This window comes from Pelodiscus sinensis, chromosome 10 (assembly GCF_049634645.1).
Source record: "Pelodiscus sinensis isolate JC-2024 chromosome 10, ASM4963464v1, whole genome shotgun sequence".
NCBI classification, from domain to species: Eukaryota; Metazoa; Chordata; order Testudines; family Trionychidae; genus Pelodiscus; species Pelodiscus sinensis.
Genome location: NC_134720.1, coordinates 20,983,664 through 21,220,832, shown reverse-complemented (window position 1 = coordinate 21,220,832; position 237,169 = coordinate 20,983,664). Strand labels below are relative to the sequence as shown.

The 237,169-nt window shown below is 43.0% G+C and overlaps 1 protein-coding gene across 12 annotated transcripts; it reads left to right on the top strand.

The window, feature by feature from the left end:
- The first annotated feature begins 6,787 nt into the window (after window positions 1–6,787).
- TFDP2 (transcription factor Dp-2) lies at window positions 6,788–196,255 on the top strand. 12 transcript variants are annotated; one of them, XM_075937643.1, is made up of 14 exons: window positions 6,853–6,985; window positions 41,898–41,980; window positions 63,445–63,511; window positions 65,382–65,432; window positions 88,458–88,561; window positions 142,931–143,052; window positions 154,659–154,706; window positions 161,942–162,104; window positions 163,655–163,798; window positions 169,760–169,828; window positions 172,416–172,567; window positions 178,049–178,215; window positions 188,677–188,782; window positions 189,952–196,254. In XM_075937643.1, the coding sequence occupies exons 2-14, from the start codon at window positions 41,966–41,968 to the stop codon at window positions 190,133–190,135; spliced, it is 1,392 nt and encodes a 463-aa protein (XP_075793758.1). In that variant the 5' UTR covers window positions 6,853–6,985; window positions 41,898–41,965; the 3' UTR covers window positions 190,136–196,254. The 12 variants fall into 12 exon arrangements, with proteins under 12 accessions (XP_075793754.1, XP_075793757.1, XP_075793756.1 ...); XM_075937639.1 differs by lacking the exon at window positions 41,898–41,980 and having other exon boundaries at window positions 6,788–6,985; window positions 189,952–196,255; XM_075937644.1 differs by lacking the exon at window positions 65,382–65,432 and having other exon boundaries at window positions 189,952–196,253.
- Window positions 196,256–237,169: the final 40,914 nt, after the last annotated feature.

Sequence of the window (237,169 nt, the reverse complement as noted above, 5' to 3'; positions counted from 1 at the left end):
CAAGCATGGCTTCATTTGATTTACTCACCAAGCCACCAATCAATGAATCTTACACTGACAATTCCCGCTAACAGACAGCAATTCCTCTCTGAATCTGATGCATCTGCAATCATCATCCTATCTGTAGTTTATCTGCCAGGAATGCAGAATGTGCTTGCAGACTCCCTCAGCAGATATTTCATGATCAACGGTGAGTGAGAACACCATGACATGGTTCTCCATGATATTTTCATGTGACAGGGAACCCCAACCAGGGATTTGTTTGGCTTCCAAGCCAACAACACATGCACCATATATTGCTGGAGGGGAGCCCTAAGATACTGCTCCGAGAGCGGTCCTCACCTCTTTCCACAGTCCAGTTCAACCATGCATTTTGTCAACTACTACTTCTACCCTGGGTACTACACAAGATCTGACAGGACAGGGTGATAGTCGTCATGACCGCACGTTACAGTTCTGGTTCCCCAACCTTTCAATGTTCCCTGACCACCTGAAGCAGTGCAATGGCAGAATCGGACATTCCAATCCACTTCTGTTTTCACTGCAAAGTGTGGTATTTGGATGATCATCAGCCATAGAATAGAGGAGCTCCTCTCCCATATGAGCCATCCTCTCTAATAGTGGAAAAGACTCAACTAGGAGATGTTACCAATCTAAATTGGAAATGCTACTCATCCTGGACACAAAGAGGCATTCTACCAGAAACTACAGGTATGTCACTCATCCTGGACTATATCCTCTCTCTAAATATATCAGGCCTCTACCTTAGTTCCCTGTGAGTCCACTTGGGGTATGTCTACACTACAGAGGTTTTTTTTTCAGAAAAAATGGCCGTTTTTCTCATTAAAAAATTATGTCCACACTGCAATCGCGTTCTTCTGAAAGAAAATTGAAAGAACAGAGGGGGTTTTCTGACATTGGTAATCCTCATTCTACGAGGAAAGAGCTCTTTCAGAAAAAGGCGTGTTTGGATGGGGAAGAGAGAGTTATTTCGAAAGAAGAAGAAAGAGAAGAAAGCACAGGTGCCCTGGTGGCCACTCCATCCATAGCAATCACAGATGAAATGTGAGACAGCGTCCATTCTGTGTGGACGCTCTCTTTCGAAAAAGCAGATCACTTTTTCGATGCACTTTTCCAGAAAAGCTTCTTCTGAAAGAAGCCTGCAGTCTAGACATAGCCTTGGTGACTATTTGTCCATTCCATTATTTCTAGGGAGAGCAACACCATTTTCACACACCCACACCATGGGTAGGTATTCCCCTGTGCAACTCACACAATCCAGCACACAGTTCATTGGAAAGTTTTAGCCGTGCATGATGGGCCTCAAACAAGTCATGCAGTGATAACTAGGATTATGGAGTCAACTTCTTAGTTTGCTGCTGTCTTCATCCCATACAATCATTGGTAAACCATCATTTTCACACCTTTTTTTCAAAATCCAACAAATCCATGCAGCCCACTTTGCCATCCACCATTTTGGACACAAGCATGGAGCCTGCACGGCTCTGCACTATCATCAGCATTGCAAGTATAGGATCCATGTTCCAGGATATACAGTACAAAAAGAAACAAGTAGTGTCTCCTGTTAAATTGGGTGTAATTGTTGTCAGTAACCAAAAACCGATTTGTGGTTTGTTTCCATATTAGGCTGGTTTCCCCCATTACTGAACCCATGGCAGTAACAACTGTATTTAAAGATTCAATGGCAGGTTAATGAGCTATAACCTGCCTAGGCACTATACTCAGTGGTGAAGTTGAGCCCCAGATCTTTGGCACCAAAACCATACATTTCTACCAGCTGAGCAAATAAAATACAGTAGCTGTGTGTTAGGTCATGTATACACACAAGTTTTACTGTTTTAACTGCACCAGTAAAAAAACCAGTACAACACCATCCACATGGATACAGTTACATGGGTGGTATAGCTTACTCATATACAGGAATAGGATAATTTATTGTTGCAAGTGACTTATACTGTTCTAACTGCATTCACTGGGGGTGTAACAATATAGCTACTTTCGTTAAAAAAAAACCCACACCCTGCCCAAACCCAAAATTGTTACCCAGGTATTAAAAGGGTGTAGAGCACACCTTTGTGACAGGCTCCTGTAATTGCTATGGGGCAGCTGCCTGTGTTCCAGGCTGTGATTACAATCCCATGCAGTATCTTTGGGAGCCATTATATTAAATGTATTAATGTTTATGTATGAATGTGTTTTACTTGATTGGAGAAGGTTACTAACTATTCCAGGAACTTTACAACCTCCAGGGTAGTCATCCCCTCAGACCTAATTCCAACAGAAAACCACTCCACCCCGCCCCCCTAGTATTTGCACATATCAATTCAAACTAGGTTTTCCAGAGACTCAAAGAAGGGGGTACAAAGCTGAGCTTGAACTGACACTGAGCTTGAACTGACACAGAGCTTTTGTTTTGATTAAGCAAACGGACAGAGCTTCCTGTCCAGGGGGGTTCCCAACCCTTGCAAAAGGATTGGAATGACTTTGGCTTACTTGGGCCTAAAAGACTGATGGTGCCACTATTATGGTGCCACTGGTGTTAAACTAGGAATGTGCATGACTTATCTGATGGTCAACAAACAAGTTGACTAGTTGCTTCCCCCCCATCCCTGCTGCCTCTATTAGAAAGAGGCTGCCGGGGGGGGGGGGAGGGAAGGGAGGAGAGGGCAGGGGGTACTTCAAAGCAGCAGCAGTGCATGGAACCTGGGGCCAGACATTGGGCTCCATACAGCACTGCTGCTTTGAAACATTGCGTGCAGCCCGGGGCCAGATGGGGTGTTCCCAGGCTGCATGCAGCATTTCAAAGAAGCAGCACCACATGAAGCCTGGGATCAGCTGGGGATTCCAGGCTCCACGCTGCGCTGCTGCTTTGAAATGCCGCGAGGAACCTGATGCCGGGCTCCCTGAGGCATTTCTAAGCAGTAGCAGCACATGGAGCCCAGGGTCACCGGGGAGTCCCTTGCTGACTTCAGACTCCATGCAGCTCTGCAACTTTGAAACACCTTTGAACTTTCGCCTTTGAAATGTAACAACAGCCCTAGGGTGGAGGCATCCTATCAATTAATCAAATAGTAAATTGCATCGACTAGTCAGTTACTTGATCAATTGCATCAATTAGTTACTTGAAATTTAACATCCCTATGTAAAACCTAAACAAAGAATGAGTGGTCTGGACTCAGGCCCACCGGTAGCTACACAACTGCTCTTCCAGACATTTTTAATCTGCCTAAAAATTAAGGTAATTTTTTTAGCAATAATGAAGCGATACTATGAGTTTGGCAGTCAAAAATAGAAAAACAATGAAGGCGAAGGTAAAAGATGTAGCTAAGGAAAAAGACAGTTTTGTTATCTTATTTAAAAAATCTTGAAGTACTGAATGAAGGACATTCATTAAAAAGTAAGGGTGAGAAAACATCTCAATTATCTGATCACTTGCTGAGTTGTGAGGATATCATGACATAAGAACGTAAGAATGGCCATACTGGGTCAGACCAAAGGTCCATCCAGCCCAGTATCCTGTCTGCCGACAGTGGCCAATGCCAGCTGTCCCAGAGGGAGTGAATGGAACAGGTAATGATCAAGCGATCTCTCTCCTGCCATCCATCTCCATCCTCTGACAAACAGGGACACCATTCCTTACCCATACTGGCTAATAGCCGTTTATGGACTTTATCTCCATAAATTTATCTATTTCTCTTTTAAACCCTGTTATAGTCCTAGCCTTCACAACCTCCTCAGGCAAGGAGTTCCACAGATTGACAATGAACTGTGTGAAGAAGAACTTCCTTTTATTCGTTTTAAATCTGCTGCCCATTAGTTTCATGGTGGCCCCTTGTTCTTATATGTTGACAACTGCAAAAGTTGAACAAGTGGATTGGAACTACAAAATACTGGTAATTTTGTCGAAGTAAGGGAAGAAACCTACCCTGAAGATATTGCATTATGGCCAAAATCTATTTCATTAGATAGACTTGTTGTTGCCACAGTAAAGCTTGTGTCATCTTTGGGACTACCTCTGAGAGGACATGATGCATCATTGAAAAGGTAATTTTTTAACCTGTCTTGAATATCTTAATGAGTTTAACAATTTTCTCACTGAATATTTGAAAATTATCAGTATTGTGGCTCAGGGAAAACCAACTTTTTAACACACCAAATCTACAATGTGTTCATTATTATAATGGTAGAGCAGTTCAGAAACCAATTCACTGATGAAGTAAAGGCTGCCAAATATTATTCAATAATAGTCAACTGAACACCAGATGTGAGTCATGTACACCAATTAACATTAATTTTAATATACGTGACTGGCAATGGTGAAGTTATAGAGCGATTTCTTTGGTTTTTTGTTGGACTAAAATCCCACACTTCTGAATGTTTAGAGACAATGGTTTTGGAAATCATTGCAAATTTAGGTTTGAACATCAAAAATAGTTGTGGACAGAGCTTTGATAATGCCGCAAATATGTCAGGAAAATATTCAGGTCTACAGGCAAGAATGAACAATGAAAATCCCTCTGCTTTATTCATATCATGTTCCCAGGCAGTCCTTAAATTTAATATGCAATGCTGCAGCCGCTTATTATGAAGGTGCTACACATTTTTTTTTTTTACTTCAAAACACCTATGCTTTTTTTTGTTTGTTTTTGTTTCCACAGATCAGTGGAATACGCTATAATCACACTTGGAGCAGGCAAATGGAAAACACTTTACAGTAAAAAGAATTTTTGACACCAGGTGGTTTGCTTGTGCAGATGTTGTTTTGGCTTTCAAAATGAGCTATGATGTTATAAAGAAAACTTTATTAGACATAGCCACATCAAGTTCTGAAAAACCATGTGTGAAAACTGAAGCAAACTCCTTAGCAGAAAAGTTTGAAAAGAATGATACTGTTGTTTGATGAAGAATTGATGAAGTCAGCAAATCACTGCAAAAAGTTTATACACATTTATTGAATGCTGCACAATGGTTAGCCTCAGATACAAATTTTGTCATGGAAGTTCGAAATGACTATAGGTCTGTGGAAGCAGAGGCACTAACATTAACAGAAAATATAGGTTCCTTTGATATATCTGATGAAAAGCATAAAAAAGTAGGAAGTTATCTTCAATGAAACTAGAAACAATGAAATCAATTTAAAAGGCAACGAGAAGATCATCATTGAGATCATCAGTATTATTTGTAACACAGTAGTAGTGCAATTACAGAGTAGAGATGAATCTCTAAAGAAAACTGTTAATTTAATTTGCATGGTTTTTTTCTGACAGAAGTCTAGATGAAGATGCTAAAAGCCACTACAGTAAGAAATTAAGTGAATTCTACTGAGAGAACATAGACAAAAATCTTTTTGCAGGTGAAGTGAAACATTTCTTTCATTTTATCAAAAATTATGAGATCTGTGCTTCAGAATCACCAGTTGATTTGTATAGCCTTTTACAGGATGGTTTGCAGGCAACCTTTACAGATGTACAAACCATTCTGAAAATATTTTTAATAATACTTGTCACAAATGCTTCTGGTGCACATCCTTTTTCTGTATTGAGTTAAAAATTATTTGTGAAATACGATGAGTCAGGAACATTTGACAAGTTAAGCAATGTTGACAATTGAAAATGTCTCTCTACAAAATATTACTTAACATGATTTAATTGACAATTTTACAAAGAAAAAGTGTGGAAAGAAAGCTATCTGAATATTTTTTTTTTAAACAGAGTAAGTTTCTTCAGAGGAAGTTAACTTTTATTTTTCCATTCATGCGTCATCCATATACTTTATTTTTACATATTTTTCATGTTAGGTTAATGCAAACACAAGCTTTCATTAGACCAGAAGTTCTCAAAACTGTGCTCTGAGAACTCCATTCAAGTGGACTGAAGAAAGGTTATTATGTTTTGTTTTATAAAGCGCTCTTATCCAAAGTACTTTACAATAGTCATCTAATGGTACAGACAATATGTGGAAAGATCATTAAAAAATAATCACTTTATTTTCATTTACTTATTAATTATAATACAGGAGGAGGATCAAGAAAAAAGAATGAAAAATGGGAGGACACAAAGAGTTAATGTTCTTTTTCGTGGCTCAAAATGAAGTTAAGCACAGGGCCCCACTAACTCTAAATCCGCCACTGCTTGGTAGTCTCATTTGTATAAAATATTTAGATTATTGCAATTTGAGCCTCTTAGCACATGTTAAAATATGAATGACCGCAGTCACAAACTAATATTACAATGTCCTTATGAACTACTTAATGAACTAGTCAACTCCCAGCCATTCTGCCTTCCACGGTTTCATGCAGGGCTGGATTGGGTTACTTTGGTGGTTTGACCTCTGTATGCCCAAGTACTTCCACTTCAGCCAGAGCGACGTGATGGGGCTGAGCCTGGGGGACACACCTGCCGAGGGTGTGGATATTGTACGATGGGGGTCCCACAGTTGCGGTCCTTCCGGCCATGCCCGGGCCTCACGGGAGATCGTGTCTCCGCTCCTCCCCCGAGAGGGGTGTGAGCGGCGAGGGAGAGGCGGTTAGTCTGGGGCTCCCCGTGCTGGCGGAGTCACTCCCCCCCCCCCGTGTGTGTGTGTGTGACCGAGCGGGGAGCCCCGCCGGAGAGTTACTCCTTTGTGTGCAGGGGGAGGCAGCCGGGCCAGGGCTCACCCCGCCCAACAGGACCAGGGCTGACGCCGCCGAGAGGCCAAATCCCGCCCCCGGGGTGCGGGCCAGCACCGCCTCGGGCCGCTCGAGGCTCGCTCTGCGCCCTGCCCCCTGCCCCTCGGGGATTGGCGGGCGGGTTGTGTACACACAAGGCCGCGCCAATGGGCGGCTGGCGGCGCCGGCCCTCACGCGGCGGGGCGGCCAATGGGAGAACGCACTTGTCAGACGCCGCCAAGCTTGTGCGGGGGAGAGAGGGAGCCGGGCTCGGTGCGGCTGTGGAGGGAGCCGGCGAGTGGGCCGGGCTGGAGCACGGTGAGTGGGGCTGGCCGGGACTCTGCGCGTTAGCGGGGCACCCTCTCGGGCGGCAGCGCAGAGCCGAGCCGGCCGGGGGCGCCTCCGGGGGCCGGCTCCCTGCTAGAGCAGCTGGCGAGGGAGGAGCCGTCGCCGGGCTCCTTGTCTCGGCTCCGGTGCTGGCCAGGCCCATCCCGCTCGGGGCCTGCGGACGCACGGGGCGGAAGAGCGCGCTCAGCTGCTGCTCAGCCTGGCTGCGCTGTCCCCTCCCCCACCGCGCGCACCGAGGGGCTAACGGCCGTTGTGCGCTTCTCCCTGGGGGCCTGCCCGGCGCCCTGACCCGGGGCCGCTGCCCTGGGCATTCGTCTCCCCGCCCAGAGCCCCGGGTGCTTGGCACCTGGGAGCCGCTGTCCCCGTTCGCCGCCGTAGCGAGGTGGCACAATGTGCCTGGCACGCAGGCCTGTGCCGGGAGCTGGGCTGTGCCGTGTGACAGCCGCCCGGCCTGGCGCTTCTCGCCTCTGCGTGACACCCAGCTGGAGGTCACGGAAGTGTCTGCCCGCGCCTTGTAGTTGGTATCTCCGCCCGTCTCCTCTCACCCGTCTCTTTCCCGGGGAGAAGGGAGTTTCTGGGTAGGGGTGAGAGGATTCAGGAGTCTGCTGTATTTGGTCCCGTGTGTAGCCGTCTGCTGCTTAATTCACTTGGTAGTTAGGCTGTGTCCTAGCTGGCAATGTAGTGTTCTGTCAGTTTCAATGAAGAAGCATATCCTTAAACAACGAAGTTCTGATGTGCAGCACAAAGTTAAGATGTTTTGCACTATAAATGTATGCGATGCTTTGAAAAATATTTGGGGGGCACTTGAAACTGCTTTCTTTTTCTCTGAGCAAGAGACTTTAAAAGGTGTGAAATGTGAAATATGAGACTCTTTCTGCTCCCACTTGAGGTCAATAAGGGAAGGCCAATAAATCTTCTAAAGGTATAAGAGAGGTGGAGGTAGACTTCACGTTTCAGAATGCAAACTTTAGTCAATAATCCAGAAATAGTGCTGGAAAAACAAAATGTAGAATTAGCAAACCATATACACAAAAGGGTTGGAAAGGTATCTTTGCTGAAGTTCATTGAAATTTCAGTTGGTCTGTTTTACTTGTGAGATGGGGGTGGGAGATCATGTTAAACAGTATGTGGGGAAAACTTGCATGGTTTCTTGCTGTGGTTATTTGTTCTATAAAAAGACAAATCCAGAGTTTAAATCCTATCTGGCACCTCTTACAAATGTTAAACCAATTTAATAGAAGACTGTATAGAAATAGAGAGAGAGAGAGAGAGAGAGAAGCATTGACTACTGGGAAGTCTTAAGTGTGTTGGAACTGTATTTTAAAATACCTCAACTTCTGAATAGAAACTGAAGAAAAACATTGTCAGTAAATGTCTGGGTCATATATCATCTGTCTTTTCTCTCAAAGAAATGTTGTTATGGTACAGTGGTTTATGTATTCGTTTGATGTAGGGCTTGATAAAAATATGTTTGTATGCTAGAATATACTTATATGTTTTTAAGTGAATAAATCAAGTTAATCCTCTTACTTCAGACTATGCCCACAAATCCACTTGATCATATAATAATATATTAATATTTTATATTGAAAGCATGTCAGTTCTATGGGAATGGAAGTTCCTGATGCATTATTGATTATATTATGATACAAATTAGAAAGTATTTTACAGTTCAGCTATTTATGTTTATAAACAAAGGTACCTACAACTTCAGAACTATTTAGAATATTGTATGTACAGCAGAAGTGCCCTAAAAGTACAAGTGTTTGGGGAAACAACAGGTGCCTAATTGTGGCCCCCACCTCCTCATGCTATCTCTTTCTCCCCAAACCCTGCTCACTTTTCTTCTCCTTTTGCCTGGTTGCTAGTAAGAAGTAGAGATGTTAAAATGCATGTAATGAAGTAACCGCGTAACTAGTGGTTACACACAGGATGGCAGTTGGCTCATCGGTTAACTGTTTACATGGTTAAACATGTTCATTGGTTAACCGTTTACATCAGTGTTTCTTAAACTATGTGCCACAGCACACCAGTGTACCGTGGAGAACAGAATTCAAAATGGCCACCCTTAAAGGGGCAGGCGACCTTTTTTTGGGGGGGGGTTCAATAACTTCCCCTGATGTATTCTCTCCCCTTCCCCCACCTTTTTTCCCCTCTCTCAACAAAAAATCCTTGGTGTTCCTCATTTAAAAAAAAAAATTGTTTGGTGTTCCTTGGTCTTAAAAAGTTTAAGAAACACACGTTTACATGGTTACACTTTCACACCCCTAGTAAGAAGTGGCCAAAAAAAAGTGAGAGGGGCATGGCTCCTCATCTGGTGCTCCTGGTGCAGTGTGTTGAGGAAGTTTGATAAGAGTTGGGAAAGGAAGAGAGAAATTAGGTAATAGGAAAGAAAAATGACATGATAGGTATCTACAAGAAAGAAAGTACTGAAATCTCTCCTCTTCCCAAGTCAGCTTCTCTTGTTTAACAGGAAGTATTATCTCTAGAGGAGACCTAGGAGTAATAGGTCAGGTTATTTAGGCCTACCCTAAAGCAAGAAGAAAAACTGGGAAATAATTCTTAAGTGACTCCTATTTTGTTATTAGTGGGCACTGTTTTGTAATGAGAAATTTCTGAGATAAATCTTATATTTTTCTTTGTAAACCCTTATGGTTCTTTTATAACCACTTCCTGTGTGTTGAAAAATCATTGTACTATAAAGAATGAAAAGGAACGGTTTGATGCAAGTTAGCTTTCAGTGGACAGTTAACGACTTCATATAGCTACATAAATTAATTTAACATTAATATATGTACTAGTTGTCTGAACCTTCTGCTCAACCATTACTTCACTGTTTAAGGTGGGTAGTAATTCTCACTACGTTATCTGGCATCTTGTATGCTTTGGATCCCTTTGATGCAAACTGCTTCCAGGAAGAACGTGGACACATGATTTCTGAATTATGTATTTTTACATAAAGCTGTAAAATTGTGATTTTTGAGTGACTTTCTTTAGATATTAAAGTGTAAATCTCATCAGTATGAGGAACTGAGTGTCACATTGATTTTCTGCATCAGTTTTTCACCTCTAGAAACTTAAGTTCAAGTCTAATTTAGTCTGCATGTGAAATTAGTTCTGTCATCTCATTGTAATTTTCAGTGGACACTTGGTGACAGGTTTGCAAAGTGGAAATTTATAATGATTTGGTGTAATTGTCTACTCAGCAAAAGCCCCTTGTTGACAGTACTGCACATTCTGATCCAGATGAGTTTAGTATTGTGTGAAAAAGCTTGTTTGAATTCAGGCTATGAAGTATTACCTATCTCTAAGTGGTTAACATACACAGGACAGTTTGGAAAAAAGTGCATAACATAGCCAGATAAATGGTGTAAGTTTTCTACAAGTATTTCATGTTTTTCCACTTCGTGTGTTGGAAATAGAAATATGTGAGAATCATGTCCAGAACAGCATATTTGTCCTGGTGCACAGTTAATAACAGCCACAGAGTGGGTATAAGATCTTTTTCAGTTTCCTTATGCTGCTTAGGCTATGAGAGCCTATTTACAGGAGCAGGAAAAGAATATGCATGATACCGATGGCAGTGAGCTGCATAAGTGCAAAGAAAATTTCTGGAGATGTGCATCAAACACAAGAATAGAAAATAGTGATGTGATATAGTTGGGGAATGGAAGCTTATTATCCATGGTGTGTTCTATTAAAATCTTAATTGTGTGTACTCTTGAAGTACAATATATCTTGTTAATTGTAGCACATGTAGCTGTAGCAGGCGTTAAACCTCAGTTGTCTTATTGATAGAACACTGTTTTAAGACAGTATTGTTTGCCTTATCTTGATTTTCCATGTAATGAAGTGAGGGATTTGTGTGTATGTGTTGGGCAGGGGTGTTCAAAGCAGTTACAGGCAGAGGGGCTGGCAGTCAGTGTCCCTGGGTGTCACTAGTTTAACAGTTGAGTGGAGAGCGAGTTTGTTGTTACAGGAATCAGCACAGAACTTGTGACCAGTATGGTTCTGGACAATGGGAGGACAATGGGGTGTGGAGAGAGGACCCTGGTGATCTGACCAGCTGGTTCCAGTCAGGGGGGAACAAAGGATGGAGGAGAGGAGAAGTGGAGAAGAGAGGAGCCATGGCAACCTTGTTTACCTGGACAGAAGTCAAAGGACAAGGAGGAGCTGCTGGAGGGGGATATTGGAGGCTGGGCTTTTTGTTGTACAATGTTCAGAAGAAAAATCTTTACTTTTAGTCTCTATTGATTACATTTGTAGGACTTTACTACTAGCAAGATAAGTGAGCAATTTGTAGGTGGGTTAACAGTTTCAGTGAGATTATCAGCTTTGCTCCTTCTGGTCTGGTGCCAGGAAATAATGTTCTTGGACTTAGGTCTCAGACATGGCAACACAAGGCTGATGCAAAACCAACAAGCACCTAAATCCGTCTTGCTTTCAAATACACCTACCCTGAAATATTGTAAGTAATTAAATGCACAATAAATTAAATCTGTTCGGGGCTCATGTAACCCAGTGTTTCTTAAAGTGGTCTGGTCTGTCCAACCAGTTCAGAAGCAGTAGCCACTACTGCTATAGCAAACTAGCCACACTAAACTGGCCAAATAGTAACATGTGGCTAGCATGTTGGACACCATGGTTTAACCAGTTAACTAATTAAATGGTATTTTACATCCCTAATATTGATTAGTAGGAGTGGAGTACAGACTGAACTCATATTTAAAAATGCACAGTACAGCTATAATGTAAGAAAATAAAACTGTGAAAGATCATTTAGCACTGCCTAATTCCATAATTTTTACTGAAATAGCACTTTTTGGACACTTGTAGGTTGATGATCAATAAAACTATTTTCAATTACTTCAGTTTCAGAATTATATATGACTTCCAACTATTGTAGATACAAAACTTTTACAAGAAGTACCATTTAAGAAAATGAAACAAAACACTTCTCAGTTCATCTCACAAGATCAATGCATAAATATCTAATGATCTTTGTTTTTGCTCCAGCTTCTATTGTACCAAGTTTTCTAGTAGGGCATCTTTTAATTCTTCTGTAGTTATTAAATGGAAAAACGGAGGGAACTATCTTTCACTTAGTTAAACGGAGAGGTAGCTAATGGTAATGAGAAGTTCTTAGACCAGTGGTTCCCAAACTTTTCGGCATCACACACCCTTTTTGATTTTTGAGAAACCCTCATGACCCCCCTCCCCCAAAAAGCAACACAACTTGGGATGGGATTGATGGGGGTGTGTATGGCTGGGTCGTCTCATCCCCCTTCCCCCGGAAGTTCTTCACGCCCTCCAGTTTGGGAACCCATGTCTTAGACTTTTTTTAAACTCAGTTCAGAAGAAGAAATGTTTGCCATGACCAGTTCTGAGTTTTAGAGCTTGCTAAAATTAGTTCTGGAATCTTTCTTAATCAACTGCCATTTAATAAAGAAAATGAATTCAAAAGGTAGTGTATGTGTGTCTAACAAGATTGACTGAAGCAAGTATGCCAGCCACCAGGGGTCATCTGGTTAGTATAATGATGGAACCAGACCCATTTTAAACATATTATTTTGGCCAGGGCATTCTGTGCTAAAACTTGACATTCATTATAAGCTGTCAGTTAACTACTGAAATGGACTTTTAAAATAGATTTTTGCTACTGTTAAGAGGTGACAGTTCTGTAGGACATCTTGGTGTTTGCTACCAAGCAAATGTTTTAATAAGTGCCCAGCATTTAGTACTGAGCGTCAGAGTAGGGATTCAAACTAAGGTAGCAACAAAACCATTTTAATCATATGCAAAATATAAAAAATGTGATGGCTTGTTCTTAAATACCAAGAATTGGAATTCTCTCTTTGTTGGATCTAACCACTGTACACTGGGAAATTATAAGTCCTTGCCCATGAAACAACTTACACATGAGTAGTCCCATAGTTTCAGTTCAGTCATTTTTGTATATACCTGTTTGTAGAGGTGGAGTCTTAAATAAGAGTGTGAGTGTCTGCCAATGACTAAAGTAATGCCTGTAAATTTCCATGTGTTATCTTAATCAGATTAATTTAGAAACTAATGAATACAATTTCTATCTTGTTGCTTTACTGCTCTTTAATAGTCTATTTTCATTGCCCAAGTTGAGAGAAAAGGATGAATAATCTGCATAAGTGAAGAAACTAAAACTAGATGTTAAAAGTTACCTGGCATAAACAATATAAGGTATCAATTGAAACTCAGAAAAAAAGAATAAGTATATACATATATTTATTGTTTAAATGCTTCATTTTAAAGTAAGAGAAATCATGGACTTCATTTTCTACAGGCAGTCCCCGACTTAGGAACGGGTTATGTTCTGAACACCTGGTCGAAACTTGATTTGGTCGAAAGTCGGAAATACCCTTAAACACGCTGCCTGTGCTGTTTGAAAAACTTCACATACATGGTTCTCAACTTGAAATTATTATAATGGAGTTAATGGGAGGTTGGTCGTAAGTACAGATGGTCATAAGTCGGTGTGTTCGTAAGTTGGGAAGTGGCTGTATTTGGAATAATTTAATATCAATAACGACTCCAACTTAGATTATAGCTCTTTGTTGCTATAGCTGCTTTATATCCTCACTAGAAGATTTACCTCGTGTTGATTAGGTATTTAAGTCAGCTAATTTTTGTTTTACTTCATTTAAATCATTGCTCTGACCTGGGGATGGGAATGAGAGGTTCAGTATGCAGGGGACCACTCCATCCCCCTCTCACTGCAGCAGCTTGGGACTAGGTGAGATGTACCTCTCCATGGCTGCTGCAGCTCTAGGGGGCACAGGCAGGGGAGGGAGGTCCAGGTTCGTATGTCCCCTGCACTCCCCAGCCAGAGGGTATGTCTACACTTGCTCAGTTCGAACTAGGGATGCAAATGTAGCCGACCGAAATCTCTAATGAAGTGGGGATTTAAATATCCCGCGCTTCACTAACATAACCTCGGCCATGCGTTGTTCCACTTGCCAGGTGATTTGAACCAGGAAGTGCGCTCCAGGTCGCTTTAGTTCGAATCAAACCCCTTGGTTCGAACTAAACGCGACCTGGAGCGCACTTCCTGGTTCAAATCAGCTGGTGAGTGGAATAGCGCGCTTCATTAGCGATTAAATCCCCGCTTCATTAGCGATTTCGGTCGGCTACATTTGCATCTCTAGTTCGAACTAGAGAGCAAGTGTAGACGTTCCCAGAGTGAGGTATGCAGCAAACTATGCACGTTCCTCTTGCTCCTTGACTAAGGGGAACAGCCAGCAATGTTTCCATACAAATTTGCAGGGGAGACCTTCAGGCCCCCTGTCTTCCCTAAAGAGCACCTGGGGGGCGGTGGGAGGCTCGGGGCTGGGGCAGTCCTGGGGGGCGGGGGAAGAAGAGGTCCCTAGCCAGCTCCATTTTTCCTGGAACAACCAAACCCTTACCTTGGTTTAAGTTAGGATAAGAGAAAGCTGCATGCAACATTTGGTGGTCCTAGCTCTTACTATTTAGGAAGAGTTCTTGAACAAACAGACTCATGGATGGACACACAGACACACAAACTCTCTCAAATACAAATTTGACCTCCCTGGTTGGGCATATTCAGGACCTGACTGTTGCTGAAGAAGAAAGTTTGCTAGATCAGGAGAGGGCAATTTCACCCCTCTGGTGATGGACTCCGGGCTCTCCTGGGATCCGTCAGCAGACCTGGATGGGCTCTCCTTCCTGCAACACAGGCCACTGTGGCTCCCAGCACTGCTTGCTGCTGCTGAGCTTCCAGAGTTCTCTAGTCCAGGGGCTTGCTTGTCCAGCAATATCGGCGGTTGATTTTTTTTCCATGTAGAGCAATTGCTATAGGTACTAGAACAATCCTAACAGAAGGTTCATAGGATGGGTGGGGTCCTAACAATTGAGGGGGACAGTAATCTGGTCCATAATATGGGGAGGAGGGGGGAACACTCTGTTAGTAAACTTGTTTTAATATGCTGTGTTCTACTTGTGTGACAGCTTACAGAAGGAACCTCTTATGGTTGCTTAAAGTTGTTTTTAAGATGAAGTCATGGGAATTTGAGGGCTTAATATAAGTTTTGTGGAACTGCCTTTGCATGTAATTTGTCCTTCACTGTTGTGTCTTGTCTCAGGTTGCAGGTGACTCCTTATTTTGAACAATAGGCTCCAACTTTAGACATTGACCCCTCTGACTCTATCTCAGATATCCTATTCAATTCACTTGTTACGTAACAGAGAGAGATACAGTACGTCTCTCATGGCACTGCTTCAGTTTCTCCTTTATTTTATAGAAAAATTTCTACCTCTGTTTCCGCAAATCTCAACTCTAGGGCTGCTTTAGTTTTACCACGATTCAAATAGGCCAATCTGTTATCTTAAATCTTAATATTTTTACTTTGGCAGAACTCAGATTTAATCAGATCTTCTAGATGGAAAAGGCTGGCTGCATATCCTCTAAGAATGAAAGGGAATTGTGTCTCATGCTTTCCACAGTGATGGGTCCAGTATGCCCCCACCTTTGTCTAGGGTTGTTATCTGATATTTGTCAGTTGCATACTTAACAGGCGCAGTACTGATGCATCCACCTCCATGGAATATGGGGCGAGCTATAGCGGAGGTATGCATGCACCTTTCTTCAGTCTCTGTCTGGCCCTAGTTTTCACACTTTGGGGTATGTGAGCATGTTACTTCAGGGGGTGAATTCGTCTTACTCTCTCAGGATAGTTCTTCCTCTGTTACATGGCTCAGTAGTTCCAAAACACTAGTGTTTCAAATAGACTCTGCCTATTAGTCTCTCACAAGACCGCCTCTACATGAGAAATGGGCCATCAGTAGACTGGCCCCCTATGGGAAGCTGGTTTGCTAGAGCCCTTTTTTGTGAACATAGAAGATCCCTACTAGATTTGAGACTATCTTCTATTCCTGTCACTTAGGATGCACTCATATTTTCCTCCTTGAAGTGTCTTGCCGATCAGTTTTTCTTGCTGTTTTCCCAGATCCTGTTCCAGCAGATCCTCAACTTCACAATTTATCTGGTCAGTGCAGGTTTTGAAGTGACTAATTTACCTACAGTAAAAATAACTAAGGAATAAGATATAGCAGGTTGAACCTCTGTGGTCCTGGACACTCGGATCTGGCAACATCCGTGGTCCAGCAGGACAACAAATGTTGCTGGATTAGAGAGCCCCTGCACAGAGGTTGACAGCAGTTGGAAGCAGAGCCAGCCAGTGGGGCCAGAGGACTGGTGGATCAGCAAAGGGAGGGCTGCAGCCAGCGGGGCTAGGAAAGCGGTGCCTGCAACCAGTGCTGTGGGGGCAGTGGGACCAGGAATTCAATGGGGAGGTTGGTGCCTTCCCCCTTTTTGTCAGGAACTAGTCAGGTCTTGAAGGTGCCAGACCAAGGAGGTCCAACCTGTAGTAATACTAGTTTAAAAAATGTATGTACCCCAAACATATGTACCCCAATAAATAATTCTCTAAACTACATTAATAAATGCAGGGAAGAAGGAAAAAAGCTTACGTGTAAATCAGCTTTTCTGAAAATATTTCAACAGGATTCTCTCACCTGTTCACGTCTCAGAATTCAGGGTTACTTTACTGACCCTGTGCTTATGTGCCTGTGTGTGTGTATATGTGCATGTATCCGAACAAAATTATTTTGGGTCTTAAGATCTTAAGTTTTTGGTTTTATCCTTTGAATGGGTTTATCTCTTTGGGTGCTTTGCCCTCCATGCAGTCAGAGGAGCTGATTGAAATATTTGGAGGACATATGTATATTTGTCCTTTGCAGAAGGGTAATGAAGTAAGTACTTAACCCTGTTGCCTCCGAGGTGCGCACAGAAATATCTAAACTGAAAAATCTGCTATTCACACATTAGGAAGCTAAAATCCCAGAATGAAAATCATCTGGTAGTTTCAGAGAAGTAGAGGAGGGCGTCCAGTGTGCTTAGTCTGACCCTAGAGTTCTGCTCCCACTCGCTATGTTAAGCATGCTGTCTAACCCCTTGTTGCCTGAGTTCTCACATTGACACCCCATTTGTGGTTCTAGCTTGTCAAAGTCTACACATTTACAGTTGTTTCTGTATTTTTCTCTTTCTGGTGTCAGTGCTACTTAATATATTCAGGAGCTCCTAGTACTGCTGCATTTGTATGTACATTGACAATAGGACAAGGGATAGTGGCCCTAATACTTGCCGTACCTTATAACATTCAGCTAGCTGTTTAAATGATTTCACGCTGAAGTTTATTTTGAGTCATATACATTTGTTCCATTTTTATTTTAATATAAATATTGGGCTCTGTGATAGTCAACTGCTTTTTGTTTCATATTCTCACTTAAACACATCTTTATTAAAGACATCTTTCAAAACTTGGTATGATTAAGGAGCTTTTCTACAAGTAACAGGTTGGACATCATATAGAAATATCTTATACACAAGGAGCACTATAAAATAACAGAAAGGAAACAAAGTAAAATCTGTAACTAGCATACTTACCTAGCATTGTCAGGGTCCTTCAGAGCAAAGCCTTGAGGATGTAGGGTGTGTGTGCAGGAATCTGGGAGTGGGGGAGTATGCAAGAGGTGGAGGGGTGAGGAGTAGCTCAGGGCAGGGGGTTCTCCCTCTTCTTCCCCCCCACCTCCTCCCCACCAACCCTCCTTCAGCTCACTAGGAGCCTGTTCAGTTCCCTGTCTCCTCCCTACCCCCTGTGCTGTGACCAAGAGCTGGAAGAGGGGGAAAGGGTTTGGGGTCGGGCCTGGGGGCTACTTTCTGGTATGCTGGCAGGCAAAATGGAGAAGTCACAGCCCTGCTGACCACGCTCTTGGTTGTAGGTACGGCTACCCCCAGTGGGGACACTGCAGGATAGCTGTCCTCTGCAGGCTTGCTGCCCCCAGTGGCCACTCTCATATTGTGTCCCTCTGAACAGCAGGCCCTTCCTTTGCATGTTACGGAAAACCATCTTTTTCCTGGGGCTTCTGGTTCTCCTGGCATAACCAAGCCCTGCCCTTGCTTTAAGTTAGAAGAGGAAGCTGCATACCAAATTTAGTGGCGCTAGCTCTTACCATTTAGGAGGAGTTCTTAATAGGGATGTAAATGAGTAGCTGATTATATGATTACTCAATAAGCCTAGGCTTATCAGTTAATCTTCTTGACTACTGGCATTTCCCCCCCCCCTTGTTGCCTCTGTATCAGGGAGCAAGGGAGGGAATGCAGGAGCCGGTGCCTGGGGGGAACCAGCTTAAAAGCCAGTTCTCATCAGTACCAGCTCTGTGGTGTCATGTCGTCTCCTCCCCCACCCTGAACTGCTGCCTCTATCAGAACCCCCATGGACAGGGGCTGCTGGCATCCTCTGCTGCTGCCTCTATATCAGAGGCAGCAGCGTGGGGCAGCAGGCAGCTAATCTGCACAGGGAGCTGGTTTTTAAACTGGCTCCCATTGCGGACTGGCTTCTGCCTGACACCCCATGCTCAGGGTGGCAGGGGACTCCCTGGGTGTGGGGCCGGAGCACATTGGCTGTTGGCTCTTCCCCCTGAGACTACAGAATAGTTGAGTAACCAATAGGAATTTAATGCAGTTGCTCGACTATTCGATTAACTGATATCTAGTTCTTGAACAAATGGACTCTCAGAGAGATACACTCTAAAATATATATATATATATAGATAATATATATAGATAAAAGTACAAACAGTAAATTTAAAGTCTGTCCAAATGATCTTAATGAAATCTATTATTAGATCCATGGGTAATTATTTAATTTGTTGCATCACATGTGAGGATCACAGAATAATTAATACAAATTCTGAAATAAGTCCTTTTACATTTGATAAATGTAGTACCACATCTTCATTTTTAAACCATATAATTTGATCATTGGTCAGTAATATTTTCAACAGAAGCTGTTTTTCTTTTAAAAAAGCTTTGGGAATAACTTCTAATAGGACTTGGATACTGAAATATATTTGAAAAATTTGTAAAAACAAGATTTGAATATACTTGTTCTTATGGAAGAAACAATTCTGATGAATATTTGAACAATTAAGAACATGGTTTGAAAACCAAGACACAGTTTAGCAGCATATGTGCAACAGGTGGTCTAATCCATTTAGCCCATGTGCATAAATTAGTAGCTTTAAAACTGAGCTTGTACTGATTAATCAAGGAACTGTTCTGTTACTCTGGAGCCTTATGAAACCTAATCTTGTTCTAAACTGGGCTGAACTCTAACATTAATTTTAGAGATGTGTACAAAGAATAAACTGTATCTTTCAAAATGAATACATGCACTGTATAGGTATATTTTCCCTCTATAACTAGGAGTAGCTCAACCACATTGTCAAAAAAAAAGTGTGAAACATGGAGTGTAAAATTATTTTTATATTCCAGTAAATATGAAATATATTCGCTTCCTCACTTAAATAGTTAGGAATGGATTTTTCTGTGTCTAAAAATTTTGTGCCCACGTGATCAAGCCCAAATATGCTCTAATAAAATACAGTATACATATTGGCTTAGATTCTAAAATACCTATCCAGCAACCAACTACAGGACCCACCCAGTTCTATCATTCTGTGGTCTTGTACTGGCATAATGACAGCACTGACTCTTGGAAGACTTGTGCTATGTAGGAGGTGATGGATGGATGGTATTTAGGAGCCTGTGGGATTGATCTGTTGGTGCTCATTTGTTCTGGAAGTAACGTATCATAATGTGCCTATCAAAAAATCAAAACTAATGAAGTTTGCTTAAACATGGACATAGAACAGAATAGTGTATTCTGCAGTGTAAAATGCTCCTTTTAGTTTCTGGAAGGTTTTGTTTAATAGATGTGTTTGCTGGAAGCTTATTATGGTATTGACTAAAAATGAGTCTTTAGAACAATTACTTTTATGAGCAAATGAGGTTCTGGAGAAAAATGTTTTGCAGAAAAATAGATTTTCGTATTTTGTGTTGTCTGTTTCCAATAAATGAATTTTATGTCAAAACTCTAATATCAATGACATTTAAGAATAGATCAGGCTTTTTAAGCTTCAGATTTGAGCCTAGGTTGTGGGTCTTCTTTATTTACTGCACTGGTTAAATAAGAATTGGGCCTAGCTATCTTTTAACTAAATTAGTAATCACATCGGATTTTTAATGTTTCCAGCACTGGACTTCCTTGTTGCCCTGGTATTCCTATTGCTTAATGTATTGATCAGCTGTTGACTTAATTTACCACAATGCTCTTTTGTTAGAGCAAGTGAAACCAAGAGGTGAACAAAAATTGTAGTACTGTAGTTCTAGTAATCTGTGAGACACATTTTCTGAGCTATTGGAGTTGACCTCTAAATCCATCTTTGCATAATTTTGTCAGAAACCAGTGAGAGAACAAAGTCAAGTTTTACATTTTGCTATTTGTTTTGTGCAAGCTGTCAAGTAGTAACTGGGAATAGGAAAGAATCTACAATTTGAGACCATCTGCATGGGGTCTTTTGTCTGAAACTGACAAGAGGTCATGGCAGATGGTGAGATCACGAAGTTTGGCTTCTTGAGCTTGACAGATTGTGTTCATAAAGCTGGAAGAATACCAACTGTTTTTACTGGCGGAGAGATTGGTGACAAAACTTAAGTAAAAGTTTTGGATAAAATCTACTGGTTCTCTAAACTTGAGACAGCTTAATCTTTAAGAAATTATCAGTAGTTCATTATACTAATTAAATTCTGTAAGCAGACTAAATATTCTTGGAGATTGTATCCCTTTCTAGCTATTGGTGTATCAGATGAAAAAGGCTTTTGAATTTCATAGGAACCAAGTTGCCTGTCAAATACTTCACTTTAGATATTTCATTTGAAGTGAAAGCATATCCATCCATGTCCTTTACATAGGATCCAGGACTTTGTACTTTTAATAGTGGGGGTAAGGAGTTGGTGTAGCCTTCTGGCTTCAGCCTCTCTATACTTTAAGCACAAGTCATTTGGAATCATTGTACCTGCACAATCACACATCCAAATGCACCAATTCCACTCCATCACCACTGTTGTTCTCTGTACTGTATTGTTCTACAAGGCCTTTGCAGAGCTCTTCCACTTGGCAGCGTGTGGAGTGTTCTAGAAATGCTTAGACATTGCCGTTTTATTTGCATGTATGCAGCCATTTCCACCCCCCAAAACAGCAACATATATCTAATGCAAGTTCATGGTTCAGAAAATTTGGATAGATCCTTTGCACTTGGGTTGACATTTATTCCTGATGAAGAAATTATTGAATTTTAAATTTGAGTTTTGTACAGGAATCAAACATAGAAATAAAATGTATGAAAAATGTCTGCTCTAGGTCTTGGTTTAGTAGATACAATTGTTTAGCAATTATATTTAGTTTTGCAGTGAACTTAGTAATATTTTTGCCATATTATTTTCTACATCTTCTCATAATTTGGGCTGTGATTTAAAACCTAATATGCCAGCATTCTAAATTGTTGATTATAAGGCACTATCACAGATCAACAAAAATATTTGTTTTCAAAAAAGTTGTGCTAAACTGATCATATTAAATATTTTTTGTTACACCACCACAATGACTGCTTTCCTTTTATTTAGAAACTTGTGTCTATTACTAGAGCACAAGTGGTTGTGGTGGTGTTTTGGCAGGTAATCTAAATTGGAGTTGTTATTGATAGTAAATTACTCCAAATAGAAAAAGAAGTCCAGGATTTCCCTTACTTTAAAATTAAGCACTCAAACAATAAATATATGTATATGCTCTTTTTCTGGGTTGCGGTTGATACTGAGGGGGAAATCTCGCTCCCCTGGGGTACAGAGCCCCCAGAAGGGTCCGAGGCCGGAGGTCAAATCAGTGAGGCAGGAGAGAAACCTAGAAGGGAAAATTTTATGATGCATGCAGGCTGTCACTTCCAAGAGTGAAAGCAGCAGCAATGAGAGACAGATTCAGGTATCCTATATACAGAATGCTTAGACAGTTCAGTTGTTGATTGTTCTTCTTTAACATATCAAAGTCTCAGCAGAAGTACTCTGAGACTTCTGTTCACCCCAGGAGTGCTAGAAGTAAGTTTTTACAGTACACAAAGCCACATGAGAACTTGAGTGGAGGAGTCTACAAGGCAAACTGTGACAAAGATAAGGGTTTACATGACAAATTGTGACAGACTAGGAGTATCCATGAACTTGGGATAGGAGGCATTGTAAGGGTCTTGATTAGAGTTAATTTGATTTCTCTCTGTTACAGGGAGAGAGGTCTGGAAAACTTTTAACCCTTACAGCAGTTTTCTTTCAGAGAGTTTTGATTTCTGCACAGTCCCCCCTTTGACACAATTGGAGTTATTTGATTTTTTTCTCCCACAATACCTAATGTTATTTACGCTAGGTAACTTTTAAAAATCTATTTTTAGTTTTCCTCACTCTACGCAGATTATTCATTCCTTTTCTCTCAACTTGGGCAATGAAAATAGACTATTTTAGTTTTGTTGCTTTTAATTCCTGGATTTGATGCCCAAAGGCTGCAACATTTGTGTTGCAAACACTACAAGGAAATGTTCATTTGTTAAACTGTTTGAATGAATGTGCAATAATAGCCAAAAACCTAATTAATGCAGAATTAAGGTTTCCTGTTGATAGTTTGTGCCCTTTAAGAACACTGAATTTATCAAAATTCAAATTTCTAAAAACAAGTAAATACCAAGTTAAGGTAAATGTCAATATACCTTAACTGTTCCTCCCTGGAACTGGCAATAGCTTTTGGCAACTCAGCTGCATTCACTAAGTTAGGTGTAGCGGTATTGAATGATGCAGAAATATACTGGAGCATGTTGTTGTGATAGGTGAATTGGGGATAAGCTTGAGGAATGTGTCAGAACTGTGATGATTGTTATATGAGGAAATATAGGTCTGAGTGTGTTCCTGTCTTCCCTGATGTGTGTTGTTAAAGCAAAGATGTGCATGTATATCTTGAAGTTCCAAGCTTCATTGTTTAGATTCAGTTTAGATATAGTGTTAATAACCAGGCACTGGGGTATTCTTGCCATGAGCATTGTTAGTAGTGAGGTAGGCTATGAGAGCATTCTGTGGATTTACTGGTGGGTAGGGGAAGGAATATGTTCAAATGATATCTGTGTGCAAACGTCAGAGTTGAAAAACAGTATGAAGTGTTAAATTGTGGTATTCCACTGCAGAAATATATTGAGTGTTTTAGAGCAAGTGCAAGAAATGCCTGGCCATTACAGTGAAAAGTGTGTGTGTGTGTGTGTGTGTGTGTGTGTGTGTGTGTGTGTGTGTGTGTGTGTGTGTGTGTGTGTGTTAGAAGTTTTGACATGGAAGAAGTTCTTCATTTTCTCTTGCCCTATGCCCTGTGCACACATCACAGGCAGCAACTTCTTGGAGGACTGCATGCTATCTTGGTTAAGTAGCCTGTGCTGGGAACATCATTCTCAGTTCCTGCTTCCAGCTTGGACTGCTGCTTCTGCTTCAGCCAGACTTCCCAAGCCATGTCCACGGTCTACCCAATCTGTCCATCTTCCAGATCAGTCTCCTTCCCCATATGCAGTGGCCAGCCCCCTGCACAACACACAAGTTTGGTATGTATATTAGCTATTCATTTTCTGGATGGCAGATGTTTTAATTTTTCTTACAATCAGGTTCCGTTTCCCTCAAGAACTCAGCTCATATGAAGGAGCGGGAAGAGGGCTTCAAATCTCTCAGGAGACCAAGGTCCCCCAGATACCAAGAAGGCAGAGCTCAGAGTCCTATAGAGGAAGGCAGAGATGTAGTGAGGATGTTTTGTGCCTGGGGGCAAAGGCCAAATTTGTGCCCCCCCAGTCATTTGTTACTGAGCACATAATTTTACATATCAAATTATTTTATTATAGTAAAACAAGACCTGAAAAATATACCTAAAACATAATCAATAATAATAAATAATTACAACTGCCATATAGAAAAGTACATTCTCTTTGGTGTCCCTGAAAGCTATCAGTTTTCATTTGTCTGGCCCTCAAAGGGCTTCAAGTTTGACATGCATGATCTACATGTTTGTTAGTCTTTAAAGTGCTACCACATTATTGTTTTTTAAGTTTTTCCTTATAAAGTATCTTGTATTTAAAAAAACAAGTAACCCCAATACTCATCTGTACCCCAGAGCCAGGCACCCCCCATTCCAATACAACATCCCTTCCCCAGAGCAGGCACCTCAGTTTCCTCCATACCAATGCATCTATAGGTAAATCTCATTAATCTCTGTATTAATCATTTTCTCATTAATTTTTTTTATTTTAACTTTGTATCAAGTCCTTTTAGTTTTGTAATAAGTCTTGAGTTTGTTGTATTATGTCCTTTTAGAGAAACGTTGTAAATTTTTACAGAACATAGAAACTTTGTAGTAAGCCTTTTTACATAAAAACCTTGTATCCTGTAGAGTTTTTAGCTCTCCTCACCTCTTTGCTAAAGTGATTATCCTGTTGAGTGAATGAGGTGTGACTGGATAAGGTATGAAAGAAAAGCATCTCTTGCAATGGTTGAAGAAAGGTGGAAGCCAGATTCAAGAACAATAAGAATGGGACCTGTGAAGTGGGTTTATTGAAAGAAGGTTGGACCTATGGATGCCTTGGGAGTCAGCAGAAGGCACCTGCTTTTGGAAAGTCCCTTTTTGAAGGTGAATGGGGGAGCATTAAAAAAAAAAAAAACCCACCCAGAAGAAGGTGCCATAGATGAATAACTGCATATGCACATGATGACTCTCTGCATGAGAGGGAAGACACTATGCATCTTGCTGTCAACATGGGAGCATTGAGTTGGCTCCAACCCAGTGGCAGATATAGGGCAGGGCAAGCGGGGCAGCTGCCCTGGGCCCCGCACTTCCAGAGGCCGTGGTGCCACAGCGCATGTGCCATGTCAAAGGGGGGCCCCCCGTGAAATTGTGCTGCCAGGGGCCCTGCAAAACCCTCATCCGCCCCTGCTCCAACCCTCCTCCACCTAACTAATCTGGCCAGCAGTTAGGTGGAACAGCTATCAGTGAAAACAAGACTCCCCATGTGTTCCTCCCTGCAGAGCAAGGCACCCCCAGTGGGGAGGGGGAGCACTCCCTCAATCAAATCCTACCCCCAGCCAGGCACGGAGGAACATACCTTTCTTCAGAGCACTGCTCCTCCCACCCAGCTGGCTGCTTTGGCTTGCACTCTGGAGAGAGCCGAGCTGGCAGCCGCAGCAGCCAGCACTTAGCCAGCAGCTCAAGAGCAGAGTGGCTCGGTCCCACCCTGCCCAGCCTGGCGCCCCCCTGGTAGGGAAAGGAGCACTCCCCCAATCAAATCCACCCCTCTGCCCCCGGGGACCGCCGGGCTGGGCGGGTTGGGACCGAGCCACTCTGCTCTTGAGCTTAAGTGCTGGCTGCTGCGGCTGCCGGCACCACTCTCTCCAGAGTGCAAGCCAAAGCAGCCAGCTGGGTGGGAGGAGCAGTGTTCTGAAGAAAGGTATGTTCCTCCGTGCCTGGCTGGGGGAGGTGGGGGATTTGATTGGGGGAGTGCTCCCCTTCCCCCCCAGCCAGGCACGGAGGAACGTACCTTTATTCAGGGCTTTGCTCCTCCCACCCAGCTGGCTGCTTTGGCTTGCACTTTGGAAAGAGCAGCATCCCCAGCTCAAGAGCAGCATGCGCTCTGTGTGCTTTGTCCGACACCAGTCCCGCGCCCCCATAGCATGGTGCTGGGGGCAATTGCCCCCCCCACTCCACCCTTCCCTACGCCTCTGGAGGAAGGGCTAGGTCTCCCTCAGATCCCAGCACACACACAAGAGGACAATTCAGGGTTGATGTGCTAGGGGTATGTGCTTAGGGGTAAGAAGATGAAGTGAGAAGTTTTGCAGGTATAAAAACTATTAAGAACCAGCAGGAAGGGCCTGTGCTCAAGAAGGTGCTTGGAGGGGTGGGGGAGTGGCTTAGGGAATTGTAGCTGTCACTCTGGTGATAGATGGAATATTACAAATAGCTGCTATCGTAGAGTCTCTGGACTGGAACCCAGAGTAGAGGGTGGGCCTGGGTTCTTTCTGTTCCCAAACTCCTACTCACCATGGGAGAGTTGATCCAGACAGTGTGTCATACCGGGGAAGGACTAATTTGGGGAAAAGTATGACCTGTCCCCGAACCACTTGGAGGGGCAGCAGAGACTATGGGGTTTGGTCTCCTCTCTTTTCCCCATGCTGGCCAATGATGCAGATGGCTAAATAAATAGCAGGTTTATGCCCCTAGGGAAAGCATTTATATACCCCAAATTAAAAAACATAGTAGAAGAACTAAAAAAGAGCCACTGGGGCTCAACAACCATGTAAAAGAAGCAGAGAGAGATAAAAAGGCATCTTTTAAAAAGTGGAAGTCAAATCCTAGTGAGGTAAATAGAAAGGAGCATAAACACTGCCAAATTAACTGTAAAAACGTAATAAGAAAAGCCAAAAAGGAGTTTGAAGAACAACTAGACAAAAACTCAGAAGGTAATAAAATGTTTTTTAAGTACATCAGAAGCAGGAAGCCTGCTAAACAACCAGTGGGGTCCCTGGATGATCAAGATACAAAAGGAGCACTTCAAGACTATAATGTTATTGCGGAGAAACTAAATGAATTCTTTGCTTCAGTCTTCACGGCTGAGGATGTTAGGGAGATTCCCAAACTGACCTGTTCTTTGTAGGAGACTGAAGTGTCATTAGAGGAGATTTTGGAATTAATTGATAAACTTAACAGTAACAAGTCACCGGGACCAGAGAGCATTCACCCAAGAGTTCTGAAAGAACTCAAATGTGAAATTGCGGAACTATTAACTATGGTTTGTAACCTATCCTTTAAATCAGCTTCTGTACCCAATGACTGGAAGATAGCTAATGTAATGCCAATATTTAAAAAGGGCTCTCGAGGCGATCGCGGCAATTATAGACCAGTAAGTCTAACGTCAGTACCGGGCAAATTAGTTGAAACAATAGTAAAGGATAAAATTGTCAGACACATAGAAGAACATAATTTGTTGGACAAAAGTCAACATGGTTTCTGTAAAGGGAAATCATGTTTTACTAATCTATTAGAGTTCTTTGAAGAGGTCAACAAACATGTGGACAAGGAGGATCCAGTAGATATAGTGTACTTAGATTTCCAGAAAGCCTTTGATAAGGTCCCTCACCAAAGGCTCTTATGTAAATTAAGTTGTCATGGGATAAGAGGGAAGATCCTGTCATGGACTGAGAACTGGTTAAAAGACAGGAAACAAAGGGTAGGAATAAATGGTAAACTTTCAGAATGAAGAGGGGTAACTAGTGGTGTTCCCCAAGGGTCAGTCCTAGGACCAATCCTATTCAACTTATTCATAAATGAGGTGAGGTGGCAAAGTTTGCAGACAATATGAAACTGCTCAAGGTAGTTAAGACCAAAGCAGACTGTGAAGAACTTTAAATTTCATTTGCCGTTTTGTTGCCCAATCACTTAGTTTTGTGAGACATTTATCCACATTAAAAAGATAAAGTAATGCACATTGGAAAAAATAACCCCAACTATACGTATAATCAGGGCTCGCTGAACCACGGCGAGTCCTGCTCGCCAGCCGCGTTGTCCGGTGATCTGCGCATGCGCAGATCGCCTGAACCTGGCTCTTCCGGGTTGCAATCTACTTGCCATTGCATTATTTGTCAAGCCCTGCATTTAATATGATGGGGGCTAATTTAGCTACAACTAATCAGGAAAAAGATTGTGGAGTCATCGTGGATAGTTCTCTGAAGACGTCCACACAGTGTGCAGCGGCAGTCAAAAAAGCACAGGATGTTAGGAATCATTAAAAAACAGATAGAGAATAAGGCAGAGAATATCTTATTGTCCTTATATAAATCCATGGTACGCCCACATCTTGAATACTGCGTACAGATGTGGTCTCCTCATCTCAAAAATGATATACTGGCATTAGAAAAGGTTCAGAGAAGGGCAACTAAAATGATTAGGGGTTTGGAACGGGTCCCATAGGAGGGAGAGATTAAAGAGACTGGGACTTTTCAGCTTGGAAAAGGGGAGACTCGGGGGACATGATAGAGGTATATAAAATCATGAGTGGTGTGGAGAAAGTGAATAAGGAAAAGCTTTTTACTTGTTCCCATAATATAAGAACTAGGGGCCACCAAATGAAACTAATGGGCAGCAGGTTTAAAACAAATAAAAGGGAGTTCTTCACACAGCACATAGTCAATCTGTGGAACTCCTTGCCTGAGAAGGTTGCAAAGGCAGCGTTTAAACAGGGTTTAAAAGAGAACTAAATAAATCCACGGAGGTTAAGTCCATTAATGGCTATTAGCCAGTATGGGTAAGGAATGGTGTCCCTTGCCTCTGTCAGAGAGTGGAGATAGATGGCAGGAGAGAGATTGCTTGATCATTACCTGTTCGATTCACTCCTTCTGGGACACCTGGCATTGGCCACTGTCGGCAGACAGGGTACTGGGCTGGATGGACCTTTGGTCTGACCCAGTATGGCCATTCTTACGTTCCTATATTGATCAAGGCCAGGGATGGGCAATAATTTTTGACCAGGGGCCACGTCAGAAACTTTTTGAAATGGTACCCTGGGCCATCCCTGAAGGTACCTGTGCCCCTGGCAGTGGGAGGAGACTTTGTGTGCTCCTTACAGTTCAGTCAGGGGCAGGGGAGCACATGAAGTCTCTCCCTTCCTGACCCCTCCCTGCAAGGGAGCAGTGTGTTTAGTCAGCCACCAGCTGAGCAGCAGCTGGCTGTTGACTTTAAGTGCTGAGCCCCTTGCAGAGCAGGAGCAAACTTCATGAGCTTTCCCCACCCCCAAACTCTGATTGGCCTGGGGCAGGGGGAGCATGCGAAGTCTCCTCCCACCCTGCCCCTGTCTTGCAAGGAGCTTAGAAGAGCTGCATCCCTTGCTGGGGGGAGGAGACTTTGTGCACTTCCCCTGCCCCCAAACCCTGATTGGCTTGAGAGTGGGGGGAGCAGCAGGGCCTCTACGAGCTGGATCAACTCACTTGGTAGGCTGGATCTAGCCCATGGAGGCCCTTTTGCTCACCCTGATCTAAGCTGAGGGCTGCCATGAGTCTCTGAGGTGAGTAGTCTGCCTGAAAGTATGGGACCCACCAAGGCAGAGAAGGATCTTTGTTAAAATAGACTGTAATGAAGTTGCCTCTTAACCTACATTAAGACTAAATAGATTTAGCTTTTTGAGTTTGTCATCTTAAGGCATGTTTTCTAATGCTTTAATCATTCTCATGGCTCTTCTGAGTCCTCTCCAATTTATCAACATCCTTCTTGCCAAATACAGAGGTAAAATAACATTTCTGATCTTCCTTGAGATTTCTCTTTTTATGCATATCAGGATTACATTAGCTATTTTGGCCACAGCATTTCACATTGGGAGCTCATGGTCAGCTAATTGTCTATCACAACCCCTAAATCTCTTTTGGAATCACTGCTTGCAAGGATAGAGTGCCCCGTGGTGAGAATGTGGCTTACATTCTTTGTTCCAAGAATCATATGTTGACATTTAGCTGTATTAAAATTCATGTTGCTTGTTTGCACACAGTTTACCAAAAGATCCAGATCTCTAATCGGTCACCTGTGCTCTTCATTATTACCACTTCTCCAATTGTTGTCATTGGCAGACGTTATCACTTATGACTGTTTTCTACTAGGTTATTGATAACACTGTTAAATAGTGAGGGCTAAGAACTTATTCCTTCAGGACCCCACTAGAAACACACCCACTTTGTGGTGATTTCCCTTTGGGGACATATATACACTGCAGCGTTATTTTGAAATAGTAAGGCGAGCATCCACACAGTAAGCCCATTATTTTGAAATAACCGACTTCTTATTTCAAAATAGTAAACCCTACTTTCATAAGGAATAATGCTTATTTCAAAATAGTGTTGATGCTCTATTGCTGCTATTTCCAAATAGCTCCTCCCCAGAGTCATTCAGAGTAATTATTCCCCAGGGCTTCCTGGGACTTTAAATTGAGGTAGATCGTCTACATTAGGGGAGCTTTCCTTGGATTACTTTCTAGGCTTCTCTGTAGCGTGGATATGCTATTTCAAAATAGTTATTCTGGCAGTTATTTTTCCAAAATAACATATTTCAAAATACCCTTGTAGTGTAGACATACCCATTGAGAGTTGCATTTTGAGACCCATCTATTAGCCAATTTTTAATCCATTTAATGTATGTCATGTTAATTCTAACCCTAACCCTAATGTAAAAAAAAAAAATCAGTGTCATCCTGACAGATCTATAATTACCCAGGTCATTCTGTTTATCCTTTTCAAACATTGGCCCCTTTACTTTCTTCCATTCTTCTGGAACTCTCCCGGTACTCCAATATTTTTGAGAATCAGCATTAATGGTCCAGTGAGATACTCAGCTAGCTATTTAAAAACTTTTGTAAGCAAGTTATCTGGACATGCTGATTTAAAAAATGTCTAACTTCAGTAGCTTCTGTTTAGTATCCTCCAGCTATACTAGTGTATTGGAAATGGTATTATCCCCTCATGGTGAGATTATAGCATCTGTATTTTTGCCAAATGCAGAGCAAAAATATTTACTGAACATGTTTCCCTTTTATGGATCATCGATACGCTTACATCCTGATTTTTTCCAGGACAGTCCTGAATTGAAATACTCTGTCACTGTGCCCCATCAAGTGAAATGTCCTGGAAAGCCCCTCCAGACATTTCACTACTTGATGGGGACACTGACTTGTGGGAAGAAGCAACCAAGGTCCTCGCACAGTACAGCAGCCTCCTCTCCCTCCCCCAGCAGAGCATGTAGGCAGCTCCATCGGAGCTTTACCAGCGGGCATCTGAGCCAGCTTCTGGTGGTATGCAACTCCTCCCTCTTCTCTGAGACTGCTTCTACCAGGCAGGGTCTTGATCTGGCAGCACTTCTGCCACCTTCTCTGGGCCACCTTGGAGCCCCAGCAGGAGCCGTGTGGAGCCTAGCTGGGGTGCTGGAGGGCAGGGCGTGCTTGGGCTCGGCAGGTGCTGGGCCAGGTGCGCAGGCTGCACGCAGTGCTATTTTTAGTACCACAGTCCTTGTCTCAGCAGGTGGCCCTGGCTCTAGCTCTAGCTGGAGTCAAGTGAAAGCTGCACGAGACCTGTTCTGGTTAGGCTGCCCCAGCTGGAACATGCATCGTGCAGCTGCCATTTGACTCCAGCTGGAGTTGGGCAGCCCGCGGGGACCTAGACCATGGCGCTAAAAATAGCACCATGGGCAGCTTCTGCTCCAGTCTTAGCATGCGGTCCCGCCCTGGGAGCAGCTGGGGCCAGCACTGCAGGGGATTCTGGGGCCAGACTATGGGCCCCCTGCTCCAGCCCCTGCAAACTGATTTCCAGGTTGAAAGCAGAAGGTGTGGTAAGGGGCAGGGAGAGAACTAAGGAGGAAGTGGAGGTGAGGGGAAGAAGGGGCTTGTGCTGAGGGGAGCGGGGTGGGCAGGACAGGAGGAGGCACCAAGGGGCAGGGTGGAGAAGAGACAAATGCCAGGAGGCCAAGAGGAGACAATGAGAAAAAGGACAGGAGGGGGGACGTAAGGAAAGGTGTCAGTGGGGGAGGGACAAAGGGAGCAAGAGGGAGGAAGAGGAGAGGGGTGGAGTGGGTGCCAGGAGAAGAGGGATTGAAAGGAGAGGTGGGCATGAGGAAAGCAGGGGATGGAGCAAGTCATGTGTGAGGGCACAGAGGGCGTGAGGGGAATTGGGGCAGAGAGCGGTGAGGAGTGGGCACCAGGAAGAAAGGGAGTCGGGACATTGAGGGAAGTGGGAGGTACTAGGAAGGTGTAGGGGTAAGGGAAGGTGCAGGTGCCAGGGGATTGTGGGAGTGAAGCAGAAGGGCAGACACATGGAGTGGAGGGTCAGGCACAGCAAGTAGGTAGAGGGAGCTGTTAGGAGATGGGATGTGGAGGGGTAGCTACAGATGATCAGTGGAGCTAGAGGCGGAGTGGACACAGAGGGAAGAGAAGGGCTGGTGTGGTGGGTGGGGAGGGGTAGGCCCCGAAAGGGCTGAGGGGAGTGAGAAGGTCAGGAGCCAGGACAGCAGAGGAGGGTGAGGGGTGGGGGACAGCAGGCACCAGTGGAACAAGTGCAAATGAACTCAATACTGGTGAATGAGACAAAATTCACTCTGCTCATGGAAGGGAAATCTTAGAGGGAACACTTTCCCCAGCCTCTCCCCCTGAGTTAATGCAATGCAAATTGGATTAATGCAATTGCAGGATAGTTGCATAGGGAGTCCGGGGGGGGGGGGCAAACTCATCCCTATTGGTAGGAGGACAGTGTGAGGAGTTCTTAGAGGGGTCACGTGACACCTTTAACTTATGGTAACTTGTCCATCTTGACCCCAGGAATACTACCTCCAGGGGTGGAACTTCTTGTGGCAGGGGGTGTGGCTAATGGGGGTCCGGAGGCGTGACTAACATCCCTAGTCGTGGTTCAGAAAATATGATCACTGTAATTATTGATAATGCTACCATTGCTGTGTTTGTTGAACATGTCGGAATTCTTTTTGTATTGAATATATTTGAAAAATTTCTCTTTGTCCATAATTCTGGTCTCCTTGTGTGCTTTCACTTCCCATATAAATTTTCTACAATTCCTAACTTCTGACTACTGTTCACTATAAGCTATGAACTTATAGGGTGGTGTGAGTCCCCTTATGATTCATGAGAATTGGCTTATGAATATGCATAACTCAAATATGCTTTATGCAAAACAGGCCATGAACATATCAATTTTACAGTTACAATCTGCATATCATATTTTTGTGCATGTGTCATTATTGAATGTGAAGTTAGAAATATGACATGTGAATCTGTTTATAGTTCTAAATGTGTTAATGAGGATCATTAGTGATACTGCAGGTTTTAATGACTCAGTACTCAAACCAATGTTTTGTGAATGGTCATGTTTGTCCTGTAAGCCCAAACTATGGTTTGTCATAGAAAGACATGTGACCATTCTACCTAGTATTGGGAATCCATCTTGAACTTGGTGTTTTACCAAGGAGATGGGGAATACCGAACAAAGGGTTCCCAAGCTGGAGGAAGATCTGCTTAAGCAATGAGAAGCAATCAGTCTTTTGTCTTCAGCTGTCCTTTTGAAGCTGCCTGGTCTACCCTAAGAGGATATCTGACAGCAAAGAACTGTGAAGAAGCTATTGAACCACCTCAAAGTAAAAGATAATTCTGATTTTAAGCTTTAACCTGAGATGAAAACAGCTGTTTAGGGTAAGAATTTGAATGTAACCAACTGCTTAGTGGATTACAACTAGTCAGGTTGTGTTTTTGTTCATTTTAATTTAATAAAGTGCTTTGATCTGATTTGTTTTCACTTTTAACCATTTACATTCTATTTTTTTTATACTTAACTGTACACAAGTGCTTTTATTAAGTCTAGGGACATCAACATGTACAAGACTACACAATTATCGTTTAATCCTGTCGACTACATGCATTTCCTTTCCTCCTTGCCGCTTCAGGGGCGGGGAGGCGGGAGCCGGCTTAAAGCATGAGCATTGGATCTGCCTCCCACCCTTGCAGGGAGCCAGCTTTTAAGCAGCTCTCCGCGTGTGCCACTTTATTAACCTGCCTCCCCTCCCTTGCTGCCTCCTACAGAGGCAGTGGGGAGGGGGCTAGGCAGGAGCCAGTGCTAGGGTGGGGCTGGCTTAAAAGCTGGCTCCCCCCAGCACTGGATCCACAGTGTTGCCTTTCCCCCTGTCTTCCTCCCACCCCCGTGCTGCTGCTTCCATCCCACGGAGCAGCCTCTGTCCGCAGTGAGTCTGGGCCCACTGCAGACAGAGGCTGTTCGGTGGCTGCAGCCCCTGTCCGTGGGGGATCTGAGCTGATAGAGAGGCAGCAGCGCAATGTGGCAGGGGGCTCCTTGGGAGTGGGGCTAGGTCCGCACTGGTTGCCGCCCTGACCCCAGAGACTATTGAATAGTCATGTAACTGCTAAATTTGATGTGGTTACACAACAATTTAATTACACCTAGTATAAATAATTGTTTCCTGGGGTGGGGGGAACCATTGTGCATAATCTCTCTTTCATTGATAAAGGGGGGTAGCTGTATAAGCTTTCTTTGTATAAAACTTTTACACAAGGTAAGACTTATTTGGTGTTTCAATTCCAATTAGGAGTTGGTTTCCTGGGTGCTGAGCCCTTGAAAATGAGTTCTTCCAGAGCGAAACTGGTTCAGGATCTGCATTGCTCTGCAGGGAGGGCAGTAATTCCAACTCTGTGGCTTGTCTGGGGAGAGCAGAGGATCTGGCTCAGCATGACATGGGGCTGGGGAGCCCGATAGAGCAGGAAGTCAGGCATCAGTGGCATGATCAGCACACCAGGGGACAACTGTAAGGGGACTTCTGTGATTTCAGCCTGACACAGGTGGCCTCCCAGGAGAGATTCAGATGCTGCCCAGCTGATGAGCAGACTACCCACAGCCAGCAGCAATGTTTCTACTGGTGGTGCACATCTGTACGTGTCTCAGTGCACAAGTTTATTCCACGCATGGATGGAAAAAATAGAGGGAACACTGCTTCTGACGTCTATATTGCTATCAACTTCCCCTTTTTGTGTTTGTTAGTATATTATTTTTAATAGATGCTTTCACTTACCCTCTAGCATGGCTAGGATTTTTATCCATTATGGGCTTCTTTCTCAGTTGTGGGATATGGCTTTTTGTGCCTCCAGAAAGGTGTTTTAAAATTATTCCCAATTATCATTCACCTTTCTTATTAAAATCTTAATTCCAATAGGTTTGGTTGATGATTATTTTAAATTTTAAATTGGCCCTGTTAAAGAACCGTGTGTGTGTGTGTGTGTGTGGCACATTATAAATGTGAGGAGTATTCTTGTGCTGCTAATTGCCTATCTCCTCCCAGTAAGCATATTAAAGTGTAATTTATTTTCTTTTCAAAAATAGTTTAAAGTTTAGTTCATTCTGAATATTGTTTTACTCAGACTTTTTTCTTTAAAAACAAAAGTTACCCCTACCTCCCCTCTCCCCTCCAAAAAAATCTTAACAGGCAGATTTTTATAGTTCACTCTTAGATTTCTATGCAGGGTAGTTTTAAACATCCAAGTGGCTTGTGTCTGACTGTGAACTAATGAAATGTTCTGTTTTCGTGTGTGTGGTTTTTTTTTTTTTTTTTTTTTTTTTTAAACCTGAATCTTGGAGTGGGGGAACCTTGCTCAATTGACCCCACGTTTGGCTCACTGATCCTACTATAGATACGGAAGATTTCAAAAGATTTCAAAACACTCTGTATGAACATGCAGATTTTAGAGAATGAAGAAGTTATCCTAAACAGGAAAGGGTTCCCAAGTTTAGGTGAAGCAGAGCTGGAGTGGCATTATATTGTGTACGAAATTAGAGTGATTGGAAGAGAGGCATTCTAAGTACACCATGCTACTGATGGATGTGTAGAAGTGTGAAGTGGCCCATTCATTTCAATGAGATGTTCTCATCTGAAAGAGAATACTCCATGGAAATAAAAGAAGCCTGAAACTGTAGCTCCAAGATGTGTGAACTACTCTGCATCAATGGATCTGACTCACTTGGAGGAGGACAGGAGGGAGACACCCTAGAAAGCCAGTGTCTTCCCCCTCCCCTCCCCCTTCCTGCCACCCCATCTACAAGCACAGATAAAAGTCAAAGGAATCTTTATTATTTTAATGTAATTCGGTCTTAACAGTAATGTGAAATGAAGCAACACCATTTTAAAATTAGCACTGGGGAAATGACCAGTATGTGATGCATGGTACAGTAACATTTTCTTTTTCAAAAAGGTTATTCTGGCACAAGATATTGTACATAGAAAGGTTTGATACCTTGGTGGAACACCAGTCATCCTGAAATACATTTTTGTATCAAGATAGATCTCAGAACTATTTACTGGCACAGTCAAGCAATCATGGCAGGTGTTTGGAATTTTGTTTTAGGTTTCTCTAAAACTGGTAAACATTTCATGCAGTTTTGATGTAAGAACAATATTCATGTTACACTATTATCTTCAAAAAGTGTATTAGCCTCAGACAAGCATTGAAGAATGTTGCTGCAGGATAACTAAATGAGGCAGAAGAGTTGCATGGCATGTATGTTTCAACTTTCCGTGCTATTAAGGAGAGTGTGTTGGTTTGTTTCCCCCCTCCCCACTGCATGCTCATGTTTGTTAGTACATCTCTTCAGTCACATGCATGTACTTAGTCACAGGTTCTTCATATTTTGTCAAGGTGTGAGTGGTAGGAGGTTCATACCTTTGCAAGATATTCGGCTGTTTACGTACTTACAGTAATTGGCACAAATAGATGACATCTGCAATGCACAGATTACTTGAATTGTTGCTCTCTTCTTTGAAAAAGGAAATGTAGTCCTCTGTGAGAGAAGTAGGAACACAATATTAGACCTTGTGTTCCTGCATATTTATAACTGGAATGGATGGAATATTGTACATGGACTACTTATTTCATCTTCCAAGTGCATACAGAAGCAAGCTTTACATGCAGGCAGTTTGTAAGTGCTTTTTCACAATGACAGCCACATCATTTTGTTTTTCATGGCTTTGTCCTGCATCACCAACCAAGTTTTGATGAGCAACACATGTAGCATGCAATTTCATGCTTTGCTCCTAGGCCTCTTTCATATGTTGCGTTGTCTGAAACAATAGCTGTGATCTAAACAAAACTTCATATTTATCCAGTGTTTCCCATGCTGCTTGGCTAATAGTCTTAAAGTTCATAGTTGTGCCCCACAGTTCAACAGAAATACATTTAATTTCAGTTCATGTTTACATAATGGTTTGCTGAAAACTATCAACATGTTGATCAGCATCTGTGGTCTCATTGACGACACTGTCAGTTCAGTCTTTAGCTTTTCTTTTTCTTTTACATAATTTTCACATACTTTTGGCAAATAACCATCTATGGAAATTCTAACTTGGTATGATTTCACCATTTTTCAGGTTACATTCTAAATACTCCTTTAGGCTAGAGATACAAAATCCTGTTTAATTGGCTAACCAGCGGCAGTGCGGGCACTCCAGCCCTCTGGAGTGGCCTCCTCACCAGCTGCTTGGCTGGAACTGCAGCCTGACCATAGGAGCTTCTGCTTATAGCCTTTCCCCCTGCCACATGCAGGAGTTGCTCTGACATCCTGATTGGAGCAGCCCCTGCCTGCAGGTGCTTGGGCCCATCATGGACAGGGACTGCCCCAGCCAGGATGCCCCACAGGCAGGAGCTGCTCCCACATCTCGGCTGGAGCAGCCCCTGCTTGCAGGGCACCCGGGCTGTCCAGAGGCAGGTGCTGCGCTAGAGCAGCCCCTGTCCTGAGGGATGGCCCCATGGGGCTCGAGAAGCCTTCTGCCTGGAGTAGGTGGGGAGTTGCTCCAGCTGCACCGGTTAACCAATTAAACTTTCACATCCCTACTTTAAGCTACATCATCAGGTGCTTTTGATGGCAGATTTGCTGAAAAGAATTTCAGTAACCCTTAAAAAGTTCAGTTTGTCTTGGAAGTTGTTCCTCTGTTTCCTCAGACATTTGATGAAATTGCTTGAACTTCTTGATTTCAGCTCTCTTCAGATTTCAAGACCTCTGTTTTTTACATTTGGGGGATGCTGGCTTCAAATGTTTATCACAGCTTGCCTAAGTAGAATCTACTTGTTATTCTTTATGTTGGGAGGGGTGGGAGGAATAAATCTCCACTTTTAGGAAGCTACTTTTGAGATATCCTAGCACTTGTATGTGTGATATTTTATCTGTTACTAACACTGTAGTTTTAGATCTTATTCTCTGCTTGCAAAGTAGCATTATGCTTTGCAGTGTTGCTATGGAAGGCAGCTGACTTGTCTACCATAAATTATGTAATTCATAATTTGCACAGCTATGAAAAATGCAACATAATTTAACCAATACGTACTTTTTTCAGAAGGCAAGTTCAGTGCACCTGTTTAGTATTCCCGAACTTTTCTCTAAGATGATTCACCTTAATTGTCTTTTTTTTTTTTTTGTTTTTTGACCCTACTGTGATCAAAATCTGTATGTGGAGGGGAAGAGAGGTAGGCCAATGTCTTTCTTGTCCTTGTCCTGCAGAAACAAATGGTTATACAGGCAGTCCCCGGGTTACATGGATCCGACTTATATCGGATCCCTACTTACAAAGAGGGTGAGGCAACCCCGCACTAGCCGCGCCCCCCCCCCCCCCAGCAGACCACAGAGATGCGCCGCGGTCCCACCACCCACGTCCTCCGCGGCTTTTCTCAGCAGACACCTCAGCTTGAGAATAAAGGACTGAGGGAAGTGAGGTGTGGGAGAATAAAACTGAGCTCTGGAGAAATGTTTGGCTAGAGTTTCCCGTACAATATGTACCAGTTCCAACTTACATACAAATTCAACTTAAGAACAAACCTACAGTCCCTATCTTGTACGTAACCCGGGGACTGCCTGTATATAAAATAACATGCATCCTGTTACCTTTATTCAACTAACAATATGCCCTCTTGTCTAATAAGTTACTACTTACATGAAATTCTTTTAAAAGAGGCTTTTCAACCAGCATTGCTGAGATTCTCCTTTCATAAGAGCAAACAGGCTGGCAACTTGTCTCCCCAGATGGATGCATGGGCACATCTCTGCACTCCTAGCTATATTAGACCAGTCCTTGGTTTTCCATCCCCCCGTTTTGTTCACTGTTCCTGTTAATTTCTTGTTCTAGAGTCCTCACAGTATCTTTGTTAGCGTTCGACTCAGAATACAAGTAGACTTCTCTCCTAAAACATACAATACAAACTATTCAGTCAGGAAGATAAGGCTACGTCTACACTGAGTTTTGCCAGAAGAGGCAAAGAAAATGAAGCGCAGATTAGCATCTTCTCGTGCTTCATTTGCATAATCTCTTCCGATCTGTTTCTGTGCAAAAACAAGCATTGTGGATGTTTCCTTTTTGCGCAAAACCCCCTTTTTATGCAAGGCCCTTATGCCTCAAAAAAGGAGGTGGTATGATCTTGCACAAGGGTTTTTTTGCGCAAAAAGGCAAGATCCACACTGCTTGTTCTTGCACAGAAACAGATTGGAAGAGATTATGCAAATGAAGCACGACGATGCTAATCTGCGCTTCATTTTCTTTGCCTCTTCTGGCAAAAGTCATAGTGTAGACGTAGCCTAAGAGTGTCTCCCTTTTTCTGTTGAAACGGGTCACCCGCCTTTAATTTCAAGGCTTTAAGATTTTCAGGGTATACATCTCACTATGTATTATCCCTATATACCTTTTGCAAAATTATGATAACCAGTGAGACTCAGGTTTTCAGTAGAAATCTTACAATTCAGGGGTGGAGAACCTTTTTTGGATTCAGGGGCCACTGACTCAAAGTAACATCAGTTGGGGGCCGCACACAAGTGAGAAGCAAAAATACGCAAAACAAACCCTTACTAAGGTGGCCCCCAACTGAGAAGGAGAAAGACACTCCCTATATTCCCCTATCACACCAGAGCCTATGAGGTCCCAGGCTAGTAGGATTTGTGTACTCCAGCCCCATTGTCGGCTCCCCAATACTGGTGGGGAGAGCCCTGAGCCATGGGGGCTAGATCCAGACAAGCCGGGGCTGCATCAGGCCCCCAGACCTCAGGTGCCCCACCCCTGCCTTACATGATACTTTTTGGTGAACTAGGATGTAAATATCAGACCCAAGGGGTCCTTGAAACTTTTATGGACACTCGTGCCCTCTGCTAGTTGGTATCGAGGTATTCTTCTCTACTGGCACAATGGCACATGCACAGATTTCATAGTCAAAGTCTCAGAGGAAGCGAAGCAAGAGAGATTTCCTGTGGGTTTTGGAATGGATTAATCATCTCCCTACAGACTGGGGTGTCTAAAGAACACTTTGAAGTATTGCTCTGTAACTGCCCCATGTAAACCCTGCTGGCAAATGAGGTACTTTTTAGCATGCCAGAGAATATACACAGGGCAATTAGACTGCAGTGTTTTAGAGTGCTCTACAAAATACTCCTCCTAGTTACCAACATAGACTCCAGGACCCAGCTAAGTCTAAGGGAATGAGCCCCCTCTTTTAACCACCATGGAGAAACGGGGGGAAGAAGTGGAGATTTGCTTGGGGGGTGGAAGAGAGATAGGAAGCTAAGTAAGGGGAGCTACTGAGACTAAGCAGCTGGTGCTCAGTACTGCCCTCCCACTCTTTGGTTGCTTTATTTAAAACAGTTTAAAACAAAGAAAGGTATATGTAGGTGATGAATTGAACTGACTTTCTGGTCTCTGTATCCTTCAACTTAGAATGAGTAGATCTCATGTTTAGTTTGCATTCATGGACTGGTAGAAGAAAACAAAATTTCTTGCCTTTGGGGGGGGGGGGACTCCCAGGCAGTGTTGCAACTGGCGATGTGAAAGTGTAACTATGTAAACAGTTAACCTATGAGCCTGGCCTCATCGGTTAATGTTGATGGTTACATGCAGACTGCTAGTATGCATGTAATAGCTCCTGGGGAGCCGCCTGCCGTCCCACACTGCTGCTTCTCTATCAGAGACAATGGTATGGGGAGCCGGCTCCCTAGGAGCCAACTGCCATCCCCCATATAATGGCTGAAATTTTCATTATTTACACCCTTACTTAATTACACTCACTTTAACATCCCAAGGTTCAGCTTTAAATAGTCCTTGAACTGAACAAGTTGAATAACCTGAAATGCAGAAGATTCTCTCTATCTTCAGAAGGACTGCTGCTGTTGAAAGCTGGTTTAACAGTTCAATAACTTCCGGTTCCAGGTGCTTACAGTGGTTTTTACCAGTTCAGTGGTTTTGACTTTCTTTAAAACTTAGCAGCAAATACAAAATATTTAAGAGTATGTATATAATTTAGATTTGAATAGATTATCATAAATTTAGGCCTTGCCATGTTTATCAGTTTCTAATTTAAAGAGTGTTATTGTTTTTAAAAGCCCTCTATCTAAATAAAAATCTAATCTTGTGACTTTTTAAATTAGTTTTATATTTTTATCAACTTTGCAGTGTTCATTAGTAATCTGTATTCAATTTTTTTCAGTAACCTCCAATTTTAGAATTGTTTCTTTATAAAACTACTTGAAATTTTCATATGCAACTCAGAGTAGTGGTCACTTATTTGTGGGAGCTTACTTCAGGTAATGCTCAGCACAGCAGAGAGAGACAATACATCATATATCCTCTTCATATTGCTGCTTCTGAAAATGCACCGGTGGTACAATCTACATGATGGAAGCTTCTCCAAGTGCTGCCTAGCAAAGGAGCACTTGCACACATTCTTCTTCCCCTTAGAATTCAAATGTTCGGGAGGTGAGCTATAAAAGGAAGCATGGTACCTGGAATATCAGAAATTGACCTCTCTGGATTTGATGAACCTGGATTATTTTTTCTTGTTGGGACTTAAAAAGAAGGCCTGAAAAAATGCCAGAACACGTTTTGCATATGTTTTTAAATGTGAGGTCTAGAATCTCAGGTCTTTTCTCTGTTGTTTTTGCTGAAAGTCGGTAGGTGGTTTAGAGAACATTTATCAGTTAGAGAGAATTAATTCAGTTCCGATTTCTGATAAATGTGCACTGTCTATACCCAAGTTGGGGTTTTGGTTTCTTCATTCACTAATAAAATCCTCTAGTAGAAGTAGTAGTAGTAGTAGTAGTTAATTGGGCCCTTAATGATACCACCTTATTGTTCATAGCTATTATAAATCATATTGTGCTCCCAGTGCCGTTGCAAAATGTGACTCAAGGCAATGTTGATGTTTAATCTGTTGTTGAAAATTATAACTACATAAGACAGCCATTTACAGTCTACTGGGTAAATATTAGTGATGTTCTTCAGGAATTCATTTCAGTTATATAAGGTGTTAAAATCTGTCTTAACAGGATGTACATTTTGAAGATGAAAAAGGATAACTTATGGTTTTACAGAATATAAAGAAATACTGCCTGGCATGACGGCGAAAAATGTAAGTATTACAAGCTGAAAGGTCTACAAGTTACTCTGGCCTTTTGAATTTGGCCAGGAATTATCATATTAGTGCGAATTATCATATACGACTACTGTGTGCATGAGAATCTCCTATGGTGAAATTATAATAGCTTCCCCAATATTTTGAAAATATTTATCTTTTCACAGACCATAAAAGAATTAGCTTGATTAGTTTACAGGTTTTTCTGAACATTTCTGTTAGACTTAGCCTTTGTGCTGCCGGTTAAGAATTAAGTCTTGCATTTATTTCTGAAAACGTGTTTCGTAGTCTTTTTTTTTTTTTTTTTTTTTTTTTTTTGTATGTTGTGATTGAGTTCTGCAGACTGTCTGAAATTTCTATTAAAAGTTCTCTCTTCTGTGCTTTGGTTCCCTGCAGTTTACTGACTAGTTAAATGTTTTAACAGAGCACTGCTATCACAGGTGTTTGAGGTTATGAAGCTTAAATCTTGATGTTTTCATTTTCCATCCAATCTTTCCTTTTTATTTCTACAGCTGAAAACTTACTCTAAGCTTTGTGTCTCATGTTGTTTGTTGCAATCTTTCCTGTGATATTCCTAACACCTATATCTTCCTCTTTTGGTTCATACAAAATGCACTTGCCATGCTTCTTTTCCCAGAGCTTTCATCATATCACTCTTGTTTTGAACACAGTAAAACTCCAGTGGTCCAGCATCCAATGGTCTGGCACCATCTGGAACCCGGAAGTGCTCCGGGCAGCCGGACAATTGAAGCTGCTCTGCCCCCGGCTTCCCCGAGTCAGCCGCTGGTCAGCTTCAGCAGCGGCTGAATCGGGGAAGCCAGGGGCAGAGTAGCTGGGGTACTTCCGGGTTGGTCCCGCAGCGCCGAGGGGCGCATCCTCCTCCCCCACTCCACTCCACTCCAGACCCCTCATAGCCCCCACTTCCGATAGTCTGGCATATCTGATAATCTGGCACCCCCTGGGTTCTAAAGGTGCCGGATTATCGGAAATTTACTGTACTTCCGCTGGCACCTCAGTTTTCCATTCTGTCAAATTCAAGTTTCTTGTTATCACTTTTAAGGTCCCTCATATATCTCTCCCCTTCCCTGTTTAATCTACATTTGAATTTGGCTTCCTGCCCATTTCCTCCTGTCTGCTAATGATACCAGCCTTGAGCACCCTTGTCTGCTTCCTTACTCATGAAACACTCTTTCTGAACTGCTACTCCCTTATCTTTCAAATCCCTTTTGAAGTCTGTGCCATGACACCTCCCCTGAACAAGACACAATCAGACAAATAACTGCTTTCTATTGAATTTTAAAGAGGAAAATATTTTCTAGTGAGTTAGAACCATTCATTTTTTTCCTGTGTAACTGTGCTTTGATTGCCAATTAACTCCAGCTACTTGAAAATGGTTGCAATTGCTACTCTGCACACTTCACAAACGTTATCCTCTGGTAAACTTATGAACGTTTGCATCCTGCAGCAGATGCATGGAGTGCAGCCAAGAGATGAGCATTTATGATCTTGTTTAGTCAACTCAGATCTGGTAATCTGTTAACTCAGGATAAAATAGAATCAAAAACTTCAGTCTAGACACATCCCAACAGTTAAGACTGTAATTATTTCAAGTTAGTTTATAACTGTTTGTAAACTCTCTCTGTTTGACTGTGCAGCACAGTAGGAACTAATCCTGAATGGGTCATCACTGCATACAAATAAGAAGGGTACAAACAATTTGTTCTTGGTAGTTCTCATTAGCAGATCCCTGACCATGATACTGTTGTATGAATTTGATGGGTACAGTTGCATGAAGAGACCATGCTGAAGGAGGGAAAAAAAATGCTAGGAGACATTTTTTGGAAGGAAGTAGTATCTAGTTAATTTTCTTTTTTAATCCTGAGCATATAGCTGTTCTAAGTTTTTGAAGATAAATTTAGAAGTGTATTTTACAAAATATTTGTATACTGCTGTCACTCAGGTTAATTTCTTTGCTATTTGAAATGAAGCAGATACTTCTGTCATATACTTCGTACATCCCACTTAAGCTCACAGCAAATAATTAAGGGTGAGTAATAGTGACTGAGGAATTCCAATCCTTTGAACAGCATTAACAGAAAAGCTACTATATGTAGTTTCCTTCAATCATAGAATACTAGAACTGGAAGGGACCATGAGAGATTAACAAGTCCAGACTCCTGCCCTCATGGTAGGACCAAGCACCGTCTAGATCATCCCTGATAGATGTCTGTCTACCCGGCTCTTAAATATCTTGAGTGATGGAGATTCCACAACCTCCCTAGGCAACTTATTCCAGTGTTTAACCACCCTGACAGTTAGCAAGTTTTTCCTAATATCCAACCTAAGCCTCCCTTGCTGCAGTTTAAGCCCATTGCTTCTTGTCCTATCACATCAGAGGCCAAGGAGAACAATTTCCCCCCTTCTCCCTGTGACACCCTTTTAGATACCTGAAAATTGCTATCATGTCTCCCTCTGTCTTCTCTTTTCCAAACTAAACAAGCCCAGTTCCTTCAGCCTTCCCTCATGCCTCATGTTTCCTAAACCTGTAATCATTTTTGTTGCTCTTCTCTTCGCCTATTTCTCTACATCTTTGTTGAAATGTGGTGCCTGGAACTGGACACAATACTCCAGTTGAGCCTAATCAACTCTACTTTGAGTGAAAGAACGACGTCTCATGTCTTGCTCACAATACTCCTGTTGTTGCATCCCAGGATCATCTTTGCTTTTTTTGCAACAGTGTGACACTGACAACTCATATTTAGCTTGTGATCCACTATGACCCTTATATCCCTTTCTGCAGTACTCCTTCTTAGACAGTCACTTCCCATTCTCATGTGTGAAATGGATTTTTCCTTCCTTAGTACAATACTTTGCATTTATCCTTATTAAACTTGATCCTGTTTACCTCAGACCAATTCTCTAGTTTGTCCAGATCATTTTGAATTATGACCCTATCCTCCAAAGCACTTGCAACCACTCCCAGTTTGGTATCATCTGCAGACTTAATAAGTATCCTTTCTATGTCATTATCTAAATCTTGATGAAGATATTGAACAGAATTGGTCCCAAAACAGACCCTTGTGAAACCCCATTTCTATGCCCTTGCAGCATGACTGTGAACCATTAATAACTACTCTCCTAGAACGGTTGTCAAGCCACTTGTGCACGCACCTTATAGTAGCCCCATCTAGGTTGTATTTGCCTACTTTATTGATAAGAAGATCATGCAAGACTGTATTAAATGCCTTACTAAAGTCTAGGTATACCAGGTCCACCGTTTCTCCCTTATCCACAAGACTTGTTATCCTATCAAAGAAAGCTAATAGATCGATTTGACATGAATTGTTCTTTACAAATCCATGCTGGTTGTTATCTATCACCTTATTCCAGATGTTTGCAGATGAATTCCTTAATTACTTGCTCCATTATCTTTCCTGGCACAGAAGTTAAACAGACTGATCTGTAGTTTTCTGGGTGGTTATTTCCAGAGCTCGCCGAGTGGCGGTGAGCCCCGCTCGCCAGCTGCGCGGTTCTGTGCTCTCCGCATGCGCAGATCGCTCTGCGCCGGCTCTTCTGGGGTGTAATCTACTCTCCATGGGCGAGTAGATTAACATTGTTTGTCGAGCCCTGGTTATTTCCCTTTTTATAGATAGGCACTATATTTGCCCTTTTGCAGTCTTCTGGAATCTCTCCTGACTTCCATGATTTTTCAAAGATGATAGCTAAAGGCTCAGATACCTTCTCTGTCAGCTTCTTGAGTATTCTAGGATGCATTTCCTCAGACCCTGGTGACTTGAAGACATCTAACTTTTCTAAGTAATTTTTAACTCGTTCTTTTTTTATTTTATCTCTTAAACCTACTCCATTTCCACTAGCATTCACTATGTTAGGCATCCGTTCATCATCAAACTTCTTGTTGAAGACCAAAACAAAGAAGTCATTAAGCACCTCTGCCATTTCCAAGTTTCCTGTTATTTCTCCCTCTTCACTGAGCAATAAGCCTACCCTGTGCTTGGTCTTTCTCTTGCTTCTAATTATTTTTATAGAATGTAGTCTTGTTACCCTGTATGTCTCTAGCTAGATTGAGTTGGTTTTGTGCCTTTGCCTTTCTGATTTTACCTTACCTGTGTCATTTGCTTTTCATCCTTTGTAATGTAAAGCTTTGTATCAGTACAAAATTAACAGCCAAGTCGTCATGTCTTTTAATGTTAAAATCTTTTCCAGCATCACTTACTATTACTTGTTGTTTCTGGTAGAATCTTTGTTGAGACAAAGAGGTATAGTAAGCATTTCTAAACAAAGAATACTTAAGTGAATGCATATTAAACAAATAAAATATTTATGTACAAGCCAACCTCTGACTGCAACAACTTAAAAAAAATTGTCATTACATAAATATCTAAAGCCTAGTCTACTCTTAAAAGTTCTGTTGGTATAAGTATGTTAGATAGGAATCACATCCCAAACAAACATACTGTGCAGGCAAAAGCTCTAATGCCGTGGTCCCCAACACAGTGCCCGTGGGCGCCATGGCGCCCGCGGGGGCCTTTCAATGCGCCCGCCAGGTGCTCGGGGCTGGCCTGGCCCTGGGCACATGGCGCATGGGCGCTTGCGGGGGGAGCACGCTTGGCGGGGGGAGCACCGGGCGCGTGGCACTCAGCGGGGGTGGGCGCTGGCCCCGGTCATGTGGCGGGGGGAGCGCCGGGCACGCGGCACTCGGCGGGAGGGGGGGGGGGGAGTGCCGGCCCCGGGCGCGCAGCACTCGGTGGCGGGGCGGGGGCGGGGAGCGCCGGGCACGCGAGCGTGCAGTTGGGGAGGCACCCCTGGGCGCGCAGCTGGGGGGGCGAGCGGCAAGGGGGGGCCCGCCCCCGGGCATGCGTCAAGGGGGGGCCTGCCCCCGGGCGCGCTAGTGTCCCCGCCGCCTGGCGGGCAAACGGCCACGCCCCCTGGTGCCTGACAACCTCAAAAGGTTGGGGACCACTGCTCTAATGGGACATGCGCTTATACTGAGAGAGCACTTTCATCATAATTTATTTAATTTGGGAAGCTGGTATTAAGTTATACCAGTTAAAGAACTGTTTTACTGGTATAAACTGCATCTTCATTGGAGAGTTTGCTGGTATAGCTATACTACAATTTAGTATGCAAGCAAACACTTACTATTGTGGACAAGGTCTAAGATTCACTTTGAGGTATATCATTAATTGTGATAATACAATCAGTTTCAAATTGGTCACTGGTAAAATTACGTTGTCAGGTACTGAGACTGTGCAAGAAAATTGCCTTCCAGAGTACAGAGTGTCAACTGAATATAGTTAATTCTTCATGAAGTTTTGAATCTCATATCTCAAACATACATTAACTGTCTACATGGCCTGCAGCATTCTTTAACTCTTGGTTTGTTCTAAACCTCTTTTTGTCTAGGATTTGTAGAATTACTGAAAGCTAGTTAAATTGTAATTAAAAAACATACTTCAACCTAGACAGGGGAAAGCAAGGCTTTTGCTGCTTGATGATTAAAACATTTTTTCAATAAATATTTGCCTTTTAAGCATTTCTAGCTCTTGTTTGAAATTGCTAGGTATAAAAATCATATGTGACCATTCACTTTTACGATATGCATTAAGTTTCGTTTTATTCATTAGGTGCAACATAAATGTTCAGCATTTGTTGTGGAAATTACTAGCAAGAATGAAATGTTGCACACTAAATTGATCTTATATCTTTAAAGTAGAAAAAGTTGTGTGACTTAAATACTTCAGACAGAAGGGTAAATTCTTGCAAAAATGAACAAAATATTTTCAAAGTGTTTTAAAATATTAGCTATGAAAGCAAAGTGTTTTATCTAATTTTCAGTGTGAAGTTCCTTTTTGAAAGTAAGCTTATCTTCACTAATTTATCTATATTTTCTTGTCAGTCTTCTCTGTTTGTTGTAGTTGCACATTCTTGTTCAATATAGTTGTGTAGCTTCCTGAGCGAGGGAGTGGCACAGACAAAACTGTAATCTTTAACCACAAGGCTATGTAACACTTGATTTAAGGGAAGCTGTCTTCAGCTTTTAAAGATGTATCCAAAACCTGCATGCCCTTAATTTTTAGAGAGTGTGTGTGGAGTACCCCTACTTTGGATTGGGTTGCCAATCTTTTCTTTTTTGGGTATAATTCTAGTTTTTTGTTAGTGTGGGTATGCTGTAGGAAACAAGCCTTCTTCTGTAGACATGGGTACCAAAATGACTTGGGTCTTGTAAGAAAATCGTGATGATATTAAACATGCTTGTATTTGGATGCGGTGTTGTGATGTTGCACCAAACTGCCATCCTTTTTCTCTTAACTTTGTCCAAATTGTCATGTTGGTTTCTGTTAGGCCTCTTACTACTTTTAACTTTTTAATTTTTTCTAAGATTCAGTTGGGTCTTCAGTAGGCTGTGTATATGTCTATATCTATATCTGTATACACATCCAAATAGAATTATGTCTGTTGGGATGATAAAACTTGAGCTGGAGCACAAGTGTGCTCAGTGCTTTTAGTGGAGGAAGTTAGTGTCACTGTTATATTGAATGAACGGTACACGCTTTTTATATCACAGGTTGAACCTCTCTAATGCGGCACACTCTCTGATCCAGCGACATCTGTGATTGGCATGATTTTAGTTAGATGGATGGCTACTTAACATGGGTGTGGCCAAGTTTCCCACTGTCCCATAAAGTTGGTGTACAGCCGCCGGTCCTGGCTCTCAATGTTTTGTGCTGTTATTTAGCTTCATTTTGCCCCTCAATGTCTTCTAAGAGCACAATAAGCAGTGGAAGTGTTGGTAATGTTGCATACACAAATAAAATCCCTCAATTTTTTTCAGAAGACAGCTTTTATTTTTATTTTTTTTTATTTTTTTTGGGTCTGTCTGAGCCTGAGTCTATTCGGATGCATTATTGCATTTTTTTAAAAAATTTGTTCTAAAACCTTTGCAAGTGTCAGTGTATATGCAACTTGATTGCCTTTCGTAAAGCAAGATGTGCAATGAAAACTGTACTTGCTCCTTTGGCAGTCGTCAATTATAGTGTAATTCTGTTTGAAATAGGTATAACTTCTGAAAACTATCTGATGCTTTCATATTTTTCTCTTCATGAGAGCTAGCAAGAGTCTTCACACTCTTGTGCTTTTAAGTTTTACCAATGTATTATGTTTGACTTAAATTGTAAGCTCTTTTGGGCTGTACCTTGTCGATTGCATACTTGTAAAGTACTGTGTTCATGTTAAAAATACTATTTATAGAATCCTTAATGGAGTTTAGTTGATCACAAATTCACCTGCATTTTATGACATTCGTAAGTAAGGGTTTTTTGTCTTAAAACTTTTCCTGTGCATTTGTTCTCCTGGTGCACCAAGTCCAAGATAAGTCTGAAATAGAATCAACAGGAAAACTACTGTCACTCTGAAATGGCTTCTGATTTATTTAATACTTTACAAACAAGCACTTCTCCTGACCTAAGTGAGATACATATGCCATATTCTTTCTCACAAGAAAGTAAGGTGAGGTTCCAAACTAGAACTTAAAGGAGAGCTTTTTGTCCTGTCCCCTTCACTTTAAATCCATTTAATGATGAACATTTTAACGAGCCCCAAATTTTTAAAATGAACATCTTTGTCAGGTTCAATCTCTCAAAGTAATCAATTTGAAGTGTAAGCATATTTGAAGCTCTTCAGATGGCATTGATCCTGTGTAGGTCATTTTTCATTTTCCACCTGGTCTGGCAATGTGAATAGCTTCAGTAGTAAGTATTAATTCTTCATAACAGATACTCAGTTCTGGAAGGTATAGAAGTATATCAATTAGTCGACCCCATTTTAGCAATAAGGCTATTCTGGCTGCTTCTTCTTAAACCCTTATACTCTGAGTGGAACATAGGTCATCTACAAGTTTCCTCCACTTCACTCTGTCTCGAGACAAAACTTTTAGCTGACTCCAGGAGTACCCCAATTGTTGTCCTTCAATCTCAGTAGACCTTCCCCACGTTGTCCGAGGTCTTCCTCTTTTTTGCATTTTCCTTGCGGGTTCCATGTGAGAGCTTGACGATGATGGTTTTGAGAGTGTGGCCCAGTCAACCCCACTTTCTTCTCTTGCTTTGAACGTCAAGCAGTTCTTGTCCTGCTCTGGTCCAAAACTCATTTGTGACAGTCTTGCCATTTGATTTGGCTTGTGTCAAATCCCAAATGAGGGGGGTGTAAGAAGAATTTTAAGAATCTTCTGTATACTTAAAAATTGTCATTTTTCTTTTGTTTTTTATTATTCTACTACTTTGTAAGAACACATTTCAGTGGAGGAGTAATTAATTCATTCGTGGAATAGGTGATATAGTTTTGTTAGGTTTAAACCTACTTTTGACTTTCACAGGGTGGAGGAAGCACAGACAGGAAAACATGCACTCAATTGTGTACTTCAGAACTTGTATTTTGGTTATCTATAACTCCCATTGTCCAAAGTTTTCAAAGCCGTTTCAGGCTCATTAATAAGCTTTAAAACATCTCCATTAAGTAACTTTTATCTTTTCTATATAGGATTTTACAAATATCTGAGTGTTTTCCAGTAGTGCATTAAGTTATATCTTATGTGGTTTGTACTTGCTTGTTTTTCCGGTTTGGAAAAGTGAAGGGTAGGTTTTTTTAAAAAATGTTGCCCTGTATTAATGTTAGAGAAAGGAAAGTCAAATAAATGCACCTTGCAATCCCAGTTTTGGAAATGGGTAAAATAATTTGGAGTGCAGGTATCTTACCAAGGTCACAAGTGCTAAAGGAATACAGTCAAATTTCTATCTAACAACCCTCTCTTTCCTATAGCCTGAAAGATTAGTTTAATGAAAGTGTTATAATGTAAGTGGAAAACAAAAAGTATAAAACTTTTAAAAATCTCTCTGGTAAGTCAATGCACTTTATTTCCATGGTTTTGTTTCCCTCTAGTTATGTATCATATTAAAACTTAATACCAGTTAATCTTTTTTGTGAGAATAGAGGAAGGAAACAGAAAACAAGAGAGAGAATACAGAGAGGGAAAGATCATTTTAAGAAAATTAAGAGGTGACTTGTATATGGTATACATAGAAAATCTAAAACAAGTATTTAAAGCAGCCGTTCTTTATATTTTATCTCAAAAGTTTGGTCATTCTAAGAACTGTTATAAAATATAACAGTTACATTTCCTCGCAGCCAAAATAACAAAAAGGAAGCTGCTCATATCCTTTTAGCAAGTATCTTGCAAAAGAGGCTATTTGCATGCATGTGTATTTTACCGTCATGTTTCTCAACCTTGTTGATACTAGGGACAGACTTACTGCCTTCCTGCGATGTCAGGGAGATCTCAGGGACTGTTGTTGTTGTTCTACAAAATGCATCTGCTGTCTCAATCAGGATATGATAAAAAGGGAGACAACATTTATTTATTTTAAATATTTTCCCCCTGCTTCTCTATTGTAAAAATTTTGTAAGCCGCCTCAAATATTTTAAACACCATATAAATATATATAAAAAATTAAAATACAAAAACCTCAGGGGGACATAAAACCTGCTAAGACATCTGGAGAAGAAGCATGCATGCACGCACGCATGCACACACACACACACACACACACACACCCCATACCAAGAAAAGCACGAGTAAAAAAGGTGGCTTTAGCCTGATACTGTAACAATGCTAACATTGGCGCCATGCGAATATCCTGGGGGAGAGAATTCCACAGCCTGGGAGCAAAAGCTGAGAAGGCCAAACTCCATGTAGGTATTAATCTTATCTTCACAAGTGGAGGAACACTGAGCAGAGCATCATCCCCAGCTGACCTCAATTCCCAGGCAGGTTCATATGGGAGAAAACGGTCCTTCAGATAGCTTGGACCTAACCCATTTAGGGCTTTATAGGTAATAACCAAGACCTTAAATTGTGCCTGGAAACATACTGGAAGCTAGTGCCGTTGCCGGAGCACTGGCATAATATGCTCTGTATAACGAGTATTAGTTAAAACTTGAGCAGCTGCATTGTGGGCCAGTTGAAGTTTCCAAAGGCTCGTCAAAGGCAGCCCCACAAAGTGCATTACAATAATCCAATTGGGATGTAACGAGCGTAAATCACTGTGACCAAGTCATGCTTATTCAGGAAGGTTCAGCTGAAGCTGCGCAAAAGCACTCCTGGCAACTGAAGAAATTTGGTTCTCAAATGTTAAAAAAGGGTCCAGGAGGACTCCCAAGCTGCGTACCTGTACTATACCACATGATTGAACAGAGAGCCTCCTGCTCCATAGGACCTCAGTCTTATCTGGACTCAGTCTCAGCTTATTTGATTTCATCTAGTCAATCACTGCCTCCAGCCACTGTTTTAAATCAGTCACTGCCACACCTGGTTCTGATGTCACAGGGAAATAGAGTTGGGTGTCATCTGCATATTGATAACGTTGCCCTCTAAAACGCCTTACGACCACTCCCAGCGGCTTCATATAGATGTTAAACAGCATAGAGGATCAGATGGAATCTTGTGGGACCCTGCAGCATAATTGTCACAGGGTTGAGTAGCAGCCCCCTAGCTCCACCTTTTTGAAAGTGCCCCGACAGGTAAAACCAGAACCACCACAAAACAGTGCTTCCGATATGCAGGTCCTCCAGGTGCTCTGGAAGGATACCATGGTTGATGGTATCAAAAACCTCTGAGAGGTCCTGGCGTGGGTCTTCTACTAGAGTGACCAAAGCAGTTTCAGTTTCAAAACCCGGCCTAAAGCCAGACTAAAATGGATCTAAATAATCCAATTCTTCCAAGAAAGCTTGGAGTTGCAACACCATCACCTGCTTGAGTACCTTGCCCAAAGAGGGAATATTCACAACTGGGCGATAGTTATTCAAATAATGAATAGCTAGTATTAGTAGCTAGACATTCAAATTGTGCTTTAGGAATACTTAAAGTGACCTACAAAGTAGGAAAAAATTTGCTCATGTGCCCCTTTTTCTTTCATTTTAGTGCTTAAGAGTACATTCAAGTAGTGTTTCAGCTGCCAGACTGACTGGACAGCTAGTGAAATGGAAAACTCACAAGAGCCAAGTGTGACAGTTGAACTATTAGCAGAAAAATAGAATGATGGAGTACAGAAAACTTTTTTATTATACCATATTTTGCTTCAATGACTGCAATATTTTGACTTAGGGAAGCTTTTGATAAAGTTTCAGCCAACTCCTACACTTAATTAATATGCATAAAATTTAAAATAAATGTTGATAAGACCTCTGTGAGATCCTCCCAATAATGCAGAGAAGATTAGTTTAACTATATCTGATATTTCTAAAGTATAAAACTCTTGAGATAAGAGGAAAGCCAATAAAAACAAAACGTTTTGCAGGTCACCTTTAGGCCAAACACTTGTGGTTATTGATATCCCTAAATGGAATGAATATTCCCTGCCAAGTTCACATGTGGCTCTTCTGCCAAATATCAATGACAGCAACTGAGGCTAGGTTCAGTAATATGTCCAGGAGGTTGTTTCAGAATAAACAGAACATATGGCTTAAATCCTTATCTAAACCTTTATCTGCTCCCAGCTTTTAGGAATTTTAAAGTCTCAACACTTTTTGGTTATTTTTTCCAAATTTGACTGCCAAAAAAAAGAAAAAAGAAAAATGGAATTTGGAAGTAACTGGAGTTCTTCGAGATGTGTCCCCGTGGGTCCTCCATTTAGATGTGTCAGTGCTGCTGTACACACGGTCCAGAGATCTTTGCCAGTAATCTCCTGGCCGCCAGCATGTGCTGCGCTATTGCGCAATCACCCTGATTGACAGTTAGGCATGCACCGGCAGCCGTTCCTTCACAACCGCTGCTGGCATCGGTCACACTTCAACCAGTCTCCGTAATACATTAAAAAAACCCAAAGAAAAACAATTAGAGGAAGAAGAAAAGGAAAGGACAGAAAGACAAGTGAGCAAAGTGGTGCGAGGTTGCTTCCTCTACATCCCACTCCCCCACAAGACAATACAGACAAATAATCCTGTCATGCCCACACCACTGGGCTTTGAAAGGTGTACAGTGTGTGGAACAGCAATTGCAGCAGTAGACGGACATGAGCAGCATCTGCATTGGTTAGGGCAAGAACATCTGGTCAGCCACTGCCCGCACTGTCAGAAAGCTTGTCCCATGCTCTAAGGGGGTGAGAGATTTACAGAAAAGACTACTGTTTCTGGATAACATGGCTGAGTCACAGTCTCATTCACACTGCCTGGCTACCCTCCCTTCTCCCCCCCCCCCCCCCCCCGAGATTGCCCTCTTGAGGAGGAGGGCAGGAGGAGCACTCTCCCCTGGGGACAGGCTAGAGGCCAGGAGTCGGAGCAGGGCGTACAATGCTCCCAGTCCCCCTCTGAGCCTCAGCCTCTAAACAAAAAAAAAGTTAAAAAGGCTGATAATAGCACCAGCAAACAGGGCTCTCAAAAGCAGGACAAGGGATCTGACTTAAAGAAAAGCCGTGACCCTAACATGGTGCAAAGGTCTTCTGGACACGCTTCAAGCTCCCCACATAGGAAAGCGGTACCAGCAGATAACATGGTACCATGGAGCAGCAGGAATACCGGCAATCTGCAGAGCAGCGGAATGCTGCATGTGAGCAAACGCTCGGTACCACCGGTACAGGTGCACTTTAAAGCACTGGTGGTACAGATGCAGAGAGCTATAGGGAGAGCCCCGCCCATACTCCAGTACCAAGGTTCATAACAGAAGCAGAACTTGCAGTAGCATCTGTACCATGTTTGCCTCTATTTGGAATCAGTGGCATGCCACGCTCCAGATACTCCCTATTCTCCTCAATACCAGCATCATAAAAATCCGCCAGATTCAGTGAGGACAGGGAGGAACAGTCAAAGGGCCAGCACAGAGTCTCTTCACATGCAGGATTGCAGCACTAGCAAATACAGACATGGCAGATGGCACAGTGGATGCCTCCACGAATTCCGCCACAGTGGGCATATTGGGATCTTTGGGTTCCTTATAGAACCAACCCAACAGTTTCAAAACAATATGCAGGTCCCAGTGACAGTCAACTGACATGAACATCTGAAAGAGCAGACTGGGACCCAACTGACCATGAAAGCGAATAGTCTATGGAGGAGGCAACCCAGGCTATCTTGCCCAACACCTCCTACTCCACAACAGAGGAACACAGTCTTCCCAAGTCATCAGTGAGAGGGGAGGATGACTTCAGGAAGTTCCAAGACTTATTCAGGAGGGTGGTGGACACACTTGCCATACAACTCTCCAACTTAACGCAGAACAAACACAAACTCACAAGCATATTCAATTTACCTCAACACAACAGGCTTTCTTTATTGATGAATGAAGCATTGATGGATCCTGCCAAGGCTATTTGGAAAACTCTGGCATCGGTGCCTCCAATGTCGAAAAAGCTAGACAAGAAATATTATGTCCTCCTCTCCCCCCTCCCCCCCCCTTCCCTTTGAGGTTGAATTCCTCTTCTCTCACCTTTCCCCGAATTCTCTTGTGGTCGAAGCAGCCAACCAAAGGAGTAAACAACAACAGTACTTCAGAACACCAAGTCGTGATAAAGAGACTAAAATGCTGGACTCTATGGGAAAGAAGGTATACTCATTAGCCTCTCTCCAGCTAAGAATCTCAAATTATGTGGCTCTACTAGCAAAATACTCTCACAACACGTTTGAATCATTCAATTCCTTTATTCAATATATACCAGAGGATGAGAGAGAACAGTTTGAATTAAATATCAGAGAGAGTTCTCTGATCTCTTGAACAGTTTTACAGGCTGCATGCAGCTGACACAGTCGCCAGGTTGATGGCATCTGCAGTAGTAATCAGATGGATGTCTTGGCTGCAGCTGTCAGGATTCCCCAAATGGACTGGTAGCACTTTATAGACTAACAAAACATGTAGATGGTATCATGAGCGTTTGTGGGCACAGCCCACTTCTTCGGATGATTCGAGTTATGAGTTTAGAACATTAAGGACCTCCCATTTTAAGGGGAGAAGCTCTTTGCAGAGTCTTCAAACTCAGCTCTCCACACATAAAAGGACTCCATGGCGACACTCTGTACATTGGGAATACAGCTGGCTGGAGCCAAGAGAAAACAATACAAACAGTATAACTATAACCGAAGATTCAGAGCGCCAGGGTACAAAGACCCTATAATAACAAGAGGCGCATGAGACAAACCCGACACAGACAACCAAATGAACAATTATCAACTCAGACATCCTCCTTGTGTCAGCAGATTTGAGGATTTGGTCGAGGGTACAAAAGCCCCTGGTCAACTAGGGCAGGTACATCCAAGCAAAACAACGTTCAGAAACAGACTCACCGCATTCTACCCAGCATGGCGAACTATCACATTGGACCAATGGGTCTTGGAAATAATACAAACCAGATATTGCATACCATTCACAGCAGTTCCACCAACCTATCTCCCTTCCCTGTCCCTCTTCATGGACCCCTCTCATAAGTTGGTCCTCCTGGGAGAAGCACAGTGCCTCCTAGCACTAGGCGCCATAGAGGAGGTACCCAGCAGTTACAGAGGGAAGGGTTTTTACTCCCAGTACTTTCTAAATATCAAGAAATCAGGGGGGTGGAGACCCATTTTAGATCTCCGGGGACTCAACGGTTCATCAAGTACCAACAATTCAAGATGGTCATGTTGGTAAAGATTATACCTGCCTTAGAGAAAGGAGCATGGCTAGCTACCCTCGACCTCACGGACGCATATTTCCATGTATCTATTCATCCGGTTCATAGAAGTTTCCTCAGGTTCACCATCAAAGACTTACACTATCAGTACAGGGTCCTCCCCTTCAGGCTGACCTCGGCACCCAAAGTCTTTTCCAAAGTCCTGTCCATGGTAGCAGCACACCTGTGGAGAAAACAAACCTCTTTCCATAACTCGATGTTTGCTTGATCAAGGCATCCATCTATGGAGACAGAGAACACTCACTGAAGTCAACAAGAACGTTATTCAACATGCTTGGGCTCCTACTGAATCTGGAGAAGTGCACCCTCACTCCGACACAGACATTGGAGTTCATAGGTGCACACTTGGACTGCAATTGTGGCATAGCTTCACTGCTGACCTACAGATGGTCAAGAATGCGCGATTTGATCATGTCCATACAGAGTTGTGCGCACACGCACCATGGCACGGACGTGCATGCAAATACTAGGACACATGGCCATGTCCATGTTCGTAGTCCCCAATGTCCAATTACATATGAGGCCATTCGAGACATGGCTACACTCCATGTACCATCCCAGGCACCATCCACTCCACAAAATAATCCATGTGTCCAGGCAGGTCAAATACACCCCAAACTGGTGGACAGACATAAAGAATGTCTGCATAGGACTTCCATTCCAAACGCCACCTCGATCAGTCATTATCACGATGGATGTGTCCCTGCTGAGATGGGTAGTCCATTTGGAGATCGTGATATTACAGGGACAATGGACATGCGAAGAGTCCCGACTTCACATCAATGTGTTGAAACTCAGAGCAGTGAGGAGGGCATGTGCTCAACTACTTCCACAAGTAGAAAACAAACATGTGAGTATAATGTCGGACAATGCCACAATGACATATTACATAAGCAAGGGAGAGCGAGATCGCATAGCATGTGTGCGGAAGTAACGAAACTATAGTGATGGTTTATTATACACAATGTGTCACATACTGCGATGCACTTACTGGGCAAGGACAACAACCTAGCAGATGCCCTCAGAAGACAATTCCCACAGAACCACGAATGGGAAATCAACAAATCCATCATAACCAGTCTGTTCGGGAGATGGGGATACCTGGTAGTAGACTTGTTTGCAACGCACATCAACTCCAAGTGCCTCCTGTATTGCTCTAGAGCGGGCATTGGACCATGATCTCTAGGAGATGTGTATGAAATACACTGGTATTTCCCACTAGTGTATGCATTTCCACCTATACATCTAATACACCAAATGGTAATAAAGATCACACAGGAGGCAGCAAGAGTTATACTTGTAGTTCCCAACTGGTCAAGACAAATCTGGTACCCTACCATATTACAACTCAGCACATATCAGCAGTACAAGTTTCCCCTGGTATGAGCTCTATTAACTCAGGACAAAGGGTGCATACTGCACCCCGCGATATATACACTGAGCCTACGAGCCTGGATGCTTGTTGGCTCTCACACAAAGAGCTAATCCTGTCTCAGAAGGTCAGACACATCCTAATTAATTCCAGGAAGCTCACTACTAGACGAATTTACCTGCTGAAGTAGGCCATATTTGTGGCCTAGAATTCGGCTCACGCATGGGATCCACACAAGGGGGGGGGATATCAGATAAACTGGAATATAACCTTTACCTGCAGGACACAGGACTATCAATTAATTCTATCAACATACATTTTTAGCAGCTATATCAGCCATTCCCCCACCCATACAAGAGTATTCTATTTTCTCCCATCCATGTGTTAAGAGATTCCACAAAGGCATATGGAATCTGTACCCACTGCTCAGAGAGCTAGTGCCATCATGAGAGCTGAACCTAGTGCTCGTCTCTATCATGAGATGACCTTTTGAACTGCTCACAGCTTGCTCCCTACTCTACCCCTCAATGAAAGTAGCCTTTCTTGAGGCAATAACATCAGCCAGGAGAGTGGGAGAGATAGCAGCACTCGTGGCAGATCCACTGTATTTCACAAGGACAAGTTTATCCTTAGAACCCCCCTGAAATTCCTGTTCAAGATCCCTACCTCATTCCATTGTAATGAACCGGTATACCTAACTGTGTTCTTCCTGAAACCACACGAGGACAGCAAACAAACTGTGTTGCACATGCTGGATGTATGCAGGGCATTAGCTTTTTACTTAGAACGCACAAAAGACTTCCGAAGAACACCCAGGCTATTTGTGTTTTGCATGGACAGATCCAGAGGTCAGCTTGTTTCCAAACAATGAATATCCAAATGGATTTCTACGTGTATACAGCTATTTCTGGGAGTAAGCCATAGCCACCAACAGTTACCTGGATGCTCTCCATGAGAGCAGTATCTACCACAACTGCATTCCTCGGGGTCTTCCAATGGACATCATTTGCAGAGCTGCAACATGGGCTTCAGCTAATACTTTTGCACAGTGTTACACTATTCAGTCCTTTCAGGACTCAGACACTAGATTTGGACGTACCATAATGTCCAACATCCAAACTTGCATTATGGAGCGCCCTCCACCAAGTAGGAATACTGCTGCATAGTCACCGAAGTGGAGCACCCATGGGAACCTTCAAAGAAGAAAGGAAGGTTATTCACCTTGTGCAGTAACTAGAGTTGTTCGAGATGTGTCCCTGTGGGTGTTCCACACCTCTCCTCCTCCCCTCTGCTCCATGCTAACAGTCCAGCGTAGACAAGGAATGGAGGAAACGGCTGCTGACTTGTGCCTAATTGTCAGTCAGGGTGATTGCGCAATAGCACAGCGCACGCTGGTGGCCAGAAGACTGCTAGCAAAGATCTCCCAGCCGTGTGTACAGCGGCGCTGACACACCTAAGTGGAGTACTCACGGAGACATCTCTCGAAGAAGTTACTGCAAAAGGTGAGTAATTTTCCCTTTCCTGCCAAGTTCACATGTGGCTCTTCTGCCAAATATCAATGACAGCGGTTGAGGCTAGGTTTAGTAATATGTCCAGGAGATTGTTTCAGAATAAACAAAACATATGGCTTAAATCCCTATCTAAACCTTTACTCACTCCTAGCTATTAGGAATTTATTATTTCCTACTTTGGTTATTTTTTCCCCACTTGCAGCCACATGGGAGTCTTTGGTAGCATGGAAGAGACTGGCTTTTAATGGGGATTTTAATATTAAAGTGATCATAGCTATGAAATAAAAGGAAGGCTTATCAATTTGATTGCTATTTTCACAATTTCTAGGCTCCTTTGGTTTGTTCTGTCCACTTGTCATGTGGGATTTACGAAAGGCATAACTGTAATATTGAGGGTGGGAGCATCCCAGTACTGAGTTTGATACAGAGAGAAACAAAATTTCTTCCCACAGTAGAGAGAGAAATGGCTTATGGCACATGAGCAGTATATTGGTAGGTCCATTTGACTGCCTTTACCTTTAGCAGCAACATTCAGTTATGTCTGCAGTGTTTCCCAGGAGAAGTGCAGACTCATACAAAATATAATGCTAGAGGGATTGATATCTGGCTGGGTTTTGTACAGCTTTTGCTGGTTGCCAATGAAAAGACTTTGCTAGGGTTGTGGTTTGTTTTTTTTCCCTCTCCCTGCTCCCTGACCTAGAGGGTGATGAAGAGGGAGAAAATCTCTCTGCCCCTTTTAATAATCAGGCCTCCCCCAAGATGACTCATTTGCCTTATCTTCCTTCTTGGCATGCTGCAGTATTTGCTGGACTTTTCCATCATGCTCAAACCTTTGTGTTATTGACCCCTTTCATACAAAAAGCCCCTGAGTGCATCACCCCCTTATAAATTAAAAGCACTCTTTTATATTTAAGACTATTAAAAATGCTGGAGTTGAAGCAGTACTTGACGGTGGAGGCTGACAGCTCATGACCCTTCACCTAACCTCTGGATTAGGGATGTAAACTGTCATTTAAAAAAGTTAACTGGTTAAATACTGTGTTTAACTGGTAAATACGGGAGCAGCCCTCCCGCTGTGGCATGACACAGCGTCCCAGCCCAGCTCGGCCAAAGCAGCCTCCCACCCGCTGCACCATGGGCTGCTCCAGCCAAGCTGGGTCAAGCCCGCCGTGCAGTGGGTGGGAGCTGCTCAGGCTGGGCCTGCCAGTTAACTGGTTACCTGTAAGCATCACCACATAGGTGTGATGCTTACTAGGTAACCAATTACCCCTTTACATTCCTACTCCTGATTCCATGAGGGGTTACAACCTGTAGTTGGAGAACTGATTCTAGCTGCTATCTCAGTAGGGGGGGGAAGAGGACAGGTAGGTTTTGTTGTGAGGCTGCCTTCTTTGCCAGCTGCTTGTGCATTTGGCAGGGGTCCAAAGCTATCTTCTTTCCTGGTTGGACCTGACCTCAGAGCATAGCAAGAGTGGGGAAGATAAGCAAAGAGGCCTTTAATCGCACCTAGTCCCCAGCCTGCATACATGGGAGGGTGCAAAATGGTGGCAATGCCTAAAGGGTGTAGAAGATAAGTCAAGCAGGGTGGAAGGGATTATGTTTTTTCTCTCTGAGGTGGCAATCCAAGTGGTAGTTAGAGCAGTGGTTCCCAGACTGTGCTGTGTAAGCTGTTTGGGGTAAGGAACATTTTTGTTTTGTTTGCTGTTTGTACAATGTTTAGCACAATGAACTCAGGTTCCTATTCACTACAGTAATACAAATACTTTCCCACAGGTCAACAGAAAATTGACTGGTAGCATGGTGCTGACTCTTTAAAAAAGCTGCTGGAAGAAGCAATAATAAATGGTTTAGAGGGAACCTTCACTTTGGATCTTATTAACTGTGTTACCTCTCAGATGTGCTGACTCGGGCAAAGAGGGTTTCACTGTTTTAAAATAAAATTTTTGTTTCTGTATTCTGCTTTGCTGAGATGTACTGTGGGATTTTTTTATTTTACCTTGACATTGAGGGACATTTCCACAGTTGAGCCACTCTTTTTTGGTGACAAATCTGAGGAACCATTCCAGTTTCAGTTGTTAGAGGAGGTTTTGGAACAAATTGATACATTAATCAGAAATAAGTCATGAGGATCAGACAGTATTCACCCGAGAGATCTGTCAGAACTAAACTGTGGAGTGTAACTTATTGAAATGAGTTTTTGTCCCAGATGAATCGGAGGATAGGAAATGTGATACTTATTTTTAAAAAAGGTGATCCTGGCAATTATAAGCTGGTGTGTCTAACTTTTGCACCATCCAAATTGATTGAAACTATAGTAAAAACTGGAATTATCAGACGTATAGATGAACATGAATTGTGTTGACTCTTTCCCCAATATTTTTTGTAAAACAATATCCTGCCTCGCCAAACTATTAGAATTCTTCAGCGGGATCAACAAACATTTGGACTAGGGCAATCCAGTAGCTGTATGTACTCAGACTTTTTAGAAAGCCTTTGACAAGGTATTCACCAACAACTCTTAAGTAAAATAAGCAGTAATGGATTAAAAGGAAAGATTCTCTTGTGGATCAGTATTTGGTTAAAAGGAAAAGTAGAAATGAAGAGACATCAACAGCAATGTCTCTCAGGGAACTATATTGGGACCAGTGCTATTCAACATAATCATAAATGATCTGGAAAAAAAGGTAAACGTTAAGGTGGCAAGATTTGCAGATGATACAAAATTAGTCAAGTTAAGTCTCTAAAGCAGAGTATGAAGAGTTTCAAAAATTTCTCACAAAACTGACTGGGTAACAAAATGGCAGATGAAATTACTTGTATATATTCAAAGTAATGCACATTGCGACACACAATCCCAATCATACCTACAAAATAATGAGATCTAAATTAGCAGTTACCCCTCAAGAAAGAGGTTGTGGAATCATTGTGGATAGATATCAGAAAACATCTATTCCATGTTCAGTGGCAGTCAAAAAAGCTAACAAAATGTTAGAAATCATTAAGGGAGGGATAGAAAATATAATACTGCTGTGTTAATCCATAATACACCCATACCATTAATATTGCATGCTGTTCTGGTTACCTTACCTTAAAAAAAATTGTTACAATTGGGCAAGGTGCAGAGGAGAGCAAAAAAATGATTAGGGTTGTGGATTAGCTTTCATATGAGGAGAGATTAAAAAGTCTAGGACTTTTCATCTTGGAAAAGAGAGCTGACAGGAGATATGATAGAGGTCTATAAAATCATGAGTGGTGTGGAAAAAGTGAATAAGGAAGTGTTTATGCCTTTACATAACACACGAGCCATTGTTCACAGAATGAAATTAATAGGCAGCAAGTTTTAAAACAAACAAAAATAAGTATTTCTCACAACCTGTAGAATTCATTGCCATGGGATGTTGTGAAGGCCAAAATTATAATTGGCTTCAAAATAGGATTGCATAAGTTCTTGGAGAATAGGTCCCTCAATGGCTCTTACCCAAGATAGTCAGGGATGCAAGCCCATGATAAACTATTAATTTCTAGGGGGTTGGTGTGAATGGCAGGGATGGATCACACATAAGATTGCCTGTTGTATTTGTTCCCTCTGAAGCACCTGGCATTGATCACTATCAGATGACAGAATACTGGGCAAAATGAACCATTGGTTTGATCCATAATTCTTATGTAATTTGCAGATTACTTTTTAACATTATGGCTCTTCAGACTTTAAATTTATCAGGTGTGCAATATAGAATTTGCTTTCCTAAGCACTTGAATCTGCAAAATGTACCTTTTCAGGTTACTGTAAGTAGCACAGTAGAAAATCATTACAAAGCTGATTATATTTTAAGACTTCTAAAATGTTTTGTTCAGATTGGTGTAACTTCCACAAATGGAGACCTGAAAGGATTTATAGATCAGAACTGGAGTCCATCAAAAGGTAAGAGGAGTTGAATTTGTCTATTCAAAAAAGAAACCCTTTCTAAGGTTGCCATCTCTCCAGACTTCAGCAATTTAAAATGTTCCTTTGAACTGTTGGTGCACTCACTGTATGTGATTGATTTTTTATTTATTTATTTATTTTACTTTTTTTTGGACCCACCTTAAAATATTAAGCATAAAGTACTGTATTAGGTACTAGGAATGTAAGTTAGTAGTCGAGTACTCATCTACAAGATAAGCCAAAGCTACTAGCTTTCCTCCCCCTTGCTGCCTCTGTATCCAAGGTAGCAAGGGGGGATGGAAACAGGAGTGGGTGCTGGTGGGAGCCAGCTTAAAAGGGAGGAGGGGAAGCTGCCATGAAGCAGCCTCTGCCCGTAGTCTTGGACCAGCGCAAGCCAGGACTGCTCAGTGCCGGTTTGCGCTGGGTCCAGCTGCGCCTGTCTGCAGTAGTCCTCTGCATTTTAAATGTAGTGAGAACACGCAGAGGCACAGCGGTCCTGAACCTGAATGAGCCGAGACTGCTTGGTCCCGGCTTGCAGGGTCCATAAGCTACCCCCACTACTGCTCTGCATTTTAAATATAGTAAGAGGGGGGCAGCGTGCACCGGACTCCTCCTACATTCAACTGCAGAGCTGAAGTGGGGTAGCTCCTGGACCTGCGCAAGCTGGGACAGAGCACCTTCCCTTATCAACTAATCATGTAATTGATACAAATTGACTAATCGACTACACTTAGGTAATTAGTCAATTACCGGCCTCTTAACATCCCTAATTGGTACCTCAGTATCTGTAAGTGCTATGTTGTAGACCCACGACAGTGACTCTATAATTAAGGCTTTAAGATGAAAAGCCAAATGAGACTTATAATAACTATCAGAATATTAAATTCACTAATTTTTTTATGGAAGCAGGGAATGTGTCAAATCACCATCTTCTTACTGAACCCTGAATCTCCATGTTGCAGGGATGCTCCTGACTAAGGGAAAGATGAACTGATCTTCTCCCAGGATTAGTCTGTGCCTCTGAGGGAGGATGAGTTTGTGGTTAAGGTACTACACTTAGGGTACATCTACACTGCAATACTATTTCAAAATAACTAGCACTATTCCGAAATAACTTAGTTCGCCTCTACACAGCAGGCAGTTATTTCAAAATGGTGTCAAAATACTGTCAAGCTGGAGGACGTATTACTCTGACTACTGTAATGCTCATTGTACGAGGAATAAGGAAAGTCTGAGGAAGAGTGCTTTATTTCCAAGTAAGTGCTGTGTAGATATTCCCTGTTTCGAAATAAGCTATTTTGAAATAAGAGATGCAATTGATGTAGCTCAATTTGCGTAGCTTATTTTATGGTAAGCTCTTCAGTGTAGATGCCCCCTAGACTTGAGAAACTGGATTTAGTTCCCAGTTCTGTCGTAGACTGTGTCCTTGGGAAAATCACTTAATATCTGTACCTCATAGCAATTGTAATATTGGATCAGAAACATGTTTACAGCAGTGACCAGTACTAAATGTTTCAAAGTAATTCTGTCATCTACTTTATATTTGAGAGAGTCTGTTCAAGAACCCTTCCTAAATGGTAAGAGCTAGGACCACCAAATTCGGCATAGAGATTCCTCTTTTCATAATTTAAAACAGGATTGGGATTTAGTTGTCCCTGGAGTGGGATTGCTTCTCATAAAACCAAACAGAAAAGAGACATAATCACCAGGGAGGTGAAAGGGGCTGGCTGGGGGTGCCACCCCACCATTCAGGACTGTCTCAGCCCCTAGCTTTCTCTCCTAGGCACTCTTTAGACAGGGCAGAGGAAGGGGCTGAAGCTCCCTCCCCCAATGCGTACAGGGATGTTGCTGTCTGTTCCCTTGTCAGGTAATGAAGAGAGAGTGCGCAAAAATGAATTAAGGACCCAAGCAATGCCAGGTAAATCTTCTATATTCTATATAAGGTTTATTGGCCTCATTGCCACAGTATATGAGCATCATCCACTGTTGTATTGAGAAGAAGCAGATGTGTGAATTTGCCCCCATGAAGGTATGGTCTTATTCCCTCATTTACAGATTGCCTTACACTGGGAAATATACGTGTTTATATTGCTATCAAAATGCAACAAGAATATCCAGAGATAATGGTATCCGTATAAATGTCCAAGCCTTCTCTGATTACAGTCGGTCCCCAACTTGCAACACGATCGGTTCCTGGGGAGGCATTGCAAGTTGGGGGTGTTGTATCTCAAACCTTCATTTACGATGGGTGCTGGGTAAGTCGGGGGTGTTCGGCCCCTTCCGCACTTGCAAAAATGGTCGTGAGTGTGGGACGTTACAACTCGGGCCGTCGTAATGCGTGGGTTTCCTGTATTTAGGTTTTGGTCTAAGCAACATCCTATGGCATAAGCTGCACAATCTAACTATGTGCACCTCAGTTCTCCATCTATACATTTGTGATTCATATAGATCTTTTGTCTTGATTATTTAAATTTTAAACCCACTGGATAAGGATTGTCCCTCACTGTGTGTACAGCACAGAGCACAATGAAAGCCTAGGCTTTGTTAGAGCTTCTAGGTAATAATGTAATACAAATAGTAATTGGGACAGAAGTGAAGCTGCTCTGTAATTTATAAATATTCTGTTGACATGGTTACTGGGTTTACAGTAAATACTTTGGCTTAGTTCAACAGTGGGCTGTAAGCAAGAGGAAGAGAATAGCTCAAGATATGGCAAACACTTGAGGCTTGTTTTGGGCCATTGACTCTGAGGAGTCTGCTGATTGACTCAGTCTCCTGATAAACCCTATAGCCATGCCAGGATCCAGAGGGGCTGGAGCGAGGAGGCAGCCATGAGGCTGGTGGCTGGTCCAGGGCTTGGGGTGGGGGCAGTAGCAGGGGAGCCAGATATTATCACCCTTGGTCTAGCAAAATCCCTCATCCGGGATCTACTGGACTCAAAGGTGCTGGACCAGGGAGGTCAGACCTTCTGCTACCCTCTTGTTCTTGCACTTCAAAAACATAGAAGTGTGTAGCGGGATGAAAGCATAAAATCAGCATTGTTAGGAAAGACTGCATAACTAGTGCCATCACTTTCCCTGGCTTCTCTACCTGCATTTATATTTAGAAAAAGAACTGACCACAGATACCTCTATCCAGGTATGGGTGTGGTTACGTGGAAATTGTGGCTTGTAATTCCCCATTATAGAAAAACAGGTGAGAGAGACCAATTGGTTTGAGAGGTGAAAGCAGGTGGGATAGCTACAGGAGAAGGTGATTAGGCTGAGGATGCTTCTTCTTCGAGTGGTGTCCTTGTGGGTGGTCCACTGAGATATTGGTGTGTTCTTGCAGCGGGGATCAGAGTTTTTTTAGCCTACCAGTACCTTCCCGTGCTGCACATGTGCAGCAGCCATCTTGCACTGTTTTCATCCATTAGCTGCGTGCACAGCGCTAGTGTCCCGCCAGTTACTTACTTTCTACTGTCATCTGCAGAAGACAGAGTTTCCAGTTGTGCTCTCTACACCTGAGAAAAACATAGAAATATATAGTTAGTTGTTGTAGTTTAGTCAATTTTAGAGTTAGTAGCGTTATAGTTGGGGGAAAGAAAATATTTTTGTTTGGTTCTTGCTCCAAGTTCTTAGTCCCAATCAGCATGATGCCAGGCTCCCCTGGTTTTAAATAATGTGATTCCTGCAGATACTCGATGCCTGCCTCAGATGGGCATGCCTCATGTACAAAGTGTCTAAGTAAAGGCCGTGTGGCGCAGAAGTGCCTACATTGCCAAAGTATGACCACATGGGCCAGAAAGGTCCGTGAAATGAGGCTCAAATTTGTGTTCATAGAAATTCCTTCAACCACCAGAAGCCAAACAGCCCCCTCAGAACCTGTAATACTGAGAAAAATAGCTAACTCATCACCCAGAAGGGATTCACATAAGTCCCAGGAGTCTCTAGCATACTCCTTGTCTGCCATGCCATCCACTTCTCATGTCAGGCATTCGCAAGTGGCGTCAACATCCGGCACAGCGCACAAACAAAAGATGGCACCAACCAAGGGTGACAAGCCAGAACCCAAAAAAGGTCACCACGCTGGCATTGTCAATACCAGCACCCATGAATATGCTGCCTCTGCCGGTGCTGAAAAATACCACAGCACTGTAACTACAGGACTCTGTGCCCAGCAACACCTAAACATCCTTCTGCACCACAGGTGCTGAAGTCTAAACGAGTGAACCGCAGCTTTGGGGCCCGACACCACCATCATCGGTGCCCCCTTACTGGTGCCGACCAATAAGTCACCTCCCCATTCCCCCAGGATAGTGGAACCTAACCTGCACCGACGTTCTTTGGAAAACATTTTGTTCTCTCCTACACCATCTCCAGGTACTGGACCTGGCATGGGATGGGACAGTCTGTTTCCCTCACAGCATTCCTCACCAACGGCTTCAGTGAGCTAATGGTGCTCAAGCAGCTGCAGACCTTTATACCACCCTCCTCAACTTGCTTGGCTCAGCCACTCATGGTTGTTTCCGCCCCAACAATATCAGCCCCAGTTGAAAACCCTAGGAATCACTAGGCCAATATTACTTTTGACCACCTCATAGACACCAATTTCGCCCCTCTACTGTGCCTACCCTGATGTGCACCCCAGCTAAACCTCTTCCACCAACAGTTCAATCCCCTCCATCTCCTCTTCCCCTCTACCCCCCTCAGCCACAATTCAAACTGGTCTAGTAGAGGATGACGATGACATACCTCAGTTAGACTCAGACAGCCAATCCCCTCTTTTTCATCCTTCCCAGATGAATCAGCATTTCCCTCCTTCTCTTCTCTGCCAGCTGATGACCTGAAACAATTTCAGGAATTATTCAAAAGGGTAGCACAGTCACAAGACAACCTTACAAGAGGTGAGGAAAACCAGCACAAACCATTACAAATTTTACAACCTTCCACATCTTCCAAGATTGCATTACTGATAAATGAGGTCATCATAGAACCCTTGAAGGCTATATGGCAAACACCGGCCTCTATTCCACCCACCAACTGCAGAGCTGACAGAAAATAGTTTGTCTCTGCAAAGCAGATGGATTTCCTGTTTTCTCATCTGCAGCCAAATTCGCTAGTCATTGATTCTGTCCACCACCGGTCTAGACAACCATAATATAAGTTAGCTCCCCAGAACAAAGACCAAAAAAGGCTAGACATCTTTGGGAGGGAAGTCTATTCCTCAGCCATGCTCGAGTTTCAAATCTCCAACTACACAGTCTTCCTTGCCAATTCCAATTACACCAAACTTCAGGAGCTGCTCAATGACCTCCCAGGACAGAAGAGGCCACAGCTACAGTCCATCATGAGAGGGCCAGTCCATTGCCCAAACAGCGCTTTGTGTATTGATGGGCCACTGTCTCTGCTACATCCATTCAATGGCAATGGCTGTCGTTTTGCACCAGGCTTCCTGGCTGCAGTCATCTGGTGTTCCCAAGGAACTGCAAACCAAAGTGGAGGATCTGCCCTTTGACAGCGCTCAACTGTTTGTGGCTAAAACAGATGAATTACTCTATTCCATGAAAGATTCACATACAACCCTCTGCACGCTTGGAATGTACACATTGCCCAATAAGAGGAAGAGATATACGCTATATCAGAAAACAAGAGATACATCCTATCAGAGGCCATTTGACAACAGATCGAAGCAAAGGCCAAATAGAAGGGCGGCACAGCATACCCAGCCATCCGCATCCCTACCTGCACCTCCGAAGCAGCAAGAATGGGGTTTTTCCAAGAAGGATGGGGAAGAGTATCTTCAGATACAGACTGGCTAACGTAGTGAAACAGGCTTTAAACTAGGTTGATGATGGCAGGAGACAAAAGCCCTCTGATAAATTGAAAACTGGAGGGCTGGGTGAAGTATTGTACTTTGGGGGCACAGGAAGGACAGATTCAATCACAGCAAGGATGAAAGACAGGGAGTCTAATGAACATCTTAGATATCTATATAGTAATGCAAAAAGTATGGCAAATAAACTGGAATAACTAGACAGACTAGTAAATAATCACAATAACAAGGGTTGGTTTTATGGAAGCATGGTGGGATAATTCATGTGTCTGGAATATTGGTACACAAGGGTGTAGCTGTGTTAGGGAGGGACATGGAGGGAAAGAAGGGAGGAGGTGTTGCCTTGTATATCAAAGAGATATTCATTTGTACCCAGGTTGGGATAGAACGGTAGGCCTGAAAGTCTGTAGGTAAGGATAAAAGAGGTAAAAATGTCATGGTAAGGGTCTACTATAGTCCACCTGACCAGGAAAAAGAGGTTAATAAAGCTTTTTGTTTAAAACAAACAAACAACTAACTGTCGTCCAAAACACAGGACTTGGTGGTGATGAGGGTCTTTACTACCCAGACATTTGTCAGGGGAAAAACAGTACAGCACGACACACTTGAAGGGCTGAAATTTTTAGCTCTGATAAAGTTTTAAAACAGAAGGACTCAACTAGCAGATAACAGCTTCTTTTACTCACAGTACCAGCAACCTTTGCAGCCTGCACCCTGACTAGGGATGTTAATTACCATTTAAAATGTTAACTGGTTAAACCTAGCATTTAAATGGTTAACCCTAGAGCAGCCCTGCCCGCGGTGCGATGCCCCATGGCTGGTAGCAGAAGCTGCTCCAGTCTCGCCCCCAGCCCTGTTGTGGCAGTTGGGGCAGCTTGTGTCCAGCTGCATGTAGGTTCTAGCCAGCCAGACCAGTTAACCTTGTAACTAAGCCGGTAAGACACCTGTTTAGTGTGTAACTGGTTAGCTTTTATATCCTTAACCCTGACCCAAAAAATCTTTTCCAGCATTCCTTCAGCTGTTTCTTCAGGATGTCTGCCTCACTTGGGCATACATACTGTTCCCCCAAAAATACACAGTAAAGGCTGTCCATCCATTTAATTAAAAAATCCTGGGTAGATTTACGCACCTCTTCTGCCTTATCCTTCTATTGATGTAATAGGATATATTCACACCCATCAGTATCAGTGAAACTTATGATCTATGCCGTCATCTATATCTCTCAGCATAATAGTAATACTCTGCCATTTTCTATAGGGAGAGTAGAAAAATGTGGCACATTGTGAAGCAAAACCTGCAAGGAGGAGAGTACTGGGTTTTAAGGAGTCATGCTGTTATTGGACCTGGCAAACCAAGTTGAGTTGTCCATGGCTCCTCTACAGGGTGACCAAAGAGCTGTGGTCTTATCAAATATAGTTTGTTTATTCTGTGAGGAGCAAAGATTACCATTCTCAAGAGAATGATTTGGACTAAATTGCCCCTGGAAATTTGGGAAGTTTCCTCGTTTCTCTGATTTTTTTCCCACGTAAGAATATCATGTGGCCCTGTGTATATTGATTTTAAAGACATCTAAAACATGTAATGATAACACCTTGGGAAATCTAAACAGACTAAGATCCCATGGGTTTCCTTTTGGAAATAATTGTAAAAGGGAGGATTCCAACTTTAAATGTTTTTAGTACTAAATCTCACTAATATCTATAGAGAGTGCTAATATGGCAGCTTAGTGTTTTTAATAGTCACAATCAAATCATGAAAATCAGATGTTAAACAAAATAAATGCATCTTTCAACATGCTCTGAAGATTGTAGACTTGGGCTCTGGCAGAGAGCCCAAGGACACAGATACCTAAAGAATAAGGCCCTAAAATAATCATAGTTCTTGAGCTGGCTTTGGAAATTTCAAACTAATGTTCAAATCACATAGCAAGCTCTAGTTAGTCTTAATTTTTGTGTCTGGTTATAGGATGACAGCATATCTCTGAAAACATCTCCAGAATTCAGGACTATAAAGATAATATAAGCTTATTGATTACACTGGAAACTAGTGCAAAAATATGACCATGGGTGTTGGATCTTGGGAATTGGGTTCCTAGAAAACAACTAAGTCTTATCCACATTAAGGATCAAAACCAGTTTTGCTAATGCATTTTATCTCCAGTGTTGACAGAGCATAGTGTAATGCAGTCATGCTTATTCCTTAATCCTTGGCTGCCTATACCACAAATGCTTGCCATTGTACCTATACTAGAAGAGTGCAGTAATGGAGATCCAGCATAAGCCAACAGAATTTCTTTTGCAGACATTGCTAAACCACCTTTCCCAGTACTGCATTAGCTTCAATAGCATAGCTATGTCAGCAATCTATATGTACCTATGTCAGCTAGGTAAAATGACTTTTTTAAACACAATCCTAGCCAACATAGTTATGCCAGCAAAACTTTACAGGATACACTAAGGAACTGTAAGATTTCACAAACTAATCGGGTTTAAATCTGATCAGAACCTAGATAGATAACCTCTAAAAAAGTTACAATTATTGTTTCAGTCAGGATATGAAAATGGTAAGTTTTAGAAATACTTGAGTTTAGATCAGGCCTTTGCAAAATGTCCTCTGTGGGTCGGATCCAGTCTACCAAACCACTAGATCCGGCCCGTGGACGCAGGGAGCCTCAGGAAGACTCCCCAGCATACCCCGCTCCACAAGCCGCTCAGAAAAGTGGCTGCTTGGTCATTTGTGTTTCACACAATGCGAGCAGGGGGGAGGGAGAGTGGTGCGTTACATGCTACTCCTGCCCTCAGCACAAATGGAACTGCCTGTTTGAAGGGCAGGCAGTGTGTGAAGCACCATTCTCTCCTACCCTCCAGCTCTTACTCCCAGAGCACATGGCCCCTGCAGCCTGTGTGGGGACAGGGAAGGCTCCTGCCTGAGAAATGAGCTGGGCTGCTGGCTGGGAATCCCACAGGTAAGTCTCCAAGCCAGAGTCTGCCTCTCTTACCCCAGCCTCTGTCTCCCCCCAGCCTTCAGCCCTCCCCTCCGATCACCCCTACTCCACATTAACCAAACCCTCTGCCCCCCTCCTGAGCCCATACTCCCCTTCCAGACCCTGTACCTCAATCCCATGCCCCAAATCACAATCCCCTCCTGCCCTAGGTCACAACCAAAATCCCTGCACCCTAGTCCCATTCTCCAGATCACAACTGTCTCCTTCACCCAAACTCCTTCCGAGATCTCATCGGCCCTTTTGCATTCAAATCCCTTACCCCAAGGGTGGGCAAGACCGCCTCCATGGTTGATCTGGTCTGCCAGCCAGTTGATCTGACTGTGGCTGCCCTGCCACTCCCCCGCCCTTCAGACCTGGGGATGGGAAAGTGTGCAAAGACTCCTCTCTCTGCTGGGGGCATGTGGTGCTTAGAGTGAAAACAGTTAGCGTTTCTCTCTAGGTCCTTGGGGTTGGGGGGCAAAGACTTCACATGCTCTCTCTGTTCTCAGGCCAATTGATGTCTGTGGGCGGGGGAGTATGGGAAGTCTCCTGGCTCTGTCCCTTCTGCCCAATGTCCGGCCCCTTCTGGAACAGCCCATGACCACTTCAGAAATTTGTGACGTGGCTCCCCTTCAAAAATTATTGCCCACCCCTGGCCTAGACTGTGCTGGAAAAATCTTGCTGATATAGCTCTCAAAAGCCCTTGTGCAGATAAACTGACAAAAACATGCTTTTACCAATATTGTTTATTTAAAAACTGCCACCCTTTACATCTCCAGTGACCTAAGTGCTGGGCAGATGGACGACAGCAGCTGTTGGCTGGAGGCCCAGCTTTGAAAGCAGCATCACCAGCAGCAGTGTAGAAGGAAGGGTGGCAATATTTCACCATGCCATCCTTACTTCTCGATTGCTGCTGATGGTGGCTCTGACTTCAGTACTTGGCTCCCAGCTAGCAGCTGTCACTTGCCAGTTGCTCAGCTCTGAAGACTGCATCACCACCAGAAGTATGGGTGGCCAATAATGTAGGCAAGGAAAGGCACAGCCATTCCAAAACTGCCTATGTGTCTGGCTGCAAGGAAGGGCTGGGGGCCAGCGCAGCATTCTGGTTTCTCTGGCTGCTGGGAAGGGCTGTGGCTGTGGCATAGCAGCCTGGCTTCCCCAGCCCTCCAGGTGGTCAGGAAGCATCAGGTTGGGGGGTGGGCAGGGCCTGGTTCTCCAGGGCAGGGCCTCAGGCAGAAGGGGTGGGGCAAGGCTTCCCTTACCCAGCTGGGCCTTCATCCACTGCCTATGTCCAGAAACAGTGCAGAACTAAGAGCAGCAGTACCACAAATCCCCTTACAATAACTTCATAAGCCTCCACAACTCCTTTTTGGGTCAGGACCCTTACAATTACAACACTGTGAAATTTAAGGTTTTAATTTATGATTTTTAAAGACCTATGATGGTGAAATTGACCAAAATGGACTGGCTCTACCTCTGAGTTGAAGAGAATTTCCACATTGTGACTGGTGAGGTACAAACTATACACCATATCACAAACAACTGCCCCGTTCATGCTTACAGGGATGGCAAAAAGGAGATCCCCTTAGGTGTCCAAGAAGTATTAGAATGACTTTCTTACTATAGTGATTCAGTTATAATCTCAACTTTTCAAATGCCATATGAAAGAAGACCATAGCTTTAACATAAATTTAAGGATAAGACTAAACAAATGCAATGCCGACTGGTTCTTTTTACTTTTACTTTTCTAATGGATAGCTGAATTAAGTACAATTTTATGCCTTAATGTTGCTAAGGTTTCTCATGTTAATCATGAATGCATTTTGTATTAGGATTCTGCTTCCAGAGTGATTGAACTATCCTTTTTGCTCCTTTGTCTTTTTCCACTGTATTATGCATTAATAAATGAACATAATTCACATAAGTATAATTTCTCCTTTGTTTTACCTGTGGCATATTAAAAACCACTGGATTTTCCCTTTCCTAATTAAGTATCTCAGTTCACTCAATGTCTAAATTCTTTTTCCACCTTTGGAATATTCAGTAAATGTTTAACCCACCTGAATATCCGCATTCAAAGAATCTATTCTTTAAAATGAAAGTGTTTATTACCTTATCCTTTCTTGTTGATGTAGGATTCTGATTACAAATTCTAGAGAATACAAAGATGCTCCAATCTGGCATTCAGAATTACTCTCTTAATGGGGCTTTGTTAGCTTTAATCCTACATATATTAAAAACTGCTCATCTGTTAAACAGTAGAAAAGCTTTGACTTCCAAACTATTTCTTACAACTTTCTCTCAAGGGTTTGTATAATCTAATTGTCCAACATGGTAAAAATGTCTGTTTAACACTTGTATTCTAATTCTGCTTCCATTCATGAGTATGTAAGTTTTGACTTAGTTGTATTCCTGCATTATACATGCTTTTCCTTCACTCTTTAAAGGAACTGTATTTGATAAAATAGAAGTGTTGTGCCTTCAGAGAGAGGACTTGGGATCCTGGAAATAATAGTCGACTGAACGCATGCTGAATGGTGCACTGTGTTGAATGGTGCTTGCTTAATGAACAGCACTTCAGTGTTAGATTTTCTCTCTTTGTCAGTGTAAGGCTTCAGGCCTTATTTACTGAACATAATTTAAAAATTTATCTGAATTTCCTTATGAGGCTTTTCTATGGTTATCTTCATCAAGATCTCATGAGAAACAGTCAAATGACAGAGTGCCATTTAATTACATCAGGTAGTGGCAGATAGTTAAATGGCAAGAAGTTTTTAAAGTGCTTAAATACAGATTATAGATATCTAAATGATAAAGTGGGTAAACTAGAGTGTCTTGTATTGAATTAGGATATTGATATAATAGGCATCATAGAAAATTGGAGGAAGGAGGATAATCAATGGGACACAGTAATATCAGGGTACATAATATATTGTAAGGACAGAACAGGTTGTGCTGGTGGGGGAGTGGCAGTAGATGTGAAAAAAAAACCCCATAGAATCAAATGAAGTAAAAATCTTAAATGAACCAAACTGTTCCATAGACTCTCTATGGATAGTAATTCCATGCTTTAATAATATGAATGTAGTAGTAGTAGAGAGATATTATCAACAATTTGATCAGGATAGTGCTAGGGACTAGTGTTCCCTCTGAGCTGCCCGGCAGCACAGCTCAATGGGCTCAGGGCTCCTTGCATGGAGCAGACTGACTTGGCGGGGCTCAGGGCTGATTAATCACCTGTGAAGTGCTGCCACACAGCTTAGAGGGAAAACTGAGAGGGACTATGAAATGCTAAGAGACATTTGAGAGACTCAAAATAAAAACCTCAATAATAATGGGAGATTTCTATTATCCCTGTATTGACTGGGTACACATCACCTCAGGATGGGATGCAGAGATAAAGTTTCTTTAACTTTAAATGACTGCTTCTTGGAGCAACTGGTTCTGAAACCCACAAGAGAGAAGGTACTCTTTGATTTAGTCCCAAGTGGAGCGTAGGATCTGGTCTAAGAGGAGACTGTAGCTGGACCACTAAAGGTCAAATGATAAAGCAATGGAAAGGTCATCGCAGAGAATCTGAAATGCCTTCCAAAATCTGAGGGGGACAAAGTGTGGAGTATGCTTCCAGAAGTCTTAAAAGTGCAACACTCTAATGTGGAAATTACAAAACCTGAACCACTAAAAAATGAAACCAATTTTCTTCTGATGGCAGCTGTCTCCTTTGCCACTCACATAGAAGACCAAGAGGATTGTGGGTGAAAAGGAGAAACTCTAGCCCTGTTCTATTTCATTTGAAGTGCTCCAATTCAAGTTCCTGTGCTAAGAGCTGTGGCAGTATTGCATGAGGAGAAAAGTCATCACAACCATAAACCATTTAGGACACAGTTTAAAACCCAATAACTTAAAACTCAGAAGTAGCCTAGTGTCTCTTGTGCTTTTGTATGCTTCCTCTGTGATACAGGGTTCACCAAAAGGTGGCTCCATTTTATACTAGCTTCACTGTTTTTGTTTCCAAAATGTAGTACTCTCCACAGTAGTCCATTCTTGACATGACAAAGGCATGGGTGATAACAAGCTCTGATGGAGACTGAGGGTATGTCTAAACTACATACCTCTGTCTAAAGAGGGATGTAAATTAGGCAAATTGAAAGCGCAAATGAAACAGATTTAAATATCCCACACTTCATTTACATAATCACGTCACAGCAGTCTTTCAAAAAAGGGTATTTCGAAAGTGAAACTGCATTTTTTTGAGGTGTATGGGATCTTTCAGGGGGAAAAAACCGTGTCTAGACTGCAGTTTCACTTTTGAAATTCCCTTTTTCGAAAGACCGCTGTGATGCAATTATGCAAATGAAGCACAGGATATTTAATATTTAATCCACTTAATTTGCACTTTCGATTTGCCCAATTTACATCTCTCTTTCGACGAGAGATATAGTTTAGACATACCCTCAGATGGCTATCAAACAACCTGATAAATACAATGTGACCTTTATCATTAGTTCGTTCAATAGCCTCGTACATTTTGAGTGAGTGAGATGACAATTCCTGTAGTATCTCATGTGAGAACTCTCTGTTCTGAAGAACAGTTACTCATAACCACCCTTTGTGACCTCCCAGATAAAAATGAATGGAGCCATTCAGGCCTCTTTATGCACCTTAGCTAGTATGTAGTCAGCAGTCTAAGTCAGATCTAATAAATTGAACAAATGTCTGGGACAGACCTCTTGCTGAGAGAACATCAACACAATCAATACTGTTAGTCCCAAACTAAGGTCTAAACTTGCTTAATTTAGAATCTAGGAAATTTGAAGGCTTAAACTGAGCACAGAACCTCAGGTGGCAGAGGAGCGCTGGGGGAAGAGCATGGAGCCGCTGGGCAGTAGTGGAGCCCCCAGGTGGTAGCAGAGCTGCTGGGGAAAGCAGAGCCCCCGGTCACCAATGATATCATAAAGCCATGGGCAGCAGCGAAGCCACAGGGGGAAAAGTGGAGCCCTCCTCATGGGGAGACCTAGCCTTGGGTATCATTGGAGCTTTTGGGGCTGAAGTAGAGCCCTGGGGTGGCCAGGGGGAAAGCAGACCTCCCACCCCACCCATGACCTCCCCTGGTCCAGCAAATTCCCTAGTTCGGAACTAATCAGGTCTTCAGTGCCGGACCAGGGAGGTACAAGCTGTACATGTTTATATTTTGAATAACTGATCATTTTTAGTTAGAGTTGAAGGGCTGGGAAGATGAAAGGAAAGGGGGTGCAGAGAGAAGGTAGTTGTAAGAGGAGAGTAAAAAAAATATATAGATGATTATGGAACAAAGGAAATGAAAAGATGAGAAGTATGGGGGCAATGCACTGCATGGCTCAAGGCAGAAAGTCACCTAGCACCAAGCAATGAGGAAAAGTCAGTGGGGAAAAAATTAAGATGACATCAGAAGCTGATGAGTTTTAAATTGACTAAAATGGCAAGCAAGACTAGGAAATGCCAAGAGAGCCTGGCCTTTTTCCCTCTGTTTATTATTTGGGCTAGGTCTCCATGTACAGTAATTATTTGATGGTACCAATATAATGTGTATTGAAAATACATTAATTACTGAATATAATCCTTTTTATTTTTAACTTTTATAATATCCATCCACCCTATAAAATATGGTACTAATATGATCAGAAGGATAAGACTTAAAAGTTAGTATTTAAATTGACATAATTAGGCTTCAAAGTTAGATCCCCCTGTGACTACTAGTGTCAGTTCAACCCCCATTTTACAGAAATTGTTTCAGACAGTTGTATTCTCATTGAAAAGGTAATCTTTGTGACCAATGAGTTGAAAATGTAATCTGTTTCAAATGAAAGCTTAAATTCTGTGTTAACTGACAGACACAAGAGAAAAGGTGGAATGGCATTCTTGCTTATTCTAAATCTGTAACTGGCTCTAAAACAAAAAGGCTGTGTCTATACTGGGCCACTTATTCCGGAAAAGCGGCTGCTTTTCCGGAATAACTTGCCAGCTGTCTACACTGGCCGCTTGCTTTTCCGGAAAAGCAATGACGATCTACTGTAAAATTGTCAGTGTTTTTCCGGAAAAACTATGCTGCTCCCATTCGGGCAAAAGTCCTTTTCTGGAAAAACTATTCCGGAAAAGGGCCAGTGTAGACAGCACAGTAGTCTTTTCCTCAAAAAAGCCCTGATCGCGAAAATGACGATCGGGGCTTTTTTTCCGGAAAAGCGCATCTACATTGGCCACGGACGCTTTTCTGGAAAAAGTGCTTTTCCGGAAAAGCATCCTGCTAATGTAGACGCGCTTTTTCCGGAAATACTTATAACAGAAAACTGTTCCGTTTTAGGCATTTCCGGAAAAGGGTGTCAGTGTAGACGTAGCCCATCTGTTAAAAAGCCCTCCCTTGTTCTTAATATATTTTCCCATCTCTGCACGAGATGAAAATATAAAACATGATTAGTTCCCAGCAGGGTCAAGTTACATTGAATTATGAAACTAATAATTGTTTAACTGTTATTTTTAAAGTGTCAGTTTAAATGTTGTAATAACATCTTGTGATCAATATCTTGATTAAGTATTATTAGTAGTTAAAAAAAGAGAAAAATTCAACCACAAATTGAGCTTGATGTAGCAGTCTCACTAGGTTAAATCCATTATGTTTATTCAGCAGCTCAAATTAGATGACATAATAGCTTCTTCTGATCTTAAAATGCATTAATCTGTAAAATAGACTATAGTGTAAAAAATTTAAAAAGGGCATTTTTAAAGATTTGTGTGCTCTTAAGGATAGAATATTTTTTGAAAGTATTTTTTTTCTGCAATAGGTGGTATTTCCCATGACCCTTTTCTGTTCCTAATAAAAACATGTCATCTTTGGTAGGTAACACTTGATTTTCAGAGCAAGCCTAGCTTCTGTTGGCTGCAAATGGAGTTATGGTTCCTCAGACCCTCCAAAGTTCAATCTCTAACTATTTTATCTAATTACTTTCCACTCATCCCAGTATTTCAGCATGATTTTGGTATTCTGCCTTTTCAAGTTATCTGCCCCAACTGACTTCTCAGACCCACCATCACCTTCTGAATGATTCAGGAGCTTTTATACTGACGTTAGGATTCACCAGTGTACTTAGGCATCTATCTTCCATTAAAATAATTGGGAAATTGATGGTAGGTAACTAAATACCTCAGTGAATCCCACCTTAGATTACTTAGGGGGCATCACAGAAACACACATAGTTCTGACAACTTTTCTACAGTCTTACCATAAATTCAGAGATGAATCATAAATTGAAGTTGGGGGAGTGTCAGACTGAACAAATCCTTGAATTTGACTATTCAATTGTAGAACTCTGGGAGTGACTTCTTAAAATAATGTGTCTTATACAGTTGTTTCCAGCTGGAAAATAAGAGATGCTTAGCTAAGAGAATAATTTTCATTCAGTTCTATTTGTTTGTTTCTAGTAGTTACTATACTTCTATCAGGCAACTAGCAGTGCCCATCAACTTAAATCATGCCTGTTGAAAGACAGTGACATTTCTCCATAATTTTCTCATCCTTTCACATAGCAGACAAACATCATCAAGATGTCTGTATGTGTCAAAACGGACCAGGCAATCATCCAGGAGAGGCTTTTAAAGGAACAGCAACTTTTAGACATTATTGTAATGAAAATGTATGTAAGAGTTTAATCTTTAAACTACAGGGTTTTATGGTTTTGTTTGCTTTTTATTTGTACATGTGGAAGATGACCTGCCAAACTAGATTTCCAGCTTGTGGCAATATTAAGCATATATTCCAAAGCTGAAATTAATGTCATGGAAGATAGAGACATGGAGAGAATTAAGATAATTCAGCAAATGTGTATATTGAGTACAATGATAGAGGCATTGGGCCCTGACCTTACAATGAAATGCTTTTAGGTGGGCCCCAATGTATACATGGATTCCCACCCCTGCAGTTAATGAGACTGCAAGGTTTCAGTGGTCTATCTGTGCACCTCCTATTGCAGTATTGAAATAATAAATAAGGCCTTCAGAGCAATGACTATAGTTGTCTCTATGGTTTCACCCACATGGGGTGTGTCTAGACTACAGGTTTTTTTCGAAAAAAAGTAGTCTTTTTTCGAAAAAACTTCACCTGCGTCAAGACTGCTTCTGCATTCTTTCGAAATTAAATTGAAGGAATGTGACAGTTTTTTCAACTGCGGAAAACCTCTTTGGGAAAAAAGGCTTTATTGACTGCACACAGGGCTCTTTCGAAAGAGAGCATCCAGACTGCCTGGGTACTCTTTTGAAAAATCGGCTTGCTTTTTTGAAAGAAGTGGTTGCAATGTAGACGCTCTCTTTCGAGAGAGGCTTTTTCAAAAGATTCTTTCGTAAAGGCCTCTTTCGAAAGAGACTTGTAGTTTAGACGTACCCTTAAAGTCCTATTCAGCCCTTGGGGTCAGCATACATGCTGTTTGTACAGTACTTTGTGCAATGTTGTTCTGATCCTGTCTGTGGTCAATGAGTCCTAACAAGCTGTAAATAAAAATAGTATTTCTAGGTTGTTCTTTACTGACATTAAGATTGGACCTGCTGGTCAAAGCATCAAACAAGTTGTTAAAACCAGAGGATAATAGGCTTATTTCTGTAAATAAGAAAGCTGAGCAGGTATTCGAAGTTTAGTATTTGCACAGAGCTCAGCGATGAAATCCGAATTTTGCAAATGTATACATACAAGTAATTTTATTGAGTAGTCAGGTCTATATAAATTGATAGAACTGTTTATGTGGATAAAAGTACTGACATTACAGGAGTCTGCAGACGTTAGAGAGTAGAATGTGAACTCAGGATATGAGACTGGCTTAAGTCAAGTCAAACAGATTATGATGATGGGAACACTTCAGAAGACAATCATATGATAGGATGCCAAATATAATAATGCCAATACAACCAACATCAGTTTGACCCTGAGCTGACCACTAGCAGGATTGAAGGATTTTGTATGCAGGGACATGACCAGGTTGGTTTCAGTGATCGAACAAGTAATAGACAATTGTAAGAATGAACGGTGACAATGTATTGCTTCTTGCATTGCAGAAATGTTCTGGGATGAAAAAGCAGAGGGAAAAAGCAAGTGTTTTAATGTGTTAAACAAAAAGATTTGTTTCAGTCACTTGTGGTACTTTTTGCTCTGCTTTCAAGAAATATTAAGGCTTCCTGCTCTGAGATTGTTGCAAGTTTTTGAAGCAGCCTGGAACCAAAAGAACATTCCAACTCTTATAATTTGCATATACAGGCTTCACTATTTAGATTTTTATACTGTATATTGTAATGCTATGATTGCTTAAATGTAATACAAACAAATGGTAAACATCTGCATGAATAGACACTTTTTAAATCTTTACAAGTAAGTGTGCACTTTAAAAAGCTGAAGTGTATGACAGTGTGCTACTCATTCTGTGATTATGGTATGTTAGTTTTTTGTAAACAATTTTATTGCAGTTAAGTGTATATCTTCATCAGTTGTAGTTACTGTAGAGCATATATCTTGAGCATCTTTTTTGGAATTCTAACAAAGTACTTGAAGTGAGTTTGTTCTGAGTTTGATTGCTCATGTCTGGCACAGTCTCAAGTTTCCTCTGAATGGTAACAAAGACTGTAGAGTGTTGTTGGTACTGCTGAGAGAGGCATGCTTCCTTAGTCCAGGTAAGAGAGATCGTTTTGCTTCTGTCTGCTGTAAGTATTTTGCAGAAAGTATTTGGCATTTTGAAACCGCTGCTGTTGTAAATTAATAAGCAGTTCCTAACATTAAATTTAACATTTCTGAAAGTTACAAGCAGGAAAACTACAGTGTGTTGGGGGGAGGGGTACAGAATTATCCTACTTTGTCATTTGCATGTTGTCTAAATAAATAGATTAAATTTGGGAATTATTTAACCTCTTCTTTCTTTAGTTCAGTTGTCAGAAGTAGTATTGGCTAATTAAAACATTGAATGCAGAATAATGTGGCGTATGCCATTAAAGCTAGCCAAAATGGTTATACCTATTTTAAAATAGTATAATGAACTTTGCCCTTTATGATAATACTTTTTCAGTTATTTCTTTGAAGAATGTACAAAGGAGAATCTTATATTTCTAAAGATCTATAAAAACTATCTTAAAAATAGATAAAGATCGAAGCTTTTTATTATGTGGTATTTCACTAATAATTTTTTTCTAGTACAATTCTCAGGAAATATTTGTGCTTTGAAAATGTCAGCTGTATTCTAATGAAGCCAGGGTATTGTTTGCTCATAAAGGGGCCAGTGCATTCCATTGCTTTATGGTTTATTATGAGGCACAGTGTGAGAGTGTGGGTGGCACCATTGGGGTCTGCTTGTAGGGGTAGTAACTACAATTATGCTACTTTTTTTTTGGATTGGCAAGAAAATATAATAAATGAGATCTTTTCTAGATCTGAACAATATAGTCAAAGGCTTTGCTATTGTACGTTTTCATGAAATGGAGTAGTTATACTTGAGATACCCAGAATGAGTGTATATACTTAAGTAGCCTGAAGTATGAGCCGTACTCTGGGTTTTTTTCCCCAATACATATGTTCCCAAGAACAGTATTATGTAACTGTTCTAATTTAGAGAGGAATCTGTCTAATACTTTAGCGTTGTCAAATAAAAAAGTTGTAATGTGATCAGAAATATGACAAGAATAATGAGTAAAATACATGGAAGTAATCAGCAAGATTTGATTTTAAAGAAGTCCCAACAGACTTTGAGCTGGTAAACTCCTATTGAGGATTTGATTCAGAAAAAAAGAAACAGCTGTCTCTCATATTACAATTGAGGCTGTTTCATTCAAAGTTCACAGTAGCTGGTGAGGGCGAGGAGGTAATAAATCTGGCTTAACCAGCTCATGTTTAAAGAAAACTTGTGGGAATTAAATTATTTTATTTGATGCTTTGCATTTTTAATTTCATTGTAATACTTTGGAAACTGATTTTTCTTTTTGTTTTTTGTTTTAAATATCTGAGGGGTGTGTTCTGAGAATATCTGCAAAAGTGGGTTTTTAATTCAGCTAAATCAAGTACATTGAACTGACTTGGTAGAAATATTTTTGATTGAAATTCATTTTGTGCCCACAAATGACTGAGTACTTGAGAAACTATCTACATGAGTTAAAGCCAGTTAAAATATAGAGGTTATCTTAAGTTCAGTAGAAAAGCTTAAAATGAAATTCACATATAAAGATTGACCTATTTTAGGGGTTAATTGTTCTGTTTTCTTCTTAAATAAAGTATAGTGATTGACCTAAGGGGCCTAAATGGGCGTAATATCTACAGCAATTAATGTATTTTGTCTATGAAGAGAGAGTCAATTAGCTGATAGCTATCAGTTAATAGGGTGGGAAGTAGAAAGTGGTGGTTTTCAGCTGATTTATTTAAATGTTGATGGAAGTGATGTTTGATTCTTATTTTAAATATAATATCATATCAACACTTGTAACATCATTTTGAATAAATCAAAGAATTGTATCCTGGATGGTCAAATGTAGTTTTCTCTTGCCGTGTTGTTCCTTTGTTCGATTACCTTACATAATTTTAAAATTTATTTCTAGTAAAATAGAGAAAACTTAGACCCTAATCCTGCAACTGGATTCATATAGGAGAGCTCCTACATGCAGCTCAATTGAAGTATTAGGCCTTCACATCAGACGTGTAATTTGTAATGCTTCACAATTTTTTCATCATAACCTTAGGTTGTTGAAATAATGCTTAGCCTTATTATGCTGCACAGTAAACTTGTTAGTGAGATCCATTTGCAGGATCAGAACTGAGAGAGTAAGGGTCTGTTCCCAAAGATCCAGTTGAAGGATTGGCACCAGAGGCTTCAGTTCTTCATGCTTTTCTACATGTGTGAGATCTTGTGTTGAGCCAAAAAGTTATTTGAACTCTGTTCAGGCATAGGCATCTGGCCACGTAAATCAACTTTGAGAATTGGGGTTGCAACTGTAAGTTTGTTAGAAAAAGGGACTACGTATTCTTATTATATGTGAATGTATTACATCTAGCAAAATGTAGATGCTACTGTAATATAAGGGACGGCTGTATTAACCTATTACAATTCTACCTGGTGGGGACAGACAACTCCTCTTTTTAAAAGCAAAATATTTACCATTTTCTTTTCTGTCCTCCAGCATATTGTCTTCTAGACCAAGAAATGTGAATGAAGTAAAAAAGATTTTTCTGTTTTGTTTTTTCTTCCCCAAATCGTGTTTCTAACTTTCAAATACTGGAAGGTATATTTTTGTTTCTTGAGGCTATGACATTTTATTTGTATTTTATTTTTCTAATACAAGTATCAAATGAAACAATACACTTAAGAACATCTCATACATCAAACTGTAGTATTTTTTTAGTGTTGTAGCAAATTTTCTATCGCTCCTTTTAAAATGTTTTAATTTTATAGGAACCAAAACATGAAGAAACATCACATACCCTTTTTGCAGAATATTTTACTAGACAGCAAATATTTCACAACTTTTAGGCTAGTTTTAATTCTGCCAATTAACAGCTCTCTCGGCTACAATTTTTACTCTTTAAAATTATTTAATTATTAATTCAGTATAAAACATGATGGCCAGAAATTTCCCAAGTTGAATATTCATCCCTGGATTTCAAATGCTGTTAAATCTAAATCCAAATTATCTGCATTTTTGTAATGTTTCTTTACTGTTAAATGCAAGGGCTTGCTTTCTTGTTGAAATGTATTCAGTGTTGTGACCCCAACTGGGTGATGTATGCTTCCTTTCAGACATGGTTTGCTTCAAACAAGCGATGACAGAATCTATATATTCCCAAATTGTCATTATTTCTGACTATTATTTTAACTAAGTTTCAGACCTGACAGAATTTAAATAGAAAAATAATTGAAACATCTTTCTTATAAAACAATGTAACATTATAGCAGTCAGTGTTGCATATTAGGATACAATGTACAAACTAAGTATGTAAAATAAGCGTTTTGGAACGATTGACTCAAAAATTTGCTGAATTTTTGGTGTGTAACAGAGCAACTTTGTAATTATTAGTGAAGTTATAATAAGTAAAACTTAAAACTAAATATAAATAATGTAAATTTAATTTCTGGTAATTTATGTAGATAAAAAGAAGCACCTCTTTCTCCTTCAGATGTCAATTTGTTTAATACTGCTTGTTTACTTATAAATACAAAATTATTGTATTGGTTGGTTTCCCTGATGCACAATAATAATGCTAACTGATATTGATTGAAAAAATAATTTGTCTGCGATTCCTTTGTCAGGAGAACAATAGCATTTTAATGCACTTATTCACTGACAGACCCTTATTTTGAATTTGTACCAGACACAAACAGTACTTTGTGCATTGCTTTTATATACAGTATGATTATAGACACAGGCTTGATTACTGGACAGGTTTTTAATGGAAAATAGTACCTTCAAACAAAGTATATGATAGTTTACTTTTTGAAACTATTAAGTCACTTGGATTATCTTTGAAGCACTTGCCTTAAGTTCCTAAAATAAGAATAACCATTTAAAAAGGTTAATTGGGTGCTAGTAGTGCCCAGTGCTGTTTACACAAAATGTAAACAATGGGAATATGTGATGTGGTTTAGGCATACAAGAGTAATCTTATTGCTTTATTATTTGTATTACCATATTGCCTAAATTCTCTTGCTATGGATCCAAAACACAGTGTGCTTGGTGCTGTACAAACAGAACAAAAATGTGTTCCTACCCCAAAATAACTTACTAGCAGAGTATAAGGCAAGACACAGAATATGGTTACAGAAGAAGGGAGTGCAGAGAGACAATAATGATCAGCATAATAGGCAGTGCACCCATCAGTCTAACCTTTGTCAAGTTTATTAAAGTCATCATGGGGGGGAAAAGAGTTAAGAGGATTTCAGAAAGGTAATGAGGTGGCTTTGCAGATGTTCATGGAGTGCTTCTCCCTAGTGTGCAGGGGAGCTTGGGAGAAAACGTAAAACCAAACTAGTTATTTTGTATTAGCAGCTAGGAGAGATTCTGTGCCATAGGTTTTTACCACCTAGTACAGGCATTCAAAATAGTTCAGCTACCATGATTCATATTGCTGCTAATGATTATTACTAATCATGTTTATCATGGTATTTCTTAGGGACCTACTGAAAGTAGGGCCCCATTGTGCTAGGTGTTTTACAAACACAGAATAGTAGATAGTCCATGTCCTGAAGAACTTAGTTGATGATCCATGTGTGCAAAAGAGTATGTGTTGTGTCTTCACCAAAATTGAAAGGAGGATCTGGTAGGTTTAGAGTATTTGGATTTCGTTTTCCCTACAAAAAAGTGTGTTCTCAATTCAGGTTTGCTGACTTGAAGCAAGATCCCAGTAAAGACAAGAAAATTTAGTTTTCACATTGATGGAGATGCACCAAGTCCTTCAGACTTGATTGACTGAATATCTTGGGTGCCAGGGCATATAGAGATTAATACCAGAGGATATTGTGATTTTTCTGTACTTGGGGGAGCACTCTGTAACTCCCATATTCCTTATGCTTATATGATTGTGATCTTACATATACTGTAAAGCGTGCAGTGAGTGGGTTCCCTGGCTGCTGTGTAGCCTAGTGGCTAGGTCACTGAGTAAGCAGTTGAAAGGGTTAGAGGGAGGTGCTTGCCTCCCTGTTCTCTTATGTTACTGGCCCAGAAACTCAAAATGCTCGCTATCCAAGTCCTTAAATTTGGGCATGGCCCCAGAAGTCCAGATTCCCCTTAATTGGGCCTTCTCAATAGATAGGTGGTAGGTAAAGAGAGTGCTTGGGGTAGCCCTCTATGGGAGACAGCAGAGGCAAGGGCAGGTAACTCTATGGGAGTCTATACACGCAGGGAACCGGCTTAAAAGCCATATTCCTGTGTGTACTGGCTCCCATCTGCGCCCCTCATCCTCAGCATTGTTTCCTCTCTATCAGAGGCAACAGCATGGGCAGGAGCAGAAAGGAGCCGATACACGCGGGGAGCCGTCCGACCCCTTGTGTGTAAATGTGTAACTGCTGAAAAATTCAGTGATTACATGTTTACCCAAAACCACATTTGCTAACATCCCTCCTCTCATATGCAATATGCAGTTATGAGATTGTGTTGTATGGCTGTTGTTAAAATATGCAGATATTGTCTCTCTAGAGACAAGAGAAAGGAGAGGAGCCAATGCCCAGTTGGATTGTCAAACAGCTATCAGTGGCTAGTATCATTATCTCATAGATACTAGCCCTCCCCCTCACCCCTCTTCTGTTCTAAATCTGATTTGTCAGTTTTACAATGTGTTCACATGGAGACTCTAATTGACTTTCTTTCCCCTTTTTTCCTCCCTCTCTCTTCTTCCTCCCCCCCCCCAATCCCTTAATTATTTTGCAACTGGACCTTTAATAACTCTATTCATCTGAAGAAATGGGTTGTGCCCACAAAACCTCATGATACCATCTACGTGTTTTGTTAGTCTTTAAGGTGCTGCAAGACTATTTGTTGTTTGTTTTTTCCAGTTACAGACTAACTTGGCTAGCTCTTGAAGCTATTTGGTGATAGTTTGTAGTGGGATCTACCACTAGGTGCATTGTTAGCAGAGCCATCATCCTAGCTTCTCCCTCTTTCTCCCTTTTTTTCTGTTATAAATTCTGGGTCCCTCCCCCTTTTCTCATCTGAAGAAGTGGCTTTTGCCATGAAAGTTATATATATTTTGACTAAGGACTACTCATTTTTTATACTAGTGACAGCATTAGCCCACTATAAGTATATAGAAATGTAATCCATATGTGGATCTAATTTTGTAGGCACACCCATGATTTTAACTTTTTATATTAAAGTATGTGGCAGCCAGTGGTTTCCTCTTTTTTTTGTGAGATGGGGGGATATTATTTCAGGAAGCATGTAAATTAAAATGTAACAATTAAGGTAGGTAAAAATCTGGAGCCTGGTGAGTTGACAGTACTTCTTTAAAAACCTTGACCTTTTATGAGGATATGTTTGCAAAGTATAAGAAAGAGAAGAAACTCGCATTTCAAATTTGATAAGAAAAAGTTAACAAAAGCAATACTCATAACTTACTTTTAAGGGAATAATTTATAATTCTCTCTTTTTTTATATGTAATTTTTCTTTAGGTAACATTTCAATAATTGCATTACCAGTTTCCAGCACCAATTCACCAGCCAAGATTTTGCCAAAAACCTTAGGACCAATAAACGTGAATGTTGGACCCCAAATGGTAAGTACTCAAAACTCTGGGCAACATTGCATTGTATAACTATGTGACCTATTGTCTGTTTGAGCACATACAAAGTTTAAAAGTGAAGATACAAACTACCACTGCAGCTTTCTTTTCCAGCCATAAATGCTATTAAATAGATATAAGTGCTTCTCCTTGTATCCACAGGTAATGAAGTAGAAATAGTGTTCTTGGCACTTTAACACCATTCCCATATGCTCTGTATGGGCATATTTATATTTCTAGAATGAGTGGAGGCTGCTCATGCAAAAATATTCAGCTACTTCTATTACAGGGTAGTTATCCTTTAATTAAAATCATATTGAAACATTTCCCCCCGGCAGAACATTGCCTCTGCTGTTCAATATTTTGCATGTTATGTTCCCTCCTTACAAAAGGCAAGAGTGTGCTTGGAATTCTGCTATGTGCCTACAATTTCAACTTGTTATATCTATAAAAGCGAAAAAATGGTCTGCTACTTGCTATGCTAGTTAAGCAGTGTATGGCACTAGTTCAAGAGATTATATTTTGAGAACTATTTTAGGCAACAGGCCAATTTCTTAATGGATAGCACAGTAGTAGTCTTGCATATATAGACTAGACATTGTAGTAAACTATTGCTTAGAATACATGGCCCATGTACAAGAGCCATCCAAGGCATTGTACAGGAATGTGTTGTAATGATTGTTGTTCGAGGAGCATCCCCATGAGTGCTCTACCTTATGTGCATCAGCGCCTCTGCGCACACCAGTCAGAGATGGTTAGTAGCAGTGGCCCCCGGCTGGCCATGCACGCTGGGCTATGGCGCAAGATGCCTAGTGTGTGTGTAATGCCATGTGTGGCCACCTGGCTCCTCAGTTCTTCTCTGACCACCACCAGCTTTGGTTGCAGATCAGCAGTTGCCCTCGCATTCAACCTTCTCCATCCTTTCAGCTTCTCAGCTAGCCTTAACTTTACCTAATAACCAACTAACGGACGCTATTCACTTGAGGGGAGGAAAAAAACCCCCACAAGGATCTCTGTCAGGCAGTGTTCCCACCGCCTCCCATGGCTCCGCTTTAATAGCTGTTACTATTGTTCAAAATATTACTCAGGTCATGCCCAGCTCCTTTAAAAAGTGTCTGGGCTGTGGCCTTTCTATAGCTGTAGCAAACGGGCACTCTTTGTGTGTTGGCTGTCTGGGACAAGACCATAATACAGAGTGCTGTCAGGACTGCAAGAAACTAAGCGCACAAAGAGAGCCAGGCAGCTACAACTATGTGTGTTGCAGATGGAGACATTACTGAAGCCTCCTTCAGATGCTCCCCTAACCTCTCCACAGGCATAGCCCACCAGGGGCAGAGGTGAGAGGGCTATTCCAGGTAAAAGCCCGAGCACCAAACTGAAGTCTCCCTCAGTGTGGAAGAGGTCTCAGACTTCCTCCAGGTCTACATCCCCGGCAAGGAAAGTGACAAATTCAGCACTTGACACTGCTGCCCCTACACCATCCAAGGGGGACAGTTACAAGTTCAGGTTCTGGCTCCCATAAAAGCTGCAACCACAAACAGGGACCGTGTCCCTCCTCACGCAGCTAGGCCAATGTATAAAGTCACCACTTCGGCACCAGCTAAAACGTTGGCAGGAAAAAAAGTGGGACCCGACAACCCTGAGATCTACGGTGGCACTGTCAGCCCGCTGAACAGTTGGCACCAACCAACCACTCGAAAGCGCCCGGTATGCTCTCAGTGCCTTATGTACTCCCGCCACCAACCCCTCACAGTGCTATGCCACCAATGGGCCCGCCTCTTGTGTTTCTGCAGTTCACCACAGCAGCGGAGCGCTCTGTAGCCTCGGTTCCAGGAACCCCGTTTTTCTGCACCAATGGTACCCCAGCTGGTTCTAAGTCCTCATTTTCCTCTACTCCTGGGGCTTTATCACCATGATTCAGTGACTCTGAGGAGGAAGACTTAGCTCAACCTACTCTACCTAAGAAATCCTTACCAAAACCGGTACACCCCCAACAGTGCCAACAGCACTGGGGACCACCATTCATGCCACTACGTTCAGACAACAGCCTATTCTCCAAGTGGGCATCATTACCATACATCTGCCAAACCTAAACCACCTAGGTCACACTGGCTGGACAGGTCTGAATTCTCTGAATGCAAAGACGACATGGAGACCGCAGGGATGGAACAGCCCTCACCTATACATTCTTCTCCATCCTTGTCGGCAGATACATTTACATCTCCATTAACTACAGGTGCGGGGGGTGATTTTAAGTCCTTTCAGGATCTTTTTAAGAGGATAAGTGACAAACTGGAAATATCCCTCTCCGATCCTCCGGATACACAGGATAAGTTAACAAACATCCTTCATGACTCAGTGCAAACCAGACTCTCTATACCCATGAATGAGGCACTGATAGACCCAGCTAAGTTTCTATGGAAAACTCCAGCAACAATCCCACCAACATCAAAGAGACTTGATTGAAAATATTATGTCGCCCCACAGGGTATGACATTTCTTTTCACCCACTCTCCTCTGAACTCGCTTATAGTAGAAGCTTCAAACTAAAGAGGTAAGCAGCAGGCCATGCAGTCAACCCTTTACGACAAAGAATGGAAGAGGCTTAATGCCATGGGCAAGAGAGCATATTCCTCTGCCAGTCTCCAACTATGCATCACCAATTACGTAGCGCTTCTTTCCAAATATACACATTATATCTTTGATCAACTGTTGACTTTTATTGATATTCAGACAACAAAAGAGAACAATACAAAGCTCTGATGAATAGAGGAAGCCATGTTAGTCTGATTTTGCTTAAAAAAAAAAAGGAAAATCTGTGTAGGTAGCACTTTAAAGACTAACAAGATGGTGTAACAGATGATGAGCTTTCGTGGACCAGACCCACTTCCTCAGATCATATTCTGGAAGAGAATTGCAATAGAATATGATCTGAGGAAGTGGGTCTGGCCCACGAAAGCTCATCACCTGTTAAACCATTTTGTTAGTCTTTAAAGTGCTATATAGTTTTTCCTTAGGTTTTGGCAAGCTCTGATGAAGGAGGGCTCCCTAATCTCTAGAATTGTGCTTCAGTCTGCCCTCAATTCTGCAGATACAGCCTCCAGATCTCTGGCATTCGCAGTGGTCTTGAGACATGCATCCTGGCTCCAACTCTCAGATTTTCCTAAAGAAGTCCAGACCACAGTTGAAGACCTTCTGTTTGAGACATCCCAAATCTTCACAGACACCATGAATATCTCTCTTCATTCCGTGTAAGATTCCCATGTCACTCTCCGAACGCTTGGCATCCAACCTCCTGCCAATAGGAGGAAGCAGAATGGACAATTTAACTACAGATACAAACCGATGCCTTTCAACCACACTAGGTAATATAATAACAAACAATGTTCAAGACAACCCAAACGTAGACCATCATCAGAACAGCCCATCACTCAACAGGCTCCAGCACATCAATCATTGTGAAGCCTTGGTCAAGGGTTGGACAGCCCCCATACAATCCAAGCCTTATATTATATTTGGCTCCAGACTAGCAGCATTCTGTCCTGCCTGGCAATCAATTACAACTGACAAACGGGTTCTTGAGATCATTAACATGGGCTACATAATTTCCTTTACCTCCAACTTCCCACCTACAACCACCATCCCCATCCCCCTTCCGGAACCCCTCTCATGAGATGGTGCTCATGCAAGAGGCACATAGTCTCCTGCAGTTGGGGGCCATAGAAGAGGTACCCTTTGAGCAGAGAGGAAAAGGGTTTTATCTTTACTATTTCCTCTCAAAAAAGAAAATTGTGCGGGGTTGGAGACCTATACTAGATCTCAGGACATTCACTCGGTATGTCCAATACCAGCAATTCAAAATAACTCTCACTACAGTCATACTCGCCCTCAAGAAAGGATATTGGCTGTCCACCCTCAACCTTCAGGATGCTTAGTTCCACATTGCAATATACCCCTCACACAGACAATTTCTCAGGTTCACAGTGGTGAACAAACATTTCCAATACAGAGTACTGCCCTTCGGCCTATCAGAGTATTCTCAGAGGTGTTAGTAGTGGTCTCTGCCCACCTCAGAACAAGGGGAATCACCATCTTTGCCTACTTCGATGACTGCCTCATAAAGGGGCAATCCCTTCATCATACACAACAGACACTGACATTTACCAGGGCTCTTTTCAACAGGCTCGGGCTATGCATGAACCCAGCAAAGTGTGTCTTGCACCCGACAGACGCTAGACTTCATGGGGCTCACCTGGACTGTGAAACAGCAATAGCTTTACTCCCACAGCCCAGAGTCACAGCAATCCAGGACCTAGAACCAAAGAGCTGGAAGAGACCTCAGAAGGTCATCAAGTCCAGCCCCCTGCTCTAGGCAGGACCAATCCCAACTAAATCAACCCAGCCAGGGCTTTGTCAAGCCGAGACTTAAACACCTCTAGGGATGGAGACTCCACTACTTCCCTAGGTAACCCATTCCAGTGCTTCACCACCCTCCTAGTGAAATAGTTTTTCCTAATATCCAACCTGGACCTCTCCCACCACAACTTGAGACCATTGCTCCTTGATCTGCCATCTGTCACTACAGTGTACAGCCTCTCTCCATCCTCTTTGGATCCCCCCTTCAGGAAGTTGAAGGCTGCTATCAAATCCCCCCCCCTCACTCTTTGGTTCTGCAGACTAAACAGACCCAACTCCCTCAGCTTCTCCTCATAGGTCATATGCTCCAGCCCCCTAATCATTTTGGTTGCCCTCTGCTGGACTCTCTCCAATGCATCCACATCCTTTTTGTAGTTTGGGAGGTGAGAGGCTCCTCAATGACATTTGCCAACTCCCTCAGTACCCTCGGATGCATTAAGTCCAGACCCATGGATTTGTGTATGTTTAGCTTTTCTAAATAGTTCCTAACCTGTTCTTTACCCACCAAGGGCTGTCCATCTTCATGCCATCTTGCATCACTTAGCACATTAGTCCGGGAGCCCACCTTGTCTGTGAATACAGAGGCAAAGAAAGCATTCAGTACTTCAGTTTTCCCCACATCATCTGTCACTAGGTTACCTCCTTCATCCAGTATGGGCCCCACACCCTCTCTGATCACCTTCTTGTTAACATGCCTGTAGAAACCTTTCTTGTTATCCTTCACATCCATTGCCAGTCGCAATTCCAATTGCGCTTTCGCCTTTCTGAGAACCCCCCCCGGCATTCTCGAGCTATACATTTATACCCCTCACTGGTCATTTGTCCAAGTTTCCACTTTGTGTAAGCTTCCTTTTTGTGCTTAAGTTCACCAAGGATTTCCCCTGTAAGCCAAGCCGGTCTCTTACCATGTTTGCGCCTCTTGCTATGCATCAGCATTTCTGTGCCTTCAGTAAGGCTTCTTTAAAATACTGTCAGCTGTCCTGGACTCATTTCCCCTTCATGTTACCATCCCAGGGGATTCTGCCCATCAGGTCTCTGAGGGAGTCAAAAACTACTTTTCTAAAGCCCAAAGCAGGGCTCACCAAGCTGTGGCCAGCCGTGTGGTTTGGCACGATGCACATGAGCAGATTGCACTGCGCATGCCCAGACCGCGCTGCGCGGCCGTGCTGGCTTGTAATCTACTCGCTATGGGTGAGTAGATTACATTAATTGTCGAGCCCCAGTCCAAAGTGTGTATTTTACTACTCTCTTTTCTTCCTTTGGTCAGGATCCTGAAATCTACTATCTCAGGTTCTTTGCTTCCAAGCTTGTCACCTACCTCTATTTCCCCTATTAGTTCCTCCCTGTTTGTGAGCAGAAGGTCAAGCTGTGCACGGCCCCTGGTCGGATCCTTCAGCACTTGCACCAAGAAGTTATCCCCAACATTCTCCAAAAACTTCCTGGATTGCCTGTGTACTGCTGTATTGGTCTCCCGACAGATGTCAGGGTGATTAGAATCCCCCACGAGAACCAGGGTCTACAATCTGCAAGCTTCTCTCAGTTGTCTGAAGAGAGCCTCATATACCTCATCCACCTGATTGTGGCCTGTAGTAGACACCAACCACAACATCACTGCTGTTGTTTGCACCTCTAAACTTAACCCATAGATTCTCAACAGGTTTTTCTTCCTCTATATACTGGAGTTCTGAGCAATCATAGTGCTCTCTTACATATAGTGCAACTCCTCCTCCTTTTCTCCCCTGCCTGTTCTTCCTGAACAGTCTATACCCTTCCATGACCGCGCTCCAGTCATGCGAGTCATCCTACCAAGTCTGTTATCCCAATTAAATCATATTTCTTGGACTGGGCCATGGCCTTCAATTCTTCCCGTTTGTTGCCTAGGCTTCTTGCATTAGTGTACAAACACTTCAGATAACCAGTTGATCGCCCTATCTTCTCCATTCGAATCAGGGGTCCTCCTTTCTTGCTCGTTCCACTTTGCATTTCTTCCTGGTATCTGACTTTCCCACACCCCTCAGGGTTTTGGTCACCGTCCCACAACGAACCTAGTTTAAAGCCCTCCTCACTAAGTTTGCAAGCCTGCCCGTGAAGATGCTCTTTGCTCTCTTGGTTAGGTGGATCCCATCTCTTCCTAACAATCCTTGGGCCCAGAACAGAGTCCCATGGTCGAAGAAACCAAAGCCATCTATGCGACACCATCTGCACAACCACGCATTTACTTCCTCAATTTGACAATCCCTGCCCAGTCCTTTCCCTTCAGCAGGGAGGATGGACGAGAACACCACTTGTGCTCTGAATTCTTTGATCGTTCTTATCAGCGCTACATAATCTGCAGTAACCTACTCAGGGTCATTCTTGGCCGTATCGTTAGTTCTTCTTCGAGTGGTCCCCGTGGGTGCTCCACTCAAGGTATCGGGTCCCGACCCGGCGCCGCTAGTCGGAGATTTCCAGAGCCGTAGCCGGGCCGGACCACGCATGCCTGAGAGCAGCGCGCGGCGTTCGCGCCTTTGCAACGTCTCACACTCCGGCCCCCACTCGTCAGTTCTTCTCACGCGCTCTCTTCCATCCACTTCCCGGGTCAGTCAGGGACACAAGCCTGGTACGTCCGGGACGGCAGGACAGCCAGAAAAAACACACCGGACGCTGCCGGTGATTCCTGCACCTCCGAGCCACTCGTCATCGGCACCGGCTCTGCACCCCTCTAAGCGTCCAGCTCATCGGGAGCGATCGGCACCGCCAGAGGTGCTTGAGCCGCTACTGTCTGAGCAGCCGCAAACTCTAGCGGCACTGCAAGCGGCTCCGATAAACCAGGACAAGCCGGTGCCGCAGACGGCACCGGAATCGGCAATGACAGACGGGCCCGGGGAGCAGCACGAATGGGCCCAACAGCAGAGCACCGTGCCGAGTCGGCACCGGGAAATCACGCTCGATTGGCAGTCTCAGCGGACAGGGAGCTGGCCGCAGTGCCATGCAGGATCCTAGCACAGCAGCATGATAGCACTGTGCACATGACGGAGGGTCAATCCCCTCCCCCTGTTCCTTACCAGTAGAAGGGAAGGACGCTGCTTCTGCCTCTGAAGTCCCTACAAAGGCTGCTAGGAAGTCAATGCCAAGACACTCGATTTCACCATCACCTGAACCTTCGTTTTCACCGTGTCATTCAGCGAGGGTCAGAGATTACTCGGCGTCTCACAGCCGAACAATGCTCTCTCCGTGATGGAGATCGAGGTCTCGTCATTCTGGTCATCGCGACCGGTATCCCTGTTATCATCGGGGATCATCCTATAGATCTCACTCATCAAGTTACTCCCCTCCGAGATCTTATCACAGCGGGTATGTTAGCAAATATTCCTCACGGCGATCGTCCCCTGAGCACTTCGATTCCAGGAGTCACCGGTCATCCTATGAATATGGGGACCTCAATCTCGTTCTTCTCTATGCTGCTGCCAGACTCCTCATGAATCACGACAATCACCTCCAATCCAAGATTGTCAAAGGGCGACACCTCGTCCGGAGACCCCTTAGCCTCAGCTCACCTGTCGGAGCCCAAGGAAGGACAAATCTCGGATACGGACGATCACCCGCATACTATATCTCCAGAAGATATTTCGTCATTCTCCCCAGACGATGCTGTGTTTGCGGGGGATTCCTCTTCTCCTGACAACACAAAAGAATTTCAGGATCTTTTTAGGAGGGTGGCTCAGTCTCAGGACGTTCAGCTATCAGATGTTCTGACGAAACAATTCAAACTCTGGAGAAATTTACATCCTAAGCAACAATCTAAGGTTGCTCTCCCTATTGGTGAGGCAATCCTCCAGTCAGCAGCAGAAATTTGGCATACCCCGGCTTCGACTGCTCCAACTTCGAAACTGGCGGAAAAACGTTATTTTGTCTCCTCTAAAGATTCAGAATTTCTCTTTACTCACCCTCAACCAAACTCCTTGGTCGTCGATGCAGCTCTTCAAAGAGCTAAGAACCCACAGCTGAAATGTAGGGGCAGATAAGGAGGCCAAGAAGTTGGACATATTTGGCTGCAAAGTATACTCATCGGCCACGTTACTTCTTCGCATCGCGAATTATGCAGCTCTGTTGGCAAACCATAGTTTCGATAATATCGCGAAACTTACAGACCTGGCCCAAAGAACATCAGAGGCCGATAAAGAGCTCTTACGGTCAATCCTCAAGGAAGGCAATGCGAGTTCGAAGGCGAATCTCCAGATAGCTATGGATGTAGCAGACACGGCAGCTAGAGGGGTAGCACAGCAGTGTCTGAGACGTTCGTCCTGGCTTGCCACAGCGGCAGTACCCAAGGAGTTACACTCCAAGGTCGAAGACCTTACGTTTAACAGGGTAAAATTATTCGCAGAAAAGACCGATGAGGTACTTCATACGGGCAAAAATTCAAGAATGACACTCCGTACGCTGGGAATGTACGTCCCACCATTCCGTCGTCGTTGTTATTTCCCATATCAGAGACGGTATGATTATCAGTCTCGTAGACAACAAAATCGCACGTTTGACCAGTCACGACCTAGACAGCGACCTCAGCGAAGACGTCCACCACCATCTAGAGTGGCTGGCACGTCCGCCTCAAAACAGCAAGTTTGACTTCTGTATCGAGGGCATGCGAACTCCGCCAATCGTCGTTGCGCACACAGACCCCAATTTCCACCATCACTTACAACCCTATTATCACCAATGTGTCAAAATAACATCCGACAAATGGGTACTGGAAGTCATAAAGGTTGGCTTCACCATTCCCTTCACTTCCATTCCCCCCCCACCACCCCACTTTCCCTGTCCCTTTTCAGGGACCCATCTCACAAAGAACTCCTGCGGCAGGAAGATCATCGTCTCCTTTCTGTCGGAGCGATAGAGAGGGTCCCAGATCAGTTCAAGGGAAGAGGATTTTATTCCACCTAAATCGTTATCTCCGCAGGCAGCGCTTCAAAATGGTGACTTTAAACTCCATAATCCCGTCCCTCGATTACAACTATTGGTTCGCTGCTTTCGACTTACAAGATGCGTACTTTCACATCGCAATACACCCTGCTCTCAGACGTTTACTCCGATTTGTGATAAACGACGATCATTTTCAGTATCGGGTTCTGCCATTCGGTCTCGCTTCAGCACCAAGAGCTTTCCCAAAGACCCTGGCTGTCGTAGCAGCTCATCTGCATCGGCTACGCATGGTAATATTCCCGTACCTGGACGATTGCTTGATAAAAGGTTCCACGCAGCAAGAAGCGTCACAGATGGTAGTGACGGTCGAACAAACATTTGATTCCCTCGGTCTTCTCTTGAACAAACAAAAGTCAACACGTATCCCGTCGCAGACTATAAAGTTCATAGGGGCGAACCTGGATTCTTGCACGGCGAGGGCATACTTACCACAGGAAAGGTTTCAGGCGATCAAGGATCTCATCTCCATACTCAACAGGAATGTGAGTGTCCCCGTTCACACTTGTCTCCATCTCCAGGGACACATGGCTGCTGCCACTGTTGTAGTTCCGCATGCGCGACTTCATCTGAGAAACCTCCAACACTGGTTGGCAACAGTTTATGCACCCATGAGGCACGACATTCACAAGACAGTATGGCTACCTTCACATGTTCAAAGATCTCTGCTTTGGTGGACAAAAGAACGAAATCTCTTGTTGGGAGTGCCATTCCACCGACAACAACCATCAATACAGATAACGTCGGATGCTTCACTCCTTGGCTGGGGTGCTCACATGGGCAACGAGCGAATTCAAGGCAAATGGTCTCTCAGCGAGAGACGCCTTCACATCAATCAATTAGAGCTCCGGGCAATTTTCTATGCATGCAAACAATTTCTCCCACATATCTAAGGTCTTACAGTAAGGATACTGACGAACAACGTAGCAGTGATGTATTATGTGAACAGGCAGGGAGGAGCACAATCACGCTCCCTATGCACCGAGGTGGTGCGGTGTTGGAATTGGTGCATACAGAACAACATAACTGTAATAGCACCGTACTTACCTGGCACCGCCAATGTACTTGCGGATTCCGTCAGCAGATGTTTTCCCACAGACCACGAGTGGAAAATATGGACAGATGCATTGCGTGCGATATTTCGCAAATGGGGTATGCCACTGGTAGACCTCTTCGCAACGGCCAACAAGAAGAAGTGTCGCCTATATTGCTCCAGGGCAGGGCTCAGCAAGGGCTCCCTCGGCGATGCGCTTCTGGTCGGACAGAAGAGGGCACTCCTGTATGCTTTTCCCCCCATGGCCCTTATCTCCAGGACACTGGAAAAAATCAGAGCAGAGGCGGCGACTGTCATTTTGCTAGCACCAGCCTGGCCCAGACAAGCCTGGTACCCATTTTTACACAGGATGTCTATACAGCCACCATATCTCCTTCCTCTCCACCAAGATCTTCTTTCTCAGGAACAAGGCTCGCTTCGCTGCTACATCCCAGACTCGAGTCTTTACATCTGACGGCATGGCTCCTGAGTGGTTAAAAGGAGACGAAAACCTGTGTTCTGAACAGATAAAAATGGTACTTCTACACAGCAGGAAAGAATCTACACGGAACACTTACCTGGCGAAATGGCAGAGATTTTCTAAGTGGTGTATTCAGAATAACATACAACCGCTTTCATCTCCTCTGCATCATGTTTTTGACTACATCCTTCATCTACAAAATTCGGGACTTGCGTTGTCATCTTTAAAGATGCACTTAGCAGCTATTAGTGCCTTCCGCCATCCAGTAGAGGGTTCCTCGCTCTTCTCTCATCAAATTACAAAGAGGTTTTTAAAAGGGCTCATGAACTTATACCCACCGCGAAGGGTACCGCCCCCTTCCTGGAATCTCGACCTAGTATTGGATACCATTATGTACCCTCCCTTTGAGCCTCTAGCGTCGGTTTCCTTACATATGCTAACCATGAAAACGGTCTTCTTACTGGCAATCACTTCAGCGAGAAGAGTGAGTGAGTTGGGGGCGTTGATGGCAAGCCCTCCTTTCACGGTTTTCTGTAAAGACGCGGTAACATTACGATTTCCCCCAGCCTTTATCCCCAAGGTCTGCTCTCCTTTCCACATTAACGAGCCTATTGTCCTCACAGCCTTTTACCCCAAGCCTCACTCTTCAAGTAAGGACACTCTTTTTCCCACGCTCAATGTCCGACGTGCACTTTCTTTCTATATAGACAGAACCCGCCAATGGCGGCGCACAGACAGGCTGTTCGTATCAACAGCACAGAGATCCAAGGGCGAGGCACTTTCTACTCAACGCATTGCTAAATTGATTACGCTTTGTATTACAAATTGTCATTTGATCCGAAACAAGCCTCTTCTTTCTTTATCTTGGGCTCATTCTACGCGAGCAGTTGCAACATCTACAGCTTTCGCAAGGGGAGTCCCCCTTGCGGACATCTGTCGCGTGGCTACCTGAGTTTCTAGTGTAACTTTTGCGCGTCATTATGCCATAAATAGAAGGTGGGCTTCCGATGCCGCAGTGACCTCCGCAGTTTTAACCACAGTAGAAGATAACTGACCCGGAGCGCATTCTGGGTTACTGCTTTGTAGTCACCTTGAGTGGAGCACCCACGGGGACCACTCAAAGAAGAAGAGGTTACTCACCTTGTGTAGTAACGATGGTTCTTCGAGATGTGTCCCCGTGGGTGCTCCACACCCCATCCTCCTCCCCGCTCCGGGTCTTTCTGCTTTATCTTTCAGAGACCGAGTGGTGAGAAGAACTGACGAGTGGGGGCCGGAGTGTGAGACGTTGCAAAGGCGCGAACGCCGCGCGCTGCTCTCAGGCATGCACGGTCCGGCCCGGCTACGGCTCTGGAAATCTCCGACTAGCAGCGCCGGGTCGGGACCCGACACCTTAAGTGGAGCACCCATGGGGACACATCTCGAAGAACCGTCGTTACTACACAAGGTGAGTAACCTCTTCTTCCCACCTGGAGAAGCAGAAAGGGGTAGCGATCCAAAGGTTTGATCAGTTTTGTAAGCCTCTCAGTCACATCCTGAATTCGAGCTCCCAGTAAGCAGCTCAAATTCGAGCATCTGGTCCATCTGGCACAATTCAGCCCCTGTATAACTGCCAGACAGTGCCTGTACCTCCTCAGTCACATGACAGCCTCCACCTTCATCGTGCCTTTTGTACCCCTGCATGAGAGGCCAATACAGACTTGGCTCAGGTCAGTGTATAGACCACATGTACACTCGCTGAATAAATCTCTCTATATGCATGCAGCATAAAAGCATCCTTTACCTGGTGGACACAGCCCAACAATATATGCACAGGAATTCTATTTCAACTGAAACCCCCTTGCCCCCCAACACTTAAAATTACCACAGATGCCTCACTAACAGGATCAGGCAATACAAGCCAGGTGGACATTGGACAAACAACGCAGGTACATCCACTTGCTAGAGCTCAGAGCAGTCTGGTATGCATGCATGCAACACAGAATGCACAACAATATCGTCCGCATATAGACAGACAATATGACAACGATGCACTACATCAACAAGCAGGGCGGCGTCTGTTCTCGCCAACTGTGTTGGGAAGCAGTACATTTACGGGAACGATGCATTCCTCGCTACATTCATCTCATAGCCACATACATCCCAGGCAAAGACAATATGCTAGTGGACGATCTCAGCAGGAACTTCTCCCTCAACCACGAGTGGGAAATCAACAGATGGGCCATCAATCAGCTGTTTCACAGATGGGGTTTCCCTTCAGTGGACCTTTTTGCCGCACACAGAAATTCACTGTGCCCTCATTACTGCTCCAGAGTGGGACTGGGCCCTGACTCCCTGGGGGATGTGATCAGCATCACGTGGGACGCACCACTAGCATATACTAAAGATAAAACAAGACAGAGCCATAGTGATACTGCTGGCACCAGGTGGCTGAGACAGACTTGGCATCCAGATCTATTACACATGGCCAGGCGTCCACCACATTGCTTCCCTCCTGTTCTGTCACTGCTCATGCAAAAGAACGGGAGGACCCATCACCTTGCCATCTAGTGCCTTCACCTGCTTGCGTGGCCCCTTGCTGGCTAACCACAACAGAGATCCACTGTCCTATAGAAGTTCAAACCATTCTCATGAACAGCCAGAGACCTGCAACAAGAAAAACCTAAATTCAAAGGTGGCACCGTTTCACCAGCTGGTGTTCATCTAGATGTTACAACCCCACACAGACAGAAATCCCGCTCATACTTACTTACTACACCTTCACAACTTGGGTTTATCCCTCACTTCTATCAGGGTCTATCTTGCAGCCATATCCACGTTTCACTCACCTCTACAGGATCACTTGGTTTTCTCTCACCCATCAAACAAGTGATTTATGCAAGGTCTGCACAATACTTTCCCACTAACTAAACAATCAGTCCCTGCGTGGGACTTTAACCTAGTACTAACGGCACTAATGGGCAAACCATTCAAGCCACTAGCAAGGTGTTCCCTCCTCCATCAAGGAGTCCTTCTTAGTGGCAATTACCTCTGCACGAAGAGTGGGAGAGTTGGGAGCTTTAATGACCGACCCCCACCCTATACAGTCTTCCACAAGGACAAGGTGGTCCTCCGGACCTATTCTACATTCCTTCCCAAAGTATTTACCTCATTCCATTGTAATGAACCAGTTTACTTACCTGTCTTCTTCCCCAAACCTCATAGCGACAACAGAGAAAGGGCTCTGCACGCCCTCGATGTCCGCAGGGCAGTGGCCTTCTACTTGCAATGAACATGCTCGTTCTGCAAAATGCCTCGCTTGTTCATCTTCTCAGCAGAGAGATCTCGGGGATTACCGATCTCTAAACAGAGATTGTCCAAGTGGATCTCAGGCTATAAGAATGGCTTATGCCATATTCAACTAACAGCCTCCTTTAGCCGTACATGCCCACTCCACAAGGGAGTGGCCGCTTCCACTGCCTTTCTCTGCAGTATCCCCACAGACAAGATCTGTAGAGCAGACAGATGGGCTTCCTCTCACACTTTCACTCATTGCTATGCCATTCAATTGTAGGCAGACAGTCGCACTCGATTCGGCCACTCAATACTTTCAGCAGCCAAAACAGGCCTTCCGAAGGCCCCACCTCCAAGCACTGATACTGCTCTGTAGTCACCTAAGGTGGAGCACCCACGGGGTCAACCATCTCGAAGAACTCCAGTTACTATACAGGGCGAGTAATTTTCCCTTTCTAGTTCGCAAAACCCATAGTTCTCCAGTGGTTTCTGTTCAAGTTGAACAGGAAACCACATGCACTATAATTAGTACTCCAAACTTTATTTCCCAGTGTACAGTGCCTTGCATTTGATACTAGCTAAAAGCCTTACTTCTAGAGTAATGTGGAACATTTTGGAATTGATGATTCAGGAGTTCCTAAAAACACTGGTAAAATAAACTTTGTAAGGTGTGAATTATAACGATGCACTAAAATAGTTTTACCCAAAACAAAGTTACTATGTGGATTAGGGATGTCAGTTGTTAACCAGTAAGCCTGGCCCATTAAGAGGTGAGGCTTACTGCTTCTGGTTAAATTATGGGGGTTGGAGCAGCTCCATGCCCATCGCAGGCAGGGGTTGGTCAGACCCTGTGGGATCTGCTACGGGGAGGAGCACTCAAGCCTGACTGGAGCAGCCACTGTCTGAGGCTGGCCTGGTCTGAGTGCACCACAGGCAGAAGTGCTCCAACCAGCTGGAGCCTCTGTCCTTGGTGGGAGGTTGGGGGTGGGTAGACATTCCAGCCTAGTTAGGGGCACTCCAGTCTGCCACCACCCTTTAATTGGTTAACCAGTTACACATTACATGTAACAGGATTTTACATCCCTAATGTGGATGCAATAAATGATTGCAAATGAGAGAGAGAACTACCAAGTTCATAAATCACTGCCTTGCAAACCTACTTCTTGTGTGTGCTTCTGTGTTTGTTTTTAAACGGAAACTGTGTTTCACCCCATTGACCACTGGTTCAGTTCCATCAGTGATGATGATAGTTATAGCTGTAGCATAGAAATGAAATTGGGCATTTTTACCACCCAGGCATCTCACCCATCTGAGTGCACACAATCATCTCCGGGGCTAACCAACACAGCAGTTGAAAACTCCTGGCATGCTTGAGTTCTGTCATGCTACAGCTTTCTCTGTTGCTACCTGTGAAGGGGCAGGCCCTGGTCCCGGCGCGAATCTAACTTAGCTCCGGGAATACATAAGTACTTTAGCCTGTCCCTCCCAGTCTAGGACCCCTCTACCAGCGGGCAAACGGCCCTCCCTCCACGTCCACATAGTTCAGTGCTCCTTTATCTGAGTAAGCACGGCCCTCTGGCCAAGTCTGTATTGTTCAGTGCCTCTTTGTCCAGGTAAATACGTCTCTCTGGCCAAGTCTATATAGTACAGTGACCTTTTATCAGGGTAAATACGGCTGTCTGGCCTAGTCTGCAAAGCCAAGCCTTGTTCACAATCCTGCAGGCTGGCTTACGAGGGTTTTGGGGGAGGTAGGGGAACCCAGGCCCCCCTCCTCCACTAGGTCCCAGCCCAGGGCCCTATTGGCAACATCATTAAACACTGCCCAGTTGACGGGGAAGTCTGCCAGAACAGACCGACCTCCCGGAGGTCCTCCCTCTGCCCTAGGCTACTTCCTACCTCTTCCCCGTCTGTGCCGATGTCCTGGGGTCTGTTATTAACTTGGTGGCTCGCGAGTGTCTGTATCAACAGGCCTTGCTCCTGCAGTGGCGGTGATGGCCGGTTGGGCTCCGGCGATGGCTGTGCCAGCTCGGGATCTCTTCCCTGCACTCTTGCCTCCTCAGTTACCTCCTCTGCCGGTTTGCTTTCCCTGGCTTTTATCCCCGGCCTTATTTGGGTACAGGCCCAGCTAGGCTGTAGGGGTGGGGTCTGCCCCGCCCTCTCGGCCAAGTGAGCCCTTTTAGCTTTAGTGTGGGGCCTGGCTGCCCCGTCACACTACCACAGATTCTGAATTATGCTTTCTGTTGTTGGCAGTGCAAATGTAGCCCCCTGCCACAGATAGGTGACCTCGAGCCCATGCCTTAAAGTGTAAGTTGAGGAAGGGGAGCAGGGAATATAAGGAGCTGCAGATTATATCAGCCTTTAAGTGCAAATTCAAACACACTTTTGGTGTGTGTTTACTTTTTCAGGAGCAACCTATTTCTGCTAGAGATGTGAACAGGTTTCTGGTTAATCGGTTACCTGGTAAGCATCACCCTTACTGGTTAATTTCTGCATAGTAGGGTAAACCAAACTATTTAAATACTCTTATGGAACAGTATCAAGTTAAAAACCATACTGTTGTATTAATTATGTTATCTACTATTAGAAGGAATATCTGAGATATTGGACAGAAACCAGTTCTTTATTTTGACAGCTGGGACTATTTATCTGAATAAAATGAAACACACAAAGCCTGCATGCTTACCTACTTTATCTGTAAGAGAATTCTTTGAGTAGAGATAATTTAAATATAAATCTTTCTGTGTGTGGCTCTTCTTTTTTGTTTGTTTTTTTCTCATAGTACAAGGGTATGGAAATATTTTTTTAAAAAGGAAAATATGATTGTATAATGACAACATTTGACAGGAGAGTCCAGGCAATTGGAGATTGCTGTTCTATTGCCAGGATCACCTCTGGAGCTCTTTTAAAAAATTGGTGTCACATTAGCTATCCTCTAGTCATTTGGTACAGAAGCTGATTTGAAAGATAGATTACGAACCACAGTTAGTAGTTCTGCAATTTCACATTTGAGTTTAAGAACACTTAGGTGAATGCCCTCTGATCCTGAAGACTGTTTAGTTCATTAATTTGTTCCACAACCGCCTCTAACAACACTTCAATCTGGGACAGTTCTTTAGATTTATCACTTAAAAAGAGTGGCTTCAGTTTGTGAATCTCCCTCATGTCCTCAGCCATAAAGTGTGATTCAAAGAATTAATTTATCTCCACAATGACCTTATCCACAATGACCTTTAGGCTCTCGATCATCCTCTGGCCCCATTGGTTTTTTACAGGTTTCCTGCTTTTTATGTACTTAATTTTTTTTTGCTATTGCTTTTTGAGTTTTTGGCTAGCTGTTCTTCAGATTCTAGCTGTTCTTCAGATTCTTTTCTGACCTTGCTAATGAATATTTTTGATTACAGATATTTTTTAGTTTATCTCATACAAATGCTATTCTGCAGTCTCTTCATAACGAAAGTTCAACTTGCAAAGGTGGAATTACGTACCAAAAAACCCTGCATTCAAAAAGAAAACTATGTAAAACTTGAGAGCTTGCAAGACCACTCAGTTCTGCTTGTTCAGCTAATTATGCAGGAAATAATGCTGCCTGCTTCTTGTTTAGTGTCACCTGGGAGTGAGAGAGGCATTCACATGGCACTGTTGTTGCTGGCACGGTAAGATATTTAAATGCCAGATGCGCTGAAGATTCATATGTCCCTTCATGCTTCCACTAGGGATGTTAAAATGAGTGTAATTAAGTAATTGTGTAAACACTGAAAAATCATCAGTTACAAGTGGGGTGGCAGTTCACTTGCTACCATGAACAGGCAGCTTCTTGGGAGCCATTGTGTACTGGGAGCTAGCTTTTGAGCCAGTCCCCCGTGTATACGGGGAGCCTATATGTAACCATGAAGATTAACTGATGACCCCAAGCTCATTGATTAACCATTTACACAGTTAAACTTTCACATCCGTAGCTTCCACCACCATTTCAGAGGACCCGTGTCTATGCTTATGCTGGCTTCTTAATAAAAATGATCCATCATCTGAGTCAGATGCCACCAGCAAAAGGTTTTATGGTGGTTTGGATTTGGTAGTTTCTACATGAAAGTGGTGTTCCAAAGCATGCTCCACATTTTGTCCCTCTTTGATTTTGGATGGCACTTCAGATTCTTAAACTGTAGTGGAGTGCTGCAGCTATTTTTAGAAATCTCACATTGTTACCCTCTTTCATTTTGTCAAATCTGCTGTGAAAGTGTGATGACCATGTGCTGGGTCATCATCCACGACTACTGTAACATGAATATATGGCAGAATGTGGGTAAAACAGAGCAGGAGACACAATTCTCCCTGAAATAGTTTAGTCACAAATTTAATTAATGCATTTTTTTAAAGAGCATCATCAGCATGGAAGTATGTCCTCTGGAATCGTGACTGAAGCATGAAGAGGCATGCAAATATTTAGTTTGTCTGGAAGTAAATACCTTGTTATGCCAGCTAAAAAAGTGGCATGCAAACACCTGTTCTCACTTTCTGGTGACATTGTAAATAAGAAGCAGGTAGCATTATCTCCTGTCAATGTAAACAAACTTAGAATCATAGAGCCGGAAGAGACCTCAGAAGGTCATCAAGTCCAGCCCCCTGCTCTAGGCAGGACCAATTCCAACTAAATCAACCCGGCCAGGGCTTTGTCAAGCCGAGACTTAAACACCTCTAGGGATGGAGACTCCACTACTTCCCTAGGTAACCCATTCCAGTGCTTCACCACCCTCCTAGTGAAATAGTTTTTCCTAATATCCAACCTGGACCTCGCCCACTGTAACTTGAGACCATTGCTCCTTGTTCTGCCATCAGTCACTACTGAAAACAGCCTCTCTCCATCCTTTTTGGAACCTCCCTTCAGAAAGTTGAAGGCTGCTATCAAATCCCCCCTCACTCGTCGCTTCTGCAGACTAAACAGACCCAAGTCCCTCAGCCTCTCCTCATAAGTCATATGTTTCTTAGCAAATGGCAAAACAAGAAGTAGGATTGAATAGACTTGTGGGCTATACAGTTTTACATTGTTTTGTTTTTGAGTGCAGTCATGTGACAAAAAAAATCTACATTTGTAATAAGGATGCTAAAATGTGATTAACTGGCTAATCGTATAGTTTGATACAACTAGTATCAACTATACAATTAGTTAAGAGCTGCTCTGCAGAGCTGCAGTGGGGGAAAGCTGCAGGAGCTGATGAGCAGTCCTGGCTCATGCCAGCTCCAGAACCTCCTGCGCTGCAGCTCTGCTTTTTAAATGTAGTAAGAGCCAGTGCAGAGCTGTAGCAATCCATATTTCAAATGCAGAGGTGCAGCGATCACAAGCCCCTGTCCAGCAGCTCCTGTCCACTGCGAACAGAGGCTGGTGCCAGAGCAACCTCTGTTCCAGCCCCTGTCCCTGGGGGGAGGGGACAACCCCCCCGCTGGGGTCCCTGTGGACAGGGGCTGCTTTGCAGCAGTGTCCCCTATCCCCCCTCTGCTGCCTCTGGTAGAGGCAGTGGCGGGGGCAGGTGGCACCCCAGAGATGGTGCTGGGGAGAACCAGCTTTTAAACTGGCTCCCCCAGCACCATTTCCTGTCGCCCTCATAAAGGAAGCGGGGCGAGGGCGGGGTAGGTAGGGGAGGGACAGAGAGCACTGGGCAAGTGGAGACTGCTTGAATCCCTGCTTGCCTCCTGCTCCTTTCAGCATTTGAAATGTAAAAGAGCCCCAGGCTCTTTAAATTTCTAAAGCAGAAGCATCTGCAGTGGGAACCAATGTGAGCAGGGACTGAAGCAGTCCCCTCTGGTGGTGCTGCTTCCCCTGCTCCTCCAGCACAGGCTCCTGTTCCCCTCCCCTCTCTGATAGAGGCAATGGGGGAGAGAGGGAAGCGACTAGTCAAGTCACTACTTGACTATCTGATAAGCAAATGCTTATCAAATAGTCGACTAGTTGCTTACATCCCTAATTTGTAACTTATATTTTCACAGTAAAGAGATTGCATGCCAGTACTTGTAGGAGGTGAATTGAAAAACACTATTTCTTTCGGACAATGTAGCACTTTAATAAACCATCTTGTTAGTCTTTAGATGATGAGCTTTCGTGGGCCAGACCCACTTCCTCAGATCAAATAGTGGAAGAAAATAGTCACAACCATATATACCAAAGGATACAATTAAAAAAATGAACAGAGGAACTGTCATTCATGTTAAAATTCGACACTCTCCGAGAAGGAATGAACAAACACTCAAACTATTTCACCCATTACCAAGATAGCTTCCCCAGTTATCACCTCTAATACCATTAGTTCACAAACATCCCACTCTCCCCACCTCTAGTATCATCAATTCACAGACACTTACCTTCCTTCCTCCTCCCCCCCCCCCCCCCCCGCATCCCCCTCCCGTTCTGAAATGTGATTTGTCCTTTTCATATGTGTTCATTTTTTTAATTGTATCCTTTGGTATAAATGGTTGTGACTATTTTATTCCACTATTTGATCTGAGGAAGTGGGTCTGGCCCATGAAAGCTCATCATCTAATAAACCATCTTGTTAGTCTTTAAAGTGCTACATTGTCCTGCATTTTGCTTCAGCTACCCCAGACTAACACGGCTACATTTCTATCACTACTATTTCTTTCATCATTTTACAGTGCATATATTTGTAATAAAAAATAACAAGGTGAGCACTTTACACTTTGTATTCTGTGTTGTAATTGAAATCAACATTGGAAATATAGAACAAATCCACAACTATTTAATAAACTTCATTTGGGATTCTATTGTTTAACACTGTGATTAATCATGATTAAGTTTTTGAATTAATTGTATCAGTTAACTACAATTTATCAACTGCCCTTATCAGTAGGCCACTTTGCACTAATTTGTCTATTCCTCTTTCACACCTGTTCTCATCAACATTTGTTATTTTAGGTTATTGTGCTATCTTATGAACCTTAATTCACTTTTTACAGTTGAACCTTTCATTTGCAGTACATATGTTGGCCTAATTATCACAACACAATGACTGTGGCTTTTGAGCACATTCCAGCACCTCAGAAACATGACTGTCATCTTAACATGTAATATGTAGTGTGACAGGGTTAGGCAAGAGGGCTATTGGTGAGTGAGAGAAGGGAAAAGTATTAGCCCTGGATTAAATAGGTTCCTGTTCCCAGCATAAAATAAGAAGGGCTAGTCTGGAACCAGCAGGAACTTGCCAGAATCCATCAGGCCAATTAAGATGCCTGGAGCCAATTAGGAGGTTTCCAGAATCAAGTGAGCTAAACTAATCAGCACACCTGGAGCCAATGAAGAACCAGTTGAGATTTGTTTCAAAAGGGTTCCCTTTCTGTTAGCTCATGCATGCAAGGAGCTGGACAGAGAAGGTGCATTGGAATGACTGGGAGGAGCAAGCACAAGTATGTACTAAGAGGAAAAGCCTGCAGTAAAGGAAGGTGCTGGGGAGGGCTGTGGGGAAGTGCCCCAGGGGATTGTAGCTGTCATGCAGCTGATACTGGAAACTTTACAGACAGCTGCTATCATAGGGTTCCTGTGCTGGAATCCAGTGTAGAGGGTGGAGCTAGGTGCACCCCCCTGCCCCCATAACCACCTCCCCATTTTAGCACCAGTAAAGGTCTAATTGTGTTAAAGGGGTATGTCCTATCCCATATCACTTAGTTTCCTCTTTTTTTCCCCTGACACTGGCCAGTGATGAGGGTGGTTCAACAAACAGCAAGCTGATGCCCTCGAGACAGTGTCTAAAGTAAAGGCAGCTGTGAGCCTTAGAAGTGAGCAATCTGCCAGAAAGCGAGGGGCCACGCAATACAGAGGAGAAGCTTTGTGACAGTAGTTCTGTCGTCTCATCTACCACTTAGGGGAAAGCTGCATATAATTTTTTTTAAAAAAACTTACATTAATTTTTAAATGCATGCTGTGTGTGTTACTTCCAAAGGCCAAACTGAAGAAAATGTCCTTGCTCTGAATGGAAATTGGTGTTGTCTTGTGGTGGTTTTTAGATCCTATGAAAGTTTATAGAATCATATGATTAGAAGAGACTGCAAGGATCATTTAGTCTAAATCCAGCATCCCACAGTCTTGGGCAGGCCTCTAAGAAAACTGTGTCTTTTGCATAAATGAGCTTTCCTTTTACAGTAAACAGCTCTATTTTGTTCAAAGAAGCTACGTCTAGATTGCAGGCTTCTTGCACAAGAAGCTTTTATTGGAATAGATCTTCTGCAAAAACGTCTTGCGCAAGAGCACGTCCACATTGCAAAAGCGCATCAAAAAAGCGATGGGCTTTTGCAAAAGATACCATCCAGACTTCATAAACTCTCTCTCGAAAGTAAGCACTGATGATCAGTATGCACAGAATGGCCACCAAGTTAGTACTTTTTCCTCTTTTTGTGCAAAAAAACCCTCTTCCCTGTCCACACGCACCTTTTTGAGAGAGAACTCTTTTGCAAAAAGGCTCCTTCCTCCTAGAAAGAGGAATACCAATTGTGCAAAACAACCCCTCAGTTCTTTCAATTCTCTTGCGTAAAAATGTGCTTGAGGTGTGGATGCTCTGAGTTTTTGCAGAAAAACAGCCATTGTAGTTGCTGTTGTATGAGAGCTTAAGTGAGGAATTAGTGTTCTTAAACTGTGTTCTGACAAACCAGTTGTTCATAGCTGTTTGAGGATACTCCATATGAGTTCCATTTTTTTGTAACATAATTTGTAGAGTGACCAAAATTTTGCTTAACATTCAGAATGTAGCTTGTAGTAGAGGAGAGAATTCTTCTTGAACATTATTTCTACCTATATTGTTGTCCTCACCTGAGAGATTATAAATTTCAGGGCCTTTGAACGTGTAGTTAACCTCTGTTGGAGAGAAATGTATATCACAGGGTCAGAAATGATAAATAAACAATTATTATACTATGGATGTGTTCTTGTCTACACTACAAATACCTTATAGCAAAATACACCCAGTCACTCACAGGTAACTCCATAAACCACTGCATCTCAGTCATCATGATCAACCACTAGCAGTATTTGCCTTCACTGCTGTTCTTACAGGTCTATAACTCTCTTCTCAACTGCCATGAAATCTCCCCTGGCACTGCCTGCCCTGGTCATGTCTCACCGCCCCATTTGTTGCCCCAGTCTCTTCTGGTTTCGCTGAGATGAGAGTTGTTGACCTTCCTTTTGGTCGCCCTGCCAATCACCCGAGCGAGGAGGTGAGGGGGGTCCGGGCCCTCCCTCTCTCCAGACCCCATCCCAGGGCCCTAAGGCAGAGGAGAATAACTGCTCTCCCCTCACCTGGCTGATGGGGCAAGGTGCCTCAATGCATCAGCCTGCGGGCTCTGGTCTGCACCCGCCCTGGGCTGCTTCTTCACTCCCTCGCTCACCAGCCGGCTTGTCCTGGTGTTTCTTTGAGACTCTCAGTCCCTTCATCTGGCATTCTCCCTCCTCCCCCTGGCCCTAGGGCCTCTGCCATTTTTATCCCAGGGAGGGCGCTGCCCCTCCCCTCCAGGACGCCTGCGCCGGTGTCCCACAAGCGGCTCCACCCCCTTGTCCCCAGCTGCACCCAACCCCTCTCAGCATCCTCCTTCCGGCCGACATTGAGGGGTATTGGGGCTTCCCGTGGGATGTCCGCGGGGGCACCAGACCCGAGGCTGGCGGGGCAGTGCACCTCCCCCCACTGCCGCCGCCTCCCTCGACGCGGAAGGCGCTGCCCCCGCGGCATCCGGGGAAACGCTGGCTGAGCTGCCTGCTGGGCGGCACGTCTCCGCCGCCTCCCCCCCCCCCCCCCGGTTCCGTCCCTCACGGCAGGGAAAGCCGCTCCGTGTCCCCCTGTTCCTCTGGGGGGAACGCAGTTAGTGTGGGGTTGCGCCACCCCATCACAGAGCGCTTTTTTCCTAGTTTGCAGTACTAAATTCTTTCATCTACTTGGTTTCTTCCACTTAGAGAAAATGGGGGTGCACCCATTTTCTTCTGCTTTGGATTACTTGTATTTCCTCAAACTGACATTCATAAAGTACTTGTGTTTTTAAAGTCACTCTGACTTGTACTTAGGGATGTTAAAAATGCATTTATTTCAGTGAGTATATGTTTATACATGGGAGAGGAGGTAGCTCCTCAGGAGCCGGCTCTTACAAGGGAGCCTGCTTAAAAACCTGTTCCCAGCGAGCATCAGCTCCCACCTGCACCTCTCCCCACCACCTCCCAGGCTCGTTGTTTAACCATTGACACATTTACATGATCACATCCCTACTTGTACTCTCTCCTCCTCAGGGACATAAAACTTGGTATGTACTTGCCACCATGCCTATCACTATCAGCAAATGTTGCTCCCTTTCTGTAGGTACCTTATTCCACATTACTGGTGCATAAAATGGGTCTTACATGTAATATAGAAACATATGGCATTGTTGACTCCATTCAAAAATAACCTTTGTCTTTTGCTAAGCTTACCTTATTTTCAGTAATGTGTCTGACGTGGTAGCTCAATTTTTTGCAAAATTTAAAACCTAAGCCACAGTTAAATTAATCTAGCTTTTTGTCACAATGAAAAATTCAAGCAAGCTTGAAGAGGAAGTTATCTACCTTGTTAACTCATCTATGTTCTCATGAGACTTTCTAAAAGCAAAATTAAATGTTGATATTTGTGATTCTGCCTCACTCTTTTAGTAAAAATAACTCCCCTCCCCATGGCTTTTGGGAGGAAGTGGGGGGTGATGGAGATATTTTTTCCACAAACTGAAATATCTTTCCCCAGGAGAGTGATTATTTTCTACTGTTTTCAGAACATGCTCTGTCAAGTACAGCCAAAAAAGCAACAGTTTACATGGGAAGATATTGAGGATATTAAAGACAAACCTATATGATAAAGCTATTTTAAGCAATATTTTATTATAAATAGAATAGACTTAGAACTTAATTGTAACTGAACATATACTAAGAAAAGAGTAAATGCATCAATTCACATCCTGGAGAAAAGCCATTAAAATATCCATTTAGTAGCAAATGGATAGTATTAAGATAAAATCATCAGTTTAGAAAATGTTTCCCTAGATACTGTAGTAGTAACACCATGCACAATTAGGGAAAAAGCCAGAATATTAACATTTTAATGTAATTTACACCATTCTGGAACTTACTTTTGGCATTTTAATTAGCATATAGACAGTAATGAGAGCTGTATAAATATCAGCACAGTAAGCCACACTGATCTGCAACAATAGCAGCAGACAGAGCCCAGGTCTTATAAATGTTCAGAGCCCTGAGTGGCACTCAAAGGCTGGCTAGGGGAGGCCAGCCCCCAGTCCTGCCCCCTCTGCCTGAGGCTCCGCCCCTTCCAGAGACTCAGAGCAAAACGTGTCGGACTCCCTGCTCCAACTGTGGTCATTTCTGATGCTTCATAGGAAGGCAGGAGGAGAGAAGGGAAAAAAAACCCACCTTCACCACCCATAAGTGAAGTACGGCAGAGGGAGGGGGAAGAATCATCCTGCAGATGATTAACTGAAACCCTGCATGAGATTTTTAGGGCCATTTAAGGAGATGCATTTGGGAACAACTGAGCATTATATTTACTAGTGTGAGTTCCAAGAGCAGTGCTTTAACCAAAAAGGCTAATGCAGTTCTTGAATGTATAAATGGGAATATGGAATAGGAGTTAGGAAGTCACATTACCTCTCTGTTTGGCACTTGCAATTGCTTCTGGAATACTGTGGCTCATTCTGGTATCCACAATTCAAAGAGGATGCTGATAAATTGGAGAGAGTTCAGGGACAAGCCATGAGTGTGTTTGAAGAATTGAAAAACATGTCTTATAGATAGACTATAAAAACCTGAATCTATGTATCTTAATAAAGAAAAGATTAGGGGATGACTTGATTAAAATCTACAAATGCCTATATGGACAACAAGATTTGGATAAACTTAAAAAATAATGAATAGTCTGGTAGCACTTTAGAGACTAACAAAACATGTAGATGGTATCATGCGTTTTTGTGGGCACAGCCTACTACTTCAGATGACCAGAGTGTTGGATGTCCATAACTAAAATAAATAAGGCAAAAGGTAGGGAGGAAGAAGGGGAAAAATGGGGTGAGGGGTATAAAAATATCAAGGGGAAAGCAGAGCTGGAATGTAACAGGAAAAACAAATAGTCCATAAGCACCTAAAGACTGGATAGACTTTTTCAAATAATGGTGAAAATCTGATCACTAAAACATGTTAATTTACAACTCAGTATAACATTTTACAACATCGAAGATGATATACTTTTTGTATTTAGATAACTTGATTTTTGTTTTAGAGAATAGTACATAAAACTCATCACCTGTATCAAGCTGCAGATGCAGCAGCAGTACATTAGGAAAGGTAAAAACTAAATCTCATACACGAACACAATAGTACTTGTATTTTATTAAACTAAATCTTAAATGTTACATAAACATTTCATGTTTGTATTTGCAGCAGTCTCCTGGTTTGCCCATTCACTGTTATCTCTTTTAAAAAAACAATTAATGTTATTAACTCTAAAAACAAGTTCTCAGAACTTTAAATGTATGGTGTCCTTAAAACTTCTAGAGCTAGCTCTCATTTTCCCCACTCCCACTGTCATTTTGATTCATAGATTGAAATAGAAATAAGAGTTTTCCTGCTTTTTCAGTTCTGTCAATTTTTTAGCTCTGAGTGAATAATACCAAACAATGAAAATACTCTCTGTGCCTACAGAGGAAGCTACTGCTGTGAAAAGTTGGCTTAGCAACTGAAGGAACTCTGTTTCAAGATGGTTGGCTAATGATTTCCACCATTTCAGAGTAGTGACTTTGTTCAAAGCATCATCAATAATCATGTACTGATTAAATGGTTTTGCTCCAGCCCTGAAATGTATTATGACTGGCATAACTGAAGAGTGATTTTGAGATGCTCATGCCTTGGCAGCAGCAGCATCTTCAGAATTTAGGCATCTACCTTAATATTTGGGGTTAAAAATGTTCACAAGAAAATGAGGTGGAGTTACTGTTTGATCCAATCAGTTCTTTATTGCCTGTAGTTTAATTTTCTGGTGAGGTATTTTGTTAGTTAATGTCTATTGACGTGACCTCCAAATTTCAAGAGCATCAGCAGTGCCTCAGCAATTTCAGTGAGGTTAAGGCTATGGATTTTGGTTAAGGCTATGGATAATAGGTTTCGGTATCCTAAGCATATCCTCTACATTCCTCTTTAATGCAATGTTAGACATTTCAGTTTAAATATTTTCAGCTATTTAATCAGATTTTTCTTCCCAAAGTTGTATGCGAGTAGGACAAATCTTAATACACTGTTTAAATCAGTGTACCAAAGAATTCCATCAAACATTTTGAGGGACAATTAGTTTGGATCCTCTTGCTCTCTTCAGTGAAGCTGAAGCAATATGATTGTCACAAAAGTATTTTTGTGACTTCAGCATCATTTTATTTTATTCTTGAAGAAGATGTACTTAAGTCTTTGGCTAAAAGATGCATTAAATGGGCACTGCAGCCATATGTTGTTTTTTCTTCTAAATATCTTCATCTTTGCCATGTCTGTAGCATTGTCTGTGATAAAACTGTGAAAGTGACAGTTGAATTTTTGTTCACAGTTCATTACAGCTTTTACTGCTACTTCCTTTAAATTTTCTGTTGTGTGGGCATTTTCTGATGTGACTATTGTTTCTGAAAAATATGCAATCCCATCTTGGTTGTCACGCGAGCACATGTCACTGGATCATTTTGTATGTTGTTCCACCCATCAAGGCTTACATTGGCAAATTTCTCCTCAGTGTTTTTGCACATGTTCAAATTCCTTCTTGTACACAATATCTGTCAAATTTCCATTAATGTCTGTTCTATCAGGTGGAGTGTAGTCTAGTTGTAAGAATGAGGGATGTTAAGAGGCAGGTGTCAACTACTCAATTACTCAGTAGGCAGCCTGGCTTGTGCCAGATGTCAGACCAAACCCGCTGTGGCTCTGCAATTTTAAAAGGCAGTAGGAGCCAAGGAAGCCTGCCCCCAGCACCTACTGCATTTTAAACTGCAGAGCCCCAGTGGGGTTTGGTCCCACACCTTGCATGAGCTGGGACTGATCCGGGATGCATGCCCAGCCAGCAGCAGACCAGTACATGGGTGTCAGTGGGGAGTTGGGAACTCCCACGCAGAAGGGCTGCTGCCGGCCACTGTAGACAGGGGCAGCTTTGTAGCAGCAATCCCTGTGTGTAGGGGTGTGTGTGTGTGTGTGTCCGAGTGGGAGGTTGGAACCCTCTGCAGATAGGAGCTACTTGGCGTCAGCAACCCCAGTGCCTCCCTCTCCCACCCCGCCCTGCTGCAGCAAGGAGAGGGGGGAATGCGAGCAGTTGACTCAACTACCCGATAACCATACACTTATTGGGTAGTAGACTAGTTAACTACTCTCTTACATCCCTAGTACCACTAAATCCACTAAACCTGGAACCCCAGAAGATTAAATTTGGCCTATGGGAAGCTCAGTCCCCCTTGTCCCTACCCCTTCTCCAGTAGAGCTGGAGTGCTAGATGAATGAAGTGTCTTAGTTGTGGTAGTTGGGGGTTACATCAGAGAGGATTGGGGATTTTTTGGAAGCTGGTTTTTTCCCCTCATTTATGTGGTCCCTAATTGATTATTCTATGGGTCAGTGGCCCCTGACCCAGAAAAGGTTCCTCATCCCTGCCATAAAGAAAGAAAACATGGGAATCTTTTGTGTTGGACATAAATTAATATTTTACTTTATTTAAAATGAAGTTTATTAAACTAACATGAGAAAGGTGAAGCGCTTCAGGTGTTTAATAATTTAAATTAATATTTTCTTTCTTACTGGCTAAATTAAACCAGCACTAGCAAAATGATTTGGGCATAATTAATGTTATTAATGGCAAGTTTCCATTAGCAACTGATGGTCCACAGAAAGGTTTGCATTGAGCCAGGTGGGCCACAGACCAAAAAGTTTGAGAATCACTGCCCTAGATCCCCTTTTTTAATTCAGCCCTGCTGAGGCTGGAAGAGCGTGCCTCTTTCCTGGCACAGCACCTCCCTGCTGGCCCTCTTGTGGCTAGAGGATGTGCCTCTCCCCTTTGTGGAGCAGCCCTCAGCCCCTGCATGGGCCGTAGTAGGCAACTGCACAAGTTAGAGGGAGCCCTGGTACCAAGGTCAAAGCTGGCAGAAACTAGTGGGTTAAACTCAGGCTATGTCTACTTTAACATTTTGTCAATATAATTTGTTACCCGGGGTGTGTCTAGACTACAGGGTTTTGTCGACAAAAGTGGAATTTTGTCGACAAAACTATACCTGCGTCTACACTGTCACTGAGTTCTGTCGACATAACGTCGACAGAACTCAGTAGTTTTGTCGACGGCTGTAAACCTCATTTTACGAGGAATAACGCCTTTGTCGACAGAGTTCTGTTGACAGAAGGCGTTATTGCATCTACACTGTCCTTTGCGTCTACACTGTTATGTCGACACAGCAGCTTGCTTTGTCAACAGAACGGAATGTAGTCTAGACGCTCTTTGTCGACAGAAACTTTGTTGACAGTATCTGTCGACAAAACTTCTGTCGACAAAAGCCTGTAGTCTAGACGTACCCTGAGATGTGTGAAAAACCACATCTCTGACCAACATAAGTTACACTGACATAGTGCCTATGTGGACAGTGCTGTGTCAGTGGGAGAAAATCCCTTACCCCAACGCTCTTGGGGCTAGTTTTATTATGTTGTCAGGCGAGCTCTCTCCTACTAGCATAAAGCAGCTGTGCAAGCAATCTTACAGCTGCATCAGTACAGTTGTGCTGTTGTGAGCTCACTAGTGTAGATATGGCCTTAAACTTTAAGTAATGTGTAAAGAGAAGTGTAGTTTCTAAAATCATACTATAAATACAACTAGCTGAAATGTATATCTTTGAAGCATAAGTATTACCTCCCAGAAGAAGGGTATGTATGTCCTTTATATATTGTTCTGTTTTGTCTTTGACAATAAATTCAACTCAATTTGGTTTCTTGAACATTTTTAACAATTGTGGATACCCTTTTAGTCAGTAATGGAATGTATTATACAAGCGTTCATTATTTTACCGGTTTCTGTTGTAATTCACCTGAATGTATGGCACTCATCCAAACTGAAAAGCCATAATCAACGTTTTCACTAGAGAAAAGATGTCTTTTTAACCCATATTAAAATCCTAGTGAACATAAGACAGTTGTAGTTTTAACCAATTTTAACTGATTGAGGTAAAGATTCGGGATTTAGTTTGACCTGCTAAAACATGTGAGTACTACAGACTACCTAGTGACAGTCTACACCAGTGTTTCTTAAACTTTTTAAGATCGAGGTACACCAAACAATAATTTTTTTTAATGAGGAATACTAAGGATTTTTTGTTCAGGAAAAGAGGAAGAGTAAAAAAAAAAAAAAGAGGTGGGGGGGTGCAAGAGGGGGGAAGTTATTGAGCAAATAAAATAAAAGAGGTCACCTGCCCCTTTGTTATGGCTCCTTCCCCACTCTGGCACAATAAATGCAGAAGTGGGGGCCAGCAAACGAACCCCAAAACCTTATCTACCAGGCTTTGGTATAAAACTTCTCCCCAGTCCTGATCATGAGGGTTAGCCAGTAGCCCGGGGACTAAGGGATTAACCTTACCTAACCAGGTACATTCAGCCAGTAGGAATGTAGGTAGGAATTTCAAACTAGGACAAAGGAATGTTTGGTTTTCCCTACTTTGTCCTGAGAGTTCCCTCCAGCTACTGAGGGAGACAGACATGTCTTTCTCTCCAAGAAAAAATTCTTCACTTTCTGTAAGTAGGGTAAAGTTTAGAAAATCCGCTAGGTTTTATTATTTTATGGTTTGGGAAATGGGATCTGATGTTTTGGCTTTCTTTTGTAACTAAGTTCTAGGCCCATGGAATTTCTCCATGAGTATATTATTTTGTTGCTTTTCCATCTGGTCATTATGCTTGCAACAGGAATATTGTGGTGGTGATAAAAGTTTTCTCTTCCTTTTTTTATTAACCTGGTATTGGTTAATGGTTGTGCCCTGATTTGTACTTTAGGGCTTAGATTTCCCAAGTGATCTGTCCCCTGATTTTTCACAATGGCCATGAAATTTTCTTTCTCTCCCCAGCTACCGTAATCATGGAGCAATCCATACAGACAGTCCTCTAGCACCCTGCTTTCAATCTTGTTTTCCATCTAATTTTCCACGTGGGCCACTGCCTCACAGAGACAGGGCCTGGGTGTACTAGACTTACAGATTCCTTGTTCACTCACAGAACCAAACTGGAACCATTCATGTTTCAGCCCTACACACGCTCCCCAGCAGGCTGGTCAAACACAGTCACTTGGTCACCAGAGGGCTGTTTCATCTCCCTGGCTATCTCCACTCCATCTGAAACAACCTCCAGTCCCTCTGCCACTTCCTTACTCTTGTCCCCACTGGATTTTTCTAACCCCAAGTCACTTTTACCCTTTTCAGGCACAGCAACCTGCTGGCCAACCTCACCATAAGGATCCTCTTCCTTATGACCCTCTGCAAGCAAAAGCTCACCTTCCCCTGGCTCTACAGTAGCGTCACTCTACTGAGCCACCACCAACTCCTCCTGAGTTTCCTTTACCCCCTGAACAGGCAGGTTTCTGCACAACCCCCCTTTAGGAAAACACACAGACTCATCTGGGGGGAGATCAGAGACCTCCCCCTCCCACTTCTGGGCTTCAGCTGTCCCCCAAACTAATTTTGGGCCCACAGCACTCTCTTAAGCCATTTCAGGCTGATACACACGTCCTGTAGACAAAGAACTGGGCTCTCCCTGTCCTGTTTCTGGCTCTAGCCTTGCCTCTGAGGCTCCAGGCAGACATGCAGGAACCACACTCGTAGCCACACAGCTATCTTCCTCATGCAAACCTGGAGGAAAACTTTTACCTGGCTCCTCATAGGACTGACTAGCCACAGACAACTTCCCAGATTCACACTCACCCCCTTCTTAAACCACAAATATAAAAGAAATTTTATACCGAATTTCTATTGGTTACACAGTTAATTTCGTCTCCCCCACAGGACTGCTGAAGTTCTCAAGGCTGCTGTGGCTCCCTGCGATCAGCACTGCGGCTGCTGGGGCTCCCCGGGGCTGCCAACAATGAAAGGTTTCTAGCCCTGCATTGCTGCCAGGACTGCTGGGGCTGCCAGTCCTGTGTTGACACTGCCTCCGGGGCCGCTATGACTGTCAGTCCTGCAGGGTGGCTGGAGATCCCAGGCCCATGGGGCTGCCAGCCCTGCATAGCTGCTGGGGCTACTAGGGCCCTCAGTCCCAGAGTGGTTGCTGCAGCTCTCGGCAGCCTTATGAAGAGTGTATCCAGTACCAGTAACAGATAAGCATAAGGTTACCTGCTTACACTTTTACATCCCTAAAGCCCACATAGAGTTTAACTGTTATGTTTTGTCAGTCTGGGTTAGAAAGAAAAGGTATTACTTTAAATTGTACCATTTTCTGTTGCAAAGTGATTTTTAAAGGAAAAACTTAGATTCTACATACAGTAAAAAAGAAGATACTAAATGAATGAGGCAAGCTTTCAAGCTTACACAGAGCTTTTCTTCAGATGAAACTAACGAGAGATTTTGTCACCCACTTTCTCTTCAGTGTCTTTGATTATGACAGTTTGCAGCTTTGACACTGAAAGGAGTAGAAAAATTCAGCGACAAGCTTAAAAACTTGACTCCATCCCATCTGTAGTGGTAAGGCCGAACAGTCCATTTTGGGGCCTTACTTGTTTGTGGATGTGACGTTTTAAAAGATCGAGTAGTCCTGTGACACCTTGGAGACTAACAAAAGTATGTATAGTACCATGAGCTTTTGTGGGCAAAACCCACTTCATCAGATGATGAGCTGGAGAATTACAGCCCAACACAACTATCCTTCAGAGACTTTTAAAAGAATGTTCTGACACCTGCTTTATTGTCTATTTACTCTAGAGGGCACTAGAGTACAAGTAAAGGCCATAATGATCACTCTTAACATTCAAGTGGTTTGCACAATCTAAATATAATCTAGTTGTCGAAGCAATGCTGTGAAGACATTATAGCTAAATTAGTCTCTTACGGTTTGTTAGTATTATGACTTGAAGGAAAATTCAGTCTCTTCAGCTTAGCCTAGCAACTTTGAAATCTTAGAGGGAGGGAATGAAGCACAACTCAACATGAGCAAAAGTATGTGAAAATATTTTAAATTATAACTGGCATGTGTGAGTCTCATATTGGGTGGGGCCAATTTACTGAAAAGTGTTATAATATTTGTAGCACTTCAAGAGACTGGTATGACAAGAGGTGGGGGAGGGATAGCTCAGTGGTTTGAGCATTGGCCTGCTAAACCCAGGGTTGTGAGTTCAGTCCTTGCAGAGGCCATTTAGGAATTTGGGGCAAAAATTCATCAGGGGTGGTACTTAGTCCTGCTGTGAAGGCATGGGGCTGGACTCAATGACCTTTCAAGGTCCCCTCCAGTTCTAGGAGATAGGTAATATCCATTATAAAAAATTCAATGCCAGTTTAACAACTGAACAAAACTTTAATATTTAATCAAAATGTTTAGTTCATAAACTCTGAATATGTTGCATTGTTTTTCTTCCAGTTTCAGTATTGGTGTAACATTTAAAAAAACTCTTAACAAATCAATTAAATAAGCACCATTAAGGTTTTCTCAATATTGAAGTAAACTGATAATAGGAATATCATCTTTTAGTGTCTACCTACATTCTACAGATACAACCATCTGTTACAACGTACTTAAGTCAATCAGGTTCTGATAATATCAAACTGTCCAAATACCTTGACTTGTACTGTTTCTCCTATTTCCAAAAGCATCATCAGGAATAGAAATATGAATTGTATTTTTAAGAGAAACCAAATATGGTTATAGAAAGCATTGAGGCATAGAATCTTAGAAGATTAGAGTTGGAAGAGACCTTAGGACATCATCTAGTCCAGTGGTCCCCAACGTGGTGCCCGCGGGTGCCATGGCGCCCGCCGGGCCATTTCTCTACGCCCACCGAGTGATCAGGCCGGCCCCGCCCCTGGAAGTGTGGCACGTGGGCGCTGCTGGCTCCTGGGCACGCGGTGTATGGGTGTCTCCCCCTCCCCGCCTCGGGCACACGGCACAGGAGCGGCACCGGCCCCAGGCACGCGGCGCATGGGCGCTGCCGGCTCCTGGACGCGCGGCACAGGAGTGGCGCCGGTCCCGGGCATACAGTGCATGGGCTGTTCCGGCCCCGGGCACGTGGAGTATGAGCAGCCCCACCCCTGGGCATGCGGCACAGGACCGGCGCCGGCCCCGGGAGTGTGGCGCATGGGTGGCACCGGGCACGCGGCTATGAGTGGTCCCACCCCGGGCACGTGCATGGACCAGCCCCTGGGCGTGTGCACGGCGCGTGAGTGGCTCCGCCCCCGGGTGCCCGGCATCCCCTCAAGGTTGGGGACCATGATCTAGTCCAACCCCCTGCTCAAAGCAGGACCAACTAAATCAGGCCTGCACAAATCGGAAAGTGATGAGGGCCATATTAATCCAAAGAAAATAGCGCGGGCCACAAGGGATGCTCTCCCAAAAAATACCAAACACACGGCTAAAAATTCTTGTTGAAAGAGTTTTTTTTTTTTTTCCTATCGCGTGTCTCCACTTGGCCCCCTGGCATTTGTCTCTCCTTTACCCTACCCCTTGGTGTCTTCCCCTTTCTCCTGCCCTGCCCCACTCCCCTCAGCACAAACCCCTTCCCCTCCCCTACCTGGCGTCTGCCTTTTTTAATCTGGCGGTCGCTGGCTGTGACATCACGCCAGCACCCTGGCGGCTGCTGGCGTCCCACCCTCTGGCTCATGCCTGCTCTCTGGCTCGCGCCTCATGCTGGAGCTGCACGCAGGCAGCCCGGCGGCGAGAATTGCCGCACTTCCCCCTCCCCAGCAGCGCTCTGCTCCTCTGCCCGGCTGGCGGATTGGATGGGGTGGCGCCACCTGTAGTTGTCACAGGCCGCACAGTGAGCCCCTGCGGGCCACATGTTGTGCAGGCCTGAACTAAATCATCCCAGCCAGGACTTTGTCAAGCCTCGTCTTAGAGATTTTTAAGGATGGAGATTCCATCACCTCCCTAGATAACTCTTTCCAGTGCTTCATCAGCATCCTAGTGAAATAGGTTTTCCTAATATGCCACTTAGACCTCTCCCGCTCTAACTTGAGACTTCTTTCATCTGCCACCAATGAGAACATCCTAGTTCCATACTCTTTGGAATTTCCCTTCAGGTAGTTTAAGGCTGCTATCAAATTCCCTCCCCCCTCTATTGTGTAGACTAAATAAACCCAATTCCCTGAGCCTTTCTTCATAAGTCATGTGCTCCAGCCCTCTAGTCATTTTTGTTGCTCTCTACTGGATTCTTCAATTTGTCTACATCCTTTCTGTAGTGGAGGGCCCAAATCTGTATGTAGTACTCTAGAGGTGGCCTTATCAGTGCCAAATAGAGGGGAATAATCACTTCCCTTGAAGTGATTATTAGTAGGATCTAGTAGTGCTTCTACTAATGCAGCTCAGAATGTCATTAGCCTTCTTGGCAACAAGCACATGCTGTTGACTCATATCCAGCTTCTCATCCACTGTAATCCCCAGGTGCTTTTCTGCAGAATTTCCACTTAGCCAGTTGATCCCCAGCTTAGGATTCTTCCATCATAAGTGCTGGACTCTGCACTTGTCCCTGTTGAATGTCATTACATTTCTTTTTGGGCCAATTTGTCTAGGTCTTTCTGGTCTATATCTCTCCGCTCAGCTTAATTTCATCCATGAATTTGCTGAGAGTGTAATCTGTCCCATCATCCAGTTCATTAATGAAGATGTTGAACAAAACCAGACCTAGGATGAACCTCTAGGCCACTCTGCTTGGTGCCAGCTGCCAACTAGACATTGAGCCACTGATCAGTACTCATTGAGCCCCAAAATCTATCCAGCTTTCTATCCACCTTATAATCCATTCATCCGATCCATATTACTTTAACTTCTTGGCAAGAATACTGTGGAAGCCTCTATCAAAAGCTTTGCTAAAATCAAGTTATATAACTTCCACCACTTTCCCCATATCCACTAGGGATGTGAAAGACTAGCTGACTAGTCAACTATCTGATAGGCAAATGTTTATCACGTAGTTAACAGGCTAGTCGACGAGTCGCTTCCCCCCCCCTTGCTACCTCTGTCAGAGACACAAGGGGGGAGGAAATTGGGAGTACTTCAAAGCGGCAGCGCTGCTTGGAGCCTGAGGCTCCACACGGTGCTGCTGCTTTGAAACGCCGCATACAGCGCGGGCCAGCTGGGGTGTCCGAAGGCTGCACCGCATGGAGCCCAGGATCAGCTAGGACTCCTCCACTGACCCTGGGCTCCATGCGGCACTGCCGCTTTGAAACAGCCTGGCATCAGACTGCATGCAGCGTTTCAAAGCGGCAGCTCCACATGGAGCCTGGGGTCAGCTGAGGAGACTACAGCAATGCCACACATCAGTGACACATGAAAATAAAGGAACCTCAGGCAAGTGTACCAGAAGACAGAGGTGGTAAACTGTCGTACTGGGTCAGAACTACAGACATGCCACTTCTGTGAGCAGCTGCTTGGCATTTTAGGGGAGGACCTGACCAGTATCTCAAAATTCTCCATGGATACCTCCCATGCAATTCTGCGAGAAGCCTCAGGCAACAAGAAGGAAATTGTTGATGACGAGGAGGAGAATTCTTAGCAGGAAAGCGGAGGATCTGTCCTACCCAACAGCCAAGACCTCTTGCTAATTCTGAAGCTAATTCTCTACCAGGAATTATTGTTGCTAGACATTTATAATAGGGAATCTACCTCTGGTGAGTGCACACTTATAATCACACAATGGTTGTTAAATGTAATTGAGTTTAATATTTAATTTGCCCTGAACAATTGGGATGCAGTGGCAGCCAGTTAAGCTACACAGTGTGTGCTCCCTGGAAAATTCTGTTTATATGCTTGGAGATGGGATATCTCTACAGAGCTCTCCTGGAGGTACTGTGCAGCAATGTGTGCTTGTATGCTCATGGCTGCTGCAGGGCTTCTCCCTGCATCTGCTCGTGGCCAGAACAAGTCAGCTAATGAGGGCTCCCTGCTGCCAGATTGAGGGCAGAGAGAAGCCCCCAGTCTGTGCAGCTCTGCTCCAGCCTCAGGGAAGTCCTCAAGTCCTGATAAACTGCGGGGGAGGGAAGATGAGAGAAGCCTCAGCCACCCAACAGGAGCCATGCAGAATGGGGGAGGGATGGAAGTAAGCCCCTAGCAGGAGCCGCCAGTCCCCCTCCCCGGCTGGAGCAGCAAGGGAGAGATGGAGTGAAGCCAGCCCCAGGCCCCCTGGCAGAAGTTGGGGGCGTTGTCCTTTGTGTACTGCCTAATAATTTGTAAGGACAGCCTTGGGAGTGCTACCTTATTCCTTCCTCTATGATAGAACACCTTACCACACGAAGCCAGCAGTAAGAGTTCTGGCATTATTACAGCAGAAAGCAGAGCAGCGAAACGTCCTGGTCTCAGTAGATTCTTACAGCAGCAGCTCCCTGTCCTGCTCTCTGACCCTGACAAGTCTACTCATGTTACTGTCCCCTCCCTGCCCAATGCAGGAGGCTTGTCTGGCACCTGCCTCTATTCCAGCAGAGAGACTGCTGTAGATTAGAAGGCAAAAAAAGTACATGCTATAACATATTAAACAAGCTCATGCATTCCATGCAATCCGCTCACATTGATAGGGTGAAACTCTATGCATGGATGTACATGCTGTTAGAGGTTATAAGTAGTGAACCAAGAACAGGAAAGCATGCAGGAAACATGAGCATACTACCAAAGATGTTGAGGATTATGGGAGGAGCAAACAGACCTGATGAGGTAGATGGTAGAGGTGCAGGAAAGTCAGCTAGACCACAGAGCCCCTCTGTGCCCATTGTTAAGCCACCTCTCCTCACCAAGTTCAATATCCTCCTTTCCCAGGTGCCCTTAAGTCCAGGAGAGGGGAGAAGGAAGTTCCAGGAACCCTTTCACTCAACTCTAGGGAATGATTCATGGTGCAGAAAGTTGTCATTCTCATAGCCATTCAGAACAATTGTAATAAACCCCACGGCCTTGTGCTTCCCCTCCCCTGTGTTTTCAGACGCTTGTTACACCCAGGTTTCCTTTGTTGTTTGGTGATGTCTGTTTTTACTGTTTGCCTTAAATAAAGGTGCATGAATTCAGAACAATAGGATCTTTATTCACTGTGCCAGCTCTGGATGGGGGGGAGTGTGGTTTATAGGGCAGTACATGTACAACAGGGGGTAGTTCGGTAATGAGCAACACATAACTGTCACATCATTGTCTGTCTGGGAATTCATGAAACTGGTTTTCAAAGACTTTCTAATTTGCAGTGCACCTTGATGTGCTCTCCTTTTTGTCCTGATGTCTAGTTGCTCATAATTGGCCGCCAGGCAATCTCCCATAACTGCCCACCCCACTGCAGACTTTTCCCCCTGACTTTCACCAGTATCATGCAGCACGTAGCGAGCAGCAACAGCAGTGGGAGTGTTGCTTTCACTGAAGGCTAACCGAATCAGTAAAAAGCACCAGTAGCCTTTTAAATTACCCAAGGCACATTTTACTACCATTCTTCCCTTGCTTAGCCTGTAGTTGAACTGCTCCTTATTACTGTCTAGGCTGCCTCAGTACGGGTTCGTGAGTCATGGGAGCATATGGTAGACTGAGTCTCCAGAGATAACAATTGGCATTTCATCCCCACCAGTGGTAATTTTCTGGTCTGAGAAGATAGTTCTTTCTTGCAACTTTGTGAATTGATCGGAGTTTCTAAAGATGCATGTGTCATGCACCTTTCCCAACCATTCCATGGTGATGTCAGTGAAATAGCCTTTGTGATTCATAAGTGCTTGAACCACCACTGAGAAGAACCCCTTACAATATATACACTTTTTCTAAGGTGGTCTGGTGCCAAGATAGGGATATGTGTTCCGTCTATAGCCCCACCACAATTAGGGAACCCCATTGCAGCAAACCATCCGTGTTTCCCAGAGCCACTGTCCTTCCTAGCAGAAGAGTGTTGATTGCCTTGGCTACTTGATTCACAGCAGCTCCCACTGTAGATTTTTACCTACTCTGAATTGATTCCTGACTGACCAGTAGCAGTCTGGCATTACAAACTTCATTAAGGTTATCTCCACTCATTTCCCAACTGTCAGTGCTAGTCTTATTTTGGTATTGCTGCACATCAGGGAGGGGGAAAGCAGTTCACAGAATTCCAAGGAAGTGACTTTACAGGTACGAAAATTTTGAAGCCACTGTTCCCCAACCTGTACCTGCATAATTATGCAGTCCCACCAGTCTGTGCTTGTTTCCTGTGACCAGAATTGGCATTATGCTGTATCAACATGCCTGACTGCCGCCAGCATATGCCAATTGCTCCATTTCATTGTTTCCAGCACATTTGTGTACATGTCTGCCTCACATTCATCTTCATGCCAGCAGCTCCTGGCTAAGCTCTGGACATACCACAGGATATCACTTGAGGTGTTTGCAATGATTACAACAGCCATGCAGCTTTCCATGCTTGCCATGCTATGGTGTCTGGACAGATAACTTAGGGGAAAAAGGCTCAAAATGTTTGTTTGCCATTGCTTTCAAAGAGGAGAGAGGCAGAAAGAAGGTAAGTGCATCATGGAAAGCTGATGACATGTACCCAAAACCACCTGCAACAATGTTTTTGTTTCATCAGGCATTGGGAGGGTAACGTAGAATTCAAATGGGCAGCAGGACCAGAGCAGGAATGTGCATTGCTCTGTGAATTGTTGCTAGCTATGGGTATGTCTACACTGCAAAGTTAATTCGAAATAACAGCCATTATTTTGAATGAACTTTAATAGCACCTATATATGCAATCCGCTATTTCGAAATTAATTTGAAATAGCGGAGCGCTTAATTCGAATTTGGTAAACCTTATTCTATGAGGAATAATGCCAACTTCGAAATAGCTATTTTGAATTAAGTGCTGTGTAGACACGTAATTTGAAATAGGGGGCCTCCAGCCTTTCCCAAGGAGTCCTGGTAGCCACTCTGGGCACAACCAGGAAAACTTACTCTCCTCTCCCCCAGCCCCGGAACCATTAAAGCCTGCCAGCCCAGAGCCAGCAGTGGCCACCGGGCCCCCTGACCCAGTGGCCCCAAAACATGAGCCAGCAAGCCACTGGCAGCCAGTCCTCCACCACTCCCCAGAAGCAGTGTGCCAGCTCCCAGGAGCCTGACGGGCCGGAGAAGGTGGGCTCCTTCCTGGTCCAGGGTGGAGATCATAGAATCATAGAATAATAGGACTGGAAGGGACCTCAAGAGGTCATCGAGTCCAGCCCCCCGCCCTCAAGGCAGGACCAAGCTCCACCTATACCATCCCTGACAGATGTCTATCTAACCTGTTCTTAAATATCTCCAGAGAGGGAGATTCCACCACCTCCCTTGGCAATTTATTCCAATATTTGACCACCCTGACAGTTAGGAATTTTTTCCTAATGTCCAATCTAAACCTCCCTTTCTGCACTTTAAGCCCATTACTCCTTGTACTGTCCTCAGAAACCAAGAGGAACAAATTTTCTCCTTCCTCCTTGTGACACCCTTTTAGATATTTGAAAACCGCTATCATGTCCCCCCTTAATCTTCTTTTTTCCAAACTAAACAAGCCCAGTTCATGAAGCCTGGCTTCATAGGTCATGTTCTCTAGACCTTTAATCATTCTTGTCGCTCTTCTCTGTACCCTTTCCAATTTCTCCACATCTTTCTTGAAATGTGGCGCCCAGAACTGGACACAGTACTCCGGCTGAGGCCTAACTAGTGCAGAGTAGAGCGGCAGAATGACTTCACGAGTTTTGCTTACAACACACCTGTTGATACAACCTAGAATCATATTTGCTTTTTTGGCAACAGCATCACACTGTTGACTCATATTCAACTTGTGGTCCACTATGACCCCTAGATCCCTTTCTGCCATGCTCCTTCCTAGACAGTCGCTTCCCATCTTGTATGTATGGAACTGATTGTTCCTTCCTAAGTGGAGCACTTTGCATTTCTCTTTATTAAACCTCATCCTGTTTACCTCTGACCATTTCTCTAACTTGCTAAGGTCATTTTGAATTATGTCCCTATCCTCCAAAGAAGTCGCAACCCCACCCAGTTTGGTATCATCCGCAAACTTAATAAGCGTACTCTCTATCCCAATATCTACATCATTGATGAAGATATTGAACAGTACGGGTCCCAAAACAGACCCTTGCGGAACTCCACTTGTTATCCCTTTCCAGCAGGATTTAGAACCGTTAACAACAACTCTCTGACTACGGTTATCCAGCCAATTATGCACCCACCTTATCGTGGCCCTATCTAAGTTATATTTGCCTAGTTTATCAATAAGAATATCATGCGAGACTGTATCAAATGCCTTACTAAAGTCTAGGTATATGACATCCACCGCTTCTCCCTTATCCACAAGGCTCGTTATCTTATCAAAGAAAGCTATCAGATTAGTTTGGCATGACTTGTTCTTCACAAACCCATGCTGGCTATTCCCTATCACTTTATTACCTTCCAAGTGTTTGCATAGGATTTCCTTAATTACCTGCTCCATTATCTTCCCTGGGACAGACGTTAAACTGACCGGTCTGTAGTTTCCTGGGTTGTTCTTATTCCCCTTTTTATAGATGGGCACAATATTTGCCCTTTTCCAGTCTTCTGGAATCTCCCCTGTCTGCCATGATTTTTCAAAGATCATAGCTAAAGGCTCAGATACCTCCTCTATCAGCTCCTTGAGTATCCTGGGATGCATTTCATCAGGACCTGGTGACTTGCTGACATCTAACTTTCCTAAGTGACTTTTAACTTGTTCTTTGTGAATCCTATCTTCTAAACCTACCCTCTCTCTGCTTGTATTCACTACGTTAGGCACACCTCCAGACTTCTTGGTGAAGACCGAAACAAAGAAGTCATTGAGCATCTCCGCCATTTCCAAGTTTCCTGTTACTGCTTCTCCTTCCTCACTAAGTAGTGGGCCTACCCTGTCCTTGGTCTTCCTCTTGCTTTTAATGTATTTATAAAAAGTCTTCTTGTTTCCCTTTATGCCTGTAGCTAGTTTGATCTCATTTTGTGCCTTTGCCTTTCTAATCTTGCCCCTGCATTCCCGTGTTGCTTGCCTATATTCATCCTTTGTTAGTTGTCCTAGTTTCCATTTTTTATATGACTCCTTTTTTATTTTGAGATCGTGCAAGATCTCCTTGTTAAGCCAAGCTGGTCTTTTGCCATATTTTCTATCTTTCCTACACAGCGGAATTGTTTGCTTTTGGGCCCTTAACAACGTCCCTTGGAAGTATTTCAAACTCTCCTCAGTTGTTTTTCCCTTCAGTCTTGCTTCCCATGGGACCTTACCTACAAGTTCTCTGAGCTTATCAAAATCTGCCTTCCTGAAATCCATTACCTCAATTGTGCTGGTCTCCCTTCTACCTTTCCTTAAGATCATGAACTCTATTATTTCGTGATCACTGTCCCCTATACTGTCTTCCACTTTCAAGTTCTCAACTAGTTCCTCCCTATTTGTTAAAACCAAATCCAGAACAGCTTCTCCTCTGGTAGCTTTTTCAACCTTCTGAAACAGAAAGTTGTCTCCAATGCAGTCCAGAAACTTATTGGATAGCCTGTGCCTCGCTGTGTTAGTTTCCCAACAAATGTCTGGATAGTTGAAGTCCCCCATCACCACCAAATCTTGATCTTTGGATAGTTTTGTTAATTGTTTAAAAAAGGCCTCATCCACCTCTTCCACCTTGCTAGGTGGCCTGTAGTAGATTCCTAGCATGATATCACCCTCGTTTTTTACCCCTTTTAGCTTAACCCAGAGAGTCTCTACACAGCTATCTCCTACATTCATCTCCACTTCAGTCCAAGTGTGTACATTTTTAATATACAAGGCAACCCCTCCTCCCTTTTTTCCCTGTCTGTCCTTCCTGAGCAAGCCGTACCCTTCCATACCAACATTCCAATCATGCGTCCCATCCCACCAGGTTTCTGTAATACCAATGATATCATAGTTGTATTTATTGGTTAGCAATTCCAGTTCTTCCTGCTTATTACCCATACTTCTCGCATTTGTATATAGGCATCTAAGATACTGATTTGATCTTGCCTCCCTGTTGTGCCCTGACCCTCCTTTCTCCTTGCCATTATAGGCCGTAGTCCCCCCCATTTCCAACCCATCTCCCAGTCCCACACATGCAGCACTTACCTGTGGGCTTTGCTCACCTGCCCCCAACAAACCTAGTTTAAAGCCCTCCTCACAAGGTTAGCCAGTCTGTGTCCAAACAAGGCCTTCCCGCTCCTAGAAAGGTGAACTCCATCTCCGCCAAGCAGTCCTTCCTGGAAGAGCACCCCGTGATCAAGGAAGCCGAATCCCTCCTGGCGACACCATCGTCGCAGCCAGGCATTCACCTCCAGGATGCACCTCTCTCTGCCCGGGCCCCTACCTTTGACAGGAAGGATAGAAGAGAATACCACCTGCGCTCCAAACTCCTTCACCCGTACTCCCAAAGCCCTGTAGTCACACTTGATCCGCTCAGTGTCACACCTGGCAGTATCATTTGTGCCCACGTGGATGAGATCATGGATCTTTAATCAGGTTTGGGGGGGGGATGCCCCCAACGTCCACGACGTCTGCACTAGATGGAGGAATGTGGCCATCTATGGCCGGATAGCTGCCAGCCTCGCCACCAAAGGCCACATGCGAACCCAGGAACAGGTTTGCATGAAAATCAAGTTGGTCCGGCGAGACCCCTAACCCTGGGCCCTGAGCTTCCCCTCCCACTTCTTCCCCTTGCTTCCCCCTTCCAGCTCCCTCCTCCCAGGTTTCCCTCTCCCACCTCCTCTCTTCCCCTCTCCCACCTCCTTTTCCCAGTCTCCCCAGAGGTTCATCTCTCCCTCCCCCAGTTTTGTTCAGTAAACCCAGTTTCTATTTTTGAACATGCGTGTCTTTTGTTTGAAGGAAGGGTAAGTGGAAGGACCTGAGGGAGAAATGGGGCACAAGTCCCTGGTGGAGAGGACCGTGGTGGCTCTGAGGGCTCCTTGGGGTGGACACTCTCCTGCAGGGCCTCCTGGATCCTGACAGCCCCCCTATTGACCCCCTGGATGGCAGCCTGCAGCAAGTGCAGCTGGGCTGATGGCAATGACCAGGGCAATCCAAGACAGGACTGCTTTGCTGTCCCTCATCGAGGTAAACAAGCAAGTGGGGAACCCTGAGAACTGTCTGTCCGGGGTTCAGTTCAGGGTCCACTCAGTGTGGGCGCACTATTTCGAAAGTTTTTTTTGTCTAGATGTGTTATTTCGAGTTACCTTAATTTGAAACAGTTCATTCAAATTAAGGTAACTCGAATTAACGCTGTAGCGTAGACATACCTTACGGTAGTGGGGATAAACTCCACCAGCCAATTGTGGATAGTGAGGACATGTACTTTCAGCTTTATAAAATCAGATGCTAAAGATGGACTTAAATACATTTGACCTAGTTTTGTAGTTAGACAGACCCTCAGATGCATTAGATCTGGCCCCATAAGCTTGTGCAGTTCAAGTTTTTCTAAATAGTCCTAACCAAGGGCTGCCCACCTTCTCCCTGTACTGTGCTGCCCAGTGCAGCAGTCTGGGAGCTGACCTTGTCTGTGAAGACCTAGGTTAAAAAAAAAAAGGCATTGAGTATTTCAGTATTTTCCACGTCATCTGTGTGGTGGTGTCCTGGAACCCCGCACGCCTCCAATTCGGGGCCCAAGTAAGGACAGAGGTGGGCCACCTCTGCCTGACCTCACGCCGGGAGAAAAGCCAGTGGTGGAGGCAGGGCCAGAGAGCGGCGGCCCATCAGACATCCACGCATGTGTCTTGCGCAACGAAGGCCCAGGCGCCAACGCATGCATAGGAGGGAACAGATGGGTACGGGTTGGCGGGGATGGGGAAGGAAAGGAAACGCCCGACACAGGCGAGGAGTCGGCGGCCATTAAAAAGGGAAGAACGGATGGGACAAGTGGGGAGGAGGAGAGGACTGAAGGGGAAGGGAGTTGGAGGCAGAGAGAGGAAGGCTGAAGGAAAGCCAGAGGAGAACAGGGGTTGAGGAAGTAGCCCAGGGTGGGCGGCTGGAGCTCCGCTTGCGGGCTGGCGCGTTGTGGCGGTTAGCCCTGTCAGCCAGGTGGGTGGCGGACAGGTAGGACACCCCCACCTTAGGGCCCTGGGCTGGGGCATGGAGCGATGGTGGGCCCCCCTCAACCCCAACTCGGGGCAATAGCGGAAAAGGGAAAGCCACAACTACCTTGCAGAAGGATCGCGGCGGGGCAATACGTACTAAAGCGGGAAGGGAGAGAAGGGACCCACGGGGAAGTGGGACGGACTTCTTTACAATCTGTCACTAGGTTGCCTTCCCCTTTCTGTAAGGGTTCCACAATTTTCCTGGCCATCTTCTTGTTGCTAACATACTAGTAGAAACTGTTCTTGTTATCCATCATATACCTTTCTAGCTGTAACTCCAATTGTGCTTTGGCCTTTCTAGTTACTCCCCTGCATACTCAAGCAGTATTTTTAAGCTCCTCCCATGTCTTCTGTCAAACTTTCTACTTCTTGTAAGACTCCTTTTTATGCTTAAGCTCACTGAAGATTTCTTAGTAAAGCCAAGCTGATTACCTGCCATATATGCTATTCTTTCTGCACATCAGGATGGTTTGTTCTTGCGCTCTCAATAAGGGTTCTTTAACATATAGCCAGCTCTCCTGGACTTCTTACCCCTTCCCAGTTGTTCCTGAGGGAGTCAGTTTGCTTTTCTGGAGTCCAGGTTACATATTCTGCTGCTCTCCTTTCTTCCTTTTGTCATGATTCTGAATTTGACCATCTCATGGTCATCGCTGCCCTGCTTGCAACATACTTCTACTTCCCTTATCAATTATTCCCTATTTGTGAACAACAGTTCAAGAAGAGCATGACCCCTATTAGATTCCTGCACCACTTGCACCATGAAGTTTTTCCAACATTCTCTAAAAACTTGTGGATTGTCTGTGCAGTGCTGTATTGCTCTCCTAGTAAATGTGGAGTGATTGAAGTTCACAATGAGAACTGGAGCCTGTGATCTTGAAACTTATGTTAGTTGTCCAAAGAAAGACTCATTTAACTCATTCTCCTGGTGGTCTATAGCAAATACTCACCACAACATCACTCTTGTTGCTCTCACCTCTAATTTCATAGTGGAGTTCTGAGCAATCATACAGCTCTTCCATACTGTTCAACTCCTCCACCTTTTCTTCTCTATCTATCCTTCCTGAACAACTTATACCCATCTATGACAGTGCTGGATTTAAGGCATTTAAATAAATACATTTGAAAGTTTTGGTTCCGCATGTTATCTCTGACCCCAATAATTCCTTTGCTGCCAGTTATGGATTTATTTTGCAACCATCGATCTAAAGGGTGCATATTTTCATCTCATTTATCAAAATCATCACAAGCATCTTTGATTCATAGTGGCTGGCCACCAATATGCATATATGGTGCTCCCATTTGGCCTTTCCAAGGTACCCAGAATTTTTACAGACTTTCTGCAGTAGTAGTCATCTGAGATGAAGACACTGGATCAGTCCTCATTCCTGACATGCTGTTATAGGAGGAGGAACGATGTTAATCAAATGTACTCATGAGACAGAGACAGAAATGGAGGGTCAAACATTCCAGATGATAATCTTAGGGATATCATTTTCTTTCCCTTTACATAATGTAGTTCTTGTATTAAACTAATGGTTATAATGACTCAGACTCTGGGCATGCCTTTAAAAGCTGTTGAAGAGGACTTCAGACCCAGTGTTTGCTATTTTAGGTTAATACGCCACAAGCAGAATTATTTCACCTTTATTGCTAAACTTACTAAATCAGCTGAACCAATGTCTGTGGAAGCCAATAATCCTCTTGAGGGATCTGATAAAGGTTTCAAGTGTTCCATATGCATCCACCCAAATTTCTCTGGTGGGAGAGGCCACAGTTCAGTGCTCTAGGAGAGATAAAGCATAAAACTCCTGATAAGGAGGTCAAGATGATGGATACATTAGGAAGAAAATCCTTTTCAGCTGCCCATTTGGAATGAGAATTTTGATGTACAGGAAGTTATGGCATGATACTTACATGATCTATGGGAATAGTTATCATTGTTTGTTAATAGTATTATGGATGGCCAGAGTAATTTTATTCAAAATACTTTCTAGTGTAAAGAAAAAAATGTAGTAGGGATCTCCATCCAATATTGGACCAGAGGAAACTGAATTGTTCCATAAACAGGTTCCACTTCCGCTTCTGTAATTCCTTCTTTCCCAACAGAATTAGTTCAATGTTGTTGATTTAAAGTATGCTTATTTTCACATATCCATAAGACCAACTCACTGCAAATAGCTACATTTTGTCATAGGAAAAGAGAATTTTCAATACAAGTTCCCCGCCTTTGGCCTTCTAGGCGCTAAGCATTTTTTAAAAAAATGCTTGTCGGTGGTGGTACTTGTGCACTTACGAGAGACAGGGTATTTTCATCTCCCCTTATTTAGATGATTGGTTTATCAGACTTCCATCAAAGAAACTTCCCTCCATATTCATGTCCAAAACAAATCCTTTCTTTTCGTCATTAATGGGTCTCCTGGCTTAAGCAACAAACATAACTCCCTATGGTATGCTCATCTACAAGTGAGGCATTTGGAATATTGGATACTGAAAAAATTCAGCCCCAGCATCAGCAAGTAAGCATAGGATACTGATTACTCCAAGAAGGATAGGTGGACTCATTACAATGTAATGTTTCCATCCTCCCATGTTTTCAGTGATAATCGCACTAGATGCATCCAATTTATGCTGGAAGTTTCTTATAAGTATTTGAATAATTCAGGATCATTGAAGTAATTCAGAAAGGAAATTGCACATCAACGCCCTTGATTCAAGGCCCTCATAGAATACTAGAACTGGAAGGAACCTCGAGAGGTCATCGAGTCCAGTCCCCTGTCCTCATGACAGGACCAAATACTGTCTAGACCATCCCTGATAGACATTTATCTAACCTACTCTTAAATATCTCCAGAGATGGAGATTCCACAACCTCCCTAGGCAACTTATTCCAGTGTGTAACCGCCCTGACAGTTAGGAACTTTTTCCTAATGTCCAACCTAAACCTCCCTTGCTGCAGTTTAAGCCCATTGCTTCTTGTTCTATCCTCAGAGGCCAGGAAGAACAAGTTTTCTCCCTCCTCCTTGTGACACCCATTTAGATACCTGAAAACTGCTATCATGTCTCCTCTCAGTCTTCTCTTTTCCAAACTAAACAAGCCCAGTTCTTTCAGTCTTCCTTCATAGGTCATGTTCTCTAGACCTTTAATCATTCTTGTTTCTCTTCTCTGAACCTTCTCCAGTTTCTCCACATTTCTTGAAATGGGATGCCCAGAACTGGACACAATACTCCAAGTGAGGCCTAATCAGCACAGAGTAGAGTGGAAGAATGACTTCTCATTTCTTACTCACAACACACCTGTTAATGCATCCTAGAATAATGTTGGCTTTTTTTTTTGCAACAGCGTCACACTGTTGACTCCTATTTAGCTTGTGGTTCACTATAACCCCTAGATCCCTTTCTGCCATACTCCTTCCTAGACAGTTGCTTCCCATTCTGTATGTGTGAAACTGATTGTTCCTTCCTGAGTGGAGCACTTTGCATTTGTCTTTATTAAACTTCATCCTGTTTACCTCAGACCATTTCTCCAGATCATTTTGAATTATGACCCTATCCTCCAAAGCAGTTGCAACCCCTCCAAGCTTGGTATCATCTGCAAACTTAATAAGCACACTCTCTATGCCAATATCTAAATGGTTGATGAAGATATTGAACAGAACCGGTCCCAAAACATACCCCTGCGGAACCCCACTTGTTACTCCTTGTCATGGCTCCTTCCCCACTCTGGCATGATAAATGCAGAACTGGGGGCCAGCAAGTGTACCCCAAAGCCTTATCTACCGGGCTTTGGTATAAAACTTCCCCCAAAATCTTAAAAACCTAGATCCTGGGAATAAAACTTCCGCTGCCACCACCCAAATGTTGCTCAAGAAACCAGGGGAAAGATCATTTGGGAAATCTCACCCCTAAAATAAAAATCAGGGCACACTATTAACCAATGCCAGGTTAATAAAAAGAAAGGAAAGAACTTTTATTATTACAACAGTATTCCTGTTGCAAGCATAAGTACTAGATAGGAAGGTAACAAAATATACTCATAGGGTGTGTCTAGACTACATGCCTCCTTCGACGGAGGCATGTAGATTAGCCAGATCGGAAGAGGGAAATGAAGCCGCGATTAAAATAATCGCGGCTTCATTTAAATTTAAATGGCTGCCCCGATCTGCCGATCAGCTGTTTGTCGGCAGATCGGGGGAGTCTGGACGCGATGCCCCGACAAAGAAGCCTTTCTTCATCGACACAGGTAAGCCTGGTTTCACGAGGCTTACCTGTGTCGATGAAGAAAGGCTTCTTTGTCGGGGCATCGCGTCCAGACTCCCCCAGGCTTACCTGTGTCGATGAAGAAAGGCTTCTTTGTCGGGGCATCGCGTCCAGACTCCCCCGATCTGCCGACAAACAGCTGATCGGCAGATCGGGGCAGCCATTTAAATTTAAATGAAGCCGCGATTATTTTAATCGCGGCTTCATTTCCCTCTTCCGATCTGGCTAATCTACATGCCTCCGTCAAAGGAGGCATGTAGTCTAGACACACCCATGGAGAAACTCCATGGGCCTAGAACTTAGTTACAAAGAAAAGCCAAAACATCTTTTAAGCAGTGCCAGATCTCAGATCCCATACCCAATCCTTAAAACAATAAAACCTAACGAAACTACCTAAACTTTACCCTACTTACAGAAAATGAAGAATGGTGTCTTGGAGAGAGAGAGGCATGCTTGTCCCTCTCTGTAGCTGCAGAGAACTCACTCCCAGAGACAAAAAGGAGAGAAGAAAAAAAAACAAATTCCTTTGTCTCAGTTTGAAAGTCCCATCTACATCCCTACTGGTCACTCCACCTGGCTAAGTGTAGTTAACCCCTTAATCCCCAGGCTGCTAGCTAACCCTCATAATCATGATACTCCTTTCCAGCAGTATTGTGAGCCCTTAATAACTACTCTCTGGGAATGGTTATCCAGCTAGTTATGTACCCACCTTATAGTAACCCCCTCTAAGTTATATTTGCCTAGTTTATTGATAAGAATATCATGCGAGACCATATCAAATGTCTTACTAAAGTCTAGGTATACCACATCCACTGCTTCTCCCTTATCCACAAGACTTGTTATCCTATCAAAGAAAGCTATCAGATTGGTTTGACATTCGTTTTTTACAAATCCATGCTGGCTGTTCCCTATAGGTATGTCTACAGTAGCCCCCTAGTTAGAACTAGGGAGGCTAATGTAGGCATTTAAACTTGCAAATGAAGCCTGGGATTTAAATATCCCAGGCTTTATTTGCATGGTCCCGTCCAGTCGCCATTTTTAAATTCCACTAGTCCGATCTAACTGCCCATGGCTACACGCGGCAGTCAAACGTTAATTTGAACTAAGTCCTTAGTTCAAATAACTGTTACACCTCATTCCACTAAGGACTTAATTCTAACAAGGGGGCTAGTGTAGACATAGCCTATCACCTTATTATCTTCCAAGTGTTTGGAGATGATTTCCTTAATTACTTGCTCCATTATCTTTTCTGGCACAGAAATTAAACTGATTTGTTGTTTTTGTCATGGATAAGCTACAGGATGGTTCAAGGAACGATAAGCACAGTCTCTGAATGAAGCAGAGGGTGCTCACTCATACTAACTCTTAACTTAAGGATGTTATGTAATTCCCTTTCTGCATTACTCCCAAGCTCCTGAATTGTGCAGATGTTTAGATTAATGGGTATGGAGATACACTTTCAGCTCTTTGTAGTTCTATATTAGGAATATGGCAACTGGGACTGGTATAGTCAACAAGACATATTCCTAGTAGCCATACTCCTAAAAGGAAATGCAAAAGCATTGCAGATCAACTGAGCAGAAATGCATCACAAATATGTAAGTAGTCACAAACTGTTTCAGCAATACATTTCTTTTACTTTTTAGGGGTACCATGACATAGAACACTTCATGTCTGGCTGCAGCACAAAATGCCTCAAATTTTGTTCAAGGGTATGCGGAGGTGAACAGCCATTTTCAGATGAATTTCTGTTAAAATAAGATGGGGTCTTCGTTCATTTATCCCTTTCCTACTGATTTAGGGAGTAATAAACAAGATAAAACAGGATGGAGCCATGGTGATTCTAATAGCCATAGTATGGGATCGATAATGGTGGTTCTTGGGCCTGCTGCAACTTTCCAGAGGAGTCTTCTGTCACCTTCCATTAGATTTTGCCTTAATGACCCAGAAGTGAATCATTAACAGCCATGCTGTCTAGAAGTGCAAAATATTTTATTCAGTGCTAGGAAAAAGTCCACACCTAAATGTTTGAATAAATGGAAAAAGATTTCTATTATGGTCAAATGATAACAATATTGTTCCATATACAGCTCCAGTTCAAACCATATTAGAATATTTGCTGTATCTTCAATCCTCTAGTCTTTCATTGTCATCTATATGAGTTCATTTTTCTGCTATTCCTGGATTTCATATGAGTGTTTATAATAAATCATTATTTACTCCTTATTTAGTGAAAAAGTTTCTTAAAAGTTTGTCAAATGAGTATCCTCCAATAAAAACAGTCATTTGAGTTTTTAGGCGAGTGTTCACTTTTCCATGTATCCATTAAAATGGCTTTCACAATTGTTTTAACTAGTACCTTTGTGCTGTAGTAACAGGCATTTATTTCTGAACCACCTTTCATTGTTTTTCATAAAGATAAAATAGAGTTATTCCTTCATCCAAAATTCTTGCCTGAAGTAGCTACTTAATATCACACTAATCAATCAGTCTACCTATACTTTTCCTGGGGCCTGTAGTCATGTATGTGAATCAAAAGTGCGTATTTTAATTTAGATGGGACTAACAATGTCAATTATTCTGCTAATCTGGTTGGATCTTATTTAGGGAATAAAAAAGATCCACACAAAACATTTTTAGATTAGGTGGGTTATGTATTCATGAGGCTTCCAAGTCAGCATCAGTCCTACTCCCACCATTCCAATACATCCCAAGTAGTGGCTGTGGCTTTTAAAAGATACATCCCACGTATTGAAATATACAAGGCAATGACATAGTGTTTGCCACGCTTTTATGCAACATAATTTTTTAGACTTGGCATCCAGATCAGATGCTACATTTGGCAAGTCTGTTCTTCATTCTTTGTTCAATAGGACTCTAGATCCCACAGAGCTTATGGCATTACTGGGGAAACTACTTAAAAAAGAAAATGAAATAACTGGAGTTTTCTGAGATAGACTCTGCATATGAACACTCCCTGCTCATCTTCCCCTATTTGCTGGAGTCCTAATACCTAATGGAAGGAAGTGAAGTGGCCAGAGTGCAATGCCCACTTTTATAGTCTGACCAGCAAAATGTTTGCTACTGCTGAGGGAAAGGATATTTGAACACTTTAACTGCTAGTTTAAGTTCTATATCCAAACTGCATCCAGTCAGCATGTTCCATAAGTGTGAATATGCAGAGTACATCTTCAAGAACTCCTGTAACAGGTAAGTAACCTTTATTTATATATAGTTTAACTTCTGTTGCGGCCAAATAGTATCTTAGTAGTATGTAACCAGCCATTGTAAATGCAGCCACAACAGGTCACAACAATTGTGTTTTTAGACTTTGTCTACACTACAAAACTGATCTGTGCTCCCAATTGACTGTTTTGTCCATGTCTTCGCTTGAAATCTGTGTTCAGAACTGATTCAGCTGCATCTGTTGCCAGCAACGGGTCTCTTTTAATGTAGACAACATTTAAATCAGAATGTTAAGGTATAGATTTCATAATTGTGCGTGTGTGTGTGTGTGTGTGTGTGTGTGTGTGTATATATAAAAATGATCAGGGCTCGACAAACCGCTGAATCTACTCACTCATGGCGAGTAGATTTCAGCTGATCGTTCCGTGCGCCCCATTCACCAGCGCTTTGCGCATGCGCAGTGCCGATCTGGCTCATGCGCGGTGTGGGGCTGGCGAGTAGCTCTCGCCGGAGTTTGTCAAGCCCTGTATATGATTATATAATTCCTCTACAGACTTGCAGACTTTTTTATTTTAATATATATACTGGAACAATTGCCTTTTACCTGTGACACATGCCTTGAAAACACGTGTTTGAGGAAAAAAGTTCAATTTTATACTCTTTTTTTACTTAAGAACATCTATCTCTCAGTGATGTCATTAAATTGAAGGAAATTGCCAAAAGACAGTGGAACTGGACCTCACGTTAAGGCCACAGCAGTGGCTTTAAATTTTTTTTCTTTTTTTTTTCAATTGAAGAAAATTGTTGATGCTCATGACCCAACATAATTTGACTGGAATGTGGGCTCCAGAGTGGGGCTGAGGAAGAGAGCTTTGACATATAAGAGGGGGCTCCGGCTTTGAGCATGGCAGGGCTGTGGCAGGAGGGGCTTACCTTGAGCGGCTCCTGGGCAGCGGGGATGCTAAGACTGGCATCCTGCCTCTCTTGGTTCCACAGACCATGCTGCATCCCAGAAGCATCCAGGAGCAGGTTTCCAGCCAATGGGAGTGTGGAGCTATTGCTCAGTGGAGAGGCAGTGCACGGAGCCCTGTGCACTCTCCACCCCCACGTAGAAGCCAGACTTTTACCAGCCGTTTCTGGGGTGCAGTGTAGTCTGCGGTGCCAGGACAGGCAGGTAGTCTGCTTGGTCACCTGATCATCCTGAAGCAATGAGACCCAGTGCCTGACATTCCGTGACCCAGTACTGGATTGCAACCCATAGTTTGAAAACCACTGTGTTACAGGATAATTGGAGGTTGCATTTTTAAGTGATGCCTCTTCATTGTTAAGTACGTATGACTGCAGTTTACATAATACTAAAATTGTTTCACTTTTGCTTAAGACCATGATTAATGTTGATTTATGTCCATTTACTTTTACATTGTTTTATAGAACATAATTTGTTTCTAAATTTCATAGATCATAAGCACACCACAAAGACTGACCAATTCAGGAAGCGTTCTGATTGGGAGCCCATTTACCCCAGCGCCAGCAATGGTCACTCAGACACACATAACAGAAGCCACTGGCTGGGTTCCAGGGTAAGGATTTGTTTTGTTTAAAGATATGTGCTGAAAAGTGGGGGAAACATGTTCAGATTTTATTTCTGTATGCTCTTGCATGTGTATCTTGGCTCAAGTATCCTAGTTCCCATACAATTCAAAGGGTGTGTGCTGTTATACATATTTTATAGTTTTAATGTCTGTAATATGTAAGCATGCAACTACATGTACCAGTGATTTCAGTTTGGGTTCATTTCACTACCTAATTTGTATGTGGATTTGTGGTGACGTCTGTTTTCCTGAACTAATGGAAAGGACTAAGTGTATTTGCGCAATTAAAACAAGTCCTTACTTTTCATAAATCCATACAGGATTTACAGTGTCCTTACTGTAGAGTATATTGATGTTTGCCAACAGTAGAAGGGTTTGTCAGTCATGCCTTAACAGGCATTTTTTAAAAAACAGGACATAAAACTAGTAACAAACTCAAAATGATGTTGATGGCTGTGTTTTCTTATTACGGATCTACAGTGTGAAAATCACTTGACTTTAGAGGTGTCTGACTGAAGAGCAAGGTGCTTCGAGTTTTAAATTTTTAAATCTTTCAAGATCCCTTTTATTTTGTTTTAATTTCAGCATTACTACACCGTTAGGTATCACAGGCTGATTCAGTGCTTTTGAAGATAACTTTTAATTTTTCAATTTTTCAAGTAAGATGTTCTGACAAGTATACACAGTAGACCAACATCAACATATCCTTCCCTACAAATATTACTATTCATTTAAAATGGGCATATGGATCTTTTGAATGCTATAAGTGCTGAGATACCATGGTGAGGAATGACCTGGTATCTAGACAGACAGAAAAGGCACAATCTGTGTAAGTGGCCAGACCATGCTACATCAACTATTAATATTATTGCTTTTACATTAATAATTTGCATTTCCTTCTAGGATTCTCAATTTTCAGGCATTAAGTAATCCTCAGTTTTCTAACCAGTGGCATGTATGTCAATAATGTCTTTCCAATTGTAAAGATGGGAACAAGGAGGCATGGAAAATTTAAGTGACTTGTCAAAGGGTACCCAGTAAGTCTGTTGCAGAAATGGGAATAGAATTTTTATATCAATCCTGAGTCTTAGTCTGTGCTGAGGGTGGGGGAGAATCTCAGATCGAGGGGCTGGATACATCCCCCAGTTGGCCTAGATCCGGCCCCTGAGGCTCAGGGTTCCCACCAACATTGGGGAGCCTGCGCTGGCTCTTCAGCCTCTCCACTGTCTTACTGCAGGACTGGAAAACACAAAATCTACTACTCTGGGGCCCCCTAGGCTCTGATGTGCAAGGGGAATGGGAGGAATGACTTGCTTTTTCTCATATGGCGGCCACATCAGTGGGGGTTTTTTTCTTTTGCTTCTCACTTGTGTGCGGCCCCTGACTGATTTTTTTGTGTGTCTTAATGGCCCCGAACTCAAAAAAAGTTCTCCGCTCTGCTTTAGTCACAAGCTCTGTTAAGCTCTTTTTGCTCTGTGGCAAAAATGCCAACCTGAACAACTGACAAGTAAACTGCATGACCAGTTGGCCATTTTTAAAAACTTTTTGGAAGGACTAATTCTGAATTTTTGAGGGGAGTAAATCCAACATATGGCCATTGTTGAACTAAGGATAAGTCAATAGGTTGGCCCATTCATGTTTTTTGTCTTTTTCTATTAGTCTATATGCTCCTGTGATATTTGGATTATATGATATCAGAGTAGTTAGAGTGCCTATTAAATAACACTTGACATTCAGATTTCTGGCATAGATTATAGGAGCCTCTTTTCTTTTCCACATCTAGCATTGAAGAGCAATGTGACATCTGTGACTTGCAAAATTCTCTTGGGCTAAATCAGTGGTTCTTAAAGTGTGGTCCTCAGATCACTCATGGTCCACAGCCACCTTGCAGGCTTGCCCCTTCCCCTCACAGTAGGGAGTCCAGCACTTTGCCCCCCAGCTGCTGAGACCTCCTGTGTCCTCCACCTGCTGAGACCCACTCGGACTCCCATGCCCATTCTTGCTGAGACCCCATTACTGCACCCAACCTCCCAGCCATACTCCCCACCCACTCCTGCACCCATTTTGACATCATGAGTGGTTGGCTGGTGGTCCACAGAAAGGTCTGCTCTGAGCAGGGTGGGCCACAGGCAAAAAAGTTTGAGAACCACTGATCTAAATGCTTATTTATAACCTGTTGATATTTTGATCAAGATTCTCAAGTTCTGTGCGAATCTTACACTAGGTGTGCATATGCCTAATTCATGCGAGATCAGATTCTTTTGATAGCAAGGCCACACATGTACTCTGTGCTGCCTCATGCTCCTAAATGAGAGCTTAAAGATAGAATAGCCCTGACCCTCCCATAGTTCCTTCTTACCACCAATGGCATTGAGACAAAACCTAATACCATGTGTTAGACTCCAAATTTTAAGAGCTTAAATTCTACCTTCCTGTGAATTACTGATCCCTAACAGGATGGGTCAATCTTTTCTGCCTAGGGGAATTCCATATCCCAGCCAGGTGCTCTATGTCCAAGTCATTTTCTTCCAGGACTTGCAAATACAAAGACACCCAGTTCAAGTTGTCTCTGTCATAGCAATCGAAGAAGATAATTTTAGACCCAGAAATGAAAATCATTACTCGAGTAAGGCCAGATTAGCCAGCATTGCCCAGAGCATCCCCTGAGCACACATCATACTTCAGGATCAATCATTGGATAAAAGCAAAGACATCAGGAAGTCTTCATCATAGAAAGCCTCGTTCTCCCTTGAGTGGTGTCCCTGTGGGTGCTCCACTGAGGTCTCAGTGCATCCTCATACCACTGATCAGAGATTTTTGCCTAGCAGTGCTGACTCTCACTGTTTTCACCTGTTAGGTTAACGCACAGCTCAAGCTTCCCTCAGTTCCTTTTCTACCATCCTCAGCTGAAGATGGAGTCACATTAATGCTCTCCTTTCTTACAGAAAATAGTAAAATAGTCTAGTTAGTTAGAACAGTTGTTCATAGTTTTAATCAGTTTATACTTAGTTTTACCTAGTGCTCTATTTTAGGAGGAAAAAAACCCCAAAACGCTTCCCCAGGGTTTTCCTTTTTGCCTTCCTACTCAGCATTTCCCCCCCCCCCCCAGTTTTGACCCCTCACATTCATTCAACATGCCAGGCTCTCCTGGTTTTAAGGAATGCAGGTCATGTCGGGACTCAATGCCAGTTTCTGACAGACATGCCTTTTGTATAAAATGCTTAGGCAAAAACCACAAAGTGCAAAAGTGCCCGCATTATCAAAACATGACAGCCAGAGCAAAGATCATGAAATGAGGTTGAAGAATCTTCTCAGGGAGAAACCCCTCCAGCCACTGGGGTATAAGCCCCCAAAGACATGGGCTAGCTCATCGCCCCATAGAGGCGCTTCAGTCGCATGCACTTCCCCAGCACAATCACTGCCTGCCACATCCCAGACTGCTTGTTCCTGGTGCTGTCAACTTCCGGCACAATGGAGAAACGTAAACCAACCTCAGCAAAGAAAGCGGAGTCGGAACCGAAATGGCGAACCGCCCCCTTAGCACCCTCCAATGCAATCAAATGACTGGCACCAACAAAGCCAGACATGCTGCCACTGCCAGCATCCAAAGACAACCCGGCACTGATTGAACAAGGCAGCATTAAAGCGCGCTCTAGCACTGGAGCATAAAAAAGCGATGAGCAAAATGTGGCACGTAGAAAGACTCGCAACTGGCCATGCTATTTCCATCGGTGCAGGGAGTAGCTTCACCATGCTCTCCAACAATGCCTCATTCCAGCCCGCATAGGAAAATGGCAGAAATACTTTCTTACTCTCCCACACCAGTATGGAAGCCAAGGGATTTGTATGTAGCCTTTTTGACCTTTTGGTTAGCCTAACTCATGCTAACTCTGAGACCTAACAACGCAGAGTACTGTGAGAGATGCTGTTTTCCCTCTCATTTCTTGTGCTTGAGATAAGAATAGAATACTGACTCTAGTGAAGACCTTGAGATAAGGTGGTGTCTGAAGGGAATTGTTATGGAAAGGGGAATAATTGTTTGGTATATATTAACAGAGAGTATATATATTGGCTTCTAATTGTTTTGTATTTGACAATCTGCCTAGCAGCAGCAGCATCTTCTCTTGCAATATTGCTTGAATAAACTGTCTGACTACTTGTTGCTTACAAACACAGAGTGAAGGCCTGTTTTCTTCCACACCAGTGTCACCACAAATAGCACATGGCTCCGAGCAGGGGAGTAGATTTTCATCACAGCACTCATACCCAATGGGATCGGTGGCTTCATGGCGCTCCACACAGCACCAACCTTTCCAACAACCCCCACAACTTCTGTGATTTAACCATCCATGGCCGTATCCACTGCAACAGTTTCAATCTCAGTGTCCTGTTTGGGAGCCATGGCACCAATATCCCACCTGCTTCTCTCATTGCCACCACCCACGCAATACACCAGCCCCATCACCAGTGTATACAGCTACATGGTCTCCAACTACCACTGCATATTCAACACCATCTTGTTGCCCTTCTTTGATGATAATCCTGGCAGATCCAGGAGATGAAGATGAAAACTTACCTCAAACTGATTCAGAGACCTCTTCACAAGGCCCACAATCTTCTGCTTCACCCGATGAAGCAGTTTTTCAATCATCGTCCTCTCCACCAGTGGACAATCTGAAACAATTCCAAGAATTATTCAAGTGAGTACTCAGTCGCAGAACATTACACTCCAATAGGTGCAAGATAAACAATACAAATTACTCAAAAGATTACAACCCTCTACGTCCTCCAAGAAAGCATTACCTATCAATGAGGCTGTTACGAAGCCAGACGCCAGCCTCTATCTCCACCTCCCACCAACCGAAGAGCGGAAAGAAAATACTTTGTCCCGGCTAAAGGGATGGATTTTCTTTTCTCACATCCCCACCTGAATTCATTGGTTGTGGACTCCATTCATCATAAATCAAAGCACCATCGATACAAATCTGCACCTCAAGAAAAAGAACATAAATGTCTGGATCTCTTCAGGAGGAAAGTATGCTCTGCCGCCACCCTCCAGTTCAGCATATCTAATTACATTGCCCTTTTGGCTAACTACAATCATGCCAAATATTCTAGATTACAAGACCTCTTGCAGGACCTTCCTGAAGATCAGAGGCCTCATCTACAATCCATCATCAAAGAGGGCCAATCCATAGCAAAAACAGCTCTCCAAGATTAAATGGATATGGCTGATACAACATCTAGAACTACAGCTATAGTCATGTGCAGGGCATCATGGTTACAATCCTCGGGAGTCCCAAAAGAGTTACAGATGAAGGTGGAGGACCTCCCCTTTGACAGAAATAACCTGTTTAACACCTCATTTGTATTTGTGGCACACTCAATGAAAGACTCCCGTACCACACTGCATACTATAGGCATGTATACCCCACCTAATAAGACACAGATACACCCCCATACCAAAGACCAAGGGCCGTCAACTACCATAGGCAACAACAGAGGCCATATGATAACAGGCTCAAGCAATGTCCCAAAAGAAGAAGGGTTCAACACAACCAGTTTTCCAACTCTCAGCCCGCTTCAAACAAACAAAAATTTGAAGTTTTGGTCGGGGGTCTGAGTGACCATCCCAAAGATCCAGTGCATCCAAACACAAGGTTCCATCACCCTTTGAGACCCTTTTACCAACAATGGGCCCTTATTACTACAGACAAATGAGTTCTCGAGATCTTCAGATTGGGCTACTTCTGTACCTCCTACCCAACCTCCTTCCCCATCTCTCTTCAGGGACCTCTCTCATAAGCCTCTGTTACAAGCAGAGGTGTAAAAACTACTCACCCTGGGGGCTATAGAGCCAGTTCCCACAGAGTTTCAAGGAACAGAGAGTTCTATTCCAATTATTTTCTAACTGCCAAGAAAACAGGTGGTTGGAAGCCGACAGGTATAAGTCGCTTTGTGAGGTGGTGTTGGTTGGGAATATAGATGGTTGCCTGCAGTCCTGGTTTGCATCCTTCTATGTTCCCAACCAAAACTGCCTCACGAAATGCCTTACACTCCCACCAGTAGTACTACAATCTCTCAACTGGTGGACCTTTCCAAAGAATCTACTAGCCGGCGTACCTTTCCATCGCCCAGACTCACCAGTAGTGGTCACGACCATTGCATCACTTCTGGGATGGAGCACCTGCTGCAGCACAAGAATGGTACAGGGCAGATTATCTCATCCCAAGATGCACCTCCATATCAATGTCCTGGAACTCAGGGCCATTCACAAAACATGTGCTCACTTCCTCCCCCTTCTAAAGGGCAGAATCATTTGTATCCTCACGGACAACACGCCCTCTGGTTTACATCAGGCACCCTCCATTGATTGGTCACACTCACTGTGTTCAGAAGCCATCAGATTTTGGAACTGGTGCCACAAGAACCAGATAACCCCAACTGCAATGTGTGACAATCTCTCACACATATCAGGCCAACAAAATATTCCAAATTGAGCAGACGCTTACCTGAACAGCATGAGTTGGAACTCGGTCTCAATGTTCTCCTCCCAGCTTTCCAACATTGGGGGATCCCGCTCCTAGATCTATTTGCGACAGTAATCAATCACAAATGCCACTGATTCTGCTCCCAAGCAGGTCAGGGCAAAAGGTTGGAGGCAAATGCTTTCACCATCTGCTGGACCACTCCCCTACTCTGATTTCCTACCAATTCCTTTACTCTCCAGAGTAATCAACAAGATCTACTTGGACTGGTCTTTCACTAATTCTGATAGTTTCCTACTAGCCAAGACAACCTTGGTTACCTTACTTATGTCACCTATCAATAGCTCAACCAATTCCTCTCCCCATGAGTCCCCACTTACTAACCCAGCACCAGGGCAAGACCTTTACATGAAAACCTGAAATTCATAGCATGGCTTCTCTATGGTTCCAAGATGAAGAACTTACCTGCTTGGAGAGAGTTAAGTGCATCCTACTGAATAGTTAATGCTCCTCCACAAGATATACCTACCAAAACAAATGGAGAAGTTTTCAGGAGTGGTGTAGAATTTGTCAATTCCAACCCAACACCACTCCCATACCTACCGTACAGTAGTACTTGATGGGTCTCAGTGACACAGGCCTTTCCATCAGCTCAATTCGAGTCCATCTCTCTGCCATCACAGCCTTCCATGAACCAGTTGACAATCTCTCACACTTTGCACATTCCATGATGAAGTGTTTCTTAACAGGCTTGCAGAAAATACATCCAAATTTACGCCTGCCTATACCTCCTTGGGACCTAATCCTCATACTTGACACACTCACTAGGCCATCCTTTGAACCACTAGCCACTACCCAACTGCAATGCCTATCCATGAACGTGCTTTCCAAGTGGCAATAATATCTGCGAGAAGAGAGGGCGAAATTGCGGTCCTCATGGCTTACTCACCATATGCTACATTTACTAAAGGTAGGGTTGCTCAGACCTCATCTCAGATTTCTCCCTAAAGTTATATTGGACTTCCACCTAAATGAACCCATATACTTAACCACATATTTTCCTAAACCTCACATCTTTCCAAGAGAATGCATCTTTCACACTCTAGATGTCATACCTTTTATTTAGAGAGGACCAAGGTGTCCAGGCAATCAGATAGACTCTTCATCTCAGCCATTCTGCACAATGGATTTCCAAGTGGATTGCAAATTGCATATACACGTCCTACCAGCTGTGTGGAAAAGACCACCACAGACCACTAGAGCACACTGCACACTTGCAATAGCCACATCAACTGCTTTCCTACTTAATGCGCCACTAGTGGACATTTGCAAAGCAGCGACATGGTCTTCCAATTATACTTTCGTACATTATGCTCTACAGAAAGGACCCATACCTACCACCACTCTAGCAGATGCGGTCCTTGCTTCTTCACATAAATAACTCCAATACTCACCACTATATGGTGGGTACTGCTACTAAGTCACCTGAGTGGAGCATCCACAGGAACATCACTTGAGGGAGAAGTTGTTACTAACCCTGTGCAGGAACAATGGTTCTTTGAGATGTGTCTCCTTATGGGTGCTCCACTACCCTACCTTCTTCCCCTCTACTTGGAGTCCTTTATCTGATTTCCCATAGAAAAGGAACAGAGGGAGGCTCGTGCCACGTGCACACCTAACAGATGAAAATAGCACAAGATGGCAACTGTGCATGTGCAGCACAGGAGGCACTGCTAGGCAAAAATCTTCAATTTTTGGACGCAATGAGACCTGAGTGGAGTACCCACAGAGACACACATCTTGAAGAACCATTGTTACTGCACAGGGTGAGTAACTTCTTCATACTGATCTCTCATCATCAACTGCCCTGGGACCTTCACTGGTAGCTCCATCATAGGCATATCAAGCAGCCTGCAGGTAAAGACAACGTTCATTTACAGAGACAGATGGTAGGCACTATAGCACTAGATGTGAAGGCAGATTTCAGAGGGAGAACACAAAACATCACTCCTTGAAGGATAGAGCATCTGAGTTCTCAACCAGACTAGGAGCAGCAAAGGAAACGAGAGACCATGTGCACCAGATGGATAGCTATAGAAGTACCTATGATTTACAGTATGGACCAATCATTAACAGTGTAAGGTATTGCCTTTCAGGCTCTCCAAGAGATTTTACAAAGTGCCTATAAGTTGTTGTGAGGCATCTCAGAAAGGAGGTCATTCCCACTTACCCGTACCTGAATGACTGGCTGACTCAGGGCAGATCCCAGAAGGAGGTGGTGTCAAGCCTAGGATATGTCCTGTTCCAGTTCTCTGAGCTAAGGTGTTCATTACATAACAGTTTCTCTTAACCCATCACAAATGATAAAGTTCATAAGAGTCTTGAAACCTAGATTAGAGAAAGCATACCTACTTGCAGACAAATTCCTATTGATGCCGTAGCTGTCACTTGGATCTGGAGGAGAGGGGGTTCCACATCAGTGTCCTGAAGCTCAGACACATCAGACCAGCTCCTTGGCCTTCCTACCTTTTTTCAGAATTTTACAGTGACAATCCAAACAGACAGCATATCAGTAATGCGCTTCATCAACCACCAAGGATATGCATGCTTGTCTATCAAGCCTTGGAGAGGGTGCCACCAACAGAGGATAACCCTGTTGTTCTTCACTTATGGACTGTGTTAACAATGACTTGGCAGGCTTTCAGAGCTGACAGTCTCCATCCAATCACAAAGAGTTCCTCTGGAGATTAATCATAAAGCAGGAGTCTCATAATAAAACTGTTTGCCACCAATGACTATATCAAGGGTTCCAGACTGGACAAGAGCCTAGGCTCCTTGGCTGATCGATGCCTTCCTTCTTCAATAGTATACAGCCCCCCCTTCCACCAGTTCCACTGGTCCCCAAAGTGATTTCCAAAATCAGGAGAAATCTGTGATCATTCCCATGGCTCCATACTGGCCAAGACAATTCTGGCTGACAAACCTGTTACAATTGTCAATTTAGCTTCAGTTACCAAACTTCCTAGACCTGCTTTCACTGCAGCACAGTCAGATACTTGATTCTGATCTTAAGTTGCTGCACCTGATAGGCTTGGATATTGGCCAGATAAAGAAAGGGACTGCTCTAGAAAAGTCTAGAAGATCCTGATATGTCAGAAAGGGGTCCAGTACAAGGACTTGTTTGTCAAATGGAAGAGTTTCTCAATTAGAGCAGTTCAGCTGGGCCTGCACCATATGTAGCCTTCAGTATTACAGCGCCTCAAGTAGTTTGGTTCATTTACCACGCTCCAATCTATCATTCAGCTCTAATGGAACTGTATTAATGAGTCTTCTCTCACTTGATAATATCAGTGTCTCAGTGCCTGATCAAAGAACCTGCCTACAACCTGTATTCCTCTCAGGAATCATGGAACCTCTCTTTGAGTTCCTTTCAGAATGCTCAGAGGGGTAGTCATGTTAGTCTATAACTTTAAAAACAATGAGTAATCCTATGGCACCTCAGAAACTAACAAATGTATTAAGTCATGAACTTTTGTGGGTAAAATCCCCACTTCATCAGATGAGTGAGAGTGGAACTTACAGAATTCAGGATATATATAACAGCAAATGAAGTTACCTGTAAATTGTAGGACCAGTGTTGTTAAATCTAATTAAGTGAGGCTGGATGTGTGTCATTCATAGCATGTGATGTGGCAATGTGAATATCAAAGGTGGGGAAGTTGCCTTTATAGTACATTAACCAGTTAAGATCTTTATTCAAGCCTAAGTGTTGCACTTTAAATGAACTCCAGTTCAGTTGTCTCCCTCTGTAGTTGGGTGCTAAAATTCTTTTGTAGAAGAATGACTACTTTTAAATCCATTATTTAATGTCTATGGAGGTTAAAATGTTCCCCTACAGATTTGTGTGTGTTACCATTCCTGATGTCTGATTTATGTCCAATTCCCCTTTGGCATAGAGACTGTAGAATGCTGGTCATCATTTCACTCTGAAGCCTATCTTCCTAGTAGCAGTCATTTCAGCCGAGAGAGAGTGCAAGTTCTAAGGTGCTTATGGTAGGGATATAAAGGGGTGATCGGTTACCCAGTAAGCATTGCCTTACCTGCATGCTTACCTGGTTAACCAGCACCTGGCCTGGCCAGAGCAGCCCAGCATGCCGTGACATGGAAGGGGAGGCTGCTCCAGCCCAGCCACACCCACTGTGCCATGCCACAGGTGGGGGGCTACTCCAAGGCCCCTCACCAATGGCACAGTGCAGCAAAGTTTAACAAATTAACATTTGAAATCGGATTTTACATCCCTAGCTTGTGGCTGATCCTCCTTCCTTGATGTTTCATGTGTTATGAGTTTAGCATTATCTATCCATAAATGCATCAACCAGCTGGTCTGAAAATTATATCTGAATCAACCTGTCTGCCTGCCTTCTTCCCAAACCCCCATTCTTACCTAGAGAAGAAGTTATACACATTGAATGTTTTAAACAGCTTGCCTTCCCGCTATGACAGGGGTGGCCAACCCATTAAACGAAGAAAACAGTGAAAAAATGCAAAGTGCTGCACCAGAATTTTTTTTAGCAATTTTTGTTGAGGAAAAAAAAGTCGCTGCCTCTTTAAAAGAAAAGACGAGGCTTTTTGGCCACATGAGGCATTTTGGCCACATCAGGCTCCCGTTGCCCACTGCCATCTTGGCGATGCCATTTTGAATCGCTGCACCAGACAGCTCCCCTGCCCTGGAGAGCACAGGGAGCCGGGGCCATTTCTAGAGGCACAGGTGGCTTTGCGAGCCTCACTTTAAGGGGCGAAGAGCCTCATGAGGCTCACGAGCCACGGGTTGGCCACCCCTGCACTATGATAGTCTGTTCTTTGCATCATGCTGCATCTAAAATCTTAAATATTTTTCACTTAAATTCTCTCAGATGACATTTGCATTATTTTTTCTCTCACCATAGTTTACATAGTACCTTTAACTGTACTTAAAAATGAATGATTTTTTAAAAATACCCAAATATAAGTCTATTAACATTCCAGTATAGAAAATGAATGGATTTTCTTGGGTCCCTGCATAAAAGATAGATGTTATATTTTTAAAAAATGTTTCCTTCTCTCTAGGGACAGAAAACGGGCTCGGGAATTTATAGAATCAGATTTTTCAGAAAGGTGAGTATTGCTGAACATGTTCTGTATGTATATATTTGTAGATTTACTCTCCATTCCATATTGAGACAGACAGATGTCCAGTTCCCACTTTGTGGTCTTTCATTACTTTAATCCCTTAGCTAAACTACTTTAATTAGAATACAAGTTGAACCTCTTTAGTCCAGCACCCTTGAAATCTGACCAGTGCTAATCCAGAGAATTTGCTGTACCACGGGAAGTCAGTATTGACTAGCAGCTTTACCAACACTCCCACTGCTTACTGGGCTCTAAGAAGACATTTAGGGGTAAATTAGAGCTAAATAACAACACCAAACATTGAGAGCCAGGACTGTTGGCTGTAAACAAACTTTATGGGACTGTGGTAAACTTGACCACACCCAGGATAAGCGCACATAACTGGCTAACTAAAATAATGCCAGACCATGGATATTGCCAAACCGGAGAGCGCCAGATTAAAGAGGTTCAACCTCTAGTATGTGTGTAGTCATCACAGAGACAGAAAAGAGAGCCATTAAAAATAAACATTTTCCCCAGAAATGGAATGGTTCTGGTTTTCTATGTAACTAACACAGTTGTTAAATTACGTGTCTGTAAGTACTGCCCATGTGGGTAATCCACTCCACATATTTATCTATTAACATCTCTGCAATTCAGATCAGAGATTTTAGGTAGCAGTGTCTATTTGGCCCACATATGTGCTTTTCCCATCTCTAGAGCCTTGCAAATCTGCAGATGTGGATGCAGATGTCCATGGTTCTTTTTTTTTTGTGTGGATACAGATGCGGATATAAATTTTATATTTAGAACACCGTGTACTTGTAGATATCCAATTTATATCTGCAGTAGGTATGTAAAAAGGTAACCTGTTAACCGGTAGGGGCTGAAGTAGTTCCCTGCCCTCCCCACTGTTCTAGCCCTGCAGAGCCCGCCAGAGAAGCCCCTGTCCATGGTGGGCCTGGCCGGCTCCTTCCTGTCTGTTGCAGGTTACACTCTGGCTACACTTTGGCTACTTGCTCTCTTATACGTCTTGCTATGAAAACCGTTCTTACTGACCATCATATTTACTTGGACAGTGGGAGAGAGGTGCACTAATGGCAGATCTCATTTACAATCTTTTTCAAAGACAAGATTGCATGAAGACCATACCCTAAATTCTTACCAGAAATGCTTTCAAACTTCTAGATAAATCAGCTTATCTGCCTCCCAGTCTTCTTTCTTAAACCACACCAGAACAAAAGGGAGGCAGCATTACACACTCTTGAGGTCAGGAGAGCATTAGCCATCTATTTAGATGGGACTAAATCTCTCAGAAGATCTCCCAAACTATTCCTCTTCACTGGAGACAGATGTAAGGGATCCCCAATTTCTAAACAAAGACACTAAATGGACATCGGATTGCAATAGGTATTGCCATCAGGCTCATGACCTTCAACTGCCTTCTGCAGTGCAAACTCATTCCACAAGCCTTCCTCAAGAATATTCCAATCACAGAAATATGCGAGCAATGATGTGGACATCTGCTTATACATCTGCTAAACATTATACGGACACAAATCAGCATCCAATGCCATATTTGGTACCACCATGTTATCTTCAGACTTAGATTTGACTCTGAAGATCCAGTCCTCTATTAGGACTACTGGTGTTAATCACCTAGAATGGAGAACCCATAGGTACACTACTCAAAGAAGAAGAAACTGTTACTCACTTTGTGCAGTAACTATGGTTCTTCAAGATGCATGTACCTGTGGGTGCTCTACTACTTGTCTTCCTTCCTTCTGTTTTAGTGATCTTATCTGTGAGCTCTGTGGTAGAAAAGAAAGCTGATGATATTTCACCCACACAATGTTATTTGGCACCAATGCAAAGCACGAGATGAGGAGAGAGCACGTTTGTTGGCAGAATGATCCCTTCTACCTAAAATATCTAAACAGGCACACAGACTGGATGGAGCACCCATAGAGGGACGTATCTCAAAGAATCACAGTAACTGTGCAAGATCAATAACTCTTCACTTTGCTACCAAAAATATCTCTTGCATTCATTTCTTTGAGTACCTAGGCGTGTCCAGTTTAATAACCGGATAAAATAAATTATTTACACATACCGCTATTCTTACTCTTCATCATCTCCCCCTCTTTTCCAGTGTAGTTTTGCATACTTTTCCTTTCAAATACTTGCAAAGTATATGTGTGAGGTTGCCAACGACAATTTTAAAAACATTATATTTTTCTATAGTTTCCTAGCATTGACACTCAAAGGGTCAAAATTTTGCCTTCCAATGTGTTTCCACAGATCCCTTCAAAATGAATGTGAGAGTTTGGCCTCATTTCTATTAGTTTTGTAAACCAATTGCCCATAAATATATTGATTGATTGACCAAGTTGTAAAGTGGTATAAAAACCTTTTAAGTGACATAATGACTTAAATAATAAAGGCCAGACTAATACTTTATTTATTGAAATAGGATTCCAGATTTTTGTTCTGTCCAGAAATGCTGAGTGGAATACTGGCACAGATTGCCATTCCAGAATGTAACTAATGCATTATCTGGAAAGCATTTTTGCTTCCAAATTTCCATATTAACATCACTGTCAAGGAAGAATAATAATACAGTTATAGCTTCCTTGTCCTAGGCTATGTCAGCTATATAATGTAAATGCTTTTCTTCTCTCACATCGGGAATGAAGTCAGTACTTACTAAAAAGTGATAGAGATACAGCCGTGTTAGTCTGGTCTAGCTGAAACAAAAGACAGAACTATGTAGCACTTTAAAGACTAACAAGATGGTTTATTAGGTGATGAGCTTTCGTGGGCCAGACCCACTTTCTCAGATCAATATGTGGAAGAAAATCGGCACAACCATAGATACCAAAGTGATACAATCAAAAAAATGAACGCATGTGAAGTTAACTCCAGACTTCAACGCGAAGCTTCAGAATTGTCATTCATGCTTAAATTTGACACTTTATGTATGGGTTTAAACAAAGACTCTAATTATCTCACCCATTACAAAGATAGCTTCCCCAATTATCACCCCTAATGTCATTACCTCACAGAAACTTCCCCTATTATCACCCCTATATCATTATCTCACAGACACTAACCTTCTCCCCTCACCCCCACTCTGTTCTAAAATTTGATTTGTCAATTTCACATGCGTTCATTTTTTTGATTGTATCACTTTGGTATATATGGTTGTGCCAATTTTCTTCCACATATTGATCTGAGGAAGTGGGTCTGGCCCACGAAAGCTCATCACCTAATAAACCATCTTGTTAGTCTTTAAAGTGCTACATAGTACTGTCTTAATAAAAAGTGTAATTGATTTTATAAGTGGGAGAAAGGCAGAGGTCAATATATTCTGTATCAATTGCTTACACAGTGCAAAATTAATACACAAGTGAAAATGTCTCTTTTCTAGAATTCATTAACTCTGAATCCACTGCAAAAAAAATTGCCAGTTGTATTAATTTACAATTATTGTCCAATTTGTTAGTCTAATTAAGAAGCTTAGAAAAGAGAGAGCAGGTCAGCTCTGTCTTTGTGTTTCACAATGAATTTGGCTAGTTTTATCAAGACATGGTGGTAATTTTTTTGTCAGCATCTGGAATGATGAACTCATTAACACAGACAAGAAGTTCCCTCAGTACATCTTTCCTGACAAATATTTAAGCAGCCTTGCATTCCCCCTCCCTCCCCCCACATCTGGTGCAAGCCCTTGATTCCCTTCTATTTTCACTTTTATATAAAACACACTTCTATAAGGCCAATAGACAATGTTTCAAACTATTTTAAAAAATCCAGTGAAAACACTTGTAAAAAAACCTACTCACCCAAATAAACACTTCTGGAGTGTTTGAATATCAGACATTAAAACCTGAAAATGAACCAAGCCTCATAGAGATTGTGGTCCAATTGGTCATTCATTATGAACATAATGAATAATAAATAAATTGAATTTTTTAGATTTTTGCTTCTAATAATCTAAAAGTTAGTTAATACAGACCAAAAAGTTTATTTGCAGCATATGTTTAAATTGAAAGCCTCCTTTTTACAATGGAAAAATGTTCCATTACAAGTACATTTTGAAATACATGCTCAGTTTATGGATGTTAAATTCAACTGATTTTGTTTACATTGGATTCATTACCATACGATTATTTACTCGGAGAGGGAAGCATATAGAAATTTAATTTATATGTTGTTATTCAAATGGAGTTCTCTGGGATCTTAGAATCTCACATGCAGCAGATATATGAACCCTAGACATCAATAGCCAGTAGTTTTCCAGTATTGAATCCACTGTTGGTAGTAATCAGAGAGTTAAACTCACTGACATCCAAGTATAATGACAGGTCTCTGATTAAATTGAATAGGTATTCTATTCTGCAATACTCACTGCAGAGCCTTTTTGTTTTAAAGCCATAATGATTAATTATGTCCGTTTTTAAGCACAATAAAACATACTTTTATCTCCTAACTGGCTTTCTTAGTACAGAAATGGCTTCCAGGCAAATCAGAACTTGATGACTGAGCACCACATAATGTTCTCTTTTGTTCATGTTATTTCTTAACAAAACGTTGTGAAATTGGCACCCTAAAAGAATTACAAATAAATCTTTCTTGCACAAAGTGTCCAAATATGTCAAAATATTAATATTATATAATAGTCACTGGTATTTGGATGAAAGGATTGTAACAAGTTCCTTCTACAAAAGATAACATTTTAGCTCCAGAATGAAGTGCCTTACTTTTATGGCCTACTTTTTGCTTATCTCAATAGCCTTCTGCTACTGCTTTTTGTTGTTGTTGCAAATACAGAGGCATGTTAGCTTTAGAGTCACCCTTTTAAAGGTGAGCTTGGCCGTATGTTTCCTGATAAACCAAAAATTGCCCTGCATGATCAGCCATTTTTCTTTGGTAAAATCCTTACTCTCTTCACAATTGCCGTGAATCTGCCTGCATGCTGCAAGGATATGGATGGGAGGAGAAATTGCTTCTGGTATAATCCATGACAAACAAGAGAACAGCTAGAAACTGGCCCATATAATAAAACAAATTATTTTTGCTGTTAAAGTACATTTTTCCTCCTTTTAAGAAATTCATTATATGTCATTGAGAATGTTGCAGGTTTGCAAGATCAGGCCCAACTATTACATTAATATAACATGTCTGAACATCTCTAAAAACCTAATTGTTTTTAACACTCGTTTCCATTTAGACCTATAAAGGAAGTATGCCCTTCCTCAGAAACTGTACAATTGATCAAAAGAAAAGGAAGCCATTGTATCACTTTGACATTTTTTAATATTAATTAACCTAGATAAGGCTTTCAGTAAATACAAGGCATAGAGTTTCCATTACACTTACACCAGTAAAAGCTAGGCCTGCCAGTAAAATCATCTTGCCAAATGACTAATATTTTGCTGATGTTAATTTAGAAGGAATTTGCATGCAAATTATTTTTCAATAGAGCAAGCCTCCTTCTCTGATTACCGCTCCTACTATTCTACTAATTTTCATGTTCTTGTTGGGAAGGATTTATTGGTGACCTTTTGCAAACAGGAAGTGATTCAAAATTTCATATTACTCGTTCATAATAGAGCCACATCTTTTTGCAATCACATTCTGTGAGACCAGTCCAGGTATGTCTTCTATTACTTCACCTAGGGTGTGTCTAGACTACAGGGTTTTGTTGACAAAAGTCCACTTTTGTCAACAAAACTATACCTGCGTCTACACTACTGCCGAGTTCTGTCAACATAACGTCGACAGAACTCAGCAGTTTTGTCGACGGCGGTAAACCTCATTCTATGAGGAATAACGCCTTTTGTCCACAAAGTTCTGTCAACAGAAGGCGTTATTGTATCTACACTGTCCTTTGCATCTACATTGTCATGTTGACAAAGTGGCTTGCTTTGTCGACAGAACTAGATGTAGTCTAGATGCTCTTTGTCGACAGAAGCTTTGTCGACAGTTTCTGTTGACAAAGCCTCTGTCGACAAAAGCCTGTAATCTAGATGTACCTCTAAGGTTTAAGCCAATAATTCATTAAAGTAAATAAAAAACTATTTACTTATTTGGATTAGGGATGTGAAAGTTTAACCCATAAGCATCACCTTTAATGAGTGATGCTTACTCGTTTTGGTTGACCGGTAAGGGCTGAAGCAGCTCCCCACTTGCCACAGGGAGAGAGCTACCCAGCTCCCCGGGGCCGGCAGTAGACAGGGGCTGCTCTGGCTGCCTGGAACAACTTCTGTCCACAGTGGGCACGGGCACAGCGCAAGCAGAGGCCATTCGTGCGTCACAGATAGAAGAACCACTCCAGCCTAGCCACAGCGGGCGGAAGAGCCACTCCAGTCCAGTTAGGCTGGAATGGCCCCCACACCTGTGCCTCCTTTAATCAGTTTACTAGTTAAACAGATTAACCAATTAAACAGGGTTTCACATCCATAATTTGGTTGCTTTATTGAGCCCATAAATTTCTTATTTTTGATGCTATTTTACTGTTTGCTTCTATTTGCTTGTTTAGCTACTCTGTGCAAGAAATCTGGAACTAATTTTTGTTGATAGCTGGATGCTTTAGTCAGGCATGTAACTGCTGCTGGAACTGAGCTTATCTCTGACTTAGTCAACTGAGTCAAATGTTAAACATATTGTGAAGATTTAAAATGGAAAATCTATGTAGGGTGTCAGATATCACTGCTTTTTTTAATTAAGATTTCGTCATTGTCAAGAGACATTGGTTTTGTAGACGAAGACACTATCTCATGTTAATATAATAAAGGCTGCACCAGAAAGGGGTTCTCTGTGGTAAAAATGGGGCTGAGCCTTGACAATGGCTCTGTGCTCTCAAAAGACACAGAAGATTATCTTTCAGAACTTCAGGTGGCATTATTTTATGCTTGTCCGCATGAGAACTGTGGGATTGAGCCCAAAGTGGTTTAATATTTGTTACTCAGTGTTAGTGTTTCCTGTGCACCCAGAATTCCTATTAATTTCAATGAAATTTTGAGTGCAAGGAACCTGGAATCTTTTAACGTTCCTTCTTTACTTCATTATTTATCTTTAGACAGTTAAAAAGCTATAAAAATCCCTGTCCTGGTTATTGTAATTTTCTTAAAATATGATATTAATGTCTGATACCTGCCATCTAACTTGACATTTTGCTTCTTAACCAGAAGAACTTATAAAAAGTCACTATTTCAGAATTACTTATTTTCTTCCCCTAGTAAAAGAAGCAAGAAAGGAGATAAAAATGGAAAAGGTCTGAGGCATTTTTCAATGAAAGTGTGTGAAAAAGTCCAGCGTAAAGGAACAACATCCTACAATGAAGTAGCTGATGAACTGGTATCAGAATTCACAAATTCTAATAGCCATTTGGCTACGGATTCAGTAAGTAGATGTGGTATTAATTTTTTATTTTACAGCTATACAACTACTGTCATAACCTGGCACAGTGCTCTTAGAATTCTACTCTTTTTTTTCTTCCTTGACTTGTCATGTTCCAATGTCTCTTTCAAACAGATGTCTCAGAACAATGGATCTGGAGTTAGACTATTCCCAAAAATATCAACATGGAGTATATAAAGCTTTCCATTTTAAATATAGAATTAATACCACTGAATACGCTTTAAAATACAACAAATTACAGAGGCAACAGGCTGCCTTACAATTGGCTTTTAGAATATTCTGCTCACACTCCACCCCACATAAATGACAGTCTGAGGTGCTTCATTCTTCCTGAAATAGAGGACACCTGTCTTAAATGCACAATTTGTAATAACAAGGCCAACTGTATTCTTAATTATGTGTGTACACAATTGCCAAAGTTATTACATCAAATTAATCATTTTTGTCATGATGGAAAAACATTTAGAAAAAAACAATTTCTGTAGAAGTAATTGTGCTATGCAGGTGGGGGCCACTGACCCACAGAAAAATCAGTCAGGGGCAGCACACAAGTGAGAAAAGTGAGAAGCAAAAAAAAAAAACCTCCTCACTGACAAGGTCCATGCTGAGCCTCAGAGACTGGATCCAAATAAGCCAGGTGCCACATCTGGCCCCCAGATCCTAGGTTCCCCAGCCCTGTGCTATAGGATATAATTGTATTTGATTGAGGCTATTAGTATTGTTTAGACCTACTAGCAATTTAATCAATAAATGAATTGCCAGGATTTAACTTGGATCATGTTAACATAAAACAGTAATTAGTTTGGGGGGAGCATAGGAAGTCCTTTGTGAAGGTTTAAAATACAGATTATAGCACATACATATGGAGAACAACCTAATATTGTTTCAATATCTTAGCTGTTTGTAAATGGTAAAAAACAAGCCTTTTCAATAAATACATTGTGATACATATTTAAAAGTTGGTTTAATTACAATTGATTTGTGAACGACAGTTCTTTATTTTAAACTGTGTAGCTCTACACGTTTTGTTAGGCTATAAAGTGCTACCAGACCATTTGCTTGCTTTTTTTTTTTTTTAATTATAAGGATACACATCTATCTATTCATTTGGAATTTTTACAGTGCTGATGCATCTTTTGTATAAAAAGTACTGTTTTAAGTACTTCTTTTAAAAAACAGTGTTTTCTATGATAGAGGCTCAAGTATGTGAGAGACGAGATTAAGCCTAGCCTAACAGTTTGTTTTTAATATACAACATCAAGAAGCAGACAATTAATATTCTATTGCACCTCACACTTTTTGCATGATCTCCCGGCTTTGGTTCAAATATGTTAGTGTTTTATTCAAAGCAATAACATAAATTAACACACGTGTTTTAGTGCCATTTTGACTTCAACTGCAATTTACCTTTATTCATATGTTGTTTTTGTATCTCAAAATTGTAGAGGGAAATTTCAAGCATTATCTTAATTTCAGCTTTTGCAGTGGTATTGGTCTAATTAATACTACAGTGGGGGGGTGTTTCTTGGCAGGCTTATGATCAGAAGAATATTAGGCGGAGAGTTTATGATGCTCTCAATGTGTTGATGGCAATGAACATCATTTCAAAAGAGAAAAAGGAAATCAAATGGATTGGCCTTCCTACAAACTCAGCTCAAGAATGTCAAAACCTTGAGGTAAGTGGATGGAAGGAAAATTCCTTCAGTTGCAGATGATCCGTGATAATGGAGAAGTATGACTTTGGAAACTATGTGTATTTTTATATTTGCATAACAAATGTTTAAAAATGTAAACTTTAAAAAATTGATTGCTTTGAATTATTGATTACATAAATAAAACCAACATTTGCTATTTACATTTTCACTGAAATATTTCTCATAGGGATAGCCATGTTAGTCTGTAATTTTAAAAACAACAAGCAGTCCTGTGGCACCTTAGAGAATAGTAAATATATTATATCATGATCCTTCGTGGCTAAAACCCACTTCATCAGAATATTTCTGTGAATATTCTAAGTATACCTACTGCATACTTTTATACTAGGGCTGTCAATTGATGTGCGTTAATGCCTGCGATTAATGCAGGGCAGGATTAACACCTTAATTTTTTTAAACACATTCATCACAGGCATTAATGCCTATAGTACCCAGGAGTGGGGCTGGTTCAGCACTTCAAAGGGCAAGAGCATTAGGAACTGGGGATCAGCTGGAGTGCCGGGGTGGCCTTTCAACGGGGCAGCGCTGCACTGAGCCTGGGGTCAGCTGAGGACTCCAGCTGATCCTGGGCTTCTGCAGTGCTTCCCCTTGGAAACACCACCACAGTGTTTCAAAGGAGCAGTGCACACGATTAATCATGCGATTAATCACGATTAAATTTTTTGATTGCTTGACAGCCCTACTTTATACCAAGCTAAAAATCCTGTTTGCCTGACAAAAACAAATACCAAGGAAGTCAGTTAAGGTATAAAAGGGCACTCATTCCCTGAGCATCTCCAAACAGCCGGTTCAGTATTGCAATCCTTTTCATGCTTTTGGTGCCCCTGCCAGTCTTCTGTAGCTTGATCTTCTGACTTTGGAAATTAGCCAATGGAAGCTGCAAAGGCAGTGCTTGTAGTTGCGTGCAGCACATAAAGACCACTATCCCCAATGTGCTGCGCAGAGACGCATACCCTGGGCCCAGCAGCTGGCTGCTTTGAGCAGTGTGCATGGTCATAGTCACCAAGGAGACTTCCTGAGAGTCCTACTGGGCAATGGCAGGGCAGATGCAAATGTTTAGCAGGCTGGATGCAGCCTGCAGGCCATATTTGCCCACCTCTGTTCTAGATCTTGGAGGGCCACATCCCTCTAGTCTTCAACATGGCTGCTCCAGAAAGGCCTCTCTAAGTAGGCCTACAGGACCCAGGACTCCATTCTCCCACATCATTGCTTCCTTATGTGAAGTGTAGTAGAGCGTGGTGCCTCCTGTAGGGAGCTGCAAAGGCCAGGTACAACGGAAATACCTGTCCAAATCAGTCATAAGAGTGAGATGGGCAATTTGTGTCAGTTTTTGGGTTACTGACCCCAGAGAAATGGCATTGTTTGAAAGCAGTGCTCAGATGTCTTCCATACAGACACTCACTGCAGCTGAAGCTTAGAAAAATTAGGCTATAATTTAAGACTTCAAAAACCCATTCAGCTTTTTCTTTTACTCTTGACAAAATGTTTCACTTTGGAACACCATCAAATCACCGTGTAAGAAAGATACAGAATCTTGGAAGTAGACTCAGAAGGGAATTTAGATCAGGCTGCTGCCACTAGGCACAATTTCCCCACCTTCTATACAAATTTGCAATATTTGCAAGGGAAGGTTGCATCAGCTTGCCAATAAATAATTGGATAACATAATCACCCAGAGTCTGAAGGATCAGTTATGTCCATGGGAAGATCATTTCAAGATTATTCTCAGTTGTCTGCTGCTTGCTGACCCTCTTCCATTTTAATATGAGCATGAAGTTCTAGTAAAGCCACCTTCCTTCATCCAAAAGGAGATCCAAATCAAAGGCCATAAACTGAAGTCTAAGAATGCATTAGGGGTTCATAACAGCACTCCACTGGCTCTTCCAATTCATCTAAGCACTAATATCATACCCGATGAACGGAAGAAGGATGCTATTCTGCTCTGTTCAAAAAGGGCGATGGATTTGAGTTTTTGCTTTTGTAGTATCTTGAATCTATTATGCATTTCATCCCAAAGGCTGCAATACTGAGTGTGGGTTTAGATCCGATCATTCCATTGTTGACTAGGTATTTGACTTTAGATAGACTTTTGAGAAAATGGTGGAATATAAGCTGTACACAGCAGTTTGCATAAACTTCCATCGGATCATTCACTCAGTGCTTTGTGGAAAATGATGAGGCTATTAAACATCTCTGGAAAGATAATGTCATTGACAGAAGAGCTCTAAAATGGAACAGATACTGTGTTTAAGTCAATGGCAGATAGGCGGCATGGTTTCCTATTTCCACAAGAGTTTGGCAAGGCTGAGTTCTGTCATCATCCGTTGTTAAACATGGATGTTGATGAATAAAACTTGGAGGCAACCATTGGTAGTGTTGAGCTGAACATGATTTTACTTCAAGATCTCAAATATGGTGATGACATTCTCTTGGCTTAGTTTGGTGAATCACTGCAGTTCATGGTAGGGATGTTAAATATCAGTTAACTGAATAGTCGAGTAACCTCAAGAATTCTTATCAGTTAGTTGACTAGTCTATAGTCGCCAGGGCTGGGGCAAGCAGCAGTGCGGGGTGCCAGGCGGGAGCTAGTCTGTGAGGAGAGCCAGTTTAAAAACCAGCTCCTCTTACGGACCGGCTGCTTGTCCCCCTGTGCTGCTGCCCCTGATAGAGGTAGCAGAACAGAGTGGCAGCAGCCCATCTGGGGAGGTGGGTCTGAGCTCCCACCCACCGCAAACCGGAACTGAACCAGGCTATCTGCCCACTTAGCTCCTAATACACTTTAAATGCAGAGTCTCAGCGAGGGGTAGGTCCTGGACCTGGAGTGAGCCAGAACTCAGCCAGGCTGCTAGCCAGCCTGCTAAAAATTTACTGGTTGGGATGAGGGGGGAAGTTTATAGCATTAGACTATAGCATTAACCTATAATACTATAGCATAAGTCTATAGCGTGTAGTCTATAGCATTAACTTATAAGCTTTTGCTAATCGATTAATCGACTACACTATTGCATCCCTATTTCATGGCCAGTCTGGTTGGATAGGAAGCAGTGTGCACTGGTTGGTTGAATAATCCAGATAAAACTAAGTCCATCAACTCATCTCCAACTCTGGATTACAACCAACACAGTATTAACCTGTCAATAGAAGTTATCAGCTGTCAGATATTTGGACAGCATCATAGACTGTGCAGAAAGATGGTCAAAAAGCTTGCATTCTTAAGTAAACTGCAGCATATGCTACCATGTTTTGGGCCCTTCTGTGGCCTTTGGGGACATCATGACATCGAGCATGCTCCAAAGCTACAGATCTATAGAATCATGCTTACCCCCCAACCCTGTGCTACAAAAGAAGTAAAATTTGGAGGCTAAAGAACTCTGGGTTGACATTATTTATTCTTGTTATCTTTGTCAGCTGCTCTATATCAAGTGTTAGAACAAGATCAAAAATGAGAATATTTAAAGCCAGAAACCATCTCCACCACTGATTTGGTTTCAAAAACTTTTTTGGCATGGGCATATTAATAAAAGGAAAACACCAAGAAATTCCAAGGTACAAAGGAATGCTGCTACATGGTGATCATGTGTGGGTCATAAACTTTGGTGGCCCGCTAAGATTGACAATAGCCACAAACTGAAGATACAGCTAAACCACTTGAATCAATTTGCTAGAATTCAAGCCAGATAGTATTTGATTTGTAAAAGAGGCCAAGTCCCGTTGGTATTTGCCATAATGATTTGTTTAGAAAAAGAATTTATTGATAAGTTAATATAGTTATTGATAGGCATGACTGAAGACATCTTCAAAAGGAATATCATGCAGGGATGCTGATCAGTAATTTCTAGTCAAGTAAAGTAAGAAACATTTTAAAAATTGCCTGTTGAATCTTTTGTCTGGCATTTTCAGCAGTGAGAAAACTGTCGTCATTGGGAAGAGGGAAGCCAAACTTTCTCTGTGAAAATATTGCTTGCTCTGTGGACAGTAGTCATGTATCTTGCACAAGACCAGTGTCACTACGTTCACAGCAAAATATTGCATTGATCAGCAGAAAATACAGCATATCAACCTCCATCAAATCTGTTTATTTTCTGCAATTACTTTAATAAAATATCTGGTTTTGTACACCTAGTGAAAAGCAAGTTATTTTATACAGTTCTATTCACGTTGTAGGACTTTGAAATGGGCAATGGGAGAGAAGAAAAAAAAAAGAAAAACATTTACTGACTTTAATCATTGTGTTAAACAGTAGGCTGATAGATATGATAAACCCAGGAAAAAAGGCCTGATCATTTTGAACTTAATTTTACTATAATTGTGTTTAAATATTTTTTAAAGTTTTTGGTTTTAATTCACACCTTTTAAACTCAGTTTGTGTCAATGATTAAATGAATTATTTGCTTTGAATCATGTTACCATGAAATGATAAACTTTGATATTATTGTTCGCACTTTTTGTTGTCTACATTGAGAGCTCAATCAAATTTAACCTCTTATGCCCTTTTGTATTTATTACTTTAGTTACGCAAGCCTCTGAGCACAGTGAAAACAAAGTCATTTCCTTAAAATGTTGCTGTCAGTGTCTTTTAAAGAAAAGAAATAAAGTTGTGTTTTCACATGTGCTTCAATCAATAGATTTACCAATTTGAAAATACACTATTTTTTTCTTGAATACAGGGTATCTTGAAGTTATCTTAAACACAAGCAAAAATGTACTTCTGTGTGAAAGTCACCTTCTAGAGAAAACACAGAAAAATCAATATGTAGCGAGGATAAATTATTAGACCTTGTACAGTTTATTGATTTTGATACTCTTATAGGTCAAGCAAAGCTAGGACCTAGTCACACTTAACTGTAATCATTGTAAATATTTTATTTTGTTTGTAGTGGAGTTAGGCTTTATAATATTATGGGTTGGAACCATGCAATTTGAATGGAGAGGTAATTAAAATAGGGTTTAATGTAATTGGGAGCCAAGATATATTAGTGTTTTACAGCAGCAAGAACATTAAAACCCAGAACATTCAAAATAATTATACAGGTCAGCACAGTAGCTTCATTAGACAGTTCACCTCTTTGGATTTCTTCAGGACTCTGTTTGATTTAAAGTATAGATTCCGGTGTTCTGGCAGCATGGGTAGAGATCCTGAAGTATCATTATCCTGAATACTATTGAAAATGGTTTTGTTTATTCCATTTGTATCACCATGGCTTCAGGAAGAAACTGGTAGCATAATAGTCTAATTGTTCTACCTCAACCTCTTGTGACTTGTTACTAAATTCTTGCTAGGCTACCCAGGTTTCAGGTAAAAATATGCCATTCTAGATGGTCCTGAGCCCAGTCTTGATAGTTGCCTTTCAGTCCTCAGTAAACTGGGAGCATGAGAACTGTTGATGGGATGCTTTTTAATGCGTTTGAGTCAGAATAGGAAAACAAATGCTTTCTTGTGTGTCTATGATGGCTCTATTTTATTAGCATGCAGTATTTCTGTTCGGGGTTAGAGAAAGTTCCTACGTATGTCCAACAGGGAAAAATAAGGGAGAGGACATACTTCAAGTTAGATGGGGGCTGGTATCAGTCTTTTTAAAGAAGCGAAAGTTATATAAAAGCAAAAGATGAGGTTGTAGTTCACAATTAAGTTATGTAAATCCTAGTTCCTGGAGATGCCCAACTATGTGATTAGTCCACATGAGAGAGGAGAAAGCTAGAGGACAGCTGAGGTGGAGTTTGGAAGGATTTTCAGTTTTATATACCATGCCCTATAACCCACCTCCCTCAAAATTTAAAATTATACTGTGAATTTTTGTAAGCGTATCAGTATTTCACTTGCTTTATTGCAAAAATCTATTTTATTTTAGGCAGAAAACAAGACTAGGCAATTTATATATTTACAATATTGTATTTTAGTGTGTCTAAATTTATGTTCTAAAGATAGAGAAACAAAGACGGCTGGAACGAATAAAACAGAAGAGAGCCCAGCTTCAGGAACTACTATTACAGGTAAATTTAATTTTTATTTGTACAGTCACCAGGATACAAATCTAATACGTTATCAAAAAACTGTTAAGCTTCAGAGTATTTTTTTCTCCACTTTATAAAGTCAATGAAAGAGATACTACAGTATATCTGAATCCTGGCCTAAAATGCCCCTACCATCCTAGCATGGGGCCTCTTCTCTAGATGTAGCCTCGTGGGACATATTTGACATTGTCTGTTGAAGAGCAGATTAATATAATCTACTCCACATCATTATGACGTTTTGCAGACATTCAACTCCTGCTGATTTGACACTGATTTCAGTGGAAGCAGGAGCACAGGTCCCCCACTTGATCCCTCTGACAAGCTACCATTGAAAAATACAGTTTTCAACAGGCGCTTGTATGGGTTTAGTTGTACATTCCACAGCTGAGAATCTGTTGTTGCTGGGGAACTGAAACTGCAGGATCTTTATTATAAAAGAGTCATGAGTCCAGGCCTGGCACTTATTTCACATTTTGATGCAGTCACCTAGGAAAGCTTTTTGAAATCTGCTGATTAGGCTTGGAATGAAGAAATATTGTAACTTCAAATGATTTATATTTGCAAAGAGGGCATTTCATTTTTTTAAAAGCCTACAATTTATTTATAATGTTTGGATATATGCCTGCATTTTGAATACTTTACACATAATGGTGCATTTGCATGAAATCACAAGCTAAAATCATAAGGTAGTATAAATGAATTTTTTATTTGCTTGGTGCAAAATATGATGGAGTTTTACATCCAGTCAGCTGCGTAATGAAATTCTAAGCTTTTGGGAAATTCTGGTTTTCTCTGTAGCAAAAATATTTTTTTATAAATAGTGGGATCTGATTCTGACCTTGTTAACCCTGGTAAACACCCAAAACAACTCCAGTGAAGTCACACTGGTAACAGGAAAATTAAACACATAAACACATGAGTCAGGAGTTTATGGATCTGTTTTATGATAGCTCTTAATATTTTCACCATTCAAATAATTTTAGAAATTCTTTCCATTTTATGTTTTGTGGTTCTGTTGACTGGAATCAGTAATGCAAAATAGGTATGTAAACATGTAGCTGAGTACACAGTTAACCAGTGAGCCTGGTTTTGTTGGTTAACCCTCTTGGGTACATGCAGCTCTCCTCCTGCTACCTCTGTATCTGCCTGCCCCCTCCCCAACTGCCTCCCACAGAGGCAACAGAGATTGCGGGGCGGGGGAGTAGGGGGACCAGTGCTCATGGCGAGCGCTGGCTCCTGCAGACACACGAAGCTGCCTTCTCTCCACCCACATCTCTTGCGCTACTGCTTCTGATTAAAAACAACTCCCTGCAAGCACTGGCTCCCGCCTCTGCCCCTTTCCCCCATGTGTAAATTTGTACCTGCTGAAAATTACACAAATAAACAAATTTTAACATTTCTAGTGCAAAATATGGACTACAGATAATGTCAGATATCCCAGATTATTGCTAATCATTGCAGTCTTCACTATATATTAAATCTTATAGCAAAAGATGAGCTGTGAAGAGAAGGAAATATTTAAGAGTTATGAAAGTGGATAATATCAAAGTTAAAGATTTGCTAGGACTGGATGATATAAAATGAAGAAAGGAAAAAAAGGGAGGATGGATAGGAGAGTAGAGAAGAGGGGAGCAGAGTCCACTTGAAGTATAACTTTGTTATTTTTACATATACTGAGCTTCTAAATTGATGTAATTATTCACCCCTGGGTAGTCAGTAAGATCTTTCAATTTTGAGCCCAAGTTCCAAATGTGTGGAGATGCTCTGTTTCATGAGTAGGGTTATACCAAATTCACATTTCATTTTGATCACTTTCGCAGTCATAGGATTTTAAAATAATAAGTGTCATGATTTCAGCTATTTAAATCTGGAATTTCACTTTGTTGTAATGGTAAGAGTCATGACCCAAAAAGGAGAAGAGGGGGCATAGCTGCCACTCATCAGTCACCCAGCTGTGAAGAAAATAGCACAGTCAGGTGGCATGGTATGGTATTGCCACACTGATTTCTGTGCCTTTAGAACTGGACCCTCAGTCAGCAGTTGCCATTCTCTGGCCACCCAGGGCTGAAAGCAGTACAGAAGTAAAGGTGGCAATACCATGATGTCCTTAAAATAACCTTGAAGCTCCCTTTTGGGTCAAGATCCCCAATTTGAGAAATGCTGCTCTCCCCATGAAGCCTGCATAGTATGGGCCAAAATTACAGAATAGACCGGATTTCAAAGTCCCGTAGTGTATTTTTCATGGAGGTGAATTTGGTAGGATCCTACTCATGGGCATTGAACTCAGTACCATGCTTCCCTCCGCTCCAGAGATCGCAAGAGGAGTATGTCTGCTATGCCTGTATTGAAAGGGTGCAGCATACTTCCTTTTTTCTGGCCAGCAAAAGGAGAATTTGTTTGCCTGCCCAGAGAGTTGAGGCTGTGTCCACCCCATCCTTGGAGAGTTGATAGACAGATGCTAGATGTACTGATACTTGGTTACTAAAACAGCTGTAAAAACCCAGATTACGAAACATTTCATTTGAATAACAGTGATAATTTTCCTGTCTCTTTTTTCTTTCTCCAGCAAATAGCATTCAAAAATTTGGTACAAAGAAATCAGCAGAATGAACAACAGAACCAAAGTCCTCCAGCTTTGAATGCTACAATACAGCTCCCTTTCCTAATAGTCAACACTAGCAAAAGAACTGTTATAGACTGCAGCATATCAAGTGATAAGTGAGTGTGATGTGGAACCATATATCGGAATATACAGTCTTCTTTGTAATCAGTATGGGATTTTTCTTTGAACACAGACTATGCATTTCATACTGAAACTAATTGCACATTTGCATTTTCCTTTCAGGGCCCTGGGGCTGGCTGCCAATCAGTTGTTCAGCAGCTGGTGGGAGGCACTTGGGGGAGGGCAGAGAGGGTTCAGCATCAGCCAGCCTTGTGGAGAGAGGGCTGAAAGAAGCAAGTGCAGGGCAGGTGGGGGAGGTTTGGGGGAGGAAGCAGGGAGGTGGGAAGAAGCAGAGCAAGGGTGGAGCTTCGGGGAAGGAGACAAAATGAGGCAGGGCTTCAGGATAGAGCATTCACTGGGCAAAATAAAATAAGTGCTTACAGTGCTTGCTACCTCTTTCAGCATACTTAACCACTATTGTGGTTTTATAAAACGTATGATACACGGTCTACAATTCATAGTCAGAGTTATATGACTTGTTCAAAATTATAAGGTGGAAATAAATGCCGGAGCCAAGTCAGAAAACTCTGAAATAGATGTTTGGTTCATTTTATTGGCCCCAGGCTCTCTGGCTGTGTCTACACTGGCATGAATTTCCGGAAATGCTTAAAACAGAATAGTTTTCGTTATAAGTATTTCTGGAAAAAGAGCGTCTATATTGGCAGGCTGCTTTTCTGGAAAAGCCCTTTTTCCGGAAAAGAATCTGTGGCCAATGTAGACTCGCTTTTCCGGAAAAGAGCCCCGATCGTCATAAGCTGCGAGCTGTCTACACTGGCCCTTTTCCGGAATAGTGTTCCGGAATAAGGACTTATGCCCGAGCAGGAGCAGCGTAGCTTTTCTGGAATAGCGGCTGATTTTGTACAGTAGAGCATCGTTGCTTTTCTGGAAATTCAAGGGCCAGTGTAGACAGCTCGCAGCTTATTCCGGAAAAGCGGCTGATTTTCCGGAATAAGTGGCCCAGTGTAGACATAGCCTCTGTCTTTAGTGAATTGTAAGATAGAGGGGAATGAAAGTATGCAAAAGTTAGAAATATTGCATTTGTGTTATTTCTTGGGTTATGGTTTATTGCATTATGGATTTAATTGTAAGCTTTTCTTTGGCATTAACCTGTGAATATTATACATGAGGAAGTCTGTATAATATGCTCCTGGATTTTGCTATTTGTTCTCAGCTCTCTTGTGAGTTCTATCAGTTGGTAAAATAATATAATCTTGATGTATTATTGTTTATTATATCATTAACTAGTCTGTTAGTGGTAAATAGGTCTCTTTCCTTGAATGTTATTTATGAATTTCATTCTTCTGTATATTGATTTTTATGGTGAACTTGAAACTTTAACATTAAGTAGAATAACAGTCCCTAATTGCTTCATTTTTAACATCCAAATTACAGTTCTGACTATGCTGAAGTTGATGGTGAATATGTATAATCAGGACCCTGTGTATATGGCAGCACAGTTGGCTGAACATTCTTATAAGAGGCCTCAGTTCTGCAATGCGCCAGTGTGGTTGCTTGGAAACACTATGCCAGCTACTAGTAGATTAAATATGGAGACTTTATTGAATATTTATTCAATAAAATATAGTGCAGCACAGTATTTCCTCCATTATTTTTATATTGACCCTAATTTTTAAGGTTTATAATAATTGTAAATCGGTTAAAATTTTTTGTAATGAAAATTCATAACTGCAATGTATAAGTTGTTGGAAGGTACGCAGAAGCTTTTGGTATCTAGGAAAACATGGGAAGTGGTAGTTCAAATGACTGATATAATCAGCATTCAGTATTAAAATCCCATTGAGATGAGTGGGACAAGTACACACCTCTAAATCCAATGTCTGCATCTCAGAGGCTTGTTTATACTGTTTTTTTTCCTTACAATTTCTTTCTGTTGCCACTCCCTGTGCAGTCACCAGTGTTCACACCAGTGGGGTGCATGTGTAGATAAGGTCCCGGCACCTGCTGGTGGTTTAATCACTATAAAATTAGGGCTGCCAATTAGCTGCTGTTAACTCAAGCTGTTAACTCAAAACAAATTAACTAAAAAAAATCTTGATTAATCACTGTTTTATTTGCACTGTTAAACTAATAAGTACCCATTTAAAATTATTATAACTATTTATGGATGTTTTTCTACTTTTTCAAATATGTTGATTTAAATTAAGACAGAATACAAAATGTACATTGTTCACTTTATCAGATTAATTTTATTAAAAATATTTCCACTGTAAAAAAAATATAGTATATTTCAATTCACTTTATACATATACTCTAATGCAATCTCTTAATTATGAAAGTGCAACTTGAAACTTTAAAATATGTATTTTAGGCTGCAAAATTTTACACAGTTCATTTTTGAGTGTAAAAATTTAAACTTTTTTACATTGCAAATATTTGTAATAAAAATTAAATGAGCACTGTACACTTTGTATTCTGTGTTGTAATTGAAACCAGGATAGATGGAACTGTAGAAAAATACCAAAAAAAATTAAATAAATTATATTATTGTGTAACTGTGCAGTTAAAATTGATTAATCACAATTTTTTTATCTCACAATTAATTGAAATGAATTTTTTAAAATAATTTGACAACCCTGTATGAAAGCAGTTTGTTAGGTGAGAAGACATCACAGTTGTTAAAATATTGGTGTTTGGCCTATACAAGTGCTGCAACAACAGGACATTTTAATTAAAAAAGCCCAGTGTAGACACTGCCTGGTGCACCCCAAAGCACTGGTTTGCACTTGGTTAATCTTTAGAAAGTTTTCTTTTCACCCATATAGGCTAGAAAAGCAATTTTTAAAATATAAAATCTGGGATTCTAGAGCAGTACACCATAGTAGGGGGTGAATGAATTTTATTGAAGAAATGCAGAGCATATGGTACATATAACTTTACTACTAATATCAACACAGCTTAGCTCAAGAGTTATTTCTAGATACTGTTCAGCAAACATTGTTTTGTTAAACATTCCTAAGAAACTTTGAAATTACTATACAACTTAGTATTTTTTATGTGATTTTTTTTTTTCAGGGATTGTCTACACAAAAAAGATATAACTCTTCAACTATACTGATATAATTACAACAGTACAACCCACCAACAGTGGATATTTATATCAGTACAGAGGTACCTAATACTGATATAGGTTATTGCCCTACCCATATTGTTAACCTATAGCAGTATAACTGTGTCCACGCTAAAGGTTGTACCAGTATAGCTATATAATTAAAAAAAAATATCCTAACAGTTTATACTGTCCTAGTTTGTGCTGATACAGAAGCTATGTGTAGATCAGGACTTGGGCCCAGTCCTTCAAACACTGAAGCATGGTTAATAGGTATTCAAAAAGTAGTTCCATTCAGGGAGCTGTTGGCACTCCTCCAAACTTCTCCAACCACAAAATAAACTGTTTCCATGTCAGTTGCTAGAATGAAATCCTGCTTACTATAGATCAGTGCAACAATGGGTAACCAAGGCTAGTGAGTGGGCTACATGAGTGGCCCTTCTTCATCTCAGTGGGCTGTAAGATTGTCTTAACCAAGACAGTCTCCCAGGATAGGGTATGTTTTCTATCTAGACATGTCTACCTGCAATTTGCAGGCTGTGTCGATTGTACTGTAACAGCGCTTTGATTGGAAGCGACGGGAGCTCACAGTTCTCAGTGAATGCTATGTGCAATCAACACACACCTCACTACATGTGCCCCTTGCTTTATATGTGTGTTGCTGTTGTACAGCGTTACTCAAAGTAGTCTACGAAACCACATTGAGAAACCTGCTAACTGTCCATTCCGGTGTGTTTATTTACCGGCTCCGTGGCCATGGAGCCTCGCAGCCACCATTGGCTACAGTTCATCATTTGCAGTCAAAGGGAGCCACAGGAAGCTGTGGTCCAGCCCATGCCATTTCCCGGGACTTCCTGTGGCCTGGAATTGACAATACTATAATTTCAGTATGGTCATGGGCTCTCTTAATCCTCTTGATTGAGTGGGATCCACCTATGGCATCAAAATGAGATATTTCTGACTAAACTGTGCAGATCATTGATCTCTTCTCTCCTTTTTCGCATGAGGAATAAAAGAATTAACAGTGGTGACATGTAAATCATCATTACTGGGCACCTAAATTTACACCATAATGAAATAAATGGGGCAGTTCATACCTTTCAGCGCTATTGTTTCAGATTCTTTGAAGACTTGCACCTCTTCTTCAGTTCATGTTTTTAAGGTTTTCTCATGTTAAAATGAAATTCTGAAGAACATAGTAGCTTTAGATATTTGCCAAATTGTCTCCGTCTCCATTTATATTAGTGCTAGTATTGTTATGAACATTTTAATTTTTGTTGGTTTGGGATCTCAGGTTGTACAAGCATTGAAGAAATAGTCTTGTTTAAGCTTGGCAAATGTTTCGTGATCAGGACAGGCATTCAACAAAAAAATGTTTTCTAGGGATCTGGGCTTATCTAAGTTTCAGTAGACAGTAGAGTTATTTAAAATAAGAAATTATTCAGTCTCTGGTTAAACTTCCTTTCTGTTGTGGGTGGAAGAAGTGACAAGTTGCTTAAAATAAATTGTAAACAGTTGATTATTCTCCCTTATTTATTGAAAAGAATTGGCAGCTTCTGGCCTATTTTCAGGATCGCAAGCAGGCCAGAGTACAGGCTGAGTTGCTAATGCAACAACTCAAGAATATAGTGCTCATCTACGCAACAAAGGTTTTATAATCTAGCTATTCCAGCAACACCTGCTGGTGGAGATGCCATCATAAACAACATGAACTACTATCAAAAAGACACTTCCGGTGGTATAAATTGCCTTTTGCCGACATAGCTATGCTGGTTAAGGGTCTGGTTTTTCTTTTCTCAATCCTGGCTGCAATAACTATGCTGGCAAAACCTGACAGGGCTATTCGTTTTCTAACATATAGGACTTGTAAGCAAACAGCTTTAGAAGGTTGTTGTTTAATTGACAGACTATCCAAAAGGTGATTTACCTTGATGTAAATAGGTCAGTTCACAGTGGGGATTTTGTGGATTAGTACAGAAAGTTTAAGGCAAAAGCAGCAAAAATAAAAATGGGTTTTTTTGGTGACAAGGTTGTAGAAGACCTTAAAAAAACTATTGGATTTAGTACAAGAAAACGTTCTTGCTGGTGCAGGATTTTTTCCCTGATCTTTTAATCTGTTTAATGAAGGAGAAAAGTTCATGGGCTATTATTGCCTGCAATGGAAAAAATGGTTTTAATTGGGGAAGGTGGTCGTTTGAATCCTGCAGAGATGCCAGTCTACAGAAGAAAAGTTCTTTTTTTAAAAAACTCTGAGTAGGAATAAAAAGCATCTTAGACCTCCAAAGAAATCATAAAATATTGCAATTATATCTGGACACTTACTTACTTCCTCTATGTAAAGCACAGGAAAATATAATCAGGCCCATGGCTCCTTCCACAACCATCTCACTTTGAAATTTCTCCTGTACAGATTTGAATACCTCTTTAATTTTGATAACACGTTTGAAATACATGATGATATTGAGGTGTTGAAGCGAATGGGAATGTCCTTTGGTCTAGAGGCAGGCAAATGCTCAGCTGAGGATCTAAGAACTGCAAAATCATTGGTGCCAAAAGCTTTAGAAGGCTATGTCACAGGTAAGTTAAATGAAGCTTTTAATATTATCCTTGATTAACTTCAAAGTCATAATTTACTGAAGCATTTCTAATGATGTCAAACTACATAAACATGAGGTATAAGACAGTTTGAAGCAGCTTTATGAAAGCCAGCAGGATCCCACAAATGAATGGTGCCTTTAAAGTTAATCTTCGATGGGTGCACACAGACTTAATTTTAAATTGTTTCAAATAGAGATTCCTGGATGGGCAGCAGTGCAAAGGAATAATTCTGTTAATAATTTCTGGTGACAACATAACCCCTGAGCTCCTAAAATGACAATATTTTTCATGTCTTTGTTGCTCCTTTTTAGGCTCCAAAGAATTCTGGAAAACAGGAAAGATCTATAAAAGGGAGTCCATCCTCTTCTTCTCTCTTTTCTCCAACTCTTCCCAAAATGTGTGGAATAGAGAGTAAGGATATAAAAGACTAGTCAATTAGTCGAGTCAGCTACTTGCATTTCCCTCCCTCCTCCCCTTTGCTGCCTCTATACCAGCTGCAACTGGAGGCTGCTCCACCACAGCCCCTGTCCACGAGGGTTCCCAGCTCCCTGCAGAGACCCCCGCGGACAGGGGCTGAGCGAGCTGGGACTGAGTGAGGCTGACTCAGTCCCGGCTCATGCTGGGTCCAGGAGCTACCCCCACTGTGTCTGTACAGTTGAATGTAGTCAGAGCCGAACTGCCTGCGCTGCCAGTTCATATTACATTTAAATTGAAGAGTTATAGCAGGGGTAGCACCTTCCCTTATTGACTAATCTGGATCGACTACATGATTACCTAATCACCCGCCTCTTAACATCCTTAATAGAGAGTACTTTAGCAGCAGACAGATCTGATATTAGACTAATATCATTTATGATCTTAAATTTTACGAAGTGTTAATGTTTACATTGCTCTTTCAGCCTTTTGAGGAGATTCTCCTTATAAATATGTCATTTTGCATGGACCACATATTCCTTTGTATTTGTACAGCATGTAGCAAAATGAGAACCTGATTTTAATTGGCCCTCTGAGTACTGTTGTATTTTCTTACTATATATTTTAGAAATGTGTATCTATCTGTCTGAGAGTCCATTTGTTCAAGCAGTCCTCCTAAATGGTAAGAGCTAGGACCATCAAATTTGGTATGCAGCTTCCTCTTATCATAACTAAAGCATGGTCAGAGTTTGGTTGAGCCAAGATAATGGGATGTTTCATATGAAAGGGAAAGGTGTGATAACAGAGACAGTTATACTTACACATGACCACAGGGGAGCAGCAAGCATATGAGGCAGTTATACTCACCAATGACCACAGAGAGAGGGGGGCGACATGTACCCAGTCAATACAGGGATAATTGAAATCCCCCATTATTACTTTGGTTTTTTTATTGTTATAGCCTCTCTAATCTCCTTTGGCATGTCACAGCTACTATAACTGTCCTGATCAGGTGGCTGGTAATATATCCCTACTGTTATATTCATATTATCAGAGCATGGAATTACTATCCATAAAGAGTTTGAGATACAGTTTGGTTCATTTAAGATTTTTATCTCATTTGATTCTGTTTTCTTTCACATGTTTTGCCACTCTCCCATCAGCACCGCCTGTTCTGTCCTTCCAATATATTTTGTACCCTAATATGATTGATTGATTATGCTCATTCCACCAAGTTTTTGTGATGCTTATTATATCAATATGCTCATTCAACATGAAGCACTCTAGTTCACCCATCTTATTACTTAAACTTCTAGCATTTGTGTATATATAAAAAGTCTTGGTTCCCTTTCCTATAGCTAAGAATAGAAGATTACTTTTTAATACTTTGTTCCCTAGGTAGAGAGCTCTTATAGGAAGTAACGGTTTTTCTGCTGCAAATGCAAGTAAAGAATTGTGTCTTATAGAAAAAGCAATTTTATGATTTTCCCTGGGAGGATAATGTAATTTGAAGTTATCTAGTCACTTAGATGAAAATTTCTAATCTATATATCAATACAAGTTTTTATATTCTTAAAGAATCAAATTTGTTGTTGTTGGCATACATTCTTTATTAACATACTAGCATTCACATAGGTGTCTGGCTGCTAATCACAAATTCTGTATTGACTTACTGTTATTCAAAATACTCTGGACCAGTCCTATACTCTTTAGATGTGAGTTGCTTTGAGTACATTTTTCAAATCTGTCTTCTTTTGGTTATGAGAAAATGTGGGAAAGTTCTAGTTTTCTAATCCAGTATTGTATACAAAAGTGTGTGCAGTTAGTTCAAAGTTCTTTATTGGTTGTATCTAATTTAATTTTTCAGTGTGAGGCTGTAACAACATCAGTATAAATCAGGGATTGGCAACCGACAGCACATGTATCGTAAGTGGCACGAGCCAATTTTTAGTGGAACACGCCATGGGAGCTCAACCCTGCTCTCTCCTCTCCCGCACAGTGAGGAGCCCATGCTGCTGCTTGAGCCTTGTGGCCAGCACGCAGCAACAGCAACAGCTCTAGAGGGCAGGTGGGGAGGCTGCTGCTTGGGCTGTGAGAGTGGCTGGTGCTCTCCCCCGTCTCTGTCCACCCAACTCCATTGCAGCAGTGAGCCGGTGGAAGCAGGTGAGCTGCTGGTGGTGGTGGTGGTAGGTATGGGCACGTGGGAGCTCAGCCAGGCAGGCTCCTCTGGCAGCCAGGGTTTGGGCCATGTGGTTTGCTCCTCCAGCAGCTGGGACCAGGGCCACGGTGGCTGCTTCTCCGGCCACCAGGGCCAGGGCCGCATGGCAGAATGAGGCTGCTACTGAAGCTGCAGCTAGAGTCAGGCTCTGGTGAGGCTGTCCCTGCTCCATGGCAGCCATGCAGCTGGGGACAGGCTGGAGCCAGGTTGGGGTGCAGCACCCGGGTGGAGAAGGAAGGCTCGCGTTGGGGCACTGTTTTCCTGCTTCAGAGAAGGGTGCGGAGCCACCTTCCAGCCCCTAGGCCGCTTTCATCAGGGGGTCCCATCCCCCACCTCCTCCAATCCACCACTCTCCGCACTGTCACGCAGCCTCAGCCCTGCAGCCTCGGTGCTCCCCCTCCGCTTGCCTCCCTTTTTGCCTTGCAGTGCCCTCGGCAGGCAGGCTAAAGATGGTGTTGAAGTCATGCCCAGCTGCCAGTACCGCCAGGCTCCTGCTAGAGGATGAGTGCTGCCCGGGCTGTGATTCCGAGGCTGGGCAGCGGCAGCTGATGGTAGAGGAAAACACATGGAGGTTCCCCCTGCCCCAAAGCCACATTGGCTGCAGGGAACCTGGGTCCCTAGAAGGAAGGTGAGGGCGCCATGAACCAGACTCCACCCCCAGCAGGGCTGGACACCCTGGGGTCACCCACCCCCACCTTGCCCATTTCCCTACACCCCTCGAGTCACTCTGACCCCAGGCTGTACTGTCGATTCAGCATTGAGCTCCCCCCCAAGATTGGAACCAGTGCTGGCTTCCTGCAGAGAGGGGGGAGCCCCAAGGTTCTGTTCCGCTTCCGGGGAAGCACGTGTGTGCTGCTCCTCCCCTCCCCATAGGAAAAGCCAGAGTGGAGTCCAGGACAGGTGACCAAGTGGGGCATACAGTGGAGAGAGCCCATCCCAGGAGAGTGGTACAGCCCAGGGCAGGAGGGTTAAATCTTGGCACACCACTTCAGAAAAGTTGCTGACCTCTGGTATCTATTACGTAGTTCCTGCAATCAGATGCCTGTTGTACTAACAAGTGGGAGAAGCTGTTTTTGATATCTTTGGCAAAACGTATTTAAAGGAGGACATTTGCCTAATTACATGGTTCTCTCAGGAAAATATAACTTACCTTTTTAACCTGGATATGCTTTGTTCTTTATACTACCAGAGCAGTACATTTAAGTGTATCCCTCTTGTATGGCTTATTTCCATGAAATTTGCTATGGTGCTTTAAAATATATAGGCTTAAATTAACTTCTGTTCAAGAATAGCAAATGGATGTCTTGCATTTATTTACTAGTTAAGCTGTTGAAGACAGCAAAGGTTAGAGCTTTCTCATACTGGCCTTCTCCATGAACTAAGCTGTGATGGAAGAGAAATCTCGTTAGTGGGATTAGAAGTAAAAAATTATCTGAATCAGCTTGTGGGTAGGCATCTCCTTAGCAAAATATACATACTGAATGGAATGATGAGAAGCATTGTACATTAGATTGAGATTAATTTATTAAGTTTCTAAAATCCATGTGCTTATTTAATATGTCTTGGATATTGGTGTGTCTGATGGGGATCCAGGGTAGAATTAGTGGTCCAATATAAGGTTTCCAAGATAGACCATACCCCACCTCACCACCACCACACAAAATATAATAATGTGAAATCAGAATTTTACAGTTTAACATTTTTTTGAGGCTGGGACTCTGATCTTCCTAGCTGTACCACTTATACAGGGTGGGTCTCCTGCACTTACTGAGCTTTTAGTAAAGCAATATTTAAGAAGTTATTCAGGATACACATTGGATCTGCACTGTGGCTTAAGCCATAGAAAGTCATTTGTTCAGGTGCAGAGGACTTGGGGTACTATTGCAATCAAGGTGTGCAGACATGCTGACATTAGTGTGTGTAGCTTAAGGTGATGTGCTGTGACCACTTGCCCAAACGAATACTCCTGGGAATTCTGTGCCAAAAGTATTAAAAAATCTGCATATAATATTTTTAAATTCTGCATTTTATTGTCAAAATATAACCAGTCCAGTTTCCATTATTTTGGTTATTTATTTCAAAATACCTGCCAACAAATATGTCAACAATACACTCAACAAAAAAGATTCTCCCGGGAGTAAAAGGGAAAGAAACTCCTGTGTCAGTCCAATTCCAGTTGCAGGCACTGTAGAGGGCTGTGTGGCAGAATTGAACTTTAGATTGAGAGGTTTATTATTAAACCCTGTTCTCTCAAAGCCCAGTCATGGAGGCATCACGTGGCTCAGATTCCCCCACACTCCTCCTCACACCCCCAGACACCTGCACCCCCAGAGCCTTTACTCCCCAGCTTCTTTACTGTCTTGCCAGAGGGTGTTGTGTGGTACAGCTCTGCCTTTCATCACCCTTAAGCAGAGCTGGATTTCCCACTTCCTTTCTCATCCATAGGAGAATGAGGATCAAACTGGGCAGGAAGAGCATGCAACTTCTGTCCCCATTGGGCTAGGCACTTCACTCAATGGGAGCTGGGCACTGCAGAGTTCAGCAGCCCCCAGTGGCTGCCAGAGGCTCTGCAGCTTCAATTCTATGGGAGAAACTTGAATTTTTGCATAAATTCTGCATTGTGCAGTGGCACAGAATTCCCACAAGAGTACTGAGTGGCACTCACGGACAGTAAGTTTGAGTCCTGCCCTTGTCAGCTTCTGGTCTATATTTAAAATTCTGTTGGTCAGTGGTGGGAAAGCCTATGGCCCACAGACCACATGTATCTCTCATCAGAGTAAGCCAGTGGTAGACTACCAGCTAGGTTGTTTACCTTACATCCGCAGGTATGGCTGCCCACAGCTCCCATTGGCAGGGAATGGCGAACAGTGGCATCTGGTAGCTTTGGTGGGGCCAGGTCTGCAGACAGTTAATGTCAGCAAAACATCTTACAGCCTACCCTGAAGGCCTGAGAGCCAAAGGTAGCCGACCCTGACATATACCAATATGTCTCCCATCAGCATAAGTAAATGTCTTCACTGAAATACTGCAGTAGTGCAGCTGTGGCACAGCAGTGTTTTAAATGTGCACAAGCCTCAAGTGATGGTCTATGCTAGAAGTTGTTCTAGAATAGCTATTTCTCAATAACACCCTGTGGGGATGCTTTTTTCTTGTATAGGAATGTTTTATTCTTAACTAGCTAAATCCAGTTTGGATTAGCACTCTATCATTCCAGATGATATGGAGTGCTTGGGGACAGCAAGAGAAACTGTAAAACCATGTGCTCAGGCAAAAATTGTATTTAAGGAAGGCTTAGTGATCACCAGTGGTTATTCCTTTTACCTCACCTGCATAAATCACCTAAGAGTTGCGAGAGTTTCCATCCCTTCATGTTTATCCTGAAGCCTCCCTTAGGAGCAGCACCTACAGCAGTGGTCTCCAACCTTTTTACACCCAAGATCACTTTTTAAATGACAGAACAAACCAAAATCTACCACTCCACCCCTTCCTCGAAGCCCTGCCCCTTCCTCTCTATTCTCCTCTCCATCACTTGCTATCCCCAACCCTCTAACTGCTGCTTTTTTCCCCCCAATTCTTCTGTAGGAAGAGGTTTTTCCAACATTTGGTCTGTCTAGACTGGACCAAATGTCAGAAAAACCCCTTCTTTTGGAAGCTCCCTTATTCCTCGTGGAATGGGGAATATAGGGGTTACCAAAAGAGCATGTTTGCTCTTCTACTAAAAAAAGCAGAAGAACAAACGCATCCCTGGATGCAGAAGAGTTTTTCTGGGATATCTCTGGAATCCTGAAAAACTCCTGCAGTCTAGCCTTACCCTCGCTGGGTTGAGACAGGATGTGTAGACTCTGGGGTGGGAATGAGTGATTTGGGTGTGGGAAGGGGTGAGAGGTACAAGCTCTGGGAGGAAATCCAGATGCAGGAGGAGGTGAAGAAGGGGACGCTGAGTTGGGGAGGGGGCTTCAGGCCTGGCAGTGTTGGGGTCATATGTAGGGTTGGGGTACTAAGCAAGCCACAGGCTTGTGGATATGAGGGTGCAGGAATTTGGGTTGGGCTATGTGAGGGGCTCAGGGCAGGGGGTTCCAGTGTATGATAGGTTCAGATCTACAGTCTGGGGGAAAGGGGAGTGCAGGAGTGTTCTGATGCTGTGGGCAGATGGGGGCTTGGCCCTAATTGGGGGTTTGTTGGCCAGGCTTCATTTTTAAATAAAATACTAGGTCAAACACAAAAAGTTTCTGCATTGTCTTTATATATGAGAAGGGCAGGGAACCTGTTTTGAGTCAGGGGTCACTGACCCACAGAAAAGTCAGTTGGTGCCACACAAGTGAGATTCAAAATAAAAACTCCTCCAACATCCCCACAAGACTCACTAATGTGGCCCCAACTGTGCTGGTGGGAGCAGGGGACATAGTATTGGGGAAGGGTGCCAGAGGGTGCTGGGGCAGGGTGCCAATGGGTGCTGGGGCAAGGGACAGGGGGTCGGTGGGTGGTGGGGCAGGGTACTTGTGGGGGTCTGGGCAGGGGGAAGGGACAGGGACCAGTACCTGGGGATCCTGCAGTTGCAGGCCAAGGCCCAGGAAGTGCGTGGGCTGCTCCCCCAAGCCCTAAACAGTAGCACAGTACCTGAAACCCTGGTTCATCGTGTGCCTGATGCTTTGCTGGGAACGGGGGGAGGGGGAGTCCCAGACCACATTGGCTCCCGCTGGTGCGCTGCAGACTTTATTCCCCTCTGCTTTCTGGGGGAGGGGGGGGGGGAGTCCCAGCCCGCACCAGCCCCAACCTAAAATGCCGGTCCGTTGCACACTGGGGACTTTGTTCCCCTGCTGCCTTCCTGCGCACAGAGAAGGGGTTGGGTGTCTGGGACTGCGCTGGTTCTGGCTGCTCAGGCAGTGCGTGCTGCTGCGGGGGGGAGGAGTAAGGCTCAAGCTTCCCGAGCGGTTGTGGTTGGCGTGGTCTGGGACTCCCCCCACTCCCTCCAGGCAGGAAGCCGGGGAATAAAATCCCCAGCGTGCCGGCTTCAGCTGCTCGGGCAGTGGGAAGGGGAGTCTCAGACTATGCCAGCCCCAGCCACTTGGGCAGCGCATGCTGGGGACTTTATTCCCCTGCTGCCTGCCTGTGGGGGACAGGGGAGTCCCAGACCACGCCAACCACAAGGGAAACTTGCACCTTACTCCTCCCCTCCCCATAGCAGCATGCGTTGCCTGAGCAGCCAGAGCCGGCGCAGTCCGGGACACCCAACCACTTCCCCGTGCACAGGAAGGCAGCAGAGGAACAAAGTCTTCAGCAGGCAATGGACTGGCATTTTAGGTACTGTGCCGGCTGTTCAGAGGGAAGGAAGAGCAGCCCGCACACTTCTGGTACCAGGTGCGCGGCTGCAGAACTCTCCTGAACCCGCTGGAAGCCCGTGCTACTTCCATTGTTCCTGGAGGTAGTATCAGCGCAGCATTCATCTTTGGAGGTGGGGGCAGTGAGGGGGGCCCCCCAAAAGCCTTGTGATCGACTGATCGGGCCCCCAAGATCGACCAGTAGATCACGATCGATGGGTTGGTGACCACGGACCTACAGCATACTGTGTATGTTGGAATGTATATAGACAAATGAGAGAATATTATTCTGTACAACATACCACATTTATGTCATTCCTTGCTTCTTCTTGTTTTAGGTCAGCCCTGGCTGAAACATATTTAAAGTAATCTGCATTGGCTCTTGCCAACTCCATGTGGTAGAGTTTGGGGGGTAACTAGGTTAGTCTGTAACTGGAAAATCTTTAAAAACAACAAATAGTCTTGCAGCACCTTGGAGACTAACAAAAAATGTAGATGGTATTATGAGCTTTTGTGGGCACAACCCACATCTTAAGATGAATGGAGTTTAAATAATCCAGTTTGCACAGAGATTACAACAACATTCACCCTACCATCAACCTTAGCTTGAACCAGTTCACACAAGAGATCCACTTCCTTGACACTACTGTACAATTACAGGACAGACACATTTCCACCACCTTATACCAGAAACCTACGAACTGTTACACTTACCTACATGTCTCTAGCTTCCATCCAAGACACATTTCTGAATCAGTTGTTTACAGCCAGCCCCTAAGATACAACCAGATTTGCTCCAATCGCACAGAGACAAACACCTACAGGATTTATATCAAGCTTTCTTAAAACTGAAATACCCACCCAGAGAAGTAAAAAAACCAGATTGACAGAGTCAGACAAGTACCCAGACATCAGCTACTTCAAGATAGGCCCTACTGAGAAGACAGCAGGACACCACTTGTCATTACCTACAGCCCCCAACTTAAACCTCTCTAACGCATTATCAACAGTCTACAACCTAGGCTGGAAAATGGCCCCTCACTCTCACAAGTCTTGGGGGACAGACCAATCCTCACCTAAAGAGCACCCCAATCTCAAACAAATGCTTTCCAATAACCACACAGCACACCTCCATCATGCTCATCCAAGAACCCACCCCTGCAATCAACCCCGATACCAACTCTGTCCACACATCTGGACAGGTGATATCACAGGACCTAACCACGTAAACCACCACATCAGAGGCTTATATAACTGCACATCCCCTAATGTGATCTATGCCATCAAATGCCAGCAATGCCCCACTGTATATTGGCCAAACAGGACAGTCTCTATAAGAGAGAATTAATGGATACAAATCAGATACCCAAAAAAGGCAACACACAGAAACCTGTTGGGGAACATTTTAACTTGCTCCTGGGTACTCATTAATGGATCTCAAAGTCACCGTATTATTTCAAGCCAATTTCAAAAGCCAGCTCAACAGGGAAACTACAGAACTTAATTTCATTACAAGCTTGATACCTACCACAAAAGTGTAAATAAAAATGTTGGCTGGATGGCCCACTACATTGCACATCCTAATGACATAAAAAAACGAACAAAGAGTACTTAAAGTGAATACTAAGTATTCTAATCAGCATCATTTAGCATGGACACTATAATTTCCCCTTTTTTCCTTCTTTTTCCTCCTCTCCCCGCCCCATCTCCTTTCTGTGCTATTTATTTGAAAAATGGACCCTTTAAATTCCATTCATCTGAAGAAGTGGGTTGTGCTCACAAAAGTTCATGATACCATCTCCATTTTTTGTTAGTTTCTAAGGTGCTACAAGACTATTTGTTGTTTAAATTTTTTCCATGTGGTAGAGTTAAAGTTGAATGATAAGGCTGTTTAGCATGTCATAACTCCTGTTTTCAGAGGTTTAAGTATAGTTATAGCCAGCATTTAGATATTAGGCTGATCTTGAAGTTGCAGTATTTGGAACCTATTTGACACTTTCAATGAGCAAATTTAATCTCAAAGTCATTAGTAGAAAATAAACACTGAACGTTTCCTGAATATCACTTTTGATTATGATGATTGTATTTGCAACATTATAATTAATGGTGCAAAATGAATATGTGGTGCCTACATTTAAATCTAGATATCCAAAAGCAAGTTAAATACAGATTCTAGCATTGTAAAGAAAGAAAAGCGAATACTTCCCACTCGAGTACTTTCACCTTCTCACCACTGTTGGAAATGATCTACATCCACTCCGATTTAATGAGTACCAATGTCACACTTGCATCTCCATATCCCTTTTTTTCTTTCTTTTCTTTTCACCATCTGAAGTGAGTTGTAGCTCATGAAAGCTTATACCTTAATAAATTTGTTAGCATTTAAAGTGTCACCAGACCCCTTTGTTGTTTTTTGCTGAAACAGACTAACATGGGTACCTCTTTAAAATATTCTGTAACTTCAGTGTGTAACTGTGTATTTTCTTTTAGATATGTCTACAGGACTTTCATGGTTGAACCAGGGATTACTTTTAAACTCAGCTCAGCCAGTTTCATCTTCAGAAGTGTCTGGCGGTACCTCTATTTCTAAATCAAGGTAACCAGGGTGATTTTTCTATTTCAAACAGTAAAGGCTAGATTGCTGTGATACTCTTATTAATAAAGTGCAAAATTCACCCTGAATATCTCCACACCAGGCATGATTTTATAGACTTCTGTCACATCCCCACTTAGTGATCTCTTTTCCAAGATGAGAAGTTCCAGTCTTATTAATTTCTCCTGATAGGATAGCCCTTCAATATTCCTAACCACCACTAATCCTCTCAAAATAGGATATTACTGCACAGGAATTAAGTTCTCCCCAATTAAATATAAAGGACGACACTATGGCCTGGACTACACTAAAAAGTTAGGTCGATCTAGCTACATCACTCACACGTGAAAAATCCTCATCCTGGACACAGGTAACCCTTGATATCGATAGCACTATGTTGACCAAAGAATTCTGTCACCCTAGCTACCAGCCCTAGGGAAAGTGCATCCTATACTGACAACAGAACCTGCCCTGTTAACATAGGTAATCTCTACACTGAAACATTACAGAGGTGTCACAGTAACATTTCAAATGTATACAAAATAAGTTTCTGTGATGACAGAGTTTTGGAACATTCTAACTTTCTGATAAAAGGCTTCTTTCCACAGATAGTTTCTGAGTTGAGGGGAGAGAGTGTGTACTTTTGAGGTTAATTGGACAAACTGTGTTTGTATAGGACACTTGAAAAAGTGATGTGTCTTCATCTTTTAGAAAGATCTACAAATTTTTATTCATAATTCAGAACTATGTGTGAACAGTTCAGACTTATGTATACATTATTCATCAGTATGGAGTAGTACGAGACATTTTTTTTCATGTCCATCCAAGTTGGAACATTGAGTATTTTAAGTTAAATGTTTTATGTCTTTACATGTTGTTTCCATGATGGTACTGGCAAAAGTTATAAATTCCACACTGCCTAATCGTCACTTCAGTTTTTAAATATCTTGGTTGTGAATTGGCTTTAAAATATAAATTGATCACTAGCCCAAAATGTTTGTCATGCTGTATTTGGATAGAAATCCTGTTTTGTTTTTTTCTGGCCCCAAGAGTTCCTAACTCAAGTTACTTGTTGTTAGTTTCTTTTTTAAATAAAATCAAGAAGCACAAAAAAATGTCAAATATCATGAGAAATTCTCTCAAGTTACAGGATGACTTTTCTGTTTTGATAGTGGAAATCTAGGGTTGTGTCTGGATGCTGAAGTGGCCTTAGCAACTGGCCAGTTCCTTGCCCCTGGAAGTCAACAGTCCAGCAGTGCAACATCACGTTATTCAGAGTCACGAGGAGAAACACCATGCTCATTCAATGATGAAGATGAAGATGAAGATGATGATGATTCCTCTTCCCCAGAATGAAGACAGTAGAAAACAGAATATACAAGATGCTGCTTTTATGTTTTTAGTGTGAGCGCCTAGTCTTGATGTTGTAACTTTAGTTTCTTGCCTTTGTTTGCACTGTGTTCAGTGAAACTAAATTGAAACTTGCACACACGCACATGGACACACACATGCCCGCACGAAAAGCACCCAAAGTTAAGAGACAGATTGAAAACTTTATAACTGAACACAGTGCAATATACTGCCACAGAGCAAACAAAGTATTTCAACTACAACCAAGGAAAAAAAGCAAAGTCCCTGAAGATTTGGCAAACTAAATGCTACGTGCACAAGTTTATTTTTCATAACTTGAGATGTTGCTTCTGCAGTCTTTCTTCCCCCCACATTTATCCCACTCAGAATGGAGATGACTATAGTCTCAATCACCAGATACTGATTCTTACACTGCCTTTAGACTCTGCTACCTTTTTTTAAAAAGCTACAATAGATAATTTTAAATATCTTATGTATTAAAACCATTATGGGGAGGGGCTATTAGTATGTTTGTTTTGTTTTGTTCAACTTGTTGTATAGAAGAGTCTTAAAGTAATATAAAATACAAGTGATGAAATTAATCTTGAATTAGATTAAATCCATTTTAGCTATTGTAAAGAATGAAATTAGTATATTTCTGTTGAAGGGTTCATAATTTTCCATTACTTTATTCCATTGATATATTGGGCCTAATTTATTATAAATAACTAATTACTGTTAGCCATTACATATAGTCAGGATAAAAATGGTAGTGTTCTCTACACCAACATGATCTTATTTTAGAAAAAAATGTTAGTAAAGAAAATAGTATTAATAAGTTGTTTGGTAGTTTAAAAATAAATTCTTCTTTGACTTTCTATACAAACCTTAACCTGCTTTAGAAAATCAAATGGAATATAATAGCAAAAACATTTCTCTATAGCAAGAACATTTTCAGGCAGTTTTTTAATTTTCAAGGGATGCAGTCACATAAAATATTATTTTAGCAACCAATAACTTAAGATTCTTGTGAAAATTTAAATTTTCACTATGTATGAAGTTTGATTTTTTTGCATTTCACTCAGCTAGAACCATGAAAACAGACTAATCAAATTAACTTTTTTGTTTCTACAGGTTGAACCTCTCTAGTTCGCCTCTTTCTGTTCTGGCAACATCTGTGGTCTGGCATGATTTTATTTTGCCGGATCTCTTCTAATCGTGGGTGTAGCCAAGTTTTCCAGGTCCCATAAAGTTTGTTTACAGACACTTGTCCTGGCTCTCAGTGTTGTGTACTGTTGTTTAGCTCTGATTTACCCCATATATCTTCTAAGTGCCTAGTAAGCAGTGAAAGTGTTGGTAATGTTGCTAGACAATATTGACCTCCCATAGCTTGGCAAATTCTTTGGTTTGGCACTGGTCAGGTCCAGAGGATGCCGGACTAGAGAGGTTCAACCGTAGTTAGTTCCATTTTCCAACTGTTCTGCACTAACTGACATGATGCTGGCACTGCAGGGGAACATTTAAGTAAAAGCAACTCTTTTCATGGGATTTTTTAAAAAGGAAAAATGGAATCTGAATTTTATACTGTCAAGTTAGCAAAAATAATGCTCACACTTCAGAAGTAGGCATTGGAGTAGTAGTAATTTTGCTTTATTATTTCCCAAAAGATTTTCAGTTATGTCAACCCAAAATGTTAATAAACTGAGCCTCGTTAGTGAATAAATTGCACCTCTATTTAAGAAAGGTCATATGGTTTGAAAATATTTATTTCCAGCTGTGGAAGAAGTAAACGTCTAAACTATTGGATTATATATTTGATTTTATTGTGACCAAAGATACTGTTAAATATGTTAAATCACAGTGCAGTTATTGCATTTAGTGGAATAGAACAACAAATCATATCAGTACAATTGTTAAATACAGAAAAAGAAATTATTCCCACATCTTCACTTGCCACACCAGAGATCGATCTTCTGGTGTTTGATTTTGCAGATCTAGTTAAGACCCACTGAAATTGAATGCTGAGGCATGTCTGGTCGATGCCAGTACTACTCAGTCGTGAGCAGTAAGTAAAGCTGATGGAAGCATTTACTCCTGTCAGCGTCCTTCTGTGAAGACAGCACAAAGCTTGGCTTAAGTTAAGCAGACTCCAGCTACGTATTTTACATAGCTGCAGTTGCGTACCTTAACCAGACCTTTCAGGTCTAGAGTAGACCAGGCCTTTAAAGGGCTGTTAGCTCCCAAAATCTCAGAATTGAGTCTGATTCTACATTTAGCATCACAATTTGGTGCCTAAAATGTCTCTGAACAGAGATATTTTTTTTTAAACATTCTGTATTTTACTATCAAAACCGAACAGGTTGATCTTAAGTGATCTTAAGTGTTTTGATATGTAAGTTTAAACTAGTCTCCATTTTTACTCTTTTCAATGTACTAAACTTCATTGAGTGAATAATGAAACGATAAATTAAAACTATTCCTTTTTCAACTTTATAGTCCATGTAAATATTTTAGCTGTTTCTAAATACCAATATTAGCTATTAGACCACAATGACTATGGCTATGTTATTTAGTTAGGAGTTTCACAAATTACCAGAATCCCTATTGAAGACTTGTTGCAGTCTATCATGTTTACATACATTTGGATGAGAAGTGGCTTGTAACGTTACAAGGAAAATTCTCCTTTATGCTTATTAAGCTACTTACGAATCTGGACAAAACTGGTGGAATATCTTATGAGCATAGGTCAGAGACATAGGTAATGTGAAATAGGTAATGTTCTCGATCTTGACTCCTGTTAATAATCTGCTCTCTGCTGCCAGTGTAACTACCACTTGAAGTGGAAGTGGCAACATAAATTACCTGACGGGGACAGGTTATTTCAGTAGTTCTTAGTTTAGAGACCATCCCTTTGGAAAGTGGTTTCTCTATTTATGAAACCACTTAAAAATGTCAGCGTGTTAGCCAGGATCCAGTCCATTTTACCATCCACCAAGCGTTGCAGCAGACCATCGAAAACAAAGAAACCAATAAGAACCACTCTGAAACTAGCCCCAAAAGGATCAGTAATAATATAGCTGGTCCCCGAGTTACGAACACTCGATTTACGACCGTTCTATTTATGACCAACATCCTATGCAGCCGGAACCCGAGTTATGAATGAAATCCGCACTTACGAGCAGCGCAGCTGTACGTCAGTGAATGTAATCCGACTTACGAACACATTGAGTTATGACCAAGAGCTTGGAACATAACTTGTTTGTAAGTTGGGGACCAGCTGTATTGCTTTAATCACGAAAAGTTGACAAAAATGTCTCTCAAAGGAACTTGGTATGCTTGCTCCCATAGCAAAACTCCCATTAATAGTTCTGCACTATTGTTCACATTTTGGCAAGCACCATGGCATAACATTACTGGCCTCTCTGCTCTTTTTTTAAATACTAAAAATATGTACTATAGCTTTATTAACTGATCAGCTTCACAAAATGATCTGCTGAAACCCCCCAGATAACAGCTAAATCATACAAACATGAAAACATATTAAACCAGTTTTGGAACTGCAGAAAGAAATTGCTTGAGATCCTATGCTCAAATTCCAGTCCAGAATTGTAACACAGGCAGTTGTGGTCTTAGGGTTTCATTATTGTCTGGGAAATGATCCTCATCCAGGTGCAGTCACTGTGTGAGCTCAGGCAAATCATTTGACCTCCTTCTTCTCTGATGAGGCCTGCTGCAAAATTACAGGACTGCACCAGAAACTGATGGTGCATCTGAACTGAGCTTTAAATAAGGGATTTCAAATTGTTGAGCACCTACAACATCTTTTGAGTCAATAGGAGCAATGAGTGTTCAGTCCCTCGAAAAGGCCCTTTAACTCTGAGTGGCACCAGGAGATATTACCACTGTAGTGGTATTCATTAACAGCTTGACTGCTTCCTTTTCTGTTTAGTTGCCATATTGGGCGGTACAGCTAATATGTCCATTGTTACCTGGTGGTAGGTAGAAAGTAAACTTTACATATAAAGAGAATTATGAGATGAAAATTTGAAAAGTGACCTAATGATTGAGAGTGCTTTTTTGTTGTTTTGGTTTTTGTACTGCTGTTCTGGACGATTTAAATGTTTTATTGGGCATGATTACTAAAATATTTGCGTAAATACATGAAGTCATTAGCCATGGCCAATTTAATTGTGTGTATACATTTTAAATATATTTTTCAGTAAACATTTTTGCATATTTAACTTTTTATTTTAGGGATTGGGGGCCTTTTTAAACTTTAGGGAAAGAGTCAATAAAATCTGCTAAATTGTACCTCAAACATACCAAAAATGTGTGTGTTTCCAGGAGGGGGATGGATGGAATTTCTGCTGTGTGGAAGTTAGTTCTGTTTACTAAATCTGGCCATTAATGATTACACTGCAGTTGTGCCAGATTTTTCATTTCTACAAGACAAATATTGGTTCCACTGAAGTAAGTGGCAAAATTAATCTACTCTTAGGTCTCAGCTATGCAAGGAAATAATGCAATTTAATTGGTGTGATTTTTAAACTCAGTGAAAAGAAAAGAAAAATATCCACAGATGGGGTTTGTATTGGTTTAAGAGGGACTTATTCTGATAAAAGTTACAGAGATTTAAACTAAATTGCAAGAAGGGTGCTTTAAACCATACAGAAGTTTGCAGCACTTCAACTAAATCAGTTTAAAATCACACCTCTAGAGCATGTCTGTGTGTATAGCCTGGCTGTGACAGCGCATCTGTTGAAGATGCTCTGTGCCAACAGAGCAAAACCATTTCTATGAGTGACAGAAATTATGTTGGTGGGAAAGCTTCTGTCCACACTGGCACTTGTGTCAGTGTAACTTACATTACTTGGGAAGGGGGGAGTTCATGATACAACATGTGCTGTAGTGTAGATATAGCCTTAGTTAAACTGGCACATCTTTCTTAGAGAAATTGTTTTCAGAGTTGGTCCCATGATATTGAAGAGACAAAGTGGGTGAGCTAATATCTTTTATTAGACCAACTCCTGTAAGTGAAAAAGAGTTCTGTATAGCTTGGCCATAGCTGTCAAGTGATCTTTACTTTCTCCCTCCCCTCAACCACACACACATACTACTTCTTAAACAAAAACACCTCTAAATGTATTTATGCTCCAATCTAATAATCCGATAATTAACAGCACTTTGAAAATATCCAGAGGCATTTTAAAAATACTTTTAAAAAAATAATTTATTTTTTCTAAGTCAAGATAGTTTTGCTTTTAGACTTATTAAAATTGATGCAAGTAATAGAGCGAATTTAACATAGAATAAACAAAAATGGACTTTCAGTCTTGACCCACCCAGCAGTACACATTATTGCAGATGTCTGTTAATTGCATGATCCTTAAGTACCCAAGGACAAGGGCTATGCCTGATCTTATTTAACTATATCTCTCTTTTAGATTGCTCTCTGTTATGCCCTTGAAATCAGTGTGTTAGCCAGAAATCTGAATTTTTGTTTGAGTTTATTAAACCTTTAATGGTAAGGGTTAATAATCGATTTGGGTTTGGGTTTTTCAGGTAATATGTTGATCAGAGACATTTCCTCGCAAGAGCACCTTCTCGGTAAAAAGCAAATTCTATGCAGTTCCCCTTTCTCTGATGCAAAGGCACGTGTCTTATACAGAACACTCTCATTAGGCTCATAATTTAGTCAATTTCTATATTTTATAACCTTTATAGCACCCAAAAATTCTTACTGTAAAAGATTAGTCCTGCTTCTAGTGGTTTTGTGCATTACAAACCTGTAAAAACTGAGAGTTCAGAGCTCAGCCTGTCCCTTCAGGGACTTGAGTGTAATAATTACCCCAGGAGCAAGACACCAAGCTGGATATTTTTATTTGTCTCCTGTATAGGATTGTGAATGATAACAGGAGACATTTTAAGTCAGTAATTGTATGTAGACACTTCTGAACAATGAGATCTGGCAATAGGTCATTGCTCTCTTAGGGTGTGTCTAAACTACATGGCTCCGTCGACGGAGCCATGTAGATGAGACTAATCGGCAGAGGGAAATGAAGCCGCGATTTAAATAATCGCAGTTTCATTTAAATTTAAATGGCTGCCGCGATCTGCCGACAAGCTGATGATCAGCTGTTTGTCAGCAGATCGGGGCAGTCTGGACGCTCCCCCGTTGACATGAAAGCCCTTTGTCAACCTCCCCGGTAAGCCTCATCCCACGAGGCATAAGGGGGAGGTTGACAAAGGGCTTTCATGTCGACGGGGGAGCGTCCAGACTGCCCCGATCTGCCGAGAAAGAGCTGATCATCAGCTGGTTGGCAGAGCGCGGCAGCCATTTAAATTTAAATGAAGCCACGATTATTTAAATCGCAGCTTCATTTCCCTCTGCTGATCAGCCTCATCTACATGGCTCCTTCGACAGAGCCATGTAGTTTAGACACACCCTTAAAGAATATAATGGGCAACAGGCTTATGTATCAAACTATTATGGAGACATTACAACATAAATGAGTATGATAACTGAAAATTTCTAAAGATAATTGAAGTACTTATCCACATAAGTACTTCCTTGTGGAGTTAACATTAAATTCCTTGTGGAGTTAACATATTAAAAACCTTTCTTTTTGCGTTGGAATTGCTAAAGCCATTTAAAGGCCCATTCTTTGTTTTAACCACTTTACTACCTATTTAAGTGAACAGAAGAGTAGCCTCAGGGTATGTCTAGACTACATGCCTCTGCCGACAGAGGCATGTAAATTAGACATACTGACACAGTCAATGAAGCGGGGATTTAAATATCCCCCGCTTCATTAGAATAAAAGTGGCCGCCGCATTGTGCCGGCTCAGCTGTTTGTTGGCACAAAGCAGCAGTCAAGACAGGAATCGATCGGCAAAGGCTTTTCTTGCCGACCGATCCCCATGTTGACTGCCACTTTGTGCCAACAAACAGCTGAGCTGGCACAACATGGCGGCCATTTTTATTCTAATGGAGTGGGGGATATTTAAATCCCCGCTTCATTGACTATGTCATTATGTCTAATTTACATGCCTCTGTCAGCAGAGGCATGTAGTCTAGACAAACCCTCTGTCATAGGCTGGGATGTTTTGTGCCAAGTTTCATCTCAGACAAACTTAAAGAAAGGTTTATTAATTCCTGGAAAAACAGAAGCCCTGAAACAATTTCAGCTATAGTGGCTCTAACTGGTGCTGCTTTAAATTTTTATGGAATTTAATTATTTCTAGTACTCCAGCTAAAAAATGAGTGGTGTTTGCTTTATCAAATGAGGGTTTGATTCATTTTGTTCTCTTACTGAATCCAATAACCTTATGGTCTTTTCCCTGAAGTGTTTATTGGCATAAATACTGTTTTTCTGCCGAAGTGCTTATGCATTAAATAAAAGCACTTTACATCTCCCCATTCCTCTATGGCTAAAGCCTTATTACTAGGGCTTAGTCTATACCTAAAACAGGTCAACCTAGCTACTTCGCTCAAGGCTGTGCAAAATTTCTTGCCCTGTGCGAAAGATATAGTTAGGTCAACCTAACACCTGTAGATGCAAGTAGGTAGAGAGCAGAATTGTTCGATCAGTCAAGCTATAACCTCTTACATGGTAGATTTACTATAATGATGGGAAAATCACAGCTGTAGCAAATATATATGCTACAGTGGCATAGCTGTCCTGTGCTGCAGTAGTGCTCATAGTACTGTATACACATAGCTTAAAGACTTTCCTAGAGTAAACTGCCATCTAACTCATTACAGACTTTCTGGGCAACTTATATCAAATAATCTGATGCAGTTTTTTAATATTCCATGAGTTTCTTTCTTGCTAGGTATCTTTTACTTATAGCTCTACTGTTTTATTTTAGCAAAGGTAGCTATGAAGCTTTTAATTTTCTGATCAAATAATGTTAGTTTTTACTACCACAGGGTTTGTGACTATTGGCATAAAAGGAATGTGATAATATTATATATGCTTTAAACAGTAACAAACAGAAATACAAAGTACATAAAGTTTTACTTTCGTAATGAGGACATTGACATTAGCATATATAGCATATTAGATCTAATAAGGAATTATTACTTTCCAGTCTTTCACACTTTGTAAATAAATACCTGCTATTTTTTTATGGAAATTTTATAGAAGAAACTATTTCTGTATTTTCAACTGATCCCATGTTGACTGAAAATGCTGCAAGGGGGAACGTTACTCAACAAAATTGGGGAGGAATAAACGCATCTGATTGAAGTGAAAAGCATGCACATGTTGGAGGAAAAACAGCATCCAGCTGTTTATAACTTGAGAAGTGAAGCTGAATTGTAGAAGAACAGAATAAAAGAATGTAAAGACAACTGGGGTTGCTCTTGTTTTTAAGCAAAACATTGTTGCAGAGAAAAGCTGCTCAAGTTTAATGTTCGTAGCATGTGTTCTCCATTTCAAAAAGCCACCTTACAGTGTAAACACCAGGGGAGAAAAGGTCAATTTAATCTGATGTTTTGAAAATAAATATTTAAAATTCCGTAATTGTAGCCTGGTGGATAGTCTTCAGCTCAGAAGAACCTAATATGATGATTGTACCCTGTTGTAAATTTACTATGGTTTTGTTCAATCTAGGTCAGCAGTTCTTAGACTGTGGGTCAGGACCCTGAAGTGGGTTGCAACTCCAATCTAATAGGGTCACCAGGGCTGGCTTAAAATTGCTGCGGCCTGAGGCTGAAGCCAAACCTGAACACCACTTCCAGGGGCTAAAACCCTGTGTAGTGGGCCTTATTCCCAGGTGCTTTAGCCCTGTGTAATGGGTTACATGTTTCAGGCTACTGCACCTAAGACTGAAACCCTTGGGCTTCAGCTTTGCTCATTCTCCCCAGGGCTGTGGGGCTTGGGCAGGTTCAGGCCTCAGTCCCTACTCCTGAGGTCATGTTGTAATTTTTGTCAGACAGTCATTACAAAGCAATGAAGTTTGAGAACCTCTGATCTAAAGTTAAATGTGAAGTGACATGGCTTCCTATTCAACAGACTTCTACCATAAAGATTTTCCTGATATTCATCTGTATCTCCCACATCCCTCACCCTCCCAGAGCTATTTTGTGGTATTCGCATAAGGGAGGGAGAGGGCGGTGCAGGGATTGGGGAGGATGCTTGGGGGAAGAGGCAGGTTGGCTGTGGAACACTGCGGCAGGAGCCAGAAGTGCAGCTCTGCAGTGGGGGCTGGGAATGCACTGGCCACGGAGTTATGCGCAGTCATCCTGCCTCTTCCACAAGTGCCCCTCTGGTCCCTGCTCTGTCAGTGCTGGCCCCTCTGATGCTGCCAGAGTGAAGCCCCATAACCAGTAGCAGCAGCTGGTATTGATCTCCCCATAGCCTGGCAAAAACCCTGGTTTGAGACCATACAGGTCTCAAGGGTGTCGAGCCAAAGAAGTTCAGCCTGTACCTGCACGTTATACCATATCCACTCACCCTACCTCTAAATGAATTTATTTTCCCTCTTGATCATTTTTGTTGCTCTTCTGTTGGGGATTCTCGGTGCTGACAAGTGGTGTTCTGTTTTGTTTTCTTTGCCTGTATTGAAGTAGTTTATGTCTGTGTACTCTTCTGACTCTGTCGATCTGTTTTTTCACTTCTCTGGGTGAAATCAGCCTCTTTTATTATGATGATAAAATTGTTTTGGAGGCTGTAAAAAGCATTGCATTTTGCATGACTGAGTTCTATGTTTTGTTTGCTGACAATGTCAGCCCGTGCACATTTTCAGAAGCAGTCAATGTAGAAGTCAAGACTCTTGATACCACAGTCAGTATGGGTCCACATAGAAGCCTTCCTTTTGTGGGATTGGCAGGAGGGAGCTGCAAGGGTCAGTGTGTTGTACATCGGTGTGCTGTAACTACTCCTTTAGGCGGAGGTGGAGAAAATAGGCTTCCAGATCTCTACAGAACTAAATCATATTTGTGGGGATAGTGGGGCAGGAGAGTCCTCAAGATAGGACAGATTCCTCTGCTGGGCTAAGAGTGTGGTTGGATAGGACTTGTTTTCCTAAGTTACCTAAAAGTACCCATGGTTCAGTAGTTTTTGCTCTCCGGTCTATTAGCTGTTGTTAAATGTTAAACATGAAAAACCTGCAGGATTGGGAGTTCACACCCATTAAGCAAATCCTAACTCTATTGCAGACCACAAGGAAATTTTCTCTGCTTGTTTGCTATGTTTTTTAAGGCGAGCTTGCACTTGGAGGGATGCCTTCATGGATGGACAGAGTAGAATCCTTAGCCCCAAAAGACTATATAATGTGGCTCCTGTGGCCTAGAGCTGTATTTAAACAAAGAAATGCTATGCCCACTATGCCACGTTTTTAACTCACTGCAATGACTGTCTCTTCTGTGGTTTTGAATCAAACATAAAAACATAGGATTGGAAGAGACCTCAGGAGGTTATCGAGTCCAACCCCCTGCTAAAAGGACCAATCCCATCTAAACCATCCCAGTCAGGGTTTTATCAAGTTGGGACTTAAAAACTTATAGGGATAAAGATTTGACCACCTCCCTAGGTAACCCATTCCAGTGCTTCGCCCCCCTCCTAGTGAAATAATATTTCCTTATATCAAACCTAGAACTCCCCCACTGCGACTTGAGACCATTGCTCCTCATTCTGTCATCACGGCAAACAGTCTCTCTCCATCCTTTTTGGAACCCCCCTTCAGGTAGTTGAAGACTGCCATCAAATCCCCCTCACTCTTCTGTAGACTACATAAGCCCAAATCCCTCAACCTCTCCTCGTAAATTATGTACTCCAGCCCCCCTAATCATTTTTGTTCTCCTCTGCTGGACTTTCTCCAATGTGTCCATATCCTTTCTGTAATGGGGGGGCTCATAATTGGACGCAATACTACAGATGTGGCCCCACCAGTGCCAAATAAAGGGGAATAATCACTTCTCTAGATCTTCTGGCAATGCTCTTACTAATGCACCCCAATATGCTGTTAGCCGCCTTGGCTACATTGTTGACTCATATCCAGCTTCTTATCCACTGTAAACCCCAGATCTTTTTCTGCCAAACTGCTGCTTAGCCAGTTGGTCCCCAGCCTGTAGCAGTGTCTGGGACTCTTCCATCCTAAGTGCAGGACTCTGCACTTGTTCTTGTTGAACCTTCTTAGATTTTTTTTGGCCCAATCCTCCAATTTGTCTAGGTCACTCTGGAGTCTATCCCTACTCTCCAGCATATCTACCTATCCCCCTAGTTTAGAGTCATCTGTGAACCATCCCCTCATATAGGTAATTAAGTACCTTAATCAGACCCAGAACCAACTCTGGGAGCACTCCAAGCAGACAGTGAGCCATTGATCACTGCCTGTTGATCCCAATAATCTAGACAGCTTTCTGTCCACCTCACAGTCCATTTATCCAATCCATACTTCCTTAAATTGCTGGCAAGAATACTGTGATAACAGAATTCTAAAGATGACAAGATTATTCACATCTGTTCATTTAAACTAATCCCCAGCAACCCTTCCATTCTGCCTCCTTCACTATTCCAAGAACAGGTAAATTGCTACATGAGGCCTTCAAGGCAGTTTTGTTTATGATCTCTAAGCAAGCTCTTAGCTAAAACTTGTTTCTCTGTAACTGCTCTCCTACCAATATGTCTCCTCTCCTCATTGTTCTGAGTTAAAAAGGAGTGGTTCTCAATTCAAAACAATTTGTGCTGATTTTCACCATACCTGTTTGAAACTAACAAAAGGATAAAGGAAATTATTAAACATAGCTCTTCTCTTTAATTCCTCACCTCCTCTCTCAAAAGATTGGAATAGCCTATTTGCGAAGTAAGCTTGGTTAAAGATTCCAAATATTTTGGTGAAGTACCCCTCAACCTTCCTAGTTTTCTCATAAGGCAGCATGCTGTTTTGAACTTTTCCTTGCACAAATCTGTTATGCCTTTTGTAAGAAGGTTATAAAGCTATGTTAACTGTACTCCAGTACCAAACTTCTTTATATACATATCACTGGTAAATAAACAGTCAAATAACTATCTAGGCTTTTTATTGGACAGGGGGAAAACATTATTTTTAAAATCACATTTTACTGAATTTCATGCATTTTTAATCTAGAAAGAGGGATAAACACCAAATATCTGTGGGAGGAGCAGAAAGAACTCAACTGTGTAGGTTCATTATTCATTAAACTTTGTTTGAACTCCACATGTAAGATGAGTGGACAGGTTTGAACAATTGCTCCATTGTGCAGGTCCAGCACTACAAGCAACAATCTTCATTAACAACTGCGGTGTCAGTTCAGCCTCCTACAGTGCAAGTGGGATGTGTGTCGGCTGAGCCCCTTTTCCTTGATGATGTTCAGCTCTATGAGAAGTGCCTGTGTTTCCGCTGCCCAACAGGCTACATACCCAGGCTTTCTGGGGCCTAGTTAGTACCTTCATCCCCATTCCACTTGTTTGCTCCTCCTTTACATTATTTAAAGGGTCCCAACCACTTACTACTGCAATAAGTTGGGCGCCTGAAGGCAAGTGAAAATGAGGCTGCCTAAAAGCAACATGGCAAAGAAGCTGAGCTGAAAAACCTGGGGCACAGCTGGAGAACCATTGCAAGACCTGCCAAAACTAGACAGGAGCGGAGGAGCTTTGTTGCTGCCATAAACAGAAGCATCATGGGAACATGACGATGAACCCAGAGGTGAGTAGGCTGGGGCCTCTGCTGCAGGAGGCAGTGAAGTGCACTCTTAGTCGGGCTCCCGGGGCTCTCCTGTAGGCTGTCACGCTAAGCAGCAGGCAGGTGAAAGTGGCTGGCTGGGGGGTGCACCCCACAACAATCTGGGACTGCTCCAGTTCTGAGTCTCTTCCCCCCCACCCCCCATGCCTTTTAAGAAGGACAGGGGGACTGAAGCCTCGCTCCCATTCCTCCCGATGTTGCTTGCTGTTCCCCTTCCATCACTTCAGGAGTGAGAGGACAGCACACGGTGTCTATGCATTCCTCTCCCGCCTGGCTGGGGAGAGGAGAGGGCAGAAGAGTGAGTGACCCGTTGTGTGCTTTCCCCTCATTCCCTGACCATGAGCACAAGAGGAACAGCAAGCAACGTGCAGCATTGGTAGGAATGGGGGGGCTTCTGCCCCCTGCCTTTCCTAAAGGGAACCCTTGCCCTCCACACTACCCCCACGCTCTGCTCCCCCCTGCCCTAGCCCCTAGCTATCTGCATCCCTCCACCTCCCACCCTTCTGCCCAGAGCCCACACCCCCAGTCCTGGTTCCTGTACCCCTCCACACACTCCAACCCTCTGCCCTGAGCTTCACCCCAACCCTGACTCCTGACACCCCCTGCCCTGAGCTTCCTCACACACATCCCAACCCTCTGCCATGAGCTCCCTGCACTCCACCCTACACTTTAACAGGTACTGTCCGCTCGTTCCCTCGCGCGCGCTCTCACACACTCACCGCCCGCCCCCAATCTTCTCTGTGTGTGTGGTGGTGGGGGGCAATACAACAGTACCTGTAAGACATTTACGTTACTTTCACCCTTGGATGAAGCACTTATTACCACTGAATCTAGCCGTCCTATGCCGCAACTGTCATCCAAAGATGACTAAGGACACTCTGTAACCAACTCCAGCTGTCATTTTCCACCATTCACTCATTAACATAATTATTTATTGCTGAAGCATATTGATGTTTTCAACCCATATAATTACTTAAGAAAAACAGGTGAATTTAACCTGCTAGCTGGAAAGAATAGGTTAATCATTGAAAGAACAAAAAAATGAAGACTGAGTGTATCTTTTGTCTCACAAGTAAAGCCAGGTCTACTTCATATAGAAACAACATGGGTTTATATAACCTATGCATTGCTTCACCTTTAGCTTGTCTCGAACTTGGTGCATCAGCATTTATAAGCTACTTTGAGGAGAAGTACAATATTCTGCTAACTTCACACTTTTATTTCCTCAATTTGAGAGGTGTTTGTGATTTTTTTTTTAAAGCCAGGGTGAATCAAATGATTATTCTTTTAACAAAGTCTTTTATTCAGCATTAGCTTTATTCTGGATCTCAGTCTAAATATGTGTGCTACTAATAGCAAGAAGTAATGGTACTATCATCATGGCATCGTGTGCTGGCGTACAAAACACTCATTTGGCACCCCAACAACTTACTGAAAGTAAGTGAATCAAGTTATCCATGGTGCCATAGAATCAATGTTATTTATTGCAGTTGCAGGGTATAAGAAAATCAGAATGCTCCATTAAAGAACTGGATTTTTTCTTAAACAAAAAAATCCATTACAGTTTGTGTTATAATGTTTGATTCCTCAAAGTTGTATTTAAGTAATAAAAGAGAGTTACTCACCCTGTGCAGTAACGTCTGTTCTTCGAGATGTGTGTCCCCATGGGTGTTCCACTCGAGGTGCTGGGTTCGTCCTGGTGCCACAAACCGGAGGAATTTTCATTAGCAGTAGCCCCCCTACCGGACTGCGCGTGCGCGACTGCCCCTTCGTGCCTTTCAGCTGAGTGCGGTCCGGTCCTGCCAATTTTCTCCCAACCGGAAGCATCTGAAAGATATAAACAGGAACTCTGAAGCAGGGTGGAGGGTGGGACGTGGAACACCCACGAGGGGACACATCTCAAAGAACAGACGTTACTGCACAGGGTGAGTAATTCTCTTTTCTTCGAGTAGTGTCCCTGAGGGTGCTCCACTTGAGGTGATTACATAGCAGTGGTCCAACGTTACATGAGTGCTTCGGACCTATTGCCCTCGTGCTGTAGACAAGACAGCCTGGGCCATCTTTGAATCAGAGGTAAGTACGTTCGCAAGGGCATAATGTCTAGCGAATATGAGGGTAGACGACCAGGTTGCCGCATGGCATATGTCCTGCAACGGTACTCCGTGAAGATAGGCAATAGATGTTGCTATGCCCCGGGTGGAATGAGCACGAAGACCGCTTGGAAGAGATTTGTTGCACAAAGCATAACATTGTGTGATGCAAGCGACGACCAAGCGGGAAATACACTGCACAGAAAGTTGCTTGCCCTTGGAGCGTTTGGCTGTAGAAAGGAAAAGCCACTGAGACTTCCTAAAGACCTGAGTTCTGTTAAGGTAAAAGGCCAGTGCTCGCCTGACATCTACAGTGTGCAGACGTGCATCTTCCAATGAGGAGTGAGGCTTTGGGTGGAAAGTCGGCAGGGTTATGGGCTCATTTATGTGGGCTCATTTATGTGGAGTTGACCTTTGGCAAAAATGCTGGTTGGACACGCAGTACTGCCACATGACTGAAGAATTGCATGTACGGCGGATCAGCCAAAAGAGCCGCTAATTCACTTACTCGACGCGCCGGTGTAATGGCAAGTAAGAACACAGTCTTCATCGTGAGCATTTGTAGATCACATGTTGCCAGCGGCTCAAACGGCGAGCGAGTTAGAGTGTCCAATACCAAAGGCAAGTCCCAAGGCTCTGGCGGGATCCTGTGGGCTGGATAAAGATTACCTAGTCCCTTCAGAAATCTTTTGATGATAGGATAGGCGAACACTGAATGGCTGTCAACCAGAAGACGGAAGGCTGAAATTGCTGCTAAATGCACTCTTATGGAAGAAATAGCCATTCCCGTTGCCTTTAGATGCATCACATAATCTAGGATCTGCTGTATAGACAGTGAAAGAGGGTCAAGATCTTTTGCCAAGCACCATGAATGAAAATGACGCCACTTGTGGAGGTAGGATTTGCGCGTCGTATGTCACCTCACGCGCCTCACGTCTTGAGAACAGGAGAGCTCGGATGCTTGGAGCCAGCCAGGAGCCACGCTGTGAGGTGCATGCAGTCAATGGCTGGGTGAAGCATTGTGTCGTGTTGCTGAGACAGTAAATCGAACTGTTCTAGTAGTCGTTGTGGTTTGGCAACTGACATTTTCGACAGCTGTGTTAGCCAGACCTGTCGGGGCCAGAAAGGCGCTATCAGAATTACTGTTGCGTCGTCCGATGCTATCTTCTCCAAAACTCTCGGGATGAGTGGAAGAGGAGGAAAGGCGTACCACAATTGGTGATGACTCCAGTCCAGGAGGAAGGTATCCCCCAGAGAGTCTGTGCTGATGCCTGCTCGTGAGCAATACTGATGACATTTCCTGTTGTGTTGAGTGGCGAACAAGTCCCACGTTGGGGAAGCCCCAGAGTAGGAAGAGGTCGCGGAGCACTTTGGTGTGTAACTCTCACTTGTGTTGTGAGAGGAAATGCCTGCTCAGAGTATTGGCGATCACATTGTCCTTGCCAGGAAGGTATGCTGCTGTTATGGTGATACCTTGTCGAATTGCCCAATTCCACAGGCATACAGCCTCTGCGCAAAGAGAGCGGGAGCATGCCCCTCCTTGTCGGTTGACGTAATACACCGTGCATATGTTGTCGGTGAGAATCTGTATGGAGTGACCTCGAATGATGGGTAGGAAGTGTTTGCAAGCATTGAAGACTGCTCTCAGCTCGAGAAAATTTATGTGTTGTAGCGATTCCTGGGGCGTCCGGAGATCCTGCGCCCAGTGCTCCTGTAGGTGAGCTCCCTAGCCAAGCAGAGAGGCATCTGTAGTGTTTTGTAGTGATGGTTTGTGGGCATGAAAGGGGACCCCGTGTTAGCATATTGTTGGGGCTGTCCCACCATGCCAAGGAAGTCCGGACCTGATTGGGCATAGAAATCACCCTGTTTGTATTGTGCACACGGGGCGTGTACACGGTGAACAGCCATTGCTGAAGACTGCGCAGATGGAGCCTGGCATGTGGAACCACATACGTGGTGGCCGCCATATATCCCAACAGCTGTAGACAGGAAAGTATTCGGGACTTGGGAGAAATTGATACTGACTGCACCAAGTCCTGTATGAGTTGAAACCTCTTTACAGACAAGTATGCCCTCGCGGTCAGGGAGTCAAGTCTTGCTCCGATAAACTCCAGGTTGCGAGTAGGTGTCAGGAAGGACTTCTTGAGATTGATTATGAGTCCGAGGGCTGTAAACAGAGTGGTAGTTGTGGACACTGCCCTCGAGGCCTCGTTGACAGTGGAAGCCTTTATCAGGCAATCGTCCAGGTACGGAAAAATGTTAATGTCGAGGTGCTGCAGATAGGCCGCCACTACCGCAAGGGTCTTGGAAAAAACTCATGGGGCCACCGACAGTCTGAAAGGTAGTATGCGGTACTGATAGTGGTCGGACCCCACTATGAACCGAAGGAACCTTCTGTGAGCTGGGTGTATTGTTATGTGAAAGTAAGCGTCCTAAAGATCGAGGGACGCGAACCAATCCCCTTTGTCGAGAGCAGGAATGATCAAAGATAATGTGACCATCTTTAATTTTTGCCTTATCAGATGACGGTTGAACTGACGTAGGTCCAGGACAGGCCTCCAACCCCCTGACTTTTTTTGGGTGAGGAAGTAGCGAGAATAGGATCCTCTCCCCAGAAAGCATGTTGGCACCCTTTCCACTGCCCCAATGTGAGGAGGAGAGAGACCTCTTGATGGAGAAGAGTCTCGTGAGGGGGGTCCCTGAAAAGGGAGGGGGAGGGGGAAAAGAAGTGAAGGGAATGACATATCCTGAAGTGATTACGTCATAAACCCACCGGTTGGTGGATATGAGAGCCTAATGATGCTGATAAGGCCTGAGACAATGATGAAATACACCTTCTGTGATGCCTCAAGTCTCTGTCAACGGAGTGGTCTGAAGTCCCTCGATCAACACATCAAACCTGCTGCCGGCCCTGCTGCTGGATGGATGCCTTGTTAGGCTGTTGGCGTCGCTTTTGGGGACGTTGCTTTGGTCTCTGTTGATCATATGACTTGGTCCGAGGCGTCGCATAAGAGAATGGCCTTTGCCTGTTGTAGGGTATGTATTTCCTACGCTTGTAGGGAGGTGTGTACATCCCTAGTTTCCTCAAAGTTGTACGTGTATCCTTGCCCGAGTGGAAGACCTGATCGGTTAACTGGGCAAAGAGTGACTGACGATCGAAAGGCAAATCTTCCACCTTGGCCTGCAACTCTTTTGGGACAGTGGCCTGGTATAGCCAAGACACCTGACGCATGACTATGGCCAAAGCTGTGGATCTAGCGGCTGCATCAGCCATGTCGAGGGCGATCTGTAAGGCTGTTCGGGCGACTGTATAGCCCTCTTGTATCACCGCCTTGAGAATCTGACGTTTGGAATCCAGCAAGTGTTCAAATAGAGGGATTAGTTTCGAATAGTTGTCGAAATCGTGATTTGCTAGTTGTGCCGCAAAGTTACAGAAGTGGCGAAGGAATATACTTTCCTGCCCAAGATATCCAGGCATTTAGCCTCCTTGTCGTTTGAGGAATTTTTGGTCTGAGACGTTTTTATTCTCTGTTGTGCAGCGTCCACAACAAGGGTATGTCTACACTACCCCGCTAGTGCGAACTAGCGGGGTAATGTATGCATACCGAACGTGCAAATGAAGCCCGGGATTTGAATTTCCCGGGCTTTATTTGCATAAGCCGGCCGCCGCCATTTTTAAATGCCGGCTTGTTCGAACCCCATGCCGCGCGGCTACACGCGGCACGGGCTAGATAGTTCGGACTAGCAAGCCATTCCGAACTATCTGTACGCCTCGTGGAATGGCTTGCTAGTCCGAACTATCTAGCCCGTGCCGCGTGTAGCCGCGCGGCACGGGGTTCGAACAAGCCGGCATTTAAAAATGGCGCCGGCCGGCTTATGCAAATAAAGCCTGGGAAATTCAAATCCCGGGCTTCATTTGCACGTTCGGTATGCATACATTACCCCGCTAGTTCGCACTAGCGGGGTAGTGTAGACATACCCCAAGGGAGTTAGGCTGAGGATGTGTAAACAGAAACTCCATACCCTTCTGGCTTATGAAGTATTTCTTGTCCAACCTCTTATTAGTTGGTAGCGATGCGGCTGGAGTCTGCCAGATATTGTCAGCAACCTCTAGGATAGCATCATCAAAGGGAAAGGCGAGCTTCGACTTCTGGGAAGGTTATAAATTCTTTAGTAGCCAATGCTGTTTCTGCTGCACATCCGTGGTCTGGATGTCCTGGGATTGAGCAACCCTTTTGAAGAGTTCCTGTATTGCTTGTTGTCCTCCATAGGAGACAAGTCCCCAGGGATCACCGCATCATCCGGCGAGGAAGAGGAACGCTGTGCCGGGAAATCAGGGCTCTGCTGTCCCTGACGAGTAGTGTTGTCCTGCTTATCTTCCTGATAGCGTGAGTCCACATCTCCAGCCGAGGATGGTGGGGCAATATAAGGCATAGACTAGTCTGGACCATGTGGAGACTCAGGCCAAGAAAATTGCAGAGACCGTGACCGCGAATACCTTCTGCGGTCAGATGAATAAGAAGAGCACTCGTGATAACATCTGTCATCCCACCGGCTGTGGCAAGGAGAATGGCTGTGTCTTCTCGATGTATCATATCGATGAGAACACACTGTAAGTCTTGGAGACCTTGGCGAGAAGGATCTCCTGGAATAGCGAGAAGGAGACCGCGAGCAGTGGTCCTGATAGTATCGACGTGGCTGTGAGTGACAAGGTGACCTATAGTAGCGTTCTCTGGGGGCCGTGTAATGAACATGATGACGGCTACCAAAATGGGACGAGGCAGGTGAATCAGGTCCAGTCGAGAAGATCACACAGTCCGGTGTCAGTGATGGTGTCTGGACCCGTGCAGATTTGTGCTGCACTTTGGTTGGCACTGAGGAATTGAAGGAAGGCTGAGGAGGCGCTTGTGGCAGAATAGCAGGCAGCAAAGGAGTCTCTGTAACTTGATCATTGGCAGAGTACAGGCTCGGTGCCACTGGATCAGCCGGGGATGATGTCAAAGCCGAGGGCTGGACTGACAGAGTCTCCTGCTGCAGTGTTGAATCTGGTGCTGGTGTCTCTGGCACCGGGGAGCATGGAACTGCACTCGGAAGGTGCTGCGGGTGCCTGCACAGCTGATCCCAGCTGCGCATGCTCAGGAACTCCCGGTGCCGGGGCTTCCCTTGCCGGCTTTGCAACGGCCGTTGAAGCAGTTGCCGGCACCGACTCCGCTCGCAAACCCTTTGTGGGTGCCGGAGCAGAGTGCTTGTGGCGGGCTACAGTTGGGGCCAAGGAGCTATGGCCCTTGTCTGACTTGTCCATGGGGAAACTCAGTGAATAGCCAGAGGTCCCTGGTTTATCCGCGCTGCCACCCCGCATCTTCTGGATCCCATGGGGGATCTCTTGCCCAGGTTGATCTTTGCTTGCAGAGCGTGGCTCGGAGACTTCTGGAGCTTGAAGAGCCTTATTAAATAGAAGGACTCTCAGTCTCAGCTCCCGATCTCTTCTGGCGCAAGCTGTCAGCTTCGCGCAATGGCTGCACTTCACCAGGACATGAGCGTCTCCGAGGAACCTGACGCAGCGGGAGTGCCCATCGGAGACAGGCATAGCCTCCTGGCACTGAAGACACTTTTTGAATCCAGGTAATCCTGTCATGGTTGTTTCTTGTGTCCTTTTTTTTTTTTTTTTTTTTTTTTTTTTTTTTGGTCAATCTCAGTCAGGTAAAAGCCGGGTAGGCACTGACTGACCGGCAGAAGAAAAATGGCTTGTTGTTGTTTGTTTTTAAACAAGGGAAAAAGAGGGGAACTATAACTAGTAACAATTATAACTGATAACTACTATCTATGACAAAACAGAAACAAACTGTAACTAAGAGATCTCTCTTTCTCCTCAGAGAGGAGAAGGGAGCTGGAGAGAAACTGGCAGGACCGGATCGTGCTCAGCTGAAGGGTGCAAAGAGGCAGTCGCGCATGCATGGTCCGGTAGGGGGGCTACTGCTAATGAAAATTCCTCCGGTTTGCGGCGCTGGGACGAACCTAGCACCTCGAGTGGAGTACCCTCGGGGACACTACTCAATGAAGAACAGTCAATATTCACGGTGTTGTGAAAGTAATGACCAGCCCAGGGTTGCGATGGCCCAGCGTGAGACCACAGAATAACCCCAGAGATGTGGTGCAAGTCCCTTTACTTAGAACTAGAATGTATAGTGTACTAGACAGTAAAGAACAATCATGCACCTTTTCAGGTGTAATAAATTAGTAGTTTTTCTGACCAACATATCATGGTTAATGATGGGTACGCTGGTATCTAATATTATATAATCGTGTTTAAATTATAGACTCCTTGGTAATATCAAGATAAAGATCTGGCCTCCGCTTTGGGCACAAGGACTGGGAAATTATTTTACAGGTACAATCTATGCTATTTCGATATCTAGACACCTGAGTCAGGTACATATTATTGATATTACCTGCTACATCTCAAGTATTGATTTGTCTAAATAAACCGTCACTGCTGAAGTGGAACAGAAGTTGAAAATCACGTCCTTAAAGTATTGATTTAAAGAAACAATCCTGACGTGTAGCAAGAGAGGCAAACATGGTAGGAGACCAGATTGGCTTACAGGGGAAATCCTTGGTGAACTTAAGCACAAAAAGGAAGCTTACAAAAAGTGGAAACTTGGACAACTGACCGGGGAGAATGCTGGGGGGTTATCAGGAAGGCGAAAGCGCAATTGGAATTGCAACTGGCTAAGGATGTGAAGGATAACAAGAAAGGTTTCTACAGGCATGTTAACAAGAAGGTGATCAGAGAGGGTGTGGGGCCCCTACTGGATGAAGGAGGTAACCTAGTGACAGATGATGTGGGGAAAACTGAAGTACTGAATGCTTTCTTTGCCTCTGTATTCACGGACAAGGTGGGCTCCCGGACTAATGCTCTAAGTGACGCAAGATGGGATGAAGATGGACAGCCCTTGGTGAGAAAAGAACAGGTTAGGAACTATTTAGAAAAGCTAAATGTACTCAAATCCATGGGTCCGGACTTAATGCGTCCGAGGGTACTGACGGAGTTGGCAAATGTAATTGAGGAGCCTTTGGCCATTATCTTTGAAAAGTCGTGGAGATTGGGAAAAATCCCGGTTGAATGGAAAAAGGCAAATGTAGTGCCCATCTTCAAAAAAGGGAAGAAGGTCGATCCAGGGAAAGATAGGCCTATCAGTTTTACCTCTGTTCCTGGAAAAATCATGGAAGGGATCCTTAAGGAATCTATTTTGAAGCACTTGGAAGAGAGGAAAGTGATTAGGAATAGTCAGCATGGATTCACAAAGGGAAAGTCGTGCCTGACCAATCTGATTAGCTTCTATGATGAGGAAACTGGTTCTGTGGACGTGGGAAAGTCAGTGGATGTGATATACCTTGACTTTAGCAAGGCTTTTGATACGGTCTCCCACAATATTCTTGCCAGCAAGTTAAGGGAATGTGGATTGGATAAATGGACGGTAAGATGGATAGAAAGATGGCTTGAAGGCCAGGCCCAGCAGGTAGTGATCAACGGCTCGATGTCAGGATGGCGGTCGGTTTCTAGAGGAGTGCCCCAAGGTTCAGTTCTAGGACCGGTTTTGTTCAATATCTTTATTAATGACCTGGATGATGGGATGGATTGCACCCTCAGCAAATTTGCAGATGACACTAAGCTAGGGGGAGAGGTAGATACGCGTGAGGGCAGAGATAGGGAACAGAGTGACTTAGACAAATTGGAGGATTGGGCCACAAGAAATCTGATGAGGTTCAACAAGGACCAGTGCAGAGTCCTGCACTTGGGACAGAAGAATCCCAAGCTGGGGACCAACCAGTTAAGTAGTAGTTCTGCAGAAAAGGACCTGGGGGTTACAGTGGATGAGAAGCTGGATATGAGTCAACAGTGTGCCCTTGTAGCCAAGAAGGCTAATGGCATATTAGGTTGCATTAAGAGAAGCATTGCCAGCAGATCCAGAGATATCATTATTCCCCTTTATTCGGCTTTGGTGAGGCCACATCTGGAGTATTGTGTCCCGTTCTGGGGCCCCCACTACAAAAAGGATGTGGACGCATTGGAGAGGACGCATTGGACGCATTTGGTCCAGCGGAGGGCAACCAAAATGATTAGGGGGCTGGAGCATATGACTTATGAGGAGAGGCTGAGGGAGTTGGGTCTGTTTAGTCTGCAGAAGTGAAGAGTGAGGGGGGATTTGATAGCAGCCTTCAACTTCCTGAAGGGAGGTTCCAAAGAGGATGGAGAAAGGCTGTTCTCAGTAGTGACAGATGGCAGAACAAGGAGCAATGGTCTCAAGTTGTGGTGGGAGAGGTCCAGGTTGGATATTAGGAAAAACTGTTTCACTAGGAGAGTAGTAAAGCACTGGAATGGGTTACCTAGGGAAGTAGTGGAGTCTCCATCCCTAGAGGTGTTTAAGTCTCGGCTTGACAAAATCGTGGCCGGGTTGATTTAGTTGGGATTGGTTCTGCCTAGAGCAGGGGGCTGGACTTAATGACCTTCTGAGGTCTCTTCCGGTTCTGATTCTATGATTAGAATGACTGAACAACCTTTATTTAACAATTTTAATTGCAAACTTTCCATGAAATGTAAGTAATTTAAATGACCAATGTAGCAAGTGCTTAAGAGTAAAAGAGTGGGAATGGTGTGCTGACAAGTTACATTTCATAACTGCTGTTCTTTGAGATGTGTTGCTCATGTGTATGCCAGGCGTATCCAGTGTATGCTCGGTGTGCATGTGCCGCGTGTACTGTCGCTGGAGATTTTTCCCTGAATGGTATCCATTGGGCCGGCTCTAGCACCCTCTGGAGGCCTGCACATATGTGCCCAAATATAAGACACACAGCTGGTCACACACCCCTTCAGTTCCTTCTTGCTGGTATCTCCAGCAGAGGGGTAAGGGAGTGGGTCATGGCATGGATATGAGAAATCCACCTCGAGGGACAAGTTACAAAAGGTTAGGAACCAGTTTCAATTTGTTGAGTGTTTGCTCGTGTCCATTCCATGCCTGGTGATGCACAAGTTCATGGAAGTACTGGCTACCACAGTTCTCCCTAAACAAGGCATTATCATGGGCCTGTTGGGTGATGGCATGGTGGGACATGAAGGTATGAACCAATGCCCAGGCCACAGCGCTGCATATGTCTTGGACTGGTGCTTGCATAAGGAATGTTTCTGACAAAGCCTGGGCTCTTGTGGAATGTGTGGCCCGATGGCTGGAGATGGGACATTTATTTGTCTGTTTGTAGCAAACCCAAATATAGATGGTTATCCAGGGCAAGACATAGGCAGGTTTCTCATCCTTTACGCTATTTCCATAAAGAACTGTGGACCAGGTTTAAGTTCCAGGGGGCTGGGGGGACTTGTTCACAAATCTGAGGATAGAGGTTTTCCAAATCCTTGAGAAACCGGACCATAATTTTGTAGCACGGAACAGGTTGAAAAGGCCAACAGATTTGTGTCAGACCCTGGTGCTTTTTTAGTTGGAGCAAGTAGTCAAAGCAGGCTAAAGAGAACATCAAGATGAAGAGTGCTCCCATTTGGAGGCCTAAGAAGTGAAAGGTTTCTACTTAGCCAAGTAGGTGTCCCTCATGGAAGGCTTTCTTCTATCTAGCAAGATTTGTTGAACCTGGGCTGAGCAGGCCTGCTCTTTGGGGTTCAGCCATGCATCACCCATGCAATTAGGTGTATGGAGTCAAGTTCATGTTAAGAAACTGGCTATGGGTTTGTGAAATCAAGTCAAGGCAGACTGGAAGTGGAGTAGAGGTGCCACTGAGAGAGGACCAGAAGTATGTTGAACCAATCTTGGCATAGCCACATGGGTGCTTTCAAAGTCTGGGAAATGCCCAGTACCCAAGGCAAATAATCCTTTGACAATAGAACTATATACATGGTCATACCTGGCAAAAACTATATCCACTAAACTATTAACACTATGACTGAAGAAAGATTGAAAGCACCAGGAAGAAACCTTGCCAGAGCAAGAAAATGGCATTCCAGCATCCACCACGTGTGTCCCTCATACCAGTGCATACGCATGCCGCTCCAGAGCGTATTAGAGTCAGCCTGATAGATGTTACCAAGGGAAAAATCACCAGCAACAGTGCACACACCCAGGACAGCACCAACGTGAGTAAGTGCACAAAGCTTTTAATTTTCTCCCAATCGTCACTTAATACATGATGGCTTCTACACTGTTTTCTTGCAACCTGCAGGGCAAACTATGGAAAGCAGCATGATTAAAAGTCATATTGTAGACAATGAGCAGAGACTGTTACTGCCCCATGACCCCCTCCCAAACCTGTGACATGGCCCATCCTCCTCCAAATGTCAATAACATTTTCTGAAATGGTGGTGGTGTCCAGTAGATAGAGTTGCTTAAATTGTTTCCAATAGGAAGGGGGACACATTAGAACATTCCTGCTAATATTTCCAGCCTTTCCTCTCTTTCCCATCCTATTAGGCCTGTAGTTGGCAGAAGCCCATTAACCTGTAAGAAGTTGCTCCTTGCTGTCTCCTGCCCCATGCTGCTATACACTGTATCACAGGCAGCAGCTTGCTAGAGGGCCATGCGCTATCTTGGTTACGTAGCTCAGGCAGCATATAGAGTTGGCTCCTCACTCTCGCCTCCCACCTTTGTATCAGGAAAGCCCATCCACCTTGTCCCTCCTCCAAAATATGCTCCTCCCACCAAGCTATCCCGCCCCACCTTACCTATTCATTTTCTGGTAGTCAGATATTTAACGTTGCATTACCCTCAGTCCTCTTCCCCTGCCTCCCAGATAGCAGCTCACATGGAAGAGGGTTTAGACACCCCCAAGAGCAGCAGGCAGGGAGAGGGGCTCAGGCCATGCCAAGGCATAGGGCTTCTCCATATCCTAGGACCCACCGAAGGGGTGAATTTAAGGATGATGGTTTCCCCACTCCTAAACCTGCAGTTTCCTCTGCTACCCCTCATTCTCCAAACCCTCCTGACTTTTCCCCTTCTATTGCCTTAATCCCTATGCCTTCCCCCCACCCGCTTACCTGGACACTTCCAGCTCCTCTTCCCACCCCTACCAGTCATTCCCATTCAGGCTGGTTTGGGATAGTCTAATTATGCCAGCGGGAGAGTTCTCTCCTACTGCATAGAGTGGCTATATGGGAGACATTAGAGCAATGGAAATGTAGCTGCCTTAATCTTGCCATAATACCCCATGTCTCACTGCAGACCCAAGCCCCCTTGTCCCTGTGTTACCTACCGACTCAGGCATCCCTAATCGCACTTCCCAGGCCAGTCAGCATTTTCATGTGAAGTTATTTTCTTTTCAAAAATAGTTTCAGCACCTCCTGATGTACTCAGATTACATTTCTCCAAAAGAAACAAACAATGAAACCCTTGTCAGAGGCAGATTTTTTTCCCAAAATGTTTACTGGTCATTCTTGGATTCTGCCCAAGTTGGGTTTCAAACTAATCAAAGATGCTAGCACAGCAATGGGCACACATGTGACTTGCCTGGATAAGCCATAGCTGGGCCACCACACAGGCTGTTTACCTTGCATCTGCAGATCTGGCTACCCACAGCTCCCGTTGGACAGGAATGGCAAACTGCAGCCAATGGGAGCTGCAAGCAGCCATATCTGCAGGCACAAGATAAACAGTCTGTCTGGCAGCTCACCAGTAGCTAACCATGATGAGTCGTGGGCTGCCCACCACTATTCTAGAAACTATGAGATGCTGTTTTGGTTTTTTCCTGGTGACTGGATCCTGGGGATCCATTGTTCAAATGGCTTTAGATTTAGATCATTAGCCCCAACCCACCTTCCCATAAGGTGTAAAAAATGTCAAGACAAGCTGTGTAAAACACACAGATTCTAGTGTATTTGTCAGAGTCGTCCTCAAAACAGAAAGTGTTTCCCAACCTTACCTATAGCCCAACCATCACACCCATGTAATACGGTATGAGATGAAGGGTGACAGAAAGGAGAGGGCTCTACATATTCATCAGCCACAGAGCATTCATCTCAATGAGATGGTCTGTAGTGAAAGAAAATACCCAAATGGAGGTGAATGCAGCATGAAACAATAGCTGTGAGATGTGAGAACTGTTTAATTTATTTCAGTGGATGTTCCCATACCTGCACTTCAGAGCTGGAGAATTTTGAGGACAAGCACACCCAGTTTTAGCTTCTCATACCAATGTCAGCAACTGTGTATTATGGGTGCATGCACCAAGCTGAGCTCAAACCTCCTTATAACCCCTAGGTTATATATTACATGGGAGGGTAGGGGTTCAGACCCCCACAGAAAGGCAAACCTTCTCCAGAACCTGGCTCTTACTAGTGGGAAAAAAGCAAGTGAGATTATGCTCAAACTTTGTAGATGGGCAGGGAATCCTCACTTGTGTCACACACAAGGGGAAGCTGGGAGTGAGGGTCTGACACCTCCCCCCTCCAGAATCTGGCTCAATGAGAAGGGGCAGGGAGAAGGCACCACAGATGAGCAGAGACCTTCCAGATTCCCACACGTTTAGAGGCAGCATGAAGAGCTCATATGCATCCCCCCGCTACCAGCACTTGGAAGGGGAAATTATGGAGCTGACAGGTACCCAAGCCCTTCTTTTTCGCCCAGTCTTCCTGCCATTCTCCCCCATATTAGATGTTAGCGGTCTAGTTGAAGAGGTGTCCTTTATAAAGGTGACTCAACCTGCTGCCATTCCGCTATAATAGACCCTGCAAGAATTCAACACTGAAGTGACATGACCAGGAAAAGCAGTGTCGGTTGCTGGTTTTTACGGAAAGGAAAGGAAAGGAAAGGAAAGGAAAGGAAAGGAAAGGAAAGGAAAGGAATGAAGTGGTGAGTGTATTTGTACTACTGCTCTCTAGGACGTTGACTCAGAAGTGGTCGGCTGGCAGCTTCTGGAGCAGAAAAGTTCTCAGTCCACTGTCACCTGTAAGTTTTGAATGGCCAGGACATGCAACAAAATATGAGACACGGATGTCAGGCAGCAAGTAATTTATCATCATAACTTTAAAACACTATTGCTAAAATAACAGATACCACTGCCCACTTTAGTCAATACCACATGCTATCAACATTATCTATACTACCACGGGAAGAGGCAAGTTATAACATTTATGCAGTATAACAGCCTATGGCATAAGCAAGATAAAGATGATTCATGAGAAGCAGCTACTGTAAGGGTGTGTACATCCTGGCAAATTTATGAGTAAAAAATGTGTCAAGTTTGTACTTAAACCATAATGACGGGGCAATGCCCCAACCTGCAGGTACGGTTTTGGCCTCAGGCTTTCCGGAGTGAATCAAGCTAGTCCCATTATTAAGAATTCAGAATACATTTTCCAGAAAGCAACATTTATGATCAGGGCTTGACAAATAATACAATCTACTCGCCATGGCTGAGTAGATTGTAACCCAGAAGAGCCGGGTTTGGGCGATCTGCGCATGCACAGATCGCCGGACAGCGTGGCTGGCGAGCAGGGCTTGCCGCAGTTCGGTAAGCCCTGTTTATGATCACTGAAATCTTAGCAGAAGGCAAAACACACATGCTAGGACAAATCAGAACTACCATGACCATAGCTAGCTTCCAAGGGGATATACTCTTCTATTAAGAGTGCTGGGATCTATCAGATATTTCTACTCCAGCTGATCTGATGAAGTGGGCTTTGCCCTTGAAAGTGCATGCTACTATACATTCTTGTTAGTCTCTAAAAAGACTGCTTGTTTTAGTTCTGACAATGTTTCTGTAAAGCTTCTGTAGACACTGGCCACCTTAAGAACTCACTGGACAAGTGAGCCAATGAAAATGACAGGTATCTGACTAAGAACATTGGGTATGTCTTCCCTATGGAATAAGGTCAAATTATGATACGCAACTTCAGCTATGTTAATTGCGTAGCTCAGTGGTACCCAACCTGTGGTCTGTGGACCTCCGGTGGTCTGCAACGGTACTGTAGGGGGTCTGTGGAAAGTTTAAAATAGAAATTACAATAAATGTACAGTGTATACAAACACTTAGGTATTTTAATAAATATTCATATATTGTGTAATTATAAATATATATTAAATATTTTGTTCTGTGATCATGTTATGTGAATACATCGCCCTGCTCTAACTGTTCAGCAGCTATTAGAGTGGCGGGAAGGATTTATTTGGGCTAGCAAAAAATGAATTGGTGGCTCAAGACGGGGCCACTGAAAAGAAAGGAACCAGGAGACCAGTGTGAAAAATCAAGTTCCACTCAAAACAAACACAAAGTAAATGGGAAACGTGAAAATATCACAATATGTACTTGGAGTTAGGGTTTACATGGACTGGCAATGAATCTGAACCACGTCCATTATGCTTACTCTGTAAGGAGGTGCTGTCAAATGAGAGCTTAAAACCAGCTTGTCTTCAGCATCACATTGAAATGAAACATGGTGAATATGTTTCTAAGCCAATTGAATATTTTAAGAACAAACTCAAAGCATTTGAGGAAATTAAGAAATGAATTGAGCACATAGCCACAGGCAGGGATAATGCTAAGGCAATTGAAGCCTCTTATCAGGAGGCTCAACTCATAGCCAGGACAGGAAAGCCACACACCACCAGAGAGGAATTGATATTTCCCGCAGCAAAGGAGATGGTGTGTGCAATGCTCGGAGACTAGGCTGGCAAACAGACTGGTTCAATTTCCCTCTCAAACAACACAGTTTGGTGCAGAATTGACAAAATGGCTCAGAACGTTAAGGAACAACATTGACTGGGAGGGTGCAGAAAAGTTGCTTCTATTCTTTGCAAATAGATGAGTCAATAGATATTGCAAACAATTCAAACCTCCTATCAGTCATCAGATTGAATATAATGGAGTAGTTCAAGAGGACTTTCTCTTTTGCAAATCTTTGCCCACATGTGCAATTGGCGAGGCTATTTTTGATGTGTTGAGCAATTTCACGAGGAAGCATGATATTGACTGGTCAAAACTACAGACCAGTCAGTTTAACTCGTGTGCCAGTGAAGATAATTAATGGAGCAAGAAATAAAGGAATACATCTGCAAACATCTGGAAGATAAGGTGATAGGTAACAATGAGCATGGATTTGTAAAGAACAAATCATGTCAAACCAAACTGATAGCTTTTTTTGGTAGGATATCAAACCTTGATATCCTACCAAAAGGAGAAGGAGAAGCAGTGGATGTGGTATACCTAGACTTTAGTAAGGCATTTGACATGGTTTTGCATGACCTTCTTATCAATAAACTAGGGAAATACAACTTAGATGGGGCTACTAGGGTGTGTGAATAACTGGCTGGATAACGGTTCTCAGAGAGTAGTTATTAATGGTTCAAAATCATACTGGAAGGGCATAACAAGTGGGATTCCGCAAGGGTCTGCTTTGAGACTGGTTCTGTTCAATATCTTCGAGACTGGTTCTGTTCAATATCTTCATTGACGATTTAGATGATGACATAGAGAGTATGATTATTAAGTTTGAAGATACCAAGCTGGAAGGGGTTGCAAGTGTTTTGGAGGATAGGGTCAAAATTCAAAATGATCTGGACAAACTGTAGAAATGGTCTGAGGTAAACAGGATGATGTTTAATAAGGACAAATGCAAAGTACTCCACTTAGGAAGGAATAATCAGTTGCACACATTCAGAATGGGAAGTGATTGTCCAGGAAGACGCACTGCAGAAAGAGATCTAGGGGTCATAGTGGACCACAAGCTAAATATGAGTCAACAGTGTGACACTGTTGCAAAAACAACCCAAACATGATTCTGGGATGCATTAACAGGAGTGTTGTGAGCAAGACATGAGAAGTCATTCTTCTGCTTTATTCTGCACTGATTAGGCCTCATTTGGAGTATTGTGTTCAGTTCTGGGCATCACATTTCAAGAAAGTTGTCAAGAAATTGGAGAGGTCCAGAGAAGAACAACAAAAATGATTAAATGTCTAGAAAACATGAGCTATGAGGGAAGGCTGAAGGAATTGGGCTTGTTTAGTTTAGAAAAGAGAAGACTGAGAGGAAACATGATAGCAGTTTTCAAGTATCTAAAAGGTTGTTACAAGTAGGAGGGAGAAAAATTGTTCTCTTAGGCCTCTGATGCTATGACAAGAATCAACGGACTTAAACTATAGCAAGGGAGGTTTATGTTGGACATTAGGAAAAACTTCCTAACTGCAAGGCAGGGTGGTTAAACACTGGAATAAATTGCCTAGGAAGGTTGTGGATTCTCCATCTCTGGAGATATGTGAGAGCAGGTTAGATAGACATCTATCAGTGATGATCTAGATGGTGCTTGGTCCTGCCATGAGGGCAGGTGACTGGACTCAATGACCTCTCAAGGTCCCTTCCAGTTCTAGGATTCTATGAAAATGTGTGTGGATCAGTACTGATGGGGCTCATGTAATGACTGGCCAGGACACCAGCATAGTCATGCGAGTTAAAGCAGTGGCACCGTTAGCTACATTCATTCACTGCAGCATTCACAAGAAAGCGCTAGCCGTTTTTAAAAAATGCCTGATAACCTAAGGATGGTTTTGGATGAGTCAGTGAAGATTGTCAATTTCATCAAGGCCCGTCCATTGAATTCAAGACTATTTGCTGCTTTGTGTGACAAGATGGGCACTGATCACAGCCAACTTCTTCACACAGAAGTTCACTGGTTTTCGAGAGGAAAAGTTCTCTTGCACATGTTTGAATTGTGTGACAAAGTGAGGATTGTTTTGCTGGACCATCTTCTTGAGCTTTCTCATCACCTCATTGAGTTTCCTTGGCTAGAACAATTGGCTTACTTGGCCAATATCTTCAGCTACCTAAATGGGCTTAATCTAAGTCTATAGGGAAAAGACTTGGAAGATGGTCATCTTCCACAACCATGACAAAATTGATGCTGTGATCAAGAAATTGGGTCTGTGGACATCTCAACTTGATAAGTCCAGCTATGATTCTTACCCAAATATGTCCGATTTTTTGGCCAGTTCAGAAATGCAATCACAGATAATATGAAATCAGAGAGCATGTGCAAAATTTCAAAGTACTGCAGCGTGAGTACATTCTTCTTACCACCACGAACAACAACTGGATCAGAAACCCATTTGTGGACCTTGCTACAGACACAAACGCAAGTTTGACATCCCAAAAACAAGTAGTATCTCTCAATACTACAGGCAGTCCCCGAGTTACGCGGATCCGACTTATTTGCAGTTACGAACTGGGCTTTTCTCACCCCGGAGGACGGGAGCGGCAGGACGCCCAGATGCGCCACGGTCCGCCGCCCCCGTCCTCTGGGGCGAGAAAAGCTGCTCCCCGTCTCCCTGGTCTGCAGGGAGACGGGGAGCAAAGCCTTGGAGCACGCCCGCAGCGGGACAGCCCGGGCGTGCTTGAGCTGTCCCGCTGCGGGCATGCTCTGTGGCTTTGCTCCCTGTCTCCAGACCAGCAGACCAGGGAGATGGGGAGCAAAGCTGCGGAGCACGCCAGCAGTGGGACAGCTGCGGCGCGCCTGGACTGTCCTGCTGCCCGTGTGCTCTGCGGCTTTGCTCCGCGTCTCCCAGGTCAGCAGACCAGGGAGATGGAGCAAAGCCGTGGAGGACTTGGGCGGTCCCGCCACCCCCGTCTCCCTGGTCTGCTGGGGGGGGGGTGTAGCTAGTGCCCCTTCCCAGCAGACCAGGCTTTTCTTGCCTACCCCGGGGGTAGAGCAGCTGGGGGCTGCCGGGTTGGTCCCGCAGTGCTGCTCCGGACCAACCCGGCAGCACCCCAGCTGCTCTGCCCCAGGCGTCCCCAAGTCAGCCACTGCTGAAACTGACCAGCGGCTGACTACAGGAAGCCCCAGGCAGAGTTGCTCTGCCCCAGGCTTCCTGGAATCAGCCGCTGATCAGTTTCAGCAGCAGCTGACTTGGGGACGCCTGGGTTTCTTAAGTTGAATCTGTATGTAAGTCAGAACTGGCGTCCAGATTCTGCCGCGGTTGAAACTGATCAGTTTCAGCAGCGGCTGACGCCAGTTCCGACTTACATACAGATTCAACTTAAGAACAAACCTACAGTCCCTATCTTGTACGTAACCCGGGGACTGCCTGTACTAATTTGTTTAGATAAGTGAACATTTCAAATGATTATCAAGTAATGGAATGTTTGAAAACAGGTGTATTGTTTGGGAGGGTCCATAAAATTGTAATAGATTGAGAAGGGGTCTGTATGCTCAAAAACGTTGGGAGCCAATAGCATAGCTGAAGTTGAAGTACCTTCACTTTTGGTGCTGTCCACACTGCAGGAAGTTGAAGAGAGAACACGCTCCATTCAACTTCCCTTACTGCTTGTGGAAGCAGACTACTGGCATTGATCAGAGTGTCCCCTCTCAGTTTGAATTAGCCTTTCTTCCCTAGACCCACTAAGTCAAACCCTGGAAGATCGACAGTGGCATCTTTGGTCTTCTCTGTAGTGCAGACATACCCATTATGTAACAGAATGCTGGCCTCCCTGCCACACTGTTGTCCCCCAACGACGCCTCACAGCTGGATCATCCCCTACTTTCATTTCAGAAATCAGTTCTCCAGCTACACGTAGCCAAAACACCATGAAGACTCAGCAAGACAACATGTGATCAGGTAACCCTAGAGCAGGGGTGGGCAACCTATTCAGATCTGGCCACCTGCTTGCCTAGATCTAGTCCTCTAAGACTTGAAGATCCTCCCTTACCTCCTCAGCATGGCTGTAGTGCCTGTGCTAGCTCCTGGCTGTGGGGATGGGGGAGCCCTGAGACTCATGCGCTGTATTCAGACAAGTCTGGAGTTGGATGAGACCCATGGGCTCCACCTGGGGGGAGAAGTTGCTCCGCCCAGTCCTTCCATCCCCAAACCACTCCTGTACCTTCCCTCCTATTCAGACTCCATTCCCCAAGCCTCCACACAGAATCCCCTCATTTTTGGCCCTACCCCAGAGCACACAAATCTACTAGCCTGCTCCCCTACAAGCGCTGATGTGTGAGGGGTATGTGGGGTGTGTCTTTTGCCTCTTTGACCAACAGAAAAATTAGTTGAGGATTGACTGAGTCCCCCCCACTGCCCCAAAAATGTTCCCCACCACATCCTAGAATACCAACAAAAGGAAAAACCATAAAAAGTGAGGCAAGCAAGCAGGGGTGTAAATTCAGCCCACAACACCCAGGAACAGAGTATTCACAGGAGTAAATATTGTTTTTTGACACTCTACTACATTTAATAGTAATATATGCCAAGTTTTATTCTGAAAGATGGTGAGAAGAGAATTCTCCCCCCCATTGCTCCCCTCAAATAGTTACTGATTGCCTATTTAAATATTGCCTGCCATATTTCCCCAACCAGTTTCCTTTTTCATTCCACTTTGATAATCATGCAAGTTTTACCTATTCTTTGCACACACACGCCCCTTCCTCCTCCCCCCACAGTTTGCAGCATATAAGCCTGAGGGTTACAAAAGTCATCCAAAACTAGAGACTAATGTACTATTACAACACAGGTTTTGAACAGCACTTTGACAAGTGTGCACTTGCTTAGTGCAATCAGGTGTGGGATTTGGTAGTGAAGCCTGCATTTGCCCTGTTGATTACAGGAATTTTTACTTGCATCTGGAGGAATGTGCTAACAGCAACCAGGGGAAAATGGGAGACCTAGGGCCTGGGTTTTTAATCTTTCATTCAGAATGCCAATAACTTCAAATCCACAACAGAAAGGCCCAGTACATACATGACTTAAGCTTCAAAAAAAAAAAAACCCCCCACTGAGCTAGGTCAAACCGACAGTGAAATGCAGCCATTTCAGCATTAAACACAGCAGCTCTTTAGAGAACAGGAAGTAAAGCAGCCAACTGAAACTACAGGTGGAGATTTTAGCTGGGCATGGTGGAATTGGGCCAGGACACTGGGCTAGCCCTTCCCCCAAACCTTGCAAAAGTGCCTCAACCAGCTTTGTACCTGCTTTGGAATCAGATCATTAGGCAGCACCATGGCACTGGCTCTGTAGAAAGGGAGGGGCAAGCAGCACTGCTTCCCACAGCCTAGAGTGTCTCTTGAGCTGGTTTCCCAACCTTTTCCTAACGGCAACCCTTTTTCAAGGCATTGGCTATTCATGGTTGCTAATGCCCCTGCCCCTGGCCTAAGGGCCCTTCTTCCACCCTTGGGGCACCCCAGGCAGCCCTGTACCAGTCTGGCCCCCAGACTCCCTCTGTCCCTCTCCCACATGCTGCACCCCACTTTAATGGGCAGGCACCCTTTGTGCGGGAGTGGGTTGTGGCAGCTACCTCAGGGCTGAGGGTGAGATTCCAGCAGTCTGCAGAGGTGCCCCACTGCAGCATCCCCCACCTACCGGAGGCTGCTGCCAAGAATGGCTCTGAACTCTGTGGCTCAATGGAGAGTGGCTAGCCCCTCCTTGGGCAGACACTGCTGCCTTGAAGAACGCCATCTTGGAGAAAAGGGTGGGTAAGGGGGTCATGTAGGCTAGGAGTACATCTGAGGTGGTCGCTGGGGGGAAAAAGTCAACAGTTCTGGCTGTCTCTCCCCTTCAGAAGCACCGTGGACGTGTTTTATTGAGGAAGGGCCCTTTTGGAGTCTCCTCTTGGAGCACTATTAAAAAAAGCACTGCACACAGGGAGGGAGTTGTGAGTTGCCCCGAGTACGATCTTGCCCGAGGTCATAGATACCGACTCAAGTGAGGGGTGGGGGGCTGACTCTTTCTACTCCATAATCTCCATCAAAGCTAGCTATGTCTCCTCCAGCACCAGTGCACACATATCCACGCCTTTAAACTCCAGCTAGCTGGCCATTGCTGGGGTGGAAGGGGGGATGGGCATATGTGTCAAAGCTAGTAAAGTCACGCTGTGCTGTGTTTATGCAAACTCTGTACAGCGCCAGTGTTGTTTGTGCAGGGTGTCTGCTCTCCGTTGAGGCTAACATTTCCGATGCTGCTAGCCTAGCTGACTCACGCTAACACTCCAGTGGTGACAAGCTCTTAGAAAAGGCTGTGAAGCAACCCTGTTCCAAGAAACGGATGGCTGTGGGTTCCAGTTTACCAATGCCAGCAGGGAACAGCCACTAGTACAGTGATTTTCAACCTGGCATCCATGGACAATGGTAAAATGGAGTTGGCTGTTCAGATTTTGCTTTTGAGTGACACAAATTGCATAGCTGCCTGCAACAATGAACTCAGGTGACAGAGTAATTGTAAAGCTGGAACGTTATTTTAGACACAGTTCTCTGCCAGTAAGTTTAATCTTAATACTAATCAGAGGCCTGCCAATAGGAGGAGGGGGCAAAAGGGACAGTTGCTCCAGGGCCTGGCCATTCAAAGTGCACCGGTCGCAGCCTCAGCCACCTTGGAACTTCCGCAAGAGCGCCAAAGCACTGCTCCGTGCAGCTTTGCATGCCAGGGGGAGGGGCCAGCACTACAGGCTGACTGCCCTCAGCCTTGCCCCTTCTGTGGGTAGAGAGCCCCCCCCCCCCCCTTCGCCCTCCCCGGGCTTGCAGTAACTGTCGGCCCTGCTGACTAATCATCCTTATATTCTCAGTTTGGGGCTATTTTCTTTTCTAAAGCATGCCACTCCTCTTACTGCAATGCCGGACTAATTAACTGCATTGAACTATTAATGCATTTAGACACTGGAGTTTGGCTGAAATGTTCCACATCAAACCAGTGAACCAAAATAGCAGCTAAGCCAACCCACCTTTCCCATTAGAATTTACTTGGAGCATTAGCCTTTATGTGAAATCATTCAGTGATAACCATTTGGGAACGGCTGTAGGGTACACACGACAAGCCATCTAGGCCCTGAAACAGAGCACATATCCTATGGGGGTTGGGTTTTTTTTGTTCTCCCTTCATGTGCTCGCTCACATGTTCAATACTAAGTCCCCCATAATAGCACTGTGACAGTAAATCGTTGTTGTTTTGGAAAACAGTGTTTACCGTCTCAGAGCTTTAGTGCCCAGTAGTAAGGTCCATATGTCTAGTTAGTGCACTTGTAGAGATGCCCCTGAGAATGAGTTTTCTGCTTCACCGCTTACCATTGTAGACTTTTAAGAATGACGCGTTTTAGCATTGATTCCTTTTGTAAATCAAAAAGAGGATGGAAGAAATTTAAAATAGATACAAAAAGAGATGCCATGACACGCATAAACTCAGGCATGCTGCAGTTAGAAACTCTACAGCCCAGCGCTCCACTTGGGGGTGGGGGGAAGTGAGCAGAATTTTGTATTAAAGCCCAGTGGCTTATGCAGCACATTAGAGCTACATTAGGCAGCAGACGGCTGCTCACTTGAGGAGCTGAGGCTTACATTAAGCTCTCAGTTGTCTCATGGCGACCCTCTCAGCCCATTCTGCTGGCTTTTTAGTTAGCTATTTCATTTGCTACAGTTTCCACATTTTAACTTCTATACGTGGCTTGCTCAATGAGTAATGCATTAGATTAAAAAGAACGCCTGCCTCCTCTGCAAGTCAGAGTCAGTTAAAGAGGCTACTTCTAAGTTCCATTCACATAGGCACAACATGGAACTGCTGACATCCAGGGACAAGGCTTCTGGCTTAGTGTTAACGAGGGCAAAGAAAACAACAGTTGCGCATCTATTTTATGATTGAAATCTCTGGAGGCTATGACCTTTTTTATAAAGTGAGCTCATATTTTTTAGCTATGATTGCATTTCTGTTTATGAAACTGCAGCTGCCAGTTGCCCTGCTGAGTTTTTAATATATAAAGTTAGCCCAGAGGGAATTCAAGCAATGCTGTTTTGCCCTGGTTTACAATATTGGTTCTTTGCTCTCCCTCTTTGCAGGGCTACCTGCTCTACCTTTCCCCTTGCAATACTCCGGCAGTGCAGAATGAGCAGAAATCACCCACACCGCTCATCGTAGGGAGGCCCCCCCCCCCCGAGGCAGTGGGGACAGCTGGTTTCCATGCTGTCCTCTAGCAGGACTTGTGCTCAGCGCATCTGAGGGCTAGAGTATGGCACACACCCTGCTCTCGCTAGCCTCAGCTGGCATATGGGCCATTGGAGACCACTACACGTACCACACGTTAGGGCTGTTCCCAGGCTACTCTAATTTGTATCTGGGCTGAACCAACTAATCAGAGTTTTAACTGATTGTTGGTTTTCATCCCATCTCTTCCCAGTCCCCTGAATTTCTTGAGGTGGGGACATCTTTGCTAGACCCTCCCCAGGCTCAAAAAGCGCCAGACCGTTTCGTACCCTGCATTCCCTTTGGTAGTTTTCGTCTCACAGGTGGCCAGCAGGGGCACTGGTGAGCAATTGCATCAAGGAAGGGACAGACGTTACACATCGTGCTCCCTGCTCACCCCATAGAGCAGGGCTACTCAGCTATATGGGCCCAGGGGTCACATATAGCTCATGGCCTGTTTGTTTGCAGCTCACAGTGACGTTTGGGCTTACATGGGGCTCAATGCATAGCCCGTCTGTCTGTGGAATCCTTTGACCATGGCCACCACTGGGAACACGCTCCACATCTGGACTGTCATTGCTCATTAAAATTGCTGTCCTATGGGGTAAATATTGAATGTTATTAATATCAATCAGCAGACCTGACTTAAATATGTGATCTTGATTTCATCTTTGTATTCATGCCTGTCAGTGTGAAAGAAGCTATTTGCGAATATATCTGCATATATATGCAACCACACTTAAGTTGTGTCTCTCAGCACGTGCTGTGAGTATCATTGTGGCTCCCAGGGTAGCCCTGCCATAGCGTCCTGGGACCACAGTAGAAGCAATAAGAGGCAGCATGCCTCAAGTGAAGTGAAGGAAAATGAAGCAGAAGGGAGGATAGCTGCCAAGTGCCTAGCCCCACTGCTTACCTGGTGCCCAGTCTGCTGCCTAGATTGAAAGTGACATCAGGATGATCACTGTCTGTATTTTGACATGAAGCCTGCATACAGAAACCCAGGATGTTGACAGTATCTTAGCAGAACTGGAAGCAACTCTTGGCAAGAGTCTGAAGCAGCTCAGTCAAGAATGAGAAGTTAGACAGTAAACAGTAGCTAGGTTGCACTCTGTGTTGGTTACTGAACTAGTGTTTTGATTATGGACAATTTCTTTTCTCCAAAAGAGTTGCGGGCAATCTCAAACAGCCTATATCGCACTGGTGCTATTCACTCTTTCACTAGCCAAATTATGTCTGGTTTTATTTCAGTGCCATGATGCCCTCCTTGTGTGTGAAGAGGACTACGTGGAGAGAGAGGAAGTATCACTGTATCAGACTTATGACCACTGTTCAATTCTTGTTATCGCAAAAGTTCAGTATGTGAGGCTATTTTCTCAAAGCAATACACAGATAATTCTTTTGAAGCATTCTGAAGTTGAGGGGTGATATTCTTAGTCAATATGGTAATTCACAATCAACTGTAGTACAGTGGAGCTCAATTTAGCATCTGCTATGGTAGTGGTGAAAGTCAGATTTCTTTATTTTTTCCACAGTCAGAACAGAAACTCATCTTAAGAATTCCTTGTAGGGAGCTGGCTACATCTGCTCACATTTTTCCAGCAGCTCAGTTTTTATTTCTCCCTACTTTATACCCGCATCACAAATAATTAAGGAACCACAAAGGTTTTGTGGAGATGAGAGGATGTTGACAGTTTGGTGTCAACGTGTCCATGACTGTGGTTAATGAATTATCATGACTATTGTATTCCATGGAATTTAGCTGAATCCATGAGCTTTTAGAGGCAAACCATTATGGCTGCTATTTTTTGTGTGGAGATAGAAAAGATTCCTGATTTAAGCCTAGAAACTTTGCTCAGTTTAGAACTTTAATAAACTGAAGAAGAGCATAAAGTCAATGGAGCTGTTATTTTTTTTCCAGGGACAACATAGGAGCATTTTAGAGAGTAGTAGAGAGAGTATTTTTACTGGGTTTTGACAGATCAGTGTAGCTTCACCAGTAAACATGCACAAGCACAGCTTGATTTCTATAGTGTAGCTTACTTCCTTTTGAAGCTAGGAAACAGCTAGCTCAGTAGCTAAACATCCTATTGAGGGAATTCTGCAATTGTTGCATTTGAAAATATAGTAAAATTGCAGAATTCTCCAAGGACTGTCTTAAAAGCATTTAACAGAACATTTGTAGGGAATTTGGTATTATTTTAATATTAAAGTTTTGGCTAATAAATATATTTTTCTTCACTCATTTTCATTAAGAGCTTGCAGTGGAATAGCAACAGCTGAGTCAGGATCAAAACCACAGCAGGTTTGTGAAAGAACTTGTTAGGAACAGTAAATACTAGGAGATAGCACTTGAGGGGGTCCTTACAACCAGAAAAACAAATGGCATTTACATGCTCATGATTCACAGAACAAAGTTGGGCAGCTGGAGAGCAGAAAATACTTTTATTTCCAACAGCTTACTGCATCACATTAAGTTATCACATTCACTTCACTCCACACTATTCACACCTCCATACCCTCTGGTAACATGCTTCAACAGGTAAGACCCAGTCCTGCAGCTCTGCTTTCAACATGAATCGTACTTGAATACCCAGTTCCTAATATTTCTGTTTCATACTTATTTAAAGAAAGTAAGAAACTGTTTTAGTGCTACAGCTGATGTTCACTATTTGGTGTTTTTTTTATTATATATGCGTGCACATATATTATACACAACTCTGAACTTTTTAATACTTACAAACAAAAGCTCAAATAGGGTAGTAAGAAGGTAAAAACAAGTCTGTCTATTCCTTGTCGTTAACAATTATCAAATCATCCTACAGAATGCTAAACAGAACTCATGAGATGCTCAGCTAGCAAGAATGTTTCCTCTTGGGTAGATATGGACAGTAGGTTACCATGTGTTCATATGTAGGCTCATCATATAAATTAAAACCAGACTAAGGTGCCAGGAAAGGAGATGCACCTTCTTTGGGGGTTGGAAGAAAAAGAGGAATCCTTTCTGAAATTTAGGTTTTGTACTGGTGCATGAATTGTGGAAATGGTTGCCACTCTAATAGAGGGATTATCCACCCAGCATCCAGAACATCAAACGGAGCAAGGCCAGTATCGAGTGCAGCACGATATAAGATGTAATTCTTCTGCCCTACTGTGTGCTCATTAGGCCTCAAATAGAGTACAGTGTCCAGTTCTGAGAGCCACATTTTAAGAAAGAGGTGGACAAATTACAGAAGATCCAGAGAAGAGCAATAAAAATGATTAAAGGTCTAAAAAATATGGAATATGCAGGAAGTTTTAAAAAAATGGGATATCTTTAGTTTGAAAAAGAGAAGACAGAGGGGGCATGACAACAGCTTTCAAGTACCTAAAAAGCTGTTACATGGAGAAAGGAGAAAAATTATTCTCCTTAACCTCTGCTGAGAGGACAAGAAGCAATGGGCTTAAATTGCAACAAGGGAGGTTTAGGTTGAACATTAGGAAATATTTCCTAACTGTCAGGGTGGTTAAGCACAGGAATAAATTACCTAGGGAAATTATGAAATCTCTGTCATTGGAGATATTTAAGACACAATTTGATAGACATCTATCAGGGATTATCTAGATGGTGCCTGGTCCTAACATGAGTGCAGGAGGTTGGACTTGATGCCCTCATAAAGTTCCTTCATGTTCTAGGATTCAGCCCAGATTCTGGGAAAAAAAGATTGGGAAGAATAAATGAGGTTATCAGCTGGTAAATAGACACTTAATTCTTAAAACCAGAGCTGCCTGACCCATGGTGAGGGTAGAAGGATAATGCAGCCTGACTCTTATTTGAGCTTCCTGAGAACTCTGGGGCTCAGTGGGATAGTATAAAAAGCACCACAAGGACCATGGGCGGAGAAACACCCATCAGTGAGCATAGGCTACACCACAGGTGGGCAATAGTTTTGATGGGGGGGGGGGGGAAGACACTCCAAGATTTTGGAACGTGGTTGAGGACTGCACTCTTCCAGGATAGTAAAAGAGGAATTCTGGGATCTGGGAAGGAGGTTGGGTGCAGAAGGAAGCTTGGGGTAAGGGTTTGGGGTGCCAGAAGGAGAATGGGGGTCTGTGAAGGAGGCAGTTGTGACCTAGGGCAGGGGATTGGGATGCAGGATTTTGGCTATGACCTAGGGCAGGAGGGGATTGTGATCTGAGGTAGGAGATTGGGGGGGGGGGGAGTGCCATATCTGGTGCAGGAGGGGGCAGGTTTGGGTATGTAGAGGGGGGAACGAGGGTGGGGGAAGGAGGAGCTAGGGTGCCAGAGGCAGGCTCTGGCTGGGAGGTGCTTACCAGCAGAAACCTGAAGGCAGATGGTCTGCTGCAGGCTGCTCCATGTGGCACCAGGCATGAGAGGGAAAGAAAGGGGGGAGGGTGTTGAAGTGTAAGGGCAAAGGCTTCCTACACCACACCTGCTCCCAGCAAAAATTCTCAGCTCCTATTGGCCAGAAACTGAGAGATTGGCCAATAGGCCCTAACAGATTTTGCTGGGGGGAATGCGGGGGCAGGAACACAATGAAAATTCTCCCTCCTTTCCCAGCCATCCAGAACAGAGAACAGCTAGCTTTTGCGCGGTTCTCTGCCTAAGGGTTCAAGCAAGGTGGTCGCAGGCCAGATCCAGTGGCTTGGCGGGCCAGCTCTGGCCCACTGGCAGCCTCTTGCTCACCCTTGGGTGAGTGCACATTTACACACACAGCGCGCCAAGCTGCAGTGAGCCTCGCTCACCAGCCACATAGTTCACCATGTTGCACAGACTGCGCTGCGGCGCCATAGCGAGTAGATTACCTAAAGTGTTGAGCCTTGTGTGTATATGAACTGTTGTCCTATATAATGACCTGGTCCAGGGATAGCTGTCCCCATTTCAGCAAAATGCCACAGCTAGTTGAATCATTGATGGTTCTGCAACATGTCTAGCTGAAGTGATCTGCCAAGATGTTCTGAAGGCTGGGCAGGCGGAAAGCCACTGAGAAAAATTTCAATAGCAACAGTGACTAGATAATTCATGCTGTCTGTTAGGTAAATAAACTGAATTCAATCCACATTTCAGTGGCCAGAATGGAACTCTGGTAAGTGGTGTGATACAGGAGCACATTGCCAACAGCCCATGAGCTTGAGACATGTCTTCACTAACATGTCTTGTGCACTTGCAGCGCTGATTGAGGCAGTCTGCCATGATTTGTAAGCATCACTGAAGCAGATAAGCTCTTTCCAACAGAAAACCTATAAAACTATGGACTAAATCAGGGTCAGACTAGATTGCTACAGTTGCCCCTGAGGCCTGGGGAAACCAAAAGAGCATGTCAATTGACTCAGTAACCTGCTGTAGCCCCAAACCAGCCAATCATCCTGTAAGCTACTTGCATCCTCATACAGACCTTGGCAGCTAGAACCTTGGTGAAAATCCCGGGGGGGGGGGGGGGGGAGAAAGGGAGGGCAGCACGGCCCTGAAACTGACAGGCAGTATGTTGGCCTGGGAGTAAGAGGTGCCTATCAGAAATAGGACATACTGCTTTCTAAAGAGGGTAGAAGAGAGCCCAGTATATGCCAGATCACTTTCTACCTGGGTTTGCGGTGTAGAAAACAAGATAATATATGCTCCTCTTCCTCTAAAACATTAGGAGGATGTTGAGGGTTTCTAGGGTCCTCTTCAAGAAGTCCAAGATGATTTTGAACTTGAGAGACTAAGTAGTGTGGATAAGCCACCTCCTCAGGAAAATCAGGAAATCCTTGAGGGGTCAGAGGTACCTGATCTGAAAGATGTTAATCTTCCTCCTTAATGTACTCAAACTAGATTTGATCAAATTTAATGACTGAAGGAGGCTGTAATTGCTTCTTCACTACAGAGATCTTGAATGAAGAGTGGCTGTGGGTTTTATGGAGTAGGGATTCATACCCTAGGTAAATCAGTGTAACCAGTTGGTAAGCAAACTTGGATATTAGCACAGAGGAAGATACCACAATGGACATGCCTATGAAATACTTGGGTCCTTTATGCACTCGACTGTACACTTCAACAGGGAGTGCAGAGAACAATCATTGGGCTACCCATACTGGAAAGTGGCACAGGAGGAGAGGAGACCTCCATGCATTCTAGTGAAGATGAAAAGGAGTGAGTCTTCTCCTAACAAGGGGAGCCTACCTGCTCAAGATATGGGCCTGCATAGTACCAGATAGAGTGGAACTGAGGTAGGTTACTTTGATGTGATATATTTCAGAAGTGACTCCAATAACAGTCTGACATAGTTTAGGCAGTACCAGGAAGTGTGTCAGTACCAAGACCTTTGACACAAACATCCAATACCAGATCATGGGTTAGCACTAAGTGGTACTGGAAGCAAGATGGTAGCTCCCAAGAGTCTTTGTGCAAGGTTGATGCTTGAGGGCAGTGCAATCTTTACAGACCATAGAAACTATCAATGCCAGATTACGCTTTGGTGCCATAGCATGAGGCAAAGGCACCAGACTTCAGATATTAGTGGAAGAAGCCTAAGAATTTCTAGGTCACTTACTAAGGATCAGAGTGTGAACTTCTGACTGGAGTGATGCTCCTTTGTCCTCCAAGGAGACTCACGGTTGCCAGGTAAGTTTGTGGGAGGAGGCTGCTCATGACAGGGAGGTGGAACTTCAATTAATCAGTGCTGAGTCAGGATAGGGTTGATTTTTTTTTCTGGGCTTCCTAGAAATGGGAGGTCATTGCCTAGATCTCTCAAGAAAGCATAACTTCAACCTCACCTCTGTTTTTGAGGTGTTCTTGCAAAATGGGTGGGATGCAAGTGCTCTGTTAATGTGTTCCTACCCCAAGTAGCGGATATATTTGGAAAGCATATCATTAATGGCTTTAGCTGATTATATGATGGGCTGGTCTTGAAACTATGTGATCAGATATGCAATAATGGAATAGTCTCCTAAAATATCAGGAGAGGCATCTGAATACAGATACCCCCTAACATTTCTCAAACAATGGCCAGCAGACAAAGAAAAACTACTAATGTTAATAAAACTAGAACAAAGTTCACCAAGTGAAATTACAACAAAAAAATATCCATGCTGGATAAAAACATAGTGTGCAGTGGTTTACTGATGTCAGAAGCAGTTTGATTTTTCAGAAAGTATTTTAACAGAGTTAACTAATTTTAAAAAATACTTAAGTTTCCGTAGACCCAGATTTACAGGCCAATTACTAGTTATTCTAATAGGAGATATACAAACTTCAAATATTTTAATTTTTTCCATTTATTTAAACTACTAATTTCTTGATTGACTCAAAAGTATTTTGAAAAAACCTAATTGGGCCAACATCTCCTCTGTGCTTCCTGGGCACTATTGGAGGAGCACTGAGCACTCAAGGAGTTTCCTCTTATTTCTAATACCTAGCAATGAAGCTGCTACCATCAACCTGGAGGAGTAACTCAGGCTACATCTACACTACATGCTTCTTGCACAAGAGTTTGTGCAAAAACTTCTTGCGCAAGAGCACATCCACACCTCAAAACACATCGCAAAAGCGATGTGCTTTTGTGCATGAGAGCATCCACATTGCATGGATGCACTTGTGCAAGAAAGCTCTGATGGCCATTCTGAGAATGACCATCAGAGCACCTGTGCTTTTTCTCATTGTTCCTCTGGAACATCCACACTTGCCTTTTTGTGCAACAACTCTTGCGTAAAAGGGAGTTATGCCTTGTAAAAGGTGGTTTATCTATGGTGGAAAAAACCCTCTGTTCTGCTGTTTTACTCTTGATTTCCTTGTGCAAAAGTGCATTTGAGGTGTGGACACTCCATGGGTTTTTGCGCAAAAACCTTGCAGTATAGATGTAGCCTCAGGGAACGTTCTACTTGGCCTACATCTGTACTACAGCCTTGCTTGATGCTCTGAGATTGATCCAGTGGCAGTCAATTCAGCATTTCTGCTTAAGATGAGAAGAGTAAGGAAAGTTGATGGGAGAATTTCTCTTGTTGATGTCCCAGTGTAGAGCTTGCCGTAACTCAACTTAAGCTACGCCTACACTGCATCATTTTTGCAGAAGAGGAAATGCGAATGACGCGCTCATTAGCATTTCTCACTCATTTGCATAGTCTCTTCCAATCCTTTTTACAGAAGAAGTTTTTGCAGAAAAACCAGTCTAGACAGGGCCGTTATTCACAAAAAACCCTTTTTGTGCAAGATCCTGTAAAGGAGAGGTTACTCACCTCTGCAGTAACTGGAGTTCTTCAAGATGGTTGTCCCCGTGGGTGCTCCACCTTATATGCTTCAGTGCTGCTGAGCCCAGGACGGAGAACTTTTACAGCAGTACCCCTGGCCAGCCTCGCGCACAGGAAGCCAGTGTGTGTATTATGCAGGCTACTGTGCATGAACGACCGGCCCCTCCCCCCGCACCTCAATTCTTTCTCTACCACCACCGGCTCTGGTCACAGCTTCAGCAGTCTCTCTCACATACCCTTATCTTATCTGTAAATAGTTACCTTAGCAATTAGTCATTTAAGTTGAGTTACTAGCTAATTGTTAACACTGTCATAGTTTAGCGAGGAAAAAAAGTGGAGGTCTGAGGAAGAAGTGGCTGCCAACCACTTCCTACAACAAAGCTTCCATCCTAGGATTTCTGCAGGATATGCCCAGCTCCAAGCGCTGCACAGGTTGTAAAGCAGCCATATTTGTCTCTAACAGATACAAGTCCCTCCGCTTTCTAGGGCAGCACCATTCTACTGAAAGCTGCCCCTCACTGTCAGAAACTGACAAACCACTGCAAGAGCCAGAGCTCCAGATAAAAATCCTCGCCACGGAGAAGAATGGGAGCTCTCCCTGAAGCAAGACAGGGCAAGATCCTGTAAATCTAATTTTTTGAGGAATAAGGGATCTTGTGCAAACAGTTTTTTTTATTAAACAAAAAATAGCCCTGTCTACACTGCGTTTTTTCCCTTTTTGCATCTCTTCTGCAAAAAGGAACAGAATAGATAATTCAAATGATAGCATGATAAATGCTAATGAGAGCTTCATTTGCATTTCCTCTTTTGCAGTGTAGATGTAGTTTTAAGGTATGTTGACTAACTGTGTCATTCACATGGTTGGAGTTCCGTAGCTTGTCAACTTTATGTTGTAGTGTAGATGTAGTCTCAGTCCCTGCACGGTCAGTGCTGGAATATGCTTTTGTGTGAATGGGATCTTCAGAGAATTTGTCTGCCAAATTCTAAAAAGCCTCCACTGACCATATGCCAAGTACAAGTTTCAGGGCCTTAAAAACTTCAGCCAAAATTGGGAATATTTTCATGGAGAAAGCAAAATGCACATCTTGGGCTTCAGTAGGAA

Coding starts and splice junctions, on each gene's coding strand:
- TFDP2 (XM_075937639.1), top strand. CDS start 6,878: ATGGGAGAACGCACTTGTCAGACGCCGCCAAGCTTGTGCGGGGGAGAG. Junction 143,053..154,658: donor GCCACTGGCTGGGTTCCAGG/GTAAGGATTTGT, acceptor CCTTCTCTCTAG/GGACAGAAAACGGGCTCGGG. Junction 163,799..169,759: donor AAGAATGTCAAAACCTTGAG/GTAAGTGGATGG, acceptor TATGTTCTAAAG/ATAGAGAAACAAAGACGGCT.